The sequence below is a fragment of the Perca flavescens genome, chromosome 16, assembly GCF_004354835.1.
Source record: "Perca flavescens isolate YP-PL-M2 chromosome 16, PFLA_1.0, whole genome shotgun sequence".
Lineage (NCBI taxonomy): Eukaryota > Metazoa > Chordata > Actinopteri > Perciformes > Percidae > Perca > Perca flavescens.
In genome coordinates this window covers 26,982,488-27,222,040 of record NC_041346.1, presented here as the reverse complement: position 1 = coordinate 27,222,040, position 239,553 = coordinate 26,982,488, and the positions used below count along the sequence as shown (strand labels likewise).

Below are 239,553 nucleotides of genomic sequence, written 5' to 3'. Positions count from 1 at the left end.
TCTTTCGGGCAGAACCAAGGAGAGCGATCGCGGATAGGTCCGTCCTTTGCACCGAAACTTTTTACAATGCAACAATATATAAATAGCATCAAGCTATTACAATCTTTATAATGTAAGCACATATAATATATATAACAGTATATTAGCCAGTCATTTTTATTAGCTTAAACAGGGATTTGATAACGTTTTTAATTTAAGGCCCACCCACAATTGGTCTGGCCCATCCAAAACTGGAATCCTGGCGCCGTGCCTGCGTCCCATAAACATCTCATCTACATTATCTTGTAAATATAGTCGGTAATCCACGTCGCAACAGTTCTTTCATTGCTGATAGAGTTGTAGTGATGTCGTCGTGGCGTCATACAGCAGGTATGACTACATTTATCCTGGCAAGAGAGATCTTCCGGTTTGGGTATCTGACCTTCAAAATAAAAGCATGGAATTGTAAATAAATAAAGACAGTATCCGATTATGCAGGGGTGGATTTTTTTATTACTTAAGTAAAAGTAGCAGTATTACAAAAGCATTTCCTGCATTCAAAATCTTCCTTAAAAGTACAAAAGTATAATTAAATAAATTTAAGAGTACCAAAAGTAAAAGTACAAATAAAGCAGATATTATTAGAAGTATTATTATAATTAGTGATGCAAATGTTGCCGCTGCTTTTCCATATGCATATTTTCACACACTATATAATATAGCCTATTGTTATTTATGCTATTTTTCTGCAATGTTGAGGAGCCAAACCCAAATAATTTTACTCTTATACCTGTATAATTGAAGTGTAACAATAAAGGAATCTTGCAAAATGAATAATTTGCAATTTATTTGTTGATTCATATTTTTCTTAATAATCAGATTCTTCAAAGTTACTACAATAAGGTATTGGAGTAAAATGTGCTATATTTTCCTCTAAAATGTGGAGTATAAGTACAAAATACCATCAAGTTGAAATACTCACGTAAAGTAACAGTAGCAAGAAATATGTACATAAGTTACAGTTTAGTTTAGTCACATGGTAGGACATTGTGCAGGGGAGCTTAGAAACCAGTTACACTGAGCAGCGGTGAAAATTAGAAAAAGTGTACAAAAAGGGATGAATTACAATAAGATCTTTAAAGTAATTGTTGATGTTTTTGAATGATGATAATGTAGATGTTGATTGTAGTGATGGCGGTAGAGATGGTTATCTCCATTTCAATGTATATTTTAAGAGACGTCCGACAAAATGGGAGATGAAAGTCCTCAGAGTGTCCTGTATTATATGCGTGAATCTCTGTGACAGTAGCTAGGTAAGGACTACTAGCCAGTCAGAAGCAGTATGAGGGCGTGCCCTGACAGTAGCTAGGTAAGGACTACTAGCCAGTCAGAAGCAGTATGAGGGCGTGCCCTGACAGTAGCTAGGTAAGGACTAGCTACTGTGAGCCACCACAGCCCCCACCTGAGCAAAGATTTGACCATGGGAGACCAAAGAGCGGAGATGAGAAATCTCAACACTCCTTCTCACCCGTCCAACACTCCTCAAACCCCTTTGGACAACCACGAAAGCTTTGAGGACCTCTTTAAGGATACGTCACTCTCCCCTCTTTCCCCCATCCCCATGTTGGAGTTCACTGACCAGATGAAGCAGCTGGTAAATGCTGGAACCAAGTATGCCCCCCTTCCTTCTCCCATCGTAAAACGCCAGGCACCTCTGCCCCCTCAAGGACGGCAGTTAATTCCTTCTCCCCAAACTGATAAGGATGCTTGTGTGCAAAATGCAGCAAGCATTAACTGATATGGGCCGGGACCAGGCTGCATGCCTAGTAGCACTCATGACTTTTTCCAAGACAAGCCTGGGCCCTGCGTTTTAGATTCTTCCACAATTTATGTTGTGATAGGTAATAGAAAAAGAATGGTGAATAAGCACGGAACTGCAAACTTTGCAAATTTAGCATCCATTCCACGTCAGCCACAGTCTGTCCCAAAAAATGAAAAAGCACTAACACTAGCACTACTTAACGTTAGGTCTTTGGTGGGAAAATCATTTTTAATCAATGATTTTATTATCAACCACAATCTTGATTTTATGTTTTTAACTGAAACCTGGTTGGACCATAATAACAGTGCTGCTGTTCTCATTGAGTCAGCCCCCCCTAACTTCAGTTTTATGAGTGAGAATAGAGTGAATAAGAAAGGAGGTGGAGTCGCCATTTTGTTTAATGACTCATTCCAATGTACGCAAATATCTTACGGAAATTTTGCTTCTTTTGAATATGTGGCTCTTCAGCTAAGATCCTCCCCTCAAGCTCTACTTCTAAATATCTACAGGCCACCTAAATACTGTGCAAACTTCTTTGACAACTTTACTGAACTGTTGTCTATAATCTGTATTAACTTTGACCGTGTAATTATTGCTGGTGATTTTAACATTCATGTTGACAACCCCCAGGACCGAGGGACCAAAGAACTGTGTTGTGTTTTTGAGAGCTATGGACTAACTCAGCATGTGACACAGCCCACGCACAATAAGGGGCACACTCTGGACTTGATTATCTCCAAGGGTTTGAACATTTCCAAGGTTGTGGTGACTGATGTTGCTCTCTCTGATCATTCCTGTGTTTTCTTTAACGGCACTATCTCTCTGCCCAAAAGTGTTCAAAGTTAATCAGAAAACGGTATATCACTGAAAACACCAGTGAATCATTCATTCAGCTTTTCTCCTCTACACCCACCCTCACTGGGGCCTCAGTCACTGAGCTTGTAGATAATTTCAACTGTAAAATTATGAATGTTATTGATGCTATTGCTCCCACTAAGGTCAAAGCTGTCTCTGGTAAGAAAAGATCTCCATGGAGAAATTTTATAGTTGTGAGAACAGAAAAAAGAGAGTGTTTAAAAGCTGAACGCAGTTGGCTAAAAATCTAATCTCCAGGTCCACTATAACATCTATAAAGAGAGACTTCGCATTTATAATCTGGAACTAAGGAATGCAAGGCGGTCCTTTTTCTCTGACATTATTGCCAGAAACAATAATAATTCACGTGCTTTGTTTGCTACTGTTGATAGATTAACAAACCCTCCAGTACCAGTAGCATCTGAACTGTTGTCTACCAAGGCTTGCAATGACTTTGCCTCCTTCTTCACAGACAAAATTCAGAAAATTAGACAAACAGTCAGTGCTTCCATATTCCAGGATATCAAGTACAGCAAATGTGTTGTCAACATGATACAATTTCATACGATCAACCTTAAAAACCTCAACATTATACAACATCTGAAAACCTCCTCCTGTTGCCTTGATATTCTACCAACGGATGTTTTCAAGAATGTTTTGAATTGTTTGGCTTCTGATCTTCTAAATATTGTAAATACATCTCTGCTCTCAGGTATCTTCCCACAGGCCCTGAAAAGTCACCAAGCCACTACTAAAAAAGAACAATCTAGACACGTCACTAATGAGCAACTATAGGCCAATATCAAACCTTCCATTTTTAAGTAAAATCATAGAAAAAGCGATTTTTCAACAACTCAACCTTTTCTTATCACTAAACAACAGTTTTGATGCCTTCCAGTCAGGTTTTCGACCACACCACAGCACCGAGACGGCTCTTGTTAAAGTCTTTAATGACATCCACTTAAACACAGATAGTGGCAAAATTTCAGTCTTAGTATTACTTGATCTCAGTGCTGCATTTGATACGGTAGACCATGACATATTGCTTAACCGATTGGAAAACTGGGTTGGTCTTTCTGGCTCAGTACTAAAGTGGTTTGAATCCTATTTAAAGAATAGGGACTACTTTGTGTCTATAGGTAATTATACATCTGAGCATACAAATATGACGTGCTGAGTTCCCCAAGGCTCAGTTCTGGGGCCTCTTCTGTTCAACATCTACATGCTTCCACTGGCTCAGATTATGGAAAACAACAAAATAAGTTACCATAGTTATGCGGATGACACACAAATTTACATAACCTTATCGCCAGGGAACTATAGCCCAATACAACAATTAAATATGTGCATTGAACAGATTAATGATTGGATGTGCCAGAACTTTCTTAAATTAAATGAAGAAAAAACGGAGGTGGTTGTTTTTGGAGCAAAAGAGGAACGATTGAAAGTCAGCACTCAGCTTCAAACGACAATGTTAAAAACAACAGACAAAGCCAGAAATCTTGGTGTAGTCATGGACTCAGACCTGAATTTTAAAAGCCACATTAACATAATTAAAAAATCAGCCTATTATCACCTTAAAAATATATCAAGGGTTAAAGGACTTATGTCTCAGCAGGATCTGGAAAAACTTGTCCATGCTTTTATCTTCAGTAGACTTGACTACTGTAACGGTGTCTTTACAGGTCTCCCTAAAAAATCAATCAGACAGCTGCAGCTGATTCAGAACGCTGCTGCTCGAGTCCTCACTAAAACCAAGAAAGTGGATCACATCACTCCAGTACTGAAGTCTCTACACTGGCTTCCAGTGCCTCAAATAATTGATTTCAAAATACTTTTACTGGTTTATAAATCACTAAACGGTTTAGGGCCAAAATACATTTCTGATCTGCTACTACACTATGACCCACCCAGACCTCTCAGGTGGTCTGGGACAGGTCTACTTGTTGTCCTCAGAGTCAGAACTAAACAGAGGGAAGCAGCATTCAGTTTTTATGCTCCACATATCTGGAACAAACTCCCAGAAACCTGTAGGTCCGCTGCAACTCTCAGTTCTTTTAAATCTAAGCTAAAGACCTATCTTTTTGATGTTGCTTTTCTTTAAATAATCTATTTTATTAACTTTAATTTCTTATACTGCACTGTAACTTTTATTCTTATACTGCACTATCAATTTTATTCTTGTCTTTTAATGTTTTTAATTTGTTTTTTAATTGTTTTCTAACTGCTCTTTAATGTTTTATGTAAAGCACTTTGAATTGCCCTGTTGCTGAAATGTGCTATATAAATAAAGCTGCCTTGCCTTGCCTTGCCTTGCCTTGCCTTACTAGCCAGTCAGAAGCAGAGTATGAGGGCGTGCCATGCTAGCAGTTAGGTGAGCATTATAATGTGTGTTACAAAGTGACCACGTTGGTCTCTGAAGTAAAGGCTGGACTACAATAGAGCTGTTTGGAGCAGTTGGTGAACAGTGTTTTCTGTTGGAGATGGTAAGTCCCTTTGGGGGGACTTTGGGCTTTTTCACTTTGTAAACCTATAACGTGCACAAAAAAGATATATAACACAATAAAGAGAAGGAAAAAAGCCAAAAAGCATAACATGAGCACTTCGAAAGATTTAAATTTTCACTGTAAATGCATATCTGTTCCAAATATTGGTTATCGGTTTCATTAACTACTAATAATCAGAATATCAGTATCGGCCTTGAAAAAACCATATCGGTCGATCCCAAGTACAGACTATACATGAAAGATTATGGAAATACTGTCAATAAAAAGTAGTTAAAATACATAGTTACATTCCATTCTGTAAAAAACAAAGCCTCTTTCATCCATTTTAATGTTAAATTGGTATCACAAATTGTTACACTGTTTTCCATCCATTTTTTTAATAAATTGAATATAAAAAAAAGGAAGATTTTTCTGATTCCAGCTTGTTAAATGTGAATATGTTCTAGTTTCTTCTCTCCTCTGGGATAGTAAACTGAATATCTTGGAGTTGTGGACAAAACAAGACATTTGAGGACGTGATCGTGGGCTTTGGGAAACACTGATCCAAAATTTTCACCATTTTAAACACCAAATAACTAATCGATTAATTGAGAAAATACTCAATGAAAATAATAGTTAGCCGCAGCCCTACAGTAATGGCATTCCCATCAGCCTCAGCTGCACTTTGTGTTTAGTGCTGATTAGCAAATGTTAGCATGCTAACACGTTAAAACTAAGACAGTGAACATGATAAACATAAACACAGAGCTGCTGTTGTGGCTGTAAACTCTTGGTCTTGATAGAGTCAGAATATTTCAAAATTTCAGCATTTCAAATTTCAGCATTTCAACTCCAGAACTTTGTGGCAGTGTGAGGCCCTTCATGTGGGGAAACATGTACAGATAATGCAGTGGTTTTATTGTGCAGTTAATTTGCTAATCTTCTGCTTTGGCTAAACATTTTCTAAAACATTTGCTATCAAGGAAGAATCTATCTGAAACATGCTTTAAAATCAAATTAAAAAACAAAAATTCAATCTGGAGACAAAGCACAGGTGTAGGCCATGTCTTATGTACATAACGATTTTAATTCAAAAGAAAGCAAGTAAAATCAAAATGACGCAACATCATATTGTAAATAAATACTATTTATTGAAAATATCGCATGTAGTCAATCTTAAACAAAGACTTGTTTTTCCTTTATTGACAACGTAAACTGAGGTTGACCACTCAGACTACAGCCCTCATCATCCTTAATGAAAATGACGTATAAAGTTTCCTTCAGTCTCCTTCGGAGGTCTGCTTAATTAGCCGATAATTACCTCTGATGCCATTAAAGACGACTGTTAGCGTTGGTTTAAGCATGCATACGTTAAAATTCCATAAAAGCACAGTCTCTCTTTTTTTTTTTTTAAATCCATTGCACTCTGCTGATTACACTGAAAAAAAAATAGAATTAAAAAAAGAAATAAAAAATTAACGTTCCGACAAATGGGATTGCATTGCTTTGCAATGACATATCCCACACACTGACAATATCTTGGTCCAATGTGTTCTACGTAGTGACACCAGTGGTGAAAGTAAGCCAGAGAAAGCAGAAAGAGGGGATTAGAGTACTAACAAAAGTCACATTAGGTACATTAAAAAGAAGACATTTTGCTTTATATGTCTTAGCTTTGTAGCAACTCATTTGGCAATGGCTTGAATGTAACGGACGCTCATTAATATCAAAAAGTTAACGCACTAAGGGCCCTATTTTTTATTATTATTATTAGATTTTTTTTGGGGCTTTTCCCTTTATCGACAGTGACAGTGGATAGACAGGAAAGTGGGGGGGGAGAGAGGGGATGACACGCAGCAAAGGGCCGCAGGTTGGATTCGAACCCGGGCCGCTGCAAAGGACTCCGCCTACATGGGGCTCACGCGGTTACTGGGTGAGCTAGAGGCCGGCCTGAAGGGCCCTATTTTAACGATCTAAGTGCGCGGCGGGAAGCGGCTGGCGCGTGTCCAAATCCACTTTTGCTGGTTTGACGGCGGAAAGAAAGGGTCCGTGCGTTTGTACCTCGGCGCATTGCTGTTTCAGATAGCGGATTTGCACCGTAATATTTTAATTTGTAATCTTTTGCATGTTTGTGTGCTGCTGCGCTTCCCTCTGTGTGTGTAACAACCACAGTGTGCGCGTGCTGTGCACGAGCCTAGACGCATTTCACAAATTCGCTGTTAAAATAACAATAAAATGCTGCGCTATTGACTTTAGACCAGGTTTTTGTTGGTCAATGGCGCGATCACTTCCCGCTGCCTCAAGATAGCAATACGCCCAGAATGCATCTGAACACACCTCCCTGTAAGACCAGCACGCCAAGAATGCACCTGAACACACCTCCCTGTAAGACCAGCATGCCCAGAATGCACCTGAACACACCTCCCTGTAAGATCGACACGCCCATGGGCGCACAGATGGGCGCAGGTGCATTTGCTATTTAAACGATGTAAGCGCTGGACGGGAAACTGACAACTGCGTCAGTCTTAAACTAGCAAAGACACTTGCGATGAGCTTTGTGCTAAGCTGGGTGCGAGATAGGGCCCTACAGTTTTAAGTCAGTCAATCTAATGCCCGTTTAAAAAAATAAATCTTTCTATGAAATGCTTCATTTGCAGGTCTGTTGGAAAACAGCGTTCAGGCAATTATGCATTTATATGTAAAAAAAAAAAAAAAAAAAAAAAAAAAAGCATGATTTTGTACTTTTTATGGATTATAAAAAAAGACATCTGAGCATTAATTTAGCGCACAAATATCAAAAGACTATAAAGATGAACAAGCTAATATTCCTTAAATAATTGTTGTTTGTGCAGTTGTGAGCCAAAAGATTTAACTTTAACCATACTACATTTATTTTGATTATCTCAACACAAATAGAAAGTAATGCCCTTAAAATTCCTGAATTTCCCGTTGCTTTTCCTACTTTTGTCGGTCAATAAATGCCTTAATTATGTCCTTATTCTATATGCTAAAGCTTCCTTATATTTTGCTTGCCATTTAGGAGATTTAATTTGCTTCAACACAAATTACTGCATATTTATTGCAACTTTTAATTAACATTTACACAAATGTTTTGTGTAACTGGTTAGCAAGTTGGCAGATTAAGGCTACATCTACACTACTGTTTTCATTTTTAAGCAGCGTTCTAAGACTAAAAGAACTCCTCTCCGTCCATATTTACACGTCTGACAACACATATCACATGACCATTCACACACTCTGGGCATGTGCATGCCGGTGTGAACAGAAAGATTGTCTGTTACTCTGCGGTTCAAATCATTGATGTATAATTTGAAAATACAGATGATACTTCGGAGAAAGAACAACAATGGTGAAAAGTAAGAGCAGTCGACGACGAGGTGGAACCGTTGCTGAAAGGTTACGAATAAGACTGACTGACGTTCATTGGTCTCCGTTAGTGCCGTCCAGACTACAACGCAGCCACGCAGTTTTCAAACCAAAACCAAAACGAGCAGTGTTTTCAAATGTGTCCGTTTTAGGGGCTCTGAAACATCGGAGTAGTTACGTAGTAGTACGCAAGGCGTGAACAAAGCAAAAGATAATCATTTTTAAACCAAATGTGGAAGTGTACATGTAACCTAAGGTGGTATTTAAATAAAAATAGTCTCTAGCCCTTTATTCTTTGTGTGCGGTTCGTTTGCACAGGGCTCAGACGTTACTTTCACCACTGAGTGCGACTGATAGCATGGCTTGTGTTTGGGTTGCGTCAGAAAACATGAATGGCACAAAGACGACTTTAACAGGATTTTCATACATCTCAGAATTCTTCGTCATTTGCACTGCTCCCTGTGAAACGAGCTTGACCACTGACCACTCACTCTGCCTCGTCCACCGGTCAAAGACTCCGAGGACTCTCTGCCCGATCACACCCCGAGTCTGTTGGCCTGTGTCAGCACCACCTTGAGCACGGGCATGAACGCTGACGTCTCGCTGAAGTTGCTGTTACTGACTATGTGGGTGTGGATGTTGAGGCCCTCGGCGTAGGACCGCGCCTCTATACTCCTCGCCATGTTGTGAAGTCCTCCTACGATGGCGGGAGAGAGCTGGAGAGAAGAAAGCGTTGGTTAAAAATCAGAGCTTAGACATCCTTTGTAAACCTTTTCAACTACCGTTATTTAGCAGGATGTACTACCAATCCATCCTGATCTGTCTCAAGGCTTTGGGCCTCATGCAACAACATTACATGTCTTTATTTTCTTTTCCTTTTTTAAAAGAGTATTTTTTGGGCATTTTAGGCCTTTAATTTCACAGGACAGACATGAAACGGGAGAGAAAAGGGGAATGACATGCAGCAAAGGGCCAAAGGTCGGGGTCGAACCCGCGGCCGCTGCGTCGAGGAATAAACCTCTATATATGTGCGCCTGCTCTACCAACTGAGCTAACCCGGCCACACGTGTCTTTATTTTCTTGTTGAGTGTTGTAGAGCTGCAAAGACTTTTTTTTTTGGACCATTTTTTAGGATTTGAGTAATTTTTTGGATAAATAAGTAAAGGTTCGGGGCACCTGATTAGCTTACCTGGTGGAGCGTGCGCCCCATGAACAAGGGCTCAGCCCTTGTCGCAGCGGCCGCAGGTTCAACTCTGACCTGCGGCCCTTTGCTGCATGTCATTGCCCCCTCTCCCTCCCCTTTCACATCTTCAGCTGTCCTATATTATAAAAGGTCTAAAAAGGCCCAAAAAATAATCTTTAAAAAGAATTCTCAGACAGACACTGATATGGTGAACAGAGCTTTGATATAGTTTTAGTTAATGTCTGCAAAATACTCAAACTCCAAATACCACTTGAGAATTTCATTCAAACCGAAGAAAAATCTAAATGTGAGAACATTGGTGAAAGTTCTCTCCAATCAGTCTGTGCCACTCAGGAACAGATGTGCGTTTGGGGTTTCTGCTTGAACCCATGAATGCGGTCAATTTCTATTTTAAAAATCTAGACTTATGAAAATACTTTTTCAGCAAATTTTTTTTTTTTATTATTGTACTCTGTCATTGTGCAAAAAGCCAAGCTGGATACTCACTGTCTGCTCTCTAAGTTTGTCATAGAGCGCTTCCAGACGTTTGTTGGCATCATCAAGCTTTCTCTTGGTTTGCTGTAGAACGATTACATTCATTAAGTACAGATAAATTAATAAGTAGAGATAAATTAAACTGCCATCTCAGTCAGATGGACTCACAGGGTCGGCAGCTACAGCCAAGCACTTCTGGATGAGCCCCTCAAACGTGGTCTTCAGGACAAGGTGCTCATCGGGGATGGGCTTCTTCATGATCTTCTCAGCAGGGATGGACTGCAGAGGCTAGAAGGGTTAAACAGAGTAAGATCAGAAGGAGCCTAATGTGTGAATGACTCTAAAAGCTACATCTACACTGCTACGTTTCGGTTTAAAAAACGATATCTTTTGTAATGTTTACGCCTCGCATCCACACTACTCCGGCGTTTCTGAGCCCCTATAACAGAGACATTTGGAAACACTGCTGCCCCTGTTCTTGTTGGAAAACTCCCAGGTGGTTTTGTAGTCTGGACGGCACAAACGAAGACCTTTGGAAACGACGACGAAGGTCAGTCTGTCTTATCGATTGGGTAGGCTTACAGACCTTTTAGTAACAGTTCCAACTCATCGTCGGTCCAAGCACATTAATCCCTGATCTTACTTTTTCACCATTGTTGTTCTTTCTCCAAAACTATTTTCTGTATTTTCAACTTGTACATCCATGATTTTTAACCGCAGAGTAACGTCAAACAATCTGCTTCATATGCATTGTCAGATGTGTTAATATGGACGGAGATAAGTTCTGCTAGTGCAGCTAAAAGTCTAGACGTAGCCTGACGTGCACCTCGCAAAAAATGTAACTATAAGCCACTGCGACGCAGACCACAACTGTGATTGGTCCGCTTCGTTGATGCTTGGCAGCGTTGCATTTCCCCTCACTCATTTCCTGGTTCTCCTTCTCCATAAACAACATGAACTCAAGGAGAGGGTTAACTTTTCCTGCTACAGATTCCCCACTGTGGTCAGAAAGAACAGAGGAGACACTTTGTTTCTCCCACTTTGCCTCTAGAGTCGCTACTCGCTCCGAAGCAAATCACCATCACTCTCTTGCTCGCTCTACCACACACATACCGGCCCTGCTATTCTCTTAACGAGATAGAACGCTAGAACGGCGCAGACACCAACGCACAAGTATAAACCTCGGGCCACTTACGGAGGCTAAGGCGAAAGCTCCGCGCCTTAAGAATGTGTTGCTGAGTCAAAGAGACAGGCTGTAATCCTTTTGTTCTGTGACAGAGGCAAACTGTGTACCTGTATAACATCTCCAGTAGGCGCTCCTGGTGCCCCCTCCATGCTGGTCTTGGGCATTGCAGGGTTCATGGGTGGAGGGGAGAGCTGCTGCTGCTGCATGCCTGAGTAGGGGACCTGGGCTCCATGCGGGCCCTGGCCCATGGCCTGAGGGGGCCCAGAGGGTACCGGCTGGGCCTGAGGGTCAGCGCCCAGCGGAGCCATGATGGGAGCAGGAGGGGCGTAGTTCATTGGAGCCGGCTGAGTGATGGCAAACACATTTTATTTATATATACTGTCCACACTGACAGAATGCAGAGCTTCAGTCAGCAGACGTACCTTCTTCTTTGATGGTCTGTTCAGTGCCGGAGGATCATTCCAGCCATTCTGAGGCCCTGCAGAAAAAAAAACCCAAATCCTAATCATTCATACTTTCTCACACTACCAGAGAGTCTATTTTAGGTTTTGAAATGTGTCGGAGTAAGAAGATTATTCAATTTGGCCACTAACTTATAACATTTAGAGGAAAAGTTCTGCATTTTGGGAAATACACTTTTTCACTTTCTTGCTGAGATCGATACCGCTCTCATGTCTGTATGAAAAATATGAAGCTACAGCCGTTCGCTTAGCTGAGCATAAAGACTGGAAGTAGTGGTTAAAGTTAGCATGACTTTGTTTAAAAGGTAAGTAAGTAATAGGTATCATTTTAAAAAGGTCCCATGACATGGCTCTTTGGATGATTTTATATACACCTTAGTGGTCCCCTAATACTGTATCTGAAGTCTCTTTTATATAGACCTCAGTGGTCCCCTAATACTGTATCTGAAGTCTCTTTTATATAGGCCTTAGTGGTCCCCTAATACTGTATCTGAAGTCTCTTTTATATAGACCTTAGTGGTCCCCTAATACTGTATCTGAAGTCTCTTTTATATAGGCCTTAGTGGTCCCCTAATACTGTATCTGAAGTCTCTTTTATATAGACCTTAGTGGTCCCCTAATACTGTATCTGAAGTCTCTTTTTATATAGACCTTAGTGGTCCCCTAATACTGTATCTGAAGTCTCTTTTATATAGACCTTAGTGGTCCCCTAATACTGTATCTGAAGTCTCTTTCCCGAAATTCAGCCTTGGTGCAGAATTACAGCCACTAGAGCCAGTCCCACAATGAGGTTTTGAGCAAGATTCCAGATCGGCCCATCTGAGCTTTCATTTTCTCAAAGGCAGAGCAGGATACCCAGGGCTCGGTTTACACCTATCGCCATTTCTAGCCACTGGGGGACCATAGGCAAGCTGGTGGAACGCATATTAATGTTAAAAAAACTAAAGTGAAATTTTCATGCCATGGGACCTTTAAGGAGGGTTATGTGCTGCACACTATTTTCAGTCAAGTGCAGTGACCTCTTAGAGGGATAGGGCTACACATGATAATAAAGAACTTAATTCTGTCTTGTATCTTAACAAGTTAAAAAAAAAAAAATATATATAAATAAATCCAAATGCTCGTTCAAGTCGGGGAGCATATTAAAGACGTATTAAGACGGCCTAGTTTTAGAACAGACAGGCGGAGTGAGTTTGTGAGGATGATCAGAAACATGCAGACCTATTCTCTCCTTTAAGAGACGGGGATCAGCTGTGTACCTGAGACTCCGCTCGGTGGAGGAAGAGGCATGTACGACACAGGAGATCCTGGCCCGCCATGCTGGAAAGACGCTCCGGAGGACGGAGGAGCGGAAAAGGAGGAGGAGGCGGTGGGAAAGAAAGGAGGATGGGAGGGAGGAGAGGAGGACAGGCACTGGCTGATGGGAGGTTGTCCGGGATAGACCGGAGAGGCCGGCTGTGTGTACTGAGAGAGAAAGCCAGGGGGCTCTGCAGGAGGAGCAGCAGCGGAGGAGTACTGAAGAGGCTGATAGATAGACGCCCCCCCAGCTCCAGGTGGATACTGGCTGACCTGGGGGTAGGCTGGGAGTCACACAGAATACAACACATGCTGTAAGTAATAAACCAGCACTGTTGCATGTTATACTAACTGTGTCATGCAACAGGACAGACTGAGTATTAATGAACAGTTAGGTTATAGTGCATGCTGAGGTACTTTATATTTAGCTTGTGGGTTACAAAAGACTCAACAGGCAAAGAGATGAACATAGTGAAAAGTTATTCATTCTCATATTCTGTTAGTTACTAACTCTGAGTATAACAGAGTCAAACATTTCCAAAAGGAAATGCTTGTCAGTGTTTTAAAGAAGACAAAAAAAAAAAAAAAAAAGTTTGGGTTGATGCAACTCTGTCTCCTAGAAATAACATTTATACACTACTAAATAGGGCTGCTCGATTTGGAAAAAGTTAATAATAATCACAAGGATTTTGGATAATATTGAAATTTATATATGTAAATATTTAACATGATTACTCATTAACTTTTGGAAAGATGTTGCTATTATTGAACTTAAAAAACAGGGAAACAGTTAACAAACAGTGAAAACACCTTGAACTATGAAAGTGACCTTAATACTTTTCCTGTTTGGAATTTTTGAATTCCCCTTAAAATAAATAATATAAAAATGTATATATTTAAATGTTGGCTGAGTGAGTTTAAGAGCGAAAGTGCGCGTGTCATTCAGAACACAAGACAAAATAAGAGTTTACTTGCAGAATGTAATAGGCAAAATAACTCTCTTTCTCACTTACATTGTTTTTGTTATCTGAATGTTGAAGAGTAATGTTCTTATACTGCACAAACCATGTCCTGGCTGTAAGCTGGGACTGATCCGTTCTGGGCCCTGTATGCAAGTACTAGTGTATGTTGCCATGTTGCTAGGCTACTAAAGGTATGTCCAAACTGGTTTGGTTCAGTTTGGAACGAACTCTGGTGCGTTTGCCTGTTTGGTTCGGTTTGTTTTGGCTGGTGTGAAATCTGTCAGTTGAAATCTGGTGCAGGTTCAACAACTGGACTGAGGTTGTTTTTTTGCAGGTGAGAAAGCAACCTAAACCATTTGGTTACGGTTAAGGAAAGACGGCGGTTTTTGGTTAAATATAGAAGAAGAAAAAGAATCCTGGGTCTCATTTTATGTTTTAGTTGTCTGAATGTGACCATGAAAACGATTTGTTCAGTGAACATTCGGCAGACACATTCAATATAAGAATTTCCTTAACAAGTCAGTTGTATATAAATATTTTTAGGAGACAAGGTTGCTCGATGACATTTAACCTCAAACTTTAATCTGAAACTTTTCTCTCCATATCCAAGAAAGGGCAGAATATATAAAAACACTTACGCTGGTACTGATGGGAGTACATGTACCCAGAAGTGGAGGAGGCTGGAGGTGGAGCAGCTGTGCAGGACGGTTGCATCCCATACATGGGGCCTGAAGGCTCCACCTGCAAAGACACAAATCGGAAACCATTTTTCAAAACAAAAGATAAAGGGCTATCCACAGGTAACTGTCTCTGTGCGCTGCAACTGACGATGAAGCCGGCAGGGTTGTCTGATGTCGATGACTTAGGTTTACCTAAACGTTGATCAAATATGTATCGGACACACTGAAGTAACAGCTGCATTATGACAATCATTTGCCACACATTATTTTCCACGAGTGACTTGATCCAAATACTGAAGGTCCTGATTCAAAACCTATTACATACGTTTAGAATTATTGACATATTATGAATGAAAGATTAACTGGTGATGTAACCAGCTACTGTTTAACTAGAGAAGACATCTACTCTGTTGAAACTACAAAAACACACAGGCTGCTCAGTTGTACAGTGGTGTCACCGTTAACTTCAGCTCACCATGAAGTTATTATCGTTAATTAGCGACAGCTCATATCATCTGCCTGTGGCGATGTTCGTCGGTCAGCAACGGCTAAAAACGAAGCTACTTCCTGAATGTTCTGTAAGTTGATCTTCAGTCGTGAAAGTTTTAATCGTTTTTTTTTTTTCCATAGTAATAGTTTTAAAAGATTTAACAAAATTCATGTAATGTCTGCAGTTCAGTAGCATTAGATTTGCTGACAAGGAACAGCATGCATGTCAGGAGTGGTGTAGTTAAGAGTGTGAAGAGTGATGTCTGTACTGTCAAATCACAATAACAAATGAAAGAATAAGTATCAACAGGAAGTGGGGTAAAATGGGTAAAAGGCAGGAGAACGGCATTACCACAGACAAACCACAGCAGCCAAATAGAATTTGCGACATCAGGCGCTGATTCGATCAATGAAAACACTCCATTGCGATCATAAAGTCAGTCTGTGTGCAACAACATCTGTAAACATTGTGTGTGTGTGTGTGTGGAGGTTGGGTGGGCGGTCAGGGTACCTGCTGCTCTGAGGCTCTGCCTACTTGAAGAGGAGTAGGAGGGACATTGGGGAGGGCGGTGGGAGTTTGGTTACTCCAGGAGGTGACAGTGGAGGTAGCCCTCACCTGAAGCACACAGAGACACACAGCACATACCAATGATGGCTGCAGCACGTGGGGGGGGGGGGTGGGGGTCAGGAAACACAGAACACGACCGCAACGCACACACATCGGACCAGAGCCAGGGTTCAAATTACAAACCCCCAAAAAAAAGGTTTGACAATAAGCCCAATTATTATTCATAATTCACGACGACATTAAGGAATCAGCATGTGATTTAAACCCTGGCTAGAGTGGTAATCCAATTAATGAAATCATTACAACCCAGCTACAAAAAAAATCTCCTCAGCAGGCAGTTAGTTAGAATGTAATAGGGATGGGGTTTGATAGCATTTAATCAACTTAAAATACAGTAAAGAATAACTGCAAATAATTTTAAATCCTTTATTTTATCCCTTGTTTTATGAGTACAGAACCTATTTGTACTAGTGTAGAAGTTTGGTACCACTCTAGGCATCATTAGTGGGGTAATTTACGAGAGACACCTTTAGTTCCATTAGCGGCTGCACTAAGCCATTCGGCTGATAGCGCTAACTGGACCAATGTTGGACCAAGGTTAAAAAAGCTTCTGGGGGGTGTTTGGCTCGAGGTCATGGTGCAAAGGACCCTAGGGTGAAATTACTCCGAACCATCACTTTAAGAGCCATAGCAAACTGTACTTCACTTTGTGATTTTTTTATTTATTTATTTTATCTGTGAAAGCGCTATATAAATACATTTTACTTACTGACTTACTTAACCAGCTACTCGCTTTAAATATTGGAAGTCACAACTATGAAACTGATCAGATTAAAATGTCTCCACTCTGTTGGTCCCTGGTCAACTATATAAAAAAAAAAAAAAATAACAGTTCACTCGCGGTCGCACAGCGGGGTTACAGAGTGATGCTCTGATCTTTTTGCTAAAAAAAAAAAAAAAAATACCCCCATCTTTCCCTGAAAACAGACACCAGCTGCAGAGAGCACATTACCCAGACAACAGACAGCCTTTTCTTTATAAGACCTTAATTATCTGCAACTGATGTAATCTGCCACCGGGGATATTTGTTATTTTAGTTAGCGACAGTCGGCTAAAGATGAGAAGGCATCCGTTGCTCTTTGCTTATAAGAAGTTAGGAGACAAGAAAGGTTCGTAAGAGATTCGTTAAGAGTCTGAGCCCAACATTAATATTTCAACCCCCACCTCTGGTACGTGGCCTGTAGAGGTTAGTGTTTAGAGGAAGAACAGGAAAAAGACCGGTCTGTGTGAATCCTGATGTCTAACGATAAAAGCTTTTAATCCCAAGACACCAGGTTTCACACTGACTCATGAGTAAAATCTCAAAGTGAAGAACAGTAAAAACTTGTGTGAACATTGTTACGTGATAAAATAACTCTTAAAAAGTGAAACATACCGGCTGGTAATACTGTGGCTGTGCAGGGGCCGAGGCAGCCGGCGTCAGCATGGGCACCGGAGCTGCTGCAGTGGGCTGAGGCCCCATGGCGGGCTGGATCGGAGTGAACGTACGCTGGGGCAGGGCCGAGGCGTGCTGCGAGGTGCGCTGAGTCGGGGCAGGCGGCTGAGCTCTTTGGTTTTGTACCGGCGCTGTAGGAGCAGTTGCCGCCGCCGCTTGCTGCCCCAGAGCCCGACTGAGACGGTCACGAAGCTGCTGTACGGAAACCTGTAAGGTAAAAAGATGAAAGGATGAACTTAAAATGTTAGTCAATGTTTACACTTCATGAAAGGCTTTACTAGGCATTTTTCTTACTAGAAATTTAGGAAGAACTCTACACAAACTTAGTAACGTTTTGACCCGTATATTAGACAACCCCCGACAATAGGATGTAAAAGACTTTATGAGGAACACAAGCGGACGAAGATGGATGGATGGATGGACATCTGGTTCTAATAAAGAAAATATTTTTATTTGAAATTAGTCCTTCATTTCGTTTGTCAGTCACATATTCACAAACCCTCTGGTCAATCTCGCGGAAGCGGCCGGTTTGGCAACCACAGTGTGCTTTTCTTTGACCATCTCTTTGGGCTCGTCATCTCCAAACGTTACATTCTGTGACACAACATTTCTTCACTGCTTGGCCGACCCTGCTGCGTTTGTCACCATCATCTTAAAGTTTGTATCAAAACTTCTTCTATAGGACAACCTCACTTTTTTATATATATTCATAGGGGGAAAAAAAAACTGTCTGTCTATTCGGGTGAATACGGTAATGGATTTAGCTGGTGCCGCCCAGTCCAGATGTGGTACCTGGTTGGTGTTGTCAGGCAAGTAGGTGATGGCGGTGGACAGACTGCCCTGGGAGGCCAGCAGGTTGGCATACTGGCTCATCTTCTCAGCAAGCAGGATGCCAATAGCAGTGGGACCAGAGCGCTGGGTTTGCTCCACTGCACGCCGCAGCACCACCACCTTCTCCACCAGGTCCTGAGGGATGGAAACACAGAGTACATTAGCACAACTAAAGATCCAAGCTGCATTTACAGGCTTTATTTTGGTCAGTTGGGAGCAACAGAACTAAAGCTGAAAACACAAAATCTGGCCACTTTTTCGTTCTGTTCCTATGTTTCCACCTCAGCGGAAAACAAAACGTAAACATTGAGATATTATCACTTTATGAAGTTTTATGGGTTCTATTTACACATCTAGCAGACATGGAGCAACGTTAGTATTGATTTGGAAACATAATTCTAACCACACGAAGAATTTAGCCTCAATATTTACTCAGTTTCCCTCAGCTGTACTAAGGTTTTTAGTCTCTTTCTGCTCAATGTTTATCTGTCCGGCCTACAACTTTACCCTTTAAGTTCACCCTAATTGCTCTCAATAACATTGCTTTCAGTTGCAGCAGGAAGCTGTGCCTAAAAGCCTAGAAACCCACTCTACACTATCTGCTCAGCACTTTAACAGCAGACAGACACAGTTAAAGACTAGCTGCTGAACGCAGTGCAACATTTAGCAGCTAAAGAGCCAGATATTTTCCTCAAGGGTTGGTACTGACCAAAAGCTAAAAAGGGAGAGAATATTGGACATTCATCAGATTGACAGAGATGCTGCCCCAAAGTGTCCAAAGAAATCAGTTTTTGCAGGTTTACGATAGGTAGCCCTATCTTGCACCCAGCGCAGCGCAAAGCCCGACGTAAGCGGTCAATTTCCCGTCCAGTGCCCGCGTTGTTTAAATAGCAAATGCGCCGACGCCCATCTGCGCGCTGGTCTTACAGGGAGGTGTGTTCAGGTGCATTCTTGGGTGTATTGCTATCTTGAGGCAGCAGAAAGGGATCACGCCATTGACCAACAAAAACCTGGTCTAAAGTCAATAACGCAACACTTCATTGTTATTTTAACAGAGCATTAGTAAAATGTGCCTAGGCTCGTGTACACTATGCTTGACTATGAATTAATTAAGACACTAAGTACAACCCTTTTGAACCATGCGCATCGACACTTTCTCTGCCGTTAAAGTAGCAAAAGTGGACCGTGAACTTAGATCGTTACAATAGGGCCCAGAGACACACCTGGAGAGAGAGTGGACAGTGGCCGTCTTGTGCTCTGGTCCAGCAAGACACAAGTTTCTCCACGTTTCCAGCACAGATGTAAGACAGACAGGCCTGGGCTTGGAGTTGGGCATCCTCTGCTGCCTCCAGTCTGCCCCCGAGAAGGTCTAACAAGCAAGACGAGTTCAGTTAGACAGCACACATTCACAGCTGAGAAAGTTTAATAAAAGGAGCTCAGCAAAAAACATGGTCAACAACACTGTGGTCTAGTAAGGTCTGTCAAACAACAATACACACGTATCCTGAACTAACCACAGAGGGCGGAGAACTCCTCGGGCTGAGCGTAGGTCATGACCGCAGCCAGCGCCTCCTTCCAGTTCTGCAGGTCACATGTCTTCAGGATGTCATGCCAGTCTTTCATCACCACTGCACTGATCAGCTGCAGGACCAAAACACAAGTTCATGACCTATCATGACGCTTACTTTACCAAGCTCTCTGTAAAAGAAATCCCCTTGTTGTTGCCTTGTAAGGATGTTAACGATCAAACAGTTAACCGCTAACTGACAATAAGAACTTTGACCGATCAATACTATCAGTTAAAGATTTAGTCAGGAAAATAAAACTATTAATTAGTATCCCTATTACCTTGGTTATCTTGCTGTGCGTTTTCATAAAATACTTCTTCTGGGTTTTCTGTAAGAGCTCGACACCTCCGGCGATGGCCAGGATGATGCTGTCTGCCATCCGGTTGTCATGGAGACAGAGCTCCACAGCTCCCTCAAAGTCTCCGGTCAGCAGGGCCTGTGTGATCAGCCCGTCTACATCTTGCATGAAAACAAATAGTTAAAACTCTCTCTCTCTCTCTCTCTCTCTCTCTCTCTCTCTCTCTCTCTCTCTCTCTCTCTCTCTCTCTCTCTCTCTCTCTCTCTCTCTCTCTCTCTCTCTCTCTCTCTCTCTCTCTCTCTCTCTCTCTCTCTCTCTCTCTCTCTCTCTCTCTCTCTCTCTGGGATATGCTGTGAAATCTGCTGCTGTAGGTTTCAATCATGAAAGATTCAAAGAGTTACCTTGACTGATGCTGAGACTGACTCCATCTGTGAGGGCTGGGGCTGGAGTGTGAGCTGGAGCTTGAGCCGGGGACGGAGCTGGAGCTGAGGTCTCAGGAGGACTGCGCTCCTCCTCCACCGGTGCTGCCGTCTCCTAAGACACCAGAGAAACATTTTATTTATTTTTATTTTACCGGGAATATTTCCCATAGAATCTCTTTTACAAGGGAGTCCTGGCCAAGACAGCAGCACAAAAGAGTTTCACATAAAAGAACGAACAACTAAAACAAAACGACAAATGACATCAAACGATGACTGATCAGTGTTCATTGAGTGGTCAAATAGCCCTTAATCCTGTTTTTATAAATCTTTCATGCTAATATAAGAATCTAGTTTGAAGTGACGCTGAAACGCACACCAATCAACCTTAAATAATTAAAATCACCTATGTGTTTACTATGGTGTGCAGAGCCTTTAACAGATGAAACTTGGGCTAGAAGATCTGTGAAACTGTGCAGTGATGAAAGTCTACCTCCTCCTCCTCCTCCTCCTCCTCTTCTTCCTCCTCCAAGGGGATCTCCTCTTCCTCTGCTTCCTCCTCTGGAAGAACCTGGTCCACATTTTCTTCCGGCTCGGTGGTAGGAGCATCCTCTGGATCTGCTGCTGCTGCTGCTGCTGGCTCTTCAGGGTCAGGAATGGAGTCTATTTCCATCGTGGTTGTAGCAGGCTGAAGGTTTGTTGCAGCAATCATGTCGAACGCCGCCTCGGGAGTGTCAGCAGGCGGCCCGACTGCGGCAGCAATCATGTCGAACGCCGCCTCGGGAGTGTCAGCAGGCGGCACGAGTGCTGCAGATGTCATGTCAAAGGCTGCTTTGGGAGTGTCAGTGGGCGGCACGACTGCGGCAGCAATCATGTCAAAAGCTGCCTCGGGATTGTCCACAGGCGCCACGACTGCAGCTGCGAACGCTGCCTCTGGTGTGTCAGAAGGCGGCACGAGGCTGATGTCTGGTAAAGGCTGCAGGCTGGCTGGAGCGGGCACCTCCACCTGAATATTGAAGGAAGATATGGGTTAAATAAAGTGAAAATTAAAAAAAGTTAAATTATTGAATGTTTGAATGCAAAATAAAGAAGAAATGGAGAGGCTGAAATTCAATGCGGACATATCATGAGACATTTGGGTAGTGTGTAGTGTGGCGCATGGTGACTAAGTGTGAGTGGAGATATACAGTATAATAAAATAATTTTAATTTATCGGCAACGTGCTTTGGATCTGCTCCAAAATGTAAGGGTTCTTCCTTGGGCCATGCTAAACACTTCCACCAAGTTTCGGGTTAGCATTTTTTCTGCAATCCTGCTGACAGACAGACAAACCATAACCTCCTTGGCAGAGGTAATACCAAGATACTTCCGTCTTTGGATTTAACACTGAAGGAAATGCGTCACGTTTGGGTTCAGTGGTGGAAACAGGTGTGTGACTAGACGATACATTTACACCTCTGAGAGGGACACTGTCACAAAGACCACCGACATCCACAGAAAACAGTCCAATTTGTATGACAGTGTGCACATTGACACTGTGTTGGGAAGCAGATTTATGAAACAAAACAAAAAAACAGAACCAGAATAATGGGTTTCACTGCGATTTTAAAATCAAAAGTCTGTGCAAAGCTTCCTCTGAGTAGTTTCAAAAAGGGAAGTGGTATTTTTAGCACTGGGAACAAGCTTCATCTTTATGAAAACTTGCAACACTTTGTTATTGCCAAATGTAAGAGGAGACTACAGACACCAACTGTGGCACTAATTACTGCCAATAGTAGTTGGTCCGTTTTGTTGAAAGAATGTGGACGGCACAGTAAGCAGGAACAAATGGAGAGTAGTTCAGCGTGGTTATGGGCAATTTGGAAGCATTTCTACTGAGTGGGCAGATACACAGGGACTACTTGTTATAGATTTTAAATGGTTGGATTTTTATATTAAGAAACTCTAGTTGGGCACTTTTTAAATTAAACAGTGGCTGATTTTTATTTGTTTTTCAAGTTTAATTTTCATTGAAAAGACCAAATAACACCATAATAATAATAATAATAATAATAATAATAATAATAATAATAATAAGACTGTATGTTGTAATAAACAGTGGTGGCTTGTCATACAGGATCTGATAAAGATATACTGTATGTGGGCACCAGAATTAGCAGCAATTTGAAAAAGCTACATTATACAATATTATATTTCATCCACATGACCTAAACGAAATGGTGATAATTGCTAAAAGTAAAAAGAATAGTGCAACAATTTGAGAAACGCACCTCTTTGTAGCTGAGTTAGATGAGAAGATCGATACTATTCTAATGGCTTTTAAACCTACATTGTGTAATTTTTTGAGTTGATTCTTAGCAAAAAAAAAAAAACTTAGTTTATTTCACAAATATGTGCTCATTCATATGTAATTACTTCCAAAGTATTCTCGTAAGCCTAGAATCTGCAATTTAGAATCATTCAGAATACATACGAGCGAGTTGCTCGAATGGCGGCAGGCAAAGAGGGACATATCTCCGTCTTTCGTGCTTTTACACTCAGATTTACACAAATCTCTGCTGGAGTCTTGTCACAACCCAAGGAAGACACTGCACAGACACATACTAAAACATGTTTTACGGGGAATTATCACTTCAGTTTTTGTATGGATTAAACAAATAAGATAATGTGTTAATCAATGAGCTTTAGGAGGTGCTGCAAGCCAAGCTGGCTGTTTGGCCGTTTCCATTCTTTATGCTACGATCATCCAACCGCCTCCCGACTCTAGATTTATATTTAACGGACAAATATGAGAGTGTTATCTATCTTCTAAAGAGAACTTCCCAAAATGTCGAACTATTCCTTTAAAATGCACCGTAAGAGTAACTGCTCTGAAGAAAATTACCTGCGGCGGGTCAGCAGGCTTTTCTTCTAGTGCTGCTGAAATCTGACAACAAAAACGACACATGTATCACAAGATGTATTAAGCAGAAAACATTTTGAGCAAATAAATATATAGTGTCGTACAGCAGCCTAGAAAATACACCTCACCTTTAAGGCTAGCTCCTCTTTGTTGTACCCCAGAAGTTCCAGGTACTTGCTTCGGATATCACTTTCAAAATTAGCCTGAAAACACAAAATAGTCACCAAACAACTTAAAGAATGACAGCATTATTTACTGAAAACTACAGTATATATTTCCAAGATTTTTCTAGAAAAAGATGATTTCATACCTTGAGGAAAGACCAAAGAGTTTTTTCAAACTCATTTTCTGCTGCATCGATCTTCCCCTGGCAGAAATCCACAAAGCTGCCTGCACTCAGAGTGGCCTGAAGCTGATCGGAGCGCTTCAAAAAGGCCGTTTCTGTAACAACCTGGCTGACGTGTACGACGTGTGAAGCGGGCTGCTGAGGCTGCTGCGGGTTCGGCTTTGGGTTCTCCAAAGACACCAGCTTCCCACCAAACTAGGAGTGAACGAGAGCCGAAGGAGTGTTTCAGATGGTAAAACAACAAAACCCCTCGATCTCATGAAAAGTGTAGAAACGGGACTCACAGCAAACGAGGCTCCTACAGGTCTGCGGATCCACTTGGGTGGCTTCTTCAGGGGGTTGACTGTAGCTGGCGGGGCAGGAGTCTGGGGCAGCTGCAGCGGGGGCAAAGTTTGTCCTGTCCCAAAAGGATCCATGTTCCCAAACGAGTTGCTAATCTGTAACAGAAACCCAGAGTCCCGTTAGACACAAACTAGATATGATCAATATGTCTCTATTAACAGGTCATGTACCGCAGTCATTTAAAGTAGCTGTGATAAAACCTCTTCTGAAAAAACCCACCCTCGATCCTGAGGTCTTAGCAAACTATAGACCTATATCTAACCTTCCCTTTCTCTCCAAGATCCTTGAGAAAGTAGTTGCTAATCAGTTATGTGATTTTCTCCATAGCAACAGCTTATTTGAATACTATACTTTCAATCAGGATTTAGAAAGCATCATAGCACAGAGACGGCACTGGTGAAAATTACTAACGACGTTCTAACTGCTGCAGACAAAGGACTTGTCTCCATACTTGTTTTATTAGATCTTAGTGCTGCTTTTGACACTATTGACCATACCATCCTGTTACAGAGATTAGAACACTTAGTCGGAATTAAAGGAATCGCACTAAGCTGGTTTAAGTCTTATTTTTCTGATCGATCTCAATTTGTTAATGTTAATGATAAATCCTCTAAGTACGCAAAAGTTAAACATGGCGTTTCACAAGGCTCAGTGCTTGGACCAATTTTATTCTCCTCATATATGCTTCCTCTTGGTAATATCATTAGGAAACACTCAATTAACTATCACTGCTATGCGGACGACACCCAATTATACTTGTCAATCAAACCAGACGAAACAAGTCAGTTAGCTAAACTTCAAGCATGTATTAAAGATATAAAATCCTGGATGACCTTTAATTTTCTGAAGTTATTGTGCTGGGCCCTAAACACCTCCGAACTTCATTATCTACAGACATAGCTACTCTGGATGGTATTGCCCTGGCCTCCAGCACTACTGTCAGAAATCTAGGAGTTATTTTTGATATATCCTTTAACGCCCATCTAAAACAATCATCGAGAACAGCCTTTTTTCATCTTCGTAACATTGCCAAAATTAGGAATATCCTGTCTCAAAACGATGCTGAAAAACTAGTCCATGCATTCGTTACTTCCAGGCTGGACTATTGTAATTCCCTACTGTCAGGTTGCTCAAATAAGTCCCTTAAGACTTTCCAGCTGATCCAGAATGCTGCAGCACGTGTTCTCACAAGAACTAAGAAAAGAGATCATATTTCTCCTGTTTTAGGTACTCTGCATTGGCTTCCTGTGAAATTCAGGATTGACTTTAAAGTCCTTCTCCTGACCTACAAAGCCCTAAATGGTCAAGCACCATCATATCTAGAACAGCTCTTAGTACCTTATTGTCCCACTAGAGCACTGCGCTCCCAGAATGCAGAGTTACTTGTGGTTGCTAGAGTCTCTAAAAGTAGAATGGGAGCCAGAGCCTTCAGCTATCAGGCTCCTATCCTGTGTAACCAGCTCCCAGTCTGGGTTAGGGGGGCAGACATCATCACCTCATTTAAGAATAAACTGAAAACTCTCCTCTTTGATAAAGCTTATAGTTAAGAAGTGAGGAGTTGCAGCGTCCGCCTAACCCGGCCCACCTGCTTCTCTTCGTAGTCATCAGATTTATTGATCATATAAATCAATAATATAGTGAGAGTAGAGGGAGGCAGGCCAGTACAGCCTCTCATCAATGTTTTCATTTGTTTCCTTTTGTATGCATCCTGTCCCAGAACTGCTTGTTACTAACCTAGCTCTGGGGAGTTTACTGCTATGCTCTGCGATTCCCTTCAACGCCCGGCCGCGTCCTGCTGCGTCTGCTACACCCACCCATGCTCTGCAGCGCCACGTTTCATCCCGCAACGTCCTGCTGTGACATGAACTACAACGACTACCTTCAAAGTCACTGTTCCACTATCTTTAATGCGACTATTATCGCCATCACACCCCCAACCGGCCCCGTCAGACACCGCCTACCAAGAGTCTGGGTCTGCCGAGGTTTCTTCCTAAAAGGGAGTTTTTCCTTGCCACTGTCGCAATAGCCTCTGCTAATGCTTGCTCTTGAGGGAATTACTGTAATTGTTGGGGCTTTGTAAATTATAGAGTGTGGTCTAGACCTACTCTATCTGTAAAGTGTCTCGAGATAACTCTGTTATGATTTGATACTATAAATAAAATTGAATTGACGCCAGAAATCTAATTTACAGCCAAGTTGGTGACGTGGAGCTCTAAAAAAGGGAATTCTGTGGCCGGGTTGGTTCAGTGGGTAGAGCAGGCGCACATATACTTGGAGGTTTATGCCTCAACGCAGAGGTCTAGGGTTCGAATCCGACCAGTGACGATTATTTGTAATATGTTTTAATATTGTGTGCACCTGCCCGGGGACTGCAGATGGAAACTAGCATTAGCTAACTCTGGTACAAAACATCTTTTCGTAAGATTAATGTATTTTGTACATTGTCCCTGACAAATAAACTAATACAATAAATAAAATTTCCTGCATGTCTTTCCCGGTCTCTCTCTCCCTTTTCTCACCTAGCTGTCTTGTCAAATAAAAGGTGGAAAAAGCCCCAAAAATAATCTAAAAAAAAAAAAAAAAAAAAAGGCCATTCTGACAGAGGTTGAATAACTCAATACCAGAAGAAGTGTTAATTGAACTGGTGGTTTGCTCGCCAAATGCCCAACAGCATCAAGCGATCACATAGTATCTGAAAAAGTCATTGATAACAGTAGGTGCAAAATAAAAGAACACAATGACATTCCTAGTCTAGTCTGCCTGACTCATTGATCTTTTATCTGACGGAGGTTTGTGCGAGTTAGAATCTGTGGTCCGACCATTGCTCTGGTATATCAGTAGCCTATCTGAGTGTTGTTTTCTTTTCTTCCAGCTCTGTCTATCCTTCTTGCTGAACGTTAGCAGTTTATTTTCCCACAACATTTGCAGAAATCTCTTATATATATTTTAGCGTGTCATCTCCTCAAAAGTACCGTGCTATTACAGTAAATTACACATCAAGATCACCTCTTATCTATACAACTGTTCACAGCAGACACACGTGTTTGTTTTGTCTCCGGAGCGTTAATCTCACCTGGTCAGCGTGTCTCTGGCTCTGCGCCTGGTTGCTGCCCCCCATGATGGAGTAGACGTTAATGCGTCCGTCAAAGCTCGCAGCCGACAGCACCGCGGGGTTCCTGGGACACCACTGGATGTCAAAGCACCACTGATTGCTGGTGGGCAACTCATACAGAACCTGAGGATTCAAGCAGATGTTTTACTTAAATCAGTGGACAGTGGGTGTTTATTTTTTTTCCACTTTGGTTGTGTTAATAAAACATTTATATATAGGACATTTTTACCTCTGCTGTGTTTGGATTCCAGCACAGAATCCTGTTGTCCTTCCCGCAGCTCAGGAGCAGCTCAGGATCAGCCAAGCTCCAGGCGATGGCCAGGACGCCCCTGTTTATACAGAACAGTACAGTTAGGTCTTAAAAAGCCACCTGGTGGCTGCGTTAGCTCAGTTGGTAGAGCAGGTGCACATATATAGAGGTTATTTTTTTTTTTTTTTTTTAAAAGCCACCTGATTTTTAAGGGACAGGGTTGGCAATAGGTTATGTTTTTCTTATTGTCATCAAATCCCATGAAAAGACCAAAACCAACAATGTGTTAATCCGTCGCTGCATACTTCCTGACTTTCCCAGTCTTTCTGTGGCTCTCATCTCCAAGTCCACTGGTTGTGAGTGACGGAAGATGTACATCCATTTAAAACATCTCAAAATATATAAAAAGGGCTACATAATTTCCTTAAACTGATCCCTGTTGTTTGAAGCAAACGTTACTGTAACAGGAGGAAATAGAGCATTTGTCGAGGACTATTTTCAGCAGCTGATTTATTCACATTTTGTGCTCTAGTGAGTATTTGTGGCAGCAGGACAGTGTGTGTGGGATTGAGTCAAAATAAACTACAGCGAGTGTGTTATCATGGTGATGAAGGAACATGACAGCTTGTGCAATTGTGTTGCTGATTAACATGTTTTTAACAACAATGGAGCTCTGCAGCACAGAGGAAGAAGATATATCAGGCTGTGATACACATATACTTGTTAGTAGATCAATTCGTTGTTGGTTTTGGTCTTTTTCAATCATTTGTTGACAAGGACAGAAATATGAAATATCAGTAACGATATCAGATCAGATATCAAGTAAAGCTTTATGCTGCTTTGGCACCAAATTAAACTGGCGTGTTTACCGTGTGTGATTCTCTAGAATCTTGAAAGGAGACGTAGCAAAACGTAAGTCCCACATCTGGATGACTGGCATCCGATCGTCCTCCGATGACAAGACCAGCTGAGTGGCCACTTCTGGGTTCCAAGCCAGCCCCGAGCAATGCATCTAAAAAAAACAAACAAAGACATGCACACAAAAGAAGACATTAAGTGAGAAAATTCTTTGTTTTTGTCCAAGACAACATCTGAGCGAGAAGGAACTACGTACTCGGTTGCTGTGGTCGCTAACTTTAATAATGAGGTCATTCTTGCGGAGGTCCCACACCGAGGCTCGGCCGCTCGGACTGGCAGAGGCCAGGATGTGTTGGACCTGTCTGTTCCACGACACACAGCTGATGTCTTCCACAGGCTTTAAGACAAAAAACACATTCATTAGAGTCATCCAAACTGTTACAAACATTATTTACATGCATACAGATTACATTTAAAAAAAAAAACTGCTCAATGTTTGAACATATAGTATCACTTATTATGAAGACATCTGACAAATGACAAGATTAACGTCACACCGATGACTTCAAATTGTAACAATAGAAAGGATGCAGTAAGTATATTTAAATGAATCATTGATATTTACAAAAATGAAGTTAATGGAGTAGAGAAACTACCTGAGTTTTAGGTCCTGGTGTCATTGGAGAGCCAAAGTTGTTCATGTCCCAGATATAGATCTCAGACTCATTCCCACCTGATGCAACCAGGTTTGTCTGCAGCAGAGAGGAGAAAATAAAAGATGAGTCACTGCATTTGGTTTAAAACTGAATGCATGCACACACTATTAAATTCACTGACACTGGACTTAAAGGCAGGGTTGGTAATGTTACAAAGCTGGCAAGATTTGAAAGTAGCTCTGCCTCAAACACACAGACACGTGCACGCGTTTCCCGCTTTTTTTAGTTTAAGTCTTTCTTTTTTCTTCGCTTTTTTAGCAGGGCGGGCGGCTGCAAGTAACCGCGGCAGTGGCAAATTTTTCGGAGTTTTCCCCTCCGTTCTCCAGCAGACTTGCAGTGACTGTGGCGGCGACAACGTGCATTGAGCTCAGGCTCGTACACGAGAGGGGCAGAGTACATGCAGCGGGGCAAGGAGGCATTTTATTGGTTCTTTCAGAGAAGACAGCGAGGCAGTGATTGGTGGGTGTTTTCACAGGATTACAGCAGCCCATAACTTATTTATTACTGTTGGGGTGTAAAGACCATTTCAAAACAATATATATAAAAAATGGATCATACCTGGAACGGGTTGACGTCGAGAGCTCTCACTGGTCCTGTGTGCTTGTCACTCTCAGCAATGATCACGTCGGTCTCTCCAGCCATGATCTTTGCAGAGTCGTACAGGATGACGTTGCCGTTCTCGCCGCCTGCAATAAGGACCCCAGATGGGTGACCTTGGCCATCCATCCCATAGGGACCCCAAACCAGTTTGTGGTATCTGCAGGGAGAAAGAACGACAACGCGGGTGTGATGAACAGCTGCAACGAAAGGGGAAAAAGTGAACGACGTGAATGTAGCCTGCAGCTTTTAGTACCTGTGAGAGGAGGAGAGGCTGCCGCACGACTTCATGTCCAGAGATGGCTCAGTCAAGTCCAGCTCGAAAAACTCCAAGGAGGCATTGGTGCTGAAGGAGGCATCCAGCTGCTGGGCTGATGTTCCTGCAGAAAAAAAAAGCACGGGAACCTTTGGTGCATGTTGTGTCACATAATACATACGGCTTGTCGCTCGTAGGGCTGGGTTAAAATAATTCTCCAATTAAATCGATCTTTGTTTGAGTGATCTGATATTGATTAATAAAATCCATAAAATGACTTTTCACCATGGAAAAGTACTTTAAACTAACTTTTGGGGGTCAATTCTTTATGTAAAACAAACTTTAACCTTGCTCATTATAAAAATTATTTGAGGGTTGCTTCTGTCTTGTACAGTATGTATGTATGTATGTATGTATGTATGTATGTATGTATGTATATATATATATATATATATATATATATATATATATATATATATATATATATATATATATATATATATATATATATATATATATATATATATATATATATATATAAAAATATTCATCATGACCAATTACATTTTATAAAATTACTCCAAAACATGTCTCAGGTGGTTTTGTGCTCACCTTTAGTAAGTTGTAACAAATATGATAAATCACTTTCATTCTTTCAAGTTAGTAAGTAGAAGTAAAAAATAAAAGGATTCTATTTTTAACCTAAGTTCAAAATTTCACTTAGCCCTGGACTCCTGCATCTTTACTATCTTTACAGCCAAGAGCACAAGTCACACGTCAAATACACTAAAGACATTTATACTGCATGGTACGGCACCACGTTTTGATATTGTCATGTTCCAGTTCATTCTCTGTGTGTGATTAGTTTAAGTGGCTGTTAGAATGGCTTTGAGACTAATTATTTAATGTCTTGCTAAAGAACCAGATACAGCAGTAGCAGGCGTGTGCCGGTGCTCGCTGCGTGCTCATACCTGTTGCAAGGTAGATGGGGTGGTGCTGTGCAGGGCTCCAGCTCTGGATGGCTGTGCGGTTGATTTCTTTAAGTTTCATCCTGGGAGGGAAAAAAGCGCACGTTAAAAAAAAACATGCAGTAATAATATTTGATTCTTCAATTAAAAGTGATCTTTGTTTGAGTAATCTTATATCAATCAATTAAAATCCCCAAATCGATCTCTTAACATATGGCTTTTCACCATGGACGTAAAAGGTAAAAAGTACTTTAAACAAACTTTTGGGGTCCAATTCTTAGTGTAAACATTAACCTGGTGACTTATAAAAAAAATATTTGAGGGTTGTTTTCTTGCTTGTACAATTCACAGCCTTAAGTTCTTTGAGATTCTCTTTTATATCCAAGCAAAAATTGGGATTGTAACAAAAAAAATGTCCCTAACCTTATTGATATTGAATCGGAAATGTATTAGAATTAGGATCTTATGCATAAGAATCAAATCCATTCAGGAAGTCATTGTCAATACCCAGACCTGGAAATTACTACAGTAGTTTTATTTAGCTTTCCCTCCATGTAGCTTATGCAGAAATTACCAGAGATAACACAACATACAATGTTCTTTACATTATGTATATATGTTTAAGGATTGGTTCACATTTTTCAAGTCTGTCTTAATAACAACACTCACATGCCCGTATGGACATTGACAGACTTATTGGTATAAATAACCACTTCATTTTGTCAACAACACAGAACAATAATTGACTTTTGTCCTCCACTCAAAAACAATGGCAGTAGAATGGATCAGCAAGTATGAACAGCAAGAACAACTACAGTCTTATAATGCTGCCAATGTACATGTATATGTGCATGTATGCTCAGTTGCCAATTTATTAGGTGCACGTAGCTAAAACTAATGCAGTCTAATAAAATACAATAAATCCTCCTTTATGAATCTCATTTAAATAGGTGTTTTTATGCTCATTTTGGCAGCTGCAGTTTGTGGTGCTGTTGAATAGCATTAAGCAGAGAGGTGTTTCTGTTAGTCTACACTCATTGATATAAATGGGGTGGGCAAAATAACATCCTCCAAAATCCCCGTACAGTTAAATAAACCCCTCTCTAAACTGTTTAAAACAAAAACAGTATAGGCCTAACCTTCATACAGTCTGGATTTATAGCAGGGCTGTTGTTATCGACTGCATTAGTTTTAGCTAGCTGTACCTATAATAAACAGAAAACTGAGGGTAAGTGAACATATCCTTTAAAAATAGGAGGCAGACTAGTCAATGCATTTGGTAATGATAGGTTACCTACACGTGACAGTAATGCAGTTTTATTCCCACCAATATATAGTGCATTCAGCCCCGCAGCTGTAATACATAGAGGAGTTAAAGAGTAACCGACACAGGCCTACTTTGACGGACACTTGTGCTATGCATTGTAGAGCCGTTTTGCTGCAAAGACATTACAAATGTATTATCTATCTGTCTCAAGAAATCTGAGGGAGCCGGTCGGCGAACTTTAAAGGTTAACATTAGGAAAACTAAAAAGTACAGTATAAAGCTAGCAGCAAGCTAACAGCTGATGGACCAATCAAAAGCCACACAGCAATGGCAATAAGACGCCTCGGGAGTAGAAGAAATGAGAGTAGTCAAAAAGGCAGAAAACTGGCTGTGCTGCAGTTTGTTGTTACTTTTCCGTGCTTCACAAGGACGTGGAACAGCATGTCCTACAGCTACAAGCAGATATTATCTAGCCGGCTAGCTGTCTGCAAAATATAACAGTGGGAAGACAGTTACACACACACACACACAGGTCTTATTACTTCACTAAAGCGGCTTACCTTTACCTTCTTTGCTCCCTCTTACACAAACGCACACATAAAATAGGTGACAAACACAAACGCCCCTCCAGCCGTAATTGTTACAGGTTCCCCTTTCGGTTCTGCTTCGGGGTTAGCAGCTGTGGAAACAAGAAGAAGCTACCGGGTCCGGGCTACGAACTCAAGACAGATTTCCACGTCCCCACTGGACTCCATCAACGTGGCACTAAGCAACAGCCTCCTCCTGCCACGAAGAAGAACAACAGCTTCCGGGGGACGTCGTCTGCACCATAGTCTATGGTCTGCACCCTTTCTGTCCTTCTGTCCTGTCTGCACTTCTAGCCTTCTATTCTTGCCTACTGTCTATGATCCTTGCTAGCAAGCTATCTGTGCTAGCGTGTGGTGTGTTGTGATTTGGATAAATGGCATGTTTTCATTTTCAATCTTTTAATTTTATGTGGAAAATGTTATATCCATAAATGTAAATGGTCTGAAAGAAAACCGAATATTAATATAAAAATGACATGAAATTATATTTTGAAACTTTAAAAGGACTGACAAATAAGAAAGCCATCTACAATAACATTTACAATGCCTTACAACCTAATGTAAATGTCATGCGCCCCTTTTTTTAAATGTATGCATTTTATGTTTTCAGTGTTTTTGTATCTGTACTTAAATAATAAAGTTTTTTGAAGACCAAAAAAAATCGATATCTTAAGTGGCAAAGGCATGTCCCGCCCTACTCTGCCACTGATTGGCTTTTCCTGGTAACCCTTACCCAGAGCCATAGAGATCTGCCCTTACCTATCTCACTCCTCATGCCTACACCTAACCAATCCAAACAATGAAGGCAACAAATAGTAGCCAATCAGAAGCATAGTAGGGCGGGTCATCGCCATTGTGGAAAACGCAAATTTGCTTCCTCGCTCCATGGATGTAGAGAACAGACTGTATAATATTAAATTATACAGTCTATGGTTAAGAGATACATTTCTCAATTTGAACTCTTCTATCAAAAATACGGCCAAAGATGATTTTCTTGTCAACAACATCCTTGTAAAATGCGTTTCATGCCAAAGCCCTTAAAGTTATGAAAAAAGTAATGCAGTGAAACTTTTTAAAATTATTGAAAAATATGAATCACAAAAAGCCCTGGCTTTATTTCTTATGTTTTTGTTTTTTCCCCTCTTATTTCTTCTTTATATTATTCGATTATAATTTTGCACCTTTGTATTACATAACATGGGAGCATGCCAAAGTGTCTGAAAACACCAACAGACCACTAAAAAAAATGTGTTATTTACAGGTCTTACAACATGAGCGATAAGAAGAAATAGTTTTCATTTTGTTGAATACTGAATGTGGAAACGAACCTGAGTAAACCCAAACATATCCGTGATGACGTGGCCCGAGAGCTGGAAGGCCAGAGGCCAGAGGAGGAGATGGTTACTCCGATGTGAGGCAGCTCTGGAGCTCTTTACTGAAATTTGTTTTGTTTTTTTATGTTGTTGAATCAGCGTTTTATATTCACTGAATGTGGGAGAAACACTGACATTTGGAGGAAACCCTTACAAAGTAGACACACCACATTTCACATACAAACACCTAGACGTATATGTAGTTCCACCGGCTAATGTGAACAACAATCTTTTAAATCGGTCCAGTATTGAGCAGGAACACTGTAACCGGCAGCCGTGAACCAGGCTGTAATGTAATCCTACGTATATGGCAAATGTGCACCGCCAGTTTACATCCACTAAAAGTGCTGTTTTTGCCACCGACAGGCTTAGATTATGACGTCTGACAACATTATGGAAATTATCCCTAGAGGTCAACCTTTTTGCTAGAGTAAGATCCTTAATGTTTAACAGGACACAACCCCAAAATTGACATGCCAAACCCTACAGATTTCATAAAAAAGTAATTGCATCATTGTAAAACAAAATAGGGTCCAGGTGGTGATGAATGTACCCGAAGGTCTTACAGAAAGCACACACAATCAACTCTGCTTCAATTTTTTTTTTTTTTTTTATTGAATAACCTCAAAATAAAATACAAACCCGTCAAGTGCTTTTGGTAGATGTGTCAAGAAATCCTCTCTACTCGCTTTCCCTCCAGCAAGTCGACCCTGAAAGAACAATGCGGATATTAAAGTAAAGTTACTTTCACACAGGAGCAGCAAGCTCTTATGATGGGAATTGAATGCCAAAACCCTCATTTAGAAGCTCATGAATAATCTTCCCCAAACATATGAATGGGTCAGATGGGTAGTGATTGATATAATCATTGGGATGGCTATTCACTTAATTATATAAACAGAAATGCAATACGTACATGCCTGTCAGGTCCACACTGCTCATTTCACTGAAACTCCCTTTCTTCAGTTGATCTGTCAAAAACAAGATTTAGATTTTTAGGAGGTAGAACATAAAAAGCGCATGTGGTGGGGGGTGAAACGTATACCGGATTATTGTATAAAAAATTATTAGGATTGTAAAATGCATGCCGAGTTGAAGAGACGCTGCGTTAAGTTTAGAAAAGGTGGCTTACGTGCAGTTTAGTATTCCAAATTATTTTCCAAAACTGAGTGTCCCAAATGATAAGGGTCTTATTTGAGACAGGTTGAGGTTAGGGGTAGCACAGATGGTTTAGCAGGTTCATAATTAATTAAGGACATTGTATGGGGAAATAGGGCTGGGCAATAAATCGATATTATATCGATATCGTGTAGAGAAGGCCTGATACCGGTATCGGCTCTGATACTGCCTAAAACGCTGGTATCGGTAAGTACTGGAGTTTATGCACCGATCCGATACCACGTAAAGAAAATCTACGTTAAAGTAGTTTAGTTATGTTATTTTTCTGTTCTAACTGACTGTTAAACTGGAGAATAAAAGAAAGTTCTTGGGCATTCATTGTTTGTATTTGTTCATGTTTCACAAAGAGTTTAACCTGAGCCAGACAGACAAAGATAAAAATCATATCACATCCATACAGGGATAGTAGTATACAGCTGTTATACATCATATCACATCCATACAGAGATAGTAGTATACAGCTGTTATACATCATATCACATCCATACAGGGATAGTAGTATACAGCTGTTATACATCATATCACATCCATACAGGGATAGTAGTATACAGCTGTTATACATCATATCACATCCATACAGGGATAGTAGTATACAGTTGTTATACATCATATCACATCCATACAGGGATAGTAGTATACAGTTTTTAAAACATAATAAAATATATGACACACTGGTATCGGATCAGTACTTGGTATCGGCCGATACGCAAGTTCAGGTATCGGAATCAGGAAGCAAAAAATGGTATCGGGCCATCTCTAATATCGTGATATGAGACCAAATATCGTCTTGGATTTTGGATATCGTAATATGACATAAGTGTCTTTTCCTGGTTGTAAAGGCTGCGTTACAGTAAAGTGATGTACTTTACTGAACTTACCAGCTGTTCTATTATTTGCCTTTACCCCACTTAGACAGTATGCCCACATTACTGATGATATTTTACTAAAATCTAAGTGTGAAGATATTTTGTTAAAGCACCAATTTTCAACCTTAGAATATCGCCGCAATATCGATATCGAGGTATTTTGTCAAGAACATTGTGATATCTGATTTACTCCATATCGCCCAGCCCTCATGGGGAATTTGGGACATTAAACTGCACGTATACCAGAAAAGGTTTGAGTTGCGTTCTGTTGGCTCATACATTTTGGTCAAGAAGTGTGTTCCCACTACAGCTAAATGTGTAATAGGGGTTTGGTGTGACGCCGTCTACGCTCTGGAACACGCCGTCTTTTCTGGACCATGTGCTCTCAGGCGGGTTAATGACTACCCGAAGAGGTCTGCTCATTGTCTACAGCACTTTATCACCAAAAAAAAAAAAAAAAAATAGATAAAAATAAAACTGTAATAACGGTTTCAATTATAAAATGTACTTACATAGCTAATTAGTAATTACCGAACAGGGACATCCACGCGCAGAGATACAAGCTAACGTTACTGAACTAAACCTCGTTTAAAAGTAAGTCACGCTCAAAAGAGAAGAGCAAGCTAGCTACTCATACCCACACTAGATGTATTTACAATGCACAAAATGTGCATTTTCACAACACTTATCGGTGAAGTATAACCGTTCCTGTCTCGAAGAATTACATTTTCTTGAAGACCTGCAACGAAGTCTTCTTCTTCTTCTTCTTCTTCTTCTTCTTCTTCTTCTTCTTCTTCACCTCCTCCTCCGGTTTCCTCCTCCGGTTTAATGATGGCTCTGTGTGCGTTACCGCCACCTACTGGGTTGGATGTACCATGCCTCCCATATTTTTCAATTACTGACAGTTTTTTAAACTATATACAGTATCTCACAAAAGTGAGTACACTCCTCACATTTTAGTAAATATTTCATTATATCTTTTTAATGGGACAACACTGAAGAAATTACACTTTGCTACAATGTAAAGTATTAAGTGTACAGCTTGTATAACAGTGTAACTGTACAATAACACTGTAAATGTGCTGTCACCTCAAAATAACTCAACACAGCCATTAATGTCTAAACCACTGGCAACAAAAGTCAGTCCACCCCTATGTTAAATTCCCATAGAGGCAGGCAGATGTTTATTTTTAAAGGCCAGTTATTTCATGGATCCAGGATACTATGCATCCTGATAAAGTTCCCTTGGCCTTTGAAATTAAAATAGCCCCCCACATCATCACATACCCTTCACCATACCCCCACATCATCACATACCCTTCACCATACCCCCACATCATCACATACCCTTCAACATACCCCCACATCATCACATACCCTTCACCATACCCCCACATCATCACATAACCTTCACCATACCCCCACATCATCACATACCCTTCACCATACCCCCACATCATCACATACCCTTCACCATACCCCCACATCATCACATAACCTTCACCATACCTCCACATCATCACATACCCTTCACCATACCTAGAGAATGGCATGGTTTTATGTTGGTTAACCTAATAGCTAGTTTGATTTGCATTGAGAGATGATCTTATGGAAAGTATTCCATGCCAATCTCTAGGTATGGTGAAGGCTATGTGATGATGGGGGGCTATCTTAATTCCAAAGGCCAAGGGATCTTTACTTTACTACTACATTGTAGCAAAGTGTAATTTCTTCAGTGTTGTCCCATTAAAAGATATAATGAAATATTTACTAAAATGTGAGGGGTATACTCACTTTTGTGAGATACTGTATATGCATATACTGCATTCATGCTATTCATTTGCTATTTACAGCCTTCCACACATTTAAATTACCTTATTTCACTTTTTTTATGTAGCCTATATATGTATCCCTATATTTTAACTTGCACAATGTCATGTCTTGCATTTTTTTTTTTAACCTGATTTTGTTTTATACAAATTTAATTAGCATTGTTGGAGGGACCCAAAGATTTTCCGTGACGACTGCTTCTGTAATCGTTGTGCATCTGACAAAAATAACTTGAAACTTTGTTTTAAACTACAGGAAATGTGCAAAGTTCGATCTATTACTGAACGAGAGTTGTCCTAATGCCACATTCGTGCCCTAATAAGTCTACTGTTAACAGATGGCATGGTTGGAAATCACAAACAATACAAAAAAACACAAATGGAGACATAGAACATAAGATGACCGCTAAGATGGCAGTAGGCAAATGTGGTTTTTAATCAAGGAGAAGTGGAACTGCTGTGCATTCAGGAGCAAAACAAAATGTCAGAATTTTCAGTAGTATATGGTGGTAATATTTGCACTCAGTCCTTTGACTGTAAAATGCATGATCAATAACAATGTAACTCACAGAGCAGGTGGGTGTTTTCAGGAGAGTACGATGGTGTATTTTTACAATTTAAGATTAATTCTTTACACAAAGTCACATAAGTAAATGTGATGAAAAATACTGTCTTGAAGTTTGCGCAAAATACCGTGGAGCTGTGTGTGATGCGTTCATCACAGACTGTTAATACCCCTTAATGAATGACTATGAACTCTTAACTAGTGTGTGGTTACCTCTGTGAACCAATAGGGTGCAGCTACAACTAGGATTTAATTGGCTCTCCACTTTGTCAGATAATTACAAAATAAAAGTGTGTGATAACAAAGATGAGGTCGAAATTGTAATACTAGAAATCAACTAATTTGTACAATGTGTTCAACATCAAAAATCAAGTGTTTATAGTTTTTTTCTGAACAGCCAGACGGGAAGGCCGATCCTAGAGAGCAGGGAGACGTGATGGTTTAAATACGGAGATAACCGTGCTCATTTTCAGACAGACAGTCTCATCTGGAAGACATTCACAGCGATGCACTCGGTTGTTCTCATAAAATAAAAAATAAATAAAAAGTTGTGTGGAGTTCAAAGCCTGGCTCATTTCTTACCTCCACACAGCCGGCCAAACACGGTGTGAGGTGTGTGTGAATGGGAGGTTGCCGGTTTTTGAAAAGTTAGAAGAATTTGGACACAGCCTCACAACTGAAAAAGTGTGGGGAGAAGGAGTTTCCAAAGCAGGCAGATCTGTTGGTGTATACCGGGGCCTCATGGGACGCCAGTAAGCCAGCAAACACAATACCAAGACCTTGGAACATGCAGAGTAAATATTAACTACCACTGTATTTTTCCTGTTGTATAATGGCAAAGAAATGTGAGCATTTTACTTGTGTTTGTGTATTGCTTTGTAAATCTGTAACTTAACTCAATAAAAAAAAAAAAAATTAAATGTCAAAATTAATGTGCATCTCCCTTGTTTGCTCTTCATTTGTGCCCCTGTGACACCAGACCAGCCTGGGACGGATCAGGTTACTGTCATTTGCTCTTTGTCCGTGTGATTAGATTAATTGTCGACTGTTATGTTGATAATGGACTAATTGGTTTGAATACTTTTTTGTGAAAAAAGTAAATATTCTCATTCCAGCTTGTTACATGTGAATATGTTCTAGTTTCTTCTCTCCTCTGGGACAGTAAACTGAATATCTTTGAGTTGTGGGCAAAACAAGACATTTGAGGACGTCATCTTGGGCTTCGAGAAACACTCGTCCACATTTTTTTTTTTTCATCATCTTCTGACATTTTATAGACAACTAATCAATTTATCAAGAAAAGAATCAACTGAGACTAATTGTTAGTTGCAGCCCTACGTGCGTTAAGTTAACCTGCTTGCCTCTAGTTTGGAACATCATTTAACAAGTCGTATAGGTCTCAATTGTTAATGGTGTATTTAATGTACAGTAAGCACTGTAACTGATAACACAGAAAACAAACCTCCGCCAATCTAGCCATGTTCCAACTATTCTGAGCAAAGCTCTGAGTGGGTGTGTGTGCGCGCGCATAATTAATTATGTGTGTGCAGTCATCTTACAATTACCTTTAGGGATAAAGCTAAGGAGCACCCCTACTCATTTTTTATTGAAACAATTTAGCCTAGCCTTAGTTAATAATTAATAGTTTGCGGCACTATAAGCCACACAATATTAGCGCTCACAATGATTACAAATACTTGTCAAAATAAATATCAAAAGATACATGTTCTGTTTGTCTACTGTAAGCACAAATGATTACATCAAAATTACAGGCATTTCTTTTCCAAAATCCTCAAAAAAAAGAAAAGAAAATAGAATAGAATAAAATAGAAGAACAAAAGTCTGGAGAACACAAACCGGTCTGAAAAGGGCCCCTGTAGGGAAAATAAAGTGAAGAAACGTTTAAATCCCTGCACTGTCTTGCTCAGAGTCATTTCTGTCCATGACAGCCAGGTGAACAAAGTGTGAGAACAGCTTTGAAAGTCCATCAGAGGCGGGGTGCTCTGTCCATTTGTCCTTCAGTTTGCGAACAACTGTTCCATGTTTATTATTCCAGCTGGCCTTAGCTCGCCCAAGGTAGGGGAATCTACTTTTGGGCCATCGTTCTGCCTTTTTGATGAGGGAGACAACCCCCGCGGGGGGTCTGAGACAGGGAGTGCATAGTAATCCCTGCCTCTCGCCCGCCCCCCCACAGCTGGGCTCGGGTTAAGAGGGCGGAGAGAGCCAGAGTGCTCGGCCTAGCAGTTGATGGAGGCACAGTCTGCTTTGGCTTTCCCCGCCGAGCTGATTATCCTCATGAGGCAATGTCCAAACTCCTCCAGGATCATCCTCTCTGCTTCCACCTGAGGCTGTTCCGCCTTTTTGGCCTGTTCCAGTAGACACTCGCACGTTGCTTCGAGCACCTCCTTTGTTACAAACGTATATGGCATCCTGCGGGTAAAAAGAAATGCAGGTTAGAAAATACATCATCCTTCATGTTCTTCATCAGCTATCATCTGCTAACAGAGATGGCGAGTTACAGTCATGCTACACAGACTTAACTCAGTCTCATGCTAAAGTCGACTAAAAAGGAGGAATTCAAAAAAAAAATAAAATAAAAATAAAAAGAATTTGAGGAAAAATCCAACCTTTAAGGACACCAATTTTCTTTGTGAATGAATAATGTATCGTAAATACATAAATGTTCTTCCTTAAAATACAGGGGACATAAGTAAGTACACCCCTATGTTAAATTTCTATAGAGGAAGGCAGATGTTTTTATTTTTAAAGGCCAGTTATTTCATGGATCCAGGATATCATGCATCCTGAAGTTCCCTTGGCCTTTGGAATTAAAATAGCCTCACATCATCACATACCCTTCACCATATCTCACAAGTGGCATGAGGTACTTTCCATAAGATCATCTCTTAATGCAAATCAAACCAGCCATTAGGCTAACTGACATAAAACCATGCCATGTCATCATCCTTCATGTCATCAGCTATCATCGGTTAACGGAGGTGGTGAGTTACAGTCATGCTACACAGACTTAACTCCGTTAATATATCAGTTATATAATCCTAATGTACATAAATGATGATTTTAGCAATACTATTTGACTTCCCCCCAACCGGCACTTCGCGTCCGCAGACAGCTGTGGACTTGTACCGGTCACGCAGCCACGATGTTGCGGGTACTGTCCTAGATACATGCAGCCTCTTTCCTGGTGGCTTGTGCCGGTCCACAAGTCCGCAGCTGTCTGTGTAGCCAGAGGCGTCTCCACCGCTTCCACCAGCTGTGTGTCAGCCTGGCGTGCTCTGTGTGTAGGGCAGCTGATTTCACCCGCCAGACCTACAGTATATAGTGGCACGTGTCACGTAACTCTCCGCTGTGAGCACCGTCCAGCAGAGTCACGAACTTAACAGAAAAAGGGAGCTTAAAATGCAACTTGGTAGCGCAAAGTTAACAGCAGCAAGTGAACTGGTCGTTATAAGACATTTAGTGTATAGCCTATTTTTTATTCGTCATGCAAAAAACATTGACTTTATTTTTGTGTTAATATTGTTTTTAACCGTTTAACGGATTCAAAAATCGGTCAAAATTCTTACGGTCTGTTAAGCCAGCTACTCACGATCAGGGGTAAAACCGTGAGGTAGGGCACAGAGGAATCGGACCGGATTAGAACAAACATTTCGGTTCCACTTAACGTGTCGACTGAAACATTTTCCCTCGGTCGCTCCGAAACGGACGTAAAAATATCACACTTTCTCTGTAGTCTACCGTTAGCTAGCTACCGTAAATGTAGAGCTACTTTTAAAATGCCACATTATCCCTCTGGGCTCACCAAAACAGACGTAAAAGCAAATTAACCATTCACTGCACGGGATTGATAGTAAACAGATTACATCTTTGATGTCATTTTTTTCCAACACTCGGTTTAGGAATTAAAATCATTTTAAAAGTACCGGTTCAGCATCGGAATCATAAAAATCCAAATGATACCAAACCCTAACCGAGGTTAAAGTTGAAATAATTTGAAGTTTGAGCGCAGCGCTCGGCGGGAATTCTGAGCGGTGCACCAGGGGTCGCGCTTCCTCCGAGTTGTCTCCACCGCTCTCCCAACAGGAAGTTGTAGTGTAGACATCTTAACGTGCCTTAAATGCTTCCTCCGCCAGTGCTTCTGTAACTTATTGTCGTGTAGAGAAAGGGGTTACAGTACCTGCCCCCTCCACTTGAAATAACCGGCGTCGTCCGCATGAGCAGGTCGGAGATCTGCGACGACAGCTTGGTCTTAGCGGCGGTCTGCTGCTGTACCCGGACTTCTGCGGCATCAGCCAAGTGCATCAGTGTCTTCCTCTCTGGGCTCTCCTCAAAGTTCTTGCAGCCAACGCACTTACAAATGGACGAGCACATGATCTTCGCCTTCGGGGTCAAACAAAAGGAATTATACAACTATAAACAGTCAAGAAAGCGACAAACCGGGTTTAACAATTCTATAAAAACTGCCAACAACACAGTGAGAGAAAACCCACCTCGTAACACTCGCAGTAGTTCTTCAGGCAGCCGGATCGTTTGCAGTTGCAGCCTTTGCTGTGTCGACGGTCTGACTCTCCTTCTTTGCCTTTTCCAATTTTAGGTTTGAAGGCCTCTGGGTTGCGCTCCAGACACGTCTGTGAAAACACATTTCCCCCTTGATTCTTCTTTGTGGACAGGAAAGCCACTCAGTCCAATAACACATGTAGAAACCTCCACCTTACCTTTATAGCTTTTTGACGTTCCGTTTCATGTTCCAAGTTATTGAAGCAGTTATTGCAGTTACAATTGTTGCAGAACTCTCCATTTGCAAAGCAGTCACAGTATCTAGGGGGAGAAAAACAGAGCTCTACTTAGTAAAAGTGCCTTAAAAGACTGAGTTAGTCTTTATCTTACTGTTCCCCAAACAAACCGAAGAGGACTACAGTACATTGATCAGATCAGCCTATATCTACATACTTTTGTCAAAGAAATGCAACACTAGGAAAGCCAACGGTAAACAAGTCTAAACCACAGTCATACTTACAGCTTGAGACACTGCGACTTGGTGCAGTTGCAAGGTTTCCTCGGTCTTGAGGTCGATTCTGCTGTTGACAAGCTGTGAGCCATTTAATATTAGTTAGGATTTAAATTAAATCAACGCACAGTCAACAAAGCAATAATAAGCTGACTTAACCCTTGTGTTGACTTTGGGTCAAATTGACCCATTTTCAATTTTTGTTTTTTTATCAGAAAATATGGGACGTAGAAATAAGCGCTGAAAAGTCTCATTGCATTTAGTAAAATGTGTTCATTATATTCTGGACCAAGTGGGTCCAATATTAAAGACCCGATATTGAATGAGTGACCCTATATGGCTGTTACATTTATAGCAAACCGTACACATATTTGTCACTGCTCTTTACATCTCCCAAAATGTAGTCATTATTCAATAATTGAAAGAATAACTATAGTGTCACATTAGAGATTAGGAAGACCACTTTTTAAGCACAGTTAGCCTTTTGGCAAATACAAACTAAAATAGGGCTGCACGATAAAGTGTGAGTAAAATATGCAATAACTTTGTTGAATATTGCGATAATATTACTCGCAATAAATAAACAGATATCAAAGTGTACTCAGTTTGGCGTTTCTGCTGCTTTCAGTATTCTGCTAAAAGTACAACAAATTGCTTGTTGGATTTAAAACAAAAGAGGAAGTTCTTTGAACTCTTTTATAGAACAATCTATATAAACAGGACCACCTAATAAAGAATGACCGTTACAATTTAAAGTACAGTTTTCTACTGATATTTTCTTTCAAATAAAAAAAAAAAAAAAAAACCTTGAGTGTCACAGCCTCTCACAATGTGTTTATTGTGCCGGTTGATATACCGATGGCGATAAAAAAAGAAATTGTGCAGCCCTAAAAATTTAAAACAAAATATATTATATCAGTTCAAGTAGGCATGGACTTTTTCCATTAAGCCCATTTTATATTACACTACAGTTTCTCACATAGTTTTCATTTTATTTATAAAAAAAAAAAAAAAAGGATTCAGTTAGTCTGTTCCACATCTTACAAGAGGTGCCTTCATGTCCCTCCTTACCCATTGAGTGGCAATCTGGCCTGAGTCTGGATAGCAGTGGACGTGGGGTAACCAGAGCTGCTGGCGAGGGTCACAAATGGGGCCTGCTGGAGCTACAGGAGGAGAGGCAGATAACACAACACAAGCTTAAAATACACAGTAGCGAATTAAAAATTAAAAAATTAAAAAAAACACACACACACGAAAACACCACTAACCTGTGTGACATATTGTGCTGGCACGACTGCATAGCCGACGTTCCCGCCTCCTGGAGCTGGGGCCAGCACGGTGCCGGGAGGGAGGTTGGTGAAGTTGGGCTGGATCTGGGGCAGTGGAGTGGCAGGCATGATGAGGCGTTGCTGGGTCTGAGTGGTGGTTACTACGGCTGCTGATGTTAAGGGTTTAGGTGCCATCTACAGGGAATACAATCCATGAATGCAGCTCAAGAGACACTTCACATACAAAAAATGCTTGAACAAACATACTAGGGGTGCATGATATATCGACTCAATATCATTATCGCGATATCACATTGCGCAATATTATATCAAAAGTGTCGCAGTGAGTATGCAATATTTTGTGGAGCGCTGCGTCCCGTCCGTTCGCTGTGTGGCTTAGTTGTGTCCGATTTAGAGCCCGCTTGAAACGCTGTAATGATCATCATTTCGTTGGCCAGTTACCACGCCACTTGCACGTTAGTACACGTCAGTGCACGGGTCCACTACGTGACAAACACTATGGGGGTATGGAGTGTACCACATGTGTGCATATTTCGAGAGAGTGACCGTGTAAGTGAAGAAATAGACAACGGAACGAATCAGTGAAGCGAAAGAAAAGTAGTGTCCTGTTCTCTTTATTTTATTCTGTCCAACCAGTAAAACATGTCCCGTCCCCGTGAAATAAACCTTGTTTTATTTGTTATAAATCTATTTTGATGCGTTTTCCCATAACTTTTGTAATTTGACATACGTTTAAAAATATCTAAATTAATATCGATACCGCAATATTCATAATCAATATCGCAATATCACATTTTGTCAACATCGTGCAACCCTAAAACATACGCAGCATTTCCAGAATACCAAAGTTACCTGTTTGATGGTCTGTGCTGGGACGATCGGGACAGACATCCTGACTGCTCCTGTACTGACCACCATAGGTTTAGCTGTGGGACATTAACAAGCATAAGTCCCTACAGAAGAGCTTCCACAAGTGCCGTGTAGGTTGGTTACAAGAAAAAACACAGCTATCAAAGTGTCACCTGTCTGTAAAGAGCTGGTGCTGGGACCACTGGGCTGTCCCACGCTGCTCGCTGTGGTTGCCGTGACGAGGCGGACGTAGTGAAACCTGCTCCCCGGGACCTGAATCTGCTGCACATTCGGCTGGCTGGTCAGTGGGATGAGGGTCTTGAACTGAGAGCCACCGACTCCGCCCACAGCCACAGACTGCACTTGTTTGATGTTCTGAAAATGTTCAGACGCAACATGAGCGTTAAGTCAAAACGACTGGAGGGAAAATTCAACTTTGCATGAAAGGGTGTATGAGTCAGGCTAAATCTTCAAACGTCAAAGTACGTGACAGATTTCCACTTAAACGAGGCCACCTCGATGCAGGCTTCGTTAGCTCTGCCTCCTTCAGCCACGAGTGCAAAATATGAAAATAACAGTGTGAATAGAAAAGAAGTACGATTCAAATGTATGCTCTGTAAATAGGTACATCTTTAAAAACAGCACAGAAGCAATTTCTGTTTTTATGTCTTGATATCTTTCCCTAATTAAAAATTAAAGTAATAAAAACCTATTTTTTTCAAACACATTGCACCATGTATTAGGGATGGGCATTCGATTACATTTTTAGTCGATTAACAATCAACTATCAATTAATCATTAATATTTTTATATTAAAATTCATTATTTATTTAATTTCATGAATTAAAAATGCAATGAAAACACAAAAATACAGCGTGTTTTTCCTCGATGAGATCTTAATTACAAGAAGAACAACTTGTGGCAGTTATAGATATAGATTATATAGATATAATAGATATATGCGCGGTGGTGCGGTGCTCTTAAGCAGAGACCCTCGTTTGTTCCAAAATAATAAATAAAAAGAATTATATTAAATAATAACTTAACCAAAAACATAATACTTAGATCTGACAGGTTTTGTCAAAATGTAACTCAAAACTATCCAAGGCACGGGACAAAAATAACCAGTAGGCTAACTCAGACACAACTTCTGCACCAGTCTACTGAGGTGTGTTGAGAAACATAAGCATGGTGACATGATGTGGGGGTCAGACGCGACCACTACCTGGTGACAGTCAGTCCAGCCGCGTTGCCGGGACGCACGGGTACCTCCGCGCTAACTGGGCCAGCCCGGGGGACCTTATTCCGTTCTTCGTAGTGAGTTTCTACCAGTCTGGTGATGGTACGTCGTGACGAAATGTGATATGCTGGTTCCAATATCCATGTCAATGAACTTGGGTAATTTTCTGTGCTCGTTGTGCATGGCAGCCCCTCCGTGCTAACGCCGAGTTTATGAGTTTATGTTAGGTTGAGACTGAGAGCAGGATGCACCGCGGCCGCCACCGACATTAACCAGGGTCGGGTGCACTTTGTTTAGTGGTCGGCTACATCATTTGAGTCGTGGCCGTGTTGTACTCATACACGGCATCTCCGTGTTTGCAGTGAACAAAGTTTTTTTTTTTTTTTAACAAAATGGTCCCACGCCACACTCCGCCGTGTCCTCTTCATGATTACTTTTGAAATCGAAAGGAAACTCGCAGCCGTAACTGAGTATGGAGTCAAATATTGCCCCCAGGTGGTAAAATGTTTAATTGCTGCCACACTGTGAAATTCATTTAATTGCTTCAAGACTCACACGACGCAACCAGCATTAGTTTAATCGATAACAAATTAACGTGATCGACAAAATTCTTAATAAATCAATTATCGATCGTCGAGTAATCATGCCCATCCCTACCATGTATCACAGTCAATGGTAATGCACACAAAGCAAAAGACTGAAACTGTCAGGAGACTCGGCTACAAACAAACAAAAAACAGATAAATCTGTGTTTTTCACTTACATGTTTCATTATGATGCTTTATGGTGCAAACTGTTTAGTTAAAATGTATTAGCCATAGCGTGGCACTGTGTTTATGGCTGTTGACGAGTCTTAAACTTACAAGTAGAGGCAATACAATTAGGCAATCGATCGACACAACATTTTTCTGCAGCGATTTTGATAATCAGTCATTTAAGCCAAACATACTCTGGATCCCGCATCTCAGTTGTGAGGATCTGCTGCTCTTTAATTGTCAACAGAATATATAAAAACAAGCAATATAAAGACAACCTTTCCCTGACATTTTTTAGACCAGATTTTTATTATTTAACTCAAGTTATTTGCATTTCTACTTCTTAACACACTTGTATTGTGACACACTGCACATTCTGAGAGAGCAGACGGTGTGCTGTCTTTCCTACATTAGAGTGACCGTGGTACGGCAGTGCAGGAGCAGTTGTTTTTTTAAAAGTATCCTCACTGACAAACAGCGAGCAGGTCGATCTCACCTGTGTTGTGTTTTGGCTGGTGGCCACCTTGACTGGAGATGCACATGTGGACTGCTGGACTGTGAGGATCTGCTGGCCGAGTGCTACATTCACAGGCAGCGCCACTGACTTCTGAGTGGCATTGGAGGTCGGGGAAGCAACAGATACCACCGTCACCTGGCAGAGACAGACAGACAACGAGAATGCAGCCTGATCAGTCCCAAACTACTGACCTGATCAAAATATTAATATTCTCTCACTAATATTAATATTTGGCCCACACATATCAATAACAACCTTAAAGTTCGGGGTGTTGTGTAATGCATAAAGCCACAGGTGACTGCTAATTGAGTTCTCAAGCAGACAAGAATCAATGCTGCATGTGCTGACAGAAACTGAATGAAAACACTGCTGAAAAGTAGCCTTAAGGCGATATTTTGACCTGGCAAACACAGGTGTATACAATAACATTAATGATTGCTGTGTTCCATGCTCTGGGGTTGTGCATACTGGCTGCCCGACATCGTTAAGGTTATTCATGACACCTGTACTTTCTCTGCCACAAGTCAAAATAAGCTCGTTCGAGATGAGCTGCGCCTCGCCTGTAAAGTGGACGAGAGCAGGCAGCAGCAGCCGGGGGGCGGTGACAAAAAGCCGCGGTAGAGTCGGACAGTTTCCAGCAGCCTTCAGGCTGAACAGGAAGTCACAGAAACACTCGCCTCCTGTTAGGTCCGATTCCGATTGAATAAGATGTTATCAGACCCATATATCAGCTTGTAGCAGTCTCCAGTTGTTTTTCTTAAGACAGAGTAGCTGTCAAAATGCTCTACATGTGATCTGTTGCTGATGTTGATAAACAACAGACTGTAGACGATCCACAATCTGAAGGGATTTAGTCTCTCTGACTTCTAAACGTCAACTAAAAGTCAAGACAAAAAGCAATTAAAATCCCTCCAATTCAAAAACAATAAAAAGTTTATATAAAAAAACGGCATCACGTTGAGTCGATTCTGAACCAATCAGCTGAGAGGCAGGCGTTTCCCGCCTGGGTCTTTCAGTCGGTGGAGAGCAACTGCGCCGCCTGCCTCTCAAACCTGTGGCCGCCTCGATCTCGTGAGGTTATCGTTGCCCGCGTGTGCATGGTCGATTCTGCCCAGACCTGGCTCATCTCGTACGAGCCAATTGTTACAACCATCTTGACCATTTGAATTAATTTATTAAACTATGTACGAAACACTACACCAACATAACAGGAAAGACAGTGAAAACTAATCCGTTATAAATTTACCTTGCTGGGAGTCTTAAGGGGCGAGATAGCAATCTTTTTGCCGGAGATACTTTGTAAACTAGTGTTGATGGACTCAGACAGAGTGATCGTCCTCGGGGGCATCACTGGGGAATTCTGTGTGAGGGCCCGTCCTATGACCACATGGAACAAGATTTGAGAAAACATGTCTTTACAACTGAAAGGGCATTAGAAAAGACATAAAAACTGTGGAGTCTTGACGTTACTGACAAAACAAACCAGCAGTGGAACTCTTAATGCATATAAACTTACCCGCAATAACAGGAGACACTGTTGTCTGAGGACTCAGACCTTTGCTGTTAACCGTTTTTGTGATGATAAACTTTATCGGCGCAGCGGAGGATGTCGGTGTTTTCTTAGCAATCTGTGGAGATATTCAGAAAGATGGATTCTATTCACAGTTGAGTTTTTAATTAACACAATTCATGTACAGTGAAGTGATGTATAGTTAAATCTTAAATTACAGCTCCTAGTATCTTCTAGCTTGTTTTGTTGAGTTTTCTTTCATCTTGTTGATTTAAATATCAGCGTTTTCTCTATGTTGATTTTGTAGTGGCGGCCCGCCACGGCAAAATATCTGCCACCACAGTATCAGAAACAGGGCTGTACAAAAAAAATGTAGTCGCGGTTGCCTTTTAGATCCTGCTGACATAATGCACGCTCCCGCTGACATTGCAATTTAACAACCAGTAGAACTATTCAGAGGTTATTGGGCCTGTCCAATTTAACTCCACATAGTGTTGTGTTGATGGAGTTTATGGTCAAAACGTTCGCTTTCTCCCGAGTCGACTATTAAACGAACAGCTCCACCAAAAACGTCACGGCGGTGGGTCCGTTCTAAGTGTAGACCTGTATGATGTTAAGTGCCCTATAGTTCCTCAAAAAATACAGTTCAATCACAACTGAAAATATGCCTCATTGTTTGTGCGTGAATAGAGGTGAATAAATATTTGTTTGTGTTACAGTGAAGCGTCAGTTCCGTTTCATACGTAAAACATTTGGCGGCGGGGCACAGGGCGCGGGGTTGTTGTTCGGAGACACCTGCCCTCACGGCTGGGAAAAAATAAAAAATAAATAAATAATCCTAAAAGGAAACACTGAATATGCATACTTAACTGAGCCCAATAATTTAATCTAATCAATTATTTGTTTGGTCTATATAATGTCAGAAAATGGTGAAAAGAGTCAATCAGTGTTTTCCAAAGATGTTCAGTCTAAGGTCACAGAGGAGAGAAAAAAATATTCACATTCAAGAAGTTGGAATCCGAGAACTTAAGACTTCTTTTCTTAAAAAAATGACCCAAACGTGGCCGGGTTGGGTCAGTGGTAGAGCAGGCGCACATATACTGAGAGGTTTATGCCGCGACGCAGAGGTCCAGGGTTCGAATCCGACCTGAGACAACTATTTCCTGCATATCTTCCCCCTCTCTCTCCCCTTTCTCACCTAGCTGTCCTGTGAAAAATTAAAAAGGCAGAAAAGCACAAAAAACTAATCTTTAAAAAAAAAAAAAAAAAAAAAAAAAAAAAAGTCAAATCGATTATCAAAATACTTTGCGCACAATTTAATGGTTGACAACTAATCAATTAACCTTTGCAGCTCTAATTTCCAGTGTGTGGTAGGTAGGTAAGTAATATCTGATCCACTAAATAAATAACAATGAACTGGATCGTATCAGCACAAGTGTATCAGATCCGTGCATTGCTAATTTCTCTGCCTGACTTCAAAGGAGATTAATGAATATTCATGGCATGGGATACTGATGGCCGTCACAATTTGTGGTCAAACAGCTACGACTGCCTGATGGTCACTCAAGATTTATGATACCTAGGCAAATGTATATACCTCAAATACCCCCCTCTTAATATTAACAACAGAGCTGCAACTAACGATTATTTTTTATTAATCTGTTGATTATTCTCCAATAATTGATTAGTTGTTTGGTTTATAAAATGTCAGAAAATGGGAGAGTATGTTCATCTTTGCAGCTTTAATTAAACTCAGGAGTGTACTTGTGCCTTGAAAAAACATATGGAAACAGACAGAACTCTACACAAATAGTGAAAAGGCCCTTTAGCACAATTTATAACATAGTACTCAGTATTAAGAATAACTAACTTTGATTTATTTCATGTATTAACTTTGACCTTAGTTGTACATATTCTCAGATTTATGCTTTGACAAAATCAGCATTATTGCTTTATTTTAATACCTTTCTGAACTTGACTGTCCAGCTCTTGTTTACAATTTGTACATTGTTATGCATGTATCAAAATATAGCTAGTTTTGTCTTTTGTTCATCATCTAAAAAACTCTATGTGTCATATTGCCACAATTAAAAAAAGTAAACATAAGATAGTCGATTGTTTTTCAATCTGACTGACAGGCCTCTGACTACAGACAGTAGACAAAAATAACAGAGAAGCAAACACTGGACGAGAAGTTGTTTGTCTAGTTTCCTCACTGAGGTTACACGTCTTTTGCTCCTCTCTCTTCTCCAACACCAAATCTGTGCTTTGAGTAAGAAACTCAGATGCAAATAAGTTTTATTTTTTTTACTTTCTGATCTACCTACCCCCAGCAGGAGAGCCAGGAAAAAAAAGCCAATAAAAAAAATATATATATATATATATATATATATATATATATATATATATATATATATATATATATATATATATATATATATATATATATATATATATATATATACACACACACACACACACACGCACACACAGTCTCAACTCTTGGTGTTATCTTTGGGCATCAAAGCCCACATTAATGTCTACTCGTTGGAACAGCTGTTGGATGGAGAAAAAAAAAATGAAATCCAGTCTAAAAAAGCCTGTCATGTCTTATTACAATGCTTTCTAGCTTTGTTAACCATGTGTTCAATCGTATTGCTAAAATTTGCATATTAATTTAACACTAATGTGTGGCAAAATATGAGATGCTTACACAATTAAATTGTCAAATAATATCAACATCAATTTGTTCAAATATGGCACTTTAACACAAAACAATGTTACCTGTAAGGTCTTCAGCTGCTGGGCCTGTAACGTGGTCATCTGGTTGCCAGCACTCCCCATCATTGGCTTCAGCTCCGACCTCCCACCAATAGTCACCACTTTAAACTGTGGAGCTTGAGATTTGGGGTCTCCTGACATCTGTGAAATGCCAGGCTTGCTGCCTGTGTGGGGTAACTGCAGCACTATAGGTTGCCCCGACTTTCCTATTGCTGTAACCAAAAGTTTTTGTCCTTCCTGCTTGATGACCTGCGGTTGAGTACCTGCCGACTTTGCTGCTTCTGTGGCTTGAGACGAGGCCACCTTGTTGAGAATGATCTGGTGGTTTGCAGCAGAGATGGTAAACGGAGCCGTTAACTTCTGTAATCCACCTGTAGAGATACTAGTCCCAGTCAAACTATCTGTAGTTTTGGTAGCGGCTATGGAAGTAGCCATCCCTGGTTTGAGGGTAAGAAGGGATGACGATGTAGTGGAAATTGACATCGGAAGCTGACTTCCGGAGCTGACGCCGAGTATGGTGTCTGTGGCGGTGGACGTGGTGAGAGCCTGAGTGTGTTCTGTTGAAGTGACATTTGAACAGAGGCTCAAATTTTCTGAAGCCGCGGGTGTATCCGTTTCCATCGGGACCGGTGTGTCATCGTTGGGCTCTGACTGGACCGAGGTGCTGTCGGGTTGGGAGTGAGGGATGTCCTCTATGGCCTCAGTATCCATGATCTCATCAGGAAGGAGGCTGTTGAGATCTGGCGACACCACATCCATGCTGGCAAAGTCTCAGCTCTCTGTTAATCAAGGAAGAACAATGCGATAAATATTCATTGAGGCTGTAAAAGGTTTCAAAGATGCACATTTTTGAACTGAAGAAGACATACTTTAATTAATTACATGTTTACACTCCGTTGGTGTTACACAATACACACAGGCCTGAGATGCATACACAGACAGTACCTTTTACATGCACCCACATATAATTGTAGCTAAATACATTGAAAGCAGGGTTCAAAATGAACTTTTTCATCCACCAGCAAAATAGCTGGTTAATGTTCAAATTTTAACTGCCACTTAATAGATTACCATTGTTTTTTGGGAGAGCTGATGAGTGAGACAAATCTACCAGCCACTTGCAGGTTTTACCAGCATGTGGATGGTGCTCATGTTTAACCCTGATTGGAAGCTTTTTAAAAAACATCTCTTCTTTGTGTTTAATCCTTAAAGTCAATCAATTATTTTAACCGGATTTAGGACGTATGCATTTACTGTACTAGATGCATCATGATGCCTGATGCACACTCCATATCACAGACTATATGTTGATTACTTTACACTTGGTGATTGCATTTAAATTGCAATAAACAAATTGTACTATTAAAAAAATGCACACTATTAATTGATGGTTTATTGCTTTACATACTTAACAAATATGCGTAACTGGACAACAATGCAGTGTGCTTGCAAAAAGCTTTGCAAAGAAAAATAATAATTTTATAAATAATTGCTAAACAAGCAAGGCAATTAAAGCTAGCGAGTTAGCCGTATTCACAGCAAAATGCTATGGTATGATAACTTTATGCAGCTACCCGTTTATTAATTTTCAGTAATCGCGTGAGATGTAATCAATGGAGAGGTGCACATGAGCCACGTTTGAGTTCCCCTCATTTTTGACACAGCCTGACAGCTGATGCTGGGTTCGCTAGGCCGCAGCGATCATCTCAGGCGTATCTTTGTCCTGCAGCACTCTCCTCAACATTAATCCACTAGAACGCACATATGAACCCTACCCTCCCCATACCAAAATACTCACACACAGCTAACTGCTCTTTGTTTTCGCGTCCCTCGGATGAAAGTGACCAAAAGAAACTGAGCTGCGCTGCACTCATTTATGTTAAAACACCCACAGAAGTGGTCCCAGTTGGGGCAAAGGGTTAGGGAAAAAAGCGACAAGCTGGTTGCGTTACTATTTCAGGCCGGGGTTGGATTTCGAAAGATCCGCCATTTTTACCTCGTCATCAACTCTGTTAGCTCTCTGGCTAACACTAAGCTATTGAGAATGAGGGAATCTATTGATTATTTGCATTAAGTTAAACAACTTATCCACAACAAAATACAACAGCCAAAATACACGAGAGCTGAAGATGATACTTGCTGGTAACTGTGGGCTTTTAGCAAGTAACAAACTCTTTTAGCAGACTCTGACAACGTAAACAATGCTAGCCTTCTATAATTCCTCCTGTCACTTGAGACGTCCATCTGAATTACAACATTTTAGGTCCGACGATGCACTTCATAGAATTGCACCTAGAAATCTATAGGTAACCGAACGGCATGTATAGCCTGTGTTTTATAGGCTATTTGTCACGCTAGCGTGGCCTAACCAGTTATCAATTACACATTTTAGTCCTATTTTTTACCCAACACTTACAAGATCAGTTTCGAAACCAGAGTAACGTGAGATATAATCTGTATGGTTTAGTGCACGGTGTGCACAAATATTGATCAGGGATGTGCAAAACTCCACAAGTATGTATCATATGTGTAATGCTATAACGTTAGGGATAATATAATATGAGCTTTACTAGTAATATGGAAACGGGTGGACGCAAAGGTAAAAACGTTAACTTGTGCTCTTGTAATGTTTTAACAGTATTCCCAGAAGGGACCGTTTTTTGTGGTATTGTATTATGGTTATAAAGTCCCTTTTGATATTGTGCAGAAGTCGCTTTACTACCCCATTAAAACTACTGTCAATACGCGTCTCATGTTTTTTTTACTTTTCTTTTGCGGACGCAGTAACATAGCATGATTTTTGCACCATATCTGTCATTAAATTGTCTGTTAGTACACGCCAAACTTTCTGTCAGTACACACAACGCTGTAATGGATCAGTTCCAGGGAATATCCTGGCCCGTGTGCTCTTCATTTGTGTTTAACCATGGCTATCATCTTCATAATCAGCCTCATCAAACCAGACCAGCGGGCAGGACAACTGTACTAGCAAACTTGCTGAGCTTGCTAACCCAAGCTAGCTAGCACAACATTATATCTCAACATTGAGCACACTCCTAAAGTGCGCGGCTTTCTACTGGATGCATTGTAGCAAACCCAGGAATGGGTCAACATATAGTAACGCTTACCCAAGATTTTGACGCTGGGCAACGTTTCCAGATAAAACGAGGAAAGGAAAAGGCGATTGTTCAAAATACCGCGCCTAGCGCCATTCCTCCCTGACATTTCACAAGTCGACCACGCCCTCCGCGTGCTACGTCACGGTTACGTCATTCTTAAAGGTACAGCGCAGCTTCACCAACAATATGATGCTTTTTTTTTTTTTACAGAAGCTTTTAAAAACCACAATTTTAGTAATTTATGTATGCATATTTAGGCACAATTATACATTTATTTACATAGCAACTAATGACATTAAAAAAACAAAGTTCTAAACAAATACAAGTACACAGGCACGGCCCCCAATATCATACAGAGAACAACAACATGCACACTGTCTGAAGATCAATATGCATTAAATTCTAATTTTATTAAATTTAATAAATACAAATTAAATCTCAGTGGCTTACGTAGTAGAAGTAAATTCTACAAATATAGCAACATAAATAAGAATAAGAAGGAAAGCAACCATGTTTAAATAAAAAGCATATCTTAATTGTAAATGTATTATTATTTGTAAATCAGGGTTGTATTGTGATTTGAACTCACATTTGATTTAAAGACAATTGTTTTTTATTAAAACAACAATTAAACAAGGTCAGCATTGTAGTTTTCCCAGGATAAGACTTTTGCCAAGCAGTCATCTTTATAACTCATTGAAACACATATGCACATGCATTTGGCAGAGTTGATTTTGTGCACTGCAATACGCATCAAATGGTGTTTCCAGCACATATTTTATTTACAGCTACTTTGGCTAGATTTGAAACCAATGACATTAATCTCTGGGAATGTAAAAATCTAATTATAAATCACATGGTGTAACTGTCTGAATCACCGTCACTATATTTTGCCTGCAGCCACAGGAACCATTTATTAATCAATATTAATTTATAAAACACAAACATGCGTTCCCAAATGTTACATGCGCCACTAAATATTACGTTTGTTTCTGTTGAAGGTGTTTCAGACTACCTCTATGTATCCGAAATAATACAGCATTTAACCTACCATAGTTTTTGCTACAAGGGCCCCTGGTGGAATGTAAGTAAGTACATTTACTCAAGTACCGTAGGCTACTTAAGTACAATTTTGGTTAAGTAAATTCATACTGAGGCAAGTATTGCACTTTTCATTCCATACATTTATTTGACAACACGTGTTACTAGTTACTCTGCAGAGTCAGAATATATAAATCAAAATAATAAATTATGATATATTATTATAGGTTAAGATACCCAGCAAGATATAGAGTAAAATTAGCTCCACCTTTACCAGCTGCGATATTAAAAATGATGTGCACGTGAATGCACCACTAGCCTAATTATAATTCAACAATATAACATAATTCAGAAATTGGCAATTCCGCACAATGAGTAGTAATTTTACTTTTGGAACTTCAAGTAAATGTTGATGCTAGTAATACGTTTGTAGTTTACGGTAAGTCAAGTTTTGAACGCAGGACTTTACTTGGCTTCGTTTCGGTTCGTCTCTGTTGGTTGTTCGCTGTCGGCTCGGCTGGAGGACCGATCGAGCTTCGCGCTCTGTGGGACCCGGAGACCGGAAGGCTCGCTCCGCTCTTGGCAGAGGAAGCCGGAGTTGTTGACCCTTCGACAGGCGACAATGGCGACCGACGTGAGGCAGGAGCTTGCACAGCTGATGAATTCAACTGGATCTCATAAAGATCTGGCTGCCAAGTATGTATCGCTAATTATAAAAACACATTAGTCGCTAATTGACGCCGTATGCTTTTCCAAATTTAGAAAGTAAGCGCCACGGTAACTGTTAGCTCGCAATGACTTGGCTGTGATAGACCTAGCTAAGCTAACGTTAGCTACTTAGCTACATTAGCCATACAGCCGTTTACCTAGCTAGCTGGTAAACGTGAATTGTTTGTAACGGTCTGTCAAAGCACTTTATTTTACAGACTCTCCTTTAAAGTGTAACACCACGTTCAAGCGACACAAAAGCGGCGAGTCTAACACGGACGTTACCGTTATATTGCACGTTATCATATTAGCATCCAGTTACTGTTTACTAGCTACACAGTTAACAAGTGCTGGGCACAACATAGCTTTATTGACATGCAATTGTAACAATTACTTCCCATGCAGCGCACTGAAACTTAACATTTTTACATCTCGGTCTGTTAAACTACCGTTGCATCAACCACCATTTTAAACAGCAGTTTCTAACCTGTAAAATCTTTTCCAGATATCGACAAATTTTGGAGAAGGCCATTCAGTTTACAGATGCAGACCAACTGGAATCCTTGAAGGCCTTTGTTGAAGCAAGTATGCTGTTCCTGTATTCTTTTAGCTCCTCAGTATTTTTCTACATACTTAGTACATTTGGATGTAAACAGGACACCTTACCTCAACATTTCTATCTTTCTTTTACAGTGGTTAATGAAAATGTCAGTCTTGTCATCTCGAGACAACTGCTCACGGATTTCTGCACGCATCTGCCCAACCTGCCCGACGCCACAGCTAAAGCGGTGTATCACTTCACCTTGGAAAAGATTCAGCCGAGGGTCATCTCCTTTGAGGAACAGGTAAATGCCCCCACGCTCCCTCATATCCCTACTGGGTGTTTGTTGTCGATCATTTAGTCAGTTAAACATCAGTATTCTTTTCATTTAAAAGCATGTAAATGATGTTCTTACTCGTCCTCAGGTAGCCTCAATCAGACAGCACTTAGCAACCATTTATGAAAAGGAGGGAGACTGGAGAAATGCTGCGCAGGTTTTAGTTGGTATTCCCTTGGAAACAGGACAGAAGTAAGTAAGCTACTAGCAGATTTATTTCCTGACCTTTTAATGTTTGTGATATTTCCTCTGAAGGTCTTTTTAAATACCCTTTTATTTCCTCCCTTAGGCAATACAATGTTGACTATAAGTTGGATACGTACCTGAAAATTGCCCGTCTCTACTTAGAGGATGATGATCCAGTGCAGGCAGAGGCCTACATCAACAGAGCATCATTGCTTCAGAACGAGTCCTCTAATGAGCAGCTGCAGATACACTATAAGGTACATATGTTGTATCTGCATTACTCTTGAGTTTTGCAATTGACGAAGTGCTTATATAAAACATGATCGGGACTTTGCAGTAAATGATGTCTGTAGTTGCTTGGATCAGTGTTTCATGCCGTTTTACTTCTTAGGTGTGCTATGCCAGAGTCCTCGACTTCAGGAGGAAGTTCATTGAAGCTGCACAAAGATACAACGAGCTGTCTTATAAGTCAATTGTCCATGAGACTGAACGCTTGGAGGCACTGAAACATGCCCTAAACTGCACCATACTGGCCTCTGCAGGTACCACCAAGACTTCTGTGCTTAGGTTTACATTTTCAAAGGCAATCTAACTTTGTGTCTCATACCAAAAATATTGCTTATTTTTTAGGCCAACAGCGTTCCCGTATGTTGGCCACTCTCTTTAAGGACGAGCGCTGTCAGCAGCTGGCTGCCTATGGTATTCTGGAGAAGATGTACCTGGACCGTATTATCAGAGGAAACCAGCTGCAGGAGTTCGCTGCCATGCTGATGCCTCACCAGAAAGCCACCACAGCGGATGGTGAGTGGAGATAACTGGCTTTACACAGCCTGAGCTGCTAAGTTGTTGGGTAGGCACCGGGGCGAAATGTTCTTATTCGTACTAGCTCTTCTTCAACTGGTGATAGCTGATACATTTGCTCGGTAGGCAGCATGAGCCCTGCGTGCCATGCAGTGTGTTGTGTCTAGAAAAACTACAGTACTTCACTACACACTTTTTTTTTTTTTTTTTTTTTATGCTGTTTAGGCTATTATAGAGGCATATGCTGTCAGTGAATGAAGGCCCATTCTGGTTTTATTGCAGCTGTAATGGTGCACAGATTGAGCTTTTGGAAGTAAATTTTTTGTATCGTCTTTTATACCTTGAATGCTGAGGATGTGGTATGTTATATGCTATGAAGTATTGAGGCACGTATTTTAGTGACTTAAATCCGTCCAAAAATAATAAACTGGAATGTCATTTAAGTTGTGTGTTCTCTCTCTTGCAGGTTCCAGCATCCTTGACAGAGCTGTGATTGAACACAACCTCCTGTCTGCTAGCAAACTCTACAACAACATCACTTTTGAAGAACTAGGAGCACTGTTGGAAATCCCCCCCGCAAAGGTGACACATCGCTATGATTCACATTTTGTGTGTTTTTTGTTTTTAGCCTTTTCTGCAAACAATCTCTATGAAATAACTTCACTGTGTGTAAATGGAAAATGTATTTAATATACATTTTCTCAGTTTAAGATTTAATAATTGTATTGAAGTCTGTACTCAATCTGGCTTTTGCTCGAGGAATTAGTTTCAGTTGCTTGAACTTGATCAAAATCTATGTATTTGTTTGTGATGCATTCAGACACATTGCATAACATTGGAGTGTGTGGGTGTGGCCTTGACCAACTGCCACTTGGCTTGTTTGCAAGCCACGATGTCTCTCTCTCATGGGTGTTTTGCCTCCTTTGTTTGTTTTAGGCTGAGAAAATCGCTTCCCAGATGATCACTGAAGGACGCATGAATGGCTTCATCGACCAGATAGACAGCATTGTACACTTTGAGAGTGAGTTGACAGCCAGCGTGTTTTCACATTTGATAGATAGAACTTCAACACAACACGAATGCAAACACAATATTGCCCATGATGGGAAATTATTTGTAGATTTCATTTTTTTTTTTTTTTTTTTTTTGTAAAAAAAAAAAAGGAAGTATGTGGAGAAGATGGTTTAGTTAAACGCTTAATGTTTTAATGCTAATGGCTGACACTGTCATACAGTGTTTGGATTATACCGTGAGCTTCGGGGCTGCTCTACTCCTCAGTCACACAACAGAAGAGAGAGGAGACTGTTTTGGCGGCCACAAGAGCTCGCCGGACAACACTGGCGTCTTTTCAACAGAAAGTCGGCAGATTTGTCGGGAGGGTTTGAAAAGTCGCTAAATCTAGCAACAAAGTCGCTAAGTCGGCAACACAAAGAACACAGTCTGAACGTACCAGAGAAATGGTACAGCCCAATGGGGAGTAAGGGTTTGAAAATCGCATTTCATTAGATTATTTCCTGAATTGTTGGTACGTGATGGTAATACTGCTTTTAAATACATACAATTTTGGATAGGCTAACATTATATTTTATTATAAAAAATTCAGTACCCCCCAAGCTATTATTTTCATCCCTTTTGGGAGAGTCCAAGTCTCATCTAGGGTGGTTGAACCCCCCTTTGCTGGGAGAGAAGACTTGTACATGCAACATGACCTGTTAATGAGAGAGAGGGGGCATTCTGTCTGAGAAAAACGAGCTCTGTTCCTTTTGAAGGGTGAAACATAAGCCTGACATGGCATTATGATCCGTTGTGTTACACTGACTAGACATAAGCATTGTGTCCGTAACTCACTCCTGGTAGTGACAGATTCAACCATAACTGACTGAGAAGAGATTATAAAAAGGGAAAGCAAATACAAGACATACTGTGAACTAAAACCTGAACACATTTTTTCCATCTGCAGTTAGTCTCTGTCCTCGACGTTCCACTTCCAGGATCGCTCCGGTGCCGCAGGAAAAATCGCCGGATGTGTTTTCGCCGATTTCCGTTTCCTTCCGCTTTCTTTTTTGTTGGAATTCTAACCTCCGGTGGATTTGTGAGGACTATGGTTAACTGCTCCTCAGATCTCTGCAGGGTAAATCCAGACAGCTAGCTAGACTATCTGTCCAATCTGAGGTTTCTGTTGCACCACTATTTTGCAGCGGCTTCGTCCGGCGCTTAGCACCGCCCCAAGATGACTAATTGGTTTAAAGAAATGCCAATAAACCAGCGCATATTTTTCTCCCATCCCAGAATGCTGTGTGGTGGACCACACTATCCACCGCTCCGCAGTGGGGGGGATGGTCTGGCAAAGTAAGAATAATCTGCAGTAGACCTGGGCGATGTAGAATAATACATTGGTGTCGATATTGCTGCAATATTGTGGGGTTGACTATTGGTGCTTTCACAAAATATTAACACAATGAGATTTTTGATAAATAATCACCAATAATGTGGATACAAAGACTAAAGTGGGTAAAGGCAAATAATAAAACAGCTAGTAAGTCTGGTAAATTCAGAAAATTACATCACTTTACTGTAATGCAGCCTTTAAAATCAGGAAAATACTTGGGTCATATCACGATATTACAATATTCAAAATGTATGACGATATCTAGCCTCACATATCAATATAATATTGATATATTGCCCAGCCCTAATCTGCACTATAAAGAAAAAAAGAATGGAAATTAAAGATCATTTGACATTTACATTTATTCTGCCTTTTCATTACATTTGGGAGGAGTTAAACTCAAGTTGAACTCAAATGATCTTACTTAGAGCTGCATTGCTTAATTGATAAGTTGCCAACTATTAAATTAATTCCAGACTTTTTTTTTTTTTTTTATAGATTATTTTTTTGGGGCTTTTCCGCCTTTTAATGGATAGGACAGCTAGATGAGAACTGGGAGAGAGAGGGGGAAGACATGCAGGAAATCATCTCAGGTCAGATTCAAACCCTGGACCTCTGCATCGAGACATACACCTCTCAGTATACGTGCGCCTGCTCTACCCACTGAGCCATCCCGGCCACATAATTGCCAACTATTTCAATATTTATCGGTTTGAGTCCTTTTTTTTTTTTTTTTTTTTTTTTTTTTTTTTTTATATATATGAAAGAAAAAGTAAAAATTCTCTGATTCCAGCTTATAAATGTGAATATGTTCTAGTTTCTTCTCTCCTCTGTGACAGTAAACTGAATATCTTTGAGTTTTGGAGAAAACAAGACACTTGAGGATGTCATCTTGGACTTTGGGAAACACTGATCCACATTTTTTTCTTCACAGTCTAGTCGTTATGATGCATACTTGCCTGAACATGTAGAAACGTGGCCATAATGTTGGGTCATTTTTATTTATGTATCGACAGAATTGTGCATAGAATATATATTTTTTAACCTAATGTTTTCCTTTGATCATGTAAAGTTATATCATTTTTTATTATATATTTTTATTATTTATTTTATTATTATTATTTTTTTTTATATATAGTGATACTTGAATCAACAAACTAACTAACTATCTGCGGCCAGTAGAGGGCAGCCTCTTCATACTGGAATGACAACAAACATAAAGGAACTTCTCACTTATGGAACTGGGCAGAGCTGTAATAGACCGGGCAGTAAAAGTCACACATAGAGTTTGAACAAGTACACTTGTTGTTCACATGTCATTAAAATTGAAATATATTTGATGGCTTTTTAATTCCCTTTTCTTTTTTTATCTCTGGCAGCCCGTGAAGCCCTTCCTACCTGGGACAAACAGATCCAGTCTCTGTGTTTCCAAGTCAACAACCTCCTAGAAAAGATCCGTTCGGCTGCTCCAGAGTGGGCAGCACAGGCTATGGAAACCCAGATGACCCAGTAAACATCCGCACCCCTCCAGAAAAATAAAATCCCCTAAACTGTTCTCTCCTCAGCCTGTACTGAAGTGATGTCTCCCTGCTCAAAAAGGTCACCACTTCCCAGTCCCAGTAATGGAATCGTCCAAGGAGAAGCCTCTGGTATCACCATCACTTGTTTGAATTTTCAGAGAACACTTGTTTTATTACTTTTGCCCACAACGGAAACAAGTTTGATGTTTCTCAATATTTCAGATCTGTATCTGGCCTAGATGTATTCACAGGGGGGATTACAATGTAACGTTTAGGTGTGGCTTTATATTATTTACTTGTTATGTTAAAAATTTGGATGTGATTTAATTCAGATAGTTGACATGTAATAGGGTCAAAAAGAAGTGAAACATGCAGGGGGAACAACTGGTCTGTTTAAGCTTATTTTGCGTTCCAACACATTGTTCTGTTTTTAACTAAACATAATGACACAGCAATGTCTGTCAAGTTGATTTATGGCGTCATGTAAAACTTTCTCGGTCCACACATGGAAATTCAGCAACGAGAATTAAATTCAAAGCGGAGAGAAATTGTTCAACATCGTGGTCGTGTCATTTCAGTTTTTTTGTGCTTTAGAAATAATGAATTTGAATGTTATACATTTTAAATCAGCATTTACACGAGAAAGTCATGAAATCCACTTTCTAAGTTTTCAGGAGCTTTCTCAGGAAGGTCATCCTTTTTTTTATTTTTTTTTAATATTGTTTTGGGGGAATTTCTGCCTTTACTGGACAGGAAAGCGAGGTCCTCTTTTAACTACCATACGTTTGTTTGGTTGACCTGTGAGAAAATAATTGTGCATTTTGTACTCTTAATTGTGTGGGAAATTCCTCACCAAACATTTCAATCCTATTTTCCCCTACAGTAGGTGCACCCTTTCATCATCCATTATTATGATCCAAAACATTGTTCTTAAATCCAAACTTACATGTGCAATTTTGTTTTCCAATACACATTTAATATCCTATATCACAGCTGTAAATAATGGGGCTAGAGTTGTGTTCTACCTTTACTAACAACTTCCCTGAAGACACCAAAACCAACAATGACGTTATCATGCTGTATTGTTTGTGTAGCCACTACCTGATACCTGGTAGCGTACGCCTCCATGCCATAATTCTTACTTCAGACTTGTGATTACAAAAGCACAGGTGTGCTACTTAATAACTTATTTATGGCTTGTTTCCATGTAGGTGTGCCAGCAATGGTATCTCAATTCAATTTTATTTATAATCTCAAATCATAAGAGTTATCTCAAGACACTTTTACAGGTCTAGACCACACTATAATTTACAGAGAACCAACAATTCCAATAATTCCTCCAAGAGCAAGCATTTAGTGCAACAGTGGTGAGGAAATACTCCCTTTTAGGACTTCACAAGACCACCATAAAGAACTGATGTATCAGGAAAAGTGAGTGTTTGGTGTACATGTGAACATTTGCTTATTGGCACTAAACAAAATACAGCTGAGGGTCATCAGTTCTGCAATTCAAATGCATTCAAATTTTGGCTATCATAGCTAATTAAAAAAAGATGATCTCACCGCTCAAAACAGGAAACTAACACCCTCAAAACCACAGTAGACAATGCCAGACTGTTGGGAAATGTCCAAGCAGGAAAAAAAACAAGCGACTAACTCTACTAATTAAAATTTTTATTTATTTAAAGAACAACTTTACAGTAAACATACTGAATCCACATCCTGTCAACTGCAGAGGACAGCACAGATACAACTTTTAAAACCTCTTTTTACAACCGTAACAATAAATCATGTTGATGTTTTCCACTCCCAGGTTGTTTCCCGTGCAGCTGACTAATGTTTAACTGACTGGAAGAGATGAATGTCATTTCCTTCAGAGGATTGTAGCTGATGAGAAAAAAAAAGCCAAAGGATAATCAATTTACAACACCGTTACATGACACTGTATGCCACTTCGTAAACATCTTTATCGAGAATGGTCTGGATCATTTCATAAGCTCCACAAAAATAAAGATATTAGTATGACGTGTTATGTGTGAGGAATGTCTAAATAAGTTGTTGATGTCTTGGAGTCGTTAGAAGACGCTTACCTGTTCAGAAAATGCCTTGCTCCTTCCTGCGGTCGATATCTCTCTTCAGTTGGCAGGTGGCACACACCGGACAGCACATGTACGTCATAAAGTCATTACACAGTGACCCCTGGAAACACAAGTATTAGTATGGATTTCTATTGGATGAGGATGGGGTGGGTTTTGTCCTGTTTTAGATGCAAGTGTGTACAAAGATGACTAACCATGGGAATTGTAAATCTTTTTTTTCTTTCCAGGAGGAAGTTGAATCCGTTTTGAGAGCAACAGAAAGTCTGTACTAGGCTGTAAATATGTGAGCTTCACACACTGTCTCTACATTTAACAGTGTCACAGCTGTGGTTCTCAACCTGGGGGTCGGGGCCCCCCAAAAGGAGACGTGAGAAGAATGTAGCTTGGCAAGTAAGCCGAGCAGAACTTTCACACAAAGGTGCTTTAAAGGTGCTCTAAGTGATGTTGGGTGACGGCACTTCTTGTTGACGTTCAAAGTATTTTCAAACAAAACGAGTCTAGCTCGCCCCTCCCTCCTCCTCATCCCGTCCCCTCCCCCTCTCTTCCGTGCTTCCGCGCACTAAACCCCCCAACCCCCCACCCCCAAATCCTTCTTGTCGGTTATTGGCTGGAATACTGTTTGTTATGTTTGGTGGTGCAGGTTGGCGCAGTTTGTTTTAGTTGCTGTTTGTGGAGCCTGGGCTGTCTACAGAGACCACGTTTTTTTTAACATTGTGTTTAGGGGACAGGCAGCTAGCGGATAGTGAGGAGAGGTTTGCTGTATGTGACAAAAAATGTTGTAGCCTAAAAAACGCTCTAGAGCACCTTTAAGATAAATGATAACGTCATCATGCAAACATGCTTACATTCAAATCCATCATTTCTGTGAAGCCTCGTCTATCATGGCCAAAAACACAGAACTAAAGTATTTTTTGGGACATTTTTATTTGACTTTTCCTATATTTTAATACTATATTACTATACCTCTTCAGGCCTCTACAAACTATTGAAATAAAAGCGTCTCAAAATGACTCTGAAGTGAAATGTTTTGGCACTTATACTCAACTTTGACTTATTGTAAAGTGTTACCATTGTCATATTAGTCCGTTTACTTAGCTAAAGGATCCGAGTACTTCTACCACTGCATGTGACGTGGGATCAAGCATCTTAAAACCTCTCCTCTTGTTCCGCAGCATACCTGTACAAGTGTTTTAACCACAACTAAAGGTAGGACTATCATACTCCATGTTACCTGACAATAACGTTGCTGTTTTCCTACATTTTCCAAATGGAGTCCTACAGCCAGCCAGCGTTTTATATCTACTTAAACTTACTCTGATGTTGTATTTGGTCCTGTAGACGCTGCGGATCGAACTGCTCAGACCACACATGCAGCACTCATTCATGTCGCTGGCGATTGTGCAGCCGAGGCACACGTAGCACCACAGACCATAGCAGCCTGTATTGAGAAAAATACAACATTTACAGTACATTTTATGTTTTAACTGTGTGCATATTTCAATCAGATTTCCCAGAAAAGGAGGGAGTGCTACTCACAAGTTCCACAGTCATCGCAGAAATCACACAGGCCTGTCTGGAACTCTGAGGGTGCGTAGCTGCGTGGTTGGTTGGTCACAGCCATGATCAGAACAATACTCTGTTGGATAAAAATTCTTTTTTTTAAAAGAGTTTGTCACTGATCTTCTTATCACTTTTCTTAAACTCTAAAGAGCTAGGGCCTAGTTTGTGATCATTACTTCTGTATCTTCCCCAGCAAAGAGAACTGTAAATTATACCTCTTTTGAACATCAAACAACACGGACATAAGTTATCTTGGATGTTTCCCATTGCACTGGGAAGGTTCAGGTTCAGGTTCAGGTTACTTTTACCAGTAAAGTAACCTGAACCTGAACCTGAACCCTCCCAGGGAAGCAGTAGTTAGGAGGTAAATCTTACCAGATGGTTGAAGGACGGTGAAACTGACTAGAGAGGCTCCTGGACAACAGACTGAAACCGGTAGCAGCGTTAGTATTTATAACCAAAGCAAGTGACTAATATGGTTTCAGACTTTACCTCTTGTTTTATTGCACAGAGCTATTCCTGACAACAAGGTCATGCACACACCTATACCACGCCACTACACCCAGTACTGCAATAAACCTCAACTGCATTACATTCTTCTCTCTTTACACATCAGGAAACACGTTTTCTTGTATAATTTTAGATGCAAATGGATGATTTAAATTAGAAATAAAAGTGGTTTTGGTTATAGAAAGTACAACTTCCAATTATATTTATATCAGTTACAACTGAAATTGTATTGTCTTTTGTCTTTTAAAACTTCATAATCAAATGAATAACCCAATAATTCAATTCAATTTTATTTATCAAATCATAACAAGAGTTATCTCAAGACACTTTACAGATGGAGTAGGTCTAGACCACACTCTATAATTTACAGAGCCCCAACAATTCTAATATTTCCCCCATGAGCAAGCAGTGGGACAGTGGCGAGGAAAAACTTCCTTTTAGGAAGAAACCTGGGACAGACCCAGGATCTTGGTAGGCGGTGTCTGACGCTGCCGGTTTGGGATTTGATCAACAGTGACAATAGTAGGCACTTTAAAGATAATGGAATAGTGACTTCAAATGATAGTTGTAGTAATAAGGATTTTATTATTTATGAATTGCCCACCTGTGCTTGCAGCGGCCAGATCAACAATAATAATTGACAAATTCAGATCCTCAAAGAGTTTTATTTCTTTTATCGTTTGGCTACCTTAAAAAAAAACTTTTTATGTTATTCTTTTTGCACATTAAAGGGAATTCAGTTCATTCCAACAACCAACAAAGACAGTGGTGGAAAGTACATTTACTCAAGTACTTTAGTACAATTCTGAGGTACTTGAGTATTCAAATATGATGCTACTTTCTACTTTTACTCCTCTACATTTCACAGGTAAATAATGTACTTTTTACAGTTATCTGACAACTGTAGTTACTGGTAACTTTCTCGATGACTATATACGATATAATGATTAAACCACCCCATTGTATATAAAATAGCTAAAATCAGCTCCACCTCGGCCAACTATAAACAATAAAATTCTGCAGAATGGGTACTTTTACTTCAATACTTTGTTGGTAAAAGTCCTGCAATTTAGCCAGAGTATTTTTCCAGAGTGGTGTTGCTACTTTAACCTAAGTAAAGGATCTGAGTACTTCTTCCACCACTGAGCTAAAGGTAGTAAGTCACGTGCTTTGATTATCTCTTAAGTTATAAACATCAGGGTTGTAAGGCCCGACACACCTTGTCTTTTTTCCAAAGAAGATTGTAAGCAGTCTGAAAGGAATTCACCTTTGAGTACACATGTAAAAGTTCAATGATATGAGCATGTTTTCCTTGTAAAAGATAATTTAAAAACATGTTTCGATCTTAATGTAAACTTTGCACAAAAAGTAAGGAAATGTGTGTTTGGTAGATTATTTCTCTGTGGTAACAATGCTTTTTGGCAATAACTCTTATACCGTTGGAAAGCCTGTTTAGTTCCCTTTCAAATGGCGCCCCATTTTTAAGGAACATGCATTTGTGGGATGAGCAGCAGCGCTGAGTATGTGGGTTGCGCCCATGAAAAATTTCCCAAATCTTCAACAGCTTATTTTGCTGTTGCTATTGACACTTGTTTTGAGCTTCTGGTACCCCCAGGTGCTTCCAATCAACCAGTGGCAATCCCATATCTCCACAGTCTGGGACCAAACTCTGTCCTCCAAGATGACAATGCTCGCCCCCACAGGGCCAGAGACTACCTCCAGAATCCAGTATGTGGGAGTGTAGAGGATGGGATGGCCTGCCAGCAGTCCTGGCCTCAACCCCATTGAACACTTGTGGGATCAGCTTGGGCGTGCTGTTCGTGCCAGAGTGACCAACACAACCACGTTGGCTGACTTGCGACAAACGCTGGTTGAAGAATGGGATGCCATCCCACAGCAGTGTGTGACCAGGCTGGTGACCAGCATGAGGAGGAGGTGCCAGGCTGTCGTGGCTGTGTCTGGTTCTTCCACACACTACTGAGGCTCCTGTGTGAAATGAATAAATTGTTAAATTGCCAATAGGTCTTGTTTCTTCCATCTTCAATCATCCAATCCAACGAGTCAATAATATTGGCAGAGAAGATTTGGCAAATTTTTCATGGGCGCAACCCACATACTCAGCGCTGCTGCTCATCCCACAAATGCATGTTCCTTACAAATGGGGCGCCATTTGAAAGGGAACTAAACAGGCTTTCCAACAGTATAAGAGTTATTGCCAAAAAGCATTGTTACCACAGAGAAATAATCTACCAAACACACATTTCCTTTTTGTGCTAAGTTTATTTTAAATCCCTGCTATGCTCCTTTCAGGCACACGGTGGCGCTGCTTCCCACAAATGATCTGACACCTACTCAGGCTGTGTAGGAGAGCATGTAATGACAACCTGACTGTAATGATACAGGCTCCTACATAATGAGCAGCTGTAACTGAAACTCAGGGAATAGGCATGATTTTCAATTTCCTACAGACTAAAGATAGACGTGGGGCTAAATTACACCAAAATACACGGGGCTGCCATTAGCCTGCACTCCACAGCAGACCCTCGAAACACTTTCACAATCCATCAAACTTTCAAACCTGAATACTTGTTGGCAATACATAAATATATTCTAAAGAGCAGGGACTATATGTCATTTATTTATTTCAGCTTTCGACAGGGTTAAAGACTTAAAGGCAGTTTTCATTAGTTAAATTCAAAGTTGGTGCCAAACAAATGTCAGATTATGTTCTATTTTTTTTCAGATATTCCTTGTTGATATCTGCGGTTGCTGCGTGATCACCTTCTGCATGATATCACCGTCTAAAGGTTGGGATCCATTCATTTAATCTTAAACAATGTGTTAAACTCATGTTTTTATTTTTTTTTTATTTAAAATTGTAATGTAGGCCTAAATGTAGTGGAGTTAAAAAGTACAATATGTTTACCTTTGTATGTAAATGTAGGGTTGAGGTTTTTATGTGAGTTAGTGTTATTTCAGGGCAGCACTGATAGACATGCGCACAGCTGATGGAAGAGAGGCACATCTGCACTGACGTCACCCCCTCCCCTGAGAAAGGGGACTCACTTTTTAAGCCACTCTGAGCCACCACCAAGATCACAAAGTCTAGAGATTATAAAGACGACAGATAGGCTGAAAATAGACCCTTCTCCTGGAGGAAATCCAAGACTTTGAAAAGCAGAATAGCTCCTTTTTTGTGTGTGTGTGTGCAGAATAGCTCCTTTTGTGTGTGTGTGTGTGTGTGCGCATTTGCGTGTGTTCAACTGTCTGTTCTTAGATACGGTTTGAAAGGGGAGACTCTCACTGCAGTTGTAGAGGATGGCAGAACCCAAAAGGAGATGAAGAGAGGAGAGGGACAGAGGGACAGTTGGACCGGAGCTGACAATGAAGATGAGCATGGTAACTATCTGTTCGCTCTCCCCGGTCTATTACAGCTCTGCCCAGTTCCGTAAGCGAGAAGTTCCTTTATGTTTGTTGTCATTCCAGTATGAAGAGGCTGCCCTCTACTGGCCGCAGATATTTGGTTAGTTAGTTTATTGATTCAAGTATCACAATATAAAAAAATATATATATAACTTTACATGATCAAAGGAAAACATAAAAAAAGCTTCAAGAAGTGGAATTAGTTATTTCGAACAGGCAGACTGCAGATGTGAACCTGTTAACATGTAGATCCAGTGCGTAAAATCCTAACGTGCACTTCTTTTTTTTCTCACACAAATGCCCCCCCCCAAAAACTCTGTGAACTCGCAATGCCAAAATGAGCAGTGGGCTACTGCTGAATGCCGCTTCCCTGAGAGCATTCAAATGCTCACACGAATCTGCTCCGGGCAGTAAAAGTCACACATAGAGTTTGAACAAGTACACTTGTTGTTCACATGTCATTAAAATGGAAATATATTTGATGGCTTTTTAATTCCCTTTTCTTTTCTTTTTTTATCTCTGGCAGCCCGTGAAGCCCTTCCTACCTGGGACAAACAGATCCAGTCTCTGTGTTTCCAAGTCAACAACCTCCTAGAAAAGATCCGTTCGGCTGCTCCAGAGTGGGCAGCACAGGCTATGGAAACCCAGATGACCCAGTAAACATCCGCACCCCTCCAGAAAAATAAAATCCCCTAAACTGTTCTCTCCTCAGCCTGTACTGAAGTGATGTCTCCCTGCTCAAAAAGGTCACCACTTCCCAGTCCCAGTAATGGAAGCGTTCAAGGAGAAGCCTCTGGTATCACCATCACTTGTTTGAATTTTCAGAGAACACTTGTTTTATTACATTACAGCAATGTCTGTCAAGTTGATTTATGGCGTCATGTAAAACTTTCTCGGTCCACACATTTAAATCAGCATTTACGACAAAGTCATGAAATCCAATTTCTGAGTTTCCAGGAGATTTCTCAGCAAGGTCTTTTTTATTTAATTTTTAATCTTTTTTTGGGGGGGCATTTCTGCCTTTAATAGAGAGGAAAGCTGAGATATGAAAGAGGAGAGAGAGGGGGAAGACATGCAGGAAAACCATCACAGCTCGGATTCGAACCCTAGACCTTTTGCGTCAAGGAATAAACCTCTGCACATGGCCTCCCACTCAACCAACTGAGCTAACCGGCCACAAGCAAGGTTCTCTTTTGTGTGGGAAATTCCTCACCAAACATTTCAATCCTATTTTCCCCTACAGTAGGTGCACCCTTTCATCATCCATTATTATGATCCAAAACATTGTTCTTAAATCCAAACTTACATGTGCAATTTTGTTTTCCAATACACATTTAATATCCTATATCACAGCTGTAAATAATGGGGCTAGAGTTGTGTTCTACCTTTACTAACAACTTCCCTGAAGACACCAAAACCAACAATGACGTTATCATGCTGTATTGTTTGTGTAGCCACTACCTGATACCTGGTAGCGTACGCCTCCATGCCATAATTCTTACTTCAGACTTGTGATTACAAAAGCACAGGTGTGCTACTTAATAACTTATTTATGGCTTGTTTCCATGTAGGTGTAAAGTCTATAATTTACAGAGACCCAACAATTCCAATAATTCCCCCAAGAGCAAGCATTTAGTGCGACAGTGGTGAGGAAATACTCCCTTCTAGGACTTCACAAGACCACCATAAAGAACTGATGTATCAGGAAAAGTGAGTGTTTGGCATACATGTACATGTGAACATTTGCTTATTAGCATTAAACAAAATACAGCTGATCGAGGTTTTTCAGTTTTTCAATTCAAATAAACAAATTTTGGCTAATGAAAAGATGATCTCACTGCTCAAAACAGGAAACTAACACCCTCAAAACCACAGTAGACAATGCCAGACTGTTGGGAAATATCCAAGCAGGAAAAAAAACAAGCGACTAACTCTACTAATTAAATTTTTATTTATTTAAAGAACAACTTTACAGTAAACACACGGAATCCACATCCTGTCAACTGCAGACGACAGCACAGATACAACTTTTAAAACATTATTTTATAACTGTAACAATAAATCATGTTGATGTTTTCCACTCCCAGGTTGTGTCCCAGGCAGCTGACTAATGTTTAACTGACTGGAAGAGATGAATGTCATTTCCTTCAGAGGATTGTAGCTGATACAAAAAAAAGAAAAAAAGCCAAAGGATAATCAATTTACAACACCGTTAAAAGTCAAATGACGCTGTATGCCACTTCATTTCAACCGCTCCACAAACATAAAGATATTATGACGTGTTATGTGTGAGGAATGTCAAAATAAGTTGTTGATGTCTTGGAGTCGTTAGAAGATGCTTACCTGTTCAGAAAATGCCTTGCTCCTTCCTGCGGTCGATATCTCTCTTCAGTTGGCAGGTGGCACACACCGGACAGCACATGTGCACCATAAAGTCCGTAAACAGTGACCCCTGGAAACACAAATATGAGTATTAGTAGATTAGTAGTAGTAGATTTATTTCTATTGGATGGGGATGGGGCGGGTTTTGTCCTGTTTTAGATGCAAGTGTGTACAAAGATGACTAACCATGGGAATTGTAAATCTTTTTTTTTCTTTCCAGGAGGAAGTTGAATCCGTTTTGAGAGCAACAGAAAGTCTGTACTAGGCTGTAAATATGTGAGCTTCACACACTGTCTCTACATTTAACAGTGTCACAGCTGTGGTTCTCAACCTGGGGGTCGGGGCCCCCCAAAAGGAGACGTGAGAAGAATCTAGCTTGGCAAGTAAGCCGAGCAGAACTTTCACACAAAGGTGCTTTAAAGGTGCTCTAAGTGATGTTGGGTGACGGCACTTCTTGTTGACGTTCAAAGTATTTTCAAACAAAACGAGTCTAGCTCGCCCCTCCCTCCTCCTCATCCCGTCCCCTCCCCCTCTCTTCCGTGCTTCCGCGCACTAACGGCCCCAACCCCCCACCCCCAAATCCTTCTTGTCGGTTATTGGCTGGAACACTGTTTGTTATGTTTGGTGGTGCAGGTTGGCGCAGTTTGTTTTAGTTGCTGTTTGTGGAGCCTGGGCTGTCTACAGAGACCACGTTTTTTTTAACATTGTGTTTAGGGGACAGGCAGCTAGCGGATAGTGAGGAGAGGTTTGCTGTATGTGACAAAAAATGTTGTAGCCTAAAAAACGCTCTAGAGCACCTTTAAGATCAATGATAACGTCATCATGCAAACATGCTTACATTCAAATCCATCCTTTCTGTGAAGCCTCGTCTATCATGGCCAAAAACACAGAACTAAAGTATTTTTTTGGACATTGTTATTTCATTTCCTATATTTTGATACTATATTACTATACCTCTTCAGGCCTCTACAAACTATTGAAATAAAAGCGTCTCAAAATGACTCGACTCAACTTTGACTTATTGTAAAGTGTTACCATTGTCATATTAGTCCGTTTACTTAGCTAAACGATCCGAGTACTTCTACCACTGCATGTGACGTGGGATCAAGCATCTTAAAACCTCTCCTCTTGTTCCGCAGCATACCTGTACAAGTGTTTCAACCACAACTAAAGGTAGGACTATCATACTCCATGTTACCTGACAATAACGTTGCTGTTTTCCTACATTTTCCAAATGGAGTCCTACAGCCAGCCAGCGTTTTATATTTGCTTAAACTTACTCTGATGTTGTATTTGGTCCTGTAGACGCTGCGGATCGCCATGGTCAGACCACACAGGCAGCACTCGTTCATGTCGCTGGCGATTGTGCAGCCGAGGCACGGGTAGCAGCACAGACCATAGCAGCCTGTATTGAGAAAAATACAACATTTACAGTACATCTTTTAACTGTGTGCATATTTTAATCATTTAATCATATTTTAAAATGAGTGCTACTCACAAGTTCCACAGTCATCGCAGAAATTACACAGGCCTGTCTGGAACTCCGAGGGTGTGTAGCTGCCTGGTTGGTTGGTCACAGCCATGATCAGAACAATACTCTGTTGGATAAAAAAAAAAAAAGAGCTTGTCACTGATCTTCTTATCACTTTTCTTAACCTTCCTGTTGTCCTCGGGTCAAATTTCACCCATTTTACAAAGTTTCTATATAATGTTTCTTTCAAACAACCTGGATGGTTCCATACAGCGCTCAGTTCGCTACTTTAACAAAATGGGGGTGTTTAATTCAATTTTATAGGATTTAAGAAAAAAACAATGTTGAAAAAATCGACAAAAAACTTCAAAAATTGCAAATAAACGGCCAAAACGTAGAAGAAAAAGTTTTCAATTTTGACCCAGAAAAACTAAAAGTGGCATAGTCGACGGGAAGACAACACAAGGGCTAAACTCTAAAGAGCTAGGGCCTATATAGTTTGTGATCATTACTTCTGTATCTTCCCCAGCAAAGAGAACTGTAAATTACACCTCTTTTGGACATCAAACAACACGGACATAAGTTATCTTGCATGTTTCCCAGGGAAGCAGTAGTTAGGAGGTAAATCTTACCAGATGGTTAAAGGACGGTGAAACTGACCAGAGAGGCTCCTGGACGACAGACTGAAACCGGTGGCAGCGCGAGTCGATATATAACCGATCAAAGCAGGTGACTAGTATGGTTTCAGACTCTATCTCTGTATTATTGCACGTACATATTCCTGACAACAAGGTCATCAAACACACCTACACCTACACCCTGCCACACCCCGCCAATATTTTACAGTAAAAGTGGGACGTGCGTAATGTTTCATTCATCCCTCCTGGCCGGGACGATTGAAACAGCATGGGGGGGACGGATGAAATATTTTATTTATACTGTTTATTGATCCCCAGTGGGGAAATTACAATTTACACTCTGTGTGTTAGAAATCACTACACACAGGCCTGAAATACACACACACATGCTCAGGACCTATTCATGCACAAATGGAGAGATGTCAGAGTGAGTGGGCTGCCAAATATAGAGTTTGAGCCATTTCAACTTCCCACAACTTCAGTATTTTACTACATATCATGAATGGTATTCTGGAGAAGATGTACCTGGACCGTATTATCAGAGGAAACCAGCTGCAGGAGTTCGCTGCCATGCTGATGCCTCACCAGAAAGCCACCACAGCGGATGGTGAGTGGAGATAACTGGCTTTACACAGCCTGAGCTGCTAAGTTGTTGGGTAGGCACCGGGGCGAAATGTTCTTCATACTATTTCTTCTTCAACTGGTGATAGCTGATACAGGCAAGGCGCCAGGATTCCAGTTTTGGATGGGCCAGACCAATTGTGGGTGGGCCTTAAATTAAAAACGTTATCAAATCACTGTTTAACCTAATACAAATGACTGACTAATATACTGTTATATTATATATATTATATGTGCTTACATAATAAACATTGTAATAGCTTGATGGTCTTTAAATATGTTGTTGCATTGTAAAAATTGTCGGTTCAAAGGACGGACCTATCCGCGATCGCTCTCCTTGGTTCTGACCAAAAGAATCTCCATTACGCACCATACCTGGCTGCGCTATAGCGCATCTCTCCTAACCTAAGGCCTATCGACTGTAAAAGTGGTCAGGAATCTAATATTTCCCCAAAACATAGTTTAGTTCTGCTCGTATAACATGAGGCCGAATATTTCACAATTCTTTTCAACTGTTTTAAGTTTTCAACAATATACAGATCAACAACACTGCCCGACAGTTTCAATCAATACTCGGCCACAGAACGTGTTCACTGACAACGTCATCTGTCATGTAAAACAACACTCAAGTTATTTCCTTACTTTAGTGTGATGATTCATGTTACAACATGTTTAAAACAAATAAATAAATCGCATTAACAAGCCCTTAAGCATCATTGGCCATAACAAGAGAAAACCATGAGGGAACAACAACTTAACAACAGTAACAAGCTGTTATAGAAATAGAACTGCGCCTGCAGCTCTATATCGAGTTATGAATCGATTATTTTAATCCATATATCTCATATAACGACATAATACAATACAGGCAGAGTAGCCTTCACATAGCCTACCTTACTGTTAACCTCTGGCGGTCCTACACAATTAAACTCCCTAAAGCAGAAGAAGTGACCGGAGTTGCGGGCTCATCCACGACAGATCCACAGTCTCTGACTCGCGAGGTCGCTGGGGTGGCAGAGACAAAGATGTAAATGGACTGTATTTACATTGCGCTTTCTACAGCTTTTACATAGTACCATTCACACACTGTGGCCGAGATAAACATTCACTTGCCCAAGGACACTTCGACATGGGGCTGCAGGGCCAGGGATCGAACCACCAACCTTCTGATTGGCAGGCGACCGCTCTAGCCACAACAACCGCCCCAACAACTTCCATTTGCTAGCCTATTAGCAATTGAGATTCTTACTTGCAGTGGGATTCTCTTAATACATCCATGATTCGAACCCAGGTTTACCACACCAAAGGCATGCGTCATATCAGTCCATCATAAGCCATCACGTGCTGTGTGTTGTGGATCTCAGCTCTCCTTCATCTCCTGGTTGCAGCGATGACTCTGAGACAGCTCGTGCACATTTAAGGTACCTAAACAACGACTGTTGCAACATTGTCCTTTACTGGAAATGATTTTCACACTTCCAGATCACTTGGAGCTAGCCTAGCATACCGACAAGCTACATCCGATCCGAACCTCACTGTCTGCTGAACTTGCCCAGAAACAAATAGACATGACCAGTTTTTTAAAGACAATTTTGGCACAAATTATGAGATTATTTGCCGAATTTTATTAATTCTTCACCAAATTATAATATATTAATTAATTAATGTTTTTTGAAGAAAAGTTTTGGGTGGGCCTGTTGAAAAGTGGGTGGTCCTAGGCTCGTCAGGCCCACCCACCCATAACGCCGTGCCTGGCTGCTCGGTAGGCTGCATGAGCCCAGGCTATCGTCCATCCATCCATCCATCCATCCATCTTCGTCCGCTTATCCGGTGTCGGGTCGCGGGGGGAGCAGCTCCAGCAGGGGACCCCAAACTTCCCTTTCCCGAGCAACATTAACCAGCTCCGACTGGGGGATCCCGAGGCGTTGCCAGGCCAGGTTGGAGATATAATCCCTCCACCTAGTCCTGGGTCTTCCCCGAGGCCTCCTCCCAGCTGGACGTGCCTGGAACACCTCCCTAGGGAGGCGCCCAGGGGGCATCCTTACCAGATGCCCGAACCACCTCAACTGGCTCCTTTCGACGCAAAGGAGCAGCGGCTCTACTCCGAGCTCCTCACGGATGACTGAGCTTCTCACCCTATCTCTAAGGGAGACGCCAGCCACCCTCCTGAGGAAACCCATTTCGGCCGCTTGTACCCTGGACCAGGCTATCGTGTCTAGAAAAAACTACAGTACTTCACTACACACTTTTTTATGATGGTTAGGCTATTGTAGCGCAGTGTTGGGAGTAACGCGTTACAAAAGTAACGCAATTACAGTAATGTATTCCTTTTTGCTGTAACGCAGTAATATAAGGCATTACTAATTAAATTTCGGTAATATTATTACCCGTTACAGTTTTTATGCTCCACACCACACTCCACACCCTAACCCTAACCCTAACCCTAACCCTAACCCCTAACCCTTTTAATGTTGCCTTTCTTTAGGCCTAAATAACCTATTTTTAACTGCTCTTTCTTTAAAATTATTATACTGCACTGTACATTTTATTCTTCTTAAATTGTTGTTAATTGTTTTAATGCTTTGAAATTGTTTTTAATTGTTTTCTAACTGTTTTTAATGTTTCATGTAAAGCACTTTGAATTGCCTTGTTGCTGAAATGTGCTATACAAATAAAGCTGCCTTGCCTTGCCTTGCCTTACAATCTCAGTAACGCGAGTTACAACGCATTTTAATGCAACATTTTTTAAGAATTTCCCAACACCGCAAAGCATTTGTTCACAGGAAGAAAAAAAAAAAGCGGTGCGTATTATTTCATAACATCTGTGTCCCAACAGGTGACGGTACGTCAGCTCGGACAGCTGTGTGTCCGAGCCGCTGACAGATTTAAACATGTCGGGAATTAATGTTTAGGTTGTTACACGTAAATCTTTGCAGTTTATCAGCCGTGGAGAGTAACTCTGCCTGTAGTGGCACTGCTTCGAATGACGACCAAAAACGCTTGTCTTTTACTGTGACCATTTACTGTTCAATATATTGCTGTTATGAACGGTAATAATTATTACAGTTGCAGTTTTACAAACAAGAAAGTGAGCAACTTAGTTTGACGGACATGTTGCATCTCAGTAAGCTAGCAAGAGTACACAACAGACAACTTCCGTGTAGGCTACTTCAAAATAAAAGCACTTCCTGTGACGGTTCGCAGTAAAACTATATTACTGTTAAAAAAAATAAGGGTGTGGACCTTTTCACAAATCAGCTGTAAATCAAGTACTGTAAATAATGTAAATAGTTAGTTTTAATCACACTATAATTGACCATTTCCTTTAGACTGTTTTAAACTAAACAACATTAATTTCTTATTCAAGTGCTTTAAATAAACATTTTACAACAATGCCGTACAACCATAAGATACTTTTAATTGAGTATTTTCATTTTCTCCTACTTGTATATTGTACGTTTTACTTTTTTTTTTATAGCTTTAGTTACTTTGCATATCCATATTAATTATACAAAATGTTATGAATAATCTATGATGTATCAAAGTGGATAAAGAGGAGACTTTATTGATCAGGTGGTGAAATTCAAGTCAAACTTCCGCTATTATTTTGGTGAAAGTAACTCAAAAGTAACTCAAAAGTAGTGTAACGCATTACAATTCAGAGACAGTAATATTGTAATGTAACTAATTACTCTCAAATGACAGTAACTAGTAATCTATAATGTATTACATTTTGAAAGTAACTTGCCCAACACTGTTGTAGAGGCATATGCTATCAGTGAATGAAGGCCCATGTTTCTGGTTTTATTGCAGCTGTAATGGTGCACAGATTGCAGTCATGTTTTATGCCTTGAATTAGGGCTGGGCGATACGGAGAAAATCAAATATCACGATATTTTTGAACAAATACCTCCATATCGATACCGCAACGATATTGTAGTGTTGACTAGTGGTGCTTTCACAAAATATTTACACAATGAGATTTGTGATAAATAATCATCAGTAATGTGGATATAATGATTAAGTGGGTAAAAGCAAATAATAGAACAGCTACAACAGTCTGGTAAGTTCAGAGCATTACATCACTTTACTGTAATGCAGCCTTTAAAACCAGGATAATACAACACTTGTGCCATATTATGATAAAACGATGTCCAAAATCTAAGACGATATCTAGTCTCATATCACGATATCGATATAATATCGATATATTGCCCAGGCCTACCTTGAATGCTGAGGATGTGGTATGTTATATGCTATGAAGTATTGAGGCACGTATTTTAGTGACTTAAATCCGTCCAAAAATAATAAACTGGAATGTCATTTAAGTTGTGTGTTCTCTCTCTTGCAGGTTCCAGCATCCTTGACAGAGCTGTGATTGAACACAACCTCCTGTCTGCTAGCAAACTCTACAACAACATCACTTTTGAAGAACTAGGAGCACTGTTGGAAATCCCCCCCGCAAAGGTGACACATCGCTATGATTCACATTTTGTGTGTTTTTTGTTTTTAGCCTTTTCTGCAAACAATCTCTATGAAATAACTTCACTGTGTGTAAATGGAAAATGTATTTAATATACATTTTCTCAGTTTAAAGATTTAATAATTGTATTGAAGTCTGTACTCAATCTGGCTTTTGCTCGAGGAATTAGTTTCAGTTGCGTGAACATTATCATAATCTATGTATTTGTGATGCATTCAGACATCATTGCATAACATTTTTAACCGAAAAACATATATAATGAAATATTTACTTACTTACTTACTACTTACTACACAAATCTCGCTAAATTTCTAGAGAATGTATGCATTTCAAAAGCCACTGTTTAAAAAGAAGGCTCAAAGCTCTGTGGGGAAATTTGTTAGAATAAAAATAAATACATGTTCTGCTTGTATTAAATATCCTTTTTTACCTCACACATATTTGCGTAGCTGTGTAATCTGATGTGGAGATGTTTTGCCTCCTTTGTTTGTCTTTTAGGCTGAGAAAATCGCTTCCCAGATGATCACTGAAGGAAGCATGAATGGCTTCATCGACCAGATAGACAGCATTGTACACTTTGAGAGTGAGTTGACAGACTGCGTGTTTTCACTTTTGATAGAATCGAAATTCCACACAACACGAATGCAAACACAATATTGCCCATGATGGGAAATGGGAAATTGCAAAATGCTTAAACAAGAATGTGGAGAAGATGGTTTTCTTAAACGCTTCAGATTCAGATTCATTTTATTTAAAACAGGGACAATGCACAAGTTAACATTAACCTTGTATAAGAACAAGGAGAGATGCATTATGCCAGGTTGTAGCACAAGTGCTATTTTCCGCCCGTAGTCCCTTAACAGGTCATTAACACAATAAAAATGCCATGCAAGTGAAATACAACACATTAAAATATATAATTTTACAACCACAGTCATACCTAATTTACAATTAAAAACTATCATGTGCTCAATTGTTCCCCCTTCCTAAAACCACCCCCCCCACCCCACACCAACAAAGCTATGCACTCAAAATCCTTATATCTCCCAACACAAACAAACACAACACACACACACACACACACACACACACACACACACACACACACACACACACACAGCTTCCATTGGCCCGCTGAGGCTGAGGCACACACACACCTCGTAAATGTGTGCAATTTTGTTGTCACAGTAACCATGCTTTTGTCAAACTCGAAAAGGTTTGAGGATTTGTACATGTAATAATATGTGTGGGGAGAGTATTCCACTTACTATGGCCACAAAAGAAAATGATGATTTCCCAAATAAAGTTTTGCGATTGGGAATATTGCACTCTCCTCTAGTGGCTGACCGAATAGCTCTTTTTTCTTTTTTTGTTCTTAAAGTTTTAATGCTAATGGCTGACACTGTCATTTTGGAAACCGAAACAAAAAGTAATTGCAAAGACTATTGTAGCATTTATGGCACATTGTCTGAAAGTAAAAACAAAGTTCAAGGTACTTGTGGCCACTGACAGAGATCAACATTGTGATAGATACTCTGATCTTGGTGTTGTATTCACTTCTGATGGAAGTCCCTTGACCTTATTGAAACTACATGTTGAGGAGAAAGCAAGGACGTAATAATAATATTTATTATGACTAATAATAATGCCAGCATTTAACATAAAACAAAGTATTTAGCTGCTTTCTCCTCCACTCATTTGTATGGATGGGAAGCTTGAAGTGTCTCCAAAATCTCTGGAAACCCTCTACATGACAGAGGGGAACACCTTGCTGGGAAGACCTGTACACACAACATGACCTGTTAATGAGAGAGAGGGGGCATTCTGTCTGAGAAAAACGAGCTCTGTTCAATGTGTGGACCGAGAAAGTTTTACATGACGCCATATATCAACTTGACAGACATTGCTGTGTCATTATGTTTAGTTAAAAACAGAACAATGTGTTGGAACGCAAAATAAGCTTAAACAGACCAGTTGTTCCCCCTGCATGTTTCACTTCTTTTTGACCCTATTACATGTCAACTATCTGAATTAAATCACATCCAAATTTTTAACATAACAAGTAAATAATATAAAGCCACACCTAAACGTTACATTGTAATCCCCCCTGTGAATACATCTAGGCCAGATACAGATCTGAAATATTGAGAAACTTGTTTCTGTTGTGGGCAAAACACAGAGACTGGAACTGTTTGTCCCAGGTAGGAAGGGCTTCACGGGCTGCCAGAGATTTAAAATAAAAAAGGGAAGAAGAAAAGCCATCAAATATATTTGCATTTTAATGACATGTGAGCAACAAATGTAGGCCTACTTGTTCAAACTCTATGTGTGACTTTTACTGCCCGGTCTATTACAGCTCTGCCCAGTTCCGTAAGCGAGAAGTTCCTTTATGTGTGTTGTCATTCCAGTATGAAGAGGCTGCCCTCTACTGGCCGCAGATAGTTAGTTAGTTAGTTTATTGATTCAAGTATCACAATATAAAAAAATATATATATATAACTTTACATGATCAAAGGAAAACCTTAGGTTAAAAAATATATATTCTATGCACAATTCTGTCAATACATAAATAAAAATGACCCAACATTATGGCCACGTTTCTACATGTTCAGGCAAGTATGCACCATAACGACTAGACTGTCTTGTCTGTGCTTAGAAACAGTGAAGTAGGATTTGGGCTGCAACTGACGATTATTTTCATTGTTGATTAATCTGTCGATTATTGTTTCGATTAATCAATTAGCTGATTGGTCTATAAAATGTAAGGAAACGGTAAAAAAAAAAAAACTTTGTTTCCCAAAGTCCAAGATGACGTCTTCAAGTGTCTTGTTTTCTCCAAAACTCAAAGATATTCAGTTTACTGTCACAGAGGAGAGAAGAAACTAGAACATATTCACATTTATAAGCAGGAATCAGAGAATTTTTACTTTTTCTTTCATAAAAAAAGGACTCAAACTGATTAATCGAATATTAAAATTGTCTGCAATTGTGTGGCCGGGATGGGTCAGTGGGTAGACCAGGCGCACGTATACTGAGAGGTTTATGCCTTGACGCAGAAGTCCAGGGTTTGAATCTGACCTGAGATGATTTCCTGCATGTCTTCCCCCTCTCTCTCCCCTTTCATATCTCAGATTTCCTTTCTATTAAAGGCGGAAAAGCCCAAAAAATATAAAAAGTCTGACTAACCATGGGAATTGTAAATCTTTTTCTTTCCAGGAGGAAGTTGAATCCGTTTTGAGAGCAACAGAAAGTCTGTACTAGGCTGTAAATATGTGAGCTTCACACACTGTCTCTACATTTAACAGTGTCACAGCTGTGGTTCTCAACCTGGGGGTCGGGGCCCCCCAAAAAGGAGACGTGAGAAGAATCTAGCTTGGCAAGTAAGCCGAGCAGAACTTTCACACAATGTACCGCTATTTCTATGCTCATTTGCATATTTATGATGTCATTACGCAATCATTTGCATACAGCTTAGTGGTTGTGTCAGCAAGGTAGATAGTAAGAAATATAAATCTTTAGCCAAAGAATCACAAACTCACTACGGGAATTTATATTAAATTATAATTATTACTTAGGTAGCCTGTATTTGAAGTAAAAAAAAAAATCAAATTTAAGGGAGGGCGAAAGATCGATAAAGAATTCTCAAAGAAGGCTGGCTTGCACAGTGCCAGGACAGGTCAGGAGCGTCTTTCTCCTTCTCTTAAAACATCCAGGGTCGCGTCCCGCTGTCTCTAGTACCTACACCGACCCCCGCACCCTGTCCCCCCCCTTCTACCTGCCGGCGCAGTGGTGATGGTCAAATGAAGCTTCGCGAACCAGTGTCTTTACTTTCTGAGCTCACTAGATGGCGCTCTCGGTTCAAAAAAGGGTTTGAAAAGCCATTGAATTGCCATTCATTTCACCTTTTTTTTGAACAGAGATCGCCATCTAGTGAGCTCAGAAAGTAAAGACACTGGTTCGCCAAGCTTCATTTGACCATCACTACTGCGCAGTGCTGCTCCTCTACTCCTCAGTCACAGAACAGAAGAGAGAGGAGACTGTTTTGGCGGCCACAAGATTCGCTATGGGGGTTTGAAAAGTCGCTAAATCTAACGACAAAGTCGCTAAGTTGGCAACACAAAGAACACAGTCTGAACGTACCAGAGAAATGGTACAGCCCAATGGGGAGTGAGGGTTTGAAAATCTGATTATTTCCTGAATTGTTGGTATGTGATGGTAATACTGCATACATTTTTGGAAGGCTAACATTATATTTTATAAAAAATAAATTCTCATCAAAGGGGGTTGGACCCCCCACAATACCCCCCGTAATTTGAACAGTGCTGTCATAATGTAATTGAAAAGACTATTGTAGCATTTATGGCACATTATCAATGACGGCAAAACAAAGTTCAAGGTACTTGCGGGCACTGACAGAGATCAGCATTGTGATAGATGCTCTTATCTTGTTGTATTCACTTCTGATGGAAATGCCTTGACTTTTGTAATAGCAAATTTTATTACAATTAATTATTGTTTTAATATTCTACAAGATTATTACATTTGTTCATGTGTAGATTGAAAAGGCTCCAAGTGAAACAGCTGGCAACCGTGAACTTTGAGCCTAGTAGTTTCTTTTCTTAAAGAACTCCAGCTTCTCATTTTGTTTTAACTTTTAGCAAATAAAGTGAAGAAGGCCATAAACTGTCTGAACCGTGTCTCCTTCTGTCTCCTGAGATAAACTGTTGTTCAGGCTAATGTTAAGAACAGGAGCCATGCTAAAAGATAAATTAAGAGGGGTGGCTTAACGGAGTTTCTTCACTATATATTTTGACATTTAGGTTTCTAGTTAGAAAGACTTTTCAGATGTGCTGTTGGTACTTGTGAAACAGTGATTCTCTATATTTGCAAACTACATGTTGAGGAGAAAGCAACAACTTAATAATATTATTTAAGTGACTAATAATAATGCCAGCATTTAACCTCAAACAAAGTATTTAGCTGCTTTCTCCTCCACTAATTTGTATCGATGGGAAGCTCCCATCAGATAGACCAGGACCCAAAAGTGATAAAACCAAAAGGTTTTATCTTACTGAGTGAATAATGGCAGACAAATATTTATTAGTTACACTGTCATAATGTTGTCATGACAGCAAGTCTTATCTATGATATCTTAATGACAAATACAAATGTTACCACTTTACTTGAGGTCAAAGAATGTTTTCGTTACACTGCCATAATGTTGTCATGACAGCAAGTCTTACCCATGATATCTTAATGACAAATACAATTGGTACCACTTTACTTGAGGTTAAAATATTTATTAGTTACACTGTCATAATGTTGTCATGACAGCAAGTACTATCAATGATATCTTAATGACAAATACAATTGGTACCACTACTTGAGGTCAAAATATTTATTAGTTACACTGTCATAACCACAATCAGTTTTGAGAAATTTCCTGTCAGACATCTATCTGAAAAAGTCCTAGAATTGGTCTCTAATCTTTCACATCTAATTGTAATAATCATTAGGTCAACATGTCATGAATACAAAAAGAAGTGAATTTTTGTTTATGTCAAGTTGTCATGACAAAGACATCCTCTGGTAATGTCATCCTGGTTAATGTCAAATTGTAATTACAAAGACATCCCAAACTAATTTACTGTTTTTTCCAACTGCTTACACACGTTTTCAAAACTATGTCTCCTTTTTTCAAAACTCTACACACAATTCCTAAAACTGCACAAACAAAATGCAAAATGCCTCACATCTCCTTCAAAATGAAACACTGCATTCAAAATACCATAAACACATCTCAGAATTCTATGCACTTTGTGCAAAATAAAATCTGATTGATTTGTAATGCTGAAATAGTCATTAGATAGTTGCATGCAGTATGGACGCCACTATGAAGCTACTCAAGAAGGGCTTCTCTTCTTCCCTCCTCCTCCTCCATGTTGTTATCCCCTGTCTCTCCCTCCTCCTCCCCTTGCTCTCTGTCTATTGTTGGCATCCATTGTTCAAAACAGGTAATCTGACCTTTGACCTATGTATAGGCCTATACTAAAGCAATGATTGGTTAGTGTTCAGTTATGACATAATGTGTTTGCAAATGTGAGAAGTGTGTGTGTGCCCTGGTAAATAAGTGTAGCATTTTGATTGGTTGTGTTTAGAAATGGATAGCAAGTCAATTCCTGTTAGATTTTTGTGTCTTAGGTAGAGAATTGTGTGTAATGTTTTGAAAAAAGTGTTTTATACAATTGAAAGCTGAGTGAAAGGCTGAGAAATAGCTTATGGTTTTGGAGATTTGCTGTGTAGTTTTGCACTTTGAGTGAGAGGTTTCAAAAATCATGTGACATGAAACAATTTTGTGTGTAAGCAGTTGGAAAAAACTGTAATGTCAAGTTGTCATGACCAAGACAACTTCTGGTAATGACACTTTGATTAATGTCAAAGTGTCATAATCAAGACAAATTTAATGTCAAGTTGTCATGACCAAGACAACTTCTGGTAATATCACTTTGATTAATGTCAAGTTGTCATAATCAAGACAAGCCAAACAATGTCAACTTGTCATGACAAAAACCGAATGACACTTAATGACAGAAGTCATAAACGTTTATGACTTGTTTATAAGGTTTATGACACATTCATGACAGTGTCATGTCATAGTTATGACAGTGTCATGTCATGGTTACGTCGGTACTGTCAAGTAAAGTGTTACCACCTTGTCTTATAGGCTACAGTATTGTGGCATAGTATCAGGACATCCTGGCTAATGTCTGTCGCGCATGGCTATGGGCCTATTTGGGAGATAGTCCAGGGCTGTTTTTTAGCCCCAGTCCGTCCCTGCCTCAGGGTACAGTTTTATCCCCCTTTTTATTTTCACTTTATACTGCTGACTATAGGCATAGTCAGCCATCTTGCTGGGTACAAAAATTCTACATAATAACATAACATAACGATTGCGTCATTCACGTGCATATTAAGTAGCCACATGTATTTGTTTTGGTCTAATAATGCATCCATATTTACCGCTCCAGCGGAGAGGATGGTTTCTTCAGACAGCTTAAGTTTATAAGAATTTGTCCAAATTTCAAGATTCCCTGCAAACTAAGAAAAATAGACTACAAACCGACAGCTTTTCTTTTAGCTTGTTTTGTAAAAATTAGCTATTTGCAGAGTAGAGCTGTGTTTGCGTAAAACAGCGCGGTGGACAAGAGTGGACTGAGCAGACAGAGCAGATTGAACTATCGCTTTCTCCATGTTGATGCCGGTCTACACAGCCGAGTGCACTGATAAGTATTGACTTTTAACTCACGAAGGTTTAATTGTAGCCTCCTTACAGTAACGAGACTAGCTTTAGTTCATCTGCCCCAGCGGCCGTTGGTAATCCTCTTTGTATTGTTCCCAGTCAGAGATATGAGTCAATCAAACTACCGTAAATAACAGGTCGCGCACAGGCGCCGATTTATGTTTTCCTCCGTGGGTGCTCACACGCGCACACAGTTAAAAAAAAAAAAAAGTAGTCAACAATGTTTGCATTTCAGAACCTTAGGAAATGGACAGCGGCCGACACGAACACACACGCCGTAAAGTAAGCTAGCTTTCAACTCAGGACAGCGCCACTTCTCACAGATAGGACTGGAGATGAGAAGTTTAATCAGCTTCGTGGGAAATTATAAATCAATGCCACCGACATGACCAATCACACTATGACAGACGCTCCACTTAGCACCACCTGCAATGTTTAATATTAAATTAATATAAAAATGAACTGGCAGTCTGGCACACGTGGGTGCTCAGTATTTTTCGTGGGTGCTCAAGCTCCGGAGCACCCACGGTATCGGCACCTATGAGGTCGGCAACTGTGAACGTTGTAATTTGGCATGCGGATGAGAGAGTGCTTCAGCATTTCAACCATGATTTCAACACATCAATAACTCTCTTGCACACATATTGCCAGCGTGCCATTGGTTAAGGTCCCGCGTGGCATGCGTGCCTAAGGTTGCCGACCCCTGCTCTAGACACAAAACTCACAACCAATGATCAAAATACACATTTTTCAAAACTCTAACACTTTTTTCAATTGCTTGGATGCAATACACATAAACCTAAGATCATTTGTTCATTTAACAAAGAACACCTGTTCAATATGACACAACTTAACATCAAAGTATCCTATTTCAAAAAGCAATTCACACATTACAGTTCAGATAATTGTCTATTCATTTCATTACAATCATCTAACTATCAATTGATAAAACTACTCAAAATGATAAGTAACTGTTGCATTACTCTTAATGCATAGTTGTATGGAAACAGACAAACAATATTCCATGTTTAGATCATGAAAGTTTCAAGATAACGAGATTCATTGTCACCAATTATATATATATATATATATATATATATATATATATATATATATATATATATATATATATATATATATATGTGTGTCTATATATATAGTGTCTGATAAACAGTACAGTAAAACTAGCAATTGTATTACATGATTTGATATGGGGTGGGAGGGAATTCCAGAGTTTGGGGGCTACTACAGAGAAGGCTCGGTCCCCTCTGGTTTTTAGACGTGTCCGGGGGATGACGAGGAGTTGTTGGGTTGTGGACCTGAGTGCCCTGGTGGCAGAGTAAGTAGATCGGAAATATATGGAGGGGCTTGACCATGGAGTGCTTTAAAAACAAAAAGTAAAACTTTACTGTAAAATCGATTCAGAATTTTACTGGCAACCATGTGTGTGTGTGTGTGTGTGTGTGTGTGTGTGTGTCTGTGTGTATGTGTATGTGTGTGTTTGTCTGTGTGTGTGTGTGTGTGTCAGTATGTGTGTGTGTTTGTGTTTGTTTGTGTGTGTGTGTGTGTGTCTGTTTGTGTGTGTGTGTGTTTGTGTGTCTGTGTGTGTCTCTGTGTGTGTATGTGTCTGTGTGAGTGTATGTGTGTGTTTGTGTGTGTGTGTGTGTTTGTGTTTCTGTGTGTGTGTCTGTGTGTGTGTGTCTGCGTGAGTGTCTGTGTGTGTCTGTGTGTGTGTCTTTGTGTGTATGTGTATGTGTGTGTCTGTTTGTGTGTCTGTGTGTGTGTGTGTTTGCATGTGTGTGTGTCTCTGTGTGTGTGTGTGTGTGTGTGTGTGTGCTTGTGTGTGTGTGTGTGTGTGTGTTTGCATGTGTGTGTGTGTGTGTGCTGAATAGCTAAAATGCTAAAGCTAAACTGGATAATAGTTGAAGTAGTGAGAATAGTTGGTAAAGTATGAATGGTCATGAAATTCATTAAAAAGTTGAACAACACCACTAATGTATAAAAGATGTGGAATATGTTTTTGTTTGTTGAAAAGCTGACGCTAAACTGATTTGTTAGCTTGAAAAGTTCAACAATGCCAAACGATGTAGAACATTGAGGGGTCTGAATTTATTTTCCAACTGAAATTATGAATAAGTATAACGAGAGAAAGAAAAGAGGAAGAGAGAAAAAGAGAAGAAAATAGAAAAAGAGGAAGAAAAGCCAGATAATATATTATAATTTTCATGTCTTGGGAAAAGCGCTGTGTCATGCTATAAAGATTCTCACAACATTACATTACATGTCCTTAGCTGTGTGTGTGTGTGTGTGTGTGTGTGTGTCTGTTTGTGTGTGTGTGTGTGTTTGTGTGTCTGTTTGTGTGTGTGTGTGTGTGTGTGTGTGTGTGTTTGTGTGTGTCTGTGTGTGTGAGTATGTGTCCGTTTGTGTGTGTGTGTGTGTGTTTGTGTGTGTGTGTGTGTGCGTGCGCGTGTGTGTGTTTGTGTGTGTGTCTGTGTGTCTGTGTGTGTATGTGTGTGTGAGAAAGAAAGGAGGAAGAGAGAAAAAGAGAAGAAAAGAGAAAAAGAGGAAGAAAAGCCAGATAATATATTATAATTTTCATGTCTTGGGAAAAGCGCTGTGTCATGCTATAAAGATTCTCACAACATTACATTACATGTCCTTAGCTGTGTGTGTGTGTGTGTGTGTGTGTGTGTCTGTTTGTGTGTGTGTGTGTGTTTGTGTGTCTGTTTGTGTGTGTGTGTGTGTGTGTGTGTGTGTGTTTGTGTGTGTCTGTGTGTGTGAGTATGTGTCCGTTTTGTGTGTGTGTGTGTGTGTTTGTGTGTGTGTGTGTGTGTGTGCGTGTGTGTGTGTGTCTGTGTGTGTGTGTGTGTGTGTGTGTGTGAGAGAAGAAAGGAGGAGAGAAAAAGAGAAGAAAAGAGAAAAAGAGGAAGAAAAGCCAGATAATATATTATAATTTTCATGTCTTGGGAAAAGCGCTGTGTCATGCTATAAAGATTCTCACAACATTACATTACATGTCTTTAGCTGACAATTTTATCCAGAGCAACTTCCAATTGCTATATGTCAGAGGTAAAACACACCTGAAGCAACTACGGGTTAAGTATCTTGCTCAGGAACACATTGGTTAATGCATTACAGATTCAAACCTGGGTCTCCCACACCAAAGGCATATGTCATATCCACTGAGCCATCACTACCCAATGGTGGCAAGTGTTCCTTCAGCTCTAATAAAACTAATCACCACACCTGCTGCCATTGTCATACAGTGACATATGTCACCTGTGGCACGCTGCAGCTATTCAGAGAACGATGTTTTTAAAAAGTGGAAATCGTTTTAATAAGTATGGATTTCATTAAAAAGTTAAAAGTTTATGCTAAACTGAACTGTTGGCTTTAAAAGTTGAATAATGACAAAAGACGTAGAACATTGTGAGGTCTGAGTATATTTTCTAACTGATAATGACTCACAAATGCAGAAATATGAAACAAATTGTATGAAAAATCTTAAACCTCAAATGCACTGCACTGCTGAAAAATCAGGAAAATTTTTAGAGTTGAAAGCTAAACTGCATTACTTCACTTTACAGATAGAGTAGGTCTAGACCACACTCATATAATCATATATAATTTACAAACCCAACAATTCCAGTAATTCCCCCAAGAGCAAGCATTTAGTGCGACAGTGGCAAGGAAATACTCCCTTTTAGAACTTCACGGGACAACCATAAAGAACTGATATGTATCAGGAAAAAAGTGAGTGTTTGGCATACATGTGAACATTTGCTTATTAGCACTAAACAAAATACAGCTGAGGGTCATTAGTTCTGCAATTCAAATGCATTCAAATTTTGGCTATCATAGCTAATTAAAAAAAGATGATCTCACCGCTCAAAACAGGAAACTAACACCCTCAAAACCACAGTAGACAATGCCAGACTGTTGGGAAATATCCAAGCAGGAAAAAAACAAGGGACTAACTCTACTAATTAAAATTTTTATTTATTTAAAGAACACCTTTACAGTAAACATACGGAATCCAACATCCTGTCAACTGCAGAGGACAGCACAGATACAACTTTTAAAACCTCTTTTTACAACCGTAACAATAAATCATGTTGATGTTTTCCACTCCCAGGTTGTGTCCCAGGCAGCTGACTAATGTTTAACTGACTGGAAGAGATGAATGTCATTTCCTTCAGAGGATTGTAGCTGATGAGAAAAAAAAAGGAAAAAAAAGCCCAAGGATAATCAATTTACAACACCGTTACATGACACTGTATGCCACTTCGTAAACATCTTTATCGAGAATGGTCTGGATCATTTCATAAGCTCCACAATATATAATTATATAGATATAATGTGTTATGTGTGAGGAATGTCTAAATAAGTTGTTGATGTCTTGGAGTCGTTAGAAGACGCTTACCTGTTCAGAAAATGCCTTGCTCCTTCCTGCGGTCGATATCTCTCTTCAGTTGGCAGGTGGCACACACCGGACAGCACATGTGCACCAAAAAGTCCGTAAACAGTGACCCCTGGAAACACAAATATGAGTATGGATTTCTATTGGATGGGGATGGGGTGGGTTGGGGTGTCCTGTTTTAAATGCAAGTGTGTACAAAGATGACTAACCATGGGAAATGTAATTTTTTTTTTCAGGAGGAAGTTGAATCCGTTTTGAGAGCAACAGAAAGTCTGTACTAGGTGTCACAGCTGTGGTTCTCAACCTGGGGGTCGGGGCCCCCCAAAAGGAGACATGAGAAGAATCTAGCTTGGCAAGTAAGCCGAGCAGAACTTTCACACAAAGGTGCTTTAAAGGTGCTCTAAGTGATGTTGGGTGACGGCACTTCTTGTTGACGTTCAAAGTATTTTCAAACAAAACGAGTCTAGCTCGCCCCTCCCTCCTCCTCATCCCGTCCCCTCCCCCTCTCTTCCGTGCTTCCGCGCACTAACGGCCCCAACCCCCCACCCCCAAATCCTTTTTGTCGGTTATTGGCTGGAACACTGTTTGTTATGTTTGGTGGTGCAGGTTGGCGCAGTTTGTTTTAGTTGCTGTTTGTGGAGCCTGGGCTGTCTACAGAGACCACGTTTTTTTTAACATTGTGTTTAGGGGACAGGCAGCTAGCGGATAGTGAGGAGAGGTTTGCTGTATGTGACAAAAAATGTTGTAGCCTAAAAAACGCTCTACATCGCTTAGAGAACCTTTAAGATAAATGATAACGTCATCATGCAAACATGCTTACATTCAAATCCATCCTTTCTGTGAAGCCTCGTCTATCATGGCCAAAAACACAGAACTAAAGTATTTTTTTGGACATTGTTATTTCATTTCCTATATTTTGATACTATATTACTATACCTCTTCAGGCCTCTACAAACTATTGAAATAAAAGCGTCTCAAAATGACTCAACTCAACTTTGACTTATTGTAAAGTGTTACCATTGTCATATTAGTCCGTTTACTTAGCTAAAGGATCCGAGTACTTCTACCACTGCATGTGACGTGGGATCAAGCATCTTAAAACCTCTCCTCTTGTTCCGCAGCATACCTGTACAAGTGTTTTAACCACAACTAAAGGTAGGACTATCATACTCCATGTTACCTGACAATAACGTTGCTGTTTTCCTACATTTTCCAAATGGAGTCCTACAGCCAGCCAGCGTTTTATATCTGCTTAAACTTACTCTGATGTTGTATTTGGTCCTGTAGACGCTGCGGATCGCCATGGTCAGACCACACAGGCAGCACTCGTTCATGTCGCTGGCGATTGTGCAGCCGAGGCACGGGTAGCAGCACAGACCATAGCAGCCTGTATTGAGAAAAATACAACATTTACAGTACATCTTTTATGTTTTAACTGTGTCCATATTTTAATCAGATTTCCCAGAAAAGGAGGGAGTGCTACTCACAAGTTCCACAGTCATCGCTGAAATCGAACAGGCCTGTCTGGAACTCCGAGGGTGTGTAGCTGCCTGGTTGGTTGGTCACAGCCATGATCAGAACAATACTCTGTTGGATAAAAAAAAAAAAAAAAAAGAGCTTATCACTGATCTTCTTATCACTTTTTTTAAACTCTAAAGAGCTAGGGCCTAGTTTGTGATCATTACTTCTGTATCTTCCCCAGCAAAGAGAACTGTAAATTACACCTCTTTTGAACATCAAACAACATGGACATAAGTTATCTTGCATGTTACCCATTGCACTGGGAAGGTTCAGGTTCAGGTTCAGGTTACTTTTACCAGTAAAGTAACCTAAACCTGAACCTGAACCTTCCCAAGGAAGCAGTAGTTAGGAGGTAAATCTTACCAGATGGTTGAAGGACGGTGAAACTGACCAAGACTGATCCCGGTAGCAGTGTGAGTCTTTTATAACCGTTCAAAGCAGAAGGTTTGGCAATTTTTTCATGGCCGCAACCCACATATTCAGCGCTGCTGCTCATCCCACAAATGCATGTTCCTTACAAATGGTCCACCATTTGAAAAGGAACTAAACAGGCTTTCCAACAGTATAAGAGTTATTGCCAAAAGCATTGTTACCACAGAGAAATAATCTACCAAACACACATTTCTTTACTTTTTGTGCTAAATTTATTTTAAATCCCTGCTATGCTCCTTTCAGGCACACGGTGGCGCTGCTTCCCACAAATGATCTGACACCTACTCAGGCTGTGTAGGAGAGCATGTAATGACAACCTGACTGTAATGATACAGGCTCCTACATAATGAGCAGCTGTAACTGAAACTCAGGGAATAGGCATGATTTTCAATTTCCTACAGACTAAAGATAGACGTGGGGCTAAATTACACCAAAATACACGGGGCTGCCATTAGCCTGCACTCCACAGCAGACCCTCGAAACACTTTCACAATCCATCAAACTTTCAAACCTGAATACTTGTTGGCAATACATAAATATATTCTAAAGAGCAGGGACTATATGTCATTTATTTATTTCAGCATTCGACAGGGTTAAAGACTTTAGCTGACGGCAGTTTTCATTAGTTAAATTCAAAGTTGGTGCCAAACAAATGTCAGATTATGTTCTATTTTTTTCAGATATTATTCCTTGTTGATATCTGCGGTTGCTGGGTGATCACCTTCTGCATGATATCACCATCTTCTGTACAGAATGATACCTGCAGTAAGGGGATTTACACTGCAGAGTACATTTACCCTTATCATATAAGTTTGAGGTGCTTCCATTTAATGCTACTTTATACTTCTACTCGACTACATTTCAGAGGGAATTATGGTCCTTTTTACCTCCACTACATTAATATGACATATAGATTATATATATTATATAGATAGGCTATAGATTAAGATATTTTTATACAAAACCTGTGAGTTTACAAAAATGTGAAGCATTATTATAGATAAAGGACCCAAAGTAGTTGAAATGAGCTGTTTTTCTCCATTAACTGCAACATTAAAGTACCGCCTACACAATTGCATTGTTTTTTTCTTTTACTTTTCTTACTTCAAGTATATTTTGTTCACTGATGGAAGAAGAGCTCCGATCCTTTAGTTGAGAAAAAGTATAAACTACCAGAGTAAAGTACAAGTAAATGTCCTGCATTCAAAATCCTACTTACCAGTAAAGAAGCAGAATGTACCTAATGTATCAAGAGTAAAAGTACTCATTTTCGATATATTATTATATATGACATTAACACATTGTTAATACAAAAGCATCAATGTTAGAGCAGGATTTTACTGTTGTAGCTGCTCCAGGTGGAGCTACTTTTACTTTTTAAGTATGTCAGTGCAAAGTAAGTACATATACTCAAGTACTTTACTCCATTTTAAATTTGAGGTACTTGTATTTCCATTTTATGCAACTTTATACTTCTACTTAACTACATATTTTTACTCCACTATATTATTTGTGACAAATATAGTTACAACTTACGATTTTACTTCTAAAACATGATGATGATCTTCCAGAATATGATGCATCGTTATAGATTAAACTACCCAACCGTATATAAAGGAGTTCAAATCAGCTCCACCTTGACCAGCATCAGCCTAAAAGGCTACTATATTCAGTAATTGCAGTTGTAATTACTTGTAACAGTTTCTCCACTACTGCTAGTCCAAAAGGTTGGGATCCACTAGTTTAATCTTAAGCAATGTGTTAAACTCATTATGTTTTTTATTATTATTTAAAATTGTAATGTAAATGTAATGGAGTTAAAAAGTACAATATGTTTCCCTTTGAAATGGAGGGAAGTAGAAGTATAAAGTAGCAGAAAATGGAAATTCATTAAAAAGTACACTACTTGAGTACATGTACTTAGTCACTTTTCTCACTTTGTTGTTAATTTGACCTAAGTAAATACAACCTGTGTTCTCTAACTTATAATGGGGTATTGCTGCTTTTACTCAAGTGAATGATCTGAGTGTTAAACCCCTCCTCTTTCTTTATGAGGGGTATATTCTTCACAGAGCTGAGGTTTTTTATGTGAGTTAGTGTTATTTCAGGGCAGCACTGATAGACATGCGCACAGCTGATGGAAGAGAGGCACATCTGCACTGACGTCACCCCCTCCCCTGAAAAAGCTGCCAATTTGAAGCTGTCCGGGACTGGGACATACCCGGTCTCTGCAATGTAGTGAGGAGGAGCAGCTCCAAGCCAACTGCTGCTGCTGTTTTCATGCACTTTTCTCAAAAGCAGTGTGCTGTGACGGTCTCTCTGAGGTGGCAGGACACCCTCTGCAACCTCAGCTCACTTTTTAAGCCACTCTGAGCCACCACCAAGATCACAAAGTCTAGAGATTATAAAGACGACAGATAGGCTGAAAATAGACCCTTCTCCTGGAGGAAATCCAAGACTTTGAAAAGCAGAATAGCTCCTTTTTTGTGTGTGTGTGTGTGCAGAATAGCTCCTTTTGTGTGTGTGTGTGTGTGTGTGTGTGTGTGTGTGTGTGTGTGTGCGCGTGTGTGTGACTGTCTGTTCTGAGATACGGTTTGAAAGGGGAGACTCTCACTGCAGTTGTAGAGGATGGCAGAACCCAAAAGGAGATGAAGAGAGGAGAGGAACAGAGGGTTGTGTGCGGAACTTCAGAGCTGCAGAAGCCTTTTGTCCTGAGCTCTCCCTGCACAGTTGGACCGGAGCTGACAATGAAGATGAGCATGGTAACTATCTGTTCACTCTCCCCGTCTTGTTGGCGATATCTTTCCCGTAGTTTTTTTTTTTTTTGTCGGAGCAGATTCGTGTGAGCATTTGAATGCTCTCAGGGAAGCGGCATTCAGCAGTAGCCTACTGCTCATTTTGGCACTGCGAGTTCACAGAGTTTTTGCGTAAAAAAAAAAAAACATTTTACGCACTGGATCTACATGTTAACAGGTTCACATCTGCAGTCTGCCTGTTCGAAATAACTAATGCCACTTCTTGAAGCCTTTTTTTGTTGTTGTTGCCACAACTCTAATACGATTCAAAGCGATGTCAGGTTATTATTTTTGATTTGCAGACGCGCATGGAGGGTTGTATTTCATGTACCGGCGTAATGCACGCGGGCCGGCCGCCAACTGTCTGGGCCAGAGTGGCCAAGAAAGTAGCGCTGTCTGTCTGGAGGACTAGAGCCGGAAGAAATACACCCAGAAATCCTCTCCAAAGGCTTGTCATCTGTGTTTGGAGCCCGGTCACTTTCATTGGACATCAGCCTCCTCTCACCTGGACCCGCTGACGTGTGTTTATAGTAGTCTAGTTTGCGCACGCTGCCGTGAAGCGCGTCAGTGAGTAAAACCACAATCTGCACTAAATGATATCATGTCGACTAGTCAGCACCGTTGGCGCTGTTTGAAGATGTATGCCTCCCTTTTAATGCGGCTATTACGCTCGTTTTAAGGCCATTAGTCATGAAACTGTCACTCTGGTATATGAATGTTGAATTAATAATGTTTCTGACCTTTTAACATGCACTTGTTGACATTGTGTAGGCCTATGTGAGTTGCATGTGTGTGAACGTGAGATGTTTTGGATAGGTATATTTAATGTATTTAACGTATGTTTAAAGGATATTTTTGACCGTCTCAGGTAGTGCACCTGAATCTCATTGTATGTAAATGCAATGGCAATAAAGGAATTTTTTCTAGCAAGTGCAGTGGCACAACTGTGGCTAAAATCAGTTGTTGGTCCATCCTGTCAAAGTGTTCAAGTTGAATCACGTTTTAGGTCAGAGCCATGAACCCAAACAAACTATACACCTTAATTATACAATATTTAACTTTGTGTTAGATTTCCATTCATTTACCTCTTTACCATGTCTATTTGTATAAAAGCTGCAACGATTAAATAATTAATCGATTTGTTGATCAACAGATAGTTGATTAATCGTTTCAGTCCAACTTGTTCTGGCCCCAGCATCATAAAATGTGAGGATATGCTTGTTGTTGGTTTATCTCATTTAAAGTCAATCTTTGGGTTTTGGACTGTTGATCAGATCAAAGAAGGACTTTAAAGAGGCTATTCTGGACTCAGGGGAATCCTAATCTGTCATTATTTTGTGACATTTTGTTGACCAAACGATTGATTGTTTGAGAGAAAGTCATCTGAGGATTCATCGTTAATAAGAAGTTTCACTCTTTTTTTCATCTGCCAATTCATTAATGAATCATTTGTAAAACGTCAGAAAATAGTAGAAAATGCAACTTCACATAGCTTTTTTTTAAACCAACCAACTGTCCAAAATCCAAAGATATTCCATTTGAAATAAGATAAACCAACCACAAACAGCACATCCTCACACTTGTGATAATGGAAAGCTTTTGCTTTAAAAAAAAAAAAATTACTCAAATGAGCAATTGATTATTTGAAAAGCTACACATTAATTTCTCGATTAACTGACTAATCGTTTTAGCGCGATGACAGACACCGATCTGATGAAGCAAGATGGTGGCTTATTTAACCTCTGATGGATTTCCTTCACAGGAATGCAGATGGATCGGTCAAGACAAGTTTCCGATATAAAGCATCCTGTTTGGAGTTACACCTGAGTGGGACTGTGTCTGATGGATTACGGTGTTTTCTGCAAGCTGCTCACATGAATTCAGAGGTCGGTGAGATGTGGACGCATTCGCCTTCAGGAGAAATCTGAGACCTGGATGAGCCTTCGAGCACGACGAGAACATTCAAGTGAAGGAGACAAACCATGGACTTGTTATGGTGTGGCATCGGACCGATCGCGTGCTTCTAACCCGTTTGTAGCACCCTCTACCCTGCACCCCATGTCACACCTTTCCCTGAATTATGGAACTTTTGTGGAAGACGCTGACTTGGACACTGAGCCTGGTGGTGATGGCTGCTTCTGAATTCCAAAGCATCAACAGACTTTCACACAACTCTCAAGGTACGATGTATGACAGGTGGACAGGTAGATCGTAGCACTTCTCTTGTATGTTCACAATCAAATTCTTTTTCTCTTCTTGTCTTCTTTCTCCTGTAAAAGAGGAGTTCCTGTCCTACCTTCAGCACTACCAGCTGACTGTCCCGGTACGGGTGGATGAGAGCGGAGAGTTCCTGAGCTACACTGTGAAGCACCACCGGCCGGGCCGCCGGCGACGGGGCGCGGCGGACCCCTTGATGGGACAGCTGCCTGCGTTACACCCGGACCCCCCAGAGTCGCGGCTGTTCTACAGATTGTCAGCCTACGGAAAGCACTTTCACTTAAACCTGACGCTCAGCCCCCACCTGGTGTCAAAACAGTTTACAGTGGAGTACTGGGGCAAAGAAGGAATGGAGTGGCGTCATAACGTGGTAGATAACTGTCACTATGTCGGATTCTTGCAAAATCAGCACAGCACGACCAGAGTGGCACTCAGCAACTGCAAGGGCCTGGTGAGTACAGAGGTATTGTTATTATTCCAAGTGACCGGAGTTCACACCGCTGTCCTCAAACAAACCCCCCGACACTAATGCCAGGTAACTAATATTTGCCTAGCTTGGGCTGATCTCATGTCAGCCAATCTTTCAGAGGCAGCACCAAAGGATTAGAGCAATTGTAGTTTGCTTAACAGAATCTTGGCTTCCGTCCACTTGGCACACTGAGTCTGCAGGCAGCTTGGAGCGAGGTGATGCTCGTGGAGAAAAATCATCTCGGTGATCTGTTAGTGATACGCATCAGGGCTTTTTGTTCCATTTGCGCGTTCAACATCACGCTTTGTCCTCACAGTTTTAAAGCGATCACGTTTCTCTAGTTGGTCCTTTTTGTGATCTGTTAAATGATGTGTTTAAATCACAACTATTACGCCATGTGCTGTGTTCTAAAACAAAACTGAACAGCACTAACAAGGCATCTAATTATCCTGTCTAAGCGTTTAATCCCTCAGGCTTCTATCCACAGACTTTGTGACTGTCCAGCTTCTCTTTACTAATCAAGAAATTGGAAGACGTTTTAATAGCTGTTATCCCTGCTTGGTTCAGAATAACTCTAAAGAAGGAACAAAAAGGCTCTGCTTATTATTGGCAAATGTAATCATGTGCAGAAAACATGTAGCCAAATGTGTTGGCAAGGCCGACAGAGTATCATAAATTGAATTAGTGTTTGCTCTTTTTTCTAACAGCACCAAAAATGGACAAAACTGTGTCTGTGCTTTAATGTAATCAGCTGTCTGGACAGTTTGAGATCTTGACATCACACACTATTAAAACCCCAAATCGAATGTGTTTCTCTGTGCTGGTGTGATTAATTGCTTTCATTGTAGGTTTTACAGAGGCAAGTTAGAGTTTATTACAAACTCATTTTTAAAGACTTCTCTCTGTTTATGCTCCACAGGGGGTGTTAAATGGCAGAGAGCCATGCTTTTAATGTTGGTCTGGATGTAATTGATTGTTTGGGGTACTTCAGTTTGACTGCAGACTAGAAACTAATGTGTTGTATGTGCTAAAACATGACACCATTGGGGAGAGGAGGTTACATGAGGGAATATGTTGGTTATTTAAAGGGATACGCCACAATTTGTTGAAATAGGGCTTATCACGGTCTCCCCTAGCTGTAGATAGGTGGGCCAACGCATTTTTTGTGCACGCATTGTTTTAGTCCGGTGCAACACCGGCAGCACCGCCGCTAGTTAGCTTAGGGTAGTGAATGGAATCCTATGTTGCCGGTTAGCATGTTGTGAGTAAAAGTGAGCCAACAAAAGACAAAAAAAAAACAACCTAATTACTTGCACTGAGACAAAAAAATGCGTTGGCCCACCTATCTACAGCCAGGGTAGACCGTGATAAGCCCTATTTCAACAAACGGTGGCGTATTCCTTTAAAGTTACAATCTGGAAGATATCGGTTTTGTTCTCTTTGGCAGCACCTATGGCGACAAGTGGTAATTTGGATCTCACTTTCACTTGTTTTTGAAGTTTCAACATCTGTAGCCATTGCTGTTTTCTTTGTTTGTACGGCCATAGTTGCCTTTTACTCGCAATGCTAGCAGAGACCGGATAACAACAGTACGCCGCTTCCAACGTGAGGGAATTTCTAGAGCGCTGTTGTGTTAGCTCCGCCTACCCTCTCTGGCGGACCAATGACTGCTGCGTGATGGAAAACATGTCAGTGACTGTGCACCACCTTTGATTTTTCCTATCGCCACAGACTCCCAGTTTGTTATACTGCAAATGCAAGGGCTTTTGTTCAATGGGCCTTAGGCTCAATCACCATTGTGTTAGCTCATTCGGCGATAGATAGTGACCTAACAGACATTTATTGAAGTGAAAATCTTCGAGATTATTACTTTAACGTTGTTAAGCATTGCCCTTCCACAAGTTGGGAGACTTGCAAGGGACACAATAAAGAAAAAACTGAAGCAGCAAAGACTGAGGTTTTATGACTTTTAGTCCCTAGTATTCAAAAGCGCCGGATCCTTCATTTCCCATAATGCAACTCAATGACATCTTTCGTCAGACTGTCTCTGCCAATGTATTTTTCCATATCCAGCTCTACGTCCCCAGTTTGCGACGAAAGCTTTCTGTAAAACTATAAATTCTCCAGGCCCGAGCTAAGATTACCCGGATGACATCATCAGGGTTATTTCTGATGATGTCACCAGGGTTATCTCAGCTCAAGTTTTCAGACAGCAGAGAATTTCCACTAGAGCCACAGAATTCTACAGCAATTTTTTTCCGCACGTCATTTGCAAAAATGGACCCTTTGTGTTTATTGAGGAGTTACTGGTGAGAAACTACAGTTCTTGCTGTTATTTCCCTCCCGTCTCTCTCCTTTTTCCTCTTGTCTCTGAATGTTCAGGAAGCACGTGTATAAAATCCAACGTAAGTGTGAAATTTACACTCGATCCAAAACACTTCCAAGTCATGCAAGCGGTCTTTGCGTCAATTTGCGCTACCTTGGGTGGATTTGTGTCTAATGGCGTCTTTCTATTGACTTTGTATGCAATTGTGTCACCTCTAAAATTGTCTTTGCATTCTGTCTGAACACACAGTTGAACTGAACTGCCCTGGGTAATAGAGGAGGAGTGCACCTTTAATAGAATGAATACAAAATAGTTAGAAATACAAATCATGGAAGTTGTTTTTTTATCTGCATTAATGTTAAAATTTCTGCATTTGTCGTCAATGTTTGATTGTGTTTGTAACCTTGTTTCTTTCACTGGTTTTCTCTCCCCAACAAGCATGGTGTTATAACAACAGATGAGGAACAGTATTTGATAGAGCCATTAAAGAACATATCCTCCACCACCTCCGGTGAATGGAACCTGGAAGAAGCACAGCAACATGTTATTTATAAAATGTCTGCCATTCCCTCACCACAAGAACATAGCCAGGAGTTCAGCTGTGGCATTTCAGGTTGGTGAACCTCCATCTGGGTTGGACTCTGTGTGGGTGGAACTGACGTAAAGGAATAACTATACATAGAAGGTTAGAGGAAGTGCTGGTTTGGTTCTAGGCCCAGGTTCTGGTAGACATGACCGGGCCTCTTGTGTGCTATAGTTACTCCTGGCCTGGACACCTTTCAACCTGTAAGAAAGACTCTCGTTTCAGCTTTCATAAAAAGGCCCTTCAGTGCATAAAGAGTTCCTGGCTCTGACTTTTATAGGAGCACAAATCCTATTTATAGAACCAACAATCACGTTCAGATTGTAAGATTCAATCAACTCTGAGCAAACGCGGTGTCTGCTGCGATATGACGAATTGGAAAAAGAACCAGGTGGATATTTAGGTATTTGGGCCAAGGTCTTATAAGAAACAGCAAAGGCTGTCATCGCCAGGAAGCTTGCATGCCCTAACATGTACCATCTTTTAACTTCTTTTCCCAGAGCATCTGGGTCTTAAAGCAAAGGCTTTAGCTGCAAGGTTCAAAGTGGCAGATTACCTACGCGCATCTACCATACACAAACCAGCTCTCTCTCAAACAGATAAATGGGTCATCATTTTGAAGTTCATAATTCACTATAACTTTGCTTTGTCTTCCTGCCGTTCACAGACCTCATTAAAAGCAGCGCACCTTGCCCGTTGAGCACCCCTTCCCCTGTCCACTTGTCCCCCGGACCCCGAAACGACAGCGAGCACTCAAGCGGCGCACGCAGACAGAGGCGCTCGGTCAGCACCGAGCGCTTTGTGGAAACGCTTGTGGTTGCTGATAAAATGATGGTCGGTTACCACGGACGCAAAGACATTGAGCACTACATCTTGTCTGTAATGAATATTGTAAGTTTGATCCTATTTTTTGGTCATGTTGGTCATATTGTTCTTATTGTCTACCTCACCAGTTGAATCTACAATTTCTCCGTTGTTGCCAGTTTAATTAATGGGATATCCAGTGTTGGAATGTAACTAAGTGCATTTACTCAAGTACTTTACTTAAGTACAAATTTAGGGGACTTGTACTTTTCTTGAGTATTTCCATTTTATGCAACTTTATACTTCTACTCCACCACATTTGTCTGACAGCTTTAGTTACTTTTGTCCAGTGACAACCGCGTATCTCCAGATGTGTTGATGTTGAATATTTGTGATAAAGTGAAGGCTGAAGTTTTCCTTCATGTGTTGAGGAAATTCTCCTATTTCCTAAAGCTAAATAAAGTCTTTAAAAAAGACTCTTGGATCAGCTGGAAAATGCATCGTCACAAAGCTGAAAGCAGGGCTGTTTTTCTGACACCATGAAAAGTTTAAAAACTTTTTAGAGATACGTGGTTCTCACAGGACAGCGACGCTACAAACATATAATTATCTTATAGGATATGAATATCCATTGCTGTAGATTAAACTATACAACAGCACAAGTATATAAAGGAGTTAGAATGAGCATAATCTTAAACATATACAGAAGTAAAATGCAACATACACATTAATGCAGCGGGAATATTAGTCCAGAAACATCAGATAAAATAATAAAACACTGACCCTTACTTTATGCTGATACATACTTATACTTCAGTAAGGTTTTGAGTGCAGGACTTTTACTTGTAGTGGAGTATTTTCAAAGTGTGTATTAGTACTTTTACTTAGCTAAATTATCCAAATGCTTCTTCCACCACTGTGTATACTACAGTAATGTATGTGGTACAGTGCCTGATTGGTGATTAGATGAGATGTTGTGACATATGGACACAATTTGTCTGACTTTGTGTCTTTTCTTCTTTTCTGGAGGTCAGGTTGCCAAACTTTACCGTGATGCCAGTCTAGGAAATGTTGTGAACATTATTGTGACCCGGTTGATTGTGCTGACTGAAGATCAGGTAAGAAAAACTCCCTTTCTACCCTGACGTCTTGTCTGTTGTGCTGTTTTTCTCATTCATGTCACTTACTTTGAATCATCCATTCAGTAGTATCACAGTTATTATCACCGTGAGCTTTTTTAGTGTCTGTACCTTCACCTGTAGTGAGTGTATAACTGATACGCTCGGTGTGAGTGAGCTGCAGTATTTTAAGTGGTTGAAGAGCAGAGACAAGAGAGACTATTCACCATATGGCCACCACTTCAGATGAAAGATGTGCTCAGGCATCTTCCCTCAGGGAGCCTCGATTGAAGATTTTTACATGCACTGTACATGTGTATGTATGTGTGATGGGAGAAACAGAGCGCCGTCCTAGCATCTGTTTTTTTTCTAAAGGGATCAGAGCCGCTCTTTACGTAGCATCAGGTCCAAAAAACGTTTTCATGTAAAGTGGAGCTACACTTTGATCCAAATGGAAGGAAGTATATTAGAACACACAGATTACAAAACAATTACTTTATGGTGAAAGTGACTCACTGATGGGCTGTTGAGTTCTTCAGTATTGTGTTGTAATCAATCAGCTGAAATCGGCACTGTATCATCGGCTGGCGTTGCAATGGTTTCCTTTAGTTGAACCCATTATTTTCATGGAAGTAGATGCATTTTGCAGACTCTGCTACAACTTCCTCAACTTCTTCTTCTCCTAGCTAGTTTTCTTTCCATGTCTCCTGCTTTTTCTAATAATCACAAGTACTTGTTCTACTCGTTCTTTGACTTATCTAACTCCTCCTGCATCTTCTCTTAAATCAAATAATTTTTTTTCCGCTTTTCCAACAACTGGTCCTCTAAACCTCCCTCTGATCCCAGTACAGTACGCCTCCAAATAATTAATGAAAAGCATCTTTTCAAGTTCAATGGAATACGGTACAGTATACGATATGATTTGATACGACATTACGCAATACATGATTCAAAATGACATGATACAATAAGACACAACTTGATTGATACGTCACAATACGATACGACACAATATAACAGAACTTCTGATATGACATAATACGATACGAGTACGACTAGACGCGTCATATATGAATACAGTATCATGTTGCACTGTTTTGCATGTGTGTTGTGTTTTCTTTTGCAGCCTAACCTGGAGATCAACCACCATGCTGACAAGTCTCTGGACAGTTTCTGTAAGTGGCAAAAATCCATTCTGTCTCATCACAGCGACGGCAACAGCATTCCTGAAAACGGGATGGCTCACCATGACAACGCTGTCCTAATCACCCGGTAAGTTTGAGCTCGCATCTACGGGGAATGGACCACAATTTTGCTCAGTCGCCAGTTTGTGATCCAGCATGGATTCATGTACTTTAAAGAGTAAGAGTTTCAGTTGTTACAGAGAAAGTAGCGCTTATCTTCTCATTTTGAGCAAATAGGTTGCAGGTTATTTTCTGTGCTGTTAAAAGCAGTTGAGTCACGGTTCAGCTTCAGACTGGAGCTGTTTGAGGTGGCCAGCAGCTTCCGTACTTAAACCACTAAATGTCCAGTTCTTGTGCACAAACTTTACCTGTAAATGTAAAAGCTGATGGGACTAAATACCTCAGCGGGGGAAACTAAATGTGCTGTGTTTAGACTTACTGTACCTGTCACACTGCAATTTATGTCAGGGGTGTTACCATAAAAAAGCAAAACTCTGTCATTACCTGGAATAGGCTTCATTGTTGCCAGAACTGTTTTGGCCACACAACCTAGCAACTGAAGTATATACTGTGTATATTCCCCCCACTGGTTTTGTCTAGAGAGAGGATGACGTTCTGTGATGGACATGGGCTAAAGCCAAGCTTTTTGACTTTCTGGGCTTTGTAAAAAACAGCCTTTCTATCATTAATGTGCGCTTGCTTGTTGTCTGTCAGTTGATGTTCTCCTGCTTCTTTGGCTCCTGTTTTTATTGGAGGTTTTAGCTTTAGCTAGTTTAGCACCGACAGCAACCAGCAACTCAGTAGAGTCTGAGATGCAAAAAGGTCATCGAGTTTATCTCTGTGATAGATGATGAACTCTATTCTAATTGTTTTTAGATGCCAAACATCTCATTGTGTCTCATAAACTCACAAACGTACCCAGTCATGTTTAGCAGCCTGCGGATAATCCACAAATGAGAGCTGCATAGTAAACATGCAAGCAAAGGAAATTAATAGTCGCAGCAGTTTAGAGCTGCAGATACATTATGCTACCTGTAATTTTACCAGTTCTATGACAGAATTTAGAGCTGCATGAATCGATTTGTGACCACTAGACCACTAGGCAGAATAGCGGCTAAACAAGCCGTATCAAGTTGTTATAGCTAACGTTATAGTTAACGTACTAGCAAACAAATGTAAATTTAGTTACATATCTAGCAGGCAACATTATAATCCCAGTGGAGGTGTGTTGCTGGCCACCTGTCAAATGTAAGTGTACAATTCTCTTCTTTTAGCTCTGTTTTAGTCTCCAACAACTAGCTTGATATATGTTCCACTTTCTTCACTATCTAGTTGCTAACTTTGTGTGCCATTTGGTGCTGGTAAGCTAGTGGTTTATCAGACCTTGTTTCCTATAAACAGATTCCTGCCGCTGCTGGAAACACAATTAAAGAAGAATAAGGAATTAAAGAGAACAATGAGACCAAACTGTATGGTAAATGTGCTGTAAAATCTAAGTGTCCTGCTTTAAAGGCTTTGCTCGGTGCTGGAAGGACCTCGCAAAACTGTAAAAATGAATGAGCTAAAATGGTCAAAAAAATAAATAAAGAAAATCAGATCAAAATTTTTGTTTGTACCTGCAAAACTGTACATTTTGTGTAGTAGGCCTACTAATTAGCAAATGTTAGCATGCTAACACACTAAACTAAGATGGCGAACATGGCAAACATTTTACATGCTAAACATCAGCGTGTTAGCTTTATGACATTAGCATTTAGCTAAAGTGCCGTCCTCCTAAGTAGCCCTAAGTAACGTTACAGTATTGTAGACTCTTAGTCCAAGTTATAAATTATTTTATTTTATGGTACCAATTTTATAGCAGCGGTTCCATATGGTGACATATTGGTGAATACTGAGTCAAAACAAGGCAAACGGGCGAGAGATAATGAGATAATAAGCTGTGCGGAGGAGGAACCAGCTGAGCTCAGAGATGCTAACATTGGAGATAGTATAAATAGCTGATGGTAGGAAGCCCTCATTAACCACCATGTCTGGAGGAGCAATCAGACATTCCTTGCAGTGGTGGAATGCACCTAAAAAGGGTCCAGTATGGTTTTTAAGGTGGTTGACGCAGCGCTAAGCTCAAAGGACACTTATTTAATTGATGGTTTTGGAGGGTTTTTTTCTTCATTTTTGGATAAGTGATTGAGGTAGATTTGAAACAATTACTCCATTAATTGATCATTTGTCAAGCAAAAACACCAAACGTTCTCTGGCTCCAGCTGCTCTAATGTAAGGGTTTGCAGATTTTCTCTCTTCTAAGTCATTGTAAACTGAATATATCTTTAGGTTTTAGGGTGTTGGTCGGACAAAATAAATGATACTCGCGCTATAGGGAAACTGTGATGCCTGATTAATAAAGGAAATCATCTTCAGATTTATCCATAATCCAACAGCTTTTTGTGTATTGGATTGATCAAATGAGATTAAGATGAAAAAAGGAGAGGAGCCTTCTGCGTGTGCCTTCTCAACAGTAATTTGCTTGTTTTACTCATTACTGTTTTTCTTCTCGTGCACTAATTCGCTTAAACTGAATAGCCCATCAGTGGGATTCCTCTCACCAACAGCCCCGACGGCGATTCAACATGTTAAATTGGCCGAAAAAAGGCAGTCGAAGGCCGACAAGTAGCGACGGTGCGCGACGTACCGCAAAAACTAGAGCTCACAGTCGGCCTAACTTTGACCGATGGCCGACGATCTCCTTGGTGCGTTGAACCCCTAAAAATATAATGTTATGATTATTTTGTTTTAATAATAGTTGCTCTTACTATATATCTCTTTTGACAAGTATTTACTGAAGTGAGACTATGAGTATAATGTATTCCTCCTACACATATGAAGCTAATTCCAACTTCATCTCAACACTCAATTGAATATAATTACTATTACACTTATCATCATATTATCATAAGGTCTGAGGCCTTCACTGTCTGTTGTTATAACCAGGCTCACAGGAAGCAGACATCTTCCCTGTAGTCAGAATCAGTATCTTCTACCACTACTATTCGCCTTCGCTGATCAATGTGGATCTCCTGCGGGACACACAAAACCTTTTCATTGAAATTATCCACCCTTCATCATTAATGCGCCCTCCGTCGGACTGTTGCTTCTTCGGGCAGCCTTTGCGTCAGATAGCATTTTGAGACCGCCTTGTTTGGATTGTGGCCTGTCACGTTAAAAAAAGACACTGAGGGAAATTAGGGGGAAAAATCAAAACAAACAGACGTCCTAAAATGAGGTCACGATTGTACCTCTTTGGTTTGGAGCTGCTCCACTGGGAGGGAGGGAGACAGAGAGAGAGAGAGGGAGAAGGAAAAGGGGGGGAAGAGGAGTTTATGGGGAGAGTGAGGGGAGGGAGAGAGGGGAAGGAGAATGAAATTAAATTTGCTGTGCCCTTGGTTTTAATAGATTAAAAGCTTCTGGAATGATTGGATCATTCATTTGAAATGTATGATGTGGCTCAGAGTGTTCTGGCCTCCCCCCCCCTTCCGATCTATTGGATAACCTGTAGATGAGTTACAGGGGTTAACAGTAGGGACACGGCATGAGCTAAGCATTTCACTTTACTCCCATTCACGTCTAAGCACTGTGTGCTAGCTAAGTGAAATTTTCCTAAAGGCTAAATGCTATAAATGGAGGAGTGAACCAGGTGTTTTCTAGAACCAAACTTGTCATGACTTCATTATATGCTATTGTTATGCTAATGGTTGAAATTATATCAGGCCAGACTGTGTGATTAAACATGGAAAGAATGGGATGGCAAAGAGCCAGTGGAAGAAAATACTGTACATGTTAATAAGTTAATTTAATTGTTTTTTTTGTGCCCGTCCTTAGGTATGACATCTGCACCTACAAGAACAAACCCTGTGGTACCTTAGGTGAGTGAACTAAAGCAGATCTGTGTATGTTTTGTGTGTTCCGTGTGTTTTCTTTGCCACATTGGTGATCATGGCTGATTGTTGACTATATGATTCTTTGGATCTCCCTCTGGAGGGGTTTTCATTTTCACGTTCGGCCTTCAACGTGTCCTCACACAAACCTTATTTAGCAACCTTCGCAGTATCCTTTTTTAGAAAAACACCAGACGGCTCCTGTGAGACATAATGAGAAGGATGTTTTCACTTGTGTTATTATAGCTCCTCGGCAACTCCCCTCAGTCAGCTGAGGCCGTGAGCCCTGAACCTGGACAGCCGTGGTCTCCTCCTCACACGGCCTCCAGTTCATTAAACCGCTCGGTCTCTCTCCTCCGCCTCTAACCTCAGTTTGTCTAAGGTGTTTACACTTCCACCGGGGGTTGAGAGAGTAAGGAAAAGGTATGTGTTGGGAAGCAGAGGAAGGAGACTTGAGGGGGTGGGGTGGGGGGAGAGAGATAAAGAGGAGAGAGTAGGGACAGAAAGAGGAGATAGAGAAGAAAGGAAAATGGAAGGCGGAAGGGACAATTATAAGGAGTGTTAGAGTATGCACGAGGGAGATCGAGTGGGTGATATGCTGGGTGTGATGGTATTGGGGGTGGGAAAAGGACAGCAAGCAGTGGCAGAGACCCCCCCTCCACCTCTCTCTCTCTCTCTCTCTCTTTCTCTCTCTCTCTCTCTCTCTCTCTCTCTCTCTCTCCCTCCCTCTCCTCTTCAACCCCTCTTCCCACTCCAAACCTTGCACCCGCCCAGCCCTTCTCTCCCCATCTTATCTTTGTAAAGGCCCCGCAGGCACCACAGTATATCTTGGAGGTAATATTGTGACTTCAGGGGTGGTTTGACAGATTGACCGCATTCGTCACATTCCCCGGTCGCTTTAATTGCACTGGCATCTGCTTGGCTCCCCCCAACTCCCCCTCTCCTCTCCACCTCCCCTCCTCTCCCCCCTCTCCTCTCGGGGATCATGCTCCCGGGTCAGATCACTGGCCTTTAGGGTCGCTGAGTAATCACGGGGCTGGAGATAATGCACAGTCCACCCCGGTGTTAAGAAAACAACTTGCAATGCAGGGTGTGTGTGTGTGTGTGTGTGTGTTTGCGCTCACCCACGACACACACACACACACACACACACACACACACACACACACACACACACACACACACACACACACACATACACACACACATTCACTTTACTCTCTCTCACACACATTCTTAAACTAATCGTAGAGTAGCCACCCTCCTTCCTTTCCCTCCCTCTCCTCTTTCTTTCTTCACCTTCAGGCTCCCTCTTTCCCTGCAGTAATGGCTTCAGTGGCCTCCTGATTTGCGAGTCTATTCTTGTTTAGCCTCTTAGTAAAGAGGATACAAAAGCCATGCCACTTTTAGCAGGGAGGCCGGGAGTTCGTGCAAACTATACAGGAAATCTGAAGCAGTGCTGACCACCACAACCTGATCGTTGCAGGCCACTCGCAAATGCAGATGTGTCACATTTGTCGATATCACTTTTTGACTGCGAGTTGCAAAACTGTGTCTGTTGAGAGCTTGAGATGAATTTAAAGGGTCAGTCTACCCAAATAAAAAAAAAAAAAAAATCATACTTACCCCTTGTTGTATCGAGCAATTCAGTCAGAGTTTTATTTGCCCGGGTTGAGAAATATCAGCCTCCTCCTCAGTAGAAAGAAGCTACTATTGAAAACAGCTGACAGTAAATGGGTTTCCATCCACCGGTTTTTATGTGTTTTTATAAAAAAAAACATTAGTGAAGATGCTGGAATTTGGTAAAAATGTAGGTGGAAAAATTGGTGTAGCGATAAAAGCAAAATGCGATGGAAGCACACTTAGAGGATGAACTATAACATTTTGAGGTTTGATTGGAGCTCCTTTAGCTACGTCAACTCGTTGCATTCTCTTCTTCTGCAGTGGTTTAATGGCACTGACTGGAGAATTAGCGCCAAAAAGTCCAACTCGCATAGCAGAAGTGGATAGAAACGTGCATTAATTCGTATTTTCTGCGGCAGATTTTCTGGAAATTTGGTTCAAATTTGGATGGACACTTGTAGCGCTGCCCTCTCTTAGTCAATTAGTTGAATAATTGGTTGTTTTGGCCTTAGTCGACTAAGACTTCTTTAGTCGAATGGTCATTTTTTTATGCTTTTTTCATGCTGGATGATGTTTTTCCAAGAAACTTATGAGCACATCTCTGATAAACACAATATTTAAAGTGGTGCTATTGCATGATTCTTTGTGGAGAAACTCAGTTTCTCTAATCTGTCGATTAAATCAACTACCCGATTAGTTGACAAAATCGAGTATTAGTCAACTTCGAATTTCTTTATTCGAGGACAGCTATAGTGAATTGAGTAGTGAGGTCTGGAGATTATCCAGAGTATCAATCAGTGGCACTGTTCAGAAAGAATTGTTGCTGTTTTTTTAAATGTCTGTGTTTTAATGACTTGAGCAGCATTTAAAACAACGTGACTAAACAACTGCTCTTTGCTTCACACACATTAATGCACATCCCCAACACACACACACACACACACACACACACACACACACACACACACACACACACACCTGCTTTGCGCTGTCATATGATCCACTCTCCAGTCACCTGTAGATGTAATCTGTGAAGAATTGCCTCCTGTCTCCCGATCTGACCTGTCAGGCTTTAGGAAAAAAGGACCTGCCACACCTGGATTGTGGAGCGGTTTCAACTTTAAACACCCTCTCGTCCACTCCCTTTCTCACTCCCCCTCTCCCTTGTTCACCGATAGTTTTGAAACGAGGAAAACATCAATATTTTCTGACAGGTTTCTGGTGGCGTTCGGTGTTGGTGTTCTTATATTCCCTTCCTTGGCTCGCGTTTTAGGGGATCCCTTGTTACATGAATTGAAAAGTATAAATCTAACCCTTGTCTAGACATTTTCCAGCAGTGGTCTGTAGTTTGCAAGAAATGAAATTTGAAAAAGAGACGTCTAGCCGGTGATGCTAAACGGAACTCCTCGTGGTTAATAGCAGACCGTACGTGTGGAATCCCAATTTTATCACCATGACTCCTAAGAATGCTTCGTCTTGACCCTGTGTTTGTATGTTTGTATGTTTGTCTGGTGTGTGTGTGTGTGTGTGTGTGTGTCTGTGTGTATGTGTGTCTAGGCTTGGCCTCAGTGGCTGGAATGTGCGAGCCGGAGAGGAGTTGCAGCATCAATGAAGACATCGGCCTTGGTTCTGCTTTCACCATCGCGCACGAGATCGGCCACAAGTGAGTTTTAAGACTTTTAAGATCCTAATAGAAAATGTAAAATTTGATATTACACTCTGATGCGAATGGCAGTGGTGGGACAAAGTCGATGGGTCCCATGCAAGACGAACTGATTCATGCTTAAAGATCCCCTCCAGATTCAGTTTTTGTCCAAATTGAATTAACAGTGATTTGGACCAGTCAAACAAGCCATATGCAGATAGTCTGCCACTTGTTTTTCTTGAGAATTATAATGCCTTAATCAATGAATTTGGAGATTAAATATGGGAATAACAGTGCACATTTTTAGAGCGTCTCTCCTGGAAGATATTTAAAGTGTTGCACTTGGTTGTTGCGTATGGAATTCCTTCTTTTGCTTCAGATGATATCAAAATCTTTTATCACGTCCACAACTGTGTGTGCTCTAATAATTGCTCTTAAACAAACAATACTTACCACTGGAGTTCACCAGACCTGTATGTAGCCTTTTTTTCTCTCCCCGTGCAGACTTCTTAAAACTGTATCTCCACATATTTCCCCATGCAAATGTCAGCTTCCACATACCTCTGGCTTTTTCTTCCTGAATATAAAGCAAAATAATGATGATGTATTAGTCTACGTATCCCTCTCAAGAGAGTTCAGCAAGATGGTGATTTCCTTTATTATGTCTCGTGTCTGCTTCTGTTGTGGGGCAGTTGTAAAAATAGTCTCTGCTTCTAGAGGATGTATAAAAAAAAAACCCACTGCAGCAGGGTTTCAACCGGGCTGATTTATTTCCAGAGTAGGGTAAAATGTCATAAACGCCAGCCTTAGAAAAACAAGTTCAGGCTGTGCGATGTGGTCGGGGTTGTTATATACATTAGACCTGATTTGTCCTGGACTGTAAGGAAAAGTAAGCTTTGACATCCTGTGGTAACGTGAGATTTTCCCCCCAAATGATATCCAGACAGATAAGGTTTAAAAAAAAAAAGAAAATAATTGTTAAAATGATTTATTTTCATCCCTCAGTGCAAAATAAATTCTTGAGCAGCTTTTATAACAGACCACAAGGTTAGGAGCTGTTTGGGTTTTTTGGATCTCTCTGTGTTCTCTGGTGCAGCGATTGATCGAAAGCTCCAGTCGGCGGTGACACTCCCTTCACGGCCTGCTCAGACCTGCAGCCGCTGATTGACAGGCAGGCATCAGAGTGGTCATTAGAACTTTTTTTTTGTTCGTGCCGAAGCTCCAGACAGGGTTTGACCCTTGACCTCCACACAGCTGTTTTTTGGAGCGACAGAGCTCCATCTTTACAGCCAGAGTCACTGAGGGAGACATCCTCCAGCCAGCAACCTAACTGTCCACTCTCACCCCATCTGAACTGTGTAGGAAACTCCCAAAGACAGGGTCCCTTTTAGACCACTGGTTACTGATGAGCATTGTACCCAGCTGAACTTAATTCAAGTTTTTATTTAGTCTTTTCTCTCTCTCTCTCCCCCTCTCCCAACCGGTCACGTCAGATGGCCATCCACTGTCTCTGTCAATTATAGAGTGTGGTCTAGACCTATTCTATCTCTAAAGTGTCTAACTTCTGTTATGATTTGAAACTATAAATGAAATTGAATTGAATTGTTTCAGTTTTGGGATGAACCACGATGGGATCGGGAATTCCTGCGGTACCAAAGGCCACGAGACAGCCAAGCTGATGGCTGCTCATATAACAGCCAACACCAACCCTTTCTCCTGGTCCGCCTGCAGCAAAGACTACATCACCAGCTTTCTTGAGTAAGTGGATGATAGTTGCTCCCTGTTGGACTGTCTCTGTGTGTGTGTGTGTGTGTGTGTGTGTGTGTGTGTGTGTGTGTGTGCGCAGTAGAGAAAAATGGTGCATGCCTGTTTTCCAGCTCACACTCTCTTTACAACCCGCTGCCACCGGCTGGCCCTTGTGGTGACCCGCTAGTCTGTATTCTATGCAAGTCCTTCCCTGCTTATTCACATCCATTTCATCACCAAGACTCCTGCCAGACCTCCTTGTGGCTGTGTATGATAACCGGGTGCCTTCCACCCTTGCATCCTTGCACCACAAGGCTGGGGATGTTAGAGCTCATGTGGTGCGCGGTGGTGATGTGTAGGCCAGCTGTCTTCATAACCGCTGCTCCACTGTTTTGTGGATAGGTCAAAGAAGAGAACAACTTGAAGTGCACAAATAAACTGAGGAGTAAAGCGGTGACGTTTGGCAGAATGAGCAATTGCTGGCTGAGTAATGCCAGCCTGGCATGGTAAAAAAAAAAAACAGGTTTAGAGAAGGCCAGACAAAACATCTGGAGCTGGCCTTTAGAGTCTGGCAGTGAACAGGACTGTATGAAATGAGCTACTACCCTGATCCCTGCTTGTCGTGGGTACATTAAGTTGAAGTTGCTTTTAGATAGAGGAGGTGTCTGAATGAGCAGCTTTACTGACCTCAAGCAAACAGAGGAATAATAAAAGTTCAAGCTTTCGCTTTAGGATTCACACTAATGACGACAATCCATTCTATCCAGGACAGTATCCCTGAATCCATGAAGTATTGCACTCTCATAAAATTGTCAGACATCGATGCAGCAGAACCAGTGATATCTTTTTATTCTATACATTTGTCTTCCTTTACAAAACCAGGCGGCTACATTAACCACAATGCAACTCCACTGCAAGTCAGAGATTCGGGTGTCTTGTGCTAGTAGCAGCTAATATAACCCTCAAGCCTCTAGCCTGCAGCAGAGATAAGGAGCAGGCTTTAGAGGTCTGGTAAGATCCCTTCTTTGTAACTCCACACCCCCAAATGTTTGGACTCAAATGACGTCGCTCGAGGGAATTCATCAGACTGTTTGCAGCTCCATCTGGAGACACAAAAGGCTTTTAAATAACTTTTTCACATGTAGAGTAGTTCTCCTTGACACCTGTAAACAGACTCTGAGGTGTAAAATCTGTGAAGTTCCCCGTCAAACAATGAACATAAGAGTTATTGTGGTCAAAAAAACTGAAGTCTCTGATAGATTCCACTTTGGGACTGCTGGCAGCTGTGAATTGAAGGCTGACATTCACTCCACCAGCCTGAGCTCTGGGCGGGCTGGGTCACTGTTGAGAAACAGCTTCATTGAGTAGGAATTACAATCAGAAAGTGGTCAGGATTGTTCCCGCTGCCCCGTAGACAACAAACATTCTTCTTTAACCATTACAGAATGTAACATTTTGCAGCAATGAAAAGGTCCTCTCACTATTTATCCTTGATGAAACAAACAGCCAAAAGTGGCCTGTTTGCAGAAGTGGCAGGGTAGCTGTAAACTACTGCAAAGAGCCATGTTGACTCTGTGGAGCACAAACTTTACAATAGAAACAGAAGTAGCGTTCCAGATATGGCTCTGAGTGAATCATGGTGCCCTTAAAGCAGCTCTAATCAATATTTTGTTTATTAATAATGGATGAAATGACTATTTCTAATGTGAAAGGGTTCACCTAACTCTGCTTTCCAGCTACAGAGGTTTTTTTTTCAGCTGACTGTTTTGGTTGACTCTCATGGCTCTCATCAACCTTATTTCCAGTAGGCAGTTGTTGAAGCGGAAACAAAAACAACATAGTGGAGCATTTAGCAGTTAAAAAGCCAGATATTTCCCTCAGGAGTTGGTAAATCCCAAAAACAGAGCTAAAAGAAGAGGGAATATTGGACTTAAATGTATCAGGGGGCCTGAAAAAGACTCCAAATGAATGATAATATTGCTGTTGGATGTGAAAATACTATAGGCAACTGTTTGCTAACAAGTTTTTCATATAAAATGTATAAGGTGATAATATGCCAGTGTTCTGTTTGCAGTTTGTTGCATCCAGGTTGCCAAAAATATCAGTTAAAGCAGGTATAACTGCTCTTAAAGGTGCACTGTGTAGTGCTTTAAGCTAAAATCAATGTCTTTATTCATAAATATGTCCTCATTGGTGTAAAATGACCTCTGCCAATGATCTGACTTATCCTCGTAAGAGAATAATTTCTTATCTGTATTTACATTGGACGGGCAAGGCTTCCATGTTGTTCCGCCATTTTGAAAAACTATAATGGCTGAGAGGGACATAGAGCAGTAGCCGACCTGTCTAGCTAATCCACAGCATGTTTTTGGTCAGAGCCAGCGTCACGTGACTGAAACCAGCTGAAACGGAGAAGGAGATCAGCGAGAGGCGCTTGTCACCGCCCCGGCAAATTTGAAAGCCTGCACTGCTCTTTAGTTCATAATGGAGGATCATACTTATGCCGAGCCACAGGATAAGGAATCCTCGTCGCCAAAAAAGCAAAAATTGGAAAACATGTTGTCATAGCTTGTTGGTACATAACGGCTACGGTAGTTGCAACACGCATTTGAAAAAGCGAAGCGCTAGAGAGCACTATTCGTTTGAATGCAAAGTCCAATTTCACCGCTATATGGGAGAAATTCCTACACAGTGTACCTTTAAAGAAGCAGACTAGTTTAAACAAAACAACAACAGGATCTCGTAGAGGTGCAGAAGACAAAAGAAGTGGTTCCACAATGAGATTCGTAAGGGTTCATAATCCTAAAACCTCGAGGACGCAGAACACAATGGCAGCATCACTGTCTCAAAGGGACTCATACTGTAGTCAAGTAGGACTTCTGTTCTACTTGAATAGGCTTTATCTGTTACAGCAGCATTGGTTCCCTGATCGCAGAGGACACGTAGAAAGGAAACTTCAGATTCAAACAGGGACGTTTTTTTTTTTGTTTGACTTACACAGGCCAGGGTCAGTTTCACCTTTTTAGCTCAGTCCTATCTGAATATCTCTAAGGGACACTTCAATGTAACGTGCTTGTTAAGGGAGCTTGAACAAAGGCAGTATGGCCCTCGATACTCATTGCCCTGCTGTCCTAATATGCATGCTTGTGCATAACAATGTGCATGTATGTGTATGCCAGTCTGTGTTTGTTATGCTTGATCCTATTTGAGTATGGTGGAAAAGCATTGTGCAACAGAAACATAAAGAACACATTCAAAGTGTGCTCTTTTATTGCACTCTGGATAATGGAGCATATTTATTTAAGCCTTCCAGAGGGGATTGCAAATATCTCAATTTGTAGCTGCTTTTCACACAACAGAATCCTCCCTTTTCCATCTTTCTATAGAGGACTTCTCTCTCCTCAGTTCAGTTTAATTGCTCATCACTAAGACCTGAATGCTGCTTGCAAATCCTAATATCAAACCTTGTCAGTCCTTCCAGAAAGATGCAGAGTTTTTTTGTGATTGTTGCGGGCAAAAATCCTTGATTATGCGGCACGTTTTCTTAAAAAATGCCATGGAATATGCGGGATATTTATGCAATTTTATGCGATGAAATTGCGGGAACTTGGAAAAATTGCGGAAACTTGCAAACACCCTGCTTTTCGATGATGTTCACGTGGCGTCATTACGTCACTTCATAACTTTCAGTTAACAGGGGAAAATGGCTGCTCTTGTGTGAAGTAAACGCAACATTTTTCAACTTTCTGCTAAGATATATGTGACTTTTTTGCAACGAAAATGCGGGTATTATGAAATCATGCAAGCCCCGCATATTTTGCGCGGAAACCGGCAATTTAAGCGGCGAAGGTGCAGCGTATTTGGAAAAATGCGTCCCCCCGCATAAATATGCGGACTTTGGCTGATTATGCATTGAATTATGCGATCACATAATCGTGTTTTTCTGGAGGGACTGCCTTGTGGTGTAGAATCGGTTGGATGCTCTGTCTGCAGTGTGTGTGTGTGTGTGTGTGTGTGTGTGTGTGTGTGTGTGTGCGTATGCATGCTTGCGTGTGTGTCTGTTTGTGTATTCATGTTTAGTTAGCGAGGCCCTCCAAGAAAGCTGATAATAGCTGCCTTGGTTGTCAGATGATGTTTCCGGCTGAAAGCTGTTAGAGGAGGGTCAGTGAACAGCACTTGTGACAGAGATGACAGTATTATGTGCCAGCTTCCAACTGGGACACAAAGAGCCACTTCTCTGCTGCTGCGTCGGGTTTCTGTCCAGTTCTGGCTCGAGTTGCTGAGGATCACCAGAGCTGTGCTCTAACAAAAAAAAAAAGAGACAAAGTTGTTTTTCTTGTTTTTTGAGCTGAATCAATGTATTGCTCTGCATATATTACACCCCTTCGAGTATCAGACTGTTTCTTGAGTTTTTTTCTTTTCATTTTGGTTTTATTGCCTAGCTTTTATATTCCTTACAAAAGCTTTTCTGTCTGTAAACTGCAATTATCCTCCCTTTCTCTCCCTCAATCAGTGTTTTGGATATCGCGCATGCTTCTCCTAGCCAAGTAAACAACTTTGGCTGTGGTGTTGGCCTAGATTCACCGTCTTGCTGGAGCAATATGTGGTGCTTTGTTTGGGATTTTTAGGAATGGTTTATGAATGCACTCACAGTTCAGTCATAGTTTATTCTCCCGAGTCTGCATGCCAGTTTGTTGTAAATGTCTAAAAGGCAGGCTGTTTGGGTTTATTAAACTCTCAGAGACCACATATAAATCTGTTACATTTGATATGAGACTCTTGTGAATTGTGCCTTACGATAATTGTCAGGTTAGACTGATTTAATCACGCTGCTATTATCTACATGAACGACTGGTGTCAGAGTTCAGGGGTGGCTGATGTTCTAGCCTATTAGAGGATATTTCCGCTCAGCATAATGAATTTGGCTGAATCCACTGGACAGGAAGCCTTTGCGACAATGTCAAATAATAGCCTGTATGTTTAAACTTTGACTATTTTGTCTCTCTCCAAACCAATAAATAGTGAGGCTTGACTCAGCGCACAGGGAGACTGGGAACATCAGAGACCTACTTGTCTCTCTCTCCCCATGATGAGAGGGTCCCTCCGAGGAACAAGAGCCAAGAAATGGGATTATTCCATTCAGTAACTGAGAACAGAGGATGGAGAGAGGAAGAAAGAGGGAAGAATCTAGAACACTTAAAGGACAATTCCGGCACAAAATGAACCTAGGGGTTAATAACATGTGGGCACTGAGTCGACCGTTCTCTGGGATATGTTTTCATGCTAATCAAATTTGACCAGTTTTAGGGCAAACCGCTAATTAGCTTATAACGCTAGTCGTCGGGACACGGGTAAAGTAAAAAGAAATTGCTATTTCTATACCACTAACAAGGCTCAAAATAGCACCACACTTCCATGGCCGTGCTTGAGCTATGTTACTGGTTACTAGTTGCACAGTGTTCGTGGTTCGACTGGTCATGACTGTTTTCCCAAGATGGCGCCTGCCTGTATACTTGAAGGTACAGTCTTTATAAACTATCTTTTTAATAAACTGTCTGTACACTTATAAAGTTATCAATGCTTCGGTTTACATGTAGGGACCCTCATTATGCTACCGTGGAAGTGTGGTGCTTTTTTGAGCCTTGTTAGTGGTGTAGAAATACAGATTTCTTTATACTTTTGCGTGGCCCCGACGACTAGCGTTATAAGCTAATTAGCGGTTTGCCCTAAAACTGGTCACATTCGATTAGCATGAAAACATAACCCGGAGAACGGTCGACTCGGTACACGTATGTTATTAACCCCTAGGTACATTTTGCGCCGGAATTGTCCTTTAAACACTTCAAATACATGTTTTATTTGCTACTCTTGGAGGAAAACAAACGGCATGTTGACAATCTTAAAACATGTTGATCGTCAACATTAAAAATTCACTTCAAATTGTGCTTCGATGGGAGACTGTTGCACCCGCTGTTCATAAGTTCAAACTTTGCCTAGTGTTTAATAAGCAGAGATCACTATATTAGAAAACATTAAAAACAAACTAGTGACTTCTTACAGATGTCAGGTTAATTAACGCACTTTAGTGATTTTTTATCTCTAGACACTGGCAGGCTAGCAATTTCGCCCCTTTCCAGTCTTTATGCTAAGCTTTATGCTAAGCTTCTCTTCTCATACAAACAAGCAAACAAGTATTTTCCAAAATGTAATACTATTACTTTAATGTACAATCTTATTTAGTTTGCAACAACCTGGTAGTTACTAAGAACGTAGAAAGGAATAGCTGGTGCATCACAATCCTGAGGGAGATGTATTAAAAGGTGGACGTTTGCCCTCTCAATACAGCCTGGAAATTACGTTGTTTTCTCAAATTTTGGTGGTATGTTCAGCCAAGCAGAGTAATTTAATTTGTTTAGTTTTTAAGATCTCTTCCTCTGAAATGTCTGCCGCCGTCTTCCCAGTACATCATAAAAGGTGATTAGATGTTTGTGGTGCTCAGAGCAATTTCATCATCATCAAGAACCAGTGTCCCAGACTCTAAATAATACAGAACACATCATCAACTATTTTTCTACGGACTATTTGTTCGTTAGAATGTAGTTCCAATGAAAAACAACAATTTGAATTTCTTGAAATTAGCAAAAAACAACAATCATTCCATTTACCCTGGCAACTGCACAAGTGCCCCCCTGGAGTACAAGGAATACAAGAACTTGAAATGTAAACTGTTCTTCTCGGCTGTATTCTTACAGTTGCTACATATGTCAGAGGTTGCACGCCTCTGGAGCAACTAGGGGTTAAGTGTCTTGCTCAGGGACACATTGGTTGATGTATCGCAGTGGGAATAGAACCCAGATCTCCCACACCAAAGGCATGTGTCATATCCACTGCACCATCACCATCCATCCACAGCTCAGCATCTCAACCCAGAATGAACAGACACACCGACAAAAGAAAGTTTGTGTGCTCCTTGGCTGAAGTATTTTTTTTTATTTTTAAGCTACTACAATACAAAACAGTTCTGTGTGTGTGTGTGTGTGTGTGTGTGTGTGTGTGTGTGTGTATGTGTGTGTGTGTGTGTTTTCTTCCTTTGTGAGCGCACATAATTTCTATCTGACAAAACAGACTAAACATAATCCTAGGCCTGGACATATGACCCATAGCTCACTCCAGATTTTTCTCGTCCTTTCCCTGCTCTGTTATTTTATTGGCTCTTCTGTGGATTCAGTTTAAGCAGTGACATACGGAATAAGGGAGTACGGAGCCATATAACCGGAGAGAGGCTGCTCTTTTAAGAGACTTGGCCCTCTAAAGCCTCTGGTAAAATCTCTCGGCTTGTGCTTCAACGCCCCCTTTGATGAGGAGGTGTTGATGTGTGTTATCAGCATTAACTACATGTCATTTGAGATCTCTGACAAGCTTCCTACAATGGTTGTTTTGGTGGTAAAATGAAACGAGTCAAACAATACCAGTCAATGTTTTAAAGAGAAGGGGGTGGGGGAGGGGATTTAATCATCCAATCTTGGCATTTCTAACTCTCCCATCAGCCAAGTGTAGAAACGTTTCTTTGTGTAAGAAACAATCCTATTGTAGGTTTGTTTTTTTGACAGCTCAGGTCGGGGGACGTGTCTGGACAATGAACCTCTGAAACGAGACTTCCTGTACCCAACAGTGGCCCCGGGGCAGGTGTACGATGCAGACGAGCAGTGTCGCTTCCAGTATGGAACCTCCTCACGCCAATGCAAGTATGGGGTAAGAAACCAGCATCTTTTCATCTTGTCCTCTTCTCACCGACCCAAAGGGGATCCCTGTTACATGTTTTAACTAGAGCAGCTCATTAAACTCTAGTTTTATAAGTTCACAACCGTGCATTTTCACAGTGGCATTGCCCATGCAGGACTGGACTTTACTTGGGAAGGAGAGTGGATAGCAGGGATGTAAACAAGTATATTATTTGGATATGAACACAAATAGCATCCCGTCCTTTTAGCAGTAACGACCCAAAACTCACGGACCTCATGCACACACACTGTTGCAGTCAGCTGATCTCCTTCTTTTCCGTGGTGTCAGGATCTTTAATGTCCATTGAGAGCAGACGTCCAGTAATCTCTTTAGAAATCATAAGACCTTCAAGGATTAATTGATCGACAGAAAATTAACCTGCAAAAAATTTGATACTTGATTAATCCGTTTTGCCAAATATTTCTCTTGAGAATCTTGGTCAGACTTTGACAACGTCACCTTGGCTTTAAGGAATTTTATAAGGGCCAATGGCCAAACAGTGACCCGCTCTATTCGCACATGGGCTCAATCGGACATTACACAGACTTTGTACTCTGGAGCTTGCAGGGTAAAGTCTGTTTAATGTTCTCACATACAGCTCCTCAGGATAAGTTCAGTTAGATAACTTCAGGATCGCAGTGCATTGTGTGAAAGGGACATTAGACACTTCAGACCAACTTTTAATTTCCATATGGACCTCCTCCCAATATGGGGCCAGTATATCCGGTCAGAACTGCATGTCTGACAGTCGTATAGCTCTCTTTGTAAAGTCAGCCATTTCTATAACTTTCTACAAACAAGCAATTGGACATCCACGCCCATTTTTCGCCTGATTGGTCAGCTGTGTAGAGCTGATAGAGGAGCCCAGGTTTTAACTCCTCTCTAGCTTTCTTTTTACATTTTTTACACAGCCATTTTCGTCATCTTTGATGTGAACAACTGAGTGCAACACCATGAATACCTGAAAATGTGCGTCATTATCCCCATATTTAAATTATATCGCGTCTCCCCCCTCTCTCTGTGACATGCTGCTTGTCAATCCGCCTCGAGTGTGGCTAACTGTAACGCACTTTGGCAAAAACTGCCTTAAAAAATGTATAAGAACCAAGGAAAAAAAATGTTTTCCTAATCATATTTTTTTGTGTTTCCATACCTGTTTAAGGTTAAAAAAACATCCTACAATATAATTTATTTTTATTTTTATTTACTTAAAGAATGTCCACTGTAGTGGACAACAGGATCATTTGAGTACGAAAACAGACAAATTTGGTAGATGTGGAGTCATTATTTACATGAAGATAGTCCTGATGTTCACTATAATTGACATTCATAAAATGGCAAATTTTTCAAAAGATACATAATGTAGTTTCTATCAGAACTCAATATATGATTCCTAACACCTTAATGAACAAGAAAATATATGATTATCATAGTAACAAAACCATAGACAAACAATATTTGACTCATCTCTTATCTTTCCATAAAATGTGCTTATATTCCTATGCTGTCCATTTTGGATTGAAAGATAGAGGCGGTTCCCGGCCTCCCAGCCAATCAAATAACACATCACCGAAAAGCCCAGGATGTCCTCTGTACAGTACAGCAGGAAAGAGACTTGCACAAAAGATTCCAAGGAGAGGAAAGAAACTCAAATGTCCACTACAGTGGACATCAGTCAATGGGGTGAGTCTCAGGAGGGTATAAGTTGTCGTGTAAAAGTGCTATATAAATTCAGTCAAAATGCAAAAACGGAGACGAACAGAAGCAACAAGCTCCATTTCGATTTCTGTTATAGTTCTGTTTTTTGCACGTTTAATAAGAGGTGTTGATGTACAGCTACAGCCTGTTCAGTCTTTACTTAGATGATTACAGTTGTCTTCAAGTTCATATTTCCCAGCTGAGATTAAAGGGAGGTAAACGTGAGGAAGAAATTGTTTTATTATTGTACGATGACTAGAGCTGCTCCAGAGGTGTCTTTCCACACGCTGCCTTATTCTTCTTTTTGATCTATAAACGTCCCAGACAAAGAGATGAAGGATTGAAGTCAACACTGCCCTCATCTTAAAGTCTGTAATGATAATGATTAATAATGGTTCACCCACCCCCTGCCAGAGTAATGAGAAAACCTCAGTACATAAAGTGACACGGGCAGTGAAAGACAAGGAACAACCACGCGGTTAAAAGAGAGGTTGAAAGAATCTTCAAAGATTGAATGAACAATACCCTGATATTGTTTTGCACGACGTAAATATTGGGAAAAAAAAGGAGACAGAGATTAGCTGAGACCATAGAGTTATTTCATTTCATTGAAAGACAGCAGCTTATCAAATCAAGCCCTGTTTTTGTGGCTGCTAAGCTCATAATTGTGGTTTTAGATCAGCATGAAAGACACATCTATGAGCAGATTGGATTCCACCACGGATTTAAAAGAGCTGGATTGGAGTTTTTTCATCTGACAATCAGATCTATTTCACACAGCCATCTGGGAAAGAGATGCCCTCCGCGACGGCTTACAGGACAGACCACAGAAATGGATAAAAGGTCTAATGAGTGGAAGAGTCTGGTTTCTGAAGCCAAGGCTCTTGAACTTTTCCACATTTGGATGAGTATTTGTTGTATTTTCTTATCATTTTGTCCTGCAAACGAAAACAGCGACGGGAAAGGAAGGGAAGCATATTTTAGTTTATCTCTGATATTACAATAAATAATGTCATATTGTAGTTTTAATATTTCACTAAAGCATGTTTGGTTTAGACTGTAAGATAACACAATGATTTGTTATGTTTTCAACCACAGAAAACTCTAAAACTCTGGCCACAAATCTGCACCACATTCATTCATCTTCAGGACAGGATGGAAACCAAACATGACCTGCTGTGTCCCGTTCAACTGGGTTTAACAAAGTAGAGCATTGGTTCCCAATCATGGGGTCCGGACCATACAAAGGGTCGCGAGATAATTATCGGGTTAGGGAAAAAACAACAACTAAAAAACTAAATTCTGCTGCATAAAATTAAGTTTATTTTTCATACTTTTCTTGCTCTTTTACCCCAAATGATAAGTTAGGCTACATGTCTAATACTTTGGTATATGACCAAATACTGTACCTGCAAAGGTAATGACATTCCCATCAACCTTAGCTGTACTTTGTATTTAATGCTAATTAACAAATGTTAACATGCTTACACAATAATTTCTGTTTTTGCTATTCTTCTTGTTTATTATTTTTGTTGTATCTCTATGATAAAAACGATGATTTTTTTTAAAACGATAGCACACAAAACAGGCAAATAATGCACACATTATGATGACAAGACAATATAACCAAACTAAAATGGAGATAGATTTAATACATAGACAATAACACGTGTCTATGTAAGTGAAGACTTGGCTTTAAAAAACTTGGTGAAGATAATTAGCCTACTTTAATGATGGTTGGGTGGGTTTGAGGTTCAGATTGGATTATTTTGTAAATTAAAATCTGACAACGTTGGATTAAATCAAGTCAATTCAAATAATCCAAGGAGGGAAAATAAATCTTCAATTGCTCACAACTGTTGCTTTGTATTTAGGAGTCATAACCAAAAGAGGTTGTGAACTCCTGATGTGGAGCAGTATTTCACTAAATATGGCCGATGACACCTTTACGTGGTTCAGCTGTATTCAACACTCTTAAGGAACCCGCGGGGGCCTCACAGACTTTAAATCACAGCGCAAGACTGCATCAGAGGTGGGTAAAGTAACACAGACCTCAAGAGGGAGTTAATAATTTGGTTTCAGCACTCGTTCCCACTTCGCAGTAAGTCTGTGCCTCAAAGCTACCAACACGGACACTATACGAGACACAGGAAGCTGAAGATATGAAAACAAACAACCTTTGATGGCTATATTAGCGAGGCCCTTACCGAGCGCCCCTGCCCTTTTTTTATTTTTATCGTCTGCTTGTTCTCTCATTGCGTAAATCCATCAGGCCCACATCCATGTTCTTTAAAGCCCGTGCCGCTCACCTTTTAGGGGGGGTCCGAGATAGTGAATGGAGCAGCGAGGCGGCTTATTGAAACCAGCTGGCAGAGGGGAGCCGCTGCAACCAGAGAGTGGCAGTTTGGCGCTTTATTTAAACTGCATAGGCTCAGGGAGCTGCGGGGCCGTGGCATATTTACTGACCCCAGGGGTCAGAATCTATGCGCCGGATCGTAACTCTTTTTCATGAGCCTGCTCTTCTGCCGTACACAATTGTCCTGTAAAAAGCCTTTGAAGTGGAGACACGGGGCTACCCAGCTTGGTTTAATGGGAAATCTAATGCAAGGTTGTGCAGAGCTGTCCTTGTAACATGTGTTCACTTTATGGTTTTATTTATTTGGGGGCAACTTAGTGCTGTCTACCCACTATCTCTCTCACAAAGACTCCCTTCCTTTAGTAATCTAAATGGGTTATCCTTACGCTCCAGAGTTGAAGAGCGAGGAGGAGGAGGAGGAGGAGGAGGAGGAGGAGGAGAAGACGGAGATGTTTATTCAGACCACTCAGTAATACTAAAGATATTTGTTAGGCCTACAAGTCGTCTTTATCTAAGACTTGGGAGGCCTATTGCTCACTCTTGATTTCCCCTAAGAAGCAGAAATTGGATTTCTTGAACTGATGTCACGGTCCCGTGTGGTCCTGAGGTGAACGTGAGCAAGCGTTCGTGGTGTTGATCCAGCTGACTCTTCATTTCTCATAAGAGAACATTAACAGCACCCGATGACCCCTTGGCGTATTGCTCAAGATGCACTATGATCCAAAGCATATGGGCTCTTAAAGTTAGATGCCTCTCAGCAGCCCCGATGTGGTCTCATCAACTCCTCTCATCCTCTGATTTGATCTGGAATCATTCAGATTTATAGATGAGTTTCCATGTGTTCGTTTTTCTCTGTCAGAGTGGAGAAGAAAAACACTGGGAGGAAAATACCACCAAAGGCTACTGATAAATCATCCTCACAGTTAATCAGCGATCCACCCCCTAGTCTGCTGAATTGATTTATTCTGACCAACTTGCTTTTGCCTTCTTTCCTAGGAAGTGTGTAGAGAGCTCTGGTGCCTTAGCAAAAGCAACCGCTGTGTAACCAACAGTATCCCTGCTGCCGAGGGGACCCTGTGCCAGACTGGCAGCATTGAGAAAGGGGTAAGTCATCCAATATTTCTTTCAATATACATTTAAAGATTCACCCAAATTACCAAAAAGAAAACATGTTTTCTCACTTAATCTGAGTGGTATCTCGGGATAAGTGAGGTTTTAACGTTGTTAGATCAGGAGGAGGATGAGGGAGAAATTAGAAAATTAGATCTCAATCTTTGGAAATGTAAACACAGTTTTTGCCAACAGACATCCAGACACACACCTCTGACCCATGATATCTCTGCTAGCTACTACGAAGCCACAAGCTAACAGTCAGCTTCTCTTAAATATGATGGATGGGGTTAACAAGTTGCCATAAATCACATTCGATTGGATACATGTCTGTGCAAGATGAGTCATATAAGATGAGTTATATATAGTTATATATATATTTTTTTCATGTTTTTATTGATTCCACAGGAAAAGTTACAATAAACATAAAGATAAAGAGCTTATTTTTCTTACATTTGCACCCCCAACCCCAGGTCCCACATTTTTGCAAGTATAATGACAGTAGGGATTATTTGTATATATATATATATATATATATATATATATATATATATATATATATATATATATATATATATATATATATGTATATGTTTTACAGAAAGAGAAAAATAAAAATAAATAAATACATATTTGACACAGGGGCATTAGGACTTGGAAGATTTCTTTTTTCTGTGAGCAAATCCACTGATAGTGTTCCCATTAAAATAATTAATTTTGGGCGGCTTTGATTAAACATTTTCGCTGGATAATCAACAGACCTCGCTGTAAACACTTTTCAGCGGCACCACTTTCTACCGAAGAAACATTCCCCATTACATCTCTTGAGATCTCCCTCAGCATTATCCAGAGAAACTAGGACTTTGTTTCTGGAAATACGTTGCCGTTGAGGTATTATTCCATGCAGCGAGCACCAACGTGAGATTTAATTCACCTCCAATATATTTTGGTTAAGGCAAGCAAAGACAGCTTTTTTCAAATAAAATGTAACCAAAACTATCTGCGTGACTACCGTAGAGGTAAGTGAGAAAACTGTGAAGTGGGGGAACTGGCCCTTTAACCATTACACACACATTAGTACCTGGTTCAGTACCTGGTGATGTGAAATGACTACTTTAATAGCCTCCTCTGTGTGCAGAAATGAACCTCAGCGGCTAGCGCTACCTCGCTGCCTCAACTGGCATCTATTCTACTCTAAACCGTTCCCTAACTGTGTACTCATGCAATACACACGCATGCACGCACGTACGCACACACACACACACACACACACACACACACACACACACACACACACACACACACACACACACAAGCAGGCCATGCTTTAGGTCATCGGCCCACTGTTGATGCCAGCCAGGTTAGGGGAGACAGTTTTAACACGGATTACGGCAGCCATTGTCACCGGATGGTCCGAGGTCTAAAAGGGAAGAATAGGAGAGTGTCACGAGCTGTCACCGTCGATTACCATTAGCTCAGTGGAGCCTTTGAGGACCGGGGCCCACGGACAGGGTCCTGGACAACACAGGGGGCCCCAGGTTGAGCCTGGGGGGCTTTGGAACAGCTTTTGATGCAGCTTTAGGAGAGCCAGTGGCATACCCTGTCTGCCCCTGCCGGGGGAAAGCTTCAAAGGAATATGTATGTCAGCCATTTCTCACCCAGTGTAATGGAGAGAGGCCCTTCCAACAGGAGCAGGGGGAGAGAGAGGGAGAGAGAGACTGGGGGAGAGGGAGGCGGGAGAGAGACAGAAACTAACCAATGGAGGAATTTTTACTTTCCGAGTGCTGCCGGTCAGTTTTTTCCCTTCCCTTCTCCCCCACCTCCCCACCTCCCCGTCCCCTCTCTCCTCTCTCTTCAAGGGCCCAACGCAGGGGCGTAGCACAAAATTCTGGGCCTGTAAGAAAGGCTTTCTCTATGGGCCCCTCTCCACGTCCACAGCTATTCATTCGAGCATCTCTTTGGGCCCTCCTAACATGAGGGCCCTGGGTACGTAGTGCCCTTTCCACCCCCAGTCTGACACCCTTGGCTCAATGTAGCCCTCACCCTTGATCGTCCCCTCTCTCTTTAGTCGATCTTAACTTACTGATGCAGTTGGAGGGACAGAGGGCCGTCTCTGATCCCCTCTGCCCTCTGGAGCTGTGAGGAGCTTAGCGCGAGGCTTAAAGCACTCTTGAACAACACAGCGTGGTGCCTTCGATCCCTCACCTGCCTCTGAAAACACCTCACAGTACTCTGGAAACATTCAACAAGAATACAAAAAAAAGGCTAAACCAGTTTACGAAACGGTTCTGTTAACGTTAAGAATGTGTTCAAGAGAATTATAAGAACATCATTTTTAAGATTTTTTTTGGGGGGCATTTCAGCCTTTAATGGAAAGAACAGCTAGATGTGAAAGGGGAGAGAGAGAAGGGGAAGATGTGCAGGAAATCTTCACAGGTCGGACTTGAACCCTGGACCGTTTGCGTCAAGGCATACACCTCCGTATATGTGCGCCTGCTCAACCAACTGAGCTAACCCGGCCACAAGATCACATTTTACGACCAACTAGGAAGAATCTTCTTTACAAGACGTATCTTGGCTGTTTTGTCTGTTCATGAACAGAAATGTAAAAATGCTAATTCATCCATCCATCTGCCCAGTACATCAACGCAGTGTCTCCAGCTATATCGGAAGTTGCTTATTAATCAAGGTTTTGATCTCTGTACGGGCACGATGGTATCACAGTCACAACAAGACCACATGACAGTGATGACAGGAGTTTAGGACACTTTGCACTGTCACTGTTGTTCGCAAAAGAAGTAGTTATATTTATAACTACTCCCCCCAAAAGCACAAACATTTACATGCGCGTTACCGTTATACATATAAGACATTAAAATGTACGTTAAATGAGATTCAATGTTTTTACACTAACATTAGCCGCCGTAAACCAGAGTAAGTTAGGAGTAAGTCACACCAGACTAACTTGTGTGGGATCGAGTGAGCAAATATTTCTTTAACTGCTTATGAATTCATATTCACATTTCATTTGTAATAGGACGGTCGTGTTATTTCTTAGTCTCGCTGTAATGAGACGAAATGGAAAAGCAAGCAAATAAACACATATCCCCCCCCCCAAATGTTGAATTAAACCTAAATTGAGACAATCATCTGACAGCAACTAACCTCAACGATGAGAAAAGCAGGACAGCAAAAAGAAAATAAACTAAAATGACAGGTAAGAGAGGAGAAATAACAGGAATAATGTGGAAATAAAATTGTAGGTTGAGTAATGTAATCACCAGTTCTTAAAGTGTGACGGAGCGAATACGCTATTGAAGAAAAAACGTCATCAGTCAGATTCTGTATAGTCTACATTTCAGTGTACACAGATGCACATACATTTATTGTGAGCTCAAAACTGTTGGAAAACTGTAAAAGTGACACTTAGGTATTCTGTGTTGTTAACTGTAGACTCTAAAACAATCGTTAACGTGTCTTAGTGTTTTTGTTGTAAAGAAATGATTCAACTCTACAGCCTGATAACCAAAGTTTCCCTCTCTCTGCTGTCTGTGTTTCGGCTCCTCCCGGGCCAGTGGTGCTACCAGGGGGAGTGTGTTGCGTTCGGTACCTGGCCTCAGAGTGTGGACGGAGGCTGGGGGCCCTGGTCCACGTGGGGGGAGTGCAGCAGGACCTGTGGGGGCGGTGTATCCTCCTCCATGAGGCACTGTGACAGCCCAGCGTAAGTAGGCAAAGTAAGCCACAGCAAGCTGAACACACACATCCAGGTCCTGCCTACAGGTGTGTGTTTGTGTGTGTGTGCACATGTGTATGCTGTGTGGTTGCATGTTATACTTGAGTGGGAGAGAGCTAGTTAGTCTCTGAGGCAAATTATTAGTAAAATATTTCCAAGGAAATGCCTCTTTCCTTGGGGAAAAGAAATTGCCAGTGGCTAGTGTTTTTTTCTTTACAGCTCTATGCGATGATCGTACACTCCTAAAGGATGTGACCAAGCATTTTCAATGAACTTATGCCTGGTCAGAACCGACTATTGTGATATATGGACAGTGTAATGGACTATACAGTGTTGCAAAACTGTAAAGCCAAACAGGAAGTGATGCTTTCATTGTTTCTAATGAACAGAAATGATTAAAAAACAATATTCCTGCATGTGTTTCCTGATCCAGTACACATAGTTTGTCACATAGAGCTTTAAAGAGCCCATCAAATGGTATCATTACATCCTGTTTCCAGTCTTTAGGCTAAGCTAGGCTAAAAACGTCCCGGCTTACCTGTTTTAGAATTACATATTTTTGCTGGAAGACAGCAACAAGACATCAAATATGACATTTATTTTTGATTTTAGATTTCTTTATGGCTTTTATTGCCTTTATTGATAGGACAGATTAAGTAAGGAAAGTGGGAGAGAGAGAGAGGGGAATACATGCAGCAAAGGGCCGCAGGTTGGAGAACCCGCGGCCTCTGTGAGAAGGACTGAGCCTCTTACATGGAGCGCATGCTCAACCAGGTGAGCTAACCAGGCGCCCCCTATAAAACAATTCTAAATGCAAAGACTCCAACATAGACTGTAACAGTAGCACAAGTAAAGAAGAGTCATAAAGTCAGTGAAGTGACTCCGTAACGTCTTTAACGCCGCAGTATTTACCTGAAGATTGCCAACATTAGCCACCGTAAACCAGACTAAGTGACGCAGTAGCGAGTAGGAAGTTTATGCTACTTCTTCTAGTCTCGCTGTAAAAACACAGACATAAAATCACCAGAACAGGGTTCATTCAAGGTTGGACAGCACTATCTTCTAATGTAACTGAGAACAGAGGTATGTTCTCATGCTTTTTGAGATGGACTGATGTAGCATGTGCAATCAGTTAAGACACAGCTCGCTCTCTTCTGCAGATTATAGGGCTATGCAGTTTTGTTTTCAGGCCTCTCGTGTGTCCTCACGAGACAAAAATCGGTGTCCGTTGCATCTATTGTCTGACAAGTGGACGTTTAGGGATCTTTATCCTTCTTCCATCGTGGCATTCCTTTGTTTTTGGAAGCTAGATATTACGTCAGATGCGTCATGGGAAGACACGTGAAAGGGCCAGGGTGAACCGGAGGGAAGGAATAAAAGGGGGGAAAGAAGGGGGAAGAGGAGAAAGCACCGGCATAATGTGGAACACCTGTGTAAGGTGATCGCTGCCGCTCAGGCGTCGGTGCAAAGAAGAGGCAGGCAGAGAAAACCCAGCCAGACTAGCCTCCAACACATTCATTACAGAGCGTGTCTCACTTTGTAAATGAAGTGGAACTAGACGTGGAGGAAAGGGAGGCTAATGAAGGTGAGAAGAAGGACAGAGATGATAAGAGAAGAAAAACAAACCCTCTCACAGATGTAGTAGATGTGGTAGATGTAGGGACTCGTTCTGAGGTCCCAGACTTTAGTCTCTCTCTTCCCCCGAATCTAAATGTCATGTCACACTTAAGAGCTCTTAGAGCAGCTTGAATTTCATGAATGAATCATTGGCACACGTTCTCAGCAAAGACACACAAACACACTTTGTCGTCTGGCAGAGAGGTTTTTTTTAAGCCTGTTTTAAGACCCGTATTCACCAAAATGTAGTCCCTTAAATCACCGAATATGATTTCTTTGAAGAGTTTTGTGATTTATGGTGCTTGATGTGTTGAAGTGTGTCCTCTCACTCTTCAGTTCCCCACTCATTCCCTTCTCCTGTGTCTCTCAGCCCGTCTGGAGGAGGAAAGTACTGTCTCGGAGAGAGGAAACGTTACAGATCTTGTAACACCGATGTGAGTGTCTTCATTTCTTTGCCTCCCTGTTTCACTCTTGTCTGCTTGGTATTTAAAGCAAAGTACACACGCGACCTGGAAACTAAACTGTCCTCTTGATGGATGCTCTGCTCTGATTTTTAAAGGGGACTGAGATAGTTGAGGCATCCTGACCTGGGATAGATTTGGCCTGTTACAGCACGACTGCTGAACCTCCATATGTTTCTCCTGAAGAGCGTGTTCTCTTTGGAAAGGCTTTATAAGGAGCATCTTAGCTAGGAGCACTGCACCGCCTTTATTAGGATAGTTCAGATTTTTTGAATTGGGGTCGTACGTCAGTGTGTTAGCTACAGTAGTCGGCCCGCCCCCAGTTTGGAGAAGCAGGCAGCAATACCGACACGGAAGATAAGCAATGTACGGCTGTGGATGTTGGCTGCAGATAGACGGATTTTAGACACCTAAAAATATCAGTTTATATTATATTATGCTCATTTTCAGGTTCATAATTGTATTTTAAGGTTGTACCAGAATAGGTTTACATGGTTTAATTTTCAAAAAACACCATATTTTTGTTGTACTGCACAGCTCTCTATCACTGCTGCAGATCTCTCTCTTTTCACCTGGTCTCTGTTTTAGCTACAGAGTGAGACCTCTTTTCTTCTTCTTCTTCTGTACTATCTTTGATTGCACTCGCACATGCGCAGTAGCTCAGATGTAGATCATGTCAGCTAGCTAGCTCCATAGACAGTAAAAGAAAGGCTGTTTCTCCAACTTCGGTCAGTTACAAGGCAGGATTAGCCGGGAGACTTCTAAATGAGGGCGCACATGTAAGTAGTTCTTTTGTAGATTATGGTGAACTTGTGTGTGTTGTAGCAGTGCTTTGCTATTGGGAATGAGGTAGCATGCTAGCGTTAGCTAGCACGCTAACGCTAGCATGCTAACGGTTGCAGTTAGCCAGCTCGTTTCGGCTTGTGACGTAGAAAGCCGTGTAGATTTTGACCAGCTCACCCGGAGACTGAAGGCAGGACACATTCAGAAACCGTATCTCACTCAAAACAGCATGGATGGAGTTTTTTCAAAGTTTGTATGCGCGTGGAAGCACCAGAGACACAAAATAACACCCCAAATCCCAGAAAAAGTGATTTGTTTCATAATATGGGCACTTTAAGTGTTCGCTATAGTTATTTTCCCCGCTTTACCTTGCTTTCAGACAGCCCTGTACGACTTATATCGTCAAAGCCCCCAGACTCCTTTGACCAAAACAGTAATTTCACCTCGCTGAACATGGGAGCAATAGAGGCAGCGGCAGACCACCAACTCTCGCGTTCATTTCACACTGACTATGGATAAGTACCTCATACAAACCCACTTCAAAACATCACAACTGTTCCCTTCAGTTTTCTGACATGTTTTCTTCCTGGAACACAGGACCGATAATTAAAAACTCACAGGCAGTGAATCAGTATTCCCCTGTAACGTTTTGGGTTCACTCTTCTCCTCGTTACTTAATAGTTCACATATTGTTTGTGACATTTGACTTGAGCCAACGCTGATGACAGTTTCAGAGCGTATATTTTATGAAAAGCAATTCACAGAGCTTTTTTTCTTTTTAGGTCTGGAGCAAAACTTTAAACAAATATTTAACATGGCTGCAAGTTGAGATCTCTGTTCAATTATTTCTAGGTGGGCTTTTTTTTCAGAAGGTGAAAATTGAAATAGTTAGGGCCCTGGTGGACATTTAACCGCAAGTCTTAAAAATAACAGCTCAGAGCAAGCGCTGAGTATTTTCTTTGGAAAACAAACAACATCCCCAACCGCTATTTCATCACACTGACCACATCTTGTCTAGGGAAATGTGTGTGTGTGTGTGTGTGTGTGTGTGTGTGTGTGTGTGTGTGTGTGTGTGGATGCGGATGTAGATGTAGATACAATGACAAATAATCACACACACACTTACATTCATAACTTGATGCTTATATCCCAGCTATTATCACATCGATCAGCGGTCACATATTATTTGTTAATGGGTGCCTCCCAGTCCGTTCCTGTTGCTACTACGTCCGTCCTGTGGGAGGTTACTTTATATTGTAAAGCTGCTCCCATTAGCACAAGGCTCCATGCAGAAGCTATTGAAAATGGAATCACTTTTCTGTTTGGGTGCAAGCCCATTAGCCTTGTACACGGTCAGAGATGCAGCTTATAGTTGACATTAAAAGGGACACTCCAGCAATTTAGTATTATACTACAGCAATTAGTTGTCTTCAGGCGCTGACACGCCAACCCGATTATCGTCGGTGACTCGAGCCTGTCCGGTGTGTTCCGTGCCGGTTGTCAATCGGAGGAGCCGTCGGCGTTCATTTGGGCCGATTTGACATGTTGAATCGGAAGGCGGGCAGTCGGACACAATGGCCAATCTGATTGGTGGAGCGCTAACCCGGAAATGATGAGCGGGATGAGCCTGACTAACGCTTCTTAAAATCGGACGAAAATCTTTTAAACTGACCTTTTGTCGATCTGAAATGAAGACAGGTTCAGCAACTGCACGGCCTGTTTCTCGCTTAAAATGTTTTCAGAAACTATCTATACTATACTAACTAGAACTATCTTCGTAAAATATGAGATCGTATTTCCGAACGAAGCCGCCATTGTGCCCGGTTGTAAAATTCGGGAGAAGCCAGACCCATGTGACGCGCTCGTCCAATCAGCTGCCGGTTTTGATTTTTTTGGGCGACAATACAGATTTGCTGTTACGGAGACGTATTACGTCTCGCGCAGAACGTACGCTCAAGTCGGTGTGGCTTCGGCGTGTCCCGAGGAAGTTTTTGGACCAACTCGGGGAGGCCGACTGACGGGAACAAACATTGCTCCACTGCGCGACTTGCTGCTTTTCTCTTTGTTATTATTAACTATTTTCTGACATTTAATAGAAAACAAATGATTCATCTATACTGTTGTCGAAACATAATCAACAGGTTAATCGATAACGGTGATCCTTGAAGAAACACGTGATGGAAACATGTCGATCTAATTTGGCACTGTGTTGTCACTTCAACACAGTTGTAATAATATTATTCTGTCTCTTCTGACTAAATCTGCATGTTTAATGTGCAAGTTTAAAGCTGCCATATTGGCAAAACACTTGAGTGGCAATCAAAGTGGCTCAGCCTTCCCCCGTGGTCGGCTCCGACGGGGAACACTTTCAGCATGTGAAATACAACTTTGACCCGAGAGCTTTTATTTGTCCTGGGGGAAAGTAATATGCCTTGGAATATAATTAATAATAGAAATAAAGTGTTTCTTTACACTTTTTTTTTCTTACTCCCTCTTACTGGAGCAACATTCACTCATGAAAACAAAGCAAAAACCCTCGCAATGCAAAACACACCGTTCTCAATTCGGTGTTCCAAGAAGCAAGTCTGTTTTAGTGTCCGAAAATTAAATGCGACATCTTATGCAGTCTTTGTCCAGTTGTTAATAATGATGCTGTCTATGCATATAAACACTTCCCAGAATGAAGAAATGGTTGTCGCAGATGATGGTCATGCTAGCCTGCATCTTAAGCTCTTAAAGGACCAGCGTGCTGCTTGCAAGTTTTAGCTCCTTTGCTACAAATCATGTACTTTTTTCTGACATTTTTTAAAATGCATGCAACAGATTTCTAGATTTATGGGTGTTTTTTTTCCCCGATCGTTCCAGTTATCCATCGGTTTCCATTAATTTCTTCCATAATGAAAATCAATTGGCAGACTCTTAAAACTCGTTTGAGTTGTGTAATCCATCACAGCAAACATCAAGTCCATGTTGTCAAAGTTACATAAGCATTGCTTGGTAATGCTGGCAGTTTAATAGCAAATTGATTCGAAACGTCTGTATTGCTTTACTCTGCAACTGTTTTTAATACTTAAAGTCTGATAGAAAATAATGTCCATGTCAATAACAACAAAAGAAAACAGCAACAGCTTCCAGCCCCCGTGATTTTTATATCACAACCATTAAACATTATAGGGAGCAAGTCTTTTATGCAGCGCTACATCATTTCTGCGTGAGTATCCGTGATTGGTAAAGCATGCAACCAAAACAAAAGGTAAGAGAGGCAAACGGTGGTTGGTTGGTTCAGTATGCCAACAAACATATTATCCATTTTATCCATCTTCCAAGTCAGTTTTTCTCTTATCTGCTTTAGGTGGATAACTCAAGCAAGTTCCAAGAGTCTTTTAATACATTTTCATATTGTATGGAAATAAATTAATGGTTAGCAGGAATGTATACTTGAAACTGGAACTGGTATGGTCCGTCGAGCATCACAAATTCCATACAAAACTGTACTCCTTTTTCTATATGTTTCCGTAGGCCTGTCCTGCAGGATCTCGCGATTTCCGAGAGAAGCAGTGCGGCGACTTTGACAACATGCCTTTCCGTGGGAAGTACTACAACTGGAAGCCTTACACTGGGGGTGAGTTGCACCAGCTGTTTGGAAATCTGTTGAACCCCCTGAAAATATGAGTTGTATGCATACATCCTCACAATCCTCACTCAATAAACATTTACGTTATCCCTAGGTCCTTTAGGTAGAAGTGATGCGACTGGCAGCAGAATATTTCCTACATCTAATCTCTACTTTTTTTTCTAACCTGAGCTGTGAAATCTTCCTGCCATCCTTTTTGCGTCACAAATGACAGTCTGCAGGCCGGCCTGTCTTGTGTACCCAGTTAACAGCAACAGTGGGAAGGTCTCTTTGATTGGAAGAGAATTCTTCAGATTTCTGTGCAGTGTGCTGCGTTCAAAGACCCCCCCCCCTGCTTCTGGATTGCTCCGCCTGGGAGATTTCACATTTTTGACAGACGTCCTGACACACTTCATGTCAAGGATCTCCCAGAAGAAAGGCTCATTCTTTGGACTAAGCCAGAATGGGTGCTATTGTACTTGCGCAGTTATTGGCAGGAGTTTAAGTGTAGGCCTTCATACCCCCCTCCTCCCCCCTGCCCCCCCTAAGTTTTCTCTTTGATGTCTGTAGATCATGGAAAACATCCACTTCACTAAAAACACAAGAAAAAGTGATACAAGTTTGAAGCATGTAAACACGGCTTTTTATTTCCATCACAGCGCTCGGTTTTGTCAAATCCATCACCTCCCGATGCACGGCGCTCGGTGGGCTGCGAGCCGTCATGTAGAAACAGCCGATAACCTGCGTGTTGATGTCAGTGTTGTTGTTGTTGGCAGTCAGCGCCGTCTGGGTCGGGGTCAGTGTTACAGCTACGTCAGGCTCGGCGGTTTCAGATCCGAGCGCCGCTGACTTTCCTCCACGTTGTTATTATTGTCAACAAGTCGAAAGGAGATCCCAGAGCTGGCTTCAACAAGCGCCCGTGTTTTCTGGTTTTCTGTGTGTTGTTTATCCTTCATCTCTGAGTTTGTTCCACTAGCGTTCAGGTCATGTTGCCTGTTTTCTGTATGCAAGGCTGAACTCTAGATAAGCGTGTGCTCTTGTCTGTGTGAACTCTGTGTAACCCAGGTGGTGTTAAGCCCTGTGCGCTGAACTGCTTGGCAGAGGGCTATAACTTCTACACGGAGCGTTCTCCTGCAGTCATAGATGGCACCCGATGTCAGGCGGACTCTCTGGACATTTGCATCAATGGAGAGTGTAAGGTAAGGGAGCAGAGCTCTGTCCTTTTTGAAGGCCTGAATTCAAAAGATCCAAGACTTGCACATTTCTTTTTTTATTGTCTTTTATTGAGGTCTTAAAGGATGACCACAGCTTATTACAACTTGGGTTTTATTTTTTATTTTAATACAACCGATGACTGTAGCTCCAAAAACTAAAGTTTCACTGTAATAAACTTAGGCCTTTAGGCACCGCGCTGCCAACATTAGCCAAAAAGCTATAAACTCAGGTTTGGTTCATAAACTATGACTTGAAACATGGCTGAAAATCAGTAATAGTAAACTTTAGATTCTTTTTGACAACAAAAGCTTAAAGCTTAAATCAAGATCCACTTACTGGATTTTGGAAAGACTGTAAGATGTTGTTGAAAGGTCTGGAGGAAGCTAGTAAGAGGAAGCTTGAGTTGAGATGTTTGAGATGTTTTTTCTCAAAGTTAAAGTTCACGGTATGTTTTAATTATATATTCACAACTTTTCATTCAAGGGTTTTTATTTTGTCTTATCTCCCTAAACATTGAATAAAATGACATTTCCTGTAGAAAAACAAAAACAAAACAATAATTATAAATAAAAGCCACCGAAACATATTCTGCTGTAGGAATTCATTATTTCCAGATTATTTTGATTGGAGCAAAACAGTCAAACATGTAAAGACATGCTGATGCATTAACTGGCACTGTGCCAAATGAAATCCAATAGAATTGTGGATTGATTTGCACGTGAAATGCATGTCAGACGCAATAAAAACGTCATGCATCTCCTGCCCCTGTGATCATACTATTAGACACCGCACTGTGACATTGTCCTCAGTGGGCTCTTGGGATTGTTTGTGACTGGTAACCCTGGATATTTTAGCTTTAAATTAACTGGCCTTGCAAGAGTTTCCTCAGCCCCCCTGCCAGGTTTTTTATCTTGGACAGCACCGTTTACCAGATTACTGATGGTGTAAACACGACCGATTGTGCAGAGAAGAAGAACAATCAGGCCTTTGAGTTGCTGATTGTGATCGGATGACTGGCATTGCTCTCTCTGACTCTTATCACGGCTCTGCAGCCTCGACCGGGATTGTTTTGTGATAAATAAAACACAGACATCATTGTTGTGATTGAATAATGATTTTATATATTTGAAAAGGCTGATTTAATAACATTGTATTGAAAGTGAGTTGGCAGTTAGTGCCGTCTTTGTTTTCGTGAGCATAAATCATTTTTGTGTGGAGATGAGGGTTTTCTGAGATGCAGCTGAAATAACTTTTTGGTTCCTCGCTTTAAGTATTTGCTTTGACTTCCATCTGACCGTACCATTTGAATCCTGTTTGGCATGAAGATGCAGCGTCTGTGCCAACAACATTACTCTGATTTTAATACAAAAACACAACATGGCGCGTGTTTTAGCGAGTTAAGAGGTGGAATATTCCCCACCAAAGGAGCATTGCAGGTTTATTTCCAGACTGGATCCAGCATAGTCGTTTTTATTTTAGAGGCTGGTTCTCTGGGTTCACTGCCAACCTGTGATAAATCTCTAGAACACTGTCTGCTTGGAAAGCTTTCAGATTAACTCAAAAGTTTACAGGTGCTGGAGAGACAGAGAGAGAGAGAGGGAGAGAGAGAGAGAGAGAGGGAGGAGAAGAGAGAGAGAGAGGGAGGAGAAGAGAAAGAGAAACAGAGGGAGAGAGAGGGAGGAGGAGAGAGAAGAGAGAGAGAAAGAAAGAGAGAGGGAGAAGAGAGAGAGACAGAGGGAGAGAGAGGGAGGAGAGATAAGAGAGAGAGAGAAAGAGAGAGGGAGGAGAAGAGACAGAGAGAGGAAGGAGAGAAAGAAGAGAGATAAAGAGAGAGAGAGAGAGAGAGAGAGGGGGAGGAGGAGAGAGAGAGAGAAAGAAAGAAAGCGAGAGAGACAGAGAGAGAGAGAAAAGAGAAAGAGAGAGAGAGAGTGAGTAAATAAAGAGATATAGAGATATATGAAATGTACTACATATATCTCTATATCTCTTTTATTTTACTCACTACCTCTCCTCTCTCTCTTTCTCTCCCTTCTTTCTCTCCTTCTTCCTCTTTCTTCCTGTTTCTCTTAGAAAATAGTGAAAATGTCCTGTTTTGTTCGACCAACTGTTTAACACCCAACGAAATTCCATTTGTGATGACAAAAAATACAGAGAAAACGCGCAAAGTTTCACACTGGAGAAGCTGCAACAAGATCATTTTTTGATTTAATGACTGAATCAGAATAGAATAATACTGAAGAATAAATAATAAATAAGCTCTGATATGGTGCCCTAAAAATGACCTCAATGGAAGAAAAACAAAGTACTTAATGCTCTGCTAACTTACCAAGAATAAAATCAAAGTATTTAATTAATATCTGTAAATGTTACGTGAAAAATAATTTGAAGAGGCAGGATAATTAAAGTGCACATGTTGACTGTACACAGGGATTATACACAGAGAGCACAATGAAATAAGAGTACTCTACACACATTTACGTATGTATATTTCTAGACCTTTTGATGTAAAATGTTAGCCTGGCTGACACCAGACCCTTCTCAGCTGTAACTGAGAGTGGGTCTGGGAAAGCTTCACTGACAGTTCATTTCCAGAGGGGCGTCACCAACGGATGCCACTCAAATGCCTCTGGACGCAATTGGATAGTCCTTTAACCAATCGGAGCAACGGTCCGGGTGACTTTTCACATCCAATATCCAACTAAAAAAAATTAGATTCTGGTTTTTGGTGTCGTCCCTCCACGCCCTACTTTCTCCTTGCAGGTGTTGCATATTGCAAACTCGTTATCTTCTGCACACGCGCTGAAGAATTTCCAAACAGCTGACATGTTGCAGGTTAATTCACGAGGTTCCCTGTGCAAGAATAGTCAAGTCAAGTCAAGTCAAAGTTTATTTATACAGCACTATTTATACAGACAAGCTGACCAATGTGCTTTACAGAGCAGTAGAATATCACACGACAGACAAAACAAGAAACATTTAAGAACAAATTAAACACTATTAAAAGCAATTGGATAGAAGTGTGTTTTCAAGAGGGACTTGAAAACTGACAAGTCAGAAGCAGAGCGAATATTAAAGGGCAAGCTATTCCATAGTGTCGGGCCAGCAATGGCAAAGGCACGATAACCTCTGTGTTTTAACCTGTACCGTGGTATGGATAAAAGTTTCTGTGTCCCTGACCTAAGATCCCTGGAAGGAGTGTATTGCTCTAACAGCTCCGATAAATAGAGGGGAGCTTGATTGTTAAGACACTTATAAACAAATAAAAGAATTTTAAAATCGACCCTAAAACGAACCGGCAACCAGTGAAGAGAAGCTAAAATTGGAGTGATGTGTTCGTATTTACGAATGCCTTTTAAAAGTCTCGCTGCCGCATTCTGGACTATTTGAAGACGTGTTAAAGTTGTAGAATTTATTCCGTAATATAAAGCATTACAGTAGTCCAGTCGGGATGATAAAAATGCATGTATCACCCATTCAAAAGCTTGAGGACATAGAAACGGCTTAACTTTAGTCAACATACGTAAATGAAAGCAGGATGAATAGCGCGGACACACGCTTCACACCGCAAGCGGGTACGCACACACACACGGCGGAGAAGTTGAGAGAAAGGAAAAAGAGACAGAGTCCGTGTGTGCGTGCGTCCTTGAGAAGAGAACTGTGACTCGTATAACTTATGTTGTCAGTTAATTGTAGTATTGACCTGCATGAAATCGGCATGTCACACTGACCTGCGGGTCGCCGAGCACGTGAAGCACGGCTTCGGTAGCCGTCATGTTGAATGTAAACAAAAAGCTGCTCGCCGTCGCTGCGCTATCCTCGTCGCGTAAAGCCCGCCTCAGCGGTTGTGATTGGTGCCTCAATTTTGAGGACATTGCAAATGGGTTTGAATGGGCTCTTCGCCAGACTGACTTGCAGAGCAAATCTCAAATTTGCCAGAAGTTCGTCAGGGTTTACCCAGGCTAGTAAAATGTATTAAAAATACACAAATTAAACTTGGTTCCTTTGCAAATATATCACAGAAGACCTTAAAACAGACTGTGGGCCTGACAGATATAACACATATTTTCATATTGGAAATTCCCTAATGAGTCCATATACTGCTGGTGTCTGATCCCTTAAAGGGAAAAAATAATGAAACACGGCTCTTACCTTCAATCAGAATACCGCTGTTCCATCTTTAAAGCTCCAAGGCATTACTAATCAAATAGTGATGAAGCAATCATTACAAGCTGAGCACAGATAAAAGATTTAATGGGCTCCATACGGCCTGCATGTTAAAATTTATATGAAGCCAACAACTTTTTATCTGTTATGTTGGCTAGTTTAAACACCATCATTTTTTATGAGCTCTCATATGTTTTACATGCAAAAAACTGCCAAGTTACAGCTGTAATTGCTTGTATCAGTGTTGTGTTGTGAAAGGATCAGTCTGACTTTATTCATTATTTTTCTTATTGTCAGTCCCATGAAAAAAACAAAATCAGGTCTTAGTCAGCCCCAAGCCCACTGATTCCTACTAAAGAATTAAACCTTTGAAAACAGTTCACAGATATACAGTTTCTTAAAAACAACAGATAACTATTTCTTAAATCAGCTGGGCACTGTAGTTTTGACCTAAAGGTACTCAAACTGTAGTGAATAGTGCATTGGTTGGGGACTATTTTCAGCAGCGGATTAATACACATTTGGTGTTATATAACGAGCTAATTAGTCATTAGTGTTTTCAGTCTTTATGTTAAACTAAGCTACCTGTCTTTGTATTTAACAGACAGACATTCTCATCTACAGTAACTCTCAGCAGGAAACGCTTTTCCCAAAATGTGGAAAACCATGAAGCCTGTGCTCTATAATCTGACTTTAGGAGATTTGTAATGAACTCTAAATCCGGAATCCATTTCCCCAAGTCTCTGATTAAAACAATGCTCCCCTCTCTTTCTCTGACTTCAAAGCATGTGGGCTGCGACAACATCCTGAGCTCTGACGCTAAAGAAGATCGATGCCGTGTGTGTGGAGGTGATGGCAGCACCTGCGAGGCAACCGAGGGACTCTTCAACGAGTCTCTACCCAGAGGAGGTAAAACATATCCCACTCCAGGCATGTTGTTTTTAGGATGAGAGACTTCGATATTCTGTCCCCTCGGGTTATGTAAAGAGTAATTATTTACCAAAGTCACACTGTAACACAAATGATCCGATCGAAGCGGTGGTAGAGCAGCAACTCCCGTGTTCTGTGAGAGTTTTTGTATGAAGAGTTTGGAGGCTTTGAAGAGAGCAGAGATAACTGCTTCAGTTCCCACGTCTGAAAGGGCTGTCTGACGGCTAGGTAATGCGGTGAAAATATACTAAATATAGCGTACACTTAAACTGATATAGATTTTTGTAGGTGTATTAAAATGCGTTTAGCTGCTGCCCCCGTCCGCAGCAGGACAGTGCTTAGCTTCCGTGACGCTACTCCTACCTGCTTCTTTCCAAACTGGGGGCTTGCCGACCGCCATCTACTGCAGCTAACACACTGACTATGGAGAAGAAGCTCATACAACCACACTTGAAAAAGATCCGAACTATCCCTTTAAAGTCACCAGAGATGACTGTGAGGAAAGCAAAGTAACTCACCCGCCCTTTTGGCAAAGCAGCTTTTGTCCAAAACATCCCCCAAAGCCAGGAAGATAATCTTTCATGGAAATGTGCCTTTTTTTTGTCTTTGTCACCATGCGAACGGAGCATATGTTTTTCTTTATTTAGAATTATGTTGTCAGAATATACATATAACAAAACATGATATTTTCCTCATTAATTACATCATGGAGTGAAGAAATCAGGAATAGAGAGAGGGACTTGGTGTTGGCTTCAGCCTGAGGTTGTCTATAGAGAGCAGGAGAGAGAGAAAACATATTTCTCCTTCTATGGTATGGCTAGTAAACCCTCTAAAAATACTGTGTGTCCACGTGTGTGTGACTGTAAAAAATATTTAAAAAATAACGTAGGGGATTGTTTTGTCCTCCTGCTTTGTCCTTTTTGGGTGATTTGGAATTATTCTATATGTACTCCCTTTGAGTTTGAGTGGGAGAAATACCACCTTTACGATCCCTGTCCTTGTCCTCCAGGCTACATGGAGGTGGTTCAGATCCCAAAAGGATCCGTTCACGTCGAGATCAAAGAAGTTGCCATGTCGAAGAATTACATCGGTAAGTTGCGTCACATTTCGAATTAGACTAATATGCACTTTTGTGAGCTTTATTGTTGCTTAGCCATGACTAGCAGCATGGCTCTACCCACGTCTTTGGTCCAGGCTGAAATAGCTCTACAACTATATCATGAATTGCCGTGACGTTTTGTACAGACATTCATGTTCCCCAATGGATGAAGCTCACTGACTTTGGTGATCCCTTGACCTTTCCTCTAGCGCCACCATGAGTTTGAAATATTCGATTTTTAGTTAAATATCTCAACAACTTTATGGATGGCCATTAAATGTGGCACAAACATTCAAGTTCCCCAGAGGATGAATTCTAATGGTGATGATCCCCTGATATTTCCTCAAGCACCATCAGCAGGGCAGAAATATTAGTTATCCAGTGAAATATCTCAACATCTACTCGACAGGTTGCCATGAAAATGTTGTAAAGACATTCGTGTTCCCCAGAGGATGAAGCACACTGACTTTGTTAATCCTTTGACTTTTCCTCTAGCGCCACCATGAGGTAGACATGTTTGTCTTTTAGTTAAATATATCAACAACTGTCAGACGCATTGCCCCTTAAATTCGGTACAGATGATAATAATGTTCCCCAGAGGATGAATCCTAATGACTTTGTTGAGCCCCTGACTTTCCATCTAGCGCCACAACACGGTTGACATTTGTGGTTTTAAGTGCAATGTCGCCATGAAATTTGGTTCAGACTTTCATGTTCCCCTGAGGATGATTATCCACTTTGGTTAATGACCAAATACCTGCAAAACTAACAACAGCTGTACTCTGGACTGGTGGTGAACATGGTAACCATTACATGCATTCAGCTCAAAGCAACACTGTGTCAGCCTCATAGAGAGAGCGTTGCTGTGGACTCTCTAGTCTTGTTTCACTATCAGTCCATCAATCTCAGTCGACCCTGCAGTTCACTACAGTGGGGCGAATTGGCAATTTGCGACATCAAGCTGTTTCATATTATCTGTTCAGTCTATGTGTCAACCACGTTTCCAGGGATTTCCTTGCGTCTTTGTCAAGAGCAAATTAGAAGATGCCATCGTTAAATCTCCTAATGTCAAGCCGTAAAACTGAGTCTGTTAAAACTCGCTGTATCCTAACACGCGTGATGGCTCTTTTGGCACCAGACTCATCCGCTCTGTTCCAGACTAAACAAAAACCATTTGCAACCCTGGCAGCTTCGGACACAAAACAATCAAACAACCGGATTCAATTAAGCTCGTTCTGTGCCTTTTCATTAACAAGAGAAAGATATGTGACAGCGTGTTGAATTTATATCGGATGGTGTTGATGGAGGGCTTAAGTTACACTTTGAACCGGAGAGCTGCATCAGATTTATAGGGCCGTGGTGACAGCTGCCTGGTCCACCAGGATTATGGCGGATATGATGTCTATATATCAAAGTTTAAAGACTGCAATTTTGGCTATTGTGTTGGACTACTTTTACCCTTCCAAGCAATCTGTAACTTTGTTATGAATTTCATCTGTGACCCCAGTGATAAAGATACTATTTTTCTTTTGCAGCATTGTCTGAGTCCTGGAGATCTGGTTCAGCAAAGTTTGCAATTTTTAATTTTTAAAGCAAAAACTAAGTGACGCAATTTAAAAATCGAGAGTTGGATGCCTGTGGTGACTTGTGTAAACTGCACTGTTCAAAATCACAATGCTCGCAATCAGTGCCAGATGTCCTGAAAATTAATTTATTGAGAAGAGGATTTTGATATTTTATAGAGGAGTAAACTATTTTCTGAGGGAGGGAAGAGAGGGGAATCTGCAGAGCACGAGCCAGAGAGACAGAATAGTGAGTGGTTAGATTGTTTCTCCTGAATTTGGCCCCATTTCCACGCAGAGAAAGTGGATATTTTCAGATCTGTTGTGCTTGGAGACCAGCTTTTGTTTTGACAACCAGACAGAGTGGTATTCATAAGATTCATCCAGGCTTTCACCTGAAGTGTGTTTTCTTTCTCTTCCTAAATTAGATGTATGTACATGTCAGTGCACGTGAAAGTCTGCATTTACAGTGTGTGTGTGCAGGCATGTGTGTGTTAGTGTGTGTGTGTGTATGTGTGTGTTTCTACTCAGAAGGTTGACATCAGGGAAGCAGAAAGGGATGATGATGATGTAGGTGAATGACAGCAATGACATCAGACCAAATGATTGCCTCCACCTGTTGTCTCGGCTACTGTTCCTCTGTGCTTTGGATTTCATCTTTCTGAAAGTATGTCTTTCTTTGTGTGATTACCTAGCTCTGAAATCTGAAGTGGATGATTATTACATCAACGGAGCGTGGACCATCGACTGGCCCAGGAAGTTTGACATCGCAGGGACGGCCTTCCACTACAAGAGACCCACTGATGAACCGGAGTCTTTAGAGGCGCTGGGTGCTACCACTGAAAACCTGATTGTCATGGTAAGATTTTATTGCACACCATGCAAAATCACACAGTTTATTTAGAAATTGCCATAGAGTTGCACAGTGGAACAACCAGCTGGTCTTGGCAGTATTTTCCCCTACTGCATTCCTATTTGAAAGTTTTCTTTTAACAAAATCCTCAATAATCCTCAATTTAGAAACACAGGAGTCTCCTGGACAATTTAAACCTGCAATAATCCTTTATTTTTTGGCCCAAAATTGACATATCATCACCTGTTACGTTGATATAACAAACAGTTGCTTGTTTATACATCCAGCAGTCACAGAGCAACATAGTGGTTCATTTGGAGTCATATTTTGTGTCAGTATTTGTGAACGTAAGTCCAATGTTCTCTCTCACTTTTTGCTCGGTTTTTGGTCTCTACCACCTCATGAGGGCGATATCTGTCTCTTTCGCTGCTAAATGCTCCTCTATGTTGACCAGCTAGTCTCTAACTGTGTCTGTCTGCTCTGAGATAACACTATGAGAGCGGTGAGAGTGAACCAGAAGAGTAAGGCCGGACTGATAAACAATGAGCTGAAACTCACTATAAAGCTCTGTAAAGCAGAGGGATAATTCTCTGTCGGTAGGACAGACACCTTTGGCATTGTTTTCACATTGTCATTCCTTACATTTTTATTATGAAAAATATGGATTATAGCCACTTTCAAGATAATAAAGGTCAAACTATTTCAACTTTCATCAGTTTGTCATGGCATGCAGAAAATGAATCAGACTTTAAATTTCGGAAACTTGGGACACCCAAAATAACTTCTCTCACTTTGCGACTCCATAGTAAGTCCTGTGCATTTCATGCTGTTTGTTCGCTGTTGGTCCACTTAAACTCAACATCTGGTTGCTAACCTTAGCTGAATGTCAGCCAGCGGTTTTGGGGTTAAAAGCTATTTTTATGATTTTGGAGAGCGTCTGTGTTGCTGAGATGCTTGTTCATGTTAAGTAGTTTTAGTCTCTCTGCATGTTTGTGTGTTAATGTGAGGCAACTGAGCATTTTCTTGTCGTAATACTCTGCGGTTTCTGCCTTGACATGAATGCTGAAAATACCAGACCACACAGCACCACTGGAATAGACGAGCAACCGGCCACTTGACCACTAGCCATTTCTTTGCGGCTTGCAAAGCCTGACTCCCTCAGGTTCCCTCTGCATCCAGCAGACTAATATAATCCTACCAGAGCCTCACTCATCTGGACTATTCAAACTTCATTTAAAGCTGTTATAATCAATATTTTTACAATGGTTGAAATGACTATTTGTGATGTGAAAGGGGTGGCTTGCAGTCACACACCCACACAGTTCCCACCTGATTGTTTATAGTTTGTTTTAAATACAAAAATTTGACTGAATGTCTCTTTTTCTGTCCTCACCTTCGGTTTGCTGCTTCCTCTGCAGGTCCTCCTTCAGGAGCAGAACCTGGGAATACGCTATAAATTCAACGTGCCCATCCAGCGCACAGGAAGTGGTGACAACGAGGTGGGCTTCTCCTGGCACCACCTGCCCTGGTCTGAATGCTCGGCTACCTGCGCTGGCGGTAAGTCAGCACGGCAAGCCTTTAAATGCAGTAAATGTGAATCCTGTAGCGAAGAACCTCAGGGTGTCCAGTTTAACTTTTCACACAAAGGTGAAAATGTTTATGCAGTCGTGTTTTCTTCGGCTGGGAACTAAAGTAAAGTTTTCATCCAAATTAAGAGAAAATCGTCACAGAATTTCCAGAAAATCAGCAACAGAAAGTGCAGATTAATGTGCATTTCCATCCACAGTAAATATTAGGAGTTGGTGGTGCCAATTCTCAAGTCAAATGCCATTAGACCACTGCAGAAGAAGAGGGTGCAACGAGATGAATGCAATTGCAAGTGCGGCAGTCAAAGCCTCAAACAAATGAAAATAATGTTTGTTTCATGTATTAATTCGAAGAACGTTACGATGTCCTCATCGCTCCACACAGATGTGGTGTTTTGATCTTTAATGCATTCATTTGTTCTTCACTAAATTCAACTAACTCACATTACTCCTGTCAGGTGTCAAATACAGAAACGCTCAAATTTTAACATTGTTACATGCTTTTAAATAGATTTTTTTATCAGTTCTAACGTTTTATCTTTTAAAGCTTTAGTGCGTAACCTTTTGATACTAATGAACGTCCGTTACATTCAAGCCATCACCAAATGAGTTCAGCTCCACACAACTCTCTCTGGATTTCTCAGTATTGCTATGTCTAGAAATTGGTGTTGTCCGGCGACTTTTGCGCGCAGAAACTCAAGTGAAGATAATGATCTCTTCTCAAGAGTCCATCGTGTTTGTTTTAACCCTCCGTGCTTGGCTATGTAGTAACTGCTTGGAGGAGGGGTGGGGGTGGTGCACAATCGCCAAAGGCTTGCGTCATGTGGATGCAACGACAGTTTTGTTGTCATTACTTAGAATGCCTCATGGGGGAGACAGAAACGACGCACTGTAGCTTTAACCGTCAGTCACAAAACATACAGAATGTCTTTTATTGTGTGTAAATCGCTTCATAAACACTGATTTCATAAAACTGCTGTACAAGTTTTCTCTTTTAAAAGTTTATTTTTCTGCAAGAGAAGAATGGCGTCTTCTCTGTGTCGACCTTCTGCTGAGCTCCAGTGGCCAGTTGCCTTTTGCAAAAGAGCACTCCAAGCATTTTGGTGTTGAATAGCATAACACGCTGTGGGTGTTTTAAATTCTTTTCGAATATTTCTAACCTTCTCAAATATTTAAGACTGTGTGTGTGTGTGTGTGTGTGTGTGTGTGTGTGTGTGTGTGTGTGTGTGTGTGTGTGTGTGTGTGTGTGTGTGTGTGTGTGTGTGTGTGTGTGTGTGTGTGTGTGTGTGCGTCAGTCATTCTGTAAATCTTCCCCAACCAATAATTACACAAATGCTGAAGAGCAGTGTGTGGAAAACCAGTATCATAATTTGTGATGGCTTTCCAAAATCATTACTTTATAGCTGGAGATTCAGCCCTCTAATAAATTCAATATGTTTATTTTCCATATTTGAGCCAGAGTAATGAATATGGTGTAATTTCTGTGAATGAGCTGCTCTGCATAGCTCCTGGTTTACCAGCGCTGCACACAGATACGGCCACTCTTCCAGAGCGCTTGTCCTACAAAGTCAAACATTCAAAATCTGGAACCGCAGTGAAATGTTGACCATGGCCTCAAGAATGACTAAACCAAACTTTTTAGCCCAAAAGCAATGGGTTTCATGTAACAATAAATAGTGTTTCTTCCCAGTTGTCAAGTGTGGCCTGGACGGGGTTTGTAATATTTTGTAAAAGCATGACTGAATAAGCATGTGGGTTTTTCTGAGGAAGGATTTCCAAGTCCGGAGCAGAAGTTTGAAGCTGTTCCTCAGAAGGGGAAGTACACATGCTCCTTCCAGTGTTGTAAACATGCCTTTGCATTGTTGATTCAAATGATCTAATTTGAGTCTCTGACCGCGCTGGGCTTTAAATCAGTAAAATGTTATTTAATCACACCCCCATTCGATACAGCTAGCTCGGCTAATCATGAAGCGTTGTTTAATATATCACCACAGTAATAAAATCTATGAAAAACACCTTCTGACAGCCTTACAACCAAAACTCTTTTACCCCATGCTTTGCAATGTTCCTCCAAACTGTATTTCACTTCAGTGTTGTTGCACAGATGGGTAGATTTTCTATACTTTACACACACACACACACACACACACACACACACACACACACACACACACACACACACACACACACACACACACACACACACACACACACACACCATATCTCATTACATCTGCCAGACAAGTCTGCTGTGGGAAATGTCCCACGAGGGTCCAAACAGACCCTTTCTGAGTTGGTATGGCACACACACACACACACACACACACACACACACACACACACACACACACACACACACACACACACAGGAGGTGTGACACCGATACGGTAGCCCTCACTCTGTCCATTAGAAGCCAAAGTAAAGAGCTTTCTGCTCTGTAAAAGTGATTTGCCAAGATATCCTGCAAAGAATCAGGAATTTACATGTCTGGATTTACTACAGACTGAAAGCGATACCATCTCCGCTCGACACAACGGCCGGCCTCCGTGTTTCTGAAGGGGTTTAAATGTGCGAGATCAGCTGAGCTTGGTGCTGCCTTATTGATCTGGTCTTTTTTTCTCCCATGCTAGGTTCCCAGAAGCAGGAGGTGGTATGTAAAAGGCTGGATGACAACTCGGTGGTCCAGAACAACTACTGTGACACAGACAGCAGACCTCCAGAGAACCAGAGAGACTGCAACACTGAGCCGTGTCCTCCAGAGTACGTAACACGGAGCCTAGATTGTTTTTTCACTATCAACTGATTAATTGGTCAATTGTTTGGTCTGTAAAATGTGAGAAATTAGTGAAAAATATCACAAGTTCCCACAGCCCAAGAGCCCAGACGACTTTTAGTTTTGTCCGACCAACAATCCTAAACCCGGATATATTCAATTTACAACGATATGAAACACAGAAAACCAGCAAATCCTCCCATTTGAGAAGCTGGAAGCAGAGAATCTTTTCTTGATGAATGACAAACATGATAAATCGGTTATCAAAATTGCCATGAATTATATTTATGTTGATTAATTAATCACATTTTCTTTCATTTCCCCCCCCAAGTTCTGCTTTCCAGTGTAACTAAGCCTGCTTCGTTCAATACTTTTGTATTTTTGAAACTTTCATTGACATAGAAAGTATCAAAAATGCAGCTGAAACAGGCTGTTAACACAACACTGACGTATTATAGCCTTTTAAGGTAATTAGCAAACAGTTCCCTATTTACACATTCAGCAGTTACAGAACAACATTATCATCCATTTGGAGTCGTGCCTGTGTTCACCTGATGAACCGAAGTCAAATATTTACTCATCTTTTGGCTCTGCTTTTGGTTTCTACCAGCTCCTGAGAGAAATATTTTGCTGTTTATCTGCTAAATGCTCCACTACGTTCACCAGCTAGCCGCTAACTTCATCTCCCGTTTTGGTGCTTGGAAAGCAGCGGACGTTGAGCTGAGAACAGCTGCCTGCTGCATCTGGAAACAACACTGATGACAGCAGTGAGACTGAACCAAACCAGTAAAGTTGCGAGCTGTAAAACCCAAATAATTAGCTGAAAGATGTTAAAATGCCCCGTAGAGGCGAGGAGGTGATAATTCTCCGTAGGTTTCTCTTTACGAGCTGCACCTTTAACATCACACGGAGACATTTGATCCATTCTTAATGTAAAGCTATTGATAATAGCAGCTTTAAGTTCATGCTTTCAAAAGGAAAAAAAACTCCATAAAAATGAGACTGACTCGCGATATTAATTTGCCTTCAATGAGCCCTACTTTGTGAAGTGTTTGGAACAAAATAATAAAATAAAATGGCCCGTGATTTATAACTTCACATGTTAACTATTTTCAGTGTTTGCCTCGTGCCAAAAATTAGAGCCTTGAAAATGACCACCTGTGTTTGATTGTTTTGGCTTCTTTACCGACCCTCGAGGGGTAACATACACGTATACAGGTGGAATATGAACTTGGGTTTGGTGGCCAAATGTCTGTAAACCTCACACTCTAGCTGGAAGGATGAAGCCTGTCTGGAAAAAGAGGGATTAAATGCATCGGGTTGATTAGTTTCAGAATATCTAAAAATGACTTGTGTATGAGAGTGGGTGTCGGTGTCGTTCAGCCAGAAAAAAACTGATAGTATCGTAAATCTGCTGTATAAGTGGTCATTTGTTTTCATACATTTAGACAGTTATGTCTTGGGTTATTTATTATCACATCTGTATTCAGTGCACGCAGACTAGTGCTATCTTATTTATTTTGATTAGTACTTGAAAGCTATTGCAGTGCATGTGTCTGTGTATTGAGTCCCAGTGCTGTCTGCCCTGTCTGTTAGACAGGCAGACACCCCCCCTGCAGCCTGAGGAAAGGCCGACTAAAGGAGACCATGTAAACACGATTGTTTTAGAATAGTCGGGGTTTTATGGGCTCGAGTAATGAAAGCTAACACAGATGTTTGAACACGTCGTTAATTCTGTATACATTCCTTCAGATGATGTAATATCTCACAGGCTGGATGTGTTTGAAGGGCTGTTGTCTGGGCAGTTTTATGATATTAATTCTGAGGTCTTCATTCGGAGAGATGAATAGGACTGGGTCTCATTTTCTTTCTTTTTCAAGCAACACTAAAACGAGGATGCCATATCAAATAGAGATTGTATAACATTTTTCCTCATTATTGAGGTGCAGGAGTCGAAACATGTGCTAACCCGACTTAATTCAAGCGTAGGTGAATTTTAAGAAATTACAGCCCGACGGGTCCAATCGGGATTGAGCACAGAGTCAAAGGCCTAGTAGGGCTGGGTAGAGTTTGAAGTTCTTGAAATATTATCTAAACACAAGTAGCTCTACAAATACTTTGCCCAAATAAATGAGTCTTAAAGGTCCCATGACATGGTACTCTTTGGATGCTTTTATATAGACCTTAGTGGTCCCCTAATACTGTATCTGAAATCTCTTTTATATAGGCCTTAGTGGTCCCCTAATACTGTATCTAAAGTCTCTTTTATATAGGCCTTAGTGGTCCCCTAATACTGTATCTGAAGTCTTTTATATAGGCCTTAGTGGTCCCCTAATACTGTATCTAAAGTCTCTTTTATATAGACCTTAGTGGTCCCCTAATACTGTATCTAAAGTCTCTTTTATATAGACCTTAGTGGTCCCCTAATACTGTATCTGAAGTCTCTTTTATATAGACCTTAGTGGTTTCCTAATACTGTATTATGTTATTGTTATTATACTGTATTAGGTGGAAGGTGGGGGTGTGGTCTTGACCAACTGCCACTTTGCTTGTTAGAAAGCCATGATGTCTCTCTCTCTCATGGGTGGGCCAAATTCTCTGGGCGGGCAAAGCAGAGAAAGGGGAGGTAACCTTGCTCCTTATGACATCATAAGGAGAAGATTCCTGATTGGCCCATCTGAGCTTTCATTTTCTCAAAGGCAGAGCAGGATAACCAGAGCTCGGTTTACACCTATCACCATTTCTAGCCACTGGGGGACCATAGGCAGACTGGGCGAACGCATATTAATGTTAAAAAACCTCATAAAGTGACATTTTCATGCCATGGGACCTTTAAATTGTCAAAAAAGGTGATATAAATCAGTAACAAGATTATTCATTTGATCACATGCATTCAGTGCCAAGGTTTGACACACAGTTTGCAGTGTGGACATATCTCAGCTGGTACCAAGAAGTTACTGAGGTTCGATGCCCTGCGGCATTTTCCCGCTTTGCGCTTTTGGCGATCCGACCTTGATAAAGTCACCCACATGTACGGAACCATAATGGGATTTTACACTCTGACATTCTCAAAAGCCTGTTTGTAATGAAAGTAACCGCAGGGAGTGTAACACACTGGTACACAGAGTAACAACGCTGAGCTCACTGTTAGCTTTGGTTCCCCTGCACGTCTCTCCCCATCAGGTGGTTTATCGGCGACTGGACAGAGTGTGGGAAGACGTGCGATGGCGGGATGAGGACGAGGACGGTCCTGTGCATCAGGAAGATCGGCCCTGCTGAGGAGGAGACACTGGAGGACACCCACTGTCTGACTCACCGGCCCATCGAACGAGAGGCATGCAACAACCAGTCCTGCCCGCCAAAGTGGGTCCCTCTGGATTGGTCAGAGGTGAGATAACATTCTGAAAGTGACTTTAGCTCATTGTGCCGTCAGAGGCTTTTCTTCTCACGCAGTCTCCTCTGTCTGCAGTGCACGCCTAAATGTGGCCCCGGCTTCAAGCACCGCATCGCCTTGTGCAAGAGCAGCGACCTGACAAAAACCTTCCCGCCCGCCCACTGCCCGAGCCACAACAAACCTCCGGTCCGAATCCGCTGCAGTTTAGGACGCTGTCCTCCTCCTCGCTGGATCCCTGGTGAATGGGGACAGGTAGGACGCCACCTCCCTCTGCACTTCTTTAAACTTGAGATGATTTGAGCGGGCTTCCTAAACAGCAAGTACGCTGGTTAATCCTTTAAAAGGATAGCTTGAATGTTTAAAAGACAAAATTTGCACAGATGGATTCCATGTGTTGGTGAATGGTTAATATAATTTACACCTGGATGACATACTAAGCAGGCCTGTGACGTGTATGTATGTGTGTGTGTGTGTGTGTGTGTGTGTCTGTCTGCGTAGATGCTGTGTTTGTGTGCGCGAGTCCAAGTGCTCCAGCAGGCCTGGAGTGTGTGATCAGTGGCAGTAATATCCTCCTGGCTGTTTGAACCAGGCCTCTCTATCACTTCCAGGAACACGATTAGAGGAAGGCCGAGGAGGAGCATTCTCGGGCTCACTCTGACATGACTTAGTGCGCTCAGCGCAAGCTGTTGAACACTTTACAACACAGCTGACTCATGTTGATGAGGCGACGCCAAAGAAACGTGCGTCACAGCGAGTTGTACGCACAAAAAGTACGGCTTGTTATTTTTTGTAGGATTTGTTAATAATCTAGTGTAAAAGTGGAATTTTAAACAGTGTGCTCCGATGTTTAGAAGACGGTCACTCGTGCTGTGGTGGTTTGGTGGTTTGAGCCCTGTGTTGTTCAGGTCAGAGGGCAAAGGTGAAGAGTCAGGCTGTCTAGGTCACATCCCCTCGGCTTCTCCTCATAACGGCCACATGTGCGTTCACGGACCTCAATAACACACCTTTACAATTGATAACTGATAACCCCAGCGTGGTCCATTAAAGAGCCGAGCCAAGGTTTAATACCTTTTGGAGCAACAGCTGGAGTCAGCGCTTACGCAGCACTTGCTCATGCACTGCAGGTGTGTGTGTGTGTGTGTGTGTGTGTGTGTGTGTGTGTGTGTGTGTGTGTGTGTGTGTGTGTGTGTGTGTGTGTGTGTGTGTGTGTGTGTGTGTGTGTGTGTGTGTGTGTGTGTGTGTGTGTGTGTGTGTGTGTGTGTGTGTGTGTGTGTGTGTGTAACAGGGCAGGGTATCGTTCAAAAAATGTTGTTACCAATACATTGACTTCGAAACCCGGATCCTGAACAATGCTTTTTTCGATACCAATTTTATAAAATCCATTTTAACTAAGAGAAATTACAACATTACACATTAGGGCACACATCTTTTTAGAAGTGTTTTAGCTCCTACTCCGGGAGCCAGCTCTGTGCGTAACGTAGAATGTTTCCTGGTGTCTCTACGGCGTGTAACGTTAGACAGCCAATCAAGAGCATTATTAGAACTTGGTAGAAGCATGCTGCATGCCTATTGGCTCACTGACGCTGATGAGATTTACTCATTTAGGTATTGAAATTTGGTATTGAATGATACTCGATACTATGGAGGCAATTTGGTCGGTGCCTAAAAGGTATCAAATTGGGGACCCAGCCCTAGTGTACAACCCTCTCTCTCTCCCTCTCCCTCTCCCTCCACCTCCTCTTTTGTTTGGTTTTTGGCTGTAATAACAAGCTTCGGCCTCGCTGCACCGGTCCCTCGAAGCGTCAGAAAGGGGAGATTGTTGCCAGCTACTGAGCTCCTGGTCTCCCAGGCCAAAAGGTCACCGGTTCAAATCCCACTTAAGTCGCACCATTGACGTATGCCATCTGTCATGGCCGGCAGCGGGTCCTAATAAAGACTCTCTAATTGGGAAGGGATGACATGCGGGCTCACTGATCTGAGGCAGCCAGAGAGTATCATTGAAGGTGACGGAAAGCCTGGTAGTCCTCTTGTCAGCCGAAGAAGCGGCCATTTGTTGACGGCTGAGCTCATATCACACACTCGGACACGCGCATAGTGATGGCTGACAGGCGTGTTGTTTCGCTCTCAAAGTAGAGTCATTCTGAACATTCATTCGAGGGCTCTTGATTGGCCAAAGGTGTGTTGGCATCTACTGCAATTGTTTTTGTAGTTTTTTTTTATTTTTTTAATTCCAGAAAGGAGTTTAATGGCCACACATAGAACCAGTCTCACTTTTTATTACGACTAGCACTTTTATAGAAGTCAGGTGCACAATTTGGGTTCAGTACAAGAACCGTTGTTCATGTGTCGACAAACACTTTCTCCCTCAGTTCTGTGGCCAAGGCAAGTCCATCGAATAGAGTCATTTTTCATTAACCTTTTGCTTCTTTTGTTGTAGAAAATCAAGCCAGTATGAGCAGATCCTGAAAGAAGCGTCTTTTAGGTTGCTTTTATTAAGATCCATCAACATTTAACACTCCAATCTTTTGGACAAATCCTTGTAAAATCTAAATACGACTGCCGTACTGGGAATATTAGCGGAAGATTGTAGACATTCATACTTATTCTTTTGTTTATGGAACAGAAATATATAACTGAAAATTGGCAAATTGAGGATGCACCTTCCACAGGAGAATTGGACAAGCAAATTAAAGAAAGTAGACTGGAACTATGGACATAACGTTTGAAAAGAAAAAAAGGCACCCACTTATTAGACATAATGTCTGTCCCATGAAAGAAACAAAATAAATCCATCTACTGGCTTTCATTTCTTTTGGCTCTTTTTGTTGTTGTTTTTGCTAGTTTTTGTCTAATTTCTGCAGCTGTAGTTGTAAGACCATTTTTGCAAACTGGGTGGAGAGTTTGAGAAAAGGTGAAAGGGTCGGGTGCATGCAGGTGTTCTAAAAACAACGGTAAGTGAGTTATTGAAGTTTGCCCGCTGATTTAACCCATGAATCAACACCGTCAGCAGTGATTCACAGCTCATGGAGGCAATAAATGAACGTACTTTGCAGCAAATTGCATTTTGTCATAACTGAGTCAAATCTGAACACACAGACATGATATTGTCAGATTCACTGGGACTTATACTTTCTGAGGATATCATATCTCATGAATAAACATCAATAAATCTGCTTATAAATCATCCGCAAGAATCATCACATTCTTAGGTTTACTTCAGTATCAAAGTAACCCAGCAGACACATTTAGAGACTAGCTGGTGAACATAGTGGAGAATTTAGCAGCTCCACTATTCATTCAGGAGTGGGTGGAGACCAAAAACAGAGCTAAAACAGAGAGAATACTGGACTTAGATTCATCAGGTGCACAAAAACTTGACTGATGAATTTATTAAATAAAGGTATTTCAGGTTTTTGAGGCTTTCTAGTTATTGCCTTTCTGCCAGCAGCACTTAATAGTTGTGGCCTTATAATTCAATCTGAAAAGATTCACCCTCGTCTCCTTGAGCCGAGCACAGTTTGTAGCTCAGCTCTTTGTCTGTGAAGAATAAAAGTGAAATTCCTCAGGAGAAACAAGAGGGAATTTTCTGAGTGTCTGTTTCTGTGCCTCCCCTTACACATACACAAAAAGGAGGAAAGAAAACATCACAAGCAACAGTTGGTTACTCTGAGTTAGGAAACACAGCCACTGACAAGCAGCCAGTTAAATGAGACAATAGGGAAGGTGACTCTGGCTGGCTGTGTGCGCTTGCTGCCTGCGTGCCCCGATGATTGGTTAATTGGATCAAGTTGTGCGCCGTGTGTGAATGGCTTAGCGTGTGTCTGCGTGCATGTGGGAGCGAAGACTTACAGCACTCGGGGTCACAGAGGAAAGATGGCCCTCATTTGCCTTGTTGAATCTCAGTCTTCATTGGCCAAATTTGCTCCTGCGTAACTCGTAACACGTTTTCTGTTGCAGTGTTCGGCGCATTGCGGCCTGGGGCAGCAGATGAGGACTGTGCAGTGTCTGTCTTACACCGGGCAGCCGTCTAACGAGTGCGCAGACTCCCTCCGGCCCACCACCATGCAGCAGTGTGAGAGCAAGTGTGACGCCACCCCCATCTCCAATGGCGATGGTAAGATGACGAAACGTAAGACACACATCTGACTCTGCCATCACATTTTAATAGCGCTGGCTCGGCGAGCTGTCACCTTGCCTTTTTTTTTTTTTTTTTCATCACGAAAGAAAATGCGTGCTCAGCAGACGGACGGTTTCTATTCAAAAACTGCAGTTCCTTTAAATCATATGCGAAGGCAGATGGTTTATGTGAATACCTATTGCGCTGCACGTGCATTGCTTTCACACAAAGCCCCAATTGAAAAGGTTATAAACTGTCTCTATCTTCATCGTCACTGTTCTACTATGACCTAAACACGCTTGGATGACACACTCCTCTACACTTTGCCAGCTACATTAATCTTTTCAGTGAGGTTGGATCATGGTCAAAGCGAAACAGCTCAACCCCTCCATATACACTTACACATGATGGATGGTTATTCAGATGCATAGAGAAGGGCCTTTCGATTAGCCTGAATGGAAAACGTGAGCAGCGTTTACAGGCTGGCTAATGGGATTAGCTGTAGGCTAATTGTTCCTTTACGGACAGCAGTGAGGCAATGTCTCGTTTCATTTGGCTCTGCAGAGGCAGGGGCCAAAGCCTAATAAGGGAAGACACTCTGATCGTGATAAGGCATTCAGAGCACTGCCTGTCCAGCATCCAGCAAGCAGTTTGTGTGTGTGTGTGTGTGTGTGTGTGTGTGTGTGTGTGTGTGCGTGCGCATTTTAGGGATGGCAGGAAGCCCAGTTAGTGAACAGGGCCAGGATCTGTCTCAGCTTCAGGCTCTGCGTCCAAGTATAGTTTGATTCTGTTGAGGCCTGAGGGAGATGCACCAGCCCTCGTATAGCAGGTTAGCCCCAGTTTGTGCCTCTCGTGTATGCTGTGAGTTACAGCGCTAAGCATCCGATTCTCTGAAGAAAAATAAATATACCTGGCGGTATTTGAAAAACCCAGAAGGTTTTTTTTAAAAGCACTTACCACTGCTCTGAAGGTACCCTTAAAGACTAACCATCTGGGTGAGAAAATATTACATTTGTTGCACAAAAAATATATTTCCTAATCAAGTTAGCAGATTTGGTGGGTTCCTCAAAAAAGGCGCCTTAGAAGGGCGTCTGGGTAGCTTACCTGGTAGAGCCCGCGCCCATATATAGAGGTTTACTCCTTGACACAGCGGCCGCGGGTTTGACTCCGACCTGCTGCCCTTTGCTGCATTTCATCCCCCCCCGCCCTCTCTCTCTCCTTTCATGTCTTCAGCTGTCCTATAAGAATAAAGGGCCTACAATGCCCAGAAAAGAAAAATGGCCTTAGAAGGTATTAAAATAGTCACAAAAGTCTTAAATATTTTCTCTTGCCTGATGCAGGCAGTAATGTTAGTTCTTAGATGTTTATGTATCTGATTGCAGGCTGTCAGGAGATATATATATTATATTATATTAAAGACCTACAAACTAAAAGAGGGTGCACAGTAGGCACAGGAGGCTGTTTAATCCTGTTTTATTCAGCACCATAAGACCACTGTCACTACTGCTAGCTACAGTAGCAAGGAAGCTCATCAACTCACAATGGGCACGTGTTCATTTTAGCAAAAACCTACACAAACTTAAGCCTTTTTAATTGGTTAAGCTATCCATCCATTTTACATTGCTTATCTGGGTCCAGGTCGAGTTAATTTCGTTAATTATATCATTAAGGAAGTATTTTTTTTTTTACTGCTGTGAAGTACTGAAAAAATACCACCCCAGCTGGTTTTCATTTTGGATGTCATGCTTGTGAAACAGGTATTGAATTGCATTCTGTGTGGTGTTAAAAAAAGAGCCTAAAAAGTCTTAGATTTAACTTAGCGAACCGGCAAAAACACTGCACTAATACAACTGATAATGAAATTGTATATTCTTATTCACATGGAAAACATACATGTCATTTCCAGTTATCCAATTTGAATTAGGAAAAAGAGTTGCAATTTGGGACTTTTTTTTTTTTTATTCTTGCAACAGACAGAATATTTTTTTCATCCAGATGGTTAAAGAGTGTTTGAGGGGTCTTAAAATACTTTCAGTACAACAGTGAGCTAAGTGTTGTTACACGACATTCTGGGCTTTTTAAAAATTGCCAGAAAATAGGACGCTGCGAGCTGAATGTAATGGAAACACATGGAAGCTGGAAGCTGGAAGCTGGTCACCTCTTAAAAGGAGAGTCATCCTCATGAAGAAAAAAAAAAACCAACATAAAACATTACAAATGTTACTCAGGAAGCTAATTTAAAAATGTATAACAATTCTTCACTCTTAGACCCAGCCCTCTTCTTTCTCTCTGCAGAGTGCAAAGATGTAAACAAAGTGGCCTACTGCCCGCTGGTACTGAAGTTCAAGTTCTGCAGCCGTGCGTACTTCAGACAGATGTGCTGCAAGACCTGCCAGGGGCACTGACCCTTGGAGCACGAAAGCGAGACGTAGCGAGAGGAAAAGGCAAGACAGATGGAGGGAGGCTGATACGGCACTGACAGGGAGAGAAAAAGAAAACAAGGCTGACTGAAAAAAAACAACCTCTGGACCCGTGGAAGGCAGACGAAGAGAGATCAGCGCGAGAGAACGAGACGGAAGGATTTCCCCCGTTTATCACACCGGGTCCTCTGGCCCTCCATCGCGGTGGAATCCAAACCACTGCTCAGCCCGTAACGCTGACACAAACTTTTAAAATTTCACTTCTGTGAAGTGGAACTTGGCAGATTATTCGTTGGAGATGTTATTTTTATTATAATAATAATTATTGATATCATTGTTAGTCTTCTTTTTGTTTTATGAATCCAAAGTGCTGGACACATCGCTCGCAGAGGATGTTACCCACCCCCGGAGACGGACAGACGGAGGGGAGGACTCCTCAGTGACGGGGAGGGGAGGGAAGGGGGGGGGGGCGGGCGGGTGGAAGGGGGACTCCTGTTTTTTTGGGACGACTGTGATGGTGCTGTTGGCAGGCAGACTTTTGGCTTCAGTGCACTTTTTTGTTTAAATACTTTGCCAATTTACTCGCTCAGATATGACGGAGAAACCCCATCAGTGTACTGTATATTTATTGTACAATTCCAAACAGAGCTGAGATATTGTCCTCTGATCGTGTTTGTGTCAGATAGTAGCCTACTGTCGTGGAAGGGAATGTAATGTGATCTCTGTGCTGGAATGAAACTATTACATACTGTAACATACGTTAAACCCTTATATACTGTAAGGATTTGTATATTATATATATATGATGTTAATCCAGGACCAGAAAATACCACGTGGTTATAGGAGGATCGTTAAAAATCACCTTTTCTTTCCCCAGACGGGTGCCTTAGTTCCTACCACTTCAGCAAAAGCTCGCCACGAGAGTCAGTCATTAGTCCTAAGTAGCGTTAAATATATTGTGAGACGGTGCCTGGGCCACATGGAACACTTTTACCAAACTGGCCTTTACCAAACAGTTCAGTTCACTATTGAAGGATTCATTTTGAAGGACCATATTCTGTGAAGCAGCTTGTTCATTGGAATCACAGTGCAGTCATTATTTCTTACTTTTTTTTTTTTTTTTTGGCTGGGTGATTATTTAATCAAAAGCTGTCATGGTTTCAGCGCTGATAAAGAGTTAAAGGAATAGTTCGACATTCGCTTTCTTGCCGAGAGTTACACGAGAAGATTGATACCAGTCACTTTCACAGCTGTACTGCAAATATGGAGCTTTATCAAGGAGGTGGTTAGCGTAGCTTAGCTTAGCTTAGCTTAGATTGGAAACAGGGGAAACAGCTAGTCTTGCTCTGTGCAAGCGTAAAAACAGCCTTGACCAACTGCCACTTTGCTCGTTTGAATGAATGAATGAATGCGGAAGTTGCAATACCCCATGTGGCCACTAAGCCAAAATTGCTTCGCAGCTCCGTTCCTGGAGCTTGGCCCAGCCAAGAAATTGCCCCAGCACGTAACGCCGTTTTTGTAAGAATTAAATATACAAGGTAAAACAAGTTTATTTGTATATTTCAGGGTTGCCCTCTACTTTCTTTATGCTAAGCTAAGCTGTAGTTTTATGTTTAGTGTACAAACATGAGATTGGTATTGATCTTTTCAGCTATTTTTCAGCAAGAAAATAAGTATGCATATTCCTTTAAACTTTAAACAACTATTCCTTTAAGTAAGTGACCAGCGCTAAATATACACACACATCACATTTGTTTCAGATATTTTTGCCAGACCACGTATTTGGGCTTCACACACTGCTGCAGATAAAGTTACCCCCTCGTCCTCTTTCCCTTTCCTTTCATCATCTTTGTCCCTCAGTGAAAAGACAAAAACAACTCAATGGTGCTTTTCCCCTCTTGTACTTTATTTTTTTTTTATTTCCATGGAGTACTGTGTTTACCTCTTCTTTTCCTCCCGCTCTGCTCCGAGGGTTACAGCCTTCCCAGGCTTTTGGTGCTATCAAGTGGGTGCTTCCATTCATCCCTCCAGTGTGCTTAAAGTGGAGGCTGGATCCAAACAATATGAAATAATATCCTTTACAATATCTCTGTTGGTAAATGCTGGTCATGTTATGTTTTGTTTGTATCTGTTTATACCTCACACTGGGAATTTTCATTGTTAACCGTGTATTGTTGTTTGTGCTACCAACAAAATGGACACTCACCCGGTTGTAACGGACTTAACCCAGGTGACATTCCTGCTGGTGTAGGGGTTGTGAAAGAGAACGTCTCCATCACACACTTGTTATGGAGGTACAGTGGGAGTCTTTAGAAATCTGAAAGGACAGGAGTTTGACAGGAGTTTGCAAGAATCTCATCGAAGCTGTTAACAACTCATTTCTAATTTTGCTGCTGCTACTTTTTTTTTTCGTAGCCACCTTCAGTATGACAATGTCGGGCAGATTTGATCGGTTACCAAACCTTGAATGAGGCCGTTTGGAAAGGACAGTGGATGCTGAGAAGCATTTGAAATCAATTTAAACTGCTTGGACCAACTCATCAACTGGCTGTGGGATACGGAGCCTCCAGAAAAAGAAAAGTGAAATCACTCAAACTGGTACTCATTGCTGTGAACTTGGATGTTTGAATGTCACATTGCTCATACCTGTACCTAAAGTGCAAGAGAAATGAAAAGCATCGTGATTAGTTGCGTATATTTTATATTCAGTATTAATGTTGGTACACTGTTACTAATTTTTTTTTTTTCAAATGTAAATTATATGCTAATTTATTGCGTTGTCTCACTTGTACATTTATTTCACTGCATGCAAACTGAACTTTAGCATAGTGAAAAAAAATGCAGTGATGCAGCCCTTCACCAGACCCTTTTTTTTTTTTTTTTTTTTTTTTTTTTTTTTAAAGTAGATACAATAAAAAGAGCAGCTTTTAAAGAGACTCTGTTAGTGGATTCATTTTTTTTCCCCCTTCCTTGTCAAAACACATCAAAACATGACTGTGCAACATTTCTAGCAGTGTACACAAGAGCAAAAAGCTCAGCATACACTGAGGATCAAATGAGAAGTGGTGGTTGCCAGGGTGGATGCTCCGTTCTCACAGGCTTTAAGAGATATATATACTCTTGTCCTTTCACTCAACTCTTGGAAAGCACCCACAGCACGGGGATACTCGTTACCACCGCTGAAGAAATCCATTCATTCGCTGCCTCAGTTTAGGGTGACCGGATCGGAGAAGGAGGGCAACGTTTGTAAAACCTTTTTGTCTTTATCTACCTAACTCTGACACACCGGCCGCATCATCATCGGAGATTCAAACGTAATAAACGTCAGCTGCTCTAAGAGAGCGGCGTCAAGCACCTTTCTGAACTGTCCCAGCTCTGTTGCCATAGCTTTGGTATGGCACTCTCCTTCCTCTCATCCTGGCCTCAAGTGTCTGGATTCACTCTTTGGGAACCGTGAGGTTTCCACTCTCCTTGGTAATTAATTCCAAATAAACAGTAACTAGCCCACTTGGCTGGGAAACGCGGCCGTCTCCTTCTAATCCACAGTATCCAATTACAGAGGGAGACAGATGGCCTGTTTGGTCTAATGTAACCAGTTTAGAATACCTGTACGTCTGGCCCAGCTTCTGTCTCCCGCGCTGCCCGTCTGCAAGGGTCTGTGATTACATTAGTCTTGACCAAACAGAGCGGAGGGCGACGAGAAGAGGAAAAAAAAAAGATAAGGTGATGGAGTTCATGTGCAGATGACCCAGCAGCCCTGACGTGGTAACTTCACACCAAACATTTACCCACGATCATGTGCGCACATGCGTCGACGATAGCTCATTGTAGATTGAACATACAAACGAAAGATTTTTCTTTATACGTAAGCCGTTCACTGGATACTGTGCGTGCACACACGGCCAAGGGGCCTCCTGATGATGATGATGATGATGATGATGATGATGATGGTGATGATACAATTAAAGTAAGATTGAGTTCAAGACAACACGTCATGCAGCTTTATTGGTTTTTATCTTTGAAATGCAAGTATTGGAAGTATTTTCTTGGTTTCAGCACTGTTTGTCTGAGGCCTGGTCACATTTGAAAGTCGTACGGCGTTATTAATAAGCATATGTTTGCTAAATATTTCGCTTTAGAAGCTGGGTGACGTAGTGGCTATGCTGCTGTAGCTGACGAGCTAACCGCCAACTCGTATTCAAGAGCGAAAATAAAGATCTCCAAGTTAACAACCTTGCTAACGGTCAGTTAGCAATCTCGTTAACTTAGCTCCAGTTTCCAATGGAAAAATAAGGTCACACAAGTTTATTCAAAAGACATACTGGTAACATCAACTCCTCCCTCATCACTGTTTGCAAACCTTTCCTCTTTTGCGGAACAGTTTTTACTCTGACAGAGGAGGGTTCATTTAAGTGAAGGTGCAACACAGCTATGATAGCTTCCTCCAATTTGTGCTCTCCGTCCACTCAAAGGTCAGCACTGCGAAGACAGGTCGCTATTGGGCAACGGTGCAAATTCAAAGTTCACCCGGAAAATGTGCGCAGATTCATTTCCCCTCGGAGAGCAAATCCACTTCCAACGATGGCAACGTAAATTCGACAGTAAGTTTCACAGTAAGACACCGTCAGCATGACTCTTTACAACCAATTCAGGACTGCAGAAAAGTACTGTTTAACTCTCTTCTCTGCTTCTCTTCATAGTCGTCAGATTCATCTACCAACCCTTATAGAACTGGCTCAGGTTTGCCTTGCACCAGCTCTTAGTTATGCTGTTATAGTTTTAGACTGCTGGGGGACTTCCTTCCTTTTACACACTGAGCTCCTTTCCCCTCTCTCTTTCCATCTGTGTGCATCCATGTCCCAGAAATGCATGCTACTAACCTAGCTCTGGGGAGCTTATTCCCAAAATTATTTTTTGTCGCCCAGCAGTTTTCCTTGGATTAGGGTGGCCCCTAAATCCTGGTTGCAGCTATCGCCGTGGTCCTGCTCCGCGCCCTGCTATGCCCCACTATGCCCCACTATGCCCCACTACACCCTGCTACGCTCTGCAGTGCACTGCTACGCCATGAACTACTACAACTACTATTTCTAGTCATAGATCCATTATCTTTAATGTGACTATTATTGCCACTGTTCATCACACCCCCAACCGGCACCGTCAGACACCGCCTACCAAGAGCCTGGGTCTGTCCCAGGTTTCTTCCTAAAGGTGTAGACACATATAGCCGACGGCCGACCGTTGACAGAAAACCCCGTCGATATGATCAGTTGCGTCCCCGAGGTCCAAAAAACGGCCACAGAACAGACCAAAAAGACGAGAGGAGACGAGACGTAATACGTCTCTATAACAGCAGGCGGCGCTAATCTGTAATGTGGCCCAAGAAATGAAAACCGGCAGCTGATTGGACGAACGCGTCACATGGGTTTGTTTTCTCGGGAAATTCAGACCTGGACTGTCATGGCGGCCGTTCAGAATACGATCTCATATTGTACTAAAATAGTTCACTGAAACATGTTTCTGAAAACATTTGAAGAGAGAAATAGGCCGTGATGCAGTTGCTGAATCTGTCTTCATTTCAGATCAACAAAGGTCAGTTTAAAAGATTTTCATCAGATTTTGAGAGACTCTAGTCCCCTCATTCCGCTCGTCATTTCCGGGTGAGTCCCGACGGCCCTGCCGCCGACCGAACATGTCAGGTCGGCCAAAATGAACGCCGACAGCCCCCCAGACGGACGACGGCACGGGACACACCGAACAGATTTGAGTCACTGACCTCGCCAGACTGTCCCACGGCCGATAATCAGCCTGATGTGTTCTGGCCTTAAAAGGAAGTTTTTCCTCGCCATTGTCGCAATAAATGGGGGAAATTACTGGAATTGTTGGGTCTTTGTAAATTATAGAGTGTGGTCTAGACCTACTCTATCTGTAAAGTGTCTTGAGATAACTGTTATGATTTGATACTATAAATAAAATTGAATTGAATTGAATCTTATTCCTGTATGTTGACTTTATTAGTCGAGGGGATAATATTAGTCTCCCTGACACGTCTCATGTGCATTTGACTGAATAAGTGACGCAGTGATTTCCCAGCACACAGAGCTCACGGGCTGCTTATGATAAGAGGTGTAGAGATGATTGGGAACAGATTTCTCCTCTTCTCTGGGATTCTGCACTTCAAATGTAAACTACTGACAGTGACAGAAGCCATTGCCGTTGGATTATCAGCAATTAAATATTCCTCATAAGTTTCATGACAAAACAAAGGTGTGCAAGATGCGCCCTCGAAGTACTAACATGAGGATATAGGAATAGTTAAGACATTTTGAGAAGTATGCATGTTCACTTTCTTGCTGAGAAATAGATGAGAAGATCGATACCACGCTCGTGTTTGTACACCAAACATAAAACTACAGCCAGAAGATGGTTAGCTTAGCTCAGCATAAAGAAAGGAGAGAAGAAGTTGCATGAAAAAATAAAGGTGTGCAAAGTTGCGCCACATTATTAAAGTACTAACATAAGGATGCACAAAAACATTCACAAAATGTTAACATGCTCAAAAACATGTAAAAATCAGCGTTCTGTCTGTCAAACTTCAAGATTTGTTCAGCCACATTTATTTAATTCTCTCGGGGGGTAATCGCCGGCCCCAAAAGACCTGTGGCATTGCTCTTGGCTGGGGTCCTGAAGACATTTCTGTTGTATTCATTCGGAGGTGTGAGGATTAGCAAAGGGACGAACAACATATCTCTCTCAGGGTTCATCATTCTTAATCAAAGTTGCTGTGGTACCGCGGTGTCGTCGATGAGTGCTTGAAGCGTTTCCGACACTCCTCCATTTGAACACAGAGCAGCAGGACAAATAGCCCCAGATGGTGTTGGTGGAAACAGTGCATGCACGGACCGGGGGGCGGTGGGGTCTGACAAGAAGGAATGCTGGCCAAAAGGTCACGGCTCCAGCACCTGCTATCTACTGGGCTCTGTTTGGGCTCAGTGCTGTTAAGCCTCGCTGCTCTTTCCCACAGCTGAGGCCCAGATTGAACTTCCATGGACGAGATCAAAGCGGTGGAGACGCAACAGCCACCCTGTCACATATACCGGGAGGATGTTTTTTTTTCTTTCACACCTTTAAACATGTTAAGAGAAGTGTTTCAGCTGCGCACCGTGGCCTCTTTCAAAGCTGTTTTCCTCCAGTGTCAAGAGCTCCACACTTTTCTTATCAGCTGTGAAGCAAACACAAACATATATATTATTTTGGGCATTTCAACAGGACACTGTTCCTCAGTGAGCTCTCCTAACGGCCCTGTCACATCAGAAAGTGGCACATTGAAATCGCTTGGCATAATTACCCAAAAGTAAATTCTGCTTATAAAAAATTAGCAAATGGGGGGGGGCCTGGTAGCTCTCCTGGTTGAGCGTGCGCCCCATGTACTAAGGCTCAGTCTTTGCTGCAGCTGCCCAGGTTTGAGTCCAACCTGCGGTCCTTTGTTGCATGTCGTCCCCACTATCTCTATCCCCTGTCCTGGCTTCATCTGTCCTATCAAAAAAGAAGCCCAACAATCTTTAAAAATAGAGCAAATGTGCTTCTCCATGAGAAAATCCACCAATCGTGATGATCCACACAAAATGAATTGAATATGGGAGTGCCCTGGTGGCAACCTAAACCTTTGCTGCAAATTGTTGCTCACCACCCCAAAGTCAGGGTCACAGATCAGTCTTTAATCTGTAAAGGCAGGATTGTCCATCCATCCATCTTCAAACAAAGACGTTTGTATGAAGGGTTGTGTGTGAATGGCCACACTCAAGGGCAAGGTGAAAGCCTGTTATCACAGAGAGGGGCAAAACTTAATGGGGAATAATGGACAATTTCAGACATTCTCTCCTTGAAGACATTCTTGGTATTGCACTCGGATGGAAGTTAGCCTGGGAAAACAAACTTCCGGCAAATTTGAGATTTTCTCTGCAAGTCAGCCTGGCCAAGAGCCCATTCAAGCCCATTTTCAATTTCCCCAAATCGAGGCATCAATCACAAACGTTGGGTCCCATAGCGCAGCGACGGCAAGCAGCTTTTTGTTTACATTCAACATGATGACCACCGAAGCGCAGCAACCCGTTGATGCCGCTGTTGCTGCTACGTCACCCGGATCGTTGGTCTGATTGGTTGAAGGACTATCCAATTGCGCCCAGAGGCATTTGAGCGGCGTCTGTTGGTGACACCCCTTTGGAAATGGGTCTGGTATCAACCAGGCTAAATGGAAGTAGTTGAAAGAATGACATTTTTTAAATCCTGCCTACTTTATCATCTCCACACGCCCGGCCAATCGCTGCGTGAAGTGGGCACACTTGTCAAAAATACAGGAGGGAGTTTCAAGCATACTGAGGCCTTAACTCTTCCGGCTCCATACTGTATGTGCAGCAGTTCAGCAGGTAGCTGGGTCACCTTTAAGGGATTTGTTCCTATACTGTCCTCTGTCAGCAGGATAGACAGCAGATAAATGGATTAAGTGTATACAAAATCAATAGCCAATCACTTAGGCCAATGGAGTAAAGCCAAGAGCCTTTGCTTGGTTGTGGATGAGGCTGAATAATGTTGTGTGTGTATGTGAGTGTCATGATTTGGGTAGATGGTGCTCTTGAATAGCACGCTCTCTGTACAGCATACTTAAGGACATCCTCTCTCTGGAGAACATTATGAAATCCATCAAGAATGAATTATGTTGTGATTCAGCCTCTTCTGCTCCAACCGCCCACGACTTATAAATGACAGCAAGCTAATGAGGACAAATGATAATGGGGGTGTAGTCGTAGTACAGAGAGCTACAAGGCTCATGGTTATTACTCCGTTCAGTTACACTGTAATGCTGCTTCTGTCTCAGTTTCATAGCCTACGTGTCCTTCACTCTCGACAAGGAAACGGTGAATCTTTGTATAAGACACGGGCGCACCGAGGACATCCAGCGGAGGCATACTGAAGGTTTGACAGCAACCTTGATGGTCCGGTGTTATATGAACCCTCTTTAAGATCTATTCTTTTTGTAGCTTGGAACTGTAATTATGTTCTGATGTAACAATGTTTTATGGAGGAATAAATCCTCCTATTTCAAAGTGTCTTAGTTGTCCTTAATGTCATCCCTCCGCGCTCTCATTACAATGAAAAAGTGGCTTGGACAAAATTATCTGCTTGCAAGCAATTTTATTAATTGATTAGAGATTCATCAATCAAATGTCCTATTTCAGGAGTAGGTCAATTGATAGAGTTGTCCTTGTCTTTAAGATATTAAAATAGCACAGTCACTACAACAATTACCACTCTGCTTTAAAGTCACATTGTAATAAAAAAACTGCCTTTACCTTTTGTAAGCCAACTCTCTATACGGTGTCTCTTTGGAAATGATTCTGTTAAAAGGACAAAAAAACACATACAGTATCCCTACTCAGCTGGCCTGTGCCCTGGGGTGGTATCTTTGAAGTACATTGTCTAGAGTGGGATTGTGTTAGCCTGGATGCCAGCCGAACTTAGCCCCGCCCACAACATTTGAGGTCGGGAAGATCGGTCTGGACTTGATCCGTTGTGGAGCAACTATGCTCGAACCAGAGCTGTTCGGACCAATCAAATTGTCAGGGCGGGCTTTATACGATGATGGACAAGATGATCAACATTAACGTAATCAATCACAGTCACCAAAGAGCGCTTGGGTTGAATTAGTTTACAACAAAGATGGCTGCCATCGCGTCTGTTATAGAAGATATCGACAGCGCATTAATTTTAAAAGAGGAACAGAGAACCGCGATCACGTATGTATACACATCGCCACAACCGTTCGCACGACTCTGCCTTTGCTCTGTCGAAGCTTGCCTTTGACTTGCAGCTTCTGTGATGTCTGTCTCCGTGGCTCTGATTGGTTGTAGGTTTATCCAATTGAGTGCAGAGGCATTTTCTTTCCTGGTTTGGTTGAAACACGCCCCATAATCACAGCTTAATGGAGCAGTATGACGACGTCAGGCTAGGACTGTGTCTGAACTGGTTCAAATGTTTCTGACTTTGCCTAAGGATCAGGTCAACAATCCAGTCAAGACCTCAAGTGTTGTCTAGTTTTAGAAAGCAGAATATGTCGGCACTTCAGTTCAGAAAATACCTGGAATTATTAGTTGAATTTAAAGTGCCCATATTATGAAAAAATCACTCTTTCTGGGATTGGGGGTGTTATTTTGTGTCTCTGCCACACGCATACAAACTTGAAAAAAACAAACTGCTGTTTTGAGTGAGATACGGGTTTCTGAATGTATCCTGCCTTCAGTCTCCGGGTGAGCTGCTCAAAATCGGCAGGGCCATGTACAGTACGTCATCGGCCGAAACATTTGGTGTACCACATCAGCTAGCTGCTAGAGCCCAATAGTCAGGGCCTGATTTAGGCTTTTGTTTTGTTTAATATTTGTTTACTATGATAATTTAAATAGTTTGTACTTAGTTTCTTTGTTGTTTTTGTTATTTTTGATATATTTTGTAATAATTCATCCATGCACTACCGCACTTTCCCCATCAATGGGGGAGAAATAAAACAAAGCACCCGGTGAAGAACTCCTGAGTCCATGTCTCCTCCTTCCACCATGGGGCTAAACCTTACACATCTCATCAAAATTCAATATTATACTTAACTCTTTCTCTGATAATCTCTCACAATGTGGAATAAATTCACCCAGAGCTTAAATGGAAATACGGAGGTTGGATAACAACTGCCTTCCATGTAACTCAATGCTAAATATTCTTTCAGTTTAAGGTGAAGTATAAGTGAGGTTTTCTTTTTTGAATTTGACCTTGGTCTTAGTTGTAGTCCTGGGCTTAATTTATTGTTTAGTTTCCTTCTGTGTGAGGAGAAATAGCATTCATTCCTGATCAGTCCTGTCCAATTGCTGTGGTATTGGAAATTTCATGGGGCAGGCCTGGCTTGGACCTCATGTGTTTGGCAAGACATAGAGGAATGAATATGCTATTGTTAACAGCTCTCTGCTCCATTTTCTTCCTCTGGCTGGCATCTCTCTGGCTCCTGCACCTCTGCACTGACATGCCATTTTCAAGGGGTGTCCGGGGAGATTTAACTATGATCCACAAACATAATGGCAACAAAAGAGCATAGCAGCGCTGCCAGACAAAGACTGCTTTGTATTACTTATTTAAAGTATGTTCTAACAACTGTGCATGCTAATTTTGCTCTGGTGTAATATATTGTGAGATTATTGTTCACAGAGGGAGAAAAAGAGATGAAGTGGTGTATTGGGGAAGACTTAGCCTGGATGAAAAATAAGATTATAAAGTAGCTGTGAAATATGATCAGTGACATAAGGACATTTATTCAAGTAAAGCATATTAAAGGAGAAGGGGGCCCTGATTCAGCTTGTGTTACATTTTTTTCAAGTCTTAAAAAACAATACCTACATGCCCAGATGTACATTTAAAGAGTTTCTGGAGACTGTAAGTCTTCCTCCTGTCCATTCTGGCTGTAAAGAGATCCCTTGCTAACAAAATGACCTTGCTCAACTTTTACCACTATGCAACGTCATCTTTGTGCACATTTCTGGTGGATTATTTTGTACCGTGACAGCTGTATTCCTAATGTTGACCTCTCGATTGTCACGACAAAAGATAAAATAATTGCTGCCTCAATAACTTTCCACAGTTGTAAAATCCTGTTTCATGCTATTATAAACTGCTGTGCAGAGTTCTGGTGTCTGATAAGCCTTCAAACTTTCGGATCTGTTACTCAAACTGGACTTCCTGGATTGTATTTCAAGTCTCACCAGTACCTGAAACAACCCCTCGAAAAATCTGCTGTCTTCATTCTGTATAAAAATGCATTAAAGTAGGTTACATCTAAAGTGAATATTAATCTTCAGCAGCCTGAGTAATTACCAGGGTATCTTCCAAAGTTACTATTTACTTGGTCAGTGGCTATCAGTGTCAGATACAGACACTATAGCTCAACCACAACTGTAAGATGACGTAGTGTTAAAAGCATCAAAGGTAGTGAGCATGGTGGCCCAGTGTTTAGCTCTGTGGCCTCACAACAAGAAGATTCTGGGTTCAATTCCAGGTTGTTCTAGGCCTTTCTGTGTGCAGTTTGTATGTTCTCAACGTGTTTGCTTGGGTTTCCTCAGAGTCCTCTGGTTTTCTCCAACATCAAAAAAACATGTACTAGGTTCTCCAGTCAGTGCCCTTTATCAAGGCACTGGTGCTGTAAATGGCTGCCCACTGCTCCCTTGAGGCATGGGTTAAATGCAGAGAATGAATTTCGCTATGTGTATGTGACAATAAAGTACCTTTAGTATGAAAGACCAAAAATCCTTGTAAGGAGGAAGGTTGGGGTTCTTGTGCCGCGTCAGTTAAATGTAAATTTTTTTAACCCTGCACTTTGAAAAATCACGCCAAATCGGTCTCGACCCAGAGTGTTAAAAAGGCTACTAAACCAAATGAGGGAGTGAGAATGTGTCGGCTACTTAGTAGACAATTTCCTCTTGGTGTTACTATCCCACAACTGCAGCTGAATAAAGGAAAAACGAAGTGGAACTTTGGTACTAAAAAGATTTTAAGTTTGGTAGATAAACACTTGATTTAAATAACAGACAGCTGAAGCTTCAGATAAACTTTAATATATTCTGATTTTGTCCTCCATCTTTAAAATGGCTTAAGGAAAGGAGCCAATATGAACAGGAGGGACGATTTCAGCAACCAATGACTCCTTGAATGTATATATGGGCATGTGAGTGTTGTTTTGACATGAACTCGAATTCAGAACCTTTCCTAAACACTAAAGTAGAGAACACCTGCAACACAGAAAGATCTCTGCTCTGTCCTTGGACATCTTTGAGTGACCAACCATTAAACAGGAGAATCTGCCGTGCCTGGCCAAACCACCTTCTCTCTTTGATCTCGCCAACTCATCAAAATCCCTCCTATGAACGCGTGCTAACTCACCGAGCTGTCCTCTTCCGCACATTCTGTCCATCACACCCCGGGGAATTGTCCGTGGAGGGGAGGACTCGTGGTTCAGGGGTCAGGCACGTGGGCCATCTCTGCTGCTCACACACACGCATGAATAGAAATACTTGTGTAAATGCTTATTCAGCAGCATTCACAGTATTTTTAACTGATTTTTTATTCTTCAACTGATTATGTTCAGCTACAAAAAATATTCAAATATCAAAATGTTTAGGACATGATGACCATGATGGCTTTTTTCTGCTATTTATGAATTTCTTTTTTAATTGAAGTCAATGGAGCAATCTTCAAATGCTCTTCAGGCTTCTTCCTTTTTGAAATGCTACTTCTCCCACATACATTGACTTACAGATGCCATTCAAAATTTAAATTATTCACAAAACCTTCAGCTATTAGAAAATGATTTAGCTTTTTGATATCTTGTACAGTTTGTGTGTTATCAAAGTTTAAGTGTAATGTTTCATTCAGGCTGTTTCTGTGCTTATAATGGAGTATATATTACTTTGGCGTTTTGGATCTTCATACTTCATACAAATTTTTCGACAAACCATACATACTATGACTTTGTAATTTCCGACATACTATACTAAGACTTTTTTTTTTCATCACTTTTTTTGACATACTTCTGTATACCATAACTTTGTTTTATCACTTTTTTCAACATGCTATACCATGACTATTTTTTGTTAACTATACTATGACTTTTTTTTTATTTTTCCGACATAATATACTATGACCATTTTTTGAGAAATAGCTCAGCAAGTGAGGCTGTTGCCTAAAAGTCTGAAGAGAAAGGCTCAAGTCCCTAAACTGGGTAAACCAAAGAAAGAAAAGAAAGCTGGAAAGCTGGAAACCTGTACGTTTATCTATCCTGCTTCCGTTACAAATTTGCGGGAACCAATCACAAACTGGCGCGCTATTGGTGGGTTTAACACGATGACAATAGAGTAGCGAAGGCAAGCAGCTTCTTGTTTACATTCAACATGACGGCCACCGTTTTAAAAGCTGTTTTAAACGATTTAAAAGGCAAGTTTTCTCTGAAAATGGAACAGAAACTTGCCCTGGAACAATTCCTACAAAAGAAGGATGTGATTGCATTACTACCGACCGGCTTTTTGGTATACAGACTCTGTACTACAGAGTCATTTGAACTATGCCCGTTGATCACGCCTCTTGTGCAGTAGAAAATACAGAGCAGACTCCCCAGACTAATGTTCAGTCTTAAAAGATTGAGCTTGGTCTGGTGATAGCCAGACTTTGTATAGCTTGTCGAAAAAATTCATAGTATAGCATGTTGAAAAAAGTCTAACAAAAAGTTGTAGAATAGTATGTCGAAAAAAATTCATAATATAGCTTGTCAAAAAGAGTGACAAAAAATTCATAGTATAGCATGTCGAAAAAAGTGTGAAAAATGTCATAGTATGTTGAAACAAGTCAATAAAATGTCATAGTATTGCAAAGTATAGTATGTCAAAAAAAGAGAAAAATATAGCCACATGAGTAGCCCTCAGGCCTGTTCTTAAATTTATTAAAATTTAATATTGATATTATCTGTTTCCCACCTTGTTAAGTCATTGTTGATAATTATTGTGAGAAATCATTAACATGATCAGTGTATTCACATAGATGAGTATCATTAATCATTAATAATCATATATATCTAAAGGCAAACTGAACACATTTGTTATGAGTGTATCAAACTGGAAGCCCTTCGTATGACTCAATACCCATGAAGTAGCTCTCAGTTTAAAAAAGGTTGGTGACCCCTGGTATATAGCATGTCGAAAAAAGTGAGAAACAATTCATAGTATAGCATGTCGAAAAAAGTCATAGTATAGTAGGTTGAAACAAGTCAAAAAAATGTCATAGTATTGCATAGTATATTATGTCAAAAAAAGTCATAGTATAGTATGTCGAAAAAAGGTCCTGGTAGCAACCAGGTCTTGAACCCAACGCGGGTACCTTATGTGTCTAGAACCAACCTACCGCACCACCAGCAAAATTACACTCAGAGCTGTTCTCTTGGTGTATTTGACTTCTTCATTTTGGGTGTGTAAACCCAAACAAACAGACCATAATTAGGTTGGAACCCAAGACCATTGGGGTCTTCCAGCCAGCATTACATCACACTGAGCCATTTTATCTGACACCCTCACCATTGTTTCATAGCATATTTGACTTCTTCATTTTGGGTTTGAGACCTTAAAATGTAATGAGCTTGACAGGGTTTGAACCCACAACCTTCAGACAGATCACCAGGTATTTATCACACTGAGCTATTTGCAAAATTTAAAATACAATGGTTTGATGTTGTATTTATTTTTCATTATTACTAAGGACAGAAAATGAAAAACTCCAGACAGCAGGGGTTTGATCCTTTGACCTAAGATTGTGATTTATCTGTAAAGTCAATATCTTATCTTGGTGAGCTACACCTAAGGGTTAAAGCTTGCTATTTCGTTTGATTATTTGTTCTTCACACCACTGAGAGGAATACTTGGATAATCTCAAGATTGTATAATTAGAAAGGGGAGCAGGGATTTAAACCTTAATCTTCAGACTTTTAGGCAACAGCCTCACTTGCTGAGCCACTTCTCTTGTCAAAAATTGGGTCCATATCCATTGAAAAAAATTTTAAAAAGCCAATGAATAGTATGTCGAAAAACAAGTCATAGTAAAGTATGTTGAAAAAAGTCATAGTGTAGCATGTCGAAAAAAGTCATAAAAAAGTCATAGTATAACATGTCGAAAAAAACTATTATTACTTTATTTTGCCATGGTAGCAAGTAGGTCTTAAACCCAACGCGGGTACCTTATGTTACTTTCTTATGACTTTTTTGTTATAGTATAGTATGACCTTTTTCGAAATACTATACTATGACTTTATATATTCCACTTTTGTTTTTTTTACATTAGTGCTATTATTCAACTTTTCAATGTATTTCATACCAAATGAAACCATTCCCACTTTTTTCACCACTTCACCTTCTTCTTACGCAGTTAAACTAGTAATCCAGTTTAGCTTGAGCCACTTATCTTTTCAGCATTCACATGCAGTTTTTGCAGGAAATGCATTTTCTAGTTCATATATGCTTTTGTATAACAACAAGAAGAAAAAGCTAGGTAAGTATAATCCCCGTCACAAATGAAGTGTTGGTTGAATTTCTAAGAGACAAAAAGGATTATCTCGCTATATTTAGCCCTTACCCACAAGGGCATGGGGAGATAGTGGTTGTAGAGTTGCATGATAATGCTGTTACCATTTCATCTCATCCCTGGCAGCGACACGATCAGCAGCAAAGAGTGGTATTTCCTGCTCCGAGCCGGGCAGGGTGACACCGGGGGGAACATTAAGTATTCTCCTGGTGGTGCTGGAGAGGAATTACACTGTCTTGTATCCTTTTAACATAAATTACCCATGTATGTGGCCAGCAATGTCCTTCTAAAAAGTTAATTTATCTGAGCATTTCTGTGTGTCTTCATGAGAAATATTTGATGATTTCTTTTCTGCAGCTTTTCTCTCAGCGGCACATCTCAACCTGACCTGGACCCAGAAGCACATAGAGTCAGTTAGATCATCGTATCACCTGTTTTAGATTTGCGGCAGCTCGGGCCAGGCCGGGCTCATAATGTAACATTAACTCTCCTTCCTGTTCCATATGAAAATTTAAGCATAATCCCAGAAGTGCAGTAAAAAATAGTGCGCTGGCCAAATGCAGCTCCTGGTCACACACATGGCAGTGGCAGATCATTTACCCCCAAAAAACCACCACAGTGAGGTAAAGTCTTTGGTTTAAACAGTTCCTTTTTACAAGATCTGACTGCTCCGGTGGTGACCTGAGCAGGACAGTGTGGCAGAGAAATCTAAAATGCAACAGTGGTTAGGCCATCACTGTGTCCGCCTCAGAATTAAAGGAATAGATTTGTATTTTGGGAAGTAAGGTTTTTCGCTAAGAGTTAGTCTGTAAAGATTGATACCACTCTCATGTCCGTGAAACTATAACCAGGAGACATTAGCTTAGCTTAGCATGAAGACTGTAAACAGAAAGAGAGACAGCTGTCCACAGGTAAGAGAAAAAATAAACACCTTTTTCTTTTTTACAAATAAACAAAGTAGTTCTACACGTAACCCCACATAAATTGTTTTCACTGCAGTTTTTGTACGGATTAAATGTACAATATATCATTTTCTGCTGGTAGGGGGTCTCTCAAACAAAACAATAATAAAGGACTCAGTTTGGTGAGGTCGTGAAGTAGCGTGAGATCATGGGAGTCGTTGTCTTCACCACCAGACAGGTACTCCTGTTTAGGATTCCTTCAGTGTTCATCGTTCAGGAGGGTTTTTTTTTCCCCCGAAGAGGGCTCCTCCTCTCTAAAACCAAACTGATCCGCTGATTTAAACCGGCAAAACACTGAATAAAGCAGTTTCATGTTAAAAATCTGTCTTTCTACAACGCCGTTCAGCTTGGCGGCGGAGGGTCTGCGAGTCCAGCAGCCGCTTACGTTTGCTCAGCTTGCGTCTCATTTAATTTAAAGACATTTCTGACAATGTCACATTATGCTTTCGGTAAAGATAACATTTTATGGCAGAGCTGTTTGATTGTGGAAAAGAGTCAAATCATTACAGACTGTTTACCAATGCTATTTATTTATTTTTGTTGCAAAATTCGAAATTCTCACATTTAAGCTGATAGATAACATAAACAGAAGAAGAATGGCAAATAAGCGGACATTACACATAATCAAATCATGACCTTAGTCGTCACTACGACCACAGTTGTCTGAGTTACTGAGCGTGGTCCGGGTGAAGCTGTTTCTAAGCGAAGAGGCCTTTCCATCACAGATTACAGGGATCGTATGCGCTCAGTTCAGCATCCTCAATCCAGATGTTGGAGCCAGGAGAGCGTTCAACAACGTGGGGTTTGAAGTGTTGGAGAAGTGGACAGGCGGGATGCGGAGGAGTTCCTCGAGGCTCGGGCAGGACCCGACCTACGACCTCACCTTGGCCTTCTTCTCCTTCATGATCTTCTTGCTCTCCTCCCTCCTCCGTTTATTGACGGGGTTGCGTGGGTCGTAGATCTCAAAAGTGTCCTCGTCCTGCATGGCGGCGTCCTTGACTTTTCTGGTTTGCTCATCAAACTGCAGAACGTGGGCCATCCTAAATCAGATGGAGAGAGTTCAAAGAACAGCATCGGAGGATCCACTAAATCACCGCTCTGCAGAGCTTTTACTGGGAGGCTCTTTTGCTTTAAGCAAGTTTGATTACAATATTATAATCACAATGGGAAAAAACTTGAAATTGAAAAAAACAGCAGTTTTTTCAGCTACTGATCATAAATATGATTAACTAAGTGATTATAATAAACTTCATTTGTATTCAAACAGGCAGATAAAAGTGGTTAAACTGAGGCCTAGTCCACATGTACACATGTATTTTTTTCAAACATAGCTTTTTCAGGTGCCTGGGTAGCTCACCTGGTAGAGCATGCGCCCCTTTCATGTCTAACCTATCCTATCGAGTAAAGGTCTACAAAAATAATCTTAAAAAGCGTAGCTTTATCTCTGCGTTTTGGCCTTTTGTCCACACATAAACTGTATTTTAGGTCACAAAATGAAATGGAAATGGATCTTCTAGAAAACTCCTGACAGGGTGATGATTTTCATTGTTGGCCATATCCGGCCAAATTAGTGCTGCTTCTTTTACACACACGTAAATGTACAAATGTAAATGGGACTCTTCCGCTATGTTGAGGAACTGAGAAGTCAAAATGCACTATAAAGCAAACAATGCATCATTGCAGCCAGGTAGCTATCATAATAACTTTTTTTCAGGCTTTGGCATGCCAATGACAGCGCTTCAATTGTGTTTCTACGTTTTCATTTGGACACAGCGCCTGTGTGGACAGGATTTTCTTTGAGAACGAAAGAGAGAAAATACCTGGGTACTTGTGGACTAGGCCATCTCTTTGTGTTCACAAACACAAAGAGATTAAAATATTGTTTGGATTGGCCGAGTGCTACGCTCGCAGTCATGCATTCACATACTTTGATAGGAATATGGGTCTGTCATGAATACACACGAATCATATGATGCATTGTGAATATGTAAATATAGATTATTGTAGCTCTAAAGAAATCATAATGGACTATGAAGATAAAGGTTGGATGTTCAATTATAGTGATTAGCTGGACTTCATTTCGATTAAACCCAAAATATTTCCAGAATACTATCGTTGTCTGTGGGAAGCTAATATGCAGCCATGTTAAGACTATAAGGGCACACAAGGTGTTTTGAACACAGACTTTAAGCCTTGTTGGAATTTAAAGACACAAGAGCAGCCAGACAAAATGGTTAAAACCTGAACTGAGTCTGGTTGGGGGATATACTACCATATTAATACTGGTATTGTAATTAGAGCAAACATTACACTTTCTTTGACAGAGGAGCATTAAGCAGTGAATGTACAAAGTGAGAGTTACAGTAGTAGGGCTCATATTTTTGAGAGGTTTTAGCAGTTCCGAAATCCAGAAAGAAAGCCCTGCTCCCCAGAGAACAGACGGTCATGTGTCTTTCATTTCCCCAGTCAGTTTCTCTTCCCCCAAAGACAGATTAAAGAATCAGGACATTCCTCACCGGAGATATCAGTGTCAGAGATAAAAACACATTTTCTCCCGCTGACACAATTTCTTCAGCTGCTGTGTGAATGCTATCAGTAAATCTAAACAGCAGGAGTGACTAATCAATTGTTTTCAGTCATGCTAACAGCAGGGCTCCATGGATGGCAGCCAGTCTGTCGGTCAGTTGGTCCACTACTTTGTTCCAGACAAAAATATGTAACATTTATTTATAATATCTGACAACTATTTGATGGATTGCCATTCATGGTCCCAAGAGGATGAATCCAGGCGACGTTGGTTATTTCCCTGACTTTTTCATTTAGCTTTGCGCTAAATGCTAGCTCAAAGCACCGGTGTGCTTCAGTAAAGCTTCACAGAGGTGCTAACATGGCCGTAGACTGTTAAGCTGCCAGTAAACTCCATCGGAGCTGCGTGCCGGACGGTCAAACATCTTCGTAAACCCCCCCTCCCCACACATCTTTTTACGATGTTGGATTAAAGGGGGGGCTGTGTCTTACAATTTCTGTAACTTTCCGAAATCGTCGATCCAACTTTGACACCCAATTCACGCCGGGATTGGCCAGCTGTGCGACCGTGAGAAAGGAGCCGGGGCTTGAACAACGAGTCCAACACTATGAAGACCTACCAGGAGAGACTGTCTGAAAACATGCAAAGTCATCCCCGTATTTCATTCCCCCCCCTCCGCCTCTAAGATGGCCGGCTTTTCTAGTCGGACAACTCGTCAAACGGAACATTTAATTTTCGACCATTACCCAATCATTAGTCTTATTTGAATACATTAAGGGGATGGGTTCAAAGTAAAAGAGATAAGTATTTTTGGGGCAATTTGTTAATTTGTTAGTATAATCAAAAAGAGGGGCTACAGCAAATTAGGGGAAAGAGAGAGAGAGAGAGAGAGAGAGAGAGAGAGAGAGAGAGAGAGAGAGAGAGGGGGGGGGGATGATGTGGAAGAAAAATCTTAGATCTTAGAGACATCTCTATCTCTGTCGATGTCCATACACTAAACTGACCTGCATCTACACCAGGAACATACTAGTCTCGCTTTGCCAGACCACCCACGCGCTGCAGAACGGAGGAGGGTCCGTCTAGTACACATAGCGTTCTGGGACGGGAGAAAAACGTTCCATGGTGTATTGGTATTTCTTTAAACCAATCACAATCGTCACGGGCGGCGCTAAGCTCCGCTCGGAGCCGCTGTAAAATAGCCGTGCGAGAGGAAACCCCGCTTGGTCAGATAGTCTAGCTAGCTGTCTGGATTTACCCTGCAGAGATCTGAGGAGCAGTTAACCATAGTCCTCACAAATCCACCGGAGGTTAGAACGACAACACAAAGAGAGCGGAAGGAAACGGACATTGGCGAACATACACACATCTGGCCGAATTTCCTGCGGCACCGGAGCGATCCCGGAAGCGTTCATCGATCATCAGCCCTTTAAACCCTTTAAAGTGGATGATCAAAAGGTCTTTCTTATCTGCTAGAGATCATTTACATTTTAAAAATGTGCACTAAATAAAGAAACTGCGGATTGTATATTTTAGAATATTGTGAAGCCTTGTCTACTGTGTACAGCATGTGGTATGTGTCTGCTGCGTTCTCTAGCTGAGCGTTCGCAATTCAGGTGTGTGTGTGTGTGTGTGTGTGTGTGCACTCTGCACTCTCTCCAGCGTTCATTTGAAATCGGCAGGAGTTGTGACAGCTCATCTAGAATGTCATGGCTAGACTCTGGCAGACCCTGAGGACTCCTGCTGTGTGAGCGGGCTGCCTCTGATAATTTGTCTAGCAGTCTCAGTGATGACAGCCCGCCGTTCAATGTTTTCAAATGATCCTTTTTTCATTATCTAAAACTAAACTAACTCTAAAAGCGGTTTGCAAGATTTTTTACCAGATTATTATTTTTTTTGCTCAACTGAGGGGGTGGAAATTAAGGTGTACAGGAGGGATGGTAAGAGCAACTACTTGCACTGAGAGCATGGACTCTCAATGTGAGTTGTGAGTGTTAACGGAGACCGAGGAGGAGGAAGAGGAGGAGGAGGAGGAGGAGGAGGAGGAGGGAGAGTCAGAATTTGTAGACACAGACACAGATGGAATAGTTTACCTCCTCTGGCCCAGACTTGACTTCCAATGTCTGACCTGTTGTAACCCACATTCTGTTCGCAGTGCTCCCAGAGTGGCACAGACTTCCCACTGGTGTTTTTCTAGGACTGCTATGCTATGCTACTGGCCCTGTCCCTCCCTCCCTCTGTGCCCATACCTGGTGGGGGCGACACAGTGAGGTGTCTACAGCCGGGAAAGGCTCCAAACGCCGGCCAAGGATTCTCTCAGATTCATTAGGCCCCCCGCCCCACACACACACACAGACAGACTGCACTTCAAGGGGGCTTCTCGAAACTAATAGCAACTACAGATTTTGTTATTCTAAATCTCTTACACACAGACACTTTGCTCAAATTCAAACACATGGTATTCATTTCAAGCCCCTACTCTGTGTAGTAAGACTTTGAGATCTTTGGTGAAAAACAGAATATGAGAGGAAAACACAGCGTCAGGGCTGATTTCCTGATGGCCAATCTGGTGGCTGCGGGTTGAAATCCCAACTTGACAACACACACACACACACACTTTGAACTTTCACACACATTTATCAGAACCCTAAAGCAAGCGTTAGATCAGGTCAGCTTCATCACCCCTGTTGCAAAGAAAGGTTTTCTGCAGTATTTGACTATTTTAGTGTCACATTTAGGCTGATATTACTGTTACATTATATGGCTTTCTTTTCTTTCTTTTTTTGATTCAGTGTTCGCCATGAGGGTATCAACAGGAATAACACAAGCAGCAGAGGCTAATGAAAAAGGCCTTTTGTCATGCTCGAGATTCACGGTCGAAAAAAAAAAAAAAAGCAGTGTGTCAGCCATACTGCTTCTTGAACTCTCCAGGAGCACTCAGGACTCTGGTGTGCTCACATGCTGCTACTAATATGTGCTACGGTGAATAGCGTCGGTGATTTAAAGCTGAGCAAGAATACTTACACAACAGCTATTTCATTCTGTCACATACAGTACTCCTTTTCCAGATGCATAAGCTTTTATACGGTTCATCATAAAATACTGACAAAAATGTCCTCCTAACTTAGGTTGGTATGAAATTACAATAATCGCAGATGATGTAAAAAACGAATAAAATAGAAGTGCCGCCTCGCGGTTGTACGTCAAGTTGCGGTTTACATCCATGTCCGTCTAAGACTCACATAATATACATATGTAGGGAAGGACTTAGACTAATACTAAGTGTATTTTTTTTTTCTTTTTATGCTTCAGACACATCTTCAACCCGGCAGCACAGAAGGCTCACTGACCATCCTTTGTCGTCGTCCTCTGCCAGCTCCTCCACGGCGTCCTCTGGAGCCTCCTCAGTGATGGCTGAAGACAGCTTGGACTTGAAACGATTGAGGAGTTCCAGTGTCTACCAAAAAGATCAGATCTACTTTAATATACACAGTGCAAACCTTATTAACTAGGACAGAGTCTCCTGAATTGTATTTGTATTTCATGTTCAGTAATGAATGACAGCATATTGAGTTCTTTTACCTGCTGTTCTCTGCTTGAGCCTTTCTTCAGCTTTTGTTTCCTCTTCTCTTCGTACTTCTTTCGTCCCTCCAGATACTCAGCCACCGCCTCATTGGCTGGCTTTTCATCCTCTGCAGAGACAAGAGAGACACCACTTCTGATTACTATTAACTCTTTGTACGCTTTATATAAATCTTAGAGGGCTGTGGCAATGTGAAACCAAATCATGAAGTACTTTACAAAATATGTTCAAAATAGAAACAACAACATAACTGTTGAGCATATTAAATCCAGTTGTTATTATTTATATTAAATAATATTAAAAAGAAAATGTCAAAGTTGTCCTGTTAGATAATTTCCCAAAGTATGTCCGTCCCAGATTTGAAGACCTTAGGACAATCAGAACAACTATTGTGGCATTTTTCCTTATCATTTTAAATAAAGTCCTTATGCACAAATGGGTTGAACTGGTGTTACTGAAATATTAGCAAAGGGTCATCTTTTTATGAATAATTTGCTTTATAAAATGTTATCTGATAATGATTTAATCGTAAAAGTCTTTTTTTTTAAGCTAACTCTCCAAACATGCTCTGGTTCCAGCTTCTTTAATGTTATTTTCTGCTTTTCTCGGTTTTACATCATTCTAGTCTGAATATATTTGTTGGTTTTTTTTGGACAGTTGGTTGGACAAAATTACACTTGAAATAGTTCCAGGTTCTGAAATGTTAATATATTCTGGGTTTCTTAATCTTCCGTGATAGTAAACTGAATATCTGTGTGACTTTAGTCTGTTGGTCTGACAAAAAAAAACAAAAAACAGACAATTTCGAAAACGTCACATTGGACTCCGGGAAATTGAGATTTTCACTACGTTCTGACAATTTATGGACTAAATGATTAATCAAAAAAAATAAAACACTAAAATAAACGTTAGGGGCAGCTCAAATGTAAAAGTAGACACTGCAGCAGACTGGTGCTACCAACGCAGGCAGAGAGAGTAAAAGTCACAGTGCTGACGGGAATTCTGGGAACATTTTTCCACCAAACTGTCCTCCTGTGCAGTATGTGTGAAGTAGTACCTCATCATGAATGAGAGAGAGAGAGAGAGAGACAGACAATCAGCATGCTGACATTGGTGTCTCATGCAGTTAATGTGCTTCTGTAAATCTCCCAGCTCAGACACACAGGCTGTGAAGTCACAGAGTGGCAGACAGTGAGCACAGTCTGCTGGCTGCAGCAGCGCTGTCTTTCCACAACAAAATGTGATGTCACACACACACACACACACACACACACACACACACACACACACACACACACACACACACACACACACACACACACACACACACACACACACACACACACACACACACACACACACACACACACACACACACACACACACACACACACACACACACACACAGTCACCTCGCTGGCCAAACTGGGCTGGATGCTGGGACACATTCAGCTGCACCAAACAAATGATGTAACAGAGAAAACACTGAAGTCCACTGCTTGTCATTCAGTAAGAGCTGCAATGTTATGTGTGCTGTATAAAGCCCTTTATCAGGAGCAGTAAAGTCAGTAAAAGTTCTGCTAATAAACACTACATTAAAGAACAAGTGCAACAACATAAAACAGTGGAGAAAATTGAAGCGTAAAAAAACGTGTAAGAAACAATCCTAAACTATCCTAAGGTCACGCAGTCTGCACCACCAACTACGGATTCTACCACACACAAATAAACATTTTTGGGGCAAAATATTCTACTAAATAATAAGTAAATAAGGCAGAAACCTTGGACATGCCATGTTTCAAACAGGTCATCTGTTATTCTGCTTAAGTTAAGGTAAAACTTAGCACTGATACACACAGATTTGATCATAAATACACAATAGTCCACTTGTGTATCAATTAATAATAAATCAAGTTTATGAAATTATAGTCAGAGCCTCAGCCTCAGTCTCTGAGAAATAAAGGTAGGTTCCTTTCCACTAAGCAGATCTTACCGTAGTGAGCTCTAGAGGTGCTCGTAGTCTACAGACTTGATTTGTTTCCCCCGGTTTCCAGTCTCAATGCTAAGCTAAGCTAACTGGTCGCTGGCTGTAGCTTTATATTTACCAGAGTGGTATCAATCTACGGTATCAAACCCTCTGCAAAACTGCAATGAGCATATTCCCAAAAATGTTTAAGTATTCCTTTAAATTACGAAAACTTTGACTTTGACTTTTTTTGAGCTCAAGATCAAGATCTGTTTATTTGTCCCAAGGGAGATTAGTCTTGGACAAAAGGCTGCTATTACTGTAATAAAACACCAGAAGGTGACTTTTATAAAAAGGTAAAACTATTGTCTTACCGTAAAGTTGAAATAAGGTCTCTGTTGTAGATGGTAAGAGCATTTGTAAGCGCAAAGCACTCTAAAATTTGCCTCTCACTCACTCACACACATTCATACGCCGATGGTGGCGGGCGGAGCAACTTGGGGGTTCATTGTCTTGCTCAAGGACACTTCGACATTCAGACAGGATGAGCCGTGGATCGAAATGTCAACCTTGTGATTAAAGGACGACCCGCTCTGCCTCCTGAGCCACAGCCACCATCATAAACTTAGTTGAATGTAAGTAAAGATTAGCCTAGAAATCTAGACGCACCCTAGCGGCAGCAAATGTACTTTGCAGCCAGGGTCAGTCTAGCAACTCTCCGTTTATCCCGCCCCTCGGATTGAGCCCTGCCAATGGTGAGTTCCCAGACCAAACATCTTGATTTATGTGTGGCTTGTCAGGCTAAGTAAAGATAACAATATAGTTAAATAAAAAAAAAAATAATAATAATAATAATAATTATATATATATATATATATATATATATATATATATATATATATATATATATAAAAATAATTGTTTCAGCAATACAAATAAAGACATTTAAATGTAAAATACAAATTCATTAAATCTCAAATTAATTGTTATGTCATTTATAGCCATCCACTTATTGGAAGACATTTCACTCATGTAGTAAGTACTCACATTTATTCTTTAGCAAATAAATAGGTGTGTGTGAACTAAGTTCACCACAGGGGGGGACGTAACAACGAAAGGCTTCAGTCCCACAGGGCGTTTGAGTCGGCTGTCATTTAAGAAAACCATGCAATTATTCTCGCTTCTCTGAGCTTTTAGGCTGCGAATACTGAAAATACGGAACAATCACTGGAATTTCCAAACGCAGCCGTGGAAATCTAAGTGCAACACTTTCCCCGCTTCCCCGAGTTTCAACATGGAAGTCTGCTCTGCTGCTCGGGGGGCAAACCTTTTTCTCTTGATTTATGTGATCTTCCTCCACCCCCCAACCCCCAAGCCACCTCTCCTCCTCTGCCTCCCTGCTGCAGCCTGTGACATGCTGACTGATGACGCCCCGAGGTCCACACAGCACCTTCTCCAGCTGTTGTCGCTAACTACTATCTTTGAGTTTGATGGCCTTTCTAACTACATTCCTCCCCTCTCCTGTCACCTGGGCTCAAGGGGGGATACAAATCAAGCTGCTGACGTCGCAACGGAAGGATGTTGTGGACGACAAAGGCCTCTTCTGTGGGATAACAGTTTCCTCTTCTCTGTTAAACAATCAGGGAAACAGCGGCGAGCTGTGACGCAACACTATTGCTGATCATCAATCAAAAAAACAAACAAATAAAAAATTATATTGTCAGTTAGTGCTTTGAGGTTAACACCAACTGTCCATCTTCCACTACCGGTATGCAACTGAAAGACTGGAAAAAAAAAAAAAAAAAAAAAAAACTAACATGGACAAGATCTGTCCAAAGGCATATTGAGGAGACAAAATAACACGCTAATCTTGATCTTGATCACAGGTAATTGCTGTTTCAAATATCCCTCTGCTGCAACCATACAACAATGCAACAGCCGGCAGTGTAATAAAACACCAAGGACACACACATGCATAACCTGTATAATATCTAAGCGGGATAAAGACTGCTGCCACATCATTTAGGGTGGGTATTGAATGGACAGTGGTTTCAGAATGGCTCTCTTATTTTTGGCTCTGGCACCCAGCGGTCATGCCAAGAAAGAGAAAACCAGACTACAGGAACATGCTATAATTTATGTGATGAAAACTGAAGGGAAAAAAGGTGAATTCTGAAGAGACAATTTGCGTTTCACTCCAATCAACGTCGTGCACATGCCAGCAGCCGTATGGCCGGGTGGGGAGGATGAGGAATGGGCACTGACTGACTTAATGCAGAACTGTGAGAGGGGAAGGTGAAGGATCACATTTATAGCAATATTACAGGAAGACAAATCAGACCATCGCAGGGGAAAATCTTTACTTTGTTGGGGGCTTAAGACACCATTGAGCGAAAACTACCACAAAGGCAATTTATACTTTGTACTTTGCCAGGTGTTTATATGTCTGCTGCCAGATTTTGTCACCACAATAATGTTGCAGCCGTGCAAAAAAATTCAACTTTATAGGTGTGTAGTTGAGATCAAAAATGAAAATGCGTGCGTTCTGGGCAAGGGTGCCGGAAGTAGGAGGATAGGAAGTAGGAAAGGGCACCCCCACTTTATGCCCTTGGCCCGATTTGGCGTTGAGGCTGGTGTAATACTACTGGCAGGGCTGTAGTACTTAAATCCAGACTCAAGGCGCTTTTCTGTTGTCTCGGACTCGTTGGTATTTGGGCTCGGACTTGGGCATTGAACTCACCAAATATTCTAGTTTAGACCGAGTCCAGCACTATATGCTTTTGTTCTAAAGTAACTTCCTCCTTCAAAAAAAAAACTATTCCAGAACGGCGTTGAGATTGGTCGCCCGGTATACGCCTGGCTGCATCATTTGCCTCAATCATCAGGTATCAATCATTTTCATTTTGGCCACAGACACAATGTCAGCGAGCACTTTGTACAATGGATTCTTCAGGACAAGTAATAAGTTCAAGAATGGGAACATTTCCATTTTATATTTAATATATGTGTGTGTGTGTGTGTGTGTGTGTGTGTGTGTGTGTGTGTGTGTGTGTGTGTGTGTGTGTTGTGCGTGCTGTCCAGTGTCTCCAGTGGGATGAGATAAAACGAGCCCTCACCACAGTGTTCTTCTGTGGCTGAGCTGAGTTTCAGGATTTACAGCATTTGAGCAGACATCCGTCTCCCCTGCAGTGGCCATCGGGCCATGACATCTTAGAATTCCATCAAATGGAATTAACTTTTGATTCCAACACAGAAATGTAACGAGGAACTCTTTTAAGAAATTCCTGCCTCGGCGTGGCCGGGTTAGCTCAGTTGGTAGAGCAGGCGCACGTATATAGGTTATAGAGGCCGCGGGTTCGATTCCGACCTGCGACCCTTTGCTGCATGTCATTCTCTCCCCTTTCGTGTCGGCATCTGTCCTGTGACAATAAAAGGTCTAAAAATGTCCCCCAAAAAATTATCTTAAAAATAAAAAAAAACTCCTGCCTTTGAGAAGCACAAAACAAAGGTCCTCGGCAGAGCCGAAATACCTTGTAAGATAATGGAGGAGCTTAGGCTAGTTGCCACTCGGTACAACAATGCAGGACTGTTACTGACTCAACACTTGAGTTTAGCACTGGATCTATTAAGAGAAGGCCTCTTTGTGCCTCGGGCGTTTATAGAAACTGCTTAACTCTATGCAGATATCAGAAGGAGCAACACATTAAGTCAGACACACCGACAGAACTTAGAGCTGCAAAGATGAATTGATTAGCTGTCAACTATTTATAATATAATCGGTTTGAGTTTGAGTCAGTAAAAGTGGCGCTTCCGTCCTAAATATGCTTTTAAACGAAAGTTTGACTCAAGTACATTACAAAAAGACCCTAGGTTGCATTTTGGCGAGAGTTGCGCTTTAATTGACTATGAAAATAATCCGTTGTTGCAGCCCCAAAGAAAACCTTAGTTAATCTTCGTATTAAAGTACAATGTAAGGATTGTATTTTATGCTTAAATCGTGAATCAGTCAGCAGCAAGTCAAGAGAGGGCTCAGTGTCTGGGTTTTAAACAATAAAACCATCGGTGTTTGTGGAGACAAAAACTATGTTTGAGCAACAAAAGCCCATCATGGTCTCCAGTAAATTTTGGCGGGTGGTAATCTCGCAGTTAGACCGGTCCCTGCAGAACCCCCCACGAACTATATATACTAACACACACACACACACACACACACACACACACACACACACACACACACACAAGCTAACCTCTGTGCCTAAGCGGTTTTTGTAATGTTCAAAAATGTGTTTCAGCCTCAGCAAAAAATAAATAAAATAAAATCAACAAAGATTGACAGCATTATGAAAGACTGCAGTGTGGTGAAGATCCGGGGAGGTTTTGGGGGGGGGGTGCAGATTTTTACAGACTCCCATTGGCCAAAGCTGCAAACTAACAAACACAAGGGGGTTGATGTGCAACTATGGAAGCCACAAAAAAATATCACCCACACAACTTTCTGTGAGCGTTAACACAAAAATGCAGACCCTTGGATGGGGTCGGGGGGTGAAAAATAGCCGTCTGCAACTAATTGACTAAATCAGAGGGTTGCCTGTCTAAGTGTCCATTAGCAGAGAATGTAGCACGGACCACCCTCTAAGAGACTGTTCACACTCAGCTCTGTGCTAAAAGAGTTCTTTTTCAAGCACCTGGTTGTGGTGAGATACATGTACAGTATATTATCATACGCCCGATAATGAGTAACAGTCATACACATCCATCAAAAAAAATAAAATCTGCTCACATACCCTCCTTGGCTTCATCTACTTCAGGTTTTGAACTTTCTTCTTTCCTTTGCTTTATGGCCTGTAGTTCCTTCTTCAACAGTCGCGCCTCTTTCCGTAATTCATCACTGTGAGGTTAGAAATGAAGTTAAACACTCAACATATAGAACGGTTATGAAAGACTAAACCTGTAACAGACAAGAACGATGACAGAACAACAGGTTCACAGCCAAAAGCCAGTCGTGACAAATGTATAGTGGACAGTTAAAGCGGACTTATGGCTCTACTGACTCCTGCTGTTAAACAAGGTTATTCATCATAAAAACAAATCCATCAACACCCACTGTCTTACTGGGTTTTCACAAACAAACATCAATTGTTCTGCCTCTCTAAATGTAATGTTCATGGCTAATTAGGTGGGTATATAAAACAAACATAAAACACTGTGTGCAAGTGTCATAATGAAGAAAGGCTTGTGTTACTCCAATGAATTTGATGGAGCCTTAACAAAATAAGTGTTATTCCCCCCCACCCCCCTCCAGGCTCTTGGAAAGCACTAGATGAAGTGTTTTGGTTGAGCAAACCCAAGTGAGAAAAATGTCAATGTGTTTCTTGTTTTGAGATGAGTAATTGTCATTGTAGCAGCACTCAATAAAGCTTTTTTAACTTTTTAAACTGCACAACACTTAACAGTGGTAATGAATACAGATCTAGCGTGGAGAAAATTAGTTACTTTTTTTATTATTATTATTTTTTGGGCATTTTCGGCCTTTATTCTTGACAGGACAGCTGAATACATGAAAGGGGAAAGAGAAGGGGAACAACATGCAGCAAAGGGCCACAGGTCAGAGTCGAACCTGCGGCCCGCTGCGTCGAGGAGTAAGCCTCTATATATGGAAACCTGATTAACCAACGGAGCTATCTGGGCGCCCGAGAAAATTATGTGAAGTAAAATGCAATTTAAACCTGTGTAAATTGCATAAACTAACTTCAATGTCTTTAATCTTTTATGCTGCTGTCTTATAATGATTGTTAAGCTGTACATAAGCACAAGGTGTGGGGAAATATTATTGTTTTGCAAATCACAAGTAAGTCTATAATCTTGGCAACAAAGTCCCAAGTCAAAAGCAGTAAATCTCTAGTCAACTTTCAAGTCAAGACCAGCAAGTCCCAAATCAAGTCCCAAATCAAGTCCTAAGCCAAGTCTCCAGTTAAAGGTGCAGTAGGTAAGTCTTATAAAACTAACTTTCTGTCATATTTGCTGAAACTGACCCTATGTTCCAGTTGAACTACATGAAGCAGGTCATTAAAAAAAAAAAATCTGGCTCCTCTGGCACCACCTACAGCCTGTAGTGAGATTTGCAAAAATCCACCGCTCCCTGTTCAGATGCACCAATCAGGGCCAGGTTGAGTGTCTAACGTGTCAATCACTGCTCATGCACACGCATTAATTCTCCCTTGTGGGGGGAGGGGCTTAGGAGACCGTTTTGGGCTTTAGCGGAAAGTGGGGGAGGGACTGAGAAGTTGTCGATGTTCAAATGTTTTGGCTAAGGCCTGGATCTTTGCAATCCTACCTACAGCACTTTTAACAGGTCCCAAGTAAAGGCTAACAAGCCCAAGCTCAAGTTCCCAGTCAATAGAGACAAGTGCCAAGTCAAGACTAACAATTCCCAAATCAAGTCCCGAGTCCAAAAACGTTGTGCTTCGAGTCCTCAACGAGTCATGATGTTCCCTTCACAAAATTAAATGCCATTGGTGTTACATCCAAAGTGAAGCTCTGAGACTTTTTTTGATTTTGTCAGGTCAAGTCTAAAGTCCTGACTCGAGTCCAAGTTGTTTGACTCGAGTCCACACCTCTACATATGACCACGGTGAACATGCATGTGAAGCAGAGCCCAACCACTTTGGATGAAAGTCGTGCGATATTCAGATAAACTGAATAAATGTCCTGTGAAACATGAAATACACAACTGTCAAACGCTGTTAGTGGCAGGAGTAATGAAAGACTTTATACTTCCTTTACTCAAGTGGCACAACATTAAGTATTACGGGCACTGCTCATGTCCAGCCACACTCATAAAATCTTTAACTGCATGACAGAGGCAGGCCAAGGCACATCCTTGCTTCCTTGACTCAAGGTAGCATCCCCTTTGGCAGATGGCCCTGAAGCTAAAGGCTAGAAGTCTGAACCACGGTCAGCAAACACTGATTATTGCTCTTGTTCACATTATTGAGACTACTGCCAGTTGCAGAGCAGATATGTTATGTTAGGAAATGATAATATTTTTGTACTGCCTGACAGCTCTGTTTTTGTCCCATTCTCTTGCGGAGCCACAAAGCACAGGTAAGCTGCACAGTCTGGGCCCTTGGCTTAGAAACATGTGAGCCATCTCCAGACCAAACAATGGCTGCCTTTGTTTCTTACATCTGCTTCTCTGGACTGACGTTCACTTATATCCTTTTCTTATATTCTTCTGTTTTCTAGCTGTCCAACACTCATGTTACTTTTGTGAAATCTCTGACGTTGTCTGTGGCAACGCATCGAGGCATCAAACGGTGCGATATTTTAACTGTTAAGTGCCTTGGCAAATATTAACAGCTGTGGCCGATTTGATGTCACGTCTCTTCCTCGTTAGCTTCTCCGCTGCTCCCTAGGATACACATGAGGAATCAGTCAGACAGACATTCGGTTGTTTGTTGTCTCTCTTCCCGAAGGAAGAAAATGTTGCAGCTGAGTCCAGACGGAGTTGCCAGGAGCAGAACTGGTTGGCAGAGTCACGCTCGGTGTGGGGAAGTGGTCAGCTCAGCTCTGTCTAGGAGCAATGGCAACAAACCTCTTTTTCTGAGACAAAGACTTAGATGTGACAAATCCAGAGGTTGGCAAAAATAATAAAATTATTCAAAGACTATAACTGCCCATCACAATGTCACATGTTACATAGTCTATATCCTTGACGTTTAGGGCTGTGCTCGATTGAAGAAATTCTTAGTCGACTAACACTCATTCAATTGTACTGACTAATTGATTAGTTGATTTAATTGACAGATCTGTAAATCTGAGTTTCTCCGCAAAGAGTCATGCAAAAGCACCACTTTAATTCTTGGGTTTACCAGAGATGTGCTCGTACGTTTCTTGGAAAGAAGTCATTCAGCATGAAAAAAGCATAAAACGTGACTAATCGACTAAAGAAATCTAAGTTGACTAAGACCAAAACGACCGATTAGTCGACTAATCGACTAAGAGGGAGCAGCCCTATTGACGTTCCACTTCCGGGATTGCTCCGGTGCCGCAGGATATTCCGCAGGATGTATTTTTCGCTGATGTCTGTTACCTTCTGGTTTCTTTGTGTTGGAATTTTAAACTCCGGTGGATTTCTGAGGACTAATGGTTAACTGCTCCTCAGATCTCTGCAGGGTAAAATCAGACAGCTAGCTAGACTATCTGTTGACTCTGAGTTTTCTCTCGCATGACTATTTTGCAGTGGCTCCGTGCGGCGCTTACATCGCTCGCGACGATTGTGACTTACTGCGACAACTGTGTTTAATGAAATGCCAATAAACCAGAGCACATTTTCCTCCCATCCCGGAACGCTGTGTGGACTAGCCAGACCCTCCTCCGCTCCGCAGCGCGTGGATGGTCTGGCATAGCGAGACTACATGTTACACAACAGGTAAAGCCTGGTAAATCAGGTCGGATGTAAATTATTTTTTGGCTAGTGCACGTCGATTTAAAACAGCGTATTGACATTCATCAAAAGTAAAACAGCCAGTTTATCTTCTGTTTGAAATGTGTGATTACTGGACAAAATAATATGACCATAAATTCTGGAATGGTCTACATTTGAAGACTGTTATTTTCTGCTAAGGTACTTTAACTCTCTGGAATGTTATCGTGATTTTTGAGACGCTTTTGTGAGGACTTCATATGACTCTACACCTGCGTTGTCAGGCCCTTGAAATATCCAACTATGAGTCAAGAATGACGCAAGGCTCTGCTCTCCGGGACTGAGAGGTGAGGTTTCATACATATATTCTGCAGCGTGGAACACTTTGGACTGAGTGATAATTTTCTGCCTGCCTTGACATGCTGCCATTTGGAAAACAAGAGACGTATCCAAGGCAACAGCCAAACAATCGGCTCCACAGCCCCGGTGCCAATAAAGAGAAAGAGGCCAGAAAGGACAGGAAAAGCCCCAATAACACCTGTTAAGACACACCTTGCGGCTCAGAAAATTCCTCTCAAGACCCTCACATCACAACACTACAAATTATTTTGTAACCACTTTTTTTTCTAGAGACTAGATAAATCTAAATTTGTTCAGTATTATGTGCATGTGTATTTTTGAGGTTCTGATTGGCCATAATGGTACACAAAATAACAAAATAAAACTAACAAAACTGTACAGTTGTTTTTTTTCTCAGACGCGGAGTGATAACTCATGTGCAGAGCAATTAGAATCGAAGGTGCTGTACTTGGTTATTATATCACGCCTAAGAATCAGATTGTTTGATTTGAGCTACCTGTTTTATAATGTACTCCAAATGTTAAATATAACAGCAACCCTTTTCTCTAATAGTTGGTTAGGTTCCTACGTCTTAATAGCTCAAACTACAGGCATAGTCGACTCAATACAATGTCAAATATAAAAAAAAAAAGCACGGGCTCTAAAGCATGAGGGGAAACAGAACCGATTGTAATTTGAGTGTAACTTAGGGAGCAAAAAAGTCTGGAGTGTGAAGCTGCGTCACCCTGAAGAAGGCTGCTTTGTGCCGATAAGCATGGGTTGCTGCCCAGTTCTATTTTAAATGTAAGATTTTGATATGAAATAGCCATCTAAACAAAGGCCTTTTAAAATAATTTCACAAGAAGGGTGCCTTGGACATTGTTTTCTCTTTGTAATTTGAGTGTATTCTTAACACATTTTATTATAAACCAATTTCTGGATGCAAATCTAAAAAACAACTAAAAAAAAAACCATAAAAAATAATATTCAGTACAGGTGATTTATACCCTGAAAGATGAAATGAAGGATGGAAGAAGAGGATTTTGGAGCGTCCCCTTGCTATGTCCATCCAAAAGGACGCTCCATCTGCCAGCAGGAGAGGAGACTCTGGTGGTTATTTAAAAACCATAAGGCCAACAGAGATAGAAAAGCCACTCATGGTGTCATCCAATAATGAACAAACCGAAACAGGCAAAGCTAGATGCATTAGGGATCCTCTTTGTGAATCCCTTCTAGTCCCAGCAGCCTCGGTCTACCAGCTGCTGTCACTCTTTTAGAAAGTAAAAAAAAAAAAAAAAAAAAAAAAGTGAAACCCAGAGAGCTGTGGATGATTAACTTTTCATAAAGAAAGCATATGAAGTGATTGGCAGAAGACCAAGAAAGTCTCTCATGATTCAGAACCTTGCATTTAATACTCCAACGTCTGGCAGGAGTCTGAGGCTGACACAGGAATTTCGACAACCTTAAAAATAGAACAGTGATGACTGTATGGTTCATCAAAAATTCAATCCTTTTCCAAAATGTACAAGCGGGCGTACTTGCCTTTTTTGGATTTCTCTTCAATTTTAATTTTCCGGCCTTCAAGGTACATTCGAGACATGTAATTTACTGATAAAGTCAAACTGTTTTAAATTAAAAAATATAGCCACAACAAGCCAAATGTGTATTTAAAAAGGTAAACGTTGAACACCCAAGGATGGCAGCAGCAGCAGCAGCAGCAGCTTCTCCCTGCTATGCTGGACTTAAACTAACGACTGAAGCAAGTGATGTGGATGAATGTGCTAGAATAACAAGATGGCTGGGTGAACTCCCCTCAGGGGGCACTCCATGGCTTGGTCAAACGCCAAGGAGAACTGTGAGCTGGAGTGGAGGAATCCAACCTCAACACAGGAATTTGCATGACTTTGCAGAGTGATCTAGACCAACACATTACCCATGCAGCGGACCAAGGTTCATCTTTCAGAGCGCTTCGTCTGCCTCGCAATTATTGACCAGATCTATATCTTAGTTAGTTGTGATTGAAGATATCAAGTGGATCTTTTCGTGACACTTGTATCAGCTGAAGTTAGTCGAGAACTTTCTATTCCGCTGATAATATGTTGCTTGCTTTTGAGAGTAAAAGACAAAGTACATGTGCACATTGTCAAATGTTGACATTGATCACAGTCCAAGTGGCGTTCTGCTGGCTTTTTATTCTTTTAAAAAAAATATTAAAAAAATCTTAACCCCCCCACCCCCTCCTCCTAGACATGCATTGCTGTCTGGAACTGTTTCCAGCGAGCAAGTGCCCCATATGGGGCAGACATGCTACAGTGGGCCAGAGATGTGTAAACCTGGCAGTTCCAAAACATACACAATCCCGCTGCCAAGAACTGGATTATCTCAAGCAGTTTTCTGCAGAGCAGCAGTGGCGAAGGCTTTCTTGATCTCTGCAACCTTTCCTTGAGACCCTGTTGGGTTATGACCGATGACAAGAGACAGGTGCAGCCAATTAATAGCGAGTGACGCAGCGTCCGGGCTACGGCCACTTGGGCAGGATAATTAGTGTCCCATGTCCCATTTAAGTTACACTGTCCACAAGGCTCGAAGAGTGCTGTCTTAAAGAGCAATGTGGCAGAAGACCGAATCCAGAACCAGCAAGGAGAAGACTAGAGATGCAAAGAACAGACAATTCATCAGTAAGCCTGTTAGTCAGTTAGAAAAATTAACTATTTTGATAACCAAATAATCGTTTTAGTCCTTTTTTTTAAGCACAAATTATGAACATTCTCTGGTTGCAGCTTCTCCAATGTGGGGATTTGCTGCTTTTCTCTGTTTTATGTCATTGGACTGTTGGTCGGATGAAACAAAACATTTGAAGACATCATCTCGGGGTCTACTAAATTGTGCTGGGCCGTTAATAGTGATTAAATCAGCAGAATAATCAATTATTAAAATAATCCTTAGTGGCAGTGAGACACACACTGTGCCAGAAGGAACACAAACTGATTTTTCAGAGCGCTACCGGACTTTGGCACCAAAAAAACTCTTATTTGACAATATTTTACATTCCTGACCCCAGTAACAATGCATTATTCACATATAAAGCTGGGCGATTACTCCACATTATACTTATTGATTTTAAATGGAATCCTATCATGTTGATATGACCCTATTTCTGAGTACAAATGAATCAAGTTGTAATTAAAAATTAACTAAATTATACAGCTTATGTATAAAGATTAGTCGGTCGACAGAAAATTAATCTCCAGCTATTAATCTTTAAGCCAAAATGCCACAAATACACTGGTTCAACCTTGTCAAATATGTATATTTGCTGGTTTTCTTTCATGATATTAATTCACATGAATATTCTTTAGGTTTTGGATTGTTTGTTTTAGACCTAACACCGAATTTGAATACGTCAACTGGGGCTCTTTGTCCAATATTTTCTGAGATTTCACACATCAAATCACTGCTTGAGGAAATTGAGGCAGATTAATCAATAATGGAAATAATCATTAGTTATTCAAGTTTTGTTTTAACACATAAGATCAGTTTGATTATTTCTTAATGAATTTGCGCGCGCACACACACACACACACACACACACACACACACACACACACATTTATAGGTATTTAGTTATTATTATAACGACTGTAAAGCGACATTATGTGGATAATGTGATAATCTTGCACCTTGATTTTTACGGACTCTATTATTATAAAGTCTGCATTATTAAAGCCTGCTGCCACACACTGTATACACCATACATAAGTACGTGATAACAAGTGATATAAATAACAGGAAGTGCGGTTGTGTTGTCTTCAGCCTGAGCTACAGCAGAGGGAGCCAGGCCCTGCTGGCAGAAGCAGCTCCCACTGTGTCCCACAGCCATATGGAAGCGTTTTGCTTCCCCAGTCATGCCCCGTCGGGTTTAACAAAAGTGGCGACTACCACATACGCTGCTTTTGGGACTTCATTCAGTAGTGTCTTTTATAAAGCAAACCCCCTAAAGAGGCCTACTTCAAACACAGCAAAACCAGACTTGATCAATAGTAACATAAAAGAAGTGTCAAACTGGGAGCATAAAAGTTTAACCAGCAATACCAACAACATCAAACCTCACAGCGCGTCGAGACAAACTTAGTATAAACAAGGATCCCTTGTGATTGATCGTGAATCATCTTTAAAGTTTTAAAAAAATTTCTTGGTCTGGGTACAACCCGCCATTACTTGGCAGCTCGCTCATGAATGCGAACAAGTCCAAGCATTTTTTGCAATCTGCAGTGGAATAGCATCTGGCTGCCGGATAGCAACGTACGATAGTTTTGACCCCGATGTAAACGCTATTTTGGTTTCAGGGAGACTCCTAATGTCAAGGTTGTCTTAGCGGCCTTGACTCGGAGAAAAAAAGATACAATCAAGCGTTGTAAATCCCCCCCCGCCCCTCCCCAACTGAGGCCTGAGAATGCAGCAGACACCGGTCCTTAAACACATCACACTGTACATCTGCAAACAACAAAAGCCCTGCATCATTGAAGTGAATCAGACAGAACTATGAAAAAATATGGCTGCATTTAACATCCTCTCTCTCCTTTTTTTTTTTTTTTTTTTTTTTCTTCCCAGGTGACTAGATACCAGTTGGTGTTCCTAGTTGCGCACAGAGCAGCTAAAAAGCTCAAAGCAAAGCAACGGTGGGAGAGCGGAGCTCACCCTGCAACAATGCCCCCTTTGTCCCGGGCTAACACTGTACCTACCAGCCTGCTCTTTGATTTCCTGCCAAGACAAACCACTGTGTTGGGTTACAGTTCTTGTAGCAAAACAATCTGCCCTTGTGTTTAATATACTACAGTCTGCCTGCATTGGGCTGGCTGTCAGTCAGGACGGACACACACACACACACACGGACACACACACACACACGAACGACCCATTAGCACTAATGAGAGAAGGGTATGTTGATTATGTGTGTTGAGGGCTACCTGTTAAAGAGGATATGGGAGGAGAGATAACCAGCCAAACGAGCAGCGTCAAAGAGAGATGAAAGATAAATCGCTCTCTCCATTCTCAGTCAGGTCCTTTTCATAACTAACGTTGTCCCACACACACCATCGCCTTCCACTCTCACCTTCATTTCAATTACACCGTTGGCTCAGACAGACGTACTGTTGCTTCTACTTCAGCACAGTAAGTAATTTGGTTTGAGTGCCAACATTCCTGTTTCAAATAGCCGGTCCACTGATGTTGGTCCAGTGTGTGTTTTTGGGGTCGTGTGTGTGAATGTGTGAAAGCGAGTGGAAGTGTGTAGAAACTGAGCTGGAAGATGTAAATGCTGTTCAAAATATAAAGTGCGTTCATTAGATCAATTTTGGGGGACCAAGTAGGAGAATTGGTCAGGAGGACTTATTTTAGACACATGTCTCGACACTGACATTCTTAAAAACCTTCTTCAGAAGAGCCATTTTACACAGGAAGTTGGGTTTACTCATCACGCCGAGCGCTACTCAGCCGGTGTTAACGTGTCTTCTGTGGCTCTGCAGGGGCTTGGCGAAGTCTGAGAAAATAACCCTGATGATGTCAGAGTGAGGTCATCGGGGTTATCTCAGCTTTGAGACTTAACTTACATAAAAAGCACAGGCCGTATTACAAACCGGAGGTGTGAGGTTTAAAAGAAGTGGACATTTAGGCGTCTACTTAAAGATGCATTTGAGTTGCATCATGGGAAATGGAAAGGATGACAAAGGATCCAGTGGTTTTTGGCCTCTGCTGGTTTCAACCGCTCTTTTTAAAACGCTGTCTCTTGTGAGGCCCCCAAATTTAAAGTGATTTTTTTAAGCGAAAACCTTCAGACAACCTTCTCAAATGTGAGGATTTGCTGCTTTTCGTTGTCATATAGGATCCTAAGTGGAATATTTTTGGGGTTTTGGACCAAAAGACATTTTTAAATTTTCATTCATTCACTATTTCTTGACATTTTATAGACTAAATGATTAATCAATTAATCAAGGAAATAATCGTCACATTAATCAACAATAACCATTAGCTGCAGCCCTAACTCAGGGTTCTTATTTTAAGTCGAGCTCCTCGCTCTGTCTCTGTGGAGTTACCAAACGCGCTGCTCGTCTGAATGGTCTCTTCTTATCTAATTGTATTCATAAAACAGAGGAGGGTTGCTCGACGTTTTTTTTCCTTCTGTGTTAAACAGTTCAACAGCTCCCCCACCAGGTTGTTACGCTGTGTTACAAGTGGAACAACATTTGTGATACAGCTAAGGCTGCTCTGTGACCAAAGCACAAGTCCTGCAGACTATTTATTAAACCAACCTGCCATCTGCTGGATTCAGGTTATACATTTCTACTCAATGACACGGCTCAGAAACATGCAGTCATACCTGCGGCTGGTCTTTTTCTCTCGCTCCTCCTCACCAGGATCTGTGGTTTTCACCGCGCCTTTGTCTTTCTTTAGCTTGTTACTGATGAGAGCTTTCATCCTCTCTTTCTCGTCTGAGTCATACTCTTCGTCTGCATCCATGTCACCTTCAACGTCATCGTCGGTCGCGTCGTCTGTCTGGAAGGCAGAACACAGAGGAATGTACAGATCAGAGAAAAGTGAGTCTGGGAACTTTGTTTTGGAAGAAAAGAGACTTTACGGTGTGCGACGTACCTCCGCTGTATCTCCTGGTGTCCCCTTCTTTTTTTTTCTTTTAAAACGGTAGAAGGACAAAGAAAAAGGATTAGTAGGCACCTTTTGCATTATTATTACTAAATGAATCATTGTACATACTTATCAACTGCTGGAACAGAGCTCAGTCTGGGATCGTCTTTCAGAAGGTCATGGCTGCTTTTGCTTTTTCCCTTTAGTGTCTGAAGAAAGATGAACCATGGTGAGCAACTGATTTTTTTTTTTTTTTTTTTATCATTTTGCGACATATTCTTATTTCAGTGCAGCCTCAACCTCTGAAACGTCCATTTCATTTTAATAGAACCCCATTTAAAAAACAACAATATTGCAAATACCTGCAATTAACCAACAAACACATTTACATTTTCAAAGTCCAATTACCACAAAGGTTTGTCAAGCACACTACCTTTCCATTCTAAAAGACTTCAAACAACTTAAACAAGATAAATTAAACAAGATATTAATATAGGTGGCTGTCTAGTCTACAGGGTTTGCCCTGGTCAGTTTAAGATCTAGAACATGAGACGGTAACTCTTTTTCTAAGGACTATGGTTAACTGCTCCTCAGATCTCTGCAGGGTAAATCCAGACAGCTAGCTAGACTATCGGACCAATCTGATTTTTCTGTTGCAAGACTCAAACAACCTTTGAACTTCCACCAAAACAAGTTCCTTCCCGAGACTACTTTGCAGATGCGTCGGTGCTCCATCTGACGCTTAGCGCCGCCCAAGACAATATTGTGATTGGTTTAAAGAAACGCCAATAAACCAGAGCACGTCTGTCTCCCATCCTGGAATGCTGTGTGGACTCGCCAGACCCTCCTCCGCAGCGCTGTGGAGGAGGGTTCTGGCAATGCGAGACTAAGGTAATGATAACCCAAAACAGGTTTTGGTTGGTCTGACAGTGAATAGACACTAAACTTGCACAAACATAGGTTTACTTAAATTTTTTTTAAACTATTTAAGTAGTTGTAAATTTGTATTCCTAACTTGTATATATGTTGTACATTCTCCACTTTGTTTGTTTTTATCAAAAAAAATTAAAAAATTAAAAATTTGTTCTTGTATTCTATCCTTTTTATTATTTCATGTATATTGTATCCTATTATTTCATGTATATTCTATATGTGTGCTGTGTGTCTGATATTTTGCTGCAGTAACACTGTAATTTCCCATTTTTGGGATCACTATCTATCTATCTATCTATCTATCTATCTATCTATCTATCTATCTATCTATCTATCTATCTATCTATCTATCTCTCTCTCTCTCTCTCTCTCTCTCTCTCTCTCTCTCTCTCTCTCTCTCTCTCTCTCTCTCTCTCTCTCTCTCTCTCTCTCTCTCTCTCTCTCTCTCTCTCTCTCTTAAAAAAACTATTAAAATAATTTCACTGTGATTTAACTGGCTGCCATCAGAGAGACTAGTTTTGTGCTTCAGTACCTGGCTCACTTGATTCACCATCTCCTCTTCCTCTTCCGCTTCCTCCCCAAATGATAACAGACTGAAGTTCCTAGAAAAATCAACACACAGTTGGCATTGAAGCGTCTCTAATCAACAACAACACATGTAGCAATCAAAAATGAGTTTCAGCACGGTAACCCAATGAGACCGAAAATGACTTGATGGAACACAAGAAGAATCAGGAGCAAAGAGGAGAAGAACAAGAAGATATAAGGACACCATATATGTTTAGGTCTGATCACACTGCCAACTGGGCAGGTTATAAGGTTTCTGACATTATTGGGCAGACACAAACAGAGTCAGATGACGTCTATGCACTCACTTTGTGGCTTTTGACTGGGATTTCTTTCCCTCCTCTTTATCTTTCTCCTTTTTGGCTTTCTTTGTTTCACGGGGTATAATGTCATCAAAGGGAGAGTGAAGCACCTGGAAGAGACAACACGTTTTGTATCAGTATTTAAATCACTGACAATGAATATTTAAAAGTTATCAAGGAAGTGAAAAAGTAGTAGGAGGAGAAGAAAATACCTCAGCAATTTTTATCTTGTGGGGATTCAGAGGTCTTTCCTCCTCGTCACATTCAACGTCTGCCAATCGGAGCATATTATAGACTGTGTCTCCTGTGACCTGCGGTGGGCATTGTTGGGGGAAAAAAAAAACACACAACTTGGAGTACTCTTTAACATACACAGTTCTGGGAAATGGGGTGGCAGTAGCACAGTCTGTCGGGAGTTGGGTTGGCAACTGGAGGGTTGGTGGTTCAAGTCACCGTATGGACCGAAGTAAGGAGTGTGGACTGGTAACTGGAGAGGTGCCAGTTCACCTCCTAGGCACTGCCAAGGTGCTCGTGACATCTCTCCTTTTGTGCATGTGTGTGTATTTCAGGCCTGTGTTGTAGTGTGTTCTAACAACTGAGTGAAAAATATTGTAATTTCCCCACTAGGGATCAATAAAAAGTATGAATATAATAAAAACATAAACCCCTCGGAAACAACAGAGTACTTTTGTTCGGCTATAGCTACCCCGGATAAAATAAATCAACTTGAATGGTTAAAACCTGATAAAGACATGATTGAAGAAAAAAAAAAAAAAAAACAGTCGCACAGGGAAGGTTTTAATGTCCTTTGACAGATATCTGGCTTTGACAGATAGACTTAAATACACAATGGAAATATTTATGTAAACTGCTACAGTTCTTTAGATTCACCTTGCCGAATATGGTGTGTTTATTGTTGAGCTCATCTGCACGTCCCAAGGTGAAGAAAAACTGACTTCCATTATCATGTGGGCCAGCATTTGCCATGGCAACCAAACCTCTCCGATTGAAGCGCAGTCTGGAGTGAAATTCATCCTAAAAGTAAAAAGAAATAAAAAATAAAAATAAAAAGACTTAGGTACGTTCATTTCAATGTGAGCTACATTGATTGGGAATAGTGGTTAGGATGTTAGCATGTGCTAAGCATTATTCAAATGATAAATCGGTTAGTTTTAACATCATATAGACTGAATATTCCAAAAAGAAGTAGAGATGTCTGACTTTGAATGGCCGACCGTAGATGGACTCTCCACCAGTCCCTGTTCCAGTGGGGTCTCCCCCCTGAACAATGAACTCACGCACCACTCGGTGAAACACTGTGCCATCATAGTAACCTACAGGATAGAGAAATATAAGCTCACACTTTATTTTACAGGACTATCATTTCTGAAAAATGTCTTAATAATTTCCTGGAACTAATTCTGTAATTTGGTAGAAAATACAAGAAAAACAGAGACAGTAAACAGTACAGAAAAGTAAATGAGTAAATAGTAGTCGAGTGAACAATACCCCAACTACTGTGACAAGGTTATTTAAAATAAGTTTCAAATTAAATATTGACCTATTTATGCAACAACAAACCAACCCTGAAGACCGTTGCAATCGGTATTATCTCAACATGTATTAAAGGTGATGGAAATGGCATGACGCGACTTGCAATGGACATTGAACATTGTAACACTTACAATTGATTAAGTACAATTTGTTGCTGGCGTAAATTCTTTGAGTAAGTGCACGGCTAGACATTTGTCGGAGGCAAGCATAAAAGTCAACATATGTGGATAATGAAGTGTCTAATAATAAAAGCGACAGTGATAAATTCATATTACTTAATTGGGTTGGGAGGATTTGTAGATGTGTGGGTGACTGATATTGCTGTTATGAAATATTGTTTTACAGTGGTGTAGTAAAACAATATGTCAGTTTACATAATACGCGGGTATACGCAGTATACCCACTAAGAAAGCTCCAGTATTTATATATACCCACTTAAAAATGCCCAATGACACACAACAACATACTTTCCATTATATTTTGAATCGTCATCTGAGTTTTTCTTCTTCACATAGGCTAAATAAAGGTAATTCCACCTTAAATTGGTGCATTAAAGTGTCTCCGAATGCAGGAAATGAAGTCAATGATGTTCAAGACTTTCCTGGGGGAGGACACCCAGACCCCCCACTATGATATGGCCCCTCCTCCCCCAAAGGCAGATTCTGGCCTATATATATATATATATATATATATATATATATATATATATATATATATATATATATATATATATACATATACATGACAGTATAGCCACTACAATACATTGGACTACACCACTGTTGTTTAAGGAGCTCTGCACTTCTAGTCTTTTAACTGCCTTTGAATTCTTACCTTCCATGCACAGTTGCACAAAATTCCTGCATGCTTTAGGAGCCTCTTTGGACCACAACTCAATGTCAATGTCTCCTGCTGAGGTCTTCAACAGGACCTAAGAAAAGACCACAAAGTGGGGACGTGTAAATAAGAAATCATATCCACATTTGTGTGAGAGTGCATAACAAAACGAGCAAAATGCTCCACAGATCTAACATTTCATCTGACACACACAAGGTTAGCTGCAGGACATACAACGAAGGTTCAAGTATTAGTCTAGTGATTTTATTGTAATGTGAATATGTGAATATAATCACAATGCTGCATTTTAATAGTGCTACTTGAAACGTGTAACGTAGCTAAACGACATCGATGTTGTAAACTCTAAAAGTAAAGTATATAATGAAGCATATTGTTCAAAATTCAAATAAGAGGATTAAATGGTAACGTTAGTTCAAATTAAAGTCAAAAAGTCGCGCTCACCTTTCCATTTGATGGTGGCTCTTGGATGTAAATATTGCTCATTCTGCTGCCGACGTTTGTCGTTAAAAGAAGAAAATTGTCTTATTTACACTGTGTGACACTTCTAAATATGACAAACCGTTAAATAAACCACTAAATAACAGTAGAGCTGTTAAATTAGCTTGCTTTACAAGTGACAAATAGATATTATACGTTAGCTACAGCCATATTGAGCCAGTGTGCTTATTGTTTACTTCCGAGTACGTGGGGGTCCTTAATAAAACATTGTTTATTTCGTTATTTCTTCGCGAATTAACATTTAAATTAGTAAATATGGTTTCATATTATATCAAGTGAATAATAAAGTCACGTAAGTATCAATCTGCAGATGTGCTGGACATAGAACAATCCCAAGCAATATTGAAGACACCCCCGAGCGTTGACTTTTGGTTTGACCCAAGTGTCCTTGACAATATACCCTCGGAAACAACAGAGAACCTTTGTTCCACTATAGCTACCGCGGTTAAAATACAACAACGGATGGTTAAAACCTGATAATTACATGATGAAAAAGGGCCCAGTTTAGATATTAAAGTACAACCATCATTCATAAAAATTAAAGTGGCCATTAATGTATTGGGTTTAATCAAATATGGATATGGCAGGATATTAACCCGTAAGAGAGAATTCCACGGTCGGAAGTACTGTAACACAGAAAGGACAACACGGAACACTGGCAGGGATGGCGGCGTCTGAAAACAATGTGGATCTTAAGCGAAAAGCCGAGGACACTCAGGATGGCCAAGGGGATGGAGAAGAGGAGGAGTGGGTCGGACCCATGCCAAGCGAAGCTATCACGACTAAGAAAAGGAAAGGTTAGTTTCGAGCAGCTAGATAAAGGTTACTTCGCCACATGTTTGACTCCTGCTTAAACAATGCTAGCCATGCTAACTCCTGAATACTTTTGTATTGTTTTTCCTCAGTACTCGATTATGAGCGTGTTTATCTGGACAACCTCCCCTCAGCTGCAATGTATGAACGGAGCTACATGCACAGAGACGTTATTACACAGATAGTTTGCTCAAAGTAAGTTATTTTCCAATAAACGTTAACCCTTAACGTTGACACAGTGTGTTCAACAGACTCTAGCCCCACAGGGGACAGTTTTCGTAGTTCATTGTGTCCATGTCCACTAACATATACCTTATTCCAAGATTAATTATCATGCTCAACTTCTGTGTTTAAAAAAAAAAAAAAGATCAATCAAATGTATGTCAGCATGTGTCAAAACAACGTTATAAAGTGGTTATAGAAAACTGTGCCATGATAAGTCTAATGAAGACTTGCAATAAGTGTTTTATAAGATAGCGTGAGAGCCTTTAACTACTTGTGATGATTTTAAGAGATCTCCCATTATTCTTCTTTTAAATACGTACACCCACAACAATCACCAAAACGAGAAAGTGGTTTATAATGTCCCTGATCCCTGCAGAACCTGCTTGGCTTAAATAATGTTAAATCTCACATCTTAACATTTTTTACTTTATTTCTCCGTTTGCCGCAGGCTTTGTGTTTTATGAAAGTAAATCGGGGATACGTGACCTACAATGGAAGTGCCAGTAGGACTAGAGCATCTGCCAGGGTAGATTTGGTACCGCAGTACAGAAAAACAGCCTTTGGGCAAAAAGCTTTTTCAGTCAGAGTAGTGGGGTTGTGGAATTCCCTACCTACAGACATTCGAAACCTTGATAGGTTCTCAAATTTTAAAAATAAACTTAAGTACTGGCTACTATCAGAACAGATCTGCAACGACTGTGTTGCAAATTATTTGTTTTAAATGTTATATTTCTGGATATGAATGTATTGTGATGTTTTATGTGGTGTATATGTAATGTATGTTATTTTATTTGCTTAACTGCCCAGGGAAAGCAGATGTAAACTAGCTATTAGCTAACTCTGGTGCAATTACTTTTAATTGTGCATTGTCCCTGTAAAAATAAACAACAAAATGAAATGAAATATTCCTTTTTTTTTCAGGACGGACTTCATTATCACAGCCAGCCAGGATGGCCACGTCAAGTTTTGGAAGAAGAAGGAGGATGAGGGAATAGAGTTTGTCAAACACTTTCGAAGCCATCTCGGTATGCATTTATCATATTTATCTTTCTGTTTATTTATTTATAGTTCATGAGAAGAAGAAGAAGAAGAAGGAATAAATGCTGGCTTCCTTGCATTTTATTGAAGTGTTTGCATTGCATCGAATCCTCCAATATAACATGTTTTGTATGGCACGATAAGCAGAAATTGTTCTTGCCTCTTCTGCAGGTGTGATAGAAAGCATTGCAGTCAGTGCTGAAGGAGCCCTTTTCTGTTCGGTTGGGGATGATCAGGCCATGAAAGTATTTGATGTTGTCAACTTTGACATGATCAATATGCTGAAGTTGGGGTGAGTTATTATTACACAGTAATTGTTAGGGCTGGGCAATATAGCCATATTATATCAACATTAATATATGAGGCTAGATATCGCCTTACATTTTGGATATGGTGATATGACACAAGTGTTGTCTTTTCCTGGTTTTACAGGCTGCATGACAGTAAAGTCTTCTGAACTTACTGACTGTTCCAGCTGTTCTATTATTTGCCTTTACCCACTTTAGTCATTTTATTCACATTATTGGTGGTTATTTATCTAAACTCTCATTGTGTTAATATTTTGTGAAGGCACCATTAGTTAACCCTACGATATCGCCGCAGTATCGACACCAATGTATTTGGTCAAAAATATCGTGACATTTGATTTTTTTCCATATCGCCCAGCTCTAGTGATTGTACTTCATGTGTACACGTGAATGGCAGAACATGTTTACAAAGATGCGGCGACACCTCATGATGATTTTCTGTCCCTCCTCTGTGCAGCTTTCATCCAGGCCAGTCTGAATGGATCTACAATCCAGGGGATGCCATTTCCACAGTGGCCTGCTCGGAAAAATCCACAGGGAAGATCTTTGTCTATGACGGACGGGGAAGCAACCAGCCGCTCCACGTCTTCGACAAGATGCACTCCTCGCCGCTGTCCCAGATCCGCCTGAATCCCAGGTTTCGAGTCATCGTCTCCGCTGACAAAGCGGGAATGCTGGAATACTGGACTGGCCTCCCGAGCGAATTCCGGTTCCCCAAGCATGTGCACTGGGAATACAAAACAGGAACGGACTTGTACGAATTCGTGAAACACAAAACGTACCCCACAAGCCTCACGTTTTCTTCGGACGGGAAGAAAATGGCCACCATCGCGTCCGACAGGAAAGTCCGAATCTTCCGCTTCCTGACAGGGAAACTGATGAGAGTGTTCGATGAGTCGTTAAGTGTAAGTTCTCACACATGGCTCAGCCTGGGTCTCCGCTGATGTGGCTAACTCGCGTGCTTATCACACTGGGCTTTGTGTGTCAGATGTTCACAGAGCTGCAGCAGATGAGGCAGCAGCTGCCCGACATGGAGTTCGGGAGGCGGATGGCTGTGGAGAGAGAGCTGGAGAAGGTGGACGGCATCCGACTGACAAATATCATCTTCGATGAGACCGGCCACTTCGTGCTCTATGGGACCATGCTCGGCATCAAGGTCATCAACGTGGAGACCAACAGGTACGTTCGTGTGAAGGTGGAGAAAGTCGATTTATTGGCTGAAGCATTGATTGCAGGGTTTTCCCTGCCATTAGAACACTTAGGTGCAGCACTCAGCCTAAGCCAAATGAATATACCAAAAAAACTTGAAACTAGTGCTACACAATTAATTGCAGTTAGTGCAATATCTAAATTGCGGTGTGGGGGGTGCACAATATTTTTTATAGGCAAAATATGTATCAAACCATTCTGATGAAGTATTGTGGTGCTGCAGAGATCTCCCAGCCTACAAATCTAATCCTACAGACTAAAGACATGTTCTTTGTTTGGTACAGATCCTCGCTAAAATCACCCTAAAATCACAAAAAAAAAGCTTTTTCTTATTTTTTGATGAAAATGAGAATAATGATACAAAAACTACCTAACCCTCCAATATCGTGAATCATATCGCAATTGTAATATCAGTCAAAATAATCACAATTCGATATTTTCCTCATATCGTGCAGCCCTACTCCAAACTTATACTTCAAATACTACTTCAAACTTCAAAAACTATGAATGACTCAGATCTCTCCGATCTAACGATGGTAGTAGGTCACCAGTGGACATCATTAGCAAATTTTGTCTAAGCTTTTTGAGTATTAATTTATTTAATATCTGCTCTAGCTTTTTCAACGTTTTAGACAAAGATATATTAATAATATATGTCTGAAATTATGTGAAATTCCATTTTTTTAATTAATTTTTTTATTGAAAAAGATAACATTTTCTTCAGGGAGGACCCCTAAACCCCCACCAAAATACGTGCACCCAAGTTTTTCACAAACCACGGGAAAACACTGGCTTGGTTAATTAAACCTTGAAGTCCATGACCAGTCGATGTCCCTACCTAATGATGTAGACTAGACTACCTAGTTGAGGTCAAATGTCAGACACATCTTTCTGGATCGTCCCCCCCAAGATGTGTGCGGATCCTCGGGAAGTTGGAGAACATCCGTGTGGTCAAGCTGTGTCTGTTCCAGGGGGTTGCAAAGGCCACGCACGTGGCCCCCACTGTGGAGATGAAAGCGTGCGACAACCCGGCCTTAGACAACGTGGAGCCTGACCCCACCGTCTTCTGCACCGCGTTTAAGAAGAACCGCTTCTACATGGTGAGATAACGTGCCGTTCAAAATAACATGAACCTTTCTTTTCCCTCCCACTGCTATCCGTCTTAATACAACATTCTTTTTTTTCTTTTTTCTGTACTTAAGTTCTCAAAGAGAGAGCCAGAGGATACAAAGAGTGCAGACTCGGACAGAGACATCTTTAACGAGAAGCCCTCGAAGGAAGAGGTGATGGCCGCCACGCAGGCCGAGGGTCCCAAGAGAGTGTCGGACAGCGCCATCATCCACACCACCATGGGAGACATCCACATCAAGCTTTTCCCCGTGGAGTAGGTTTTTGAGAACACAATGGCTTTGTTGAGAAGTCTCCTTTTACATTTAACAAGATATATAAGTATACTTCTTTGCTCTTTTTTTTTTTTTTTTTTTATTTTAGATGCCCCAAAACCGTGGAGAACTTCTGTGTTCACAGCAGGAACGGCTACTACAACGGTCACATATTCCACCGAGTGATCAAGGTAGGTTTTCTTCTCTGGTTAGTAAGGACACGATCCCACTTGGCGTCTTTTTTTTGTAGAGCGCGACCAATAAAGGATTTTTAAGTACGACACAAATATTTCATGATTTAAAAATCCGATATTCCGATACATCGGCCGATATAAATTTAAAAAAACAAAAATCCAGAAATGCGTAACTTAAGATATGAAACTTGAGGTCCTTTTGAACAAAAAGACAATAACAACAATACAAATCAAGGAGTGTTGCCAACGGGGGGGTTGTAGAGCGCCCTCTGGTGGAACATACTATGCAACACCAACACTCAGAACATGGTTGGAGGGGGTTTAGTCCGTTTTTATTAAAAAAAATTAATATTCAATTATCAGAATCATCTGCCATTATAAATGCCGATACCGATAGTTTGGAAAATACCTAATATCGGCCGATAATGTCAGCCCGCTGATATATCGGCTGAGCTCTGCTTTTTTGATAAGAAAAAGTTGACTAGGGCGCTTTTGTTCAGTGTTTCCTTTGGGATTTTTATTTAGCAGTGGGGTCAGGTCAGGTTATTTTTACTGTCACTACTTCAGCATGTAAATAATGCACCTAAAATACAAACGTTCTCCGACATGCACTCTAACAATGCAGCCCTATTTCTGATACTGTGGGGGGGCAGAAATGTTGCCGAGGGGGGCCGCCACGGTCAAATCAACATAGAGGAAACACTGTTGTTGTAAAAAAAAAAAGAAGAAAAAAAAAGCGGCCGAGCGTCTTTTGTTGCTATAACAACAGCTACTGCTACATTATCCAAGAGTGCTATGTGGAGCGGTGCTAGATAAAACCAAGCCAGTCCCCTGAACAGGATCCACCCGGTCACATCGTAGAACTCGCTGTGCTCCGACTCCATTTTCTTCTTGTTTTGGAAACGACCGGTCTTGCTACTCTGCTTGTCATTGGTCAGCTGTCAATAAAGCACTTGGCGTAGGGCATTTAATTTTCAGAAAAAATGTAACTTTTTTTTGACTCCGACCTGCGGCCCTTTGCTGCATGTCATCCCCCCCCTCTCTCTCCCCTTTCATGTCTTCAGCTGTCTATCAAAATAAAGGCCAAAAATGCTCCAAAAAAATCTGCGCTGGCAGATTAAAAAAAACGCCAAGTGTGAACATTGCCTTCTCCGCCTCTGTGTAAGAGCTGTGTATGAATCTTTGTCTTTGTTGTGTGCAGGGTTTTATGATTCAGACAGGAGACCCCACTGGCACAGGCATGGGCGGCGAGAGCATCTGGGGCGGAGAGTTTGAGGACGAGTTCCACGCCACCCTGAGGCACGACCGCCCGTACACGCTCAGTATGGCCAACGGGGGCCCCGGCACCAACGGCTCGCAGTTTTTCGTCACCGTCGTTCCAACTGTAAGTCGCCCCCGTTCGTAGCTCACATTGGCAAACCCAACTAAAGCCCCTTTCAGACATGCAATTTACTAATGTGCTGGAAATGGAAAATGTCAGCCTCAGATTTAGTTAAGCACCCCAAGCTTCTTTTCCGTAAAAAAAACCCAAAGACACTCTGAGTAGGTTGAATAGCAAGTGCTAGTCTGCCTTTTTAAGGGCCATGTTAAACATTTGACCTTAAAGGAATAGTTCAACATTTTGTGAGATCCGCTTATTCGCCTTCTTGCTGAGATTTAGATCATACGTGATTATACGTGATGTAATGCTTGTCGCATGTTGTTTAAGTTTTTTATCTGTTTTAATTGTATTGTCTATATTGTCCTTTTTATCTCCCTTGCCCAGGGCAAGAAATGCTAAATAATAGAATTTTAATCATGTGATAAAACATGCGATTAATCGCGATTAACTATAGAAATTTATATCAGTCCCTCCAGAAAAACGCGATCATGCGATCATAATCAGCCAAAGTCCGCATTTTTTAAGAAAACGTGCCGCATAATCAAGGGTTTTTGCCCGCAACAATCACAAAAAGACGCCACATTTTTCTGGAAGGACTGTTATATAAAATAAAATATCTAACATTTACAGTTCTTTGTTTGTGAGAAATTTAAAAAAAAATCTTAAAATCAAGAGGGCCTTATGATCCCCTGTGAAGCTTTGGCCACCCCTAGTGGTGCTCCAGCGCAGCTTAAGTAAAGAATGAAGTTGGAGTCTGACATCTTGTCATTTCTAACTGTGCTTGGGTTTTGTCGGATTGTAAACGGGCATCAGAATATCATATTTTGGCTAATAAATGATCACATTGATGAGGAAGTTTATTGGGGGGCACTAGTTACAAGCTTGGCTCACAGTAGTCATTAATTAAGGCTTCAACTGAGTTTTAAAATCCATCATTGATGCAGCCCGGAAGAAAACCGAACCTGGTGATATCCTGGATATGGTTATTGTCCAACTCACCGCCGTTCTTCAGCAGCGCCACTCCATCTTTCACCAGATGTCAAATATTGTGGCTCTTTCTTTAAAGGTCCGGTCGTGTCTGAACGATAACAAAACCTTTACAGAGTGATGAAGGCAGTGACGCTACAGATTCCATGTCTGAAAAGGCCCTAAATATCTCATCTGGGATGTTGTTTAAGGTGCTACTGTATTTCCTCCCTCAGCCTTGGCTCGACAACAAGCACACAGTGTTTGGAAGGTGTACGAAAGGCATGGAGGCCGTCCAGAGGATCTCCAACGTCAAAGTTAACCCCAAGACCGACAAACCGTATGAAGACATCAGCATCATCAACATCACCATAAAGTGATCGTATGTCTTTGGCATGTCCTGTACAGTGATTTTTTTTTTTTTTTTTTTTTTTTTACCTGGAGGAGTTATTAAAGGATGCTTAGAGCAAAACTGTAGTTTGAATCATTTGGAGATGAGGTTTCAGTCTAATAATCAATGGTTCATGAGAACAGACTGCTTCCTGTGGTCCCATGTTTAGCTGCTGTCACTCGAGGGAGGGAGGGTGGAGCGTAACACCAACGCAGCGCTATTGGCTACTTTAAATGGCAATCAATATCCGAGACAAACCCCTCACTAGCTTCGTGTTTATACCAGAAATACTCAGAAACAACTAGCGCTCGGACTTCCGTTTCCTGAGGCCTTTAACAACCTGTAGATTAAAGCAGCAGAAGCCAATGCGAAGTTGTTGGTTCCATCAAAGAAGAAGCAAACAGCCATAATGACACATAAGGTCAATTTAATTTTTATTTTACAGCAACACATTATGAATAATTTACAAAAGCCATTATCAAGTCCACTGGTAACAAAGGTTTCGATGGGCATTGTGCTTTCTACGTTTCAAAAACAAAATGACATGTTTTCACAAATGTGGAAAGGCTTATCACACGTGCATTTTTTTTTTTTTTATTAGTATTTTTATACATAGATACATGTATTAAACATTACATAGCAATGAATTCAATCTAAGTCAAAGGATGGGTTCTTAATAACAAGACAAGTGTAAGTGTTAGGCTTAATGTTTCACATTACATTATTACTGAAGGCTGTTGATTTAAGTTGTACCATCTCCAAAGCACTTGCAACAGATTAACAGGACTTGGGAGATGTTTAAATAGGAATATACATATTTTATTTTATTTTTGCAGTGAGGTTCATACTCAGTCTTCTAAGAAACAGCAGATAGCTCATTTGCTCCCAAATGAAAACCGGTAGAGAGGCAGAAAATGAGTGCATTATAACACAGTCTGCGTGCAAGACTCCACAAAACAGAGGCAGAATCGGTGCTTAAAAAAAACTGAGTTTCTCACAAAAGCCTCGTATCAAAGTAACATCAGTGTTCCTGCTCATAAATAAGATCAGTACAACGGTTTGTTCTGTAACAGAAAAAACATCCAAACCAAAACTCGACTGGTGCGCCATTTCGAGACCAGCTGTGGCATTAAATAGGCTCATACAGTACTCTTAAAAAATAACAAAGCCCACAAATAACTTAAAGACCCTATGAAAGTATCAACTGCTATTGCTTACAATAGATGTCAAGGCAAAGTGAGAATTTAGCCAAAATCGGAACATTTGACCGTCCGTCTAAAGCCACCGGAAGTTGTCTGGGTTCATTTAAACCGTAGTGAACATTCCTGTCCTGTCTCACCTGCGTATTTACTGAATGTAGCTAAAAAAAAGGGCATTGTAGTCATTTCTCAGGATTATAAGATGTGTTGTCCAAATATGCTGAATCAACCGAAGGTACGTGAATGATACGGTCACGAATACAGACTACTCTGCAGTTAAGTTGAGGTTACGGTCACATATGGAGGTGGTTAGGATGAAAGTGAGATAGAAAAAAAAAAAACATAAGAGTTCTCTCAAGTCAGGACACAAGGATTTTTAACATTTTACTGGACATAAGTCAGGTAGATGCCAGATAAACGGCTTGTCTCTGGAAAAAAAGGGTTAGAAAGGAAGAAAAACGAAAGTAAGCAATGTGTTACGTTACGTGTACGCTGTCTTGGTTTTCTTTGCCCACGCTGGTGCACAAAGGAGGAAAGATGAGGAGGGCTGGCGTAAAGCTCGCAGTCTTCAGAGTTTATATTTGGAAGTGGTGGGAGGAACCGATGAGCGGGGCTCAAAAGGCTGGGGGAGGGTCGTTAGGGGAGAGTCAGTACGGGCCACGAGTTAACTACTTGCACTGAATGTGGGTGTTTTATTCAATTTTATTGCATTTGAAAAAAACAAAGATAAAAGAACGTTGGAAAAAAAAAAGGCATATCGGAAGAAGGGGCAAAAAACTTGGAAAAAAGTTACAGCGGGAAAAATGACAAAATTGTCAAATAAAATGCTGGAAAAATACTTTTCATTTGGACAACTCAATGGTTAACTATGATCAAGCTACTGGACCAGATTCCCAAGTCTCTAAAATCATGTTTGTTCGTCTCAACACATTCAATCAAAGTAGGTAGTACCAGGATGGGAGTTTGTAGTCTGAACTCAGGTTTTGGGGCCATTGGGTTTATTTCTCGGAGGGTGGGTGGTTTTGTAGTTTCCGTGCATCGATTCAGTGAAGCTAGAGAAAGTTTGGTTTTCTTTGCCCACGCTGGTGCACAAAGGAGGAAAGATGAGGAGGGCTGGCGTAAAGCTCGCAGTCTTCAGAGTTAATATTTGGAAGTGGTGGGAGGAACCGATGAGCGGGACTCAAAAGGCTGGGGGGGGGGGGTCGTTAGGGGGGAGTCAGTACGGGCCAAAACACAGAGGGTTTTTTTTTTTTTTTTTTTTTTACATTTAGGCAACGTCCAGGACACCAGCGGCAACCAGCTGTCTGGAGAGCCAATCCAGCCCCTCGTGGAGGCCCATCCCGCTGCGGGCGTCGCAGCCCTGGATGTGCCAGCTCCTCCCGCAGCACAGCTTGTGTAGGCTCAGCAGCTCCGTCATCTCCTCCACAGACACGACGCCCGGGACGTCCTGCAGACATGCAAACTGATCATCAACTCTGTCTGAGCTTAGACAAGGTTATTCCAATCAGATGTATTCACCACGAGTGTGTCGCACATACAAGATATGAGACTCTCAATGTACTTAAACAGAAAAAGACTTAACCGCTTAAGTGTGATTTATGCTATGTGGAGTAGCCAGACCCTCCTCCAAAGCTTACTGGAGGAGGGTCTGGCAAAGCAGTACTACATTTCCTGGTTCTCCTTCTCCATAAACGACGTGAAATCAAGGAGAGGGTTAACCTTTTCCTGCTCCAGATTTCCCACCGTGGTCAGAAAGAACACTATGCCTCTCTAGAGTACTCGCTCCGAAGCTAATCGCCGTCACTCTCTCCCTTGCTCTACCACACGCTCCCCATGCACACAACTAACGATTATTTCCATTGTCGAATAATGTGTCGATTATTTTCATTGATTAGTTGTTTGGTTTGTGAAATGTCAGAAAATGATAAAAAAAAAAAATATATGGATCAGTGATCCCAAAGCCCAAGATGATGTCCTAAAATGTCTTGTTTTGTCCACAACTCAAAAGATATTCAGTTTACTGTCACAGAGTAGAGAAGAAACTAGAAAATATTCACATTTAGGAAGAAATGTAGACTGCAGAGATGTAAACTCAAAATAGTTTGAATAATCTTTGCAGCTCTATATTCAGTGTATTAAAAAAAAGCACCAATGACCTAGCCTGAAAAGCCAGACCCACATCAAGATGTAGAAACTCACCATTGGCAGAGCTCAATCCGAGGGGCGGGATAAACGGTTGTCTTTCAAATTCTCTCTGCACGTAATAGGATAGCGCTACAACCAGACAGAGCAACGAAGAAGGTAGCGGAGCTAGTTGATAGATTAAACTTCAAACTTTCGCCATATCCGGTCGGCAAAACTCCGAACACATCTTCCTTTTTTAAGAATGACTTCTGTGCCGTTCTTTGTTCTTTTCTCAAAGAAAAGCTGAACTCAAAGTCTTCCAGAGTCACGGCCGAAACCGATTTGAAAGACCGCCGTTCCCAGCAGCAGCAGCAGCCATAAGCCCGCCCACCGACTCTATACACAATGTGATTGGCCCAGCCAGAGTTTGGTTTTTCCAGCTCGCAAGCCAACGGAGAGTTGCTAGACTCCCTGGCTGCAAATTACATTTGCTGCCACTAGGATGCATCTAGATTTCTACGCTACCAATGACCTACAATATAAATACAATATAAATATACCTGTTTGTTTGCAAAGATGAGCAACAAGGCGTCTCTCAGCTCCTTCTCCGTCAGTAGTTTGGCCAGCTCACTGTGCGCCTCCATCAGTCTGTCCCTGTGGCAGCTGTCAATCACAAACACCACCGCTGCACACGCACAACAAGAGGGAGGGAAGAGAGCTACAGCGTTAACTTCCAACATCTACTTTAGAAATCATTCAGCAAATACATTTTAGGTTTATGATGCCACACAAGAGTTAGAGAGATAAAAATCACCTATGAATAAAAAAATATCAATATGTTTTAAGTTCATATTGAAGATAATAGTTTCCTTCAAGGGTGCATTTTCACGCTTTCCTTTTTGGTATTACTGAGCCTTTGTCTAACTTAACCCTCCTGTTGTCCTCGGGTCAAATCTGACCCATTTTCAAAAAGTTTCTATTTTTTTTCAACCAAATTGTAAAAAAAAAAAAATACTCTCTTCACAAGTAAGTTAATGACGAGTTAACTACTTGCACTGAATGTGAGTGTTTTATTCAATTTTATTGCATTTGAAAAAAACAATGATAAAAGAACGTTGAAAAAAAAAAAAAAAAAAAAAAAGATATCGGAAGAAGGGGCAAAAAACTTGGAAAAAAGTTACAGCGGGAAAAATGACAAAATTGTCAAATAAAATGCTGGAAAAATATTTTTCATTTGGACAACTCAATGGTTAACTATGATCAAGCTACTGGACCAGATTCCCAAGTCTCTAAAATCATGTTTGTTCGTCTCAACACATTCAATCAAAGTAGGTTTAATGGGTCTTTTGTTGACAATGGTGTAATGTCTAAGTGAAAACAGATCTCTCTACAAAGTGTCTAAAGTCTAAATCAATTACCATATAAAATACACAATACGTGTTGCTAAGTCAGTATTTATTAAATGCACCTCTGTGAATACTTAAAAAAGGCACTGTGTGCTGTAAATTTCTGACGAGCATCAAATAAAAAGACAACAGCTTCTGCATTTTCACCGAGTCAATCAAACGCGAGTTTGAAACTGCAGCAACCAAATCACATAATACAGAACCTGCATTTTGTGTTGAGCTCTCTACAGTAAAAGAACACTAAAAAACAAACTGTATGTATGTACACTGAACATAATTATAAATGCAACACTTGTTTTTGCCCCCATTTTTCATGAGCTGAACTCAAAGATCTAAAGACTTTTTTTATGTACACAAAATGCTTATTTCTCTCAAATATTGGTCACAAATCTGTCTAAATCTGTGTTAGTGAGCACTTCTCCTTTACTGAGATAATCCATCTACCTCACAGGTGTGGCATATCAAGATGCTGATTAGACAGCAGGATTAATGCACAGGTGTGCCTTAGGGTGGCCACAATAAAAGGCCACTCTAAAATATGCAGTTTTACTGTATTAGAGAGGTTCCCCGGGGGGGGGTCCGAAAACCACTCAGTATCTGTTGTTAGGGTTATCTCGGCAAAGGAGAAGTGCTCACTAACACAGATTTAGACATATTTGTGACCAATATTTGAGAAAAATAAGCATTTTGTGATCTTTGAGATCTGTGAGTTCAGCTCATGAAAAATGGGGGCAAAAACAAAAGTGCTGCGTTTATAATTTTGTTCAGTGTGTGCGTGTGTGTGCGGGTGTGTCAAATGTGCTGTAAATGCTGCACAGTGCGTTGAACGTGTGTGACGTTTAGACAACATTAAACTATATATTCAAAGTACATACAATACCTTGAGTGTTCAGGTAATAGTGTTTCCAGAGGGGTCGGAGCTTATGTTTTCCACCCACGTCCCAGATGGTGAATTTTAAGTTCTTATATTCCACCGTCTCCACATTGAAACCTTTAGAAGAAAGAAAAAAAAAAAAAAAAGAGATTGAAAACAAGCTCCATTCAGAACAAAAGCTTTTGTATTCTTGTGGATTCGTTATAAAAGATATTTATGCTGTCGATGCGTTTACCGATGGTTGGGATGGGTTGCATGAACTCATCTTGTTTCAGCTTGAAGAGGATGGTGGTTTTCCCAGCTCCATCCAGCCCGAGAGTCACTACACGGATCTCCATCTTCGGACCGATGTGGACCCGGTTGTCCTGAAAACCGGAGCACATTGTTGCATATTGGAACAAACCCCAAAAACTCTTTACAATTAGTGTCAGATCAACGCAGGCCTCCAGCTATGAGAGGGGCACACGGGCACACACACACACACACACACACACACACACACACACACACACACACACACACACACACACACACACACACACACACACACACACACACACACACACACACACACACACACACACACAGTGTACCTTGGTGAAGGTGACGGGGATGCCAGCATCCAGCTGAATGTGATCTGCCAGCTCTGTGAACTGGTGCTGCTGCTTCTGAAGCGTCTCCAGCAAACAGTTGATCTCCTGCTTCGCCAGCACAACTCTGCAGTCATCCTACAGCAGGACACAGGCACCGTGAGCTAGAGGTTAGGGCTGGGCAATATATCGATATCGTGATATATGACTAGATATCGTCTTAGACTTTGGATATCTTAATATCGTAATATGACACAAGTGTTGTCTTTTCCTGGTTTGAAAGGAAAGGCTGCATTACAGTAAAGTGATGTCATTTTCTGAACTTACCAGACTGTTGTAACTGTTCTATTATTTGCCTTTTCCCCACTTAGACATTAGGTCCACATTACTGATGATTATTTATCTAAAATCTAAGTGTGAAGATATTTTGTGAAAGCCCCAATTCTCAACCCTAGAATATCGCCGCAATATCAATATCGAGGTATTTGGTCAAGCATATCGTGATATCTGATTTTCTCCATATCGCCCAGCCCTACTAGAGATGATCATTCATGGTTTTATATTATCCCAGCTAGACTACTGTGCAACTCCCTTTAACCCTCGGGTCATAATGCCCATTTTCAAAAAAAAAATTTTCACGACGCTGAACTTGGCTCCACATTCGCACCGGTTCTCTTTAAGTTTCGATTCCACCTTAAAAAATGCATGATTCAGCCATTGGGTGGCAGTGTTAATCGCAAAATCGAGCTATTCTGCATCAGTGCAGATCACAGCTATAAATAAATAAATAAATAAATAAATAAATAAATAAATAAATAAATATATATATATTAATATTAGGGCTGCAACTAACGATTATTTTACTAATCGATTAATCTGTCGATTATTTTTTCGATTAATCAATGAATCAGATAAAAAAAAAAGCATTAATTTACATCAACTCAATACATACATACTTGTTGTTTTAGTTAATAGTTGTGTAAAGGTAAGTAACCCAAATAGCAGATACAGACAAGACACACAGACAGACAGACAGACACACACACACTTATTCATTAAATTATTACCATCATTGTAGTAAGTGCAAGTTAAGTTCGTTTATACACCACACACTATTATATTTGTCAACAATAACGGATATGGGAAAAAGCACATAATATATACATGACAACAGATTGAAAAATGAATGGGCCAAAAAAGGCGAGTGAATAAAACCGTGTCTTTAGTCTTGTAAAGTATACCGCCCCTGCTTTATTACTGTTATTACCGAGCTAACGCTAGCTTGTCATGCTAGTCAGCTGGATAACGAGTAAACGGCAGCACCAGAAGAGCTACTGGAGGGACGGTACGTTCCTCCCTTCAGACCGGAACAGAAGTAGGATAGTGTAGTGACTTTACCCTGCTGTTGAACTCCCTTCCTCCTCATCAAGGACTCCAACATGTTTACGTTTTAGGTGCAGACTCATCACCGTGGTGCGCCCGTGCCATGCCGTGTCGCTTTTGCTTATCTTGCAATTAACACGTTTTTGATTTATTTAGTGTGAAATGCTCCCACACCTTGGATGACTTGGGTCGTACTGATTTCTCTGCCTCCGCCGAGTGTTTCAGAACAACGTTACGGGTCTCTCCGGTCTCTCTCCGTCTTTTGTCTACCCCCGCTCTGCTCTTTTTTCTTTTCTTTCGCTCCACTCTGCGCTCAACTAAATTTTATTTTTTTAATAGTTGCGCGACACAACGAATCAATAATTAAATTTGTTGCCAACTTTTTTTAGTAATCGAATTTTATCGATTCGTTGTTGCAGCCCTAATATATATATATATATATATATATATATATATATATATATATATATATATATATATATATATATATATATATATTATTCACATACTATATATTATAATGTTTCCAATGATGCCCCATATGTCCATATTTACTGTAGAATTATGGAGAAAATCAAGTTCAAAAATACATATTTTGACGTTGATATTGCAACAGATGCTGACTTTGCACTGCCCCCTAACGGCCAAATATGCTTGTCCGTTGAATTTGTCACCTGATTAATACAGTGGGGGAAATAAGTATTTGACCCCTTGCTGATTTTGCAGGTTTGCCCACTTACAAAGAATGCAAAAATCTACAATTTTAATCATATGTACATTCTAACAGTGAAAGACAGAATCCCAAAGAAAATTCCAGAAAATCACATCATATGAATTTATTAAAATTGATAACCATCTGATGAGGAAAAACAAGTATTTGACCCCCTGGACAAACAGCAAGTATTCTGGCTCCTACAAGCCAGTTAGTCTTTCTTTAAGACACAGCCCCAATCTGAACCAATTATCTACATCAAATACACCATCCTCACCTCGTTACCTGTATAAAAGACACCTGTCAACACCCAAACAACCAGCATCCAACATCACCACCATGGGCAAGACCAAAGAGCTTTCTACGGACATCAGGGACAAGATTGTTGATCTGCACAAGGCTGGGATGGGCTACAAGAGAATCGGAAAGCAACTTGGAGAGAAAAAATCAACTGTCGGTGCAGTTATCAGGAAATGGAAGAAGCACCACACCACCGCCAACCTCCCTCGGTCTGGTCCTCCACACAAGATCTTGCCTCGTGGGGTGTCCCTGATCATGCGAACGGTGAGGAATCATCCCAAAACCACAAGGGGGGAACTGATGAATCAAAGGAAGGCAGCTGGGACCACAGTACAAAAAGAAACGGTTGGTAACACACTACGCCGTCATGGATTGAAATCCTGCAGCGCACGCAAGGTCCCCCTGCTCAAGAAGAAACATGTACAGGCCCGCATGAAGTTTGCCATTCACCACCTGGACGACTCAGAAGAGGCCTGGAAGAAGGTGATGTGGTCAGATGAGACCAAAATAGAACTTTTTGGCCTCAACTCAACTCGTCGTGTTTGGAGGGCAAAGAACACCGAGTACAACCCAAAGAACACCATCCCCACCGTCAAGCATGGTGGTGGCAACATCATGCTTTGGGGGTGCTTTTCAGCCAAGGGGACGGGACAACTCCATCGTATTGAGGGGAGGATGGACGGGCCATGTATCGTGGAATTCTGGACCGACATCTCCTTCCCTCAGTGAGAGAGCTGAAGATGGGTCGAGGATGGGTGTTTCAGCACGACAACGACCCTAAGCACACCGCCAAAGCAACAAAAGAGTGGCTGAAGAAGAAGCACATCAAGGTTCTGGAGTGGCCTAGCCAGTCTCCAGACCTGAATCCGATTGAAAATCTTTGGAGGGAGCTTAAAATTCAAGTTGCCAGGCGACAACCTCGGAACCTGAATGATTTGGAGGCTGTCTGCAGGGAGAGGTGGGCCAACATCCCCTGCCGAAATGTGCACAAACCTTGTCACCAACTATAAAAACCGTTTGACATCTGTGCTGGTCAATAATGGCTTTTCTACAAAATATTAACATGCTGTTTGTCCAGGGGGTCAAATACTTGTTTTTCCTCATCAGATGGTTATCAATTTTAATAAATTCATATGATGTGATTTTCTGGAATTTTCTTTGGGATTCTGTCTTTCACTGTTAGAATGTACATATGATTACAATTGTAGATTTTTGCATTCTTTGTAAGTGGGCAAACCTGCAAAATCAGCAAGGGGTCAAATACTTATTTCCCCCACTGTATACTATATATTATAATGTTTCCAATGATGCCCCATATGTCCATATTTACTGTAGAATTATGGAGAAAATAGAGTTCAAAAATACATATTTTGACGTCGATATTGCAACAGATGCTGACTTTGCACTGCCCCCTAACGGCCAAATATGCTTGTGATATGAATCAGGTGAGAAATTCAACAGACAAGCATTTTTGGCCGTTAGGGGGCAGTGCAAAGTCAGCATCTGTTGCAATATCAACGTCAAAATATGTATTTTTGAACTTGATTTTCTCCATAATTCTACAGTAAATATGGACATATGGGGCATCATTGGAAACATTATGATCGATAGTATATGAATCAGGTGAGAAATTCAACGGACCTGTGGTCTCTGTTGACGCTTTAAAATGTAGCTGAAGACTATTATACTTGCTTTGTTTTAAAGTTTTATTTTACCGTTTTTAATTTTCATTTCAATTGTTATTTTATTCTTTTTTTGCTTGTTCATTTTAGAGTTATTGGGTTATTTATTTCTTGGAAGCACTGTGTGACTTGGTCTGTAAAAGGTGCTATATGACAAATAAGCCCATTAACATATATCACTGCATTATATGGGTATCATCCTGATACTAGAGGCTTCATCTGGATCTGGTCATGTTTATACATTATACTCCGTGTTTATGGCGTCTCCTACCTGCTGAAGAGTCTTCTCGCAGTGCAGGCAGGCGGTGGAGACCTGGGACAGCAGGATGGTCATGTCCTCCTGCTGCTGCCTCAGCCAGATCAGCCTCTCCCTGACGTGAGCGTCCACCACGCTCAGGGCCATCTCCTCCTGCCGACACAGAGTCTCGTGAAGGTCGGCGAAGTAAGCTCGGACACAGGAGCGGGCGCTCTCTGCTGTGCCGGGGACCTGGCAAAAAAAAAATAATAATAAAAAAAGACACGGAGAAGTTGTTAGCGCCAGGAGAAAAGCCCAATCGGCGATGTTTTCCTATGAGGAGAAAGTCCTGTGACATATCTCACGTGTTCAGTGTGTGCCATGCCTACTCCGTCCTCGACTATCTGCTCTCCACCTTCTATTTGCTGCACGATGCCCACCAGCTTCCTTGAGTACTCGGACACTTCATCTGTGAAGGTGCGGATGCAGTGGGCCATGTCCAGAATGGATGCACGGATCTGGTTAGCTTCGGTCTCAAGAACAGCGTGCTGAAAGGAAAGACAGGAAAGAACACATGAGCAGTGTTTCCCCCAGTGTATTGCAAGCCTACTGGCCCACCGGGCCTAAGTTGCCCGCAACCAGGCCTAAGCCACTGGGAATTATTTGTTTGATTTTAACCACCTATTTTGGTGATCCAAATCAACCAATCAAATCATCGAAGTGTATGAAAATACAACCACAAGCCAGGCTAACCCCTGCTGCTGCAGGCAAAGCATAGCTCGTTAGCTCAGCAAGCAAGCAACATGTCGGTAAAGAATATTTGCCATTTGTGTAACGAGAATTTAGGAATAAAAAGGCACCATTTCAGGTTCCCGGTCCATATTCCAAAAGAAGCATCCAAGAGAAAAAAGCATTAGCGAGCAGCTAACAGAATTAGGGCTACCGCTGTCTGAAAATACTGGTTAGCTGATTGGATAAACCATCTGTCCTTCTCGTTGCGTCACACCTAAACCCGCCTCAAAACCAACGCTGATTGGCCGATGGTTTGGCGAACGGCTCCAAATTTTCCTCCAAAATACCTTATGTCCCTGGTGCTTGCCGTACTCCTTACACACACAGCACATGAGCGGCCCAGACTGACAGGCCTCCTCCAGGCAGACAAACTCGATGGCGTGGACCTGATGCTGCGGGCACAGAGTCTTCTCGTGAGGCTTGTCAGCCAGCGGCACCCGGCGGTGTTTGGCCAGCGTGCGGGTGGAGTGGGTGAGCTGGGAGCACTCGGCACACAGGTGGGTGGCACACACGGTGCAGTACATGGAGGCCGTGTGGCTCTCGTCCTCATCACATCGGATTATACACTGGGTAAGAAGAAGAGTTGTGAGTGAAAGGAGCGGTAGGTGTGAGGGTGGTGTAAATATCCGATCTATCAGTACTCTTACTTCTCCCATGCCTCTCAGGGCATCCTCCGCCATTCCCGACTGGTTGGTAGCTCCATTCTGGAGTCGCTCCAAGAGTTCAAGCAGAGCAAAGTTCTTCTTCAGACCCCAAACTCCAGAGTCCCCTAAACAGATGAGGAAAAGAAGAAAACACTTTAAGACTAAATGACAGAGAAAGGGAAGAGTTCCACCTTTTAATATAGAGAAAACAGGAATGAAGGAATAGTGAAATAATGGCTTCCATACTGTCAACTGGATGTACACCAACTTCTGTAGCAGTAAGTGTGTTTACTGAGTGTAACTTTAAACCTTTAAACCAAAGCATTAAAACAACTGACAAAGATAAATTCAAAATGATAGATGCCTGAAAATGTAAATAAAACAATTCAGACAGGAGATAGATATATTTGCATGTTACCGTAGTAACAGCTAGGGATAGACAGATTATTGGGACGTTTTTTTGGCAGTTTGCAGATTATCTGTATCGGCGTGTTATTTGCCTGATAACCGATAAAGTTAATGAATTAAAAAGTGGTCTACTTCATCACACTACAGGCTGTAGGTGGTGCCAGAGGAGCCAGATATATATATATATATATATATATATATATATATATATATATATATTTTTTTTTTTTTTTATTATATATATTTTTTTTTTTTTTTATTACCTGCTTCATGTAGTTCTACTGGAACATAGGGTCAGTTTCAGCAAATATGACAGAAAGTTAGTTTTACAAGTCTAACCTACTGCACCTTTAATGTCCCACCCACAACACTGACTATTTTTTACTGGGTATTATGTTGAAAGTTTCTAATTTATTAAATAATTGCTTCAAACATTTAAACAAGATTTTGTGTTGGAGTTTTTAACATTCCAAAATCTTAATTTTGACTTGAAGATTTCCATTTTCCCTGTAAATGCATATTGGTTCCAAATATCGGTTCTCGGTTTCATTAACTACCAATAATCGGTATCGGCCTTGAAAAACCAGCATCGGTCGATCCCTAGTAACAGATAGGCTCTTACTCACCCAGCTCAGTGACCTGTCTGTCAAAGGGGCAGCGGACCGCTCTACCATGGAGGGGCAGCCGGGTTAGACAATCATGGCACACTGTGTGACCACAGAGCAGGAGACGAGGGACCTTGTCCCCCTGGAGAGAGAAGACGTCCTCGCATACACCACACTCCAGCACCTGCAATTACAAGTGAATTAACACTTATCGATTACCTTCCAGACAACCAATGTGACAGCCACTGCTGCAGAGAAAAGCCAGCAGGAAGACATATTTAATAGCCGGCACTGATTTCACACTATACAACGCTCTTCCTGAGGATATCAGGTCACCTCAGTCAGTGATCTCCTTAAAGTCCCTTCTTAAAACATACTTTTATCTTGCACTTTCATATGGCTCTTTGTAGTTTGGCTTATTTAAAGCTAATGCACTTGCACTTACTTCTTGCTGTCCAGAGTTTGGACCTTCAAGGTTGAAAGCACTTAACTGGAAGTCGCTTTGGATAAAAGAGTCAGCTAAATGACATGTAAGGTAATGATGTATTGGAGTCTTTTTTTCTAATTTTACGGTCTTTTATCCTTTTAAAATGTCTTCTTTTCTTTCCTTACCTACGCTAGACAGGTTTTCATACACTGAATCAGTTTTTATATGTGGTTTCAAAGAAACCTGATGTTTTTATGACTAGCTTGTTTCATTGTTTTGTGAAGCACTTTGTAACATGGAGTTTGAAAATTGCTCTATAAATAAAAGATTATTATTATTATTGAGCATGCAGAGGGATGCTCTACAAGAAGCCAAGGAGAATGCAGAAGAGTCAATTAGATTCAGTCACCTTGACTCTAAGCATTTTAGATGGTGCTATGTTGATATCTGTTAAACACAATTTGAGAGAGAGAGAGAGAGAGAGAGAGAGAGAGAGAGAGAGAGAGAGAGAGAGAGAGAGAGGCATATTCTAATGCACACTGTGCAGTGACTTTTAAAATCGATGACGTTAGTGAGCTATGCTACCACACAGAAGAGCTGCAGTCAACCTAAATGGCAACCCCAGTGACGCCTGTAGCGATGGTAAACTTGTTAGCATGACGCTACTGGACAAAGAACCTAGCGAGGTTTGTTATAATATACGTAAGCAGTAACCTTCTACTGATACAACTCGGCTATCATAGCATCTAGCTGTCTGTTTAGCATCCACTGCCACCAACGCCAACGCAGCAGCAGCATTCACCCAAAAATCAGAAGCCACGAAGACGAGCCTGCAGTCGACCGTTCGTGCAAACTAACCCAAACAGCATAGCCACCGCCAACGTAACTTAGATGTGGATTTCAGTGACAATATACCAACCTTGACCGTGTTTCCATGAGCTCCCCTCCCGTGTCGGATACAGGGCTCCATCGTCGCTACGGCGCCCTGCTTGTTTATTCCTGCTGCAGCAGCGGCCATTCTTGGACGACGGCGCAGAGGACTGAGCAGGTGCGAGAGGAGAATCCCGCAAGTACTTCCGGTTTCGCTCGGTAAGCGGCATTAGCTTATAACGCCGTTCTTTCGTCTTCTCTGTTTTGTGTTTTCGTTATCGTGTCACAAATTTTCGTTTTCTGATATGATACGGGTAGTGTAACGTAAATGTGAGGCATCGCCTCGTGCAGATAACGAGAAACTTGAGATGCCATCGTTTTCCTTCTTGGAAGCGCATGCGCAGTACCACAGTTATTTGTTTTGCATTTAGCTGACTTGAATCACATCATGCAGTACTTCTACCAGAGTATCTTTACTATTTTTACTATAAGTAAAATATCTAAATACTTGTTCCACCACTGATAAAAAGAAATCCTGCTTGATACATTTGTGCTGACTACAAGTCCCAAAAAAAACCATTGACAAATGACAAATATAAATACGATTTGTCTTGTGTTGATGACGTATTTTTAGCGCGCCTCACATACATCCAGAATACATCCATGAGTAGGACTGTTGTTCCTAACGATACTCTAAACCTCTTAAACTCATAACCAAATCTAACGGTATGTGGTTTTTTGTTTTTTTACAGAATAGTTGATCGGTATGTTAATAATTTTCGCGTCTGTTCCTCCATGTTTTCATTCTGGGCGGGTAACGTTAGCTAACTGTTAAAACCAGTGGTGTAGTCTAATGTTTTGTAGTCGGTATATTGTGCTGGGCCAGAATCTGCCTTTGGGAGTGTTGGGGTGGTGGGGGGCATATCATAGAAATGTATGCACCAATTTACGGTGGAAATACCTTTATTCAGCCTATGTGCAGAAGAAAAACACAGATGACCGTTCAAAATATATCAAAAATATAATGGAAAGTATGTTGTTGCATGTCATTGGTCATTTTTAAGTGGGTATATGGAAATCCTGGAGCTTTCTTACAGTCTGGTCGAACAATAACGCCACAGTCTTATTGATCGAGTTATTTTCATTTATCATTTTATCCTCATCTAAACCACCCATTCACGTCCACTCAGGTATCCATCACTGATGTCTCAACAACCGCAACAAACGGCGCCCTCCGCCCCGGACTCCCCTGCGCTGGTGGTCACCAGTAACGTGCAGAAATATGCCATCAAGAAGAAGAAAGTCCTTAGTGCTGAAGAGGCAGAGCTGTTTGAAGTAACCCAGGCTGCAGGCATCACCATGGACCAAGAGGTCTTCAAGTAAGTGTAATCTAATCAGACTCCAGACTCCTGAATCTGAAACCCTGATTTCACATCCTTCCACTCGTCTCCATGCCCTGCCAGGATCATAGTGGACCTGTTAAAGATGAATGTGGCTCCTCAAGCAGTCTTCCAGACTCTGAAGGCCATGTGTGCAGGCCAGAGGGTAGCAGACAGCTGCAGCGGCGGAGAGACTTCATCTGCCTCCCACGCCACTAGCATCACCACAGCACCAACAGATGCCAGAGGTTAGTGTCTGCACTCTGCAACCTGAACAATGACTATTTATTTAGTTATTTAGATCACAGACAAAAAGCTAGTGTGGTGGCAAATTTTATTTTAACCATTTGTTTAATGATATTGACCATTTATTTAAAGATTGTTTTAAACCTCCACATAATCCTGTTCCTTCCTGTAGACTTAAAGGCACCAGTGAGAGAGCTGGCCTTGTAGACTGTGAGCAATAGCATAAAGATATTTGAAGAGGGGTGGCTTAATGGAGTTTCTTCACTATAAGATGTTTTGATTTTTAGGTTTCTAGTTAGGAAAGACATTTTCAGTTGTGCTGCGTGTACCTTTTGAAACAGTGTTTTCTCCATTTGCAAATGTGAATAAATACTCAAAGACCAAACTTTCGTTTAATTCTCAAACAGTCGTTATTCGTTTTCATTTGATCATTGATATTTCTAAACGCTGCTGCTTCATAGGAAAACTTCCACCACACCAGTTTTAAGGCTCATAGTCCATGTACTAACAAAACTAGTGCAGGTGTAAATAACCATTTGCGATTTAATATATAATACGGGTGGGAATCAGCAGAGGCCTCACGATCCGAGAAAAAAAATCTGTATGCACACTAAAAAAAACATAAATTTAGCTTTATTGATTGCCATTCTGCAACACAGGGTTGCACAATGAAATGCACATTGTAGTCCCTTTATGGTACTTGGGCTGCACATTTAATCACAGTTTTATCGAAATCACTACATGGACTAGTGCAATATCCAAATCGCAGGGGGCTGCAATATTTGTTAAAGGTAAAATATGTGTCAAACCATTCTGAATTAAGTATTGTGCTGCAGAGATGTCCCGGCCTACAAATCCTATCCTACAGACTTAAGAAAAAAAATCTTAGTTTGGTACAGATACTTGCAGAAATCACACTATAAATCATTTACATTTTTATTTTTTATTTTTCAAGGAAAATGAGAGTAATACAAAAATGATGATTCCCTCCAATGTCGTGAATCCTATCGCAATATCTGTCAAAATAATCGTAGTTGGATATTTTCCTCATATCGTGCAGCTCTATATGCTACCCGCCCAAAAAAACACCAGCACGTTTTTTATGTTGGAGTTGGGAGGATGAGTTGGCGAGTCTTACAGCCTGAGGAAAGAATCTGCTCTGCCGTGCACTTGTTTAAATTCGCATTTGACTCGTGTTTGTAACTTTGGGTTTTAGGTTTTAATCTTTTAAATGATTTTCATTGGTCTTTCAATATTTTTTCCTTGCTTATTTTCTGTTGGATCTTACTGTACTTTTACAAATGTTTATCATGTGAAGCACTTTGTGACTTTGTCTGTAATAGGTGCTATATCAAATAAAGTTATTATTATTATAGTCTGGTGGTAAGACAGCGGATGCTTCTGTATCGTTTGCTAGACGGCAGCAGGGTGAACAGGCTGTTTCTGGGGGGCAGGTATTTTCTTTTAGGGTCCTTTTGGGCTATGTGCAGACACCTCCCCCAAATGTTCTGGGTGGGTTTAATTACCCGCTGCAGAGCCCTCCTTTTTCCTGTCACCGTTTGCACTGTTGTTGGAAAGTATTCTCCAACAATGCGATGCACGAAGGAAATGGCAGAAGCTGCTCACAGCTGCAAAAAAAAATTTAAAATAAAAAAAAAAATCTTATATTGGATGGTTGTCAAAACGGCTCAGGGAACACCCAAGAAAACGACAAATAAATATATAAAATGTTGTCTCATTGGGAGGTTTCATTTGCAGTGCTATTCTTATTGATGTCCAACGCCACACGTGTTGGATCATTTCCTGATAGTATGAATCTAAAAGTGTGTTGAGTTACTTTCAGGATTGGAACATTTATTTTAAAGATTGCCAGTTGTGCAACTCTACACACATCAGCAAAGACACAAAATGATGACAAGGATTCACAAGTGTCCCGAAATCCCAATTTACTGCTTAGGGTGAAACCCTGAGTGTCTGTTATGAACGAGGAAGTGATTAAATGTTAGGATGATAACTGATGGGAAATGTTTGTTTAGCTTTGTTGCCTCAGTTCAATTTAGTAAAATTGTGATATGACACAGGTGTTGTCTTTTCCTGGTTTTACAAGCTGCGTGACAGTTAAGTGATGTCATTTTTTTCTTTCTTTTAAGATTATTTTTTGGACATTTTTAGGCCTTTATTGACAGGACAGCTGAAGAAATGAAAGGGGAGAGAGGGGGGGGAATGACATGCAGCAAAGGTTGTCCGGGCGCCCTAAAGTGATGTCATTTCTGAACTTACCAGACTTACTAGCTGTTCTGTTATTTAACTTTACCCACTTTAGTCGTTTTATCCACATTATTGGTGATTATTTATCAAAACTCTCCTTGTGTTAATATTTTGCGAAAGCACCAATAGTCAACCCCACAATATCGCTGCAATATCAGTGAATTTGGTCCAAAATATTGTGATATTTGATATTTTTTCACCCAGCTCTATTCCCAGTTCATGCTTGCTCTCTTGTATACCTAAATGGAATGAAGCAATCATTCATGGTATAGCTAGGCCTGTGCTTTTTCTGCAACCATAAGGGAAAAATGTTGCTCGTCTCGTACTTGTCATGTTGGGAATGTAACATTGTGACACGTAACGCCTGCATTCATTGGGCATAATAACTCTCCTGCAAATCACCCGCCTTAACTGTCAAACGCCTCTTCAAATAATCCCTGTTGGTTCTCTCAGAAGTCCAAAAGTTTTGGTTAAAAGCTGTGAGAGGAAATAACCCAAACTATGGGAAATAGAAAGCGCTTTTGGAAATTTTGTGTGTGGAGTGTGTCTGTGTGTGTGTGTGGATCCCTTTCTACTGCGTGAAAGAGCTCAAGGTCTGCAAAGCACTGGCTCTCAGCCTTTCATATCAAAGTGTAGAAAACAACTTTTGGAATTTTTCAAATATTTATTAACCGACAGACTTTACCTTTCTGTTTGCTCTCGTTATTCTCCCTGTGCTCTTTGCTTCTCACTTTGCTTTTCAAGCATGTAAAATATTCACATTCCTTTTTACTTAAGTAGGGCACACAGTGTAGTAGAGGTTCTTGTCTTGCACTTTGCACCACCTAATCCCCTCACTAACTAAATTCCCTCTTCACTCCACCCCATAGTGGGGTTTTCCACATAAATGGAGGTGAACTGAAGAGCAAGGATATACAGTAGATAGTCATAAAAAAAGAAGAAGCTGCTCCTCACTGTGTGCATGTCACGGTGCTTTCTAATTTCTTTTCTATCCCCCTTGAATTCTTTTTTTTTTTTTTTTTTTTTCTGTGCCTCCTGTTTGCTGAAGAAGAAGACTCTTTGGTCTCTGGAAAGAGCCCTAAGCCTCCTGCAGCTCCCCCCTCAGCGTCTGTCCCCAGAGCCACAAGGGTCAACACTAAGATTGTGGTCTACGGCCCCCAAGACGCTAGCGCTCCTCACTCTCAAGGTCCCCTCTGGCGCCCTTTGTCCTACACCTCCATCTGTCCGCCTGCATGCCTTTCTTATATCAAGTGCTGTGCATGTTTACATCACCATAGGGACCAAGAGCGTGGCAAACTATATGCTGTGCTGTCCTCATTTCATAATGTCGAGTGGAGTGTGTGTGTGTGTGTGTGTGTGTGTGTGTGTGTGTGTGTGTGTGTGTGTGTGTGTGTGTGTGTGTGTGTGTGTGTGTGTGTGTGTGTGTGTGTGTGTGTGTGTGTGTGTGTGTGTGTGTGTGTGTGTGTGTGTGTGTGTGTGTGTGTGTGTGTGTGTGTGTGTGTGTGTGTGTGTGTGTGTGTGTGTGTTAACCTGCCCTCAAGTGGACATATTCACTGCACGACATAGTTTTGGGTGATGTGTGAACTTCTGATTTATAAACAGCAGTATGCTTCATTAATAGCAGTAAAGTTAAAAAAAAATAAAAAATTTGTTTCATCATTCTAAATCGATTCACAATTTCCAAAAAACGATTTCCTGTGCGTAAACGTTGTGGTTCTTTCTCGCCAAATATGCTGACGATGGCAGAGAATGGGAATTCAAACAATCTTCAACAGCAGCAGGACACACTTTTTTTTGTAGTCTGCCGCGATATGAACCATAACTAACTGGTGAAAGCCATTGCTGTCGAGAAAGGTGTGTTACATTAACAAAGTTAATGTAACATCTACTGTATGACTGAGATAAAACACAACATTTTGTCATACAAAACTAAAACACTTGTACTATTAAACTGGCTGCATCTTTTATTGAATGAAAAACTCTACCCCAATGTTCCCACTATACTACTCCTTAAATACTGGTTGTTGCCGTGTAGTGCTTTTTGTAGTAAAATAGTTGATAATATACCAGGCTTTCTTTTTTGTATGTAGATGTTGTTCATCAAGCTAGTGGAAGGTTTTTCAAGCGCAGTAAACTGTGGAAAGTTTGCTGACGTTAATATCTAATTAATTAAGTAAAGTTTATTTCTAGAGCACATTTAAACACAGCTTAAGCTGACCAAAGTGTTGAACAAAGAAGCACCAAAGTGCTGTATAAAAAAACATTGAAATATAATCAGCTACTGGTCATACCAGACCAAGTGAGGCGGTAACATGAAAAAAAACCCTGAGAGACTGTCTTTATTATTTAGGAAATCTTTGTGTTAAAATGCATTTGTATGTTTTCCATGTCATCGCCATTTTCCATTTCTCATGTCGTTTTGGGTCTTGTGACGCAACAATCGTAATCCTTCAACTCGCTGCGTTTTCTTGCTTTGTCCCAAGCAGTGCGCGGTAAAGCTGGAGCGAGCCACGGCGAGAAGAGCAGAGAGGCGTCCAGCCAGCGAGTGCAGCGGCAACCCAGCGCCACCAGAGGGCAGAAGACTAAGAGCTCCGGCAGCAGCAGTTCCTCCTCTCAGATAAACTCCACATGAGACCCATCAGAGCAATATGTACGGAAGAGGATTAGGGACACTTTACTGAGTTTAAAGTCAGCATCCTGAGAATGAAGTCAGAATTCTGAAAATAAAGTCCAAATTCTGGCTTTATTCTCAGAATTCTGACTTTAAAAAAAACAAAATTACAAAAGAAATGTTGACTTAAAAAAATAGTCTGAATTCTCAGAATAAAGTATATATAACAACTTCAATAATATATATATTTTTAAACATAAAAAAAATTGACTTTTAATAAAAAGTCAGAATTCCGACTTTAATCTCAGAACTCAAATAATTTTTTTCCACATGTGGCCCTAATCCTCTACTGTAAATATGAGACCGTTTGTAAATATGTAGTTTTCTTTACATTTAAGTTATCTGTGTGCTTGACTTTGCAATGTGTTTTAAAGGGTTGGTTTACCAAATTACAAAAAAAATTATTATTTTTAGAGGTGAATGGATTTTACAGCATTAGAATTAAAAAAAAAAAAACCAAAAAAAAAACGGTATTTCCATAAATAATGTCCAGATATCTAGGATCACGGGTTTTCAAAGTCAGCCCTGTTGTTTTTTAGCCTGTATTTATGTTTTTGGGACCACTAAAAATACGCCTTTTTAACATTTAGCAGCTCCTGTTTGCAGTGTACCCATGGATATGTAGACAACTATCACTGGATTATTTTGATACTAGAGAAAACTTAAAAACATGATGATTCTCAGGCAAGTCCAGAAGTTATAAGGAGCATCTTTTTTTCCCCCTAGGATTTATAAGTGGATTTATGGACATTTATCTGAAAGAGACATCAGATATAATGAAATCCTCGGAAAGTGTATGTCACACTGGATCTAAAATATGTGTACCATGTCGGTGTGTTTAGGTTTGACTGAGATATCGCCCCAAACCGAGTGAGTTTTCAAGTAAATTGCAGTAATCAGGTGCTAAAGTACCTTCATTCCCTTTCACTGTCATGCCTAACGAGGCCTCTGGATAATTCACAGACCTCACTGTGAACATTTTTTTTAGGGACTATTTCTTTGTTTCAACTCCAAGTTCCAATAAAAACCATTTACAGTGAGGTCTGCCAGATATCTTAAAACCTTGAATTTTCTTTTCTAATTTGGGTAAACCAATCCTTTTAAAGCATCTAACATAATGTAAGGAGGTCTTGAGTGTTTCCTCACTCTCGTTCTTACTGGAAGGTGTGGAAAGCCTTTTGTTGCCTTGTAACTTTTATGAGACAGGCAAAAAAAAAAAAAAAGAAGAAATATTTACATTTTCTACTGAAAAATGTAAACGTCTGTATTCAGTATGCAACTTTTTTTATAAAATGATTCATCTTTAATAAATCCAATAACAATATACCGACCCAGATGTGATCCTTCTATTGCGTCGTCTTTGTTATAGATGCATCAATCCAGCTTTAGCTCTTCAGATACCAATTCTGACACCTCACCTCGGATTCTTGATCCAAATTTAAAGATCCCCTGCACACATATTACAGATATACAAACATGAAAAATATTTTTCTTTGAATAATAACCTGTGTCTGATATGTTTGGTCCACCAACACAGGCCAATTACCTAATTAGATGTCCTTTATCATCTACTCATTGAAACCTCTATATTTTAATTTCAACGGTGTTAACGCTGGACACAAGATGTCTCATGTTTCCGTTGCGTTTATAATATTTGTATTGTCATGCTTTCTCTCTCTTTTTTTTTTTTAACAACAAAAAGCTTGATTTTCTGTTATGCAATGACTTGCACAGAGAATCTCGGGCCAAACTGTTCCACAAAATAATCTTTAAAGACACCAGCAACAGCAAAAGGCAAAGAAAGCTTGCCTTCTGTTTTTGTTGTTGCTGACAACCGTTACCTGCACAGGTGGTCTGTCTTTCTTCTTCGTCTGGCAATGGAGGAGTACAGCTGTTCCGTCTTTCCTCTTGAAAGAACGATGAACGCATTTTTTAAGCATCACGTTCAAGAATGCTGCTATTGATCCTACTCAATAGGTTTGGAATTTGATGCTCATGCCCCAGAATAGTTTTACTGCTGTCACATGGGGGCAGTAAAAGCACACTGCAGTTAATACTGTCATCCACTTGTGCCCAAATCTTTTTTTTTTTTTTTTTTTTTTTTTTCCACCTTTCCTGCTGCTATCATGAATGAAAGTGAATCTGAAATGAATGCATTTTTTTTTTTTTTTCTGTGCATTTTAAAAACAAAGCATCTTCTCATTCACAAACCGACTGATGGTATACCCCACCAGGTGATGCAAAGCGAGCCGGGGCGGGGGAGATATGCTGTGTGTTTAGCGGTCTGTGAGGCAGGCCGCGGGGCTTTATGTAGCTCCGGGGCTTTTTATGTGGCCGTTTGTCCCGTTTATGTGTTCCTGCCTCTCCTCCGCGCTCTGCATTGATGGCAGCGTGCCTGTAATTGATGGCACCTTATTGCTGTGGTGTAGCAGGTTTAATGGGGCTTGACAGAGCAAGAGAAAGCAGCATGCGACCAGGGAGGGAAGTTAACCCTTTCGCGCGCACCCCACCCTCCATCCGTGTCTCCAAAGCCACCCTCGCCTGTTTGTCCTGGTCTTTGCGCCCTCCCCCCTGCACATCAGAGCATGCAAACACAAATGAGAATACAAATAGGGCCCTCGGTGATTAGCTTGTTTACGATTCCTACTGTTATCAGTGGTCATGGTAATGGCGGTTTGGTTCATGATCAAGGAAGCCCAGACACCCCTCTGACTCCACTTCTGAAAATAAATACTCGCCAGCTGTTGGTTTGTTTTTGCTCGGAGGAACCTAAATGTGTTTTGACAAAGGTAAATGGCTGGGAATTTATTTCCACAAAACTTGCTCCCAGACTGTAGATTCCTGATGTGACCTATAGGGGCCAGTGTGGATCCAAGCTACCAATATGGTACTCCACTGCCTTGGATTTCCGTAGGCATCCACTCCAGCATTTTGGATGTGTTTATTTTGTTATGAGGGAATTTCATGGCTAGTGCAGACTCCTCCATTAAATAGGGAGTGTTATCCTTCACTCAGGCGCACCGCACACACTCCTGTGAATGAATGCAGCGAATTTGCGCGTGTGCATGTACACACTATATGCACCATTAATCAATAGAGACGATGAAATGATGCTATTGTGTGCGAGGCAAGGCGAACAGCACATTGAATAATGAGCTAGTCAAAGCTGTTGGCAAATCATTAATGTAAGGTGTTGGTCTAAACCAAGTTCTCACACTCTCTCTGTGCAAGCTGTTCCCAGGTGACAAAAAAAACTGGGAAGAGACACTATTTTAGGAGCCGGTATCACACCTCTCTTCTATTTCTCTTTTTTTTATTTTTTTATTTTTTACCCCCATCACTTATATTCCCTCCTGAATCTTTTCCTCTGTGAGAGCACTGGGGTGGGGTGTGGAGGAATATCATCCTGTTTTCTTTCCCTTCTCTCCATCTCCATCTTTCCTCTTTCTTTCTCTCGGGTATTATCCTTTCCTGTGAACTCTTGGTCCACATTTCTCTCTAAATTCATAGGCCACTTTCCCCTCACTTGTTGTCTCTCTACATTCACTCCCTCCTCTAACCCCTTCACTCTCCATCATCACACCGCCCTCCTCCCCTCTCCTCTGCTCCCCGCCATCACCCTCCTTGCCAGGCTGGCTGCAGATTGGCTATTTCCTGCACGCGCCCAGTAGAGCCCTTATCAGAGGTAAAGTGCTGATTGTTGGTCTGTCTCTCAGGCTGACTGACAGTTCGGGCTGCGCTGCTGAAATGCCTGATTTGGTCAATGTTTGTCTGTGGGGCCTTATCTCCACACCTTATATTAACTGCCTTGACAGTATGTGCAGGCAGTCTCTCTCCATCTTGTTGCCCCCCCCCCACACCCACACCTCCCGCCATCCTCTGTC

The 239,553-nt window shown here is 41.1% G+C and overlaps 11 protein-coding genes and 1 long non-coding RNA gene across 26 annotated transcripts; 4 read left to right on the top strand and 8 right to left on the bottom strand.

Moving 5' to 3' along the window:
• Positions 1-7,624: 7,624 nt before the first annotated feature.
• On the bottom strand, positions 7,625-32,962 carry sec31a (SEC31 homolog A, COPII coat complex component). 3 transcript variants are annotated; one of them, XM_028602145.1, is made up of 28 exons: positions 32,635-32,962; positions 30,811-30,890; positions 29,840-29,963; positions 29,545-29,743; positions 28,927-29,022; positions 28,527-28,667; positions 28,282-28,424; positions 27,392-27,491; positions 27,124-27,285; positions 23,993-24,145; positions 23,673-23,903; positions 23,491-23,565; positions 23,345-23,386; positions 20,954-21,466; positions 20,443-20,575; positions 20,024-20,202; positions 19,690-19,816; positions 19,399-19,544; positions 18,137-18,310; positions 17,285-17,551; positions 15,793-15,897; positions 14,751-14,853; positions 13,114-13,434; positions 11,816-11,871; positions 11,501-11,737; positions 10,376-10,495; positions 10,220-10,291; positions 7,625-9,245 (listed from the first exon to the last, which is right to left on the bottom strand). In XM_028602145.1, the coding sequence occupies exons 2-28, from the start codon at positions 30,887-30,889 to the stop codon at positions 9,066-9,068; spliced, it is 4,278 nt and encodes a 1,425-aa protein (XP_028457946.1). In that variant the 5' UTR covers position 30,890; positions 32,635-32,962; the 3' UTR covers positions 7,625-9,065. The 3 variants fall into 3 exon arrangements, with proteins under 3 accessions (XP_028457946.1, XP_028457948.1, XP_028457947.1); XM_028602147.1 differs by lacking the exon at positions 13,114-13,434 and having other exon boundaries at positions 9,066-9,245; XM_028602146.1 differs by lacking the exon at positions 15,793-15,897 and having other exon boundaries at positions 9,066-9,245.
• Positions 32,963-34,657: 1,695 nt separating this feature from the next.
• Positions 34,658-36,855, bottom strand: LOC114571497 (uncharacterized). Of its 2 annotated transcripts, none has more exons than XR_003694653.1 (3): positions 36,805-36,855; positions 34,951-35,005; positions 34,658-34,744 (listed from the first exon to the last, which is right to left on the bottom strand). It is a non-coding gene; the product is annotated as an uncharacterized LOC114571497 (long non-coding RNA). The 2 variants fall into 2 exon arrangements; XR_003694654.1 differs by having other exon boundaries at positions 36,592-36,837.
• Positions 36,856-40,650: 3,795 nt separating this feature from the next.
• lin54 (lin-54 DREAM MuvB core complex component) lies at positions 40,651-57,257 on the bottom strand. 3 transcript variants are annotated; one of them, XM_028600858.1, is made up of 14 exons: positions 57,073-57,257; positions 52,447-53,222; positions 49,669-49,780; positions 49,399-49,529; positions 48,132-48,287; positions 45,814-46,015; positions 45,644-45,717; positions 44,771-44,965; positions 44,574-44,665; positions 43,512-43,583; positions 43,210-43,312; positions 42,985-43,122; positions 42,672-42,874; positions 40,651-40,903 (listed from the first exon to the last, which is right to left on the bottom strand). In XM_028600858.1, exons 2-14 carry the CDS (start codon positions 53,200-53,202, stop codon positions 40,711-40,713), a joined length of 2,427 nt encoding a protein of 808 aa, XP_028456659.1. In that variant the 5' UTR covers positions 53,203-53,222; positions 57,073-57,257; the 3' UTR covers positions 40,651-40,710. The 3 variants fall into 3 exon arrangements, with proteins under 3 accessions (XP_028456659.1, XP_028456658.1, XP_028456660.1); XM_028600857.1 differs by lacking the exon at positions 57,073-57,257 and adding an exon at positions 55,572-55,694; XM_028600859.1 differs by lacking the exon at positions 57,073-57,257 and adding an exon at positions 54,242-54,359.
• On the top strand, positions 56,898-83,530 carry cops4 (COP9 constitutive photomorphogenic homolog subunit 4 (Arabidopsis)). Of its 3 annotated transcripts, XM_028600861.1 has the most exons (11): positions 56,898-57,299; positions 57,817-57,896; positions 58,005-58,156; positions 58,278-58,381; positions 58,479-58,632; positions 58,767-58,917; positions 59,006-59,074; positions 75,674-75,775; positions 80,141-80,256; positions 80,771-80,855; positions 83,489-83,530. In XM_028600861.1, the coding sequence occupies exons 1-11, from the start codon at positions 57,226-57,228 to the stop codon at positions 83,497-83,499; spliced, it is 1,098 nt and encodes a 365-aa protein (XP_028456662.1). In that variant the 5' UTR covers positions 56,898-57,225; the 3' UTR covers positions 83,500-83,530. The 3 variants fall into 3 exon arrangements, with proteins under 3 accessions (XP_028456662.1, XP_028456661.1, XP_028456663.1); XM_028600860.1 differs by lacking the exons at positions 75,674-75,775; positions 80,141-80,256; positions 80,771-80,855; positions 83,489-83,530 and adding exons at positions 59,643-59,758; positions 60,113-60,197; positions 62,945-63,641 and having other exon boundaries at positions 56,903-57,299; positions 59,006-59,176; XM_028600862.1 differs by lacking the exons at positions 56,898-57,299; positions 75,674-75,775; positions 80,141-80,256; positions 80,771-80,855; positions 83,489-83,530 and adding exons at positions 57,317-57,368; positions 59,643-59,758; positions 60,113-60,197; positions 62,945-63,641 and having other exon boundaries at positions 59,006-59,176.
• On the bottom strand, positions 64,748-66,821 carry LOC114570540 (placenta-specific gene 8 protein). The gene is made up of 4 exons (XM_028600867.1): positions 66,721-66,821; positions 66,498-66,622; positions 65,176-65,284; positions 64,748-64,972 (listed from the first exon to the last, which is right to left on the bottom strand). Exons 1-3 carry the CDS (start codon positions 66,803-66,805, stop codon positions 65,180-65,182), a joined length of 315 nt encoding a protein of 104 aa, XP_028456668.1. The 5' UTR covers positions 66,806-66,821; the 3' UTR covers positions 64,748-64,972; positions 65,176-65,179.
• LOC114570539 (placenta-specific gene 8 protein) lies at positions 72,666-80,189 on the bottom strand. Of its 4 annotated transcripts, none has more exons than XM_028600866.1 (5): positions 80,015-80,189; positions 74,558-74,657; positions 74,340-74,464; positions 73,021-73,129; positions 72,666-72,838 (listed from the first exon to the last, which is right to left on the bottom strand). In XM_028600866.1, the coding sequence occupies exons 2-4, from the start codon at positions 74,640-74,642 to the stop codon at positions 73,025-73,027; spliced, it is 315 nt and encodes a 104-aa protein (XP_028456667.1). In that variant the 5' UTR covers positions 74,643-74,657; positions 80,015-80,189; the 3' UTR covers positions 72,666-72,838; positions 73,021-73,024. The 4 variants fall into 4 exon arrangements, with proteins under 4 accessions (XP_028456667.1, XP_028456665.1, XP_028456666.1 ...); XM_028600864.1 differs by lacking the exon at positions 80,015-80,189 and adding an exon at positions 77,039-77,194; XM_028600865.1 differs by lacking the exon at positions 80,015-80,189 and adding an exon at positions 76,683-76,794.
• An 8,155-nt stretch (positions 83,531-91,685) lies between the features above and the next one.
• LOC114571442 (placenta-specific gene 8 protein) lies at positions 91,686-93,925 on the bottom strand. Its single transcript, XM_028602374.1, has 5 exons — positions 93,877-93,925; positions 93,480-93,579; positions 93,255-93,379; positions 91,996-92,104; positions 91,686-91,781 (listed from the first exon to the last, which is right to left on the bottom strand). Exons 2-4 carry the CDS (start codon positions 93,562-93,564, stop codon positions 92,000-92,002), a joined length of 315 nt encoding a protein of 104 aa, XP_028458175.1. The 5' UTR covers positions 93,565-93,579; positions 93,877-93,925; the 3' UTR covers positions 91,686-91,781; positions 91,996-91,999.
• A 2,597-nt stretch (positions 93,926-96,522) lies between these two features.
• adamts6 (ADAM metallopeptidase with thrombospondin type 1 motif, 6) lies at positions 96,523-162,085 on the top strand. Its single transcript, XM_028602616.1, has 25 exons — positions 96,523-96,707; positions 98,503-98,920; positions 99,020-99,408; positions 102,191-102,365; positions 103,003-103,226; positions 104,174-104,257; positions 105,384-105,529; positions 109,315-109,358; positions 112,551-112,656; positions 114,250-114,396; positions 121,995-122,136; positions 127,217-127,324; positions 130,906-131,051; positions 133,051-133,114; positions 137,444-137,546; positions 138,603-138,736; positions 143,702-143,825; positions 144,856-144,936; positions 147,203-147,366; positions 148,779-148,917; positions 151,578-151,707; positions 154,904-155,108; positions 155,190-155,366; positions 159,072-159,228; positions 161,527-162,085. The coding sequence occupies exons 2-25, from the start codon at positions 98,821-98,823 to the stop codon at positions 161,634-161,636; spliced, it is 3,399 nt and encodes a 1,132-aa protein (XP_028458417.1). The 5' UTR covers positions 96,523-96,707; positions 98,503-98,820; the 3' UTR covers positions 161,637-162,085.
• A 17,182-nt stretch (positions 162,086-179,267) lies between these two features.
• Positions 179,268-207,284, bottom strand: cwc27 (CWC27 spliceosome associated cyclophilin). The gene is made up of 14 exons (XM_028601420.1): positions 206,891-207,284; positions 206,426-206,522; positions 205,259-205,371; positions 204,929-205,072; positions 204,250-204,348; positions 204,044-204,147; positions 203,701-203,770; positions 202,365-202,444; positions 202,245-202,281; positions 201,973-202,148; positions 191,617-191,720; positions 184,866-184,975; positions 184,634-184,740; positions 179,268-179,799 (listed from the first exon to the last, which is right to left on the bottom strand). The coding sequence occupies exons 1-14, from the start codon at positions 206,930-206,932 to the stop codon at positions 179,631-179,633; spliced, it is 1,452 nt and encodes a 483-aa protein (XP_028457221.1). The 5' UTR covers positions 206,933-207,284; the 3' UTR covers positions 179,268-179,630.
• An 87-nt stretch (positions 207,285-207,371) lies between these two features.
• ppwd1 (peptidylprolyl isomerase domain and WD repeat containing 1) lies at positions 207,372-214,888 on the top strand. Its single transcript, XM_028601739.1, has 11 exons — positions 207,372-207,744; positions 207,853-207,955; positions 208,907-209,010; positions 209,195-209,315; positions 209,789-210,236; positions 210,320-210,510; positions 211,451-211,640; positions 211,743-211,924; positions 212,032-212,113; positions 213,318-213,500; positions 214,700-214,888. Exons 1-11 carry the CDS (start codon positions 207,612-207,614, stop codon positions 214,841-214,843), a joined length of 1,881 nt encoding a protein of 626 aa, XP_028457540.1. The 5' UTR covers positions 207,372-207,611; the 3' UTR covers positions 214,844-214,888.
• A 2,405-nt stretch (positions 214,889-217,293) lies between these two features.
• trim23 (tripartite motif containing 23) lies at positions 217,294-229,448 on the bottom strand. Of its 4 annotated transcripts, none has more exons than XM_028601926.1 (11): positions 229,155-229,448; positions 227,830-227,992; positions 226,799-226,920; positions 226,439-226,717; positions 225,725-225,907; positions 225,396-225,611; positions 221,051-221,185; positions 220,693-220,822; positions 220,464-220,574; positions 218,738-218,862; positions 217,294-217,500 (listed from the first exon to the last, which is right to left on the bottom strand). In XM_028601926.1, exons 1-11 carry the CDS (start codon positions 229,251-229,253, stop codon positions 217,321-217,323), a joined length of 1,743 nt encoding a protein of 580 aa, XP_028457727.1. In that variant the 5' UTR covers positions 229,254-229,448; the 3' UTR covers positions 217,294-217,320. The 4 variants fall into 4 exon arrangements, with proteins under 4 accessions (XP_028457727.1, XP_028457729.1, XP_028457726.1 ...); XM_028601925.1 differs by having other exon boundaries at positions 217,311-217,515; XM_028601927.1 differs by having other exon boundaries at positions 217,311-217,515; positions 225,749-225,907.
• A 290-nt stretch (positions 229,449-229,738) lies between these two features.
• Positions 229,739-235,725, top strand: mzt2b (mitotic spindle organizing protein 2B). 2 transcript variants are annotated; one of them, XM_028601758.1, is made up of 5 exons: positions 229,739-229,831; positions 230,296-230,484; positions 230,569-230,732; positions 234,047-234,184; positions 235,485-235,725. In XM_028601758.1, the coding sequence occupies exons 2-5, from the start codon at positions 230,309-230,311 to the stop codon at positions 235,628-235,630; spliced, it is 624 nt and encodes a 207-aa protein (XP_028457559.1). In that variant the 5' UTR covers positions 229,739-229,831; positions 230,296-230,308; the 3' UTR covers positions 235,631-235,725. The 2 variants fall into 2 exon arrangements, with proteins under 2 accessions (XP_028457559.1, XP_028457558.1); XM_028601757.1 differs by lacking the exon at positions 234,047-234,184.
• Positions 235,726-239,553: the final 3,828 nt, after the last annotated feature.

Bases quoted from the DNA above. Each gene is read 5' to 3' on its own strand.
- lin54 (XM_028600858.1), bottom strand. From the start codon at position 53,202: ATGGATGTGGTGTCGCCAGATCTCAACAGCCTCCTTCCTGATGAGATC. The intron at 49,781-52,446 runs GTAACATTGTTT...ATATCTCCACAG, and splicing joins AGCAGCTGAAGACCTTACAG to ATTGCTAAGAAAACACCGAC. The intron at 48,288-49,398 runs GTAAATTTATAA...TGTCTCTGCCAG, and splicing joins CCCTTAAGACTCCCAGCAAG to GTGACGGTGGTATCTGTTGC.
- LOC114570539 (XM_028600863.1), bottom strand. From the start codon at position 75,327: ATGACCTTGTTGTCAGGAATATGTACGTGCAATAATACAGAGATAGAG. The intron at 74,658-75,162 runs GTAAGATTTACC...TTTATCCAACAG, and splicing joins CACCGTCCTTTAACCATCTG to AGTATTGTTCTGATCATGGC. The intron at 73,130-74,339 runs GTAAGTTTAAGC...TTGTGTTTCCAG, and splicing joins GGACCAAATACAACATCAGA to GGGTCACTGTTTACGGACTT.
- LOC114571442 (XM_028602374.1), bottom strand. From the start codon at position 93,564: ATGGCTGTGACCAACCAACCAGGCAGCTACACACCCTCGGAGTTCCAG. The intron at 93,380-93,479 runs GTGAGTAGCACT...TTCTCAATACAG, and splicing joins CAGCGATGACTGTGGAACTT to GCTGCTATGGTCTGTGCTGC. The intron at 92,105-93,254 runs GTAAGTTTAAGC...TTGTGTTTCCAG, and splicing joins GGACCAAATACAACATCAGA to GGGTCACTGTTTACGGACTT.
- mzt2b (XM_028601758.1), top strand. From the start codon at position 230,309: ATGTCTCAACAACCGCAACAAACGGCGCCCTCCGCCCCGGACTCCCCT. The intron at 230,733-234,046 runs GTTAGTGTCTGC...TGTTTGCTGAAG, and splicing joins AGCACCAACAGATGCCAGAG to AAGAAGACTCTTTGGTCTCT. The intron at 234,185-235,484 runs GTCCCCTCTGGC...TGTCCCAAGCAG, and splicing joins TAGCGCTCCTCACTCTCAAG to TGCGCGGTAAAGCTGGAGCG.
- LOC114570540 (XM_028600867.1), bottom strand. From the start codon at position 66,805: ATGGCTGTGACCAACCAACCACGCAGCTACGCACCCTCAGAGTTCCAG. The intron at 66,623-66,720 runs GTGAGTAGCACT...TTCTCAATACAG, and splicing joins CTGCGATGACTGTGGAACTT to GCTGCTATGGTCTGTGGTGC. The intron at 65,285-66,497 runs GTAAGTTTAAGT...TTGTGTTTCCAG, and splicing joins GGACCAAATACAACATCAGA to GGGTCACTGTGTAATGACTT.
- adamts6 (XM_028602616.1), top strand. From the start codon at position 98,821: ATGGAACTTTTGTGGAAGACGCTGACTTGGACACTGAGCCTGGTGGTG. The intron at 98,921-99,019 runs GTACGATGTATG...CTCCTGTAAAAG, and splicing joins ACTTTCACACAACTCTCAAG to AGGAGTTCCTGTCCTACCTT. The intron at 159,229-161,526 runs GTAAGATGACGA...TTCTCTCTGCAG, and splicing joins CCCCATCTCCAATGGCGATG to AGTGCAAAGATGTAAACAAA.
- cwc27 (XM_028601420.1), bottom strand. From the start codon at position 206,932: ATGAGCAATATTTACATCCAAGAGCCACCATCAAATGGAAAG. The intron at 202,445-203,700 runs GTACTGAAGCAC...ATCTTTCTTCAG, and splicing joins TGGTGAATCAAGTGAGCCAG to ACACTAAAGGGAAAAAGCAA. The intron at 184,976-191,616 runs GTATGTGAGCAG...TTGTCTCTGCAG, and splicing joins AGTAGATGAAGCCAAGGAGG to AGGATGAAAAGCCAGCCAAT.
- trim23 (XM_028601925.1), bottom strand. From the start codon at position 229,253: ATGGCCGCTGCTGCAGCAGGAATAAACAAGCAGGGCGCCGTAGCGACG. The intron at 225,612-225,724 runs GTGAGATATGTC...TTTTTTTGCCAG, and splicing joins GCATGGCACACACTGAACAC to GTCCCCGGCACAGCAGAGAG. The intron at 217,516-218,737 runs GTATATTTATAT...GTTGATGATCAG, and splicing joins TCATCTTTGCAAACAAACAG to TTTGCATGTCTGCAGGACGT.
- ppwd1 (XM_028601739.1), top strand. From the start codon at position 207,612: ATGGCGGCGTCTGAAAACAATGTGGATCTTAAGCGAAAAGCCGAGGAC. The intron at 207,745-207,852 runs GTTAGTTTCGAG...GTTTTTCCTCAG, and splicing joins CACGACTAAGAAAAGGAAAG to TACTCGATTATGAGCGTGTT. The intron at 209,011-209,194 runs GTATGCATTTAT...CCTCTTCTGCAG, and splicing joins ACACTTTCGAAGCCATCTCG to GTGTGATAGAAAGCATTGCA.
- cops4 (XM_028600860.1), top strand. From the start codon at position 57,226: ATGGCGACCGACGTGAGGCAGGAGCTTGCACAGCTGATGAATTCAACT. The intron at 57,897-58,004 runs GTATGCTGTTCC...TTTCTTTTACAG, and splicing joins GAAGGCCTTTGTTGAAGCAA to TGGTTAATGAAAATGTCAGT. The intron at 58,382-58,478 runs GTAAGTAAGCTA...TTCCTCCCTTAG, and splicing joins CCCTTGGAAACAGGACAGAA to GCAATACAATGTTGACTATA.
- sec31a (XM_028602145.1), bottom strand. From the start codon at position 30,889: ATGAAACTTAAAGAAATCAACCGCACAGCCATCCAGAGCTGGAGCCCT. The intron at 23,904-23,992 runs GTGAGTCCCGTT...GTTCACTCCTAG, and splicing joins CTGTAGGAGCCTCGTTTGCT to TTTGGTGGGAAGCTGGTGTC. The intron at 10,496-11,500 runs GTACACAGTTTG...TAACCCTTCTAG, and splicing joins CTACTGGAGATGTTATACAG to CCTCTGCAGTCCATCCCTGC.